At 39.6% G+C, this 286,539-nt stretch overlaps 2 protein-coding genes and 1 pseudogene across 2 annotated transcripts; 1 reads left to right on the top strand and 2 right to left on the bottom strand.

Moving 5' to 3' along the window:
- Positions 1-75,619: 75,619 nt before the first annotated feature.
- PSMG1 (proteasome assembly chaperone 1) lies at positions 75,620-91,774 on the bottom strand. The gene is made up of 7 exons (XM_001362843.4): positions 91,385-91,774; positions 85,204-85,310; positions 83,498-83,649; positions 81,986-82,048; positions 81,192-81,390; positions 79,202-79,338; positions 75,620-75,784 (listed from the first exon to the last, which is right to left on the bottom strand). Exons 1-7 carry the CDS (start codon positions 91,522-91,524, stop codon positions 75,710-75,712), a joined length of 873 nt encoding a protein of 290 aa, XP_001362880.2. The 5' UTR covers positions 91,525-91,774; the 3' UTR covers positions 75,620-75,709.
- A 50,639-nt stretch (positions 91,775-142,413) lies between these two features.
- On the bottom strand, positions 142,414-143,992 carry LOC130458928 (ATP synthase subunit beta, mitochondrial-like; annotated as a pseudogene).
- Positions 143,993-156,195: 12,203 nt separating this feature from the next.
- GRIK1 (glutamate ionotropic receptor kainate type subunit 1) lies at positions 156,196-271,798 on the top strand. The gene is made up of 16 exons (XM_007493093.3): positions 156,196-157,009; positions 188,686-188,853; positions 203,305-203,562; positions 207,594-207,775; positions 218,284-218,337; positions 221,082-221,255; positions 222,518-222,661; positions 226,924-227,031; positions 233,051-233,164; positions 235,315-235,518; positions 236,107-236,330; positions 241,661-241,779; positions 245,284-245,501; positions 254,387-254,612; positions 269,859-270,109; positions 271,223-271,798. Exons 1-16 carry the CDS (start codon positions 156,889-156,891, stop codon positions 271,370-271,372), a joined length of 2,715 nt encoding a protein of 904 aa, XP_007493155.2. The 5' UTR covers positions 156,196-156,888; the 3' UTR covers positions 271,373-271,798.
- Positions 271,799-286,539: the final 14,741 nt, after the last annotated feature.

Genomic DNA, 286,539 nt, shown 5'->3' with positions numbered 1-286,539 from the left:
CGCCTTCTGAAAGAAAACCTGAAAGGTGTTAAATTTTATGGTTGGACTGAATATTTAGTCACCAGGGATTTAATTTCTAAATCCCAAAAATGAATTACTAAAGTAAAATGGAATTTATGGTAGTTTATTTTTACAAAAGAGGGAAGATATTAAGGAAAAGAAAAAAGGGGAAAGAGAGAGAGAGAGAATGCACTCTGGCTTCCTCTGACCTAGGTAGCAATTTTAAGGCCCCAGCCAGGGGAAAGTAGTCTCAGACGATGGTCCTTTCCCGAAGACTAAGGCCTCCAGAAAGGGCAAGGAAGTCAGCCTTTACACTCACCATGGTGACTGTCTAAAAGGAAAGCAGTCTGAGGTCTTCAGCAAGAGCTCCTCCAGGGTTGAGTTCCACAGCCAAATCCAAGTGTGTGTCTCTGTTTCCACTTTTAAAGACCTTTTTCTCTTGAGTCACTTCCCCTAAATTTTTACATCTACCAATCACAGCCAGTGCTCCATTCCAGGACTGCCCACTCTTTCACACGTGGGTCACAGACTTCCCATTCAATGTATGAAATGGGTGTTCACACCTTTTTGTGGTTAAAATCCAAAATGCATAGATCTCCATGCTCAATTTTGTGTTTACACTTTAGGGATTAAAATCTAAAAATAGGCAGGGGATTACAATTTAATCTTCACAATCAAAAAAGAGCTAAATACCTTCATTGTTACAATCAGGGTAGAGCCAAATCCAATCTTCACAAAGGAAAAGTCTCAGCAATATCATCATCAAAATCCAGAGCTCCCATGTCAAAGAAAAAATACGGTAAGCATCCATAAAGAAGTTCAAGTGCCAAGGAAGTACTAAAAGGATCACACAAATTCTAGCACTTCTAACAGAAAGAAAAGGTGGTCTTGGGACACAATATTCAAAAAGACAAAACTTACTCTGAAAAGTTGGGTGGGTAATTATCATCCCATGGGGGGGGGGGGGTGGATGGAATGGAATAGAGAACTTCCAAGTATTTATGATGAAACGGTCATAACTAAGCAGGGATTTTGAAATATAAACATAAGAGTCCAGAGAAATCTAGAAAGGTAAATATATTTGAATAATTGGAGGGAGCCATATGATGAAGTACTGCTCACATTATGGGGGATGAAGAAAACACGTGTCTCTTCATAATCATTTCTTCAAAGAGCATTGAAGGGTTTAAATAAGAAAAAGGTCCTGGGGTTGTGAAGACTCCATGCTGATGGATTGAAAATGGAAAAGAGAAAGAAGGATAAAGAAAAACATAATAATATAGAAAGGATGACGGATGGGATGGAACTTGTCAATTTCTCACTAATGGGGTACATGAATATAAGGGAAAAAATACAAACACGGGAAGAGATGAGAGAATAAGAATTTAATCAATTAATATTAAATCTGATTTAAAAATAAAATTTAATTCAGAAATTTTAGTTAAATTTCCATCTAAAATGGAAAAAAGAAGATTGAATACAACTCACAAAATTTGATATAGAAATATATCAAACTCAACAGAGGAAAAAAAGATCAGCAGTGAGGGGAATAGGGATAGGAGGGAAGACAATACCTGGTGATAGATAAGCAAAGCCAACTTCCTGATAGGATGGAGAAAGAGGGAAAGGGAAGGAGAGATGTTCATAATACAGTAGTCACCAAACTTTTTGATCATACTCCTCTATTAGTAAATGTTTTTAGATCCACGCCCCCAATATATGTACATATGTTTTTACCCATCTATAAATGATGTATATTTACCAATATATTCATAATAATATGCCTTTTGGAAAATTACACAAAATAGAAAATGAAAAGAATGAGGTAAAAATAAAATGCTGTTTCAAATGAATAATGACCTTCTCGAGCTTACTAAGTAGGGGGATGACATCATCAGAACTAAGGTGAGGGTTTAAAAAAAATCTCCCAATTTCAATGAGGCCAGAAGTACTGGAGTTCTTTTCTGACTGACTGACTGACTGACACAGAAGCTTTGATTTCTAACCTAGTCCATTTAGACCTTACTTAGATGACCCCCATTAACTACCCACAGCATACCATAGCAATGCTAAGCAAGAGGAAGCCTGGAAGAGCTGCGGGAATCCTGCAAGCAGCGAAGGGGGATGAGCAGATGGGCAGAACCTTGGAGAGAGCAAAAGCTGATCCTGGCAGCTGAAACGGACTCCTGGTGGAGAGTACCTGGGCGGGCAGAGGGTTGGTTTTCTCTTTTGGGCTGAATCTCAGAGTCAGAGATCTTTCTCTCCCGGATCCTCCCAACCCTCAGCCAATGGACAAGGACTCGGAGAGACAAGCAGTCCACAAAGAAGATCTCTACAACTCCCTCTGAACCTTGAACTCGGGGACACTCGCTGTGCCAGCCAGGAAACCAGGGTTCCTCTACTCTGAACCCCCCCCCCATCAGTTATCAGAGTCTAACTTTGGGGGGAGGGGGTTCATTAGACAGGGACCCCTCTCCCTCTTTCCCTCCTGAACCTCAGTCCTTACCCTTCACCAGCCCTGTCCCTTTCCTGCTTCCCTCAAATAAGCCAAGTGATTAGGACCCAGAACTGACTCCAGCTTTATTAGAAGACAGCCTGAATGGAGGGTTGGGGGGAAAAGGGGTTTCTCTCTCCCCAGAAGAAAGAGGCTAAGATCCAAGAGAACCTGGCAGGAGGAATTGAAGGCGACCATAGTGAAGGGGTCTAGTCAGATGAGGGCTGAGGGAGAAAAGACAAAATCCACCCTCTTTCTCTCCTCTGGTGAAACACCACCACCTCCTCTCACTCTGTCCCTGCTCGAAAAGGAAGAGCCTCCATTTCCATTCTCCCCTTTCCCAATTATATTACATAATGAAGTAGCTAGAGAGCAAGGAACAGGTGGGAGAAATGTTAAGGCAGGAATAACTAAATTTAGAAACTGATCAGATATGTGGGGAGAGGAAAAATCAAGTCAAGGATGATGCCAAAATTGTGAACCTGAGTGATTGGAAAGACAGTGGTGCCCTTGGCAATAATATAGAAATTTGGAAAAGAGCAATATTTCATGTTGGACATTGTTGTAAGAGAATACTCATATCAGACCAAAACCCCCAAGTAAAAACATAAATAATGTGAAAAGTAGTATGCTATTTTTCTTTCTCTGGAGGTGGAGAGCATTCTTAGTCATAATTCCTTCAAAATTGTCCTGGACCATTGTATTGCCGAGAGTAGCTAAGTCTTTCACCGTTGATCATCATACAGTATTGCTGTGACTATGTACAGTGTTCTTCTGGTTCTGCTGATTTCACTCTGCATCAGTTCATGTAGGTCTTTGCAGCCTTTTCTAAAATCCTGCTCATTGTTTCTTAGAGCATAATAACATTCTATTCAGATATCACAATTGGTTCAGTCAGTCCCCTATAGATGGACATCCCTTCAATTTCCAATCCTTTGCCATCACAAAAAGAACTGCTATAAAGATTTTTGTACAGATAGGTCCTTTCCCCTTTTATATATCTTTAGGATTCAAACTTAGTAGTCGTATTATAGAATCAAAGGGTAGCCCTTTGGGCATAGCTCCAAACTGACCTCCAGAACAGTTGGATTAGTTCATAACTCCACTGACAATGTATCAATGTTCCAATTTTGCCACACCCCCTACAACATTTATCACTTTCCTTTACTGTCATTTGGGCAATCTGAGAGATATTAGCTGGTATCTCAGAGCTGTTTTAATTTGCATTTCTCTAATTGAGTGATTTAGAACATTTTTTCATATGATTATTAATAGCTTTGATTTCTTCAGATGAAAATTGCTTGTTCATATCCTTTCATCACTTGTCAATTGGGGTTTGATTTGCATTTTGCTAATTATTTGTGTTCTGCAACATTTTTTCATCTTACTATCATTGGAAAACTACTTGTTTATATCCTTGAGAATGACTTAGTCACCATTGTCATTGATGAAATTATCTTTTGTTTCTATTATATATTCTTAGACCCACCAATGTTTTAAAGTAAAATTATTTGGTCTTCATTTGTCATCTTTTCTTCAGCATCATTATGCTCTATAAAATCTGTGATCAATCATTTTGCTTTTATTCACTTCATTTTTAAAATAATGCCAATAGTACACAAAGCATATATAATCCTTTCTATTGCTGTCCAGTAATCATCGGAATTTAATATATCCAACTCTTTAAAAATTATTTTCAGGACCTGAAGAGCCTTCTTGTTTGTTTTTAATTTGTTCAAGTATGAAATGAAATATGGAAGTGTATGATTATTGTGTTGTGATTATTTCTCCTTGTAACTTATTTAGCTTTTAAGGATATGAAAGCTATGCTGTTCAGGGCATATGTGCCAAGTATTTATATTAATCGTGTCTTTGAAATTAATTATATCTGTGATCATTTTCAGCATACTGTATCGTCCCTGTTTGTAAGTGTGTACATATATACATAGGTACATACACATATCTATGCATGTATGTATAGCTATACACTTATGATGCATATGGGATCTAAATAGATCACATATATATATATTTATATATATATCTATCCTGTATGCATATACACACCCTGTATATGTGTATGTATATCTGCTGATCAATTTATTCCCATATGTGTATATATCTGTAATTGTATATATATGCACACATACATTTCACATTCATTCATACATAAATATTTATTAATCTGTTGACATCTCCAATTCTACCTTTATAAAGTTATTACTTTGAGTTATGGAACAGTTTCCTAATATTTATTTATGTAGATGGATATGTAATATCATGTGCATACATATACTATACATGTGTGTTAATCAATAAATCAACATTAATATTGACATTAATAACTACCCCCAATTCTACCATTGTAAAGTCTCTCTCTATATGGAAGAGGGCATGGTCAAATAGCACGGGCATATATAGGTAACCTCCTACTTTGGCTAAGATTGACTTTGACAAATGAGCTGTGGCTGTTTTTCTTGTTCGTTAGCTTATTGTTTAGAACATGGAGCCTTTCCCTCCTCTGGTGTCCAGACCTATTCATGTGGGAGAGGCAGATGACTTGGATGCTAGAGCATTGCGATGATATCATGTAATCAAAATGATTCCTCATCACACCCCTTGCTATTCTGTGGGAGGATTAATTACTGCCTCTCCTTGGTTCTATCTTCTTGGTTATGCTGACACCATCCTAATAGCCATCCTCCAACCATCAGTTGAAGTGCTCTTTTTGAAAAGACAATATTAGCCAAGTTTTCCCAATGGGAGGATTCCCTAATCACTTGCTAACCCAGAAAGAGAAACATATGGAGAACAGACACTAAATGAGCAGTGCGCAGGGAAGGAATGCACTTCCCTGAGGGACCTTACACCTCCAGCACTGGAGGTTACTACGGGTTTTGTTTGTTTACTTATTTTGCTCATGCTGCTATCCCTGGATAGAACATCTCTTACTAGCCCTGGGCCTGGGTGTCTGCAGCTTAACTTCCAACTAACTACCCAAGATAACATTTCCTCAACTCTCTGCACATCTATCTAGCTTGCTTTTTGAAGACCACCAGGGGCAGAGCTGATCACTCAGTCAATGTCTAGCAGTTCTAGCTTGATGAATTCTGTCCAGTTAAATGAAGAACTTCTTCACACCTCCTTAAAGTAGTAAAGAAGAATAAATAATGCTACTTTATCTAGGCCAATAACAATCTCATTCTTTACAACTCGCAAATAGTTCACTGAGGACATAAACCACCAAAGATGTCATGATCTTTACAAGCTATGATGTAGCACTCATATCTGAAAGGGTAAAAACCTTAACAACTATCTCTGCTACCTTCTCCCTCTGCTACCTCTTCCTTCTGCTACTTTCTCCCCCTGCCACCTGTTTCCTCAACTACCTCCTCCCTCTGCTACCTGTTCCTTATATCCAGTAATTTTGTCAAGTCGGTTGGGGAAACTCAATTGATCAGAGGTATTCTGTTAAATTCTTCCACAGTGAAAAATCTGCAGTCTCTGCAGATCATTAGGTATATACCCAGATGTCTATGACTGTGTAAAATGGCATTCCATATAACTGACATCATTTATAAGACTAGTATAGTCACTCCAGCTGGATTCAATGCGAGCACCTAATATGTGACAGCCCAAGTCTACAAGACAGTCTTGAATACATACGATTGATACACAAAGCTTTGCAATACATATTCATGGTACATATAGTAGAACTGCATACAGAAACTAAAATGTTAGTCATACGCAGAAACAGAGTCCATGTGCATAGTCCATAAGTATTCTATAGACATAATAATACATCCCAGAATCCATATTCGAGAAACAGAACAGTAGTAAGTATAAAATACCATATATCAACATGCACCTCAACACTGCATTTCCATTAAGTAGGGTTCACATGAGGTAGTAAAATATACAAGTTTTCAAGTGAATATCATCTGACTTTTAAAGGAATTACCTTGATTTTTCTTTAAGTCTGTTTATTGATGACCTGACCTTGTGGACTACTCACTGTCAACATTTACAAATCTTTAATAACTGTATATTAATTTTATGGATGACAGTCTGGCTATCACCGTCTCATATAGATCTCTTCTAGTCCCTAGGAGCTTCTACAAATAAAATATTAGGTTGATCAGGACTTGCCTCTGGTTTCAACTCTCTTGTACTACATTTGGTAGTGGCCACTGAGTCCTTAGTCAGTAATAACTGTCATCAGCATAATCTTCTGAAGCAGCTAAGTGGGACAGTGGATAGCGTGTGTGTATGGAGTGGAAATTGAGAGGATCTTGAAAATGTCAAAGTACATCCTCTTTAACCACCATTAAACAATATGACCAGGGAGAACCATCACTTAAAATGTGACGCTTTATTGACCCAAAGCAGAACCCTCACCCTTCCCCCAAAAAAGAGTTACAGAGAGAGAGAGATAGCCATGTCTGCCTCTGAGGCACCAGGGGATAGACTGGCTCCAACTCAATGCAGTCTGATACCAAAAATATCCTCTGGTTTTTCCTGAGACTCTCTAACTAGAATTAACATTTCAAGAGGTTGGAGACAGAACATGGAATAGCTTTACAATGGCTTTACAATGGACATATTCAAGCAAATTAACATCTTCAAGAAATTGGGAGAATAGCTTTACAGTGGGTACATTCACGCAAATTAATATTGTAAAGAAATGATCCAGGAGACAAAGGTTTGATTCCAGAAGTAAAGGGTAGGAATATTATACAAAGAGAGGTGGAGGTCAGGACTGGATTGTCTGGGTGGGGCTGATGTCAAGCTATTGGGCTTGGTTACCTGAAGGAAGCCTTCAATATAATGGAAGAAACTTCTATTGATAATTAAGATTCGATGATCATAGATACTTTCGGGTCTAAGACCAGTCCAGCCTGGCACTCCTGCCTTAGGCAAATTTCCAACCAAACTCAAAAGACTCAATTCAAAACACTGTCCTTCTGGAAGAAGGATGGAGTAATTTTGTCTTGAAGGGAGCTTAAAGAAAAATGGATGGGGTAGGGGAGAGTGGGGCATCAAGGAAACCAGTCTCTACTAACTTTTTGAAGATATCAATAACCATTAATAACTTGAGAATAGCACATTAATTTCTCACTCACACAAGTAGTAGACCCAGAAAAGGAGCTGGGTTCAAATATGGCCTTAGACAATAGCTGTGTTTTTCCTGAGCAACTAATTTAATTCTGCTTCTGTTTTATCAACTATAAAATGGGGATAATAACAGCATCTACTTCACAGAATTGTGTGTGGAGTGAGAAATTAGTTCATTATTCTCAAATTATTAATGGTTATTAATATTTCCAAAAAGTTAGTAAAAGCTGGTTTCCCACCCTCATCCTTACAAAGGGTATAAAGCCTTAAGCCAGTTTACCTGGGGCTGGAGTCCCAGGCTGATGATCTTAGATCCTGAAAGTACTCAATGATCAGATCGTAAGTACCAATCTTGAGCAGCTTTTTATTATTGAAGTCTCTTCCACTATATGGAGGCTTATTCCAGAGGGTCAAGTTTAATGGCTTGACAATCAGTCCCACCCAGATAATCCAGTCCTGACCACCTCCTCTCTTTGTATAATATTCCTACCCTTTATTTCTAGATTAAAACCTTTTTCTCCAACCCTTGATCACTTCTTTAAAATGTTAAAATACTTGACTATTCCCACTGTAAAGCTATTCTCCAATTTCTTAAAGAAGCCAATTTGCTTGAATGTGTCCATTGTAAAGCCATTGTAAAGCAATTAACACTCTTCAGGTAGACTTAATTGCATGAGGATTCCCCTATAAGTAAGGGGTTTTTCTGTGAATTTGGGGGTATTTGTCAATAATTTTAAGGCAGTGCCCTGTGTTTTCTCTGTAAACCTTTGGTGGGGTGGATATCTGTCTCTGGTCAATGACTTGAGACAGTGCCCCAACACCTCTCTCTCTCTCTCTCTCTCTCTCTCTCTCTCTCTCTCTCTCTCTCTCTCTCTCTCTCTCTCTCTCTCTCTCTCAAACACACACACACAAGCATTATATTTTAAGTGATGGATTTCCTCCCTATTATTTTAGTGACAAAAGAGGGTGAACTTTGAAATTTTCAAGGTCCCCTCAATTTCCACTCCATATAATTGTGAAGTGCTTAAAATAGGACCTGACACATTGTAGGCTCTATATAAATGCGTATTCCTCACAAGTTATATTGGAGGGTCTGCTTCTCAGAAACCCTACAATATTTGTCATTTTCTTCTTTTGTCATCTTTGGAGACTTTGAACTTTGTTAAACAATAGTGGTGATTAAGTTTCATTGTTTAGACCTTGAAGATTTTTTTAATACATATGATATTTACTCTTGGATTTGGGTAAGTAATATATTATATATTAAGGAAAGGTTCGTTTATTCCTCTGATTTCTAAAGTGGTAAAAAGAAATGGTGTTGGGCACTTTTCAAAATCCTTTTTAAGCCTTCATTGATATGCATGGTTTTTATTATTTACATTAGTAATATGACTTTTTAAACTTATATACTTCCTTATGTTGAACCAACTCCAAATTCTTAGCATAAATCCAGCGTGGTCAAAGTGTATAATCTTTTTCATATGTTATTATAGCTTACTTGATAATATTTTATTTTATGGAAATCAGTCTGTAGTTTTCTTTCTTTCTGTGCAGTGTCTTGTTCTGTGAACTTTAGATTTACTCCACCCTACTTAGTCTAACAAAACAGGAATTTCTACACACCTACTTAAGGATTAAGTATTGAGAAGGATGGCCTATGACAGACATGTACTAGCAAATAACAAATCAGAAACAATTGACAGACCGCTGGGCTGTCCTAAGTCAAGCTTAATCTACCATTGGTACATGTGAGATGCAAAAAAGTGCTGTAAAAACCGTCTATATATTTTGCATCACTTCCTCACTCCAGCCTCTTTTTGTGGAGAGGTGGCTGGTGGCAACGTGATGAGCATCTTAGCATCTTGGTGTGGCAGAAGCTATTGTCCAGGTTTGACAGTGAGAATTCTTGATACACTACTGGGGAATGTAATGTTAGAAATTTTAGGCTTCTGGGAGAGGTTATAATATTGTAATGGCTAAAAATGTGGCTACAGGATTTATGTAATATTGAACAATGGCCGCCAAGGAATTTACTTATGAAATTCCTAAAATGAAACACTCAAGTCAGAATGGAGTTTATGGAGGTTTAATCACACTGGAAGTAGAGAAAGGAGAGGGAGAGAAGGAGAGAAGAGAAAAGGGAAAGGGGCTACTCAACCTCTGACCAAGGCAGAGGGAGTTTTAGGCCCAAAGGCCCAGGTAGAAAGAATCAGTCCTTAACTCACGTGACCGATCTGAAGGAAAGCTGTCTGCGGGCGTCCTCCCTCTCCAAGCTCCTAACACCAACCCCCTCTAGCTCTCTCCACAGGAAGTCTGCGAATTCCAGAGGCTGTTCCCTACCTCACTTCCTATGTCTCACAAATCCAATGGTTGGCTCTAGCTTGGCTTAGGACAGCCCAGGTGGGCAGTTAGTTATTTCTGATTTGTCATTGACTAGCACATGCCCGTGTAGTGTGGGTGTGCACAATTTTTGGATGCTAGACCAAGATGGAGACTTTTAAAATTCACAGGAAGCTTAGTAACCTATTTCAGGTGAGGCATCTTCTCTGAACTCTCTTAGAGTTTAGGCTGATTCTTTTCTCCTTTACCTTCCAAAATACTATCCTCTTAGGAAAGCCTCTAATCTTCTGAAAAGACCTTGTGGCAAAGGTCTTTGAACTCCCCCTGGCACAGGCCAGGTGGGAGAAATCCTATACTCTTTCCCTCTCTTCTCCTTAATTCCCTCCCTCTATATTAATTAAACCACCATAAAATTTCCAAACTGACTTGAATATTTTATTTGGGATTTTCCCTGGCAACCAATTAAATTTGTATTAAGTCACAACCCTAAAATTTCCCCCTTACAGTCTGGCGACCACAAAGGGTGTGACCAGGACCCTCAAATTTCTGTAAAACCTCTTTCCTTTCTCTCTTTATTACTTCCTCAAGTCAGCCTTTTAAGCATATAACTCAGCAGTTTGAAACACAGCTTCAAGATCAGGTGAGTATAAAACTTTTTTTCTCTTTCTCTTTTCCCCTTAATTTGAATTGAACATGGCTGTTTTTTTTTTTAACCTAAAAGTGGCAGGACTGGGGAAGCTATTTACATATGAATCCCCTTTCCCTTAAGGAACAAACAACCCAATTAGCCCACCCTCACTGACAATACTGCTTAGATTATTCTTAACTAGCAGTGAGAGAAACCTGGAGGAAGTTTTGGCCTTGTCCTGCTCCCCACATGTCTCTAGTTTTAAAATTAAGTTAGGAGCCAAAAAACAAACAAACAAAAACCTGTGAGGCCCCCTAGCCAGTAGCGACATCTACTGACTAAAACCAAGATTTTAAATAACTACAAAATATATTTGTAAATGAATACTACATTCTACAACATTTGCATGGCAATTGGAGAACTAGGGACATTAAAGATTCCAGAATACCTCCAATTTCTTATGTTATTAGGTAATTTCATTTTTATACTCCTAAATACTGTGATTCGAAATGCAGGAAAACACACAAAATTTTGAAGCTAAAATGCAAGAAAACATGCAAAACCAATTGAATAATTTAAAATGCTTCTTACAGAATCAATTGGCAAATACTGAACCCACCAAAAACATGCCTGAACCTGCCAAACCTGTTTCTGAACCTCTAAATGAGGAAATTCCCTCCTCCAAAATGGAGATGGAAAACACGTCTCCTATAGCTCAGCTAACAAACTGATTCTCTCATGATCTACAAATCTTGACTGAACTTAATCCCCAAGACCCTTCTCCTGAAACTCAAACTTCTGAAATCCCAGTTTCTCCTGTTCCTTCTCCTACCCCAAAACCAATCCCAGTCCTAAGGAAATGTCTTCCTACCCAAAAACCAATTCCAGCCCCAAGAAAATCTCATCCTTCTAAAGAAATTCATTCTAGTCAAACTGACCCACAGGTACCAAATTCAACTAGAGGCCTTTTTCCTCTAAAAGAAGTACTTGAAATAGGACACAATGGGGATATGGTGACTCTAAGACACAATATACCATTTACTCCTCAAGAAATAAATGAATTCACACGAAATGTTCCTACATATGAACAAGATCCCTTTCTGATAACGAAAAAGATGACAGACATATTTTTTTCAGTATAATCCATCTTACAAAGACATTGAAAACTTGCTACAGGCTTTTTTAACTGAACATGAGAAAAATAAAATAATTTCTCATGCCAATAAAACCTGGGGTTGCAATGCAGCACACTGGCTATCTCAGGATCCCAAATGGGACTATAACAACTCTGAAGATTATTTACAACTATACCTTTGTAGAGAGGCCATCTTAACAGCCATGAGAGAGTGTGCAGACAGTACAGATAAGTGGACAGAATTTGAAAGAATTAAGCAAAATGAGTAAGAGACACCCTCCAGATTCATAGACAGAATAATTGAGTTTGGGGGTCGATACCTGGATTTTGACCTTTCTAAAGAAAATTGCATAAGACAAATTAGAAGGCACTTTGTCAATAACGCTTGCAAAGTGATTAGGGATTATTTTAGAACACATTGCCCAAGATGGCCACAGATGGACCTTGAAGAATTGTGAAAATGGCTCTATGTGTTTCAAAGGGAAACAAAGAAAAGGAGGAAGAGACTAATGATTTCATGGAGAAAATTGGAAATGATTTACATATTTAACAGATAGGATTGTTAAACTGGAAAGAGGGCATGATAATCAATGACACTTGCCCCTCTTTAGGAATCTAATTATTGATCCATTACCTGCCAATTCTGTGAGAAGAAGGGCCACAGAATGATAGAGTGTAGAATTTTATTCAAGGCAATCAGAAGGAATATGCAGTTTAATAACAACTACAGAAATGATAATTATAGAAATAACTATAATAATGATAATGGAAACCACAACTTTAGGAATAATAACCAAAAGAATAGATATTGGGGAAATGATAAGTCGGACCAAATGACTCCACAACAATATCACTTAAGTGGTTCATCCAAAAAATACTCAGGGTATTTTTGCCCCTCAGAGGGGGGTGCCCTTCAGGGGGGTGCCCAAGGAACTTCCCAAATACTATGAAGGTGTCCAGGGGGGAGCTGGGGCACAGGAATCAGAGGATACAACCTTTGATTTTCTGGACCCTGATGTCCTATTACCTGTTGTCCCTATCCACTCCCCTCCCCCCCATACTGAAGAGCCCCATGTTACCTTAAAGGTGGGTAACACCTATTATGATTGTGTTTTGGACACTGGAGCTTCTAGGTCTGTATTAAAGAGTGCACCTGATTTACATTCCCTTTCCATTGGCTCAGAGAGTGTAATGGGAGTGTCAGGAATACCCCAAAGAGTTAAAAAAAACTTTCCCTTAGAATGATGTCTGTAGGACCTCTAGAGGTACAACATTCCTTCCTTTTGATGCCTGAATCCCCTTTAAATTTGCTGGGGAGGGACCTTCTATGCCTACTCAGAGCCACAATAACTTGCTCCCTAGATGGTTCCTTATCACCAGAAGTACCTGAGGAATCTTTAAAATTACCCCCTATACTTCTCTCAGAGAGTCAGGAAGGGAAAGAGCATCCCACTTTTGTAATACCTGCAGATATACCAGAGTCTCTTTGGGCCACATCTTCTTCAGATGTAGGCTTACTTAAGTCAGCTATTCCTGTGCAGATAAAAACTAAATCTAGCCCACGTCCTTCCATTCCTCAGTATCCCCTCTCAAAAGAGGCAATTGAGGGTATTACCCCGGTAATAAACTCATTAATTGACCAGGGAATAATATTCCCTTGTAAATCTGAATACAATTCTCCCATCCTGCCCATTAAAAAACCAAATATAGGGCCTGATGGTAAGCACCTCTATAGATTCGTACAGGATTTGAGGGCTGTGAACAATCATTTTATAAAGAGACACTCCATAGTTTCCAACATACATATGATTATTTCTTCTATTCCTAGCACAGCTACATACTTTATAGTAGTGGACTTGTGCTCAGCTTTTTTTTCCCCATACCCATATATGAGAACTCCAGGTTTATCTTTGCTTTAACCTGAAAGGGCTCTCATTTACATAGAGTCATCTGACACAAGGGTTCATGGAAAGCTCATTAATTTGCACAGATTTTGAGCCAAGACACAGATAATATAAAATTTAAAAGCAGTAAATTAGTCAAATACATAGATGATCTACTCTTGGTTTCAACAGACACAGAAGCATGTCAGGAAGATAGTAAACACCTTCTTTTTGAACTATACAAAAGAGGGCATGAAATCTCGAGGAATAAAGTTCAGTGGTGTCTCCCTAAAGTAGAATATTTGGGGTTCATCCTGACTGTGGGTACCCACCCTATTTCTCCCAAACAAATTGAAAATATTCAAATTTTAAGTGCTCCTACCACTAAGAAACAGTTGAGAGCAATTTTAGGAGCAACAGGGTTTTGCAGACAATGGATTCCTTGATAGGGGGAAATTACTAAACCCCTTATAGCACTAACAAGGGATTCAGTTCCTGAACCACTTAAATTAGATCCAGAACACCTGTCAACTCTATCAGATCTAAAATAGGCTATCCTGTCTGCTGCTGCTCTAGGCATCCTAGATTACAACAAGCCATTTACTTTGTATGTACATGAGCGAAGAGGGGTAGCTTCAGTGTTTTAACTCAGACTTTGGGACCTTCTCAGCACCCAATTGTTTTTTATTCTGCCCAACTGGACCCAGTAGCATCAGGAGCACCACCATGTCTTAAAGGAGTAGCTGCTACAGCCTTACTAATGACAAAAACTGTTGTTCTAGTATTGAGATGCCCATTAACAATTATGTGCCCACATGAGGTAGAAGCATTGTTGTTAAGACATAGAACACAGGCATTTTCTGATCAGCGAATTACAAGGTATAAAATAACCTTGTTAAACAATGAAAACATTACCTTAAAGCTCTGTTCAACTCTTAACCCTGCCACCTTGCTTCTAGATTTACCAACTTCAGGAGAACCATTACATAGTTGTGAAACACTAGTGTCCATGGCAGAAAATCCTCGAGATAATCTCTTGGACACTCCCTTAGACAATCCAGATCTGGCCTTATTTAGTGATGGTTCCTCTTTTATGAAGGATAGTATACGCTACACTGGAGATGCTATAGTCACAGAATTTGCCACTGAGTGGTCAGCTTCACTGCCCTCTAATATTAGTGCTCAAGGTGAAGAACTCATAGCTCTGAAATATGCCTGTATAATTGCCACAGATAAAAAGGCAACAATTTATATGAATTCTAGATATGCTTTTGGCATTTGTCACTCAGTCAGGATACTATGGCTCCAGAGAGGATTTTTAACCTCAGCTGGTAAATCTATAGCTAATGCAGAAATTATTAATGAAGTCCTTTCTGCTCTCCAGTTGCCTGAAACCCTACCTGTAGTTCATTGCTCTGCCCATATAGGTGGCACTGACCTTGTCTCTAGGGGAAATGATCGAGCAGATACCACTGCAAAACTAGCAGCCATAGAAGGGCCTGAATTAATTTTAACATTAACAACCACTGATGACTTAAATTTATCACTTTCCTGTAATGAAAAGGAAGTGGAAAAATGGAAGCAAAAATTCAAAGCAAAACAGATTAATGGAGTATGGGTGTCATCTGAAGGAAAACCCCTGCTCCCTAGAAGTTTCTATCACCAAATTTGCCAATCTATTCATAAAAATGACCACTTTGGCACCCAGGGTATTGCGGACTCTGTTAAGAGAGTATGGATAGCCCCTGGTATAACTACTATAGCCTCTAAAGTATGTATAGCCTGCTCTACCTGCCAAGCATATAACCAACATGCCTTTCGGGGCAAAGCCTTTGGTGGGCATCCTCTGGCTTACACACCTTTTGAGCACCTGCAGATAGATTTCATAATAATGCCAAAGGTGGATTATAAATTTTGTCTAGTCATAGTAGATCAGCTGACCAGATGGCTGGAAGCATTTCCAGCACCCCAAGCCACAGCGGCTTTTATTGCTAAGGTGCTTTTGAAAGAGATTATTCCTGGCTTTGGCCTGCTGGCACATATTGATTCAGATAGAGGAAGTCATTTTACTGATTCTGTCCTAAATCAGATATATTCTTGCATGGGGATAACTCCCAAAGTTCATGTACCATATCATCCCCAGAGCTCAGACCAAGTTGAAAGAATGAACAGAGAATTTAAACTATGATTGGTAAATTATGCACCGAGACCCATTTAAAATGGCCTGAAATTCTCCCTCTGGCCCTATTTTATCTTAGAAGCAGGCCTAGAGGAGACCTACACATCTCACCATTTGTGATGCTTTTTGGACATCCACCTATACAGACTAAGCCTTTCTCCCCTGCATATCCATCACTATTAGGGGGAGATACTACTATTACTTCCTATATACAGGAATTTCAGCACAAATTGCCTGAACGCCATGAATCCGGAGCTGCAGTACAAGCCGGACCTCTAGACTTTTCGTTTCATGACCTGAACCCAGGAGACAAAGTGTATATTAAGAATTTCCTGCGTACTGGAGCAACTCAGCCTTTCTGGGAAGGCTCATTCCAAATATTGTTAACTACTCCAACATCTATAAAGATTGGAAAGAAGGATTTTTGGATTCATTGCTCACATGTAAAGAGAGCATCTTCTGTTGAGACTGATTGACTGTATCCTATCACATGCATTGGAGATAACAATCCATTGACAAGTGAATTCTGTTTTTCATTTCCGATCTTGAACCCAATATGTCTCCTCAGGTGATTTATAATCTGTTGGGTGCCATATGTAGGAGCTGCCTGCAGTTCCTAATTAATATCTTCATGGGTAGACACCTGAGAAGGAGAATGGAGACTGAGGGAAAATGGATGAAGGTGTGATATATATATATAGAGAGAGAGAGAGAACATAACAAAGGAACAAAGAGTCAGAGACAAAGAGTTAAAACACATGGGATCCAGCATGCTTCTCTGATGGTATTCTCTGAGATTCTCGTGTTCCCAGATTTTTTATTGAAGAATCCAGGAATGTGGAGTGGGAGATAGCTAATGAACATGTGACATGACATATGATTTAACATTGGCTCAATTGACAACCATGTAATCATAGAGGAGGAAGTTAATCATACATGTGACTTGGTATAGAATGTGGTCTAACAAGGCGGGAGCTAGGACCCTGTGGAAAATAATGTCCTGCTTAGGAATTCTTTTTGTCCTTTGCAGTGAAGATTTGGAAATACAATAGTCAACAAGTAACATGACCATGAGTCTGGCATATGAATACATAAGATACAATATCAATATACCAACAATATTTTCAAGATGCTAATATACCTGGTATGCTACAAAGATATAAGCAGCAATTTGCCTCAACTCATCAATATCCAATGCCACTTTGGGCGATGTGTTTTAAAATAATCCTGAACTAGGATTGAAAATCTGTTACCCTAAAAAAAGAACTACATTTCCCGGGAGCCCACTTACTTCCTTTCATCACATACTTTCTGTAGACAGGGGATAAATATTGAGTGGGTGGTCCTGCTCACACTCTTGGGCATGAAGCAAGCATGGTGATGGTGGTGAGTGGGGATTTTGAAATGGGTTGATCAGCCATGGGCTATATGAACAAAATATTGTAAAATATTGTAAAACCCATAAACAGCCTTTTTTCTATTTTGGCTTTGTTAATTGTAACATATCAAAACTGTTTACACTTGTATAATATCCTTTGGAAAATTTAATGAGCTAAATATCTCAAACTGATTTTAAAGGGTCTTCAAACACGAATTTTAGATTTTTTTAAACAACTCTGATCATTTTGCCTGCCCTCTGAGTTATTTGTAACAAGAGGTAAAGGGTCCATTTTAGTAGCTGAAGAGAAGTACAATTATAATCACCACCTCATGCATTTGTAAAAATGTGAATGATTGGAACATAACAGTCTCATATCAAAGGAGCTGGGAAGTTTATCCCAGGGTATGGTACCCCTGGATGACTCCCAAGAGGGAATATCTCATATGTAACTCTTTAGTTTAATTTACTTCCACCAGAACAATCTAGACCTCTTAGCAATGTTTTAGACCCAACTGAGTTTTACTTTGTTAAAAAATAGCTCAACCAAGTTTGAAAGATTTACTGCACTTGAAAAACCTGTGACAAGTATCCATTAGCTTTACATGTCATACAGCAGACTCATGTAAAATATGATAGTGGGTTTGCTTACTATTGTCATTAAATGGGATATTATAACTGTGGATTTTTATACTTCTTGAATGTGCATTACTTGTTGTACTATTGTTCTTTATAAAAACTGTTACTTTGTAAATAGTGGATCATGGCCAAGTTTGAAAAGGAAATGGATCTCATTTTTATGAGAAATCTTTGTGTTCCACCTTCCCTTAGCTGACACAGTGTGTCAATGATTGTAAGCTATATATTTTTTATTTTTAAAACCTTTTTATTATTATTTTTGCTTGCATGTGCAATATATGATTTCAGTTTTATTTTTCTCTCCGTTTTGTATTTGAAGCACATGTCACCAGTTTTAAGAAGATTTTCTTGAACTTTTTTGATTTTGCACTAATATAAGTTTAAAATACATTTGCCCTGATGTCAATGCATATGCAAAAAAGCTTTAGACTATAAAAATGATGCCATTGATTGTAAAAATTATGGGACTGCCTGTCCGGGAATGGTGGAGGAAAGGGGAGCTTATCTGAGCTCATCTACCTCACCTGACTGTGGAGAAGAATACCCCTAATTCATCTTTTGAGAACATTGGTTAACAGGAGATTTCTGGATAAACATAGCAGCAAACTAGACGTGAATCACTTACTCTCCCCAGCACCCAAGGAAATAGATTACCTCAAAAGAACATAAAAATCATCTTTGGAAGAACAGAGGGACTCTACAGTAGGGCACAGCACTGAAGGTACATGGAGTTTGAGCATTTCCACACTATAAGAAGGAGAAAAAGCTCACACCTAAACATTATCTGAACTACCCTCCCCCACCTCACCTACAGAACCAGAGTCAGGACCAGCACACCCACCAGAGACAGCAAGGGAGTGAGGGGCATCTCTAGGGAGTGGGGGGCACACCAGAGTCCTTGGGAACTGACAAGGACAGCCAGGGATCTACCCCTGAGAGTAGTTACACAGGAGATCCCTGTGCACTGGAGAGCACAGACCACAGACGCTTTAGCAAACTGCAGAGGCTGCGGAGATGCCAGAACCTGCCTGAGGCAAAAGCCCCTTCACGTAACTCCACAGAAAACCTGCACATCTCACTCAGATTTCTGATTAAAAAGGAAAGGGAAAACTACTAAAGGGATGGCTCACTGTGCCCAAGACCAACACTCCAAGAAAAACAGGGAAAAAGTGACTCTTGAAAACTTTTATGGAGGGAAAACCCAGGCTACAGAGGAAAAAGAGGATGAAATTCAAACGAAATCAAAACCTTCCCCCAAAAATGGAAATTGTCCACAAGCTCTGGAAGAATTCAAATTGGAGCTTATCCAAACGATGGAAGCCTTCTGGCAAGAAAAATGGGAAAAAATTCAAAAAGAGAACAACAGTCTAGAGAAACAGCTGGAAGACACAAAAAGCAAGGCAGACCAAAGTGAAAAGGAAATCCAGTCTTTATAAACCAGAATTAAGCAACTGGAATACAGTGATCTTGCAAAACAGGAAGAATTAATAAAGCAAAGTAAAAATTAGAAGAAAATATAAAATATCTATCTGACAAGGTGACAGATGAGGAAAACAGAGGAAGGAGAAACAATTTGAGATTCATTGGTCTACCTGAAAAAACCAGAGATAAACAAAAATCTTGACAAGAAATAATTGAAGAAAACTGCCCTGAAGTCCTTGAAGAAGGGGGCAAAATAAAAATTGAAAGGGTTCATAGAACACCCTCTATACTAAATCCCCAAGAGACAACTCCCAGGAATGTAATTGCCAAATTCCAAAGCTTCCAAGCTAAGGAGAAAGTCTTACAAGAATCCAAAAAGAGACAATTTAGATACAAAGGAGCACCAATCAGTGTCACACAAGACCTGGCAGCTTCCATGCTAAAAGACTTCAAGGCCTGGAACACAATATTCAGAAAGGCAAGAGAATTGGGTCTTCAACCAAGAATCACCTATCCATCAAAACTGACTATATACTTCCAGGGGAAAGTATGGGCATTCAAGAAAATAGAAGATTTCCAAGTATTTATAAAGAAAAGACCAGAACTCAGTGGAAAGTTTGACATCCAAACACAAATAGCAAGAGAAACATAAAAAGGTAAATATGAAAGAAAGGGAAAAGGAGAAAAAATGTATTTTTCTTTTATACAAACTCTCTTCTATAAGGACTACATTTAGATCAAATTATATATATACATATATATGTGTGTGTGTGTGTGTGTGTGTGTGTGTGTGTGTGTGTGTGTATGGGGAAAATATTTTATGCAACTCTCAAAAACTGTATGCATTATTAGAGTAATTAGAAGAATCACTCATAGGGAAAGACTGGGACATTAAGATGATTTGGAGAGAAAAAAGAAAGAAAAACAGAGGGGGGAATCAATGATGGTACCAAGATATACTAGAAGAAATAGAAGTAAATTAAATAGAATAATCTTTGTCACACAAAGATACACACAGGAAGGGGAGGGGAAGAATTCTCTTATAAGAAGGAGAGGAAGAGAGTGCTAATTGGTATTACTTAAACCTAACTCTCAGTGAAATCAACTTTGAGAGGGAAGAGCATTTAGATCCATTGGGATCGTGAATTCTATCTTATCCAACAGGGTAAGGGAGAAGGGAAAACTAAGGGGTGAAGGGAGGAGGGAGTACAAAAAAGGAGGGAAGAAGAGGGGGAGGGAAATTAACAGACCCCCCAAAAAAACAAGAAGGGAACAAAAAGGGAGGGGCCAGAAAGGGAAGCATTGCAAGGGAGGGGACTAGGGGGACTGATTTAAAATTAACCACTGGTTTAAAAGGTTATAGCAAAAGAAGAAAGGTCAGAATTAGGGAAGGATATCAAAATGCTTGGTAATTTACAAGTGACAATCATAACTTTGAAAGTGAATGGGACGAACTCACCCATAAAACAGAGACAAATAGAATAATGGATTAGAATCCAAAACCCTACCATATGTTGTCTTTAAGAAACACACATGAGGTGGGTAGATACTCATAAGGTCAGAAGTAAAGGTTAGAGTAAGACCTATTGGGCCTCAACTGACAGAAAGAAGGCAGGAGTTGCAATCATGATATCTGACAAAGCCAAAGCAAAAATAGACCCGATTAAAAGGGATAGGGAAGATAAATACATCCTGATAAAAGGGAGTATAGACAATGAGGAAATATCACTAATCAACATGTATGCACCAAATGAAATAGCACCCAAATTTCTAATGGAGAAACTAGGAGAATTGAAGGAGGAAATAGATAATAAAACTATACTAGTGGGAGACCTGAACCTACCACTATCAAATTTAGATAAATCAAATAAGTGAATAAATAAATAAGAAATAGGTAAAAGATGTGAATGAAATCTTAGAAAAATTAGAGTTGATAGATATATGGAGAAAAATAAATAGGGACAAAAAGGAATGCACCTTCTCAGCACCACATGGCACATTCACAAAGATTGACCATACACTAGGTCATAAAAACATGTCATACAAACTCAGAAAAGCAGAAATAATAAATGCAACCTTTTCAGATCATAAGGCAATGAAAATAATGATCATTAATGGTACATGGAGAGCAAAATTAAAAATCAATTGGAAATTAAATAATATTATACTCCAAAATCGGTTAGAGAACAAATCATAGAAACAATTAATAATTTCATTGAAGAAAATGACAATGGTGATACATCCTTTCAAACCTCATGGGATGCAGCCAAAGCAGTACTCAGAGGAAAATTCATATCCCTGAGTGCATATATTAACAAATTAATGAGGGCAGAGATCAATTAATTGGACATGCAAATAAAAAAAAACTTGAAAGCGAACAAATTAAAAACCCCCAGAAGAAAATGAAATTAGAGATCCTAAAAATTAAGGAAGAAATCAATAAAGTCAAAAGTAATAGAACTATTGAACTAATAAAAAAGATTAGACCCTGGTATTTTGAAAAAAAAACAAAATAGACAAAGTACTAGTCAATCTAATTTAAAAAAGGAAAGAAGAAAAGCAAATTAACAGTATCAGAGATGAAAAGGGGGACCTTACTTCCAATGAAGAGGAAATTAAGGCAATCATTAAAAACTTCTTTGCCCAATTATATGGCAATGAATATGCCAATCTATGCGATATGGATAAATATTTACAAAAATATAAATTGCCTAGACTAACAGAAGAAGAAATAGAATTCTTTAATAATCCCATATCAGAAAAAGAAATCCAACAGGTCATCAAAGAACTCCTTAAGAAAAAATCCCCAGGGCCTGATGGATTCACAAGTGAATTCTAACAAACATTCAAAGAACAGCTAGTCCCAATACTATACAAACTATTTGACATAATAAGCAAAGAGGGAGTTCTACCAAATTCCTTTTATGACACAAATATGGTACTGATTCCAAAGCCAGGCAGGCCAAAAATGGAGAAAGAAAACTACAGACCAATCTCCCTAATGAACATAGATGCATAAATCTTAAACAGGATACTTGCAAAAAGACTCCAGCAAGTGATCAGGAGGGTTATTCACTATGATCAAGTAGGATTTATACCAGGAATGCAAAGATGGTTCAATATTAGGAAAACCATCCACATAATTGACCATATCAACAAGCAAACCAACAAAAATCACATGATTATCTCAATAGACGCAGAAAAAGCCTTTGATAAAATACAACACTCATTCCTATTAAAAAACACTATAAAGCATAGGAATAGAAGGGTCTTCCCTAAAAATAATACACAGTATATATCTGAAACCATCATCAAACATCATCTGCAATGGGGATAAACTAGATGCATTCCCAATAAGATCAGGAGTGAAACAAGGATGCCCATTATCACCTCTATTGTTTAACATTGTACTAGAAACATTAGCAGTATCAATTAGAGAAGAAAAAGAAATTAAAGGTATTAAAATTGGCAATGAGGAGACCAAGTTGTCACTCTTTGCGGATGATATGATGGTCTACTTAAAGAATCCTAGAGAATCAACAAAAAAGCTAGTGGAAATAATCAACTTTAGCAAAGTAGCAGGATACAAAATAAACCCACATAAGTTATCAGCATTTCTATATATCTCCAACACATCTCAGAAGCAAGAATTAGAAAAAGAAATTCCATTCAAAATCACCCTAGACAATATAAAATACTTAGGAATCTATCTGCCTAGACAAACACAGGAACTATATGAACACAACTACAAAACACTCTCCACCCAACTAAAACTAGACGTGAGCAATTGGAAAAGCATTAACTGATCATGGGTAGGATGAGCTAATATAATAAAAATGATGATCCTACCCAAACTTTTCTATCTATTTAGTGCCATACCCGTTGAACTTCCAAAAAACTTTTTTACTGAATTAGAGAAAACCATAACAAAGTTTATTTGGAAGAACAAACGTTTAAGGATATCCAGGGAAATAATGAAAAAAAAAATACAAAGGAAGGTGGCCTTGTAGTCCCAGATCTCAAACTATATTATAAAGCAGTGGTCATCAAAACAATTTGGTACTGGCTAAGAGACAGAAAGGAGGATTAGTGGAGTAGACTTGGGGTAAGTAACCTCAGCAAAACTGTCTATGACGCACCCAAAGATCCCAGCTTTGGGGACAAAAATCCACTATTTGATAAAAACTGCTGGGAAAATTGGAAGATAGTGTGGGAGAGATTAGGTTTGGATCAACACCTCACACCCTACACCAGGATAAACTCAGAATGGGTGAATGACCTGAACATAAAGAAGGAAACTATAAGTAAATTAGGTGAACACAGAGTAGTATACATGTCAGACCTTTGGGAAGGGAAAGATTTTAAAACCAAGCAAGTCTTAGAAAGAGTCACAAAATGTAAAATAAATAATTTTGACTACATCAAATAAAAAACGTTTTGTACAAACAAAACCAGTGTAACTAAAATCAGAAGGGAAGCAACAAATTGGGAAACAATCTTCATAACAAAAACCTCTGACAAAGGTCTAATTACTCAAATTTACAAAGAGCTAAAACAATTGTACAAAAAATCAAGCCATTCTCCAATTGATAAATGGGCAAGGAACATGAATAGGCAGTTTTCAGTTAAAGAAATCAAAACTATTAATAAGCACATAATAAAGTGTTCTAAATCTCTTCTAATCAGAGAGATGCAAATCAAAACAACTCTGAGGTATCACCTCACACCTAGCACATTGGCTAACATGACAGCAAAGGAAAGTAATTAATGCTGGAGGGGATGTGGCAAAGTAGGGACATTAATTCATTGCTGGTGGAGTTGTGAATTGATCCAACCATTCTCGAGGGCAATTTGGAACTATACCCAAAGGGCACTAAAGGACTGTCTGCCCTTCGATCTAGCCATAGCACTGCTGGGTTTGTACCCCAAAGAGATAATAAGGAAAAAGACTTGTACAAGAACATTCATAGCTGCGCTCTTTGTGGTGGCAAAAAAAATTGGAAAATGAGGGGATGCCCTTCCATTGGGGAACGGCTGAACAAATTGTGGTATCTGTTCGTGATGGAATACTATTGTGCTCAAAGGAATAATGAAGTGGAGGAATTCCATGGGAACAGGAATGACCTTTAGGAAGTGATGCAGAGTGAGAGGAGCAGAACCAGGAGAATCTTGTAAACAGAGACTGATACACTCTGGTTCAATTGAATGTAATGGACTTCTCCATTAGTGTCAATACAATGTTCCTGAACAATCTGCAGGGACCTAGGAGAAAAAGCACTACCCACAAGCAGAGGACAAAATGTGGGAATTAAAATATCGAGGAAAGGCAACTGCTTGACTACAGGGGTTGAGGGTATATGATTGAGGAGAGACTCTAAATGAATACCCTAATGCAAATACCAACAACATGGAAATGGGTTCAGATCAAGGACACATGTGATATTCAGAGGAATCACGCATCGGCTATGGGAGGGGTGGCGGGAAGGGGGGGAGGAAAAGAAAATTATCTTTGTTTCCAATGAATAATGTTTGAAAATGACCAAATAAAATAATGTTTAAAAGGAAAAAAATAAAAATAAAAATGACAAAAAATTATGGGACTTTGCTTAATGATTCTGTCTGATTCCAGGAGGGAATACAAAAAGAGCCACTACACAGTGCCAAAGAAGCACAAAGCTACTTGCATTGTGCCAATAGTGCACCAGGTCAAAGAGCAATCCAATCCAGGAAGAATTGTTGAATTTCTAAGCCAATTCAAAAGGACTTGAACCTAGTGTGAGACTCAAGGTTGCAACACTTAACATAAGTTAAGACATAGTACACCTTGTATCCACTCTTTATGAAATACTCACAGACAAGTACAGAAGTTTGAGTATCATCTTGGCTCCCCGTATCTCTGAGAATGACAAAAAATTAGAACAGGGAATGACACTTCCCTATCACATAAAAATCCAGTCCCTTTTCTCTATTATATTATGGCAACTTCATGTAGTCTTGGCTGTAAGTGGGTAAGTGAAATATTACTGCATTTTGTCCTACAGACTTGTGGGATAGAAATTACTTTAGTTGGGCCCTGATTCAAGGACCTGTTACAAATTTATTTTTCTTTTACTTAGAATTTTTACACATAAGACTTTTATAGTCTATATTTCATCCACAAATTATTTTCTCTTTTATTTTGATTTTTTAAATGTTTTTTATTTCCCTTGCCAATTAATTCATATACCTCATAAATCATCCATGCATTCCTAAATGATCGCTATGTTTTTCAACACCCTCTTCAGGGGAATGCATAATTATTCTAAAATGAAGTTTAAATGTTTTTGAGAATAATTTTGGAATAAGAAACACGCGACCTCCCCAAATCCATAAAGTGAACTCTTTGGAGAAGACACCAGGAAGATGCCTCCACAGATCACATACTGCATCAGAAGATCCAGAGTGAACTTTGGGATGTGGTGATTTTAATGGTGTGGGGTTGAATGTATTTATTTTGTATTTATACTCTTATGCCAAAGGGGACTGCCCCCTAATTGTCTTTTTGTCAATGAGCCTAGAAATCATTGGTTTTGTTCTTTTCCCTTCTATCCCCAAATTATTCTAATTTAAAAGTTGATTATGTTAAATGATCAAATTGGGGAGGCTAGCCCCCCCCAAATTGATCATTTGGGGGGATGTATAATTGAAAAATCTGTTACCCTAAAAAAGAACTACATTTCCCAGGAGCCCAGTGACTTCCTGTTTACATACTTCCTGTAGACAGGGGATAAATATTGAGTGGGAGATCTTACTCATACTCTTGGGCATGCAGCAAGCATGGTGATGGTGGTGAATGGGGATTTTGAAACGGGTTGATCAGCCATGGGCTCATGGTTTTTATTTTGTATCCTCTTTATTCCTTGATTTCTAATGATCGTTAATAAATCTACTAAAATATATTATTTTTATTATTGAGATGTAATTTTAATTTTTACAACTACTCTGGAACAGTTGTTTATAAAATATCATTTTATATATAGAATATCTCTTTCTGTAGAAATATCAAGGTCTTGGTACCTACCTCCTAGTTCAGTGAACCTATCCATAAACTGGGAGGGTGTCTCATTATCAGATTGTTTAAGGCATTCAAAATTAGTCTAACCATCTGGTCTTTTGAAGCATTCTCACATTGCTTTTAGAATGGTGTCCCTAGCACTTTGTAGTTGCATATATTAATCGTCATTTTTATAGTCCCAATGAGGATCTACAGGTGGCTAGTGTGATGCATTGCACCCTCAGGCCTTATTAACATGAGAGATGATCTTATCCCTCTCACATTCTTTCAAAAAGGCATGGAGCAATCATTCAACATCCTTATAAGAAGGATCAAAATGAAAGAATATATTGACCATGTTTTTTTGTTACTAGGATAGTTTCATCTTCATAACTGAGAACATCTTGTTTAAATTCCTTAATATCCTGTGGTGTGAATAGTCTAAGTTGTCTTAATTTAATATATCCCCATTTGGTGCTAATGTGGGCACTTCTCTTAAGGGGAAAAGATATTCATAGGAATCGGTCAGTGGTTGTGGTTTTACAGGAAGTATTTTTGTGGATACTGAGGTAGTACATATAGGAAACTGTATGGTAGGAGGATGAGTGTTTCTTGGAGCTGGGATTAGTCATGGGATGGGAGGAGGGACAGGGCAGGATGGGGCATTGGGAGAAGGAGCAGGGGAGGGAGGGTTAGGCAGGAGTTGCTCAATACAAGGGAGAGAGGAGGTTTTCTACTCAAGACATATGAGAAAGATCTGTCTCTATTTCAGAAGAAATAGGATTTTCCTTTCTGAGTAATTTGGGAACAAGATCTCAAAATTTTAAATTAGAAATTTGTATGGTATCCTCCTTTTCCACTGGATTATGTAGAGCATTTGAAATTTTCCAATTGAATTTGTATTGTTTCTTGTATTTTTGCTTACATTTTCCAATTTGTAGCCTTTTGTGTCTTAATAATTGGGAAAAGAAGATTTCCTAGCAGCATTAGGAAAAGGAGGCATTCATAAACCTTAAGGGTTTCCAATTTGGCAAAAGACAAAAGGCTTTTTTGTAGAGAAGCAATCATGTTGTGCAGCTTCTATTCTCTACAATGATAGAGTGTGGCTATATTGGAATTTTTTTAGTTGCTATATGTAAATATATTTTTATTATTGGTGCTGCCCTCTGGTGTCAGAAAGGAAGCACTGCAGCTCAGCAGAAAAGGAGGGGAAAAAATACTGAGTGCTCAATACTAGACTCTAGTGGCAGAGGTGAGGAGGTTTTAGGGGTGAGGACTCTCAGCTATAGTGGGAAGAGTTTTTTTGTTTTGTTTTTTGTTTTGTTTTGTTTAGCTTTAAGGGAATATAGGAAGCTGCATTGGGTGTTTTGGAAAAATGACTTAGGAGAGAGGACCAGTACCACCCCCCTCGAAAAGGGAAAATAGATCCCCCTCCACTGGGCTGGAGTTTGGGGAAGGAAGTTTAAAGCTTACTAGTAGCAGCAACAACAAGCAGCAGTAACAGCAGAAGGAGTTAGCAGGAATAGCCTCTTGTGAGGAAGAGACCTGGCTCCCCAGCTCTCCTAGTGGGCAGGTGTAGGCAATGAGCCTGATAAAGTTTTGAAGGATTTCCTGGAGAGAGAATGGAGAAGGAAAAGGGGAGAGGGTAGAGGGAAGATCACAGTGGGAGAAGAAATCTGGTACCTATAGTTCTGGTATCCCTTCTGATTGCCAAAAATTGTAAGATTTTTAATAATAATCAAAAGAGAAGGAAAAGGAAAAGGGTTCTTTCAGTTAAGTAAGCAGAGCAAAGAGAGCCAGAGACACACACCTGCAGCACTTTACCAAAAGCACAAGCTCTGAAAAAAAGAGCCCCACAGCATGGGTCTCAACCAGATTTATCTCCTAAGTATACTTACATAAAATGAGGATGTAACTTAAAAGGATGCTAGGAATGTAGATCAGGTGTGGTAAATTTTCCATCTGCACATTATATATCTATTTCTTTTGATTTATATATTTTATGAGCATATCATTGGGTAAAGCAGTTTTAACAGTTTCCATTATTTCTTCTTCAGTTGTAAGTTTTCATTTTCATTTCTGATATAAACACTTTGACTTTCCTCTATCTTTTTGTTGTTGTTTTTCTCTAGGTCCTATTTTTTAAAGTACTTAATAAATGTTTATTGAATTTAATAAATCACTTAATTAATTTAGAATATTTTTCCATGGTTACATGATTTATGTTCTTTCCCTCTCCTCCCCTCTCCCCACTCCCAGAGCCAATGAGCAATTCCACTGTGTTTTACATGGATTGTTATTCAAAACTGTAACAGTCCAGCAGGAGTGTAAGAGAGAGTGAGTAGGAGTCATTCCTTCAAGTCTCCTACCATTCTACACTTTCCTCATTCACAACAAACTACTCTAGAGCATCATTTACCATCCTCAAAGTAACACCAGTGTCTGTTCATATATAATCCTTACAGTTTTGGTGAGTCAGTTTCTGTAGTGACACACTAAGATACATTATGTTATGCATCTTTACCGAGCCACATTAGCTCTGAAGGCACAGAGTTAAAAGCCCTAACAATGGCACTTCTTATTGTCTAGGACAAAAGAATCAATGTTTACACTGATTCAAAGTATGGTTTTAACATCATCCATGCAATAGAACAGATTTGGAGACACAGAGGATTTGTAATATCATCCAGAAAAACAGATATTTTATGGCAATTTAATCCTGCAACTTCTTGAAGCTGTTCAACAACCCAAGGAAGTAGCATTGATTCCTGTTGTAGTCACAGTTTTGGGAAGGATAGAATATTCCTAGGGAACCATAGAGCAAATGTAACAGCAAGATATGCTTCAAAGTTTGGACCATTACATGTTGAGTTTCTCATTAGTTGAGGAGGATGATATAACACAAGCCTACAATTAAAGAGAAATTCATTCATGGAAGGAAAAAATCTAGGTGCCAAAAAGATCAGAGGTATATGGTTCTCAGATCATATCTATAATGCCATACACCCAAAAGGACATTATGGCACCCAAGCCATGATAGACTCTGTCCGGTGATTTTGGACAGCCCCTGGGATATTCTAACAGCTAACAAAGATACACAAGATAAATGTGAAAAAATCGGGGGCTGGGGAGTGATTATCAAGTAAATCCAAAAAATCAGTGGTCATGCTATATGTCAAAGTAAATAAAAAAAGAAAATATAAAAATAAATTAACAAGAAAACTGCATATGCTGAAAGGAACCAATTATCAATACTGAATTTATACTGTCCAAATGCCTTAGCATTCTGATTCAAAAAGGAAATAATAACTAAACTACAAGAAAATAAACAATCATAAAATAGTATCAGGAGACTTCAATGTCCTGCTGAGGTTTGAATAAGTCCACCAGAAAGATAAACAAAAGGGATAAACTACAGGTAAAAGATATGTCATCTTCTAAATGGGACAGCAAAAGCATTTACATATTTCTTCATTATCAAATGGAATTTTTACCAAAATTGACTCTGTATTAAGTCATAGGGATATTGCAAACAAATGTAAAAAGGCAAAAATAGTCAATATATCATTTTCAGATCATAATAAAAAATAGTCATTGCTTCTGGTACCAAAAGCAAAAGACATAGATTGAAATAGAGATGTAACAACAAATTCCTAAATAACAAGTGGGTTCAGGGAAAAAAATCACAGAAACAATAAATATATGAAAGAAAATTGTGAAGATAAAACAAAATACCAAAATTTCTGGAATGTGACTAAAGCAGTCTTCAGGGAGCAGAGAGGAAATACTATCTCTACAAATATATGATAACAAAATAGAAAAAAAAGGATTAATATACTGAATAAGAATTTTAAGAATTGGAAAGCCAACAAATAAATGAACCTAAAATAAGTACAAAAAGAGAGATACTAAAAATTTGATGAGAAATGGATAAACTGGAAAATTGTGGAAATGATTAAAAAAACTAAAAACTTGTTCTTTAAAAAGACTACTAAAAAACTAACCTGATTTAAAAGAAGGAGGAAAATCAAATCAACAAAATAGCAAATGTGCAAAGTGAAATGACATAGCAAAATCAGGAAAAGTAAAATAAACAATCAGAACCAATTATACACATGCTAATAAAACTTAGACCACAAAGAAATAAAGGAATCTCTTCAAAGATATAAAACAAATGTGAGAAGACTGGGTACAGATTTTAAATAATGTGATATCAGAAAAAAATAGATTAACGATAAAGAAATTACCAAAAGAAAAAACTCCTAGTCCTAATGAGATTCCCAGGAGAGCTCTATCAAATTTTAAAGAATAATTAGCACCCAGACTTCACAAATTATTCTTAAATAGTGAGCGTGAATCTTATCAGAATCCTTTTATGAGATAAATATAGTCATAATGTCAAACCCAGGGAAAGACTAAACACAGAAAGAAGACTATAAGCCAATATTACTCATGAATATTGACTACAAATTTTTAAACAAAATCTTTTCAGGGTATAGTGATTTGTCCAATAAATCATCCATTATGACCAAATGGGATTTTAAAAATAAAATTAAATAAATAAATAAAAATGACAAAAACCCAGAAGGAAATGTATGTTAAGAGAAATGTAAATGTAAAAGGGAATCCCATTTCAAATAACTACCAAAAAGATAAAATAATTGGAGGTTTTACCTAGTGAAGCACAGAAAAGATATATAGATTCAGTGGCAAAGTGCTCCTTAAAGAAATAAAAAACTTAAATAGCTGGAGGAATAGTTGGTGATCATTACTGGGCTAAACCAATGTAACAAAAGTGACAATACAAAGTGACCAAAATTCATTTACATCATAAGACATCAATTTAGGTAAAGACATCATAAAATGGTAACAGCATTCATTTGGGAAAAAGCCCCCAAAGATTCAGAATATCAAGAGAAATGTTAAAAAGAAAAGAAGAGTGAGGGAAGGATAGCTCTTCTAGACTTTCAATTATATTATAAAGCAGTAGTCATCCGAATTATCTGATATTCAACTAAAAATAGAGGTAGACCTGACTAGATAAGGGGGAATGTTGAAAAATGGAACTTAATAGCCCAGTGTTTGATATAGTGGAAAAGAGAAATAATCTGGGGGGGGGGACCCCTTCCTCTTTGTTAAAACCTTCTGTAAAAATTGGAAAGCAGTCTAGCAGAAATTAGGCTTATTCTGGGTTGGTTTGGGATGTTTAGGGAGTCTCACCAGAAGTTTCAGGGTTGCTCATTCACCTTTAGTGTCCTCCTGTCACCCAACTTTCGCTGATGGCTCCAAGAAGCTCTATCATGTGCAGCAGTCCAACTTGAGTCAAAATGATGTGGGCTGACAGTGGGCAGTGAGGGGGAGTGAGAGGAAAGGGACCCTTATACTCTGAAATCTTGCACTTCCCACTAGTCAACACTGGTTAAACATCAGTTACGGCCAGGAGTTTCAGGATTATTCAAGCATGAATTACAGATAGATCAATCGCCCACTCTGTGCACTGGACATGTAATATCCATGCTGGGCATTAGCTTTGTACTTAATCTGTTTTGTAAATCACTCATATTGTTCTTAGAACTATAATACGTAATTAATTATAGTGGTCATTCAATGTACACATATCCCCCCCCCCCCACCATCCCCATGTTCTCATTCTAGAAGGGCAAGATCTTTCCCACATTGACAAATGATGACAAGGTGGACAATGGGGAAACATGGAACCTAAACACTGGGGACTCTGACATTCTAGAAGAATCCCTCAATCTTGTGCATTCTCCTTATTCCCTATGGCAGTGATAGTGAATCTATGGAAAGGGTGCCAAAGATGGCCCTGGGAGCACTCTTTGTGGGCATGTGCTCCACCACCCCCACCTTCCCCCACCCCAAAATTGTTACTAAAAAGGAAGAAGGACTTTGGTAGAGTTGCTCCCTTCCCCTTCTCTACTGCACCTGATTACATTTTTTAACACACCCTACCCCTCTGTCCAGCAGCCCAATGGGCATGCACAGGGGGTAAGGTGGGCAGCTCACAGACAGTAGAGGTGGAGGGGAGATGAGTGCTCAGGCCATTCCCCTCCCTCTCTTCATGCTGAGGACATTTTTTTTTCACTTCACGTGCCCATCAGCCCAATGGGAACACTTCCTCCCTCCTGGGTGTGGGGTAAGGAGTGTCAAGGCATGCCCGGCACTTGGGGCATGGAGTAGGGCCCAGCACATGGTCTCTAGGGGAGCAGAGCATGGCATGTGGTCCCTAAAAGGTTCGCCATCACTGTCCTATGGCAACAAACCCTCCACCCGAATTTAGCCATGCCCACCTTCTAGGGTTTTCAGGAAAAGTGAAGATTTCTCTGGAATGGGAGATGACAAGTTCCCAGACCTCAATAAATATGTCAACCCTAATCCACAGTGTGTGGAAGCTGTCACTCTACAATGGAGCTGCTACTCCATACTATTAGCTCTGAAGAGGCTATGCTACTAGTCCCTGGGCTTGTCCATCAGTCCTAAGGCTACCTGATTAGCTCCTATTTCTCCAACTATTAGGCTATTTTACCACCATAAACAACTTCAAATAAAATTCTCTTAAATTCTCAATTGAACAAAATTTGAGTCTCCTATTCTTGAAACAAGACCCTGCTACAAACTTGGGTGTGTTTCTCACATATCAAAACTGCCTTGGTGGCAGCTAGTTGGTTCAATGTATTGAGAACTATGTCTAGAAATAGGAAGTCCTAGTTTCAAATCTGGCTTCAGTCACTTCCTAGCTGTTTGACCCTGAGCAAGTCATTTGACCCCTATGGCCTAACCCTTACTGCTGTTCTGCCTTGGAAGCCATAAACAATATTGATAATAAAATGGAAAGTATGGGTTTAATAAAACCACCTTCACAGATGAGCTAAATCCAATTGAAGGGATTTTTAAATGTCAAACAAAGATTTTTATATTTGATCCTGGAGGCAATAGAGAACCCCTAGAACTTTTTAAGGAGTCAGGGGAGCTACTTTAGGAAGATCATTTGGGCATCATTTCTTATCTTTAAGAGAGGGGAAAAGATTGACCATCAGGTTGTTACAGTGGACCGGACCAGAGAGACCTATATTAGCAATGACAGCAATGTCGAAAAGAAGGAAACATAGGCAAGAGATGATTGAAAGGTAGAAACAATAAGAACTTAGCAACAGATTGGACATGTGTAGTGTAATATTTAAATTGCAAATCTGGGTAACTGTCAGGGTTGTGGGATTCCAAGCGTAAGAGAAGTTAGGTGGAGGGAAGGGTTTGTGGGTCATTCTGGAACATATTCAATTTAAGACGTCTCTCAACTAATCAGTTGGAGGTGTAAAACGGGAAATTGGTGTTAATTGTGTTACATTTGCTCCCAAACTTCTGTATTTCCATCTTTGGAGCAAGTTTATCTGATATTCTAAAAATTATACCCACTTTTCTAATAGATCAAAGGATATGAACAATCTTCAAGGGAAGAAATCCAAGTGGAGCAGTGGATATAATGCTAAACCTAGATTCAGAAAGATTTGGGTTCAAATTCAGCCTCAGATATAGGCGCTAGCTCTATGACCCTAAACCTCTGCCTTCCACAATCTTCCTACCTATAACAGCACCTACCCTCTAGGGATGTTGTAAGGCGTGCTTTTTTAAATACCTTTTTTTTTTTCCAGTAAATATTTATTGAGCACATATTTCACGTAAAGCCTTTGCTTTAGAAGCAAGCCTGATCCTGTTAATGTGTTCAATACAATTTAATACTATACCTGCTCCTCCATTTGCTTGGAGCAATAAAGAATTTTGTGATCTTAAAACAAGCCTTTACAAGTAAAATAAGTTGGTTGTGTCCATTGCTCATTTCTTCCCTCATTCAAAAATAAAAATAGCAAATGTTTCATTAAATGTCTCCAGGGAGATTAAAAGTTTGAGAAGCCAAAATGAGTCCTGAGATAAGCAGCCTACGTGTACGTGAGGAGTGCATCAGTTCCAGTATATCGCTGCAATTATCTCCAGTCATGTGGTTGTAACCTGACAGAACTTGTCAACTGCTCATTGACTTCCAATATTCTTCTATATTTTCAAAAGGGAGTGGCAGGGAAGCCAAAATCAGCATTCTTTATTATAATTCTCTCTGTGTCTTCATAACTCCCATTTAAAATTCATGTTATATGCTTTTAAATTGCTTTTCTCTAATTACAAAAGTTGAATTTTCATTTCAAAATTACTGCCTTTAAAACTAACTTAAAGCTGACTATTTTTTGTAATTTAACTGATTCTTTATCAGAATTTATTTTTTTTTCTATAGTCATGACATAATGAAGGAGTAGTGGGTTTGGAGTGAGAAAACCTGGGTTTCCGGTCTGTCTTTGCAGTTAACTACTTTGGGCAAGACATGTAACTGCTCTTATTTTCACCTGAAAAGTGAAGGGATTAGACTAAATTATCTCACATTCTAAGAGAACTTATGATCATAGAACCATGAACGTTTTGAATTGAAAAGAACCTCCACACAGATGCAGTATAACCCAGAGAGGAAAATGAATCCCTTGACAAGTGGTTATCCAGCCTCTGTTGGAATATCTTCAATGAAAAAAAAAACAAAACCATCTACTACTACTTCTTGAAATGAAAATTTTAGAAAAACCCATCTTCATTCAACCCAAACTATCACTGTAAAATAACAAACCTCAGTACTTTCTAAAAACACGTCAAAATAATTTTTCAAATTGTAGTGCCTAGAAGTAGAACTCTGCATATAGAGAGTGCTGTAATAGTGGGATTTGGTAGGGGAATGAACAAGAAGGAAACATATAAAAAATCCAGATTTATTGTTTGGGAAAGGGAGGAAGGAAAAGGGGTAAAGAGAATTATTACAATTAAACTTGAACCCTAATTTCTACATATCTATCTTAATCTATCTTATCTAAGCTAAAACAATGTTTCCCCAATAACCAAATCTCACAAGTGGAGTCCAATCAAATTAGTCGCGATCTTCAGATGAAAGCTGCCTAAAACAGGTCCAGTGGAGAAGTGGATCCTCAGTCTTCTTTTCAAGCTGCCAGCAGCCAGTTCAAAAGATTCCCCTCTTCAGTTGGTATCACCAAAAAGCCAGAAACCTGTTTTCAAATCTCCAACTCCAGGTCCATCAGGAGAGAAGTGCCAAGACTGTTGGAACCTTAGAATCTGCCCAGATCCTGACCCTTAGGCTCCCACGTGACTCTCAGTCACATGCTCTTGTCAATCACTCTAATGTTTCCATTATGTCTTTTGCAAATGTCCTTTCCCTATTACAGTGCTTAATTAATATTTTTTAATGAATTGATGATTAGTGAATGATTCAGCTATTCTCAGATCCTAGATGGTATTTATTAGACCTATTTCAAGTTGGAAATTTATATTGCCTATAAACCCCAAGAGACATCACTTAACACAATATAATGCCTGTTGAAGCAGAATTTGGTGGTATTAAAAATGTGTGCATTTATATAAAGCAATTGGGGGCAGCTAGGTGATTGAGTGGATTGAGAGTCAGGCCTAGAGATGGGATGTTCTAGGTTCAAATTTGGCCTCAGATACTTCCTAACTGTGTGACCCTGGGTAAGTCATTTAACCACCATTGCCTATCCCTAACTCTCCCCTTGCCTATTTTTAGCTAATCAAACCAAGAACTTAAAGTATCCCTACTTACCATTAAGTATGAGAGTTTACAAGTCACTTACTAGAGTAAGTAACAACAAGGTCACTCCCCACCCCCTTGGGCAGTGCTAGGCAAATTGAAAGACTGCCATTGGTTTCTATGAAGGAGGAGTGACCGGAAGTGACATGGAAAAAGGTGTATAAAAAGAGACCAACATGTTCTAGAATGCTTTCCTTTCCTGGCTTCTGGAGAGATTGGTTCTAGAAATTCCCTTCCTGGCTTGAAAGAGAACTTTTCCCTGGATCCTGTATCAGCTTGCTGGGTGAGTGATTGAGATTCCTGCCTTGGCTTTGGAGGAGGCTGTGTTGGTGGAACCCTGGCTGGAGACACTGCTGGGACTTCTGGCTGAGGATTACCAAGAAATCCATATGGAGACAGAGTCTTGGGAAAGTCCTGCAGGGGCTGAGCCTGGCTTCTCAGGAGAAGAGCTGGTAGGCTTGTTAGGAATCTGTCTCTATCTACGTTTTTCCACTTTCACTCTTTCCACCTCTTTGTAAATGAAGCTCCTAAAGGTCATTTTGACTTAAGCTATAATATTTTTAAGTCTGCAACTGCAATATTACTTTAGAATTCTCATATTTAGCATAAAACCTAAGTTTAAACTCTTACAAACCTTACCAATTCTTTCCCTCGTACCCTACCTTTGTGAGCTTTGAAGATTCTGAAGGATTTGTGACTTCCCATCTTTCCATTAATATCATTCCTAACAAGGCAGTACTGTCTGGTAACAACATCTGAATCAGGAACCAAAAACAGGATAGACAGCAAAATTCACTGTGCTTCTTGAGCACACTATGAATGGTAGAAATGAACTTTCAGCTGTCAAAAGCTCTGAGCATTTGCCACATCTGCTATCTAAATTTATACTCACCAGACTTTGGGAGAATGTCATAGAATTGGAGAGGGGTGGGTAATGCTTTGTACCAATTGTCCTTTTTGGTTTTTAACCCTTTTCCTCTGGCCTAATAGCAACTTTTTAAGAAGGGCAAGAGCTAGGCAAATGGGTTTAGTTGACTTGACCATAGTCACACAACTAAGGTTAGATTTGAACTCAGGTTCTCTCAGCTCCGCGTTTGGTGTTCTATCTACTGTGCCACCTAGCTGCCCCTGACCCATTTGTTTTTAATGCATCACGTTAGTGAACTCCTTTAATAAAAGCTACTTAAGGAAGACTGACTAAAAGGATTCTTAACTGATGAGCTTGGAGAGAAGTGTATCAATAGAGGCTCAAGCTACTGGCATTGTAAAATGACCCTGATTACTCAAAGGTCATTCTGATTATATTAAAAAAAATGTGACAGGGAAAAGTAGTCAAATTCTGGGAACCTGAATTGTCAGTACGAGTGGGAGATAGGCTAAGGATCCTCAGAGCATACATTTGATACACTATTGTTTAAAAGTAAAAGTAACTAGTTATTTTCCATTAAAGTCTTGAATTTTCTCTCAACTGTAATGTTTCATTTCAATTCCACCATCAATCATAAATTCCTCCCCTTTCTCCCCAGGATAAGCTCATTATCATGGAGATTCTTTACCTTGGTACTGTTAAGGGTAAAAATTAGGGTTGTTGACTGAATATTTTAGTGGTTACCAGGGATTTAAATTCAATCCCAATAAAATACTCGTCAGTTTGGGATTTTTATGGTGGTTTAATTATAATAGTAGCAAAAAATTAAGAAGAGAGAGAGGAAAGGGTATAAGATTTCTCTGGCCTAGCCTAAGCCAAGGGCAGTTCAGAGGCCTCAGCCAGGAGGCCTCCTCAGAAGATTAAATCTAGCTTGGCTTCTAGCCATGAGGACTCCTCCAAGATGAGGGATCTCCTTGAAGGATAGTGCTTTAGGAGGCAAAGGAAAGGAGGAAACAGCCTAATCACTGACCCAGGTCGCTCAGGGAAGATGCCTCACCTAAACCATGCTACAGAACAAAAACCCACAAGCATGCCAAGAACGCCGCCACAAATTCCCCATGCTGAACCGCAAGAGCCCAGCGTTGCTGAGCGAGAGAGGCTGGAGAGAGGAAGTGACATGAAATAAATAGACCTTCTTTACATCACTTTCCTGTGTCTCACATGTACCAATGGTAGCTTAAGCTTGACTTAGGACAGCCCACAGGGGATCTGTCAATTGTTTCTCATTTGTCACTTGCTAGCACATGTCAGTCATAGCCATCCTCCTCAAAACTTAATGCTTAAGTAGGGGTGTAGACATTCCTGGTTGCTAGAATTTCTAAAAACTAAGCAGGGTGGAGTAAATCTAAAATTCACAGTACTCACACAAGAGCCAAAAAACTTCTAAAGAACACCCAGAGGTTCAATAGGCTTTTCATTTCCTATTAGCTGCATGCTTGGTTTCAATTCAACCATTATATGCTACTCCTACTTTTCAGCTTTCTTTTGTGTATTGTCTTCCTTTGTTAGAATGTAAGCTTCTTGAGCATAGGGATTTTTTCTTATACTTATTTGTATCCCCAGTGCTTAGCACGGTGCCTGGAATATACTAGATGCTTAAAAAATGTTTATTATATTTTTCACATAGCTAGTTTTGAAAGCTTCCTTGTCCCCATCCCCCAACAGGATCATCCACTCAAAACTTAACACCATATAGCCCAACCTTCTCATTTCATAGATGGGGAAACAAGAACAGGAAGGTTTACACTGAGGTAGAATTTGAACCCACATCTTCCCACATTAGTCAATGCTCTTTCCACTGTATCTCTCTCTTGTTGGAAGAAAAATCAATTCCTGAGCCTTGACCCCTGTTCCCCACCTTCACCAAAATGCCTTCCAAGAGATGTCCTGCGCATTCTGACCTTGGAAGCAGCCCTCTTTCCCATAACGAAGACATCGCTCCTACTTTGTCCAATATAAAATGATGTCCACTTGCTTTTTCTCCCCCTCCCCCCCCCCCCAGCTATGCGAATACCTGGAATGTGTCGAGATTCAATTAAATTCAATGACTTCTTAAGCAGATGCTCTTCACTGGGCACCAAGCTAGGGAAATAAATAAGAAAAAGACAGTCCCTCCCCTCCAGAAGTCACAGTCGAGTGGAGGAAGACAACGTAGAAAAGGATGTTGGGAAGGAGGGAGCCTCCTGCTCTGTGCAACTGGAACCCAACAACTGTATATGAAGAGTGGACTTAGCTGGCTTTCTGTCTTCCAGAAAGGAAGGTTTGGGGCACTCAAGCCTGTAGCTCTACTGTAAGAGGGAAGAGGAGGCTAAGAAGGGGATCTAAATAGCCAAGGATGCGTCAGTCACTTGGCGCTGAGATCAGATGGGGGCGGGGAGACCAAGGGTTAAATCCCCCTCATTCTTGGTTCCCCTGGTAAGACGGGAATGTAGGGGCTGCTCGTGGCTCTGAGAGCAAGCAGGAGCCTTAAGCCTGATGGAATGAACGCAGACTGTTAGAAGCCTGCGGAAGATGCCATTCTTGTTAACCCTCTTGTGTTACCCCGCCCGCATCCTTGGCCAGGACCCCCGACAAGTGTGTCATACTGGGTGCCTCACTGGGCAGCATAAAGAAACCAGCGAGATTTGGTGCCCGAGAAGGCCTCAGAACTCCTCTGTGTCTCACGTGACACAAGATTCCTCCAGTTACGTGCGCACAAAAAAATAGTGCGTTTGGTTGGAGGGGAAAAGAGGCTCAGCTCCACTTTTGCTGCGGGGTGCTGAAAAAAGGAAAAAGCCTGCATTTGGGGGAGGACCTGGAGGGGGGGGGGGGCGCTGCAGCCCGAAGAGGAACAGAAAACAAACAGCTGCAGGGGTAAGGATTGGCGCGGAGGCCAACGGATGGGCGTGGCTGAAAAAAGATCCAGCAGAGGACAGAAGCCCCCTGGGGCTAGCAGGGACCCGAGACTTCGGCGGGCTTCAAGTCTCGCCCCTCCCTTAGTGTGAGTGTAATATCGCAATTCGCGGTCCGAGTAAAGGAAGGGATTTTCTCAGTCAAGTTAACATTCACGACTGGCTTTAGAAATCCGCACTCCCTGCACTTCGGTTACACCATGAACCAAGCGGCCAGGAACAGGCAGCTGAGCGCGGTTCCTCACCCAGCATTTAAAGGGACAGCGCTCTGGAAAACGCGGCGTGCGTGTTTTCAGTGGAACTCAGACTGAGGCCACGCAAGAAGGGTTTTGTTTAACCTAATGTAGAGAGTGAACGCATTTAGTCAACAGCGTCCTGAGGATATGTTTGACGCCTGCTTTTCCGTGTTTTTGGTCTGGCCCTCGTGTCTTCATTGGCTGGCACAAAATACCGACCCCTCCATTTAGAGAGGACGAAGCCAAAGGCCATGTAGGTTCTGGAATTGTTCTTTTTCCTTGTCTCCGAAGGGCCCTCTGAGAGAAGGAAAAAGGGGAAAAGTTCCGAATCCGCAAAGGGAGATTTTATCCCCTAATATATATAATACTGGAAGTGAAGCCAAGCGTTGAGATAAAAACCTCTGCCGCCTTGGAACTTTTTGCAAAAGTATTTTAACCCTCACATACAGGAAGGGAACAAAGTGCTTACAATTATTTTACATTGGTCTTTAGGGACTCCTACAGCAAAACAGTAAAAGAGAACGACTACAAAGTTGATAACCATTGTATGATAGGACTCTATACCGTAACTATACCTCAAAGATTTTAGGGAAACATTTAAACAGGCAAAAGTTACCAGATAGCTTACAGGAACTTTCGGGATACAACTTAAAAGCCCTGAGATGTTAGTTGGCAACCTGAATAAATTCTGCTCTGGTATAAAGGTATATATTGCAACCAAAGTTAAAGAGTGAACAGGATTTTTAAGAAAACGGTATATAGGTGTAGAAGGAAATTCTAAATGAACGAAAGGTAATTAGGATGCCTGGAAACAATCCCTAGGAAAATTCTGGGTTTCTTTTTTGAAGATTTTTTTCACAAACGGTTTTTTTTTTTACATAGAAGTTTAAACTGTTCAGAATAAAAAAGTAGTTAATATAAGAATTAAACTAAATTAGTAATGCAATGATTTATGGACAATGATCATTGGATTAACTGCTTAGATGCTAAGGTGAATATATCAGAAATGAAAAGATGCTTTAGGATAAATTTTATGAGAGAATATCTAGGCTGTTTCTTTTAATGCAAACATGTCAGTTTTTCCTGAAAATGCTTCTGTGTGAGTCATAATATTCTGATGAAAAGTTAATTATATTAGCCCGTCAAAAGAAAGTTTGTTAACCTGTTAGGTGAGAATTGATAGAAGAGAAACCAAATGGGCTTAGAGCTCATTCAAAATCTGATGAGCTATATAGATTAGTATGAGAGCATCACAAATTCATATATTTATAAAAAGGGAAAGGATTAAGGATATAGATTAAGGATATAGAGAGCACCTACTATGGGCCAGTACATGCTTTTTTACATATATTGTCTTGTGTATGTTAGGCATAAAATAAAGTACTTGGTGAGGTTTGTGGAGGTCACATCTGAGTTCCTGTCTCTCTTGTGAGGTTTATAGGAATATGTGAATTTTACTTTTTTTTACCTCTTTTTTTATTTTGAAAATTTTATTTAGTCAATTTAGAACATTATACAAGAATCACATTATTTCCTTCCCTCCGCTCCCCCCATCCAACATGCAATTCCACTGGGTAGTACATGTGTCTTTGATCAGAACCTATTTCCATGTTGTTGATGTTTGCACTAAGATGATCATTTAGAGTCCACATCCCCAGCCACATCCCCTCCACCCATGTGATCAAGAACTTGTTTTTCTTTGGTGTTTCTGTACCCACAGTGTTCTTTCTCATAGATCCCTCCAAGTTGTTCAGGATCACTGCCTTGCCACTAATGAAGAAGTCCATTACATTCGATTGTACCATAGTGTATCAGTTTCTGTGTACAATGTTCTCCTGGTTCTGCCCCTTTTGCTCTGCATCACTTCCTGGAGGTTGTTCCAGTCTCCATGGAATTCCTCCACTTTATTATTCCTTTTAGCACAATAGTATTCCATCACCAACATGTACCACAATGTGTTCAGCCATTCTCCAATTGAAGGACATCCCTTCATTTTCCAATTTTTTGTCACCACAAAGAGCACAGCTATGAATGTTCTTGTACACATCTTTTTCCTTATTATCTCTTTGGGGTACAAACCCAGCAGGGCTATAGCTGGTTCAAAGGGCAGACAGTCTTTTAGCTCCCTTTGGGCATAGTTCCAAATTGCCCTCCAGAATGGTTGGATCCATTCACAACTCCACCAGCAATGCATTCATGTCCCAACTTTGCCACATCCCCTCCAGCATTCATTACTTTCCTTTGCTGTCATGTTAGCCAATCTGCTAGGTGTGAGGTGGTACCTCAGAGTTGTTTTGATTTGCATTTCTCTGATGATAGGAGATTTAGAACATTGTCTAATGTGCTTATTAATAGTTTTGATTTCTTTAGCTAAAAATTGCCTATTCATGTTCCTTGCCCATTTATCAATTGGAATGGCTTGATTTTTTGTACAATTGATTTGGCTCTTTATAAATTTGAGTAATTAGACCTTTGTCACAGGTTTTTGTTATGAAGATTGTTTCCCAATTTGTTGCTTCCCTTCTAATTTTGCTTGCATTGGTTTTGTTTCTACAAAAACTTTTTAATTTGATGTAATCAAAATTGTTTATTTTACATTTTGTGATTTTTTTCTAACACTTGCTTGGTCTTAAAATCTTTCATTTCCCAAAGATGTGACATATATACTATTCTGTGTTCACCTAATTTATTCATAGTTTCCTTCTTTATATTCAAGTTATTCACCCATTCTGAGTTTATCTTGGTGTAGAGTATGAGATGTTGATCCAAACCTAATCTCTCCCATACTGTCTTCCAATTTTCCAATCAGTTCTTATCAAATAGTGGATTTTTGTCCCCAAAGCTGGGATCTTTGGGTTTGTCATAGTCTGTCTTGCTGAGGTCTATCCCAAGTCTATTCCACTGATCCTCCTTTCTGTCTCTTAGCCAGTACCATATTGTTTTGATGACCACTGCTTTATTGTATAGTTTGAGATCTGCGACTGCCAGGCCCCCTTCCTTCACATTTTTTTCATTATTTCCCTGGATATCATTTATCTTTTAGGTTAGGACTACAGGAATTTATATACCTCCTGATGTAGAAGAATTTATTTCATAATACTTTAGCTTTGCAAAAATTTTTTCCTCATAAAAGGACTTATTCAGAGATTTCATCTCAATCACCCAGGAAATGAGAATTCACACTTCAATCAGCCAGGACTTGTTGACTTTCAACCAGAATTAAACTCTCTCCAGAAGACAGGAAGGGAAAGCCAGCTATCCACTCACCCAAGTTCCCTCCAAGAAGTAGGTCAAGATGAAGACTCTAACTGAAGGTGCCTCCTGAGGCCAACTTTCTTCCTTGAGCTGACCTTCTTCTTGAAGCCAGCTTCCATAGCCCCGGGAATTCAGGCCTTTTATATTGTCTTCTTGTCCCTTCCCTTTTTACAAGAGCTGAACACAGCTTCAAAATTGCCCAGAACTGCTCAGGGGGCAGTGTTTGTGGGAACTTCTCACCTTCTAGAGAGGTAAATATTCATCAGAAAAAGTTCACAGATTCCTGGCTGATTGAGGTATGAATTCTCATTTCCTGGCTGATTGAGTTGAAAAAGTAGAGAGTGTAATAAGGGACTATTTTGAATGGTAAATGATAACTACAGATCAAGCTATTAATCTTCTTCCTCCCTTCAGACTCCCTTCTTCCCTCCCCCTTCCTGTTGATCTTCTATTAGTCTCTTAAATCAATTCAGGATGAGTTTTATGATGTCTCAAATAAATACTCTTTCTCTTCTCTAAATTAAGTAAGGGGTTTATTGGGGAAGAAAGAAAAGATCAAAATGGAAGGAGAGAGGGTATGGGATTTCCCTAAAACTAGAATGAGTCTTAGGTTGAAGGATGGTAGAATATAGTTCAATTTGAGAAAATGGGCTGACAGGTCTGGAAGTTCAGTCACTGTATCACAACAGAGCAAATCGGAGAGAGCTGGACTTTTGTCCTTTCTTCTCTTCCCAAGCCAAGAGACCACCTTCAGGCTTTAGTCTCTCAGACTTCCTTTGGTCTCCCAAGCAAAGAGTTCAGACTTCAGTTGGTCTGCTCCCCTTCCTCCAACAACTTCTCGGTCACATTCCAAACAGAATGCTCTCGTTTGAATAACAGATCATCAGTCCCAGCTATTCCTGTCTTGTTGCAGGCTTTCCCAGTTTTTCTCTTCTACAAGAGCTCCTCCACATAGTGCTAAGTAGGGTGTCCAAGCTTTTGTTGATTCAATTCAAAAGTAGACAAAGAGTTAATCCTGCCTTCACAATCTGGTGAGGTACTAAGTAGGAGTATTTAAGTTATTGTTAACCAAAGTGCTAACTCAAAATAGACAAAGGGAATAAAGGATTCCTTTTCACAAGTGTAAACTCAGAGAGAACAGAGAATTCCCTTTTACACTATTCTACCACTTCCCATTTCCCCTCATGCTTTGCTGAAAAAAAAAAATGGAGGTCATGTGCCCTGATTTGCCTCTTCCTTTCTCATTTGTCAGTTTTTCGATATCACCCCTTACTATCTTCTTCATTCCAATTTCTGATGAAGGGGGAGGGGACAGGACTTTTTTCCATAGACCCTTTCTATGTTCATTCATGATCGTATGCCTTTCAGCTTCTCCAATGGATCGACCTCACTATTATTCCAACTGTCTATAGCTACTCTTCAATTTCTCTCCCTTTACTAGTTTCTCCCATACTGTTTATAAACATATCCAAGACTGAATCATTCTTTTAAACCCCTCACTAAAGCCTCCCATCCCCACCAGCTATCATTCTATATTTTTTCTCCTTTTTCTCAGATAAAACTCCTTGACAAAGTTAACTATATTTATTGCTTCTGTTTCCTTCCTTCTTGCTCCTCATGCTTTTTTAGGGTGGCAAGGAAATTTCTTCTCCTCACTTTTCAGTACATGTTCTTGGCACAAGTTCCCAGGCATGAGACCTAAATCAAGGACTGTGCCAGGAAAATCACTGAATAAATTTAGTCATGAGGGTAGAATAGCCTGAAAAATGGAGCAGTGAAGTCAAGAATATAGATTTGGAGGGCAAGATGATCTTCCCTGGAGGGCGCCCCTGGGAGGCACAGACAAAATAGAAAGCCATGGTTGGTTCCTGAAACATCATGTGTTAGTGGGTGAAGATTAGGCTAGAGAAATTGAGGCAGAAAGGGAGCTCATTCTCTCTGTACTTCTGTGTTTACTGGTGACTGCTCTCCTCAATGTGTTTACTGGTGACTGCTCTCCTCAATGTCAGCATGGTAGGGGGCCCAAAATGGCAGCCACAGATTAGAAAGTTAAGTATCTCTCTCCTGTTTTTCCCTTTCCTTCCTTCTACTACTTAATAAAATTATTAATCTACTGCCAGTTTCTTAAATTTAATGTTTACAGTAGCCTGGTTTCCATGCTCATCTCAACTGAAACTGCTTTCTCTAAAGTTACTAGTGCTTTCTTAATTGCCAAATCTAATAGTTTTTTCTCATTTCTAATCCTCTTTTATTAAACTTTTACCTTCTATCTTAGGATCAGTACTGTGTATTGGTTCTAAGGTAGAAGAGTGGTAAAGGCTAGGCAATGGTTTAAGTGACTTACCCAGGATCATACAACCAAGAAGTGTCTGAGGCCAGATTTAAACCTAGGACCTCCCTATCTCTGGGATTAGCCCTTAACTCACTGAACCACCAATTGCCTCCGCCTCATTATTCTTTGATCTCTCTTCTGCAATTGATATTATCTCTTCTTAATATCCACTCTCTCTTTTCATGACACAACTCTCTTGGTTTCTCTACTGTGTATCTAATCATTCTCAGAGTCCTTTGATGGTTCATTATGAGCTAACCTATTAAATAAACACCAATTGCTTCTTATTTCCTCCAGGATCAAATATAAAACCATCTGTATGGTTTTCCCAACTATTCCTAGTGTTATTAGTAACTAATAGCTGGTATGTTGAAACCCAAACTATTATTGATAAGCTGTTATAAATATAATTGATCTTAAGTTGGTAAGAGCTGTTAGTGGTAACTAAAATTGCCAGGATTAGCCTATTTGAAGGTGGTGGATGGGAGGACTGAAATGGCTTAATCCAGTTCCTATTTATTTATCTCTATGAGGAGAGTCAGGGACAGGATACAGCAGTTAGGAATAGGACAGGATATCTCTTAACCTAATTCTAATATTTCTAAATAAAACCACCCTCCACAAACTGTCTGCTTTCTGTGCAGCTTCTTCGTGTCCACCCAAAGTGGACCTAACAACTACATTCAGCTATCTTATAATATCATTTTCTATCTAACTAAACCTATTTTAATTTATAAAATCTTCTTTAGCCTTCTTCAATTAATATAAATGATCAAATTGTCAGAATAACCGTCAGAATCTCCTAGCTGAGAGAAACTGACACAGGGCCTTCTTCCAAGTCAGAGAGTAAGGACAAAGCCTCTCTCTCATGGCTTCTTTACCCCCAGGAACTGGGGAGGAAAACCTCCTCAGTGAATAACACTCTCTTTCTCCACTCGCAACTCTCAAAGTAACATATAATCTTCTATTAACTTCAACCGCCACCAACTGTCAGAGTGAGAGAGCTCTAAGCAGCTACCCCTGTTCTCTGCGACTGCCAGAAAAACCTGGAGCCCTGAATTCTCCCTTAAAGGGCCGTAAAAGTCATAAACCCTTTTTCTGACCTAAAACCCCTACTCCTAATGAGACAAGTAAACTAAATAAATATATTATATGTTATAACAACACTAGCCTAGTACTCCTCTTTATCACAGTGATGGCAAACCTATAGCACAGGTGCCAAAGATGGTATGCAGTGTGCTCTCTGTGGTCACATGGCCACCCTTCCCTTTCTCCTCCCCACTTAAGTACTAGAAAGGCAGAGGGACTGGGGCAGGAGCTGCTCCCCTCCCCATCTCCACCATGCTTGATGACATTTTTCACATCGCCTGCCCAGCAGTCCAATGGGAACACAAAGGGGGAAGGTGAGTAGCTCACAGGCAGCAGAGCTGGAGGGGAGCAGAGTGCTCAGGCCATTCCTCTCCCCCTCTCTACACTCCTTACTTCACCTGCCACTCCACCCAGCAGCCCAATGGGATTGCTTTCTCCCTTCCCGGTGTGGGGTAAGGAGGGGGAAGGGCATAGTACATGATCTCTAGGAGTGGGGTGGGCACAACACTTCATCTGGGGGGTGGGATGGGGCTGGGATCCGGCACTCCATCTCTAAAAGACCCACCATCACTGCTCTATCATCATGACACTTGCAGTGAGATCTCCTTTCTCCCAAAATTCTGATCTCTTGATTTTGAATAGTTTCATTGGCTGTACCCTAGTCCTGAAATATTCTTTTTCCTTGCCTTGCCCCCTTTCCCCCCTGAATTCTCTATCTTACTTTAAGTCTTAACTAAAATCCCACTTTCTACAGAGGCCTTTTCTGGTCTCCCTATTTCTAGTGCCTTCTCTCTAAGGTTACCTACCATTTATCCTGTATATTATCTTGTGTGTACTTAATTATTTGCAGATTGTCTCCGTCACTGGATTGTAAGCTTTGAGGGCTGGGACTTTTTGCCTTTGTATCACCACTACATAGCATACTGTATTGTCACATAGCAGGTATTTAATAAATGCTTGTTGATTTAACTTGATCTATAATCTATAGCATAACCAGTAATTATGAATGTTGTAAACCTACAAAAGTAAATACTCTAAAGGTTTGTTAAGGTTCATTGTCAAAATGAACTAAGAGAATGGCTTCTTCTCCCTCTTTTAATGGCTCCCACTCCCATGTCCCAGGGAAAGATCATTTTGTCCAGGATGGAAAAAAAAAAGGGTTTCCTTATGAAAGCTGAACTTGAAGAAGTCCCTGAAGGATAGATACAATTCAAATATATGGAAAAGAGGGAGGAAAACACTATAGATAAGGGAGAATGTCATGAACAAAGATTCAGAAGTGGAAATGCCATAGCCTTTTCATTTGATCATATTTATTTTATTTTTATCATAACTAGGTCCACTCAGATGAATTGCCTATTTGAATTGGATAGTAGTAGAAAAGTTTAAAATGTTAAGTCACCTATAGATGATAAAAAAGCATTCAGCACTCTTACAAGTGCTGGACCTGGACTTGGGAAGATCTGAATTCAAATTTTGCCTTAGACAGTTGCTAGCTGAGCAACCCTGAGCAAGTCACTTAACTTCTGTTTGTCTTAGTTTCCTCATCTGGGAAAAAAAATTAGGGTTACAATGAGAACACAATCTAAGTAATATTTATAAAGTTTGCCAACTTTAAAGCACTATATAAATACTAACTTCTTATCATTATTGCTGTTATCATTATTATTCTTAATAGCTTTAGGAAATTTGTAGACTATAAAATAAACCCTCAGAAATCAATAGAATTTTTATATAATAAAAACCCAGAAGTCAAAAATAGATTGGGACAGCACTCACATTAATAGAGACTTTGTTTTTGCTTAACAATTATTATTATATTGCTACTGCTCCTCTGTCACTTAGGTCTTCTGAATCTTATAGAACAAGAATGAATAGAGAATCTTAGTAGAAGTAAAAAACTCGACCCTTTCTTTGAAAAAGAAATCAGCAAACCCAAATCATTGGTTATTTTGAACCTTCCAAGGCACCCATTGTTTTTGAGATCTGTGGTTCAGAGAGTTGGGCTCTTAATCAAATGGCACTGAAAAATTGAAAGGACAATTATGAACTTCTTTGCACTAACTTGTAGCTTTCGTTCCAGAAGTACAGCCTAGATTCTTTGGTAAGAATTATTTCATGAGCAGATGTTAAAATAAAAAACATTCAAAGCAAAATGTGAATGCCACCCCACTTCTTTCTAAATCAACTAGGGACTCCTTGAGGGCAGAAACAATTTCTCTTCTTTTTTTGAACGTACCCACATATATACACACATCAGTGTACTGTTTTGTCTCAGTATCCCCAAAGCATGGAGCTCTGTAAGTGTAATGGACATTTGTAATTTTTATTGATCAGAATTTAATTGACTAGGAGGAATTTAAACTTTTTATCAAGAATACAAAGTCCTTCTAAGTAAAGAAATTCTACTTTTAGAAGTCAAATTAAAAGCAAAAAGTTACCATAGAAAGAAGGGCCTGAAAAATGTATACAAAAATCATGTTTTCAGGGCAAACTTTCTTCTGTACTTATGACCAATTGTTTAGCATAACCTCATACTTCAAATAAGCTGAATTATTGTCAGACAGCTAACATTACTTTGCATGGACCACTCCTTTGTCAGCCTACTTGAAGATCAAATGACACATTCCGTGCTGTAAATGAGGGAGTTGGTTTGTGTACTCTGTCCTTACTGGAAGTGCAGTTATTAAAAAAAAAAAATCTAATAAGCAACTAACGCACTAAGTATGCCCCAGCAGCTTTGCTCAAGGGGGTGATGACATCTTCAGAGGTGCTGCAGATTGAATCAAGAGTCAAAGTGTTTCCTAAGATCCCAATTATTCTCACCCTGCCTGCTGGTATTTGCAGAGAAAGCTCTTGCCTCCTTGTTTCTTGGAAGTTTGACAGCTCTCTTGAAAAAAGATCAGCTCCAGGATGAAATTTCGCAGTGCTAAGCTTCCAAATCCCTCCTCCTTCTCATTCGATTCAGAGGTTGTACTGACACAGGGAAAGTGGAACTAAAGTAATTATGTGGGCAATTGATGCCACAAATGGAAAACATCTATAAGCATTTTTTTTTATCACTTCAACAAGGATAAAGATTTGTTACTTGTGAAGCACTCGGAATCATATCAGCCCTCCTTTCAGCAATCGATCACAATACATATTTATTAAATGACTTGTATGTGCTAAGCATTCTGCTACGTGTTGGGGATACCAGCCAAAAATGAAACAGTCCTTCTTCTCAAGAGGCTACACTCTCTGCTGGGAGACAAAGTGCAGATATGTAAGATGTGTGCATATCAGTGTGTCTATACGTGAATAGTGAGTCGCTGGAATTTATTGAATATAAAAATGGCATGACCAGACCAATGCTTTAGGAAAATCATTTTGGCAGATTTTTTTTTAACCCCTTACCTTCCGTCTTGGAGTCAATACTATGTATTAGCTCCAAGGCAGAAGAGCAGTAAGGGCTAGGCAATGGGGGTCAAGTGACTTGCCCAGGGTCACACAGCTGGGAAGTATCTGAGGCCAGATTTGAACCCAGGACCTCCTGTCTCTAGGTCTGGCTCTCAATCCACTGAGCTACCCAGCTGCCCCCCATGTTGGCATATTATGAAAGATACATGGGAGGAAAATGAGATTGGAGAGAAGGAAATGGATTCTAGAAATGTTGTGGAGATAAAAACAACTGATGACAACCAATTGGATACGTGCTGTTAATAAGAAGGAAGAATCAAAGATCACAGCGTGGATATGAACTAAGTCACTAGAAAAATGGAGATGCCCTCAACAAGAAAACATAAAAGTGTGGAGCTTAGAAGGAACAAAAAGTTGTGTTTCGTGTATGTTGGATTTCATATGTCTAATAGGCAGGCATGTAGCTCTAAATGTTCAATAAGCAGTTAGAGACATGAGACCAAACTCAGAAATGAGATGGGGTGGTTATAAGGAGCTGGCAATTCCCTTTCTGTGTACACACAGCCCTAAACTACTTAGGACAGGCAAGTCAATTGAGGAGCATGGGCTGAAGTCCCTTCTACGGAGGGAAAACGTCAAATTTGTTCACACGAAATATACTTTTGACAACAAAAGGAAACTAACTTGTCGGAGAGACTGTGGGAAAAGAGCTACCCAGAGATGTTGGTGGTGGAGATTTGGGCTGCTCTGTCCCTGTTCTGGAAAGCAATTTAAAAGAAGGCCCCCAAATCACTTAATTGCATACGCCCTTCGATTGAGTAAATGCTTCTTGAAAGAGCAGAGACAAAGAACGAAAGGTCGCAGGGATGAAAAGATATTTGTAGCAGCTTTTTTGTAATGATAAGAAATTGAAGAATTACTAAACAAATTACATCATATGAAGGGAAGGGAAGGCTAATTGTATTATAAGAAATGATGAAAGAATTTCAGAAAAACCCAGAAAAGAACCATATATGCATTGATAGAGAAGGAAGTGAACAAAACTAAGAATACTTTATACAATAACATAGGACAACTTTACAGGACTTAAAAGTTATGACGAATGTAAGAGCCAGCCAGGATTCCAGCAGATGGTAATGAAGCATACTACCCTCCTACTATCATGGTCTGCAGGCACAGGAGACCATGTGTGCATTTTTGGAGATGGCTAATGTGGCCAGTTATTTTGCTCAAGTAGGGATGTTTCTTAGAGTTTTTTCATTTTTTTCCACTAAAAAAAATGGAGTGAGAAAATAAATATTTGTTTACTTTTTTAATTTAAAAAGATTAAATTACTTCAATGGATGAAATTTTATTTTCTTAGATCTTCCTGTAAATGTTGCTACTGTTTTGTTGTATTTCTAAAATCCAAACCACAATGGGCAGCTCAGAACAGAGGATGACTGTATGTCATCTGTTCAGTAGTGATTAAGACCTGGTATTGGGCAAGCAATTTCTTTTCTTTTCTTTTCTTTTTTTTTTTAATCCTTACCTTCCATCTTGGAATCAATACTGTGCACTGGTTCCAAGGCAGAAGAGTGGTAAGGGCTAGGCCATGGGGGTCAAGTGGCTTGCCCAGGGTCACACAGCTGGGAAGTGTCTAAGGCCAGATTTGAACCTAGGACAGCTACCCAGCTGCCCCCAAACAATTGCTTTTCAAAAGCAGTATCATGAATGGCACTCTGGGAAACTTGGAACTCCAGAAGAGCAATAGTCCTCATTCTAGCCACCTCTTGCTTGTCGAAGGATCTATTCATCCTGGTCTTTATGAACAGGCAGCCTTTTGGGGTTATAAGGAACCCAGGGGAGAGATTGCTGGGCCGCCTGCTTTACATCTCCTGGGGCCACAGCCTATTCTGGGCCTCCACTTAAAAGAAACAGATGTGAAGGCAAAAGATGGGAGCTTCAAGATACCCAGGGGGGGAATGTGGGTTATCGAAGACCTAAAGAGTGCAGTATGTCTCTGGATCTCCTCCTTACAGGTCATGAGGAAGCAAGTGGCAATTACTTATTCCAGGAATCCTCTTGAGTTTTCCATTTCATTCCCCAAAACTTTACTTAGGAGTTTAGACCATGATTTTCTCAAAGTTGCTTTCCCGTCCATTTCCTGATCATTTTATCTAAGGCCTCTGCTGTGGCCTCACCTGGCCTGATCCATATAAAATCATCAGTACAATTGTGTGCATCGGTGACCTCTTTTGGGACTCTGTCTGCCACACTGGGGCAGTATGAGGGGGACTTAAGGAAGCACCAAGTGAAGGCATTCTTGACTCCTTCCTGAGTGAATATAAACTCTTCCTGACTAGTTTCAGTCATGAGACTAGAGAAACAAGCATTGGTAGATTGAATAACAACTTCCCCTAGGCTTCAGCAACCTGAGCTCTAGAATTAATGAGGTGAAGTGATGGGCAAGATGACATTTTTTTTAGTGTTGTCATATCTGATTGATAATATCTTTTTTTTAATTTTATTTAATTAGTGAATTTCAAATATTTTTCCTTGGTTACAAGGGTCATGTTCTTTCCCTCCCCTCCCCCACCCCTTCCCATAGTGACGCACCATTCCACTGGGTTTTATGTGTGTCCTTGATCAAAACCTGCTTCCATATTATTGATATTTGTACTAGGGTGATCGTTTAGAGTCTACATCCCGAATCCTATCCTCCCTGAACCATGTGGTCGAGCAGTTGTTTTTCTTCTGTGTTTCTACTCCCACAGTTCTTTCTCTGGATGTGGATAATGTTCTTTCTTATAAGTCCTTCAGGATTGTCCTGGGTCATTGCACTGCTGCTAGCAGAGAAGTCAATTATGTTTGATTGTGCCACAGTGTATTAGTCCCTGTGCTGAGTATTTTCCTGGTTCTGTGCCTTTCACTCTGCATCAATTCCTGGACGTTGTTCCAGGCCCCATGGAATTCCTCCACCTTATTATTCCTTTGAGCACAATAGTATTCCATCACCAACATATACCACAATTTGTTCAGCCATTACCCAATCAATGGACACCCCCTCATTTTCTAATTTTTGGCCACCACAAAGAGTGCAGCTATGAATATTCTTGTACAAGTCTTTTCCTTTATTATCTCTTTGGGGTACAAATCCAGCAGTGCTAAGTCTGGATCAAAGGTCAGACAGTCTTTTAGCACCCTTTGGGTATAGTTCCAAATTGCCCTCCAGAATGGTTGGATCCATTCACAACTCCACCAGCAATGCATGAATGTCCGACTTTGCCACATCCCCTCCAGCATTCATTACTTTCCTTTGCTGTCATGTTAGCCAATCTTCTGGGTGTGAGGTGGTACCTCAGAGTTTTGATGACTTTGTTGAAGAACCTATAATACCCTTCCAGGTAATATCTGCCTTCCTCACAGTTAACATGGAGTTGTTTTAGGGGGTACTGTTATAACAAAGTACTCCTAACTTCCTTTATCTCTATCATTAGAGAAGAAATATTTCACTCCCCTGGGGACCCAGCTCCTATTTCCAGCAAATTCTCAGGATAATAGAGTATATTCTCTATAGGGCAGTCTTTATTTCACTCCATAGGAATTGCAGAAATTCTGAAGGAATCACAATAGCTTGCAAACAATGTATATTATTCTCCTCTTCTCCAACATACCAAGTATCTCAGAATGAAAATATTATTAGAAAGGCCACCCCTTAGCTTTCTTGTAAGACCCTTTGCCACTCCAAGAATCCATGTTGGTAATTCTCCAAGAACCTGTAAGGGAAATGGAGTTGTTGCTTCCTAGCAGATCTGCATTCTCTGACTCTCACAATAATAGCAGAAGAAGAATTTCAGGTCTTTGGGTCACATCATGATTTAGTCATTTGGTACCTTTTCAGCTTTGGAGTTTTATGCCCAAACCTCTTCTTCCTAAAAAATGATCAGTGTCTAAGGAATTCCATTATTCCTTTATTAGAAAATTAGATTCTGGAACACACCAGAAACTTGATGCCAGGAAATCTTCCCTGATCACCTATCTAGGAGGTACATATCATTAGCTTATTCTCTTTAGTTGGATGGCATATAACAACAAAAATAATGGCAGCTGGCATTTATAGAGCACTAGGTAGTATAGAAAGTGTTTCTTCATGAAAATTATGTGAAGTAGGTTGTAAAAGTATTATTATCTTCAGTTCATCCACAATGGTCAAGAGAGGCTTAATGAATTGTTCAATTATTCCACTCTCAAATGGCATAAATGGGTCATTAAGTAGGTGGTTCATTACGGTTAAGTTAAATCATAAATGATTTATTAAGTGTCCTTACAATGTGCCACCATGACTGGAGATAGAAATGTATCTTCTAATTGCCATCCTACCCGTTCCATGCATTTGCTGTTCAGTCATGTTTGATTCTGTTACCTCATTTGGGCTTTTCTTGGCAAAGAGGCTAGAATGCTTTGTCATTTCCTTGTTTGGTTTATTTTATAGGTGAGGAAAGTGAGGTAAATGGGGTTCAGTGACTTGCCTTGGTCCCACAGTTGCTCATTGTCTGAGGATAGATTAGAACTCAAGAAGAGAATCTTGCGAACTTCAAGCCTGGCACTCCACGCACTGTGCCTTAGCTCCCCAGTAAGGCAATATAAGAATGTCCTTTACTGGTCTATTTCATCTCTATGAAAAAATGTTCACAGGAAAGTTATTTAACCTTTCTGAATCTGTTTCCTTATCAACAAAATGAGAGCAATAAGAGCGCCCTACAAAAGGATTTTGGAGAGGTGTGCATTCCTTTTGCTCAGCAAAATGAAAACCCTATAAAAAGTCAGCTACTGGTAGTAGTAGACGATCTGCCAAATTCCTTGCCTGTTGGATCCCTAATCTGCTCTGCAGAAAACTGTAATGTACCAAAATGGTGTTAAACTATATTTTTCTGGTATTAATCTGAAAAGAAGCCATCAAACTCCTTTGAGCTCCAGACCAAGATTCAAATTTAGTCACAGGTGTAAAGGTAAGAAAATACTAGCCAACACCTTGCAATAAATATGGTCGGACCCTTTCCTGGAATCTATAATCACCATCCTAGTGACTGAGGATTAGAAGCCAGAATTGGAAAGTGACCAGATTGCACTGAGCAATACTTTCTAATTTAAAGGAAAGCTTACTAAGATTAAGAGATTTTGATTGATTGCCTTAAATGCAATTTACATTTGTAATTATTCTAAAGCTCAAAGTCACTCCTTTATTGATTCCCTCCTCCCATCAAGCTTTGGATTTTTCCTAAACCTTATCTTTCTCCACCTACTGTGATCCTGGGAAGCCTGACTTTCCTTTAACATAGGAACAGGATGCTAAACTACAATTCCAAACCAGATTTGGCCTTGTGTTTAACAATAGTTTACTTTAGCCTAGAGCAACTTTTTTAAAAGTTCCAAATGAGTCCAGCCTTTTGGTATTAAGGAACCACCAAGGTCTTAGGGTGAATCTTACCAACAGTTCCCCAGAGCAGAGGTCAAATAAGCTGGGAAGAGGAAAGATTTACTAGCATGTTAATAAAGCTCCTTGCTGAAGCAACTTCAACTTCCTCAGGAAATGGTACTGGATCATGTAGCTGTTGATGTATCTGCTTGTCCTCAAATTTCCTTTGTTAGAGGAAAAGTATTCCCACTGTGTTTATGTGATAGGTAATTGCTGCTGAATTACATTGTCAAAATGCAGCAATTCCAGAAATCAAAACCTGGACTTTATGATGTATAAGTACAGATTCAAGGCTCAGAAAAATAATTTCTAATTAGGGTTCTGACAAGGCTTATATGGTTTTAAATTATGCCAGAAATAGAGAATTCACTTTTAGCCACACAGCAAACTCATACATTCTCTTCATCCACAAAATTTAAATAGACATAAATATTCAGTTTTAGGGTATTGCAAGGCTTAGAATTTATAATAGACTAATCCAGAAGGGAGATTTACAGGCCACAAAGATAAACATAGAGCGAGAGCCAATTTGGAATCCTTCTACAATTAAAGCAAGTTAAATTATTTGGGGAAACTTTGACTCTCTTTTGGCTTCTTACCTCAGAAATGGTTGAGACCTTCTGTAAATTTTAACATCTCATAAGCCAGGCTATAGCTAGACTAATAACCCCTGAGCCCCAAATAGTTAAGATTAATAAAAGGAAATTTTAAAAATTGTAAATCTTCTTCCTCTGGAGATTTTTGATAAATTGGGGATTCCCCCCCCCCCCCATAGTCCTTTATCAGTTACTTTCTGACTTGTCCTTTAATGGTGATTCACTAAAAGGAAGAATCCACTTTTCACTTGCCTCTATGCCCCACAAAAATGGTTCCTCTGTATTCCTTGGGGAATAAGAGACCACCAATTGGCTGGCCTAGGTTAGAAATGGAGCCAAATTAATCCAGTCTGATCAACAGCAGGATTAAGTTCATGAGTAATCCTTGCATGGTAAGAAGGAGTACAATGACCAATTAGCTTATTCCCATTTAAGTTGAATTGCTTTCAATTAATAGAAGAAACAAACTTATTTCCCTCTAAGGCAATGAAATAGTTGAAGCAGTGTGGAAGAGGGAAATGTCAAAATGAATGAAAAGACTGGATTTTGAAAAGCTATCTCAGAAAAAAGATGAGATAGAACTCTGCTGCCATCGGGGAATGGGAATGGAACATTCCAGTTAAGTTAAAGGAGGAGCAGTTGGGACTGCTGAGTTCTTCTTCTCTCCTTGGCTTGAAGAGGGAAGGAACAAAATCCTTACTGAGCAGACAAAGCTATATCTACAAAATCCTTACTGAACAGTAGAAGATCCAGATAATTCATCTGTTATATTAGTAGGATAGAGACTTTTCTCTTCAGGGAAGGCAAGAGCCTATCCTGCAGAAGATTGATTCAGTCTAACCATATCTCTGAGATAAGAAGTACCAACATCTTGAGCCCACAAAGACATTAAAATAGTCTGGGACTTCTGCTTCAAACCCCATGAAACCATCTATAGAAGGGAAATAGTCAGAGACTTCCTGTTTCTTCAATCCTCGTTTATACCTTAACCTTTTACCCAACAAATAGTTATTTTTGCTTTACTGAAGACTCAACCATCTTAAATGTACTAGGAGGGGGATTACAAATACATCAACTAAGAAGAAAGAGACTGAAGGGGATTGATTTACTCTTACCCTTCAGCTCTAGTCAGACTGGACTCCATTGTCAAACAGCTCTGCCTGGTACTACCTTTTATCTATTCCCTCTCTCTCAAGTATCTGTCCAAACTTTGGTTCCTTCTTGATTTCCCCACTAGTACACCAGGAAGCAAGCTACTTTGTTTTCCTGGTCATCTGATCCTATAGCAATAGGAGACTTCCAGCATATGTTTGATTACTATCTATAGGGGATTTTCTGACATTCCTGAAAGAAAATAGTGTCTTTAAGAACCCAAATGTAACTAGTAATCTGATATATTCCTTCAGAACTAACTTGATCCTTTTTGGTTTGTATTGCTTTCAATCCATAGGCTATTTCTATTTCAAAATTAAGGCACTGAAATATTTAAACTAAAAATCAGAATTCTGAAATTCAGTATGGTACTTGGAGAACATTAATCTACTAGCTAGTAAAGAATGGTAGTTTATATTAGTTTGCTGCTTATAAGAGGAATTCTGATAACAGGAAAATTACAGGATAATTTTAGTAAATTAGATATGCAACTGATAAACTGGTAATCTAATGCATTCCTTGAGTATAATATTTTTGATCTAATGAAGACAATCTCATTATGATTTTATTTCTTTCACTTTATAGGATAGCTCTACTTAAAGGTAATTAATATAGTTTATTAATATATTTTAAGTTGGACACAAGCTAAGGATATTGATGTGATAGCCAGTGAAGATGTCCATTTCATATCAAATGAAATTCCTTTGCTGCCTAGCAAAGGAATCCTGAAAACTTGGAGGAAAAATACCATATAATATTTAGAAATCTAGATAAATAACTAGACATACAGTACATTTCTTAGATACTTTATATTGTCTAAAGACCAACTAGATATTCTACTTATGTGTCAGCTTTTCATCAATGTATTAGCTATATTTCCATGTAAGACAACAATATCTGTCTTAATAAACAATAAAGCAAAATACTTAAAGTCAAAACAATCCTCCTAGAACATTGACTGAAGAGCCTATGAAGAGTTACATTTCATATTTTAGAGATACCTTGAGGTGGAATTTTAAAAACCAGTTGATTGAATAATTTTTAGGATTTAGCTTGATATCTGGTATATTTTTTGATTAGAGTAAGTACCACCAACTCTAATACCATTTGTTTTAAGATAGAATCATTAAAATAGTCAGTTCCCTCTTTTGTTAATCTTAGCACTTTAGACTGGCTTCAGAGCATTGTTTTCATTCCATCAAGTCGTGCATCTACCCAGACACCATGGCCTACAGAATTTGGCCATCTTGCTTTTCACATTGCCACCTTGTGTACCACCTGCTCCTCTCCTCTTCTCACCCCCAGCACTTCTTACGCTTTATCCTTTTTCCTATGATCAAGCTATGTTGGCTTTCTGTTTCCTTGCACAAGATACTACATTCCCAACACTGTGCCTTTTTCCTGGCTGTCTTCCCTGCCCTCCTCACATCCACATCCTAGATTTGTTGCTTCCTTGGATCAACCCAAATGCCACCTTCTTCAAGGGGCCATTCCTTCCCCACATTGCACTTTACCCTGCTGCTGGTGTTTTTCCTCTGAGATTGCCTTCGTTCAGAAGATATCTTGTACCTAAGGAAATTTAGGGAATGGACCAGGCACCTACTCTACAGGCACTGCACTTAGCACTTTACAGATATCTTATTTGACGTGGGTACCTAGTAATTTGCATGTTGTTGTACCTATTAGAATGTGAGCTCCTTGAGGGTGGAGCCCAAGGTTTTTGTTTTTGTTTATTCTTTCTTTGTATCTTTAATATTTAACACAGTATCTGGCATACAGAAACAGTTTAGTAAATAATAGCTACATATAGGTTGTTTTTTTTGTTTTTTTTTTTTAAGGGTAGTTAGGTGACTCAGTATATAGAGAGCCAGACCTGGAGATGGGAGGTCCTGGGTTCAAATATGGCCTCAGATACTTTCTATCTGTGTGATCCTGGGCCGCTCGCTTAACCCCTATTGCCTCGTCCTTACCACTCTTCTGCCTTGGAACCAATTGATTCTAAGGCAGAAGGGATTTTCTAAATAAATTTTTTTTAATTTAAAATTTTAAATAAAAAAAAAACAAAACAAAAACAAACATTTTAAACTCTTTGCAAATATTATCTCATTTAAGTCTAGACAAATCAACCCAGAATCAAACCCTGAACTACTGATTTCTGAGTTGTAAATGAAGGTTTATACTGAAAATTTAACAATCCATCTGACAAGCCGGTTGGAGGTGGCTCCAACACATTCCTAGCCATGCCTCTTTCTCACAGTCTTCTGCCAACTTGCTTCCTTCCTGGAGTCTTAGGGACCTTGTGTAGCTCAGGGCTTGAATTATCCCAACTCCTTCAGTAGAGAAGACAGGAGGCTCTGCAGGACAGGCCACTTCCTCTCCTGGCCGCCATGCCATCTCCTAGATGCTTGCATTGCTGTTTGCTCTCCTCAGCTAGTTATGTTCTGCCATCTTACTTTTGGCTCTGCCCAGAAGTGGCAAGGGTCAGAATTATACTCACATTCAGTCCTCACAGGGCTCAGACTATGCTTTCTCCATTGTGCTGCACAGCCGCCAACTTGCCTATTAGAATTTTAATTAACACTTCACTTTGCAAAAGTCCTTCTTTTCACATCTTTTCACCTTTGTGGGTCAAAAGCTGCCAAAGCCAGCAAGCCTCATCAACAGATTTGTGAAGGGGGCTGGCATGGGGGAGGTTGGGCACAGATAGAGGAGATTAAAAGGAAAGGAGTTCTGTGTGTGTGTGTGTGTGTGTGTGTGTGTGTGTGTGTGTGTGTGTGTATTTCTGCCCAGGCTTCTGGGTAAACACATACATCAGCATTAGCCATTTTCATCTCATAATGAGATGTGTTTAGTACAAAATTCCACCTGTTTTTCTTGACTCATCCCCTTGTGATTAATATAAATGCCTGAAGTTAATTATGTTTTTCTTCATGGAGAAATGTCAAACTACTATTACAGGAGTAGAAGTAAACAATGTGCCTTCTAAAGTACTGGATTGCAAGGAAATGGTCAAATAACCAAATGAAAACTCAACTAGAGTCAGTTTTCCCTTCCTCTTGGGCTTCACTTTGACTGAATAGAAGCACTTTATATTAACCCTAAGTGACAAGAGAATTTGTATTTGTTGAGCACTCACTGGGTCCTGATAAGGGAGATTGATGTCATTGTTACTCCTTAGGGACCTCAAAGGGTGCCAAATGATGTTTATCCCTTGTATAAGCTAAGCAATCCGAGCCTTTATTTAGTGTCTCTTGTGTGCCAGGAATTGTGCTGGGTGCTGAGAATACACAGACAAAAATGCCTTCAAGAAGCTTATATATTCTGTCAGGGGAAAAACATGTAAATGTATAAGTCAATCTAAAACATATACAAAATCAAAATAAAATGAGAAGTGGAAAAGGGGAGTGCTGAAAATCAGCAAAAGCCTTACTTAAGAAGAACCTGTTATTATTATTTTTTTATTATTCAAGCTCTGAAAATAACTGGGCATTCTAAGAGGCAGTGAGTGGAGAGGAGAGTATTCCAAGCATGAGAACAGCCCATGCAAAGGCATAGAAAGGAGAGATGAAATGCCACGTTCAGCAAACAACAGAGAGGACAATTGGGCTAGAGCACAGAATATTTAAAAAGGGACAAATGTGTAATAGACCAAGAAAGGTAGGTTGGAGCTGGATTATAAAGAACTGTTGAATGCCAAATATGGAGGACTTTGTGTTTTGTCCCAGAGGCCACAGGAAGCTCTGGGAGCTTCCTGAGCAGGGGACTGTCATAATACTACTTGTCCTTTAGGGCTTTGGCAGCTGTGTGTAGGATGCAATGGGGGTTAGAGGGGATGTGGAAAGAAACTGAAGGCACCGAGACTGGATATCAGCTATTACAATAGTGTAATGACAGTTTAAATGAGAATGGTGGTAGCACAAGTGTAGAGAAAAGAGGGAATTTGAAAGATGGGAAGACAGAATCAACAAAACTGGTCTATCATTCAACCATAGAAGATTAGGTCTTCTCACTACCAGTCAGGATCATTGAAGGCTCTGCGATTCAGGCACATTTCCAGTTAGTTTGAACCAAGAGAACAGAGAAAGGTCAGGACCTAGAATGAAGAAATCCACTAGACAGATTGGAGGAGACACAATCAGGAACTCCAGCTATCAGAGAGGGAGATACGCCAGTAGATCATTTTAAACGATATGCTTTTTATACGATGGAAATCCTTTTGGGCCCGGTGGGGTTGGGGAACTTGACGTCTCTCTTTAATGCAACCCCTAGCTTTGGAGCCATAAAATATGATCCAGTAACCTGTAACTCCTATTATGCTCTCCTGCAGGGTTACTACTTAAAACATTCAAACCAAAAGGACATCACGTTATTGTGGAACAGGCATGTCAGCTTTACCTAGATTCTGGACTCGCCAAATTCTTTCGTCCAGGTCTGTTCGTTTTGTGTCATCAGTTCCTGGCTTCAGCCCACCTCCTGCTCCTTACTGGTAATCTTCTCCCCAAAAGGTGTCATTGCAGAAGACTGTGTGGCTGGTACTTACTCAGGGCCTGAGAAACGCCTAAGGTCTGAAATTCACAGTTACCTCTAGTGCTGGGAAGATGGACTGGACGGCTGCTGTTCCGTCACCTTTGCTTGGGCAAAGAAACACAGAACAAAGAGGTCATCAGGATTTGTGATCTTAACTTAAACTTCCTTCAGCGGCCCCTGCTCTGGTCACCATTTCTTCTCCTCCCCCAAGGCCAAGAAAGAAGCTATTCCAAATCATTCACTCAGGAGAGCATAAAGAGAGGAAGAACTGAAGTTATCTCTCTCCCGTCAATTCTATCAAGTGGGCAACTTTTGGGGGATCTGTGGCCGATCCTCTTAATGCAGAACCCTTTTCCTACTGTGCTATCCCAAAGTGCTTCAACACTGAGCGCCAAACTGGGCTCACCAGGAGCCTAGAGACTGGGGCAAAGAGATTCAGCTAGTCTCCTTGTTGCTTCTTCAAGCTTGTCACCCGGCTACCTTCTCAAGTAGTTCTCTAAGTGACTGTAAGAAAGACCTCCTGGCACTCTACTCCCATAAGCCAATGGGGCTTCTGCAGAGATGGAGATCTCTCTCTCCACTCCTTCTGGGAGACACACAGGCAAGGAAAGTATTTTCAGTTCACGCATTTTCATGACATTTTCTGATCTTGGCTTTCCTTCCATCTCTCTGACTGTTTCTTCAGTTTCCTTTGCTGGCTAATTATTCATATCATCTCCCTTCACTGAGAGTAAACTACAAGATTATCCTGGGCTGTTCTCAATTCTTGATGATCTCATCAGCTCCCCATGGTTCAGTTATCATCCCCATTCAGGTAACTCAGATCAACATATCATTATCTCTTCTGAACGCTATTCCTACATCACTGCCTACTTATTGGACATTTCCAACTGGATTTCCTAGAGATAACCCAAACTCGGCACGTCCTTACGTTTCCTAAATAATTTCTTCTCCTCCTCATTGGAACTTACTTATTTTGGTCAAAGACAGCATCAGTCTTTGACTTATCCTCACCTCCCCACGTTCCTCGCTAAATCTTGCCTTTTCCTCCCTTCTCTCTCCTCACACAATATTATCTTAATCAGGCCTTGGTCACTTTTCAGTTCGTTTTTTGTACTGACCTCCTCATTGGTCTCACAGATGCAAGTTTCTCCCCATTAGACCCAATCCTCCACATAAACACCAGTCTGACCCAGTCACTCTTTAAGGGGACTCACTCTCCCTCCCTTTTGCTTCTTTTCTTTCTCTTTTCTGCACATCTGCTACAAAGAACAGGTCAGGAAGTATTAGGTGAAGAACAGCCCCCCACCCTTCTTGCCTACCCCCACTACCCTGCCATGTAGGCTAAATCCTCCCTGCCACTTGGACTGAGGTGTAGACAAGGCCGATTGGATTTTGAGAGGTGTTCATGAGCATGGAGCCAGGAGGAGGACAGGATTGGATGTCCCATTGTGAGCCCCTCACGAGGAAAATTCCCCCCCTTGAAACTATACTTAAACACCTGCCTCAAATTCTGCAGGTGCCTCCCAACTGAGCATATCTCTGTTATGGACCTCCTCTTCTGGAGGAGAAATGGAACCAGGTTGTTGCTTTATAATCTAACCTGAGTCTTTGTTTTTTATTTGGAGTCCTGGGCTCAAGTCCTACTCAATAAACATTATTGACTCCTGTTGGAGGCAATAGCTCTCAGGACAAATTCGATTTCTCTGCTTAGCTTTTAAATTACTCCACAACTTGACCCCAACCTCTCTTCAGCTTCAGTATCCACTACTCACCTTCCCGCTCTCTAGAGTTTAATGATTCATTATTAGACCTTTTCTGAGATTAGATCTGTGAAGGAATAACTCCCTTATGTCAATCAATCAATCAGATAAAGATTTATTAAGCCCCAATTATGTGTCAAGCACTATGCTAAATGCTGGGGATAAAAAAAAATAGAAGACAATCCCTTCCCTAAAAGAGCTACAGTCTAATGAGTAAGACAACATGCAAACATCTACATACAAGCAAGCTGTATACCAGATAAATTAGAAATTATCAACAGAAGGAAGGTGCTCGAATTAAAAAGGATTAGGAAAGTCTTCCTGGAGGAGACGGATTTTTAACGGAGATTTGAAGGAATCCAGTGATCTCAGGAGGTGGAAATAAGGAGGAAGAACACTACAAGCATGGAGGATAGCCAATGAAAATGCTTGGATCTAAAGCATTTTAGACTCAACATGGAGAGTTGGAAAAGGAATAATTAAGATCAGGGTCCTTATATTACATAGTATGCCAAAGTGAGTAAGGCTGCAGAAAACTGGAAAGGTCCATGGAGCTTGGGTTCTGAAAAGCTTTGAATTCTAAGCAGAGAATTTTCTATTTTCTATTTGGAGTCTCTTGAGCAGGGGAGTGACGTGATCAGACATGAACTTTAGGAAGATCTGTTTGACAGATGAGTGCAGGATAGGCTGGAATGGGGAAAGACTTGTAAAAGGTAAACCAACAAGTGAGTCACTGCCATATCAGATGATAGGGCCCTATGTTAGCCTAGTGATAGCATTGGAGCAAAGAACGTGTTAAGATTAAGATTTAGGGGAAGCTGAGGCAGATAGAAATTAGTTTCTCTCTGCAAGGAGTATTATTTTTATGAGGTTTATTAAAGGTCAAGGGTTAAAGAAATTACAAGCAAGAGAAGCACGTGCTAGGTGGGCCATGAGGCCCACCCAAATTTCACTCACATCATGAGATGCCTCTGTTTGCCAGCGGAGCCAGGAAGAGAAGAGACCCTGCCATGGGTGGAGACCCTTTAAATAATGATTTGTTCTTGACCCAGGTGAGAATTCAGTGAGATTACAAAGCATTCTGGGGAAGTGGAGCAAGGACTTCTGGGAATTGAAGTCCTGGATTCAAGCCTCCATTTTTTTACAAATGGATGAATAAAAGATGCTCCAAAGGTAGAAGCAACAAATTGGATATAGTGGAGGAGGGGGGAGGAATGAGAGATAGTGAGGCGTTAAGGATAATACCTAGATTGCAAGCCTGGAGGACTTGCATGATGGTACCTTCAAAGTAATGGGGATGCTTAGAAGGAAGAAGGATGTGTGGGGAAGGTAATGAATGTAGTTTGGGGCATTTTGAGTCTAAGACATGTGACAGTTCAGGAAGTACAATAGGCAGTTGGAGTTGCCAGTTTGGAATTCAGCAGAAAGGTTCAATAAATAGATTTGAAAAACATAAACACAGAGATGATAACTGAATCATGGGAGCTGAGTGAGATCACCCAATGAGACAATATAGAAGGAAGAAAGAAGGAACACCAGGATGGAGCTCTGGGAGATACTCATCATTGGCAGGCATGACATAGATGATGATCCAGCAAAAGAGACCGAGAAAAAGTGGTCAGAAAGGTTATTATAACCTGCGTGACTCTGTGTAAGTGACTTATCTTCCTTGAAACTCAGAAGAAGAGTACAGTATGGGATAGGGAGGAGGAAGAGAAGAAAGAAGAGGAGGAAGAGAAGGAATAGAAGGAAGAGTACAGAAAGGAAAAGGAGAAAGCAAAAGGCTTTCTTGTGGCATTTGTAATGATGCAACAGAGGCTTGTCAGTCATGGACAGCAAGAGAACCACGTGGAAAGGAAATATGTAAGTCCATATGATGGCACATTAGGGCAAAGCCTCCATAATCCTGTCCTATTTGTGGTTTTGAATAATGATGATAAGGAAATAGGCTGTTAGCTAAGAGCATTCCCATGTGCCCATTGTCTTGTAACCTCAAGCTCTGTTCTTCATCTTTTCCACTGTTGCCAATCCTTCAGCCCCTCAGTCATTTCCCTGGACATTACTCCTGCACCAGGTACACTTTCTTCTCTTTCCCATCTTCACTCCTTGAAACAGTACAACTCTACATTATCATTCATTATTTATATTGCCTGTCTTGCCTTGCCAATACTTGTCCTTGGATCACTCTCACCATTCAATGCCTTCATTCTTATTCATACAAAAATAGATAAAAACCTGGGGAAAACCACAAAATTGTGCCAACTGGGTCCACTACAAATTTATGTTAAATAATTTCAAGGGGGCCCTCATTGCTTCAAGGCACTCCTTTCATACCTCACTCTCCCACTAGAAATAATGGCTCTTCTTTTTATCCCTTGTTAACCATCCCATGGTTCTTCCTTCCCCTAACTTTTTCAACTGAGAACCTCATCTCATATTTCATGGAAAAAATTGAAGGCATTTGCCGAGTCCATTTTTCCCCTCCTCATGTCATACCATCCAGATGCCTTCTCTTTTATGAAAAGGTGGGACTTCTTGCCAAGGCTATGCAAAAGTTACCTCATTTCATCCTGCTTTTTCCAACAGATTTCTCCCTCTATTATATCCACTCTCACTTATCTTCAATCTCTTCCTGTCTATTGAATGCTTTACTACTGCTTACAAACGCATGCATGTCTCCCCCATCCTCAAAAATATCTTCATTTGATTCATTCATCTCTACTAGCTATCATCCCAAACCTGTGCTTCCTTTTGTAGTGAAACCTCCTTCAGAAGACCATCTACAGTAGGTGTCTCCACTTCCCTTCACTCTCTGCTCTACACGTTGCTTCATCATTCAACCAAAAATATTCTCTCTAAAATTACTAACAACCTCATTAATGGCCTTTTCCCAATCCTCATCCTTCTTGACCTCACTGAAGCTTTCCACATGAATCGCCCTTTTCTTCTTTGTTCTCTTCTCTCTAGTTTTTCATGACACGGCTCTCTCAGCTCAGAATTTTTATCCTCTTTACTCCTAATAACTGTGGTAGTCTGACAAGATTCTCTACTAGGTGCTCTTCTCTTCTGCTTCTATACTATTTCTCTTGGTGATCTCATTAGTTCTCATTGGTTCCAATTTGCATTGCTATGCAGATGACTCATTCAGTTCTAACATCTCGACTGATACCCCTACTCACATTTTCATCTGTATTTTAGACATCTGCTACTGGGTGTCCAGGTCATATCTCAAATTCGGGTCAAAACCTGAACTCATCTTTCCCTCCAAATTCTTACCTAGTCACGACTTCCCTATTGTTACCAAGGGAGCCACCATCTTTCCACCCCCACTCCCAACCAAGATATTATCCTTGTCTCCTCAATGTATCTCAACCCTTCCTTCCCACACCCCTTCCAAATTGTTGTCCAGTCCTTTTAACATCTGAGATGCTGCCATTATTCTAGTGCAGGCCCCACATCCCCTTGATTCTGGATTATTGTATTAGCCTGTCTAGTCATTGGTCTCCCTTCCTCAAGTCTTATCCATCCTTCCTGGAGCTATCAAATTGTCTTCCTGAAGTTCAGGTTTTCTAGGACTCCCATAGTCAATAAATTCCAATTTGTTATTGTTACCTCTAGTTACCTCTAGTAGTAGTCGTAGTGGTGGTAGTCTCTCGGTGACCAAGAATGACGATGGTCTTTGTGCAGTTTCATCTACGGTGTACCCTCCTGTGGCTTTGGAGTCCAAAGGCTGAGGCGCACAGTTTGTGGCACATGGGGCCTGGGACGCCCGTTGTTACGGGAGGGGCGGTTGTGGACTGGTGTCGGCGGTCACGCGCAGCGGCAAGACATCGACGTCGCTCATCTTCAAAGGTGGTGGCCGCATGGTGTCTTACTCATGGGTCAAACAAAGACATTTTTTCCCCCTTTCTTTGTATATTCAGCAAGTAGTATAGTGTCTGGCATATAGGAGATACTTAAGAAATGCTTGCTGAATAGCTATAAGTAAAGGCATCCCTTCTGTGTCTCAGGGGTTAGAGGTAGGGCCCCTCTATGTGTCTGGAAAATTCAAGTAAAATTTCTTGGCCTCTTAATACCAGAGAAGAAATTTGATTTTCTTCTTTTTCTTTTAGGGAGTGTTTACAGTATCTTAATGTAACATTTTAGCTAAGTATTTAGTCATAGTCTATATGTAGGTCAATGTTAGGTAAAAAAAAACCTTTATGAAAAATATTTTAAAAATAAGAAATATGAAAAAAGCTTTAAATTGAAACAAATTTGAAGAGAATAATACTGACTGTACAGGTAATATTATATATAAGAGTAAATTTATTTTATGCATTTATGGCTTACTAAACTTTTAAAGTTATTTCTTTATTTCTAGCTTTTTTGTCATCTGTTGGCTTTTCCATTCTTCAACTTTTGCTTATTTTAATTTAAAAAAGAAATTGTGCATATTTATGATATAAAGATAAAATATGTTGATGCTATGCAATATTATACTTTTTTCATGTATTTCTGAGTTTCTAAATTTTTTTGTGTTGTCTGCTGGCCTTCATGTGTTGTCGGTGGCTTCTGCAAAACTCCCCCAAACCCCAAAATTCCCATTTAATTTCTTATGTCACTTCTTAATATGTTGCAACTTCAATGCAGAAAGTCACAATGTGGAAGATTATCTTTAGTTGGAAAAAAGAGATTTGTCATGTAGTAAAGCAATGGAGAGCAGATAAACGGTCTGAGTAAAGCACTGGTAGCCACAAAATATTCAATGTTTAGACTCTAGAGTAGTGATGGCAAACCTTTTAGAGATGGAGTGCCAGGCCCCTACCACACCCCTCAGGCCAAGTGCCATGCCCACTCCACCAGAGACCACATGCCATGCCCCCACTCCCTCCAGTGCCAGGCATGCCCTGCTCCCTCCTTACCCTACACAGGGGAGGGAAAAAGCACTTCCATTGGGCTACTGGGTGGAGGGACAGGTGAAATGAGGAGTGTCCTCAGTGAGTGTAGAGAGGGGGAGGGGAGTGGCCCAAATACTCTGTTCCCCTCCAGTTCTGCCACCTGTGAGCTGCCCAACTTACGCCCTGTGTGTTTCCATTGGGCTGCTGGGTGGAGAGGTGGGAGATGTGAAAAAAATGTCATCAAGCACAGTGGAGAGGGGGAGGGGAGCAGCTCTGCCTGAGTCCCTCTGCCTTTCTAGTAATGAGGCAGCCATGTGCCCATAGAGAGCCCTCTATGTGCCATCTTGGGCACCTGTGCCATAGGTTTGCCATCACTGCTCTAAAGAGCAGTCTCCAGCACATTTGGCAGCTCTTCTTTGTAGTATTTCTAGAATTTAGGTGATGATATTGGAGAAAAAAATCTTTCCCATTTTTCCACATTTGCAAGGAAATCTCCTTGTTGTCCTGTCTCGTTCATGTGCCAGTTGCCTTTAGAGGTTCCAATTCCCACCCCCTCCTATCTTCCACTCTCCCCCAACCAAACATACACACCTAGGACAAATAAGCTTCTCAAGCCTCATCTAGTGTAAGGTACTTACCTCCCTTTACTAACCATCTCTCTTGACTCAGAGGAACATTCATCAATGGAATCCAATTCCACCTTCAAATAAGGTCTCCTCTGTCTCCTTTTCAATCTTTCCTCCCTCTTTGTCACCAGCTTTCCTGCAAGCTCTTCTCTTTCTGAGATTCTGAGGGTCTCCTTCCCCCGTGGCTAGCCCTTGATTTGACTTTGATACATCCCTCACTCTTCTCTAAGCCCTTTCTTCCCTTTTCCCCTTTCCAGTTCTTTCTCATATTATAAAGCATTCTTCTGTAGAGGGAGTTACGGGTTCTGGCCATCGTTTCCCTGGGCCACATTTTTACTGTTACTTGTATAGAAAGAAGTTTCTGACTGGTCTCTCTGTTGTCACTCTGTTGCTGTTATTCTTATCTGCTACATTTCACTCCCCCTGGATTTCATTGTTTGGGGTGTTTGAGAGGCAAATGATCTCTTCATTTTAGGTTTTCTTTCTAAAAATGTTTCAAACACTATTGAATGTCCATCTTTTGACCGGGATGGTTAAGCTCAGATGTGCAGGAGAGTTCCCTGTGGGCTGTACCTTGAGCCCAAAGCTCTTCAGGATAATTGTTCCATTCCTTCCTTTTTTCTAGTGGGTATAGAATAATTTTGTGTTATTTGAATATTTTTTTCCTTTGTATTTTGAGATCTTTCTCCCGATGGCTTGTAGAACTTTAGAATTTTAGAATCTACGCATTCTGTTTAAAATAATCACCTAAGTGTAATTGGATGGAGATACAAAACATCTTTGTTTTTCTTATGTCACCAAATAGACGCAGCCCACTTAGAGCATCAGCTGATCGGGTCCATGATATTTCACATCTGGCAGGAGCATTCTGTCATACTAATTCTGAATGATGTTGGAAAGTGAAAAAAAGTCCCTGGCCCGGAAATACTGTAGCCATATTGGCCAACATCTCTACATGGCATGGTATGATCCTACTTGATCTTGGTATTGATTATGGCCAGTAATTGCCAGTTGGTACTGATGAGGTGGTATCGATCCCCCTGGAGCTGTTAGGGCTTGGCTGGATCTGGCGGGAGATGAAGCTGGCTGGAGACAGATGACTGCAAAGCCTATTTGTTAATAACTATGAGAAGGGTCAGGGCCAGGAATTGGTAGGAGATGGAGCACCCTAAAACCGAGATTTCTAAATGTGTTCCCCAAACCCAACTGCCCCTCACGGGATTTCTTCTTGCTCCTTATACTCCTCTTACTGTCTATCTACAACCCAAATCCATTGATTTACGTATTTTGTACGAATATTTACATTTATAATTATTCTTAAACTCCACTTATATTGGAGTTACAGATTGTAGCTCTGTCAGCCCAGCTTCACAGATACAGTTGCCTGTCAGTTCTCACAGAAGCGGCTCTCTGCTGCCTCCTGTGGTGTTCCAGGGAACAGCCTCAGCTACTCACTCAGTTGAATACTCTGGAAATCTCAGATATAAAGATGTTTTTCCAAGTTATCTACCCCCCAAATCCCTAAAGATTGATAAGAGCCAACTCCCTAGACATCTACTCCCAATGAGGAGGCTCCTGAGAGTGATCTGTTTTCCTGTTCTAGGGGTTTCTGGGAATTCTTCTTAAGGAACCCTTTGAACATTCTTCTCTCCTTTAAGGTAGCCTTTAAAACTCTTCCCTAAACTGGAAACCTTTCTTCTAAGCAGAACCTATTTCTTAATGAACTAATAATTAATTCTTGCAGGCACATGTGCCAAAACATGCTGGAGGGGCTGCTCCCTTACCCCTCTCCACAGAATATTTCTCACATGACCCACTTCTCTGTCCAGCAGCCCAATGGGAGTGCTTCCTCCCTCCCCTGTCTGGGGTAAGGTGGAGGGCTTACATGCCGCATGAGGGTTGTAGTTTGGGCACTCAGCCTCTAAAAGGTTCACCATCACTGCACTATAGTCTTCATAAATTTTCAAAGCTTCATCAGCATCAGAAGAAAATTTAAAGAATTAATTAAAAAGATAGTTAAAGCTTTGATCTCTAAAGACATTAGTTTTCCCCATCATGGTAGGGTCTCTGATTCCATTTTCTTAAGCAGCAGCTGTCAGTCTATTAAGTATTCAGCACAACATTATGATTTATGTACAAAATTTGTATATTTGGCATTGCTTAATTACTGCACAAACTATTCTATTTAAGCTGTACCCTTAAATTTCCACTCCTGAGCAGACATGTACCATTGCATAGCATAAATAAAATTTGGGCCGTGAATGCCTGTCTCTTGCATGCATTTATAGTTGCGCATAATGCATTTTTCGGTGGGGTATCTACCACCTTTTTTGGAATTTATACCATAGATATCACATGCCCTTTGACAGGAAAATAATTGCATCACAGAGTTTCTGATACTGGCAAGACAGTTCCCCAGTTTCTACCAAAGTCTTATTCCACTGTCTCCTTTTTGTTGATGGCCAACAATCGTGTCAGAAATACAAATAGCTATAATTCGGATTGAGTTTAAAGGCTTTGTAGATCATCAGAAATGAAATCTTTATCCAGAAATGTGTTTACTTTGGATTTGGTCCTAATGAGTAATGTCCTAAGTGGTGAACTATTGAGACACACCCTCCTTGTAGACCTTGATGGCCACCTCCAGATGTTCCTCCAAAAGAGTCCTGTTGATGAATTACATTTCCTATAAATTCTAGGTCCTAAAGAAAGTGTAAGGAAGGCCTCTTCCAACAGCTGATCATCCAAGGATATGCTAAAGCACCATGACAAAGCAAGTTCCCATGTAACTAAAAATCCAAAGTATTGCACCATTTACCATCTATTGCCTTGATTGATTTTAACTTTCTACATGTTCCCACCGTATTCCGTACCATGATCACCATCAACCTCAAGGGAAACGTCCCAAGAATCTGAGAAGTATTCATGCTGCATCATTTATGAAATGTAACCTAGGAATGATTCAGTATCCAGATCCGTATCCATTTGTCTTTCTGAGAACAGGGGTATCTGCACCTACGTACTCTGGATCTGTGACTGTCACAAGCACATCTCCCTGGAGGGGAAAATGGTTAAGATCATGGCTGTGTGGAGCATGAAGTCTGGGAAAGCAAAGAATGGAGAAGGGAAAAACCATAGCTGGGATAACATGGCTCAGGCCTCAAAGATCGGAAAGTAGGGAAGGGAGTAAAGGTGGAAAATAGCCTGGGATAACCAGAAGCAGCATCTAAAGCGGGGAGATGGGATTTGAAAATTGCCACGAGCCCTCACCCTAATACGAACAGACACTGAATCATTGAGACCAGGAGTTCTCAAACTCCTACCGTGGTAAAACCCTTCAGTTTAAACAAAACTTTGGCAGAAGCCTTGCAGTCAAACTCTCTATAATTTTTATATCTTTATTAATAAGCAACTGAAAGGTAATTAAAAAAGCAACCGAGGTATTTGAGCACTACAGTTTGATGAGAAACCCTTTTTAGATGGAGTTACCCATCCAGAAATCAATGACTTTTTCTCTTCAGCCTATCAAACAATCACTGGCTGCTTCTTTTTTACTTATGTGTACCTGAAATTCAGCAGAATTTCATCCCAAGTGGATGAACTCACCCCTTTCTTTTTGTATGGTAAGCCATACAACATTTGGCAAAAAAAGGTGCAACTATTGCTTCATGCATACGCAGAATAAAAATATTCATGAACAAGGGGGGTCCTTCTGCTCTGCAAATCCCACCCCCAATATCTTTCTGTAAGCCCCTACCTTCTGTCTGAGCTGCCCCCACCAATATCCGTTTAGGAAGGGAGGAAAAAGGCAGTCCCAGAAAAGCACAAGCAACTATTCTAAAAAAGAACCTACGAAGGACACCTTTTCTCAGACTGCTCTTTCCTCTTGGTCTCCACTTGGCAGTGAAAACACTGACTATACAACAAGAACAGCCACTGCTATTTCTCTATATGGCAATGGGAAATTGGTAATAAAGAGAAGAGCCGAGGCTCAAGAGGGAAAGGAGCCATGAATGTATGTAGGCAGGCATAGCTGGTCAATGACTGCTGAATAGCTAAGTACAGCAGATAATTTAATTCTTAAATTCTCTCTCCATGATCTATTTTCCAATGAAAATTTTTTCTATTTTTTTATTCTGTTGCTTTTCTAATTATTAAGGAATTATTGTCTTTTGTGTGCTCGTCTAATTTCCTTTTCCATTTAGCTAGTGAGAATTTGTTTTCCTCTGACTTTTTATACCTGTTTTCCCATTTGGCCAATTCTTCCTTTTTAAGAAGTTGTTTTCCTTGGCAAATTTTTTTGTCTTTTCCCATTTTCTTTTTACCAATACTCCATAACTTCAAGTAATTTTCTAATACTTCTAGTACACGCACACGCGCACACACACACACACACACACACGTTTTAATATACTTTATAACCTGACCTCAACTTATCTTTTCGCTTCATTTGCATGACTCTCCCTCCTGCACTCTGGCCATCTTTCACTTGCTCATGTACACTGTATCTGCCATTTGTTTTTTTGCATTGGCACTGGCCATCCCCATGCCTGGAACTCACTCATCACCTTCACTTTGCAGTATTCCTAGGTTTCTTCATGGTTCAGACTAACCAGCAGCATTTCCCGACCTTCCAACTGATTTGTTCTCCCTTTCAATTACCCTCTCCTTTGAGATAGAATTTTTTTCCTACTTTCCTCTCAATTTTAACATTTCTTGCTGTATCCTGGAATTATGATGTTATTTACGGCAGGAAGCCCACTATTTGGAAGGTTTTCTACCTTCTGTACTGTCTCTCCAATTGTTTTCTCTACAAATTTTTTAACTGAAAACTTCATACTCTCTTGCTTCATTTTTCCAGGTATTCTTGAAGTCCTTGGGTCTAAATACGTTTTTATATTGATGGAGTTAGCCCTTCCGAGTTTACCTCTTGAGCATTCCCATTTCTTATTGATTTGATGCCTTCTTTCATTATTTACTGCTAACTCCAGCCACAGTTCCTGGTTTAAGACTACTCAGGATCAGGCTCAGCACTTTGGGACGAGTGCTCAGGCCTATCTGGTCCTGACTTCAGTTTCCTGGATTTCCACTTCCTCGAGACTTCAAACCAAGAGCACTATCAGACTTCATTTACCTCTGGATGATCCTGGGTCAAAGCACTGCGTCTCCAGCCCCCCCCACCCTCACGTTTGGTCTAAGTGCTGCAAGTTTCTCATACCCCCGAGCTTTCTTGTCAGAGCACCACAGGTTTCTTCTTCCTCAGTTCACTCCCTTCCCTCCCCCAGCACACCATTCAAGAGTGCTGCAAACTTCAGGTGCCCTTAAAATGTCTTTGGTGAAAACAGTCTAGTTTTTAGCCGGTCTTCCCGTTATGGTACCAGCTTCTCTGGGAGACCCGTCCTGTGCCCAGAAGGCATGTCTCTTTGTGTAGTCCCAAGAGGAAGGTCCTTACTGTTATTTATTTCTTTTTAAATTTCACCCATTTAAATTTTAATTAAAAAAATGTAGTCTCCTTTTGAATTTGAACATCACTTGACCTGGTCACCTTTTGGGATTTTCGCTGGTGTACACGTGAGAGCCGAGCTCTTCCTCTACCTTTTTGTTTCCATCTTGGGTACAAAATTTTTGAAGACAAATATGGCAGTGTTCTGAATGACAAATCGGTCACGCCATTTGCCCAAGGACTTCTACTGCCTAAATACTACTCCATGCCAAAAATATCATGAGAAAAAAAGGTGGTCTGTCCGTACAAAAACACTCATTGCTGTGTGTTCATAAGATTCCCAACTTCTGTCCAATGACTGGACTATATACTGTAGGTTTATATAATGATTTATTAAAATGAAAAAGGAAAATACTAAGACCCATTTGCAATGGCATTAAAATGAGATAAGCCAATCACGTTTAAGTGACTATAATTATGTCAGAAGATTATTTAATATGTTCTTAAACATTCCAATTATTCTGTGATCTCTGATTCAGGAGTCCCTCCACTGACGCCGATCACAACGCATCCCGTGACTCCTAAGCTTGCCACAGGGAACAGGAGGCCTCTTTAATGTCATGACAGCATAAGAACTGAGATAAGAATAGATGAGCGTCCATACACTGGCCTTTGTGTCTGCAACATGATTAACCCACCTTCTTCCTTCTGTCTTGGAGTCGCTGCTGTGTATTGGCTCCAAGGCAGAAGAGCGGTCAGGGCGAGGCCACGGGTCCGAGGCCAGATTGGAACCCAGGATATCAGCCCAAACATTTCTCTCTCTTTACGGGTCCTAGGCGGCAGCTTGCTCACACCTCCGCTGTCTTCCCACTGCCTTCCGCGCGGGGCTCACCTTCCGAAGGCAGATACGGCGCCTGTTCGATACGGACCGGACGGGGCAGGGCACAAGGGCACCAATGGTTTTACTTAAGACTATTCCTGACTACGCCTTGTTGGCAAATGGCTAAGCTTACACAAACATCAGAACAGCTTTGGGGCAAGCTGCTGACTTAAGGCAACACCCCCCCCTAGTGTCAGCAAGGAAGTGTGTCGTGCTTCAACCACAAGCCCAAGGCCACACGGAAATAAGGAAATAGACTCTTTATTTTGCTCTCTTCCACGAGGCACAGCGGAGTGGCAGAGGGTTTCTTCTGCCCTCAACAAGCCAGTGCTAGATCACGTGTAGATGTTGCTCTGAATTTCGTTGGTCGTCACCAGTTTCATCAGCGCCTCTGGACTGAGGGAAGCGTTCTGGAAAGAAACAGAGTCACGAATGAACAGCGGGCCGACTTCCTCCTCGGAACGTTCCGGGCCTCTTTGCGGTTCACGGCGTGTCTACACCGCTCCCTCCCGCCTCCCTCCCGGGGAAGAGAGGAAGAAAGAGATCCGTGTTACAGATGGGCAGTCAAGCAAGGCCCCCGCGCTGAGTCAAGGAAGCTGACCAGGAACATCTACGGACAGTGTAAACCTTAAAATTTCTTAGACTTATAAATGTTGGAAATTTCACCATTGGGAAATTTCATACTTGAAGAATTTCCTATTGATAGTGGGTCTTCACTATTGGAATGTGAACCCCATTGGCATGAGAGTTTCCTCCTCCTCCCTTCTTAAGATTACTTTAGGACAGAAACCTTTTGCTGAACAATGGAAAGGACTTTGACCTATGCTTAAGCACAGAACAGGAAGTTCTTTGAGTCATGATTGATTTTAGAATTGATACAATGGAGATACTTGGAATCAATCTCCACCCTACTCAGTCCTAACAGGATTGAGTAAGGGCTGCAGCCTAGATCAAAGATTTAATCATTTGAAAATATGACCTTCAACAGACATGTGCAAAAGCCAGAAACCTCTGGGCGGTCCTGGGTTAAGCGAGAGCCACCATTGGCACAGGGAAATTGATGAAGAGTGATTGGTAGATGTGAGAACTGAGGGGAGGCAACTTGGATGGTGTCCTTAAAGATAGGAGGGTCTGGAGACTCCAAGGGGGAGGTGGAGAGTTGCTCGGTGTGGCTCGTGTGGGCTCTGAGAAGCTTGCTCTGAAGGAAGCTGAAGGTGGGGGCCGCTGAGACTGTTTCTCCATTTTGGTCATGTGAGTAATAGGGACTGATCTCCTTTCTTTGCCCCAGCTATCTAAGGGCTTGGGCCTTTTGGCCCAGCCTAAACAGAAGGGGTATTTAAGCCCTATTCCCTTCTCTCCCCTTTCTCTCTCTATATATATCTCTAATTCCTTTCTTGCTCCTATTGTAATTAAACTCCAAAAAAGGCTGACGGCTGACTTGAGTTTTCATTTAGGAATTACATAGCTGAATTCCTTGGCGACCTTAAATTAATATATATCAGTCTTTTAAAGGGATTTCCTTGTCACAACAGAACGACTTTGGCTCCAACAGCGCCAAGCCCCAGTCCAGATACCCACCAAGACCAGCCTGGAGGCTGCTCTGTAGCCAACAGCGGTTTCGCTCACTTTGAACCTCTCAACCAACGAGACAAGCGACTTGTTCGCCCACAAAACTTGCCAGAAACCAGCCCGCCAATAAAAGCGCCGAATGAGTCGCGCCCCAGAAGGGCGAAGAAGCGCAGCGCGCGGTCCCTCAAACCCGACACAAAGACGTGGCAGTCGGGGGGCGAGGGCGAAGCCGGGCTTCGGGCTGGCCTGTGGGCTCCCGGCATCCACCCCAACTCGCGATCGTCGTAGGCAGTCGGTGCAGCCAGGGCGGATCAGGCTCTCCCTGGAATCCGCTTCTCCTCCCCGGCGGTCGCGCACAAGGCTGCTGTCTGGGAGCCGCTCGCTGCCTCATGCCAGGCCAGGGCCGCCTATCACAGGCGTGACGTCCCTCGGCACGACGGGCGGGACAGAGGCTCTACGGCTCATCGCTAGCGATCCCGCCTGCGTGGGGTCCTCGGTTCTGTCTCCTTCACGCGTAGGCCGCAGCCTGAGGCCTCTGACAGAGCCAGGAACCCTGCCCAGGGAATACCGTTCTGCCCGCTTATCCGGGGCTTCCACACACCACAAGGGCGGCACACAGCTGGATTCAACAGCAAATAGTCTGGTAACAGGAGCCCCCCGAGAGTAGTGGTGGCGAATCTTTCAGAGGCAGAGTGCCAGGCCCTGCCCCCACCCCACCCCCAGGCATAGTGCTGGGCCCCCCGTCATTGGGTTGCTGGGCGGATGGGCAGGTGAAGTGAAGAACAAGCTCAGCAACTGTAAAGAAGGGGAGGGCAGTGGCCCGAGCAGTTGACTCCCCTCCGGCTCTGCCTATCTTACCCCCCGTATATTTCCATTGGCTGCTGGGCAGAGGGCCGGAAGATGGGAAGAGATGTCATCAGGCACTATGGAGGGGGGCAGCTCCACCCGGTGACGAGAGGGTGGCCGTGTCCCCCCAGAGCACTCTACGTGCCGTCCTTGACATCCGTGCCCTAGGTTCGCCATCACTGCCCTAGAGAGCGCGGTCCTGAGGGCCTTCGTTACACTGGTCCCTGGGCAGGGGCCTGGGCCACAGGACGGCACAGCCTACGGCTTCATGGATGAGAGCTGGGTGGCAGACGGACACTACAGAGACAGAAGCCGCCACAGCAGACGGACTAGCCTTCCCCTTGCACACCTTCCTTTCCGGAGTAACTCGGACTTGCCAGAGGCACAGCATCTGCGGCCAGGCACCTCCTGGGGGCTAGTCTCTGAGCTGGGAGGAGTAGCTGACGCTCCCCTCACCGCAGACACTCTTCTTGTGGGCTGGCTTAGAGAGCGGCTTCCCAGGAAGCTCTTGGGGGATCAAGGGGCGCTCCTGAGGGGAGGCATTGGTTTCTAACCGCACAGGGAAGGCACCGTTACAGGGCCGTGGTGCGTGTCTGTCCACACAGAAGAGGCCTTGGTGGGCTGCTGCTGAGGGAGCCCTGATGTAGCCACTTCCGCAGAGGAGTCTGAAATGGGAAAAGACGTCTCATCACGCTTCGGACGGGGGAAGTCTTCCCAGTCAGAGCAGGGTCCGGGGTCCCAGCAGAGGAAGCATCCTGGCATTATTAGCTCGGACCCTGGGACAGGCTGCATGAACCTGTAGCCCCTCCACTGCAGAGGACGGATTCACAATAAGAGCTGCTGACTGTGCCAGCCGAGTCCCTGCGAAGGCCCTGGGGTTCCCAGAGCTGCTCCTGCTCCTCCCCACAGGCCCATCAGGAAATCCGTGACTCTACTAGGCACGTCACCATCGTGCGATGGCTCTGCTGTTCTGGCGTCTCCCTGGCACGGCTTTAGGAGAGATCCACGACGGATGGCATAGCAGGGAACCCCGCCAAATAGTGAGTTTGAGTGAAAGGAAGAGGACAGAAGGGCCAGCTTGAGAACACACTCGATTCCGGTCATCGAAACGACCCTGCCTCCTCCTTCTCTGCTTCCACAAAGAGGCAGGAGTCCACGCCTTCTGACGAGCGCATGCGGCTGGTTGTCAGGATGATTGTTAGGTCTATCAGATGATCTTGGACCCAAATAGCCAAAGTCAATCGCTGAACAAACACCGTGGAATAACCAGAGTGTGCCCAGGGGGAGAAGAGTGAGAGCCCGGTGCATGAGAGGAAGCCTATCTTTAGCGAGGAGGCGTCCTAGCACGGGCAGCTTGTTTTTAATAGTGCATTAAAACACATTTTTGTTTCATAAACAAGTGAATAACTTACCTTAACTAATCCTCTGAAGCTTTTTGAACAAAGAATTGGTTTGAAGGCTTCCACTGTGACTAGGTCTAGTTTCATTATATCAGTGTAACACAGGTAGAGAATTGCTGGAATTTTCCACACTTGACAGTAACTCAGAACTAAATGAAAACAAGAAGACCAAAAAAGAATGGAAAAAGTCTGAATTAGAAGTAAACCGTATGGAAATGAAAGACAAGGCGGTGAAATCTCAGTTACTTTTGTGATACGTGTTAGCTCAAAAACTAAAAGAATTCCATTTGCTGTAGAATATGTATTTCCCACACATTTATCCTCTTAATTTTTAGTGGAAATAAGTGTTTTGAAATTAGGTTGCACTGACTGATGCCAGAGTGGTTAATACAAACCCCAAATAATAAAAGTAAGCTACTGGAAGGTTTGTTGTGTGGTTTTTTTTTAATAAAACTCTTACCTTCGGCCTTAGAATCAATACTCTTCTAAGGCCAAAGAGCAGTAAGAGCTAGTAAGTAGTAAGGGGGTTAAGTGTCTTGCCCAGAGTCATATCACTAGGATGCACCAGAGGACAGATTTGAACCCAGAACCTCTCATCTCCGGGCCTGCCTCTCAATCCATTGAGCGTCCTACCTTTCCCCGCAGAAGATTTTTATCTTATGTAAAAAAAAGACATTTGAGTTGATGACTTCTAAGAGCCTTTTTTTTTTTCAGGAGTCAGTGAAAAGTCAATTAAGAATTAAAATATTCCAACTATAGGTTGAAATGATAACTTTAGTGAATAGAAAACGGTCATCTTTTCTCCAGTAAGATTCTAGCCTAAGTACCAATAGCTATAAGATCCTCTGGGGGCAGTTAGGTGGCACAGCGGCTAGAGTGCTCAGACTGTAGTCAGGAAGCCTCATCTTTCTGAGTTCCTATCTAGCCTCATTCACTGACTGTATGAAAAAAGGCAAGTAATTGAATCCCATTTACCTCAGTTTCCCTGTCTATAAAATGAGATGGAGAAAGAAATGGAAAACACTACAGACAAGGTCACAAAGACAACTGAAAACAATTGAACAACAATAAGGAATTCTTAAAATTCAAAGCAAAAACCAAAATGTAACATCTGACAGCATCTAAGCTAATCAAAACATATTGGGGGCAGCTGGGTAGCTCAGTGGATGGAGAGTCAGGCCTAGAGAGGGGAGATTCTAGGTTCAAATCTGGTCTCAGACACTTTCCAGCTGTGTGACCCTGGGCAAGTCACTTGACCCCCATTGCCTATTTTTTAAAAAAACACCTATTAACTTTGTGTAGCTGCTAATAGACAAATATTGCACAAAGTCTATAACTAGTATTACTTGTTAGTAGTTTTAGGGTTATCAAAATTCAAATTATGTATATTACAACTAAAATAAATTTGGAAATTAAAAATAATTAAGCATGAAATATAATTTACATTGATTTTAAAACAATTTAAGTAATGTAATAGGCTGCCTTGCTTAAAGTGTCAAATGGATACTTTTAATTAATCAATATTTTTTAGCACCTCCATGAACTGTGCCAGTTGATGGGGACCCAAAATAAAAAATGAAAGAGCCTAGCCCTTTTCCTCACTGATCATTATTTTTTTGAGGAAAAGCATATATGGGGAAATAAATTACAAACTATACACAAAGTAAATACAAACTATTTTGGGGAGGAGGAAACACTGGTAGTGGAAGCTAAGGGGTAGAGATGCCTAAGGTTGATTACGAGAAAGGTTTCTTTTGCAAAATCTAAATTCACCAAAGTGAACATCACGGTTCATTTTAACCTAAGCCACGAGATCAATTGGCTTATAAAATATCAATTTTAATACCTTAAAGATCCATATCATTATTATATTAAAGGCTTACTATCAATACCTTTCCATTACTCCATATACCTCAAGAGAGGACAAACAGGGTTAGCATTCCTGGGCTACTGAGTTGGCGACAACAACAAAAAAGCTTAACGACTGTATTAAAAGCGTCACCTGCAGCAGGAAGGTCATGGACGATGTTGGGCTGTTCTAAGAGCGTACAATGGGCAGCATCCTGGAAACTCTGTGTTTTGAGGGCTTTCAGGAAGGGGGAAGGGAGGCTGCCGCTGGATTCTGGAGTTCTGTAGTCAGTTACGTGGCGAGACGTCAGAAGAGTCACCTGTAAACCTCTCTTCGGAGAAGAACCAAAAACCTGGCACAGAAAATCATGAATAACGTGACTACAATCAGGCGTGGCCAGAAAACTCCGAAATGCGTCGACTGCCCCCCACTGTGGTGGCGCTACGTGCCGGTCTCCCGTGTGGACTGGATTTTTCTCTGAGAGGTGTGACGGCCTATCGAGAGACCCGTAGTTGTGCCGCGCTACCACGGCGCTGGCACGCCGTTTAAGGGCTGAGGGCTCTCACGGCCTTCATCGGGAGCTCTCCGAGCTCTTACGTTCCCAGCCGCCTCTGACACGCAGGGCTCACAAAGGGTGGTTCTCTACTCACACACACAAGCGATGGCTACAAGAGGCGGCAGCTCCAGTGTCTTTCTTTACTATCTAAGACGACTCGCGCTCCTCCCTCTCACAGCCTCGCAAAACAGCCACACAACGAGCACAAACACACTGGCAGCCCGTCTCGGCTAGGAGCCGCACCGCCGCTCACGCAGGCCCCCCTTGCCCCGCTCACGCACGGGGTCCTCATTCCCAGTCTGGTCTTCACGGCGACAGGCCGCCGCTCTTTAAGGCCAGAGACAAGGTCTCGGGGGCTTGGCCTCGACCGGGCCCAGAGCCACGCCTTTACCTTCTCGAGCCACGGGTACTGCTGATCCTCTGCGACGTAGCAGCTGCACTGGCACAGCAAGACCTGGACAAAGCCAAAGCGTTCGGTCAGCTCGTCTGCACGCACCCAGGCTCTCCGGAGCCCGCCACCAGCTCTAACGGCTACCGAGAAACGCAGGACTCGAGACAGGCGGCAGAGACACCCTCAATCCCCACCCCGAGTGCTGACAAGCCGGGGCCGAAGGACGCTTGTTGGCGACGGCACAGGCCGGCGGACACGAGCAGCGAGGCGAGCCGGTGTGTGCGGGCCAGAGCGCGCATCGGCCTCGGCCTCCAGCGTCCCTGCCTGATCTCGCCCACTCTTGTCCGTCGATGCGGAAGACAACGTGCGACACGCGGGAGGCCTCGGTGGGGTGAAGAGGGCTCGCCACGGGAGGGTCCCGGCACGCCCCTCATCTCTCTGGACCGGCGGGCCTCTGGACCCTCGCAAGCACGGCTCTGGGACCCTGTGCGGTGGCTTCCGACATGCACTGGCGGAGTGACCCGGGACCAGTCTCCAGCCCCTCCCCACGTCAGACGGCATCGTACTGGGGGTCATCGTCACGCTCATCATCAGAAGCTTCCCAGAGACGTCAGCGCGACGACGGAGCTGTCAGGACTCACAAGCTTAGCCCTGATCCCCGTAAGGTCCAACGGTTCAAGGAGCCAAAGCCGGTGGCAGGAGGAAAAAGGCTCACCAGTTTGGGAGCGTGCGGCCATGCTGAGGAGTGGAGGCTCCCGGGGCGCCCAGGCCTCGCCAAGCTCGCTTGGGGAGCCTCCCGGAGCTCTCCTCCTCATTCTGGGGGAAGGGCAAGGAAACCCCCGGGCCGCCTCTCCGCCGTCCTTCGGCCCCGGCCCTGCCGAGCTCACTTTCTCGTCCTACCACCCCAGGGGATGTCTTTTATTCTGACTGTTCTGAGGACGTTATCGACAGCCCACTGAGCCCCCGAACCTCCGTCCTCGTACGCTAGGCATGTCTTTGGGGACTGTGCCACATGGCACCCTGGCACAACGCTCTCACCTGAGAGATCAGCCTTTGCTATCAGGAGAAACCTGGGGACCCCCCCATCCCTCCCAGGCCTCGCCCCGCCTTCTGCCACGCCTCGTGTTGATGACCGCAAGCTCCCTGAGCGCGGCCCGGCCCGCCGTGCGTGAAGTAAAGAGGACTGCGGAGCGCCCGGCCCCGGCCCGGCCCGGCCCCCAAACGCTACAGACGGCCACCAGCCCCGGCCCGGCCCGGCCCAGCCCCCAAACGCTACAGACGGCCACCAGCCCCGGCCCGGCCCGGCCCAGCCCCCAAACGCTACAGACGCCACCAGCCCCGGCCCGGCCCCGACCCCCAAACGCTACAGATGGTCACCAGCCCCGGCATGAGCAGGAGGCCGTGCCGTGTCTCTGGCCCCCCGGCCCACGAGATGCCCCCCTGGTTTCCTGTGGAAACTCTCCCTGTCCGCTGCCCCCGAGCCGCCCCCGGACGCCATGTGAGCGCACTTACGGCGGGCTCTGACTTGAGGCGGTAGAACACGCAGAAGGCGTCGGCTGGGGACAGGGTCGTGGTCTCGGCTGTTCTGCACCACTCGTTCCACAGCTTGGTGGACCCGACTTCTTCCCACGCTCCCGAATTCATGACAAACGAGGACAAAAACGCTGTGAAGGAAAATGAACAGCGATGAGAGTCCCTCAAACAGCCCATCTCCTCGGTATGAGGCAAACGGCCCGGGAGGCGGGATCCGGCCCCAGAAGGGGCAAAGACGGACACGTCCAGACCCCCAAGCTCTAGCACCAGCAAGCTTTTGAGCCAGAGAAGACGGCGCTCAGGCAGCCCTTCCCCCAGAGCCGGCCTGCACTCCCAGAGCCGCGTCCCGGGCCGCAAACAAAGGAAACGGCCCTAAGCGAGGAGGGAAGGCTCTGCTCCCTCGCTGGAAGGCCTTCTCGGGCCCCAGGAACCCCCCGCCAAGCCCCCGCCGCTGGGAAGCCAGCCACCCACCTGGGAAGGTGGGAGTGACCTCAGTGGCCTTTTCGTACACTCGGATGTATTCGTGGACACAGCCGCGAGAACACGGCTCGCGGGGCCGGGCCACTCAGCTCTGCTGTGTGATTGGACAATGGCACGACGTCCACATTGCCAGGAGGAGCTTTAATGGGCCATGCAGAGAACCAACGGCAGAGAAGCCTTTGCAGCGGCCCCTAAAGGCAGTCTCTGTAAGGACGAGGACGAGTGCCGGCCAAGGCAGCCCGTTCCCTTTGGGGCGGGGGCTGATTAATGGGGAGAACCGGGGACCTCTGTCTGGCCGCCAACTGCTCAAAGTGGCGGCCTCCAACTCGTCCTCTCACTGCACAGCTCGTCTCCTCCGCTCCGCTGCCTTAGCTGCAGCATGTCATGACTTCAGAAGACCCCAAAGGGCCCCCAAGGACAACGGTAGGGGATGAAAAGGAAAGAGAAATGACTCGGTCGTACCATCAGAAGGAGAGACAACTGCTGAATGAAGAGCTTCGGCTTCGGCTCTGGTGTTCCTCTCACCAAAAAAGTAAACCAAAACAGACAGAAAGGCAGCTCTTCCCACAGTCTCCTTCTTCAGAATCCCAGTTATCTCTTCCCTGACCCCCCGCTGTACTGCTTGCTTCCAGCTCTTACCACCATCAACAGTGCCCTCGCTCTGGGGACCTTCTGCATCCCGCCCTCTCAGTCTCAGCATCTGCCTCTATTAGACTGTAAGTTCCTTAAGGACAAGAACTGTTCTTCCTTTTCTTATCTGTATCTCTAGCACTTAGGATGGTTCCTGGCATGTAATTTAAATTCAGGGTAATCTGTGAACTTGGAATGAAAAAAATGATCTTTGTTTTCATTGATGTCTAATTGAAGTTTAGCCTTTTCTTCAATTATCTAGCTGGGAAAAGTTTGCTATTTACAAGCCTACCACAGAGACTCACAACAAAAACAAACTTTAACAATTTTGGCCCAATAGATACGTATACAGCGATGAGATATACGAACACCCAACAGAAGCCTTCGGTGGATGGAGAATGAATCCTCAAAGGAAGATTTATGGAAACGGCAGAGATAAGAAATACACACGGAAAGTGGGAGATGTCGATCATGTAAGCATATTAAAATATCTTAATTTCATAGTGATACCTAGTAATTTTATACACACAAATACATTTAAACATGTCCATAGTAGTTAATTTGCTTTCACTTACCTACTGCATTGTGTCCTATGGCGATTATAAACTTTGAACACGGATACTGCTCTAGCAGGGGAATTTCCAAAGATACATTTGTTTGCGTCTGAAGGACTTCTACTTCCCTGTTAATAAGAAAAATGAAGGCATCAAACAGTATGATATAATAAAAGCAACATTTATATGCAGCATATTCACAACAGACAACAAGCCTGGCAAGTAGGCATGATAATTAAGATGACTCCTATGATACAAAGAGCCTGAAGCTCTGAGAGGTTTCTTGTCTTGCTCACAAGGGACAGAATTTAAACCAGCTAGCTCCTAATTCTTTGTACTATATAAATGAAAAAAATGAATCAAATTAGAATCTCTTAATTAAACCCCCCAAAAGTAAATCTGAAAATGAAAAGTGATTATAAAAACTGAAAGTTAAAAAAATTCAACATGAATATTTATAAAAATCCAGACTTTTCAAATTAACAGAAGAGAAAACAGAATACTTTATCTTTAAAAAAATAATCCTATCTTAGAAAAAGAAATTTAAGAAGCCATAAATGAACTCCTTAAGAAAGAAATTCCAGGACTAGATGGATTTACAAGCAAATTTTAACAAATATTTAAAGAATGAATTCCAATACGGCATAAACTATTAGAAAAAATAGGTAAAGAGGTCCTACTAAATTCCTTCTATAATACAAATATGATCTTGATACATAAACCAGGGAGAATCAAAACAGAAAGAAATAATCCTATTTCCCTAGCAAATACTGAAAAAAAAATTAAATTAAAAACTAGTAAAGAGATTATAGTGATGTATCACTAACAAAATACATTATGATCAGGTTGGATTTATAACAGAAACGCAGGACTGATTCAATATTAGAAAAACTATAAGTATCAGATTGTCTCAATAAGAAAAACAATTAATTTACTAGAGGGAGGGAAAAAATATAATACCCATTTCTGTTAAGAACACTGGAAAAGGGAGCAGCTGGGTAGCTCAGTGGATGGAGAGCCAGGCCTAGAGACAGGAGGTCCTAGGTTCCAATCTGGCCTCAGACACTGCCCAGACCCTGGGTAAATCACTTAACCCTCATTGCCTAGCCCTTACCACTCTTCTGCCTTGGAGCCAATACACAGTATTGACTCCAAGATGGAAGGGGAGGGTTAAAAAAAAAAAGAACACTGGAAAGCTTAGGAATAAACAGAGCTTTCCTTAAAATGCTAAGTAAAATCTATCCAAAGCCAAGGATAAGCATAATAATGCTTAAGTAATCTTTCTTTTTTTTTTTAACCCTCATCTTCTGTCTTGGAGTCAATACTGTGTAATGGAATGAATTGAGCATGCAAATAAAAAAACTAGAAAGTGAACAAATTAAAAATCCTAAGATGAAAACTAAATTAGAAATCCTAAAAATCAAAGGAGAAATTAATAAAATTGAAACTCAAAGAACTATTGATTTAATAAATAAGACTAGAAGCTGGTGCTTTGAAAAAACAAATAAAGTAGACAAAGTACTAGTCAGTCTAATTAAAAAAAGGAAAGAAGAAAACCAAATTGACAGTATCCAAGATGAAAAGGGAGACCTCACCGCTAATGAAGAGGAAATTAAGGCAATTATTAAAAACTATTATACCCAATTATGTGGCAACAAATATGGCAATATAGGTGATATGAATGAATATTTACAAAAATATAAATTGCCTAGATTAACAGAGGAAGAAATAGAATACCTAAACAATCCCATATCAGAAAAAGAAATTGAACAAGCCATCAAAGAACTCCCTAAGAAAAAATCCCCAGGTCCTGATGGATTCACAAATGAATTCTATCAAACATTCAAAGAACAGCTAACCCCAATATTATACAAATTATTTGACAGAATAAGCAAAGGACTTCTACCAAATTCCTTTTATGACATAAATAATGGTACTGATTCCAAAGCCAGGCAGGTCAAAAATGGAGAAAGAAAACTACAGACCAATCTCCCTAATGAACATAGATGCAAAAATCTTAAATAAAATACTAGCAAAAAGACTCCAGCAAGTGATCACGAGGGTTATTCACTATGACCAGGTAGGATTCATACCAGGAATGCAAAGATGGTTCAATATTAGGAAAACCATCCACATAATTGACCATATTAACAAGCAAACAGACAAAAATCACATGATTAACTCAATAGATGCAGAAAAAGCCTTTGACAAAATACAACACTCATTCCTATTGGAAATATTAGAAAGCATAGGGATGGAAGGGTCTTTCTTAAAAATAATAAACAGTACATGTCTAAAACCATAGAAAACATCATCTGCAATGGGGATAAACTAGATGCATTCCCAATAAGATCAGGAGTGAAACAAGGATGCCCATCATCACCTCTATTATTTAACATTGTACTAGAAACACTAGCAGAGGCAATTAGAGAAGAAAAAGAAATTGAAGGTATTAAAATAGGCAATGAGGAGACCAAGCTGTCACTTTTTACAGATGATGATGGTCTACTTAAAGAATCCTAGAGAATCAACTAAAAAGGTAGTCAAAATAATCAACAATTTTTGCAAAGTTACAGGATACAAAATAAACCCACATAAGCCATCAGCATTTCTACATATTTCCAACACATCTCCGCAGCAAGAATTAGAAAGAGAAATTCCATTTAAAATCACCCTAGACAATATAAAATACTTAGGAATCTATCTGTTGAGACAAACACAGGAACTATATGAACACAACTACAAAACACTCTCCACACAATTAAAACTAGATCTAAACAATTGGAAATATATCGATTGCTCATGGGTAGAATGAGCTAACATAATAAAAACGACAATCCTATCCAAAATAATTTACTTATTTAGTGCCATACCCATTGAACTTCCAAAAACCCTTTTTTACTGAATTAGAAAAAACCATAACAAAGTTCATTTGGAAGAATAAAAGAACAAGGATATCCAGGGAAATAATGAGAAAAAAAATGTGAAGGAAGGTGGCCTTGCAGTCTCAGATTCCAAACTATACTATAAAGCAGTGGTCATCAAAACAAGATAGTACTGGCTAAGAGACAGAAAGGAGGTTCAGGGGAATGGGAATAGACTTGGGGTATGTGACTTCAGCAAGACTGTCTATGATAAGCCCAAAGATCCCAGCTTTGGGGACAAAAATCCACTATTTGATAAAAACTGCTGGGAAAATTGGAAGACAGTATGGGAGAGATTAGGCTTGGATCAACATCTCACACCCTACCCCAAGATAAACTCAGAATGGGTGAATGACTTGAATATAAAGAAGGAAACTATAAGTAAATTAGGTGAACACAGAATAGTATACATATCAGATCTTTGGGAAAGGAAAGATTTTTAAGACCAAGCAAGAGTTAGGGAAAAAAAATCACAAAATATAAAACAAATAATTTTAAATACATTGAATTAAAAAGGTTTTGTACAAACAAAACCAGTGCAAGTAAAATTAGAAGGGAAGCAAACAAATTGGGAAAAAATATTCATAACAAAAACCTCTGACAAAGGTCTAATTACTCAAATTTATAAAGAGCTAAATCAATTCTACAAAAAATCAAGCCATTCTCCAATTGATAAATGGGCAAGGGCATGAATAGGCAATTTTCAGTTAAAGAAATCAAAACTATTAATAAGCACATGAAAAAGTGTTCCAAATCTCTTATAATCAGAGAGATGCAAATCAAAACAACTCTGAGGTATCATCTCACACCTAGCAGGTTGGCTAACATGACAGCAAAGGAAAGTAATGAATGCTGGAGGGGATGCGGCAAAGTTGGGACATTAATTCATTGCTGGTGGAGTTGTGAATTGATCCAACCATTCTGGAGGGCAATTTGGAACTATGCCCAAAGGGAGATAAAAGACTGTCTGCCCTTTGATCCAGCCATAGCACTGCTGGGTTTGTACCCCAAAGAGATAATAAGGAAAAAGACTTGTACAAGAACATTCATAGCTGCGCTCTTTGTGGTGGCCAAAAATTGGAAAATGAGGGGCTGCCCTTCGATTGGGTTATGGCTGAACACATTGTGGTCTATGTTGGTGATGGAATACTATTGTGCTCAAAGGAACAATAAAGTGGAGGAATTCCATGTGAACTGGAACAACCTCCAGGAAGTGATGCAGAGCGAGAGGAGCAGAACCAGGAGAACACTGTATACAGACTGATACATTGTGGCACAATTGAATGTAATGGACTTCTCCATTAGTGGTAATGCAGTGATCCTGAACAACTAGGAGGGATCTATGAGAAAGATGCTATCCACATCCAGAGGAAGAACTGTGGGAGGAGAAACACCAAGGAGAAACAACTGCTTGATCACATGGGTTGAGGGGATATGGTTGGGGATGGAGACTCTAAATGATCATCTTAGTGTAAACATCAACAACCTAGAAATAGGTTCTGATCAAGGACACATGTAATACCCAGCAGAATTGCCTGTTGGCTACAGGAAGGGCAGGGTTAGGGGAGGGGGGGGGGGGGGAATATGATTCTTGTAACCAAGGAATAATGTTCTAAATTGACTAAATAAAAATTTCAAAATAAAATAAAAGTAAAAAAAAAGTAAAATTCACATATGCCTATAAACCTCACAAGAAAGACAGGAACTCAGATGTGACCTCCACAAACCTCACCAAGTACTTTATTTTATGACTAACACAGGACAATATATGTAAAAAAGCATGTACTGGCCCATAGTAGGTGCTCTCTATATAAACCCTTAATCCTTTCCCTTGCTCTAAATATATGAATTCGTGATGTTCTCATAGTAATCTGTAAACTGAGGCCTATAGAGCTCATCAGACTTTGAATGTGCTCTAAGCCTAGCATATTGTTCTTATACATGTCTGTTGCATGGTTAACGGTTAAGTCCACTTTAGAAGTAATTTATTCCTTAGCAGTAATGAAAACGTGCCAGTATTTCAATTCCTGTAAGTTTTCCCCTTTTTTACAGGTATCTTTTAACATACATTGGACAAGAGACAGGATTCCATTAAAAACAGCGAACCTGTCACAGTGTCGTTTTTTAGGAAATACATCGAACAAGGTAGCAACAAAATCGCCCTATTTGTGCGCCTTCATGCGTTTGTTTTCTCCCCAACTCTTAAAACGTGTTTTCTCTCTCATTCCGCACTAAGGTTTTTGGTGTCCTTTTTCATACTCAGGACACGTCAGTAATAAAGGGGGCAGCAAAGCTGTAGAGACACAGATGGGGCCCAACAGGGCGCTTTGTCACTCCTTATTACGGCCAAGTGCTGGAAATGAAGGTGGGGGGAGCAGAGTTCAAATTCACTCTCAGACACTTCGCTGTAATTCACTTAGCTCCTCTGTAGGAAGAGGACAATAATACGTGCCTTCCTGGGGCTGATGTGAGGATGAAATGGAACATGTGTCACGTGGCTTGCAAATCTCAAGACTAGGCGAAGGAGCCCCTTTTATCCTTAAGGCAAAGTACAGAGTGAGGATAAAGCATGTTTATAATGAAACATATACTAGTGAGATTATAACAACATTTTTCACATGGGGGCGGGGCGGGGCTGCCTCTTCTGGGGTTAAGCCGCTATCTAAGCGCTGTTATTCAGGCGTGACGCCACAGCGATGCTGTTAAAGGGGTTTTCTTGGCAGAGACCCTGGCCTGGCCTTTTCTTCTCCAAGATAGGAAGGGGCAGACAATGACGTCACTTCCCCAGGTTTGCACAGCTAAGTGTCTGAGGGCTCCTTCCGAACTCGGATCATCCCGACTCCCGGCCCAGAACGCTACCCACTGGGCTAGGTGGCCTCCTCCTCCTCCTAGCAAGGCACGATTCTAAGAAATCAGGTTTTTGCCAGCTCAAGTCAGGCTTCCACAGCAGCAAACGGCAAGCAACCGAGTGCGAGTTTCAGCTAGTCAACTGTTTAAACACGAGGAAAGCACACACACGCGCACGGGCACGCACACACGAACAGCAGCACACGTGTGTGCAGTGGCACCTTCCCGCTCTCTATTCGCCCAGCCACCATCCAAGACACTCCAAAGGGAGTTTCGCCCTCTGCTCCCACGGCCGGCACCTTCAAGGGAGAAACACCGCCAGGGCACACGAGGAGGTCTGGGGTAAAGCTAGGAAAAGCGGCGACAAAGACCGCCCGAGCACCGACCCCAGGGGGCGGGGGCCGGCTCCGGGGGAAAGCGGCGGCGATTACCTCTTTTTCTCCAGCTCTCGCCGGACTTCTCGGTCCTCGTAGTTATCCTGCGTCCAGGCGTCCTCCTCGTCGTCGTCGTCCTCCTCCGTCACGGCTCGGGACCGCGTCTTCACCACCTCCCCGAAGAAGGTAGCCGCCATCTCAGCAGCTTGACTCCGTACGCTTCAAGCCGGCGCCACACCCCGCCTCCTCAAGCAAAAAACTGAAACCACTCCAGGGCTCACGGGCTGTTCCAGAACCCGATGACTAGGGAAAAACTGAGCCCCAACCTCGGCATCGCCAAAACTCCTCCCCCGGCGACGCTAAGAAACTCCCGCCGAGTCCCCGAGGGGGCGGAGGAGAAGCGAGCTCGAAGACCCGGAAGAGACCGTTCCCGGGGCGGAAGGGGTGTGAAGGGCGCACGCGCGCGCAGCGACCGATAGGTCTCAGCCCGGAAAGCCTTTGCTTCCTTCTGGCTAGTATCGCCATGCCCAAAGCTGCAGCTTTTGCAGTAAGGGGACTCTTGGTTCTGAGATTTGGCGAAGGGATCACAACTTCTAATCCCTCCTAACCAGGGGAAAACAAGCAGTGGCATTCCATGAACAGGAGTGCCGCAGAGATAATGCTACACCCCCTTGGTCTTCAAGTCCACGACTGAATGAGTATTTCTAGGGAATGTCCTGGAAGAGATTTTTCCATTAAAAATAGGAATAGGAGACTTTCAGGGGAGCCTCTGATTCGCTGATGAGTTCCAGATCCAGCCTCAATAAGACAGCGCCCTTAGCTTTTCTGTGACAGTTGCCTTGACAGAACTTGGGGGTTTTTCTATAGAAAATGTGTCTTCATGGGTTGTTGCCCAAGAATTTGTAGTCTATCCAATAAACTTGGAATTTTCTTTCTTTTTAAATTTAATTTTCCCCAATTACATTTAGAAACCGTCTCTAACATTTAAAAAAGAATTTCAAGTCGTTTCCTCTCCCTCCCTCCCACTCTGCCCCACCAAGAGGGAAAACAGTCTCATTGATTTTACAGAAGCAATCATAAAAAAACATTTTTTCATATTAATCCTTTTGTGGAAGGAAACTCGAACAAAAAAATAGAACAGGGAAAAGTTTTCTTTGGTCTGGATTCAGATTTTCAGTTTTTTCTCTGGCATTTTTTGTTGTGAGCCCTTTGAAATTGTTTTAGATCATTGAAATGCTAGGAATGGCTAAGTTTTTCCATAGTTGTTCATTCAGCAGTATTCTTACCACTGTGGGCAATGTTTTTCTGGTTCTGATTATTTCATTCAGCTTCAGTTCGGGTAAGTCTTTCCAGGTTTTTCTGAGCTCCTCCTGCTCATCATTTCTTATAGCACAAGCGTATTTCATTCTAATCATATACTATATATGACTCAATCAGCCATTCCCCAATTGAAGGGCATCCCCTCGTTTTCCAATTTTTTGCCACCACAAAAAGCGTGGCTATAAATATGTTTTTACAAGTCTTTTTCCTTATCATCTCCTTGGGACATAAACCCAGTGGCAACACTTGCATTATTATCTCAATTTTCCCACTTCCCCACTAAGTTTTGTCATTTTCCTTTTCTGTCATAATAGCCAATTTCTTTGGAACATTTTTTTTGGTATGACTATTATTTTAATTACTTTATCTGAGAATTGCTTATTTGTATCCTTTAACCATTTATCAACCGAGAAATGGTTTGTATTCTTATACATGTGACTCTTATGTATTAAGAAATGAGGCCTTTATTAAAGAGACTTGTAAAAAAACATTTGCACCATTATGATTACTGTATATTACTTTTTATCCTATTTCCTTGTTTAGTTTCTGACCATCACATCCCCTAATTTGCCATCTTTTCTATCAACTTTACTCCCCCCCCCCATCTCTTATCTCCTTTCCCTCCTATTTTCCTGTAGGGTAAGATAGCTTTCTAAACCCCATTGATTTGTATATGTACTTCCCTTATTGAGGCAATACCAATGAAAATAAGGTTCACATGCTCCCCTCCCCATCTAATCGATCTTCCCCTCCACTATAAAAGCACTTTAATGTATCTTATGTGTGCAGTAATTTAACCCATTCCATGTTTCCCTTCCCCCTTCTCCCAATGCATTCCTCTTTCTCATGCCTTAATTTAATTTTGTTTTTTAGATATCACCCCATCATATTTAACTCATATAGTTGCCCTCCTTTTAACTGTCCTAATAATTATAAAGTTCTTTGTAGTTATAAGAATCATCTTCCCCCCATATATATATACAGTTTAACCTTATTGAATCTTTTAATTTCTCTTTTCTGTTTACCATTTTTATATTTCTCTTCAAACTTGTGTTTAAGAGTCAAATTTTCCATTCAACTCTGGTCTATTCATCAAGAATGTTTGAAAGGGGGCAGCTGGGTGGCTCGGTGGATTGAGAGCCAGGCCTAGAGATGGAAGGTCCTAGGTTCAAATATGGCCTAAGATACTCCTTAGTTCTGTGACCCTGGGTAAGTCACTCAACCCCCATTGACTCACCCTTACTGCTCTTCTGCCTTGAAACCAATACACAGTATTGCTTCTAAGGCAGAAGGTGAGGGTTTAAATATATTAAAAAAAAATTTTTTTTTACCTTGAAGGATTATGTTCAATTTTTCTGGGTGATTCTTGTTTGAAGTCCTAGGTCCTTTGCCCTATGAAATAGTTCAGGCTTTCCTATCCTTTGATGTAGAAACTGCTAAATTTTGTGTTATCCTGACTGTGGAGCCACAATATATGAATTATTTCTTTTTGACTGTTTGAAATATTTTCTCCCTGACCTAGGAATTCTGGAATTTGGCTATAATATTTCTGGAAGTTATCCTTTTGGAATCTCTTTCAAGAGGTAATTAATGGATTCTTTCCATTTATCTTTTACCCTCTGGTTCTAGAATATCAGGGTAGTTTTCCTTAATAATTTCTTGAAAAATTATGTCCAAGCTCTTTTTTTTTTTTATCATGGCTTTCAGTAGTCCAATAATTCTTAGAATATCTTTCCCAGCTTTATTTTCCAGGTCAGTTGTTTTTCCAATTCGTTATTTTACATTTTTTTCTTTTTTTTTCTTTACTCTTTTGGCTTAGTTTGATTGTTTCTTGCTATCTCATTGAATCATTAGCTTTCACTTTCCTAATTCTAACTTTTAAAGCATAATTTTCTTTTTTTAAAAAAACTCTTACCTTCCACCTTAGAGTCAATACTATGTATTGGCTCCAAGGCAGAAGAGTGGTAAGGGCTGGGCAATGGGGGGGGGGGGGGTTAAATGACTTGCCCAGGGTCATACAGCTAGGAAGTGTCTGAGGCCAGATTTGAACCTAGGACCTCCCATATCTAGGCCTGGCTCTCAATCCACTGAGCCACCCAGCTGCCCCCAAGGCATAATTTTCTTGAGAGGGTTTTTGTGCTTACTTTTCCATTTGGCCAATTCTACTTTACAAAAAAGTTTTTTTCCTCTTTGAATTTTTGTGCCTCTTTTTCCATATGGCCAGTTCTGCCTTTTAAGAAGTTCTTTCCAACCATTCTATAAGGCAATTTGGAATTATACCCAAAGGGCTTTAAAAGAATGCATACCTTTGATCCAGCAATACCACTACTGAGTTTGTACCCCAAAGAGATAAGAAGGGAAATTGTTTGTACAAAAATATTCATAACCATACTCTGTGGTGGCAAAAAATTGGAAATTATGGGGAAGTCCTTCAATAAGGGAATGACTGAACAAATTATGGCATATGATGCTGATGGAATACTATTGTGCCGTAAAGAATGATGAACTACTTGATTTCTAGACAAACTGGAAAGACCTCCAAGAACTGATGCAGAGCAAAATGAGCAGAACCAGGAGAACATTGTACACATAAAGTGAAACATTATGGAACAATCGAATGTAACTAACTTGCTACTAATAGCAATGCACTGATACAGAACAATTTCAAGGGACTTATGAGAAAGAATGCTATCCACATGGAGAGAAAGCTGTGGGAGAAGAAATGCAGAAGAAAAACTTGTGATTTATCACTTGTTTTTATGGATAAAGGATTTGGGGTTTTGATTTTTAAAAGATTATTACAAAAATGAATAATATGAAAATAGGTATTAAATGATAATACATGTTGTGATAGTGAAAACACTTTTAAAGACTGATATATATTAATTTAAGGTCGCCAAGGAATTCACTTAGGAAATTACTAAATGAAACACTCAAGTCAGAATGGAGTTTATGGTGGTTTAATCACAATGGGAGTAAGAGAGAAGGAGAGGGAGAGAAGGAAAGAAGGGGAAAAGGAAAAGGGTGAACTCAACCTTCCGGCAGAGCCAGAGGGAGTTTAGGGCTGAAGGCCAAGGTAGAGAGGAGAATCAGTCCTTGACTCATGTGACCGATCTGAAGGAAAGCTGTCTGCCTGCCTCCTCCCTGCTTGAGCTCCTAGCACCAACTGGCGCCTAGCCCTGTCCCCAGGAAGTCAGCGAACTCCAGAGGCTGCTCTCTACGTCACTTCCTGTGCCTCGCAAGTGCCAATGGTGGCTCAAGCTTGGCTTAGGACAGCCCAGGTGGGCTCAGTTTGTTTTGAGGCATTATAGAGTTTTTTTTGGAGAGTAATTTGGTAGAGATTGGATTGATCTTCTTGTCTCCACCCCCAAACCTGGAGTTTTCTGGGAAACTTTCATTTTTATTTTCCTCTCCCCCTGTTTAGTACTTCATCTTCTTAGTATAGCTTAAAATTTTTACAACCTTATGACAATTAATTTGCTACTTAGAATAAGAACTGATGAAATCTTTGGATGAATATCAGATGTTATAGCTTACATTAGAAATTCCTCACAGAAGTTAAAAAAAAAATTCCTTGTGTCTTAGAATTGAAACTGAATATCCACTGCAAGGCAGAAGAGTGGTAAGGACTAGGCAGTTGGGGTTAAATGACTTGCCCAGGATCACACAACTAGGAAGATTCTTCAATTTTGAGTAGATAGCCTGTGCAAATACACCAAAGGGAAGGCAATACAAATTATATCACATGCAAATGTGTCTGAAGCAACTTGTTTTATCCTTAGAAGATTCTGTATTTTAGGAAAGTGAAGTACTAAATTGTGAGGAGCATGCCAGGCATGGAAGGAAAGTTTCCCCACTTTGGAGCTTCCACTATATTGGACTAATTATTACTGAGGTGATATAGGTGTGAAGAGTGTCTATCAATCAGCAGTTTTTAAATTAATCAACCAAAAGCTTAAACAACCCAACTTAATATTAAGTAAGGGAGTTCCTAAGGCATTTACTAAAAGTGGGTGACAAGCCCAGAGGCATCTGCCCTGCTCCTGGGCAGTGCTAGGCAAATTTAAAGACTGCAGTTGGTTCCTGTAAAGTGGAGGAAGGGATAGGAAGTGACGTGGAAAAGGGACTATAAAAAGTCCTGAATTTCCTGTCTAAGGAGTCTTCAGCTCAAATTTTTGGCTTGGAGCTATGGCTGGTGACTTACCTCTTGAAGTTGGCTTTGGGCTTGGGCCTCGGCTTTGACTTGGGACCTTGACTCTTGAACTGCTTCTTGGAGTCTATGAATCTTCTCTTTTGGACTTCGATTTGGGTGAGTGAGTAGCTGGCCTTCTCTTTCTGGCTTCTGGAGAGATTAGTTCCCGAGAGGCCTCCTTCTCCTGGAGGAGACTGCATTGGTGGAACCTTTGCATAGGACACCACAAGGTCCTCTGGCTGAGGGTTAACAAGCCCTGCTGGGGCTGACTCTGAGCCAGACACCAGAACAACATTTAGTGTGATAGATTAGACATTTTCTCTACCTTCTTCTTCTCTACTTTCACTCTTTACACCTCTGTAGAGCTACTAAAAGTCACTTGACTTGAGCTATAATATTTTTTAATTGGTGACCACAATATTACTTTAAAATTCTCATATCTTAGTCAAACCTTAAATTTAATTCCTTACATAGGTTCAAAGAAATTTGTAGCAGCTCTTTTTTGTTACAACACAAAATAATTCTTTGGAATGGCTAAACTAAAATAACCAGCATTTCCATGTATTTTAAGATTTGCAAAGTACTTTATTACTCATCCCTTTTTGATCTCCACAACAACCCTGTGAGGTAGGTGCTATTTATTTCCTTTTAATAGCCAAGGAAACTGAGGCTGAAAGAGGTTGAGTGATTTGTCTGAGTTCACAGGTTTCAGAGGCAGATTACCAAGTTTAATACTATCCACTGCCCAAATGTAATATATTATTATTACCACCAAAGAGAAAAGGAAAGAGACAGTTTTGAAGAAACCTAAAACAACGTGTATGAAGTAAGGAGTACCAGGAAAACCATTTATATAATACCAAGAGCCATAGGTTACTTTCAAAATTTTAAGAACTCATGACCAATATATTAATGATGGATTCAGGAGGTGAGAAAAGACATTTTTTAATATGGCCAATGTGGGGATTTGTTTTTCTTGACTAAGTTTATATGTTATAAGATTTTGGGTTTTTAGAGGGAGGCTAGGGTTAGAATAGCATTTAAAGGGAATTCTTAATCCCTCTCTTCTAATTTAACTGGGCACCTGGAGGTCCTTTTACCATAGAGATGTGTAAAGATATACCAGCCCACAGTGAAAGGAAGTAGAAACCAGAGAGACAGGAAGTGAGGTAAGAAAGGGACATAAAAGGCCAGTGTGAGGACTGAAAGGGACTTTTTGACCTTTTTTGGGTTGGGAGGTGGTTGGTCTTTGGGAGTTGATTGCTGGTGGTGTAGGTTGGTGATTAGTTGTTGATTGGTTGTTGGTTGTTAAATGGTGGTTAGGATATATAGATATATATGTTGATTCTGCCTGGTGAGCTGAGCTGAAGGGTGATCAGCTGGACTTCCTTTTAATGGCAGTTATAGGTAGTTTTAGGGTAGCTAGTTAGGTATTAGACAATTTCTTTCTCTACCTCTTTCCTATATTTCTCCCCTTTACTATATTCATTTTACCATATTCTTTTACTATCTCTATTTTAATAAAAACCAATTTGTTAATTGTTAAAAGCTGCTAGAAGTTTTCTTTTTCTCTGGCTTAAAGGGATAATATTAATTTATGACTCTACTATATTCTCATTAAAACTTAAGTTATTAAAAGCTGCTCTTATTTTGTCAAAACTCCTAATTTAACTCTTACAAACCAAAAATAAGAAAATAAGAAAAAGAATCATTAAAGCATTTTAATTTTATTTTTTTTTAATTAAAGCATTTTTAAATGCACAGAGAACACAAAGAAGATTGAAAAGACTTAACTGGCAAGCATGAAAATTCTAAAAGATACATATTGAATTTATTATATAATAGTCATTGGTCCTTTTTTGTTCTATGCCTATGGAAATACTCATTTTATTTGGTGTGTATCACTTTCAAAATTTAAAAAGGTAATTAAAAAATAAAATAAGACGATTCTCACCATATTTACCACATAGTCTCTGTATCCATTTTAAGGTTTCAGTGTTCATGTGTCTGTATAACCCTACTTTATTCCTAACCACTTTCCCATTTGCCAGTTGTGAATGAGGCCTTAACTGGGCTTCATACCTAGGCATAGGCCTCAATAAGAGTAGAATAACAGTATGGTGATCCCTCACCAACAGAGGGATCCATTCCAGAGAACCCCACAATAGGTGAAAATCTGTGAAGTAGTGGCATTATATTTATTTTATTATTTATATATATTTTTAAGGCTTTGTAACCCCCTCCCACTCTCCATTAAACCTTTTCCACACTCTTATTAACCTTTCCCACACTCTTATAAACACTGAACCAATCAGCACCCAGGATATGGATATATAAAGCTGGAGTTAGAGACCCTGTCTCCCCGTTTCTGTCTCTGATGCTTACTACCTGTGAGACCTTGTGCAAGACACCAGTCCTCAATTTTCTTTTTTGTAAAAAGAAGTGGTATTCATCTCTAACAGTAAAATGAAAGAGTTTGACTCGGTGGCTCCTAAGGTCCTTTCTACCTGCAAATCTATAATCAGTCTCATGGAACAAATCAGGAAACTAAGACCCAGAGAATCAGCAAATATTTCTTAAGCACCTTAAACCAGGCACTGTGCTAAGCACTGGGGATAGAAAATAAAAATAAAAGCCAGAGCTCTGTAGAACACCTGTCATTATCAGGCATGGCCTAGAGGAAGAGCCAGCAAAGGGGACTGGGAAGGAGAAGTCAGCTAGAAAAACCTGGGGAGAACAGTATCACAAAAGCAGAAGAGAATATCAAGGAGAAGAGGGTGACCAACAATATTGAAGACTGAAGAGAGGCCAAGAAACCGAGTATGGCGAAAAGGCCAGTAGATTTGGCAAATAAATGGTCATTAGTCACTTTGGAGGGAACAGTTTCATTTGCATGATGAAATCAGAAACCAGACTGCAGAGAGTCAAAAGAGTGAGAGGAAAGGAAGTGGAAACACTTGTTATGGATAATCTTCTCAAGGAGTTTAGCCCACAGAAAGCTGGGGAGACGTGGGACAATACCAAGGATGGATGGATGGATGGATGGATGAAATGAGGTTTTTGTTTTTTTGTTTTTTTTTAGAAATGAGGGAGACTTGGGCATGTTTGTAGTCAATCAAGCAGAAAATAGGGAGAAATTGATAAGTGATAGTAAGGATAATGGAGTGGGGCTAATCTGCTGGAGAAAATGAAATGGAATTAGATCACTTGTGCCTGTAGAGAGATTAGCCTTGTCAAGAAGGACCACATTTTCTTATGAGACAAGAGTAAAGAAAGAGATATAGTGGCCGGAGGGATATAAATTATGTGAGATAAAGAGGTGGAGAGTGTAATGAGTTATTTGTTATTTAGCCTAGGGAAGAATAGAATATAGTCAGAGCTAGGTTGTGTCAAGTAAGTTGAGATTTCTGGAGGGTACTTTAAGATTTCTATGGACTGTTTAGGAGGTCAGAATTCGTAGAAGTGCCTAAGGTGAGGCTGTTGGGATTATAGTGGACACACTTTGGGGTTTGAGTGGTTGGTTGTCATTTTCCTTGAGGATTTTGGATATAGCTGGTTAGGAATAATATCTAGTGGTTGAAAATTACTGAAGAAGATTCAGAGTGGGACTCTGACTGCTTCCCTGATTATGTTCAGCAGGGGGCAGAAAAGGGCAACTCAAGTCTGTGAGCCTGCAGTGACTGTTTTCTTGATAAAACTGGAGTTTTGAAGACAGAGAGACAGAGAAATCTTAACTGAACTTTGAAGACATAATGTAAGGAATTTTATAATTAGTGTAGAGTATATAGTTAGAAAATATTTTAGATAGATTAAGGAGCTTAGAGTAAGCCTGGTTTCAGGCAGAAGATGCTCCTCGCAGAATTTTAGTTTTGGTTTTGGGGATCCATTTAGAGTTTATTAGATTTAGGGAAATATATAAATAATATAAGACTATATTTCATATTTTCTTTTTCATCTTTCATTTCCTTTCCCTTTACTCTTATAGTTTCAGTTACATAGAGTTTTTTTAATATATCAGTCTCCAGTTGACATTTATCAACTGCAAGTCCAACCATTACTCCAACAGCCAACAATCAGATATCTGTAGCCTGATAACCTAATATCAACTCAATATCAACCAATACAAAATCAATTCTAGGGTGATATTCCCCATTACAAGAGAAGAGAGCTCTTAGTGAACTACCTCATTTTTTTTTTGTGATTGTGAGACAAAGTTCTCAACTGAGAAGGTAGAAGAAGGAAGCTACATGAGATTAAATGAATTGCAAAGTCATGAATCAGTGATGTGGTATGACAGTTAAAAATAAAAATAAAAGCTAATACAATCTTAAATGCCTTATATAAGAAGTGAAGGGCTTTGATAAGATCAAAAACTTCCAAGTGAGGGTAACTAGGTCTGTGGAAAGCCTCAAGGTCATGCCACATGAGGAACAGTTAGAGAGAGAAATGATATTTAGTCTGGAGATCTAGTTACAAAGAGGCAAGTTTAAATTTATAGGAAATTTTTCTAAAATGAAATCTATTTTAAATGTGTAATGGACCACTGAAATAGGTAGTGGGTTCTACTTCACTGTAATCTTTTAATTAAAGGTGTGATGTCTGGCTGTCAGATATTTTGTAGAGTTTTTTTCAGGCTGGGTTGGACTTAAATTCCCTTCCAGCTCTAAAATTCGATGATACTGTGAACCAACAGTAGTATCACAAAGTATTTAGAATATCTGTTGAAGAGCCAGCTCCCAAACCCCTTCTTTCCCCTCCCTGATCCCAGGAGTCCCTGTCCCTCCCATTCCTGACAAATGCTAGGAACTGATAAGGACCCCAGCCCAGGAATACCTGTCACACACCCCCTCCAGGAACTGATAACGACCCTAACTGATAAGGACCCTAGCCCCAGGAGTTCCTGTTCACTCCCCCTACCCCAGGAATTCCTCTGCACTCCCGCTACCCAAAAAGTGTATAAAAAGCCTGCAAACCCCAGACTCAGGGCCAGCCATTTTTTTAGTGTTGTGCCCAAACTGCAGTTTGCTTTAATAAACTCCCTTCTGTGTGTTACATTGTTGGTCTGGTTTCATCTTTGGGATCAATAACCAGGCACTTCAGTGTCTATTCAATTTAAAGGGTATGTTATGGGGAATTCCAGCCTTAATTGGGAGGGAGATAAACTTCATCTTCTTTGTCTTCATCTCCATTTTTATGCTTTTCTACTTTTCTGTTCTACTCAGATGTTTATTTCAAGTTCTCCTTCCCCTCCATTTCCCTAAGCCCTTAATACCTATTGTTATAAGTAAGAGAGTAGATGTGGTGGGTCTGCAGGGAGATTCAGATGCAGAGAAAAAGATTCTAGAATGGGGGAGGAGGTTGAGGCAGTTAACTGAGGTTGGAGCTGGGTCTTTCTCTGGTTCTGACCTAGAGAGACTGGCTACTTACCTTGGCTGTTTCCACCTTATCTTTTCCATCTTACCTGCTTCCCTGTTGGCTGGTTGATATCTACGGAGCTTCCTGGTGTGGTCCTGAACCATCTGGGCCATCTGTCTGTAAGATTAGATCTGAGGTCCTTCTAGATCCAGGACCTCTTCTGGGCCCTGTCCTGCCCAACTGCCAAAAACCAACTATCTCTATTACCATCAAAAGGGATTGTTTGGGTTAGTGTAAATTTATTTATCTTAGGGTCTGGGGGCTTTAGACAGATAGGTAAGAATCAGTATAGTTTAAATCTGTGAAGACTCCTGGTGACAGGACATTTAGATCTGGGGGGTTTAGGTAATTTGACAGTTTAGGATTATCCCAAATCCCCCTTTCACCTTACCTTGTTTAATAAATCCAACAATCTGTGCCTGTTATACGTCTGTGTTTGTTACCTCAGGACAGGCTCTGTCTGGACTGGACGTATTAGCCTGTTAGCCCACAGTTGGCCTTCCAAATACAGTTATCTTTCTGATACTGGCTTACAATTAAACATCTAACCCCATCCCCAAACCACCCTCCATTACAGTTTGGCTGAGCCAGAGAGGGTTTGAACCTAGGTTACTTTTGGGCCTGAAGGTTGTTCAAGCCTGATTATCAGTGGTTCTCAAAGGCAGTTAAGAGAACTGACAGGTTATAGAATTTCTCCTGGAGCTGTCAGTTGAAGGGGATTTTAGCAGGATCAAGCTGAAAGCAGAAAGTACCAAGGCAGAGAGAGAAAATTCCAGAGCTCTGAGGAAACTGTCTCTCTGGAGGGCAGTTGGAGCTCTCTGAAGGATATGTCAAAGCTGCCAGGAGACTGGGACTTTACTTCAAGCAAAATCATCTTCTGGAAGCGGTAGGGAGAGTGGTAACACTCCACACAGGTAGACTGTATGGGTGAAGCCATTTCTCCCCTTCCTGATTCTGTGAGCTGCTACTGGTTTCTACTGGGACTTCTGCCAGACCCAAGAGGACATCAGTTTGTGAGACTTCCTTTGACCTCTGTTCCTGTACCTACAAGCCCTCTCCTAATCTTAAGTAGTAATTAAGGAAATAATTAGAATATTATAGAAAGTAGTTAGTGGGTTTAGTACTCTGACTTTGGGGGTTAAGATTAGATCTTCCCAATTCCCTTCCCTTGTTTCCCTTGTCTTAAATAAACTGTTAGCTTGATATAATTACAGGTTCTACCTAGTATTTTAATTATAGTTATTTCACAGTCAAGTGAGCAGCTAGGAACTGTCCAGTCCTTTTAGTACTCCAGTTAAATAGAAGAGGGCTGTCTGTCAAACCAGCTCCTGCCAGTGCTGAAGTCAAGTCAGATCTTTGGAAGAGGCTTGCTTTTTCATAGTGGCTTCTCATTTTACAACACCCATTTTATTCCCACATTATTCTTGTATTACTATTACCATGTTACAGGGAATAATGGAAGTGTTGTATGCTTATTTGATGCTGATACCTTATGTGTTATTGATTGTGATCCCAGAATTTTTTTTTAACCAATTGTTAGCTTGGAATGTAATAAGACCTATGATGAGATTAACACTGCAGAGAAGGTGTTCCTACTTATCTATAATTTTGTTGGCTTTTGGTTGTGCATATAAATTTCATTGGATTTTTATTATTACTCTCTATAAAATCAAAGGTGTTTTTACTTGGATATTCAGAGATTCCCAGATGAAGCAGATGATGCTGATGCAAGCAAAGATTGAAATGATGGGGAAATGTTATAATGCAACTCTTGTAAATACCAATGTAAATGGGAAAAGTACTGGTTCTGAAGTTAAAAATGCTGATGTGAATGGTATTGGGCAATTAGCAGAGGGAAGTGATATAATACCAAAGACTTCCTCTAGGCTAGAAAGGGAAACTGAGGCATTGAATAAAATACCTGCTTCATTGTTTCCTTTGAGAGACCTGGCAATTGTTACTTCAGACAGGGGAATTATTTATCTGAAATCCATTAAAAAGTTCTCCTCCGCTGAATTAGATGCCATAAAATAGAACCATTAGATATGTTGATGAACCTCATAGGGTAATACAGGAGTTCAAGAGGGTGATTAAAATCTTTGACCCTGATCGTGCTGATTTTTCTCTTTTGTTGGAAGAACTTCTAACTTGAAGAGAGATGGAACAGTTCATAGAACAAACCTGGAATAATCCTTATCTAACACCATGGCCAGAGAATTATGAGGAAATTGACTTGAGTTCAGTATATAGTTATAGAGTTTTGAAACATGCAAGGGAATCTATAACTGAAGTAATGAAGAGAAATTCTAAGAGACCTGACAGCTGGTCACAATTTGAATGAATTAAGCAAGAAGAAACTTATGGAAGCTGCTGAGTTGAATTAGGTCTCAATGTACTATCAGAGGAGATGATTTCTCACATCAGGAGGCTATTTGTTAAAAATGCCTGTAAAAAAGTGCTGTAGTGAGAAATTTTTTTTTTTAGAAACAACTGTCCAGATTGGGAGATGATGAGTCTGAAGGAATTATGGAGGAAAGCTCATTATGTGGTTGCAGCTGACAAAGATAAGAATTCAGATGAAAAGCACAGTGTTATATAGAAGATCTGAAAAAACAATTACAAGAAGCAAATATAAAGGTGAAAGTCAGTGAAATCAAAGAAATTAAAGTGATACCAGCATTGAAATCAGTGCAGCCTAAAAATTAATATAGTCCTAGGGAAAGAAGGTCTGAAGCTCCGAGGTGTTTTTGTGTAATTGTGAGGGTCACTTTGTAAGGGATTGTCGCTACAGGGGGGCAAATTTCAACACAATTAAATAAAGGAAATAGTTTAAATAATGGACATAATAGTGGATGGAGACAGAATCCAAATGGGTGGAACAATCATAATTTTAATAGTATGAGTAGATATCAAGGTCAGGTTAATGCAAATGCATCTCCCTGCAGACTCACTTCATCTGCTTTCTTACTTATAACACAATGTAACAACCTCTTCCCTCTTCCCATTTCCTCATCTCTGAAAGAGAAAGAATATTTCCCTTACCTCATAGTGGCTGTTATCATGAAAGAAAATTTGTGGAAAAGCATTTTGGGAAAAATTTAAAATCTATTAAAAGTATTTCAATTGATAGGAGAAAAAGGAAGCAATTATTGGGAGTTATTCTTCATTAAGTTTTTCAGATGAACCTTCTTCAGGTCTCCAGATGCTGGCTGGAAGAATTAATGCACTTGGCTCTGTCCTGGAGTCTTGATTCAGTCATAGCATAATTATTAAGAGCCTCTTGTGTTTAGCTCTGGGGATACAAAGAAAAGCAAAAAGTGGTCCCTGCTGTCAGAAAGTTCCCAGTCTAACAGAGGAGACAACAGGAAAGCAATTGTGAACAAACCAGATGAATACAGGATGAATTAGAAATAGTAAAGCGAAGGCACCAGCATCGAGGATTAGAAAAGGCTTAACATATCAGGTGAGATTTTAGCTAGGATTTGGAGGCAGCCAGGAGGCAGAGATGAAGAAGGAGTATTCCAGGCATGTAGGATATACTGTATCTAGCCAGCCTCAGACTACTGCACACTGGACATCTCACTATCTTCTCTACCATGATGACTACACTCCTCCAGCTTTCTACCTCTGCTGAAGATTACTCACATGCAGGCGTTATATAGTAAAGTGCAAATTACTTGGGACAAGCAATAAGTTTGATGTTTCATTTTGTTATAACAATTTCATTTTCTTCTTGAAAGTTGCTATGAAATCTACTCCAATTAATATACATACCTAAATTGGAGAGTCTAATATAATTAACAGCAAAATTTCTAATTGCTAAAAACATACCAATTTGGAAATTTCCAAATTGATTTGTACTTAAGCATTAGGTAATTTTAACTGAAAACCTCAATGCCTTTTTTCACTTTGAAACTTCACTGATACTACTTTTAAGTTCACTTTTTTCTAATAAACTAAATGGGTTTTCCTCTCTTAGTTGTAAAATAATAAATTTAATACTCCCTGAGGGGAAAGTGATGAGGCCCATCTAACATTCACAGTTGTATTCTCAGTATCCTTAAAACAAATGCTAAAGAATGTTACCACAAATCTCACCAGACTATTCCAACAATTATAAAACCATTCAAATCACAAATTGGATATTCACAGTAAAGAACTTACACTTGAGTCTCAAACTTAGTTTCTAGTTAGTTTATGATGCCATAAAATATACAGTATGAGGAAAAGACTCCCTTTCTTCTTCTCAGTCTTTCTCTCTGTACTCTTAAAGCTTGACCAGAGCTTAGGAATGTAGAGAGAAAGGGAGAATCTTTCTGAGGACTAAGAGAACTCCCCAAAGAGGTTCACATCCTTCTTTAACCCAGGAAGAGATTCGTTTACAACACAGAGAAATTTTGTCACAAAGTTTTTCTCAACTTTGTGCACACAATTTTCTAAAGGCAATCTCAATAAAAAGAGGGTTGTCCCCACAAGACAGACACCAAGACAATATACTTATAGGAGTATACTAAAAATAAAATCAAAATTAGCTATATGTATTGTAAGAGATTAATGCTACAGAAAACCTGGAAAAGCAGATGCAATGAATGGAAGCTTGAAGATCTGTCCATCAAGGAAAATTCCAGAGAAGAAGGTGACTTAGAGAAGGCAGTTGAACAAGGAGACAAAAACTGCTTCTTACTGACTCTTTTTCCTGGGACTTCATGAGAAAGAGCTAAAGGAGGTTTTCTCTGCCTTTCTGGTTATTGGTTTCTCTCTGATAGACTTGAAACTTGGCTCTGAAGACCTTTGAAAGTTGTTAATAATACCCCTCTTAAAGACTATACAACTTTTCTTATTCATCTTAAGACTTATAATAGATTAGGGAAATCCTGAACTCCCTCTCTCCTATCCAAATTCCCTTTACCCCTCCTTCCTTAAAATAAATCCCTGTTTCTGGTATTTTAGAGAATGAGTCATCTGTTAAAATTTCAGCCAACTTACCATTCTGAATCTCAGCTTGATCCCAACTGAAAAAGATAGCAGAAGTCTTAATAATACAGTATATATTCATTAATGACTGGAAAAGTCTTTTACAGGCTTTCCTTTCCTCTTACACAATGCTTGTACAGGAGACCCCGCACCTAGAAAAGAAGAAAGAAATATTCCTTTAAGGCTTAAGTTACCCTCCTCATCCTAGTGTGAGAATCAGGAATCCCTCGTCAAAAATAAAAATCCTCCAAGGTTTCAATATTGCCCAAAGAGGTATTGATCCCTTGATGGGATTTCCCAGGTTTTCTGTTACTACTTCCAATCAGTCACACTTAAACATAGGCAGGAAGATAATACACCCAACTGCAGCTTCACTAGTAGTCTGGAGACTTACCTGTCTTGGAAGAGATTGAACCCCAAAAGATCAGGTCCTTGGTTGTAGACCTTCATGGAAAAAGCCTCAGGTGGCAAATTCCACTAGTGAGATCTTAAGGTTTTTCCCTACAGGACTATTTCAGGGACTATTCTCCTATTCTTCCTTTTGCAGGTCACCTACTGATATAGCCAAAATAAGGTAGACTAAGATATAAAGTTCCAAGCATAATCAATTAATTAGTAAAGCAAAAATTTACCAATAATTAGAATCTTGGTTTCCTCAGAAAAATTAAGACCCTGATTAAGAGGGATAATTTCCTTTTATAGTTTTGGGGGAGTACAGCTCAAAGAATAGGACTTCATAGGTAGAGAACAAATTATAATTGGTTATAAGAATTTGACATAAATGATGAAATCAAAATGATTGCTTAAAAAGCTGAGGAATGGGTGCAACATGATTATTAGTTAGAAATTGGAAATAAGGGGTTAGCAACAACCCCTCCTTCCATTTTGTAACTGAGAAATGTTCTTCGTTTGAGTTCACATGTAAAGTCAGAGATACTGGATTAAACAATAACTTAGTGGTGTGCCAGACCCCTTAGTGTTCAACCATATCCCTTAAAGATATCAGATTTTCTTGATGCAATAATAAAACAATGATTAACAGGAGAACTGGAATCCTAACTTATCTCATTATATGCTAGCTGAATTTCTAAACTAAGTTCAGAAACAAAGAACCATGATTTAGGTAGTAGCAGGACAAAATCAATTAATTGTAACTAGGATCAATTAAAAAAACAGAATCAATCTGATCACTTAAGTAGAGAGAAAAGACCCAGTATCCGGGCCTGCCGGACTTCAACGGTGGGGTTCGGGGAGCAGCCACCTAAAAAGAACCCATAGGGGGAGAGAGGGGGAGACCAAGCACGCAATAGAGAGACAGAGTCAATCTGGTAGTGTCAAGGCTCCGTTTATTGCAGGTGTAAGGTAGAATATATATGCTTGAGGTAAAGGGGGGGTGGTGGTGGTGACTAAAGACTGCTTGTACCAGGAGGGAACATGAAGAATGGTTATTGTTATGTTTTGTGGCTGTTGGTCTTGGCGACGCCTGGGAGGTAACTTGTTTGGTAAGTTTCCCTAGGATCATAAATCTTGTTTCAGGTCAAGTTGTCCCCGAATGTGGTCTCTGACAATTCCCCCTTTCTTTTTTATAGAGGGAAGGTTTTAAGTCAGGACCGCAGCGACGGCCCCTGTCTTAGGCTACACAGGGGGAGTTGCTTGACCATCAAGGGTCAAGGACCTGTGCTATTCCCGTCATTGGGTTACCGCCCTGCTAGTAAATTGGAGACGATCAGTAGGAATGTGTGGTCGGTCAGTATCTGTTATTTCGATACGATGGTATTGGACCGTAGGGAACTTAGTAAGGGCTGAGTCAATGTTTGATTTAATAAATCCAGTCAGGCGTTGGAAAGCCCAAGGGCCAAAGGTGAGGATTAGGAGGATGATAATAACGGGAGCTATTATTGTGGGAATTAGAGTAGAGAGCCAAGGGGTTTTTCTTAAAAGATTGTTGTACCATCCTTCTTGGGCCTCGGCCTTCTTTTTTCTAAGGGCTAGGCGTTCTCTTAATTTTGCCATTGATTTTCTGACCATGCCTGTGTGGTCAGCATAAAAGCAACATTCTTCTTTAATGGCTACACATAATCCCCCTTCTTTTAAAAAAAGTAGGTCGAGGCCACGTCTGTTCTGCAGTACAACTTCTGAGAGGGAGGATAGGGATTTTGCTAAAGCAGAAACAGACTTTTCTAGGATCTCAATGTCAGTTGTCATATCAGCATGCAAAGTTGTGAGGTGTTGGGTCTGTAGGTAAGCGGTGGTGCCGGTGCCAATGCCGGCAGCAAGACCACCAATACCTAGAATAATAGCAATAGTAGAGAGGGGTTCCCGTTTAACCCGAGGGGACGGAGACAAAATTTTTTCTAAAGCAGTGTCTGTGTGATAAGTAATTCTGGGCCATAATTGTATAAGTACACAGAATTCTGAGGAGGTATTAAAAACCTGAAGGGAGATGCAGGGGGTGAGGCCGGTGTTGCAGGCCCAAAAGGTGTTATTGGGGGCCTCTAGATAATGAGGGGAGTGGGAGATGGGAAGGGTAACATTACAAAGATGGGAGTGAGAGGAAGGGGGGTGACCTATGCAAAGGCCTTTTCCGGAGACTTCGGCAAGGGTGAAGTGGTGGGGGAACCGGGCGCATCGAGGGGAAGGGGCAGAGGTGTTATAAGGGTGATCGGTAAAGGCGATTCCTTCATAGTATGGGGGCTGCGAGTGGAGACATAGCCAACAACTGATTGTAAGGTTTGGGGCGGTAGCATTCAAAACCAAATAGGAGCTCTCAATGAGTTTGAGGAGTCTATCAGTGGTACCAGGAGGTATTTTGGGAATAGGGGTAGGTGGGAGTGTAAGGGAGGGGAATTGGGTGGGGGAGAGGGGTCGGGGGGGCTGGGGGAACTGATATGAAGGGCGGTGTTGGTCAGTGAGAACAAAATTAGGACCCATAGAGTTGGTAATAGGGGTCACGCGCAGTCGGAGTGTGAAGAGAAAGACATCATCGGGGCCCCTTTTATAAAGGCGCAGTCCCCAGGTGAGTCCTTCCGTCCAACGGGGATCCGTTTTGCCCTTGTTGGTGAATTTGATAATAAGGGGATTGCAATTGGGGGGATTAAAGGAGCAGGTCTGAGGGCGGGAGGGATTTCGGGCGATGGTAATCAAGTCTTTGTTGGTGATCCAATGAGCAGTGCCAAAAGTCACACAGTCCCATGTGGCACAGAATCCATATGAGTGGCCCCCACAGTAGTCTGGCTGGCCGAACCCAGGGCAGCCGTATAGAGGGTACTGGGTATATTGGGTCCAATAGTCCTTAATCGGGAGACCAGGCACATTTGGGGCGCAATAATGCATTGATGACTGGTATGGGATACCGAGGACACAAAGGTCGATGATCAGTTGGGGGAACCAAGTAAGGCGCGGCCACTGGGAACTGGAGACAGAGGCAAGAACGGCTTGGTTCACTGGATTGACAATCTCCCATACTTGATGAACGGGGATGTGTGGACTTCCTGATCTGGTGGCTGGTAGCAGGATACAGATGAGGGTTACTGTCAGAACTGTCGCCATCTGTTCCATTGTGAAGTAGCTGAAAGAGAACAGAAGATTTTCTCAGGGATGGGCCCTGGAAGGTGATTAAAGGGAGGGGATATTTGTGGTTTTGATTAATCTAGACGGGACCCAACGGGCGTTGTTTGCTTTGGCATCAAAGATGCAAGCTGAGCCTTTTCCCCAAGTGAGGACAGGGTCAGGGCCTTGCCAAAGGCCTGTAAGTGGGTCTCGCCAAAGGACTTTTGCCAGATCAGATGTGGTGTGTGGATGCCAGTGGCGATCAGCAGCGGAGCGTCCCTCTGCATCCAGAGTGAGGAAGTTAAGAACAAAAAGTGCATGCGCAAGAAGCAGGGTCTGGTTGCCACACAGTGGGTAAAAGGTTTCCTGGGTCTTAAGTTTGAAGAGGGTGTTCTTGAGGGTTTGGTGTGCACGTTCGACAATACCTTGTCCTTGTGGGTTGTAAGGAATACCTGTAACGTGTTTTATGCCTAACTGGGAACAGAATTGTTTAAAGGCCTGGCTGGTGTAGCCGGGGCCATTATCTGTCTTGATGGAGAGGGGTTTCCCCATCATGGACATAGCAAGGAACATATGTTTGATAACGTGCTTTGTGGCTTCGCCGGATTGTGCAGATGCAAAAAGAAAGCCGCTAAACGTATCGATGGAGACATGGACGTACTTGAGTCTGGCGAAGGAGGGGACGTGGGTAACGTCCATTTGCCATAGATGGCCGGGGAGAAGACCTCGGGGGTTGATCCCCAGATGGGGTTCAGGCAAGAGAGTAACACAATTCTTGCAACCTTTAACAATTGACCTGGCCTGTTCCCTGGTGATTTTGTAGGCCAGGCGAAGGGTTTGAGAGTTGAGGTGGTGCAGTCTATGTGCCTCTGTTGCAAGGGAGACAGGATCAGTTGAGGGATGGGGAGGGGGGGTAGTTGTGGCAACCATGGCAGCTAAGCGAGTGTGTTGATCCGCAAGATTGTTCCCGAAAGACAAAGGGCCTGGGAGGCCTGAGTGGGCACGTATGTGACCCGTGAAAAAGGGACAGGACCGCTGTCTAATGACTTGTTGAAGTTGGGAAAAAAGGGAAAAGGTGGCGGTCGTTGGCTGAACAGCGGGAACAATCTCGAGTCTGAGCAGAGATTGAACAACGTACCTGCTATCTGAATAGAGGTTAAATGGGGTATCAGGCAGGGAATGGAAGACAGTTAGAGCAGCATAAAGCTCTACCAGCTGTGCAGACTCATAAGGTGTTTTGATAGAGCGGGGGTGGTTATTTATAACTATGGCGGCAAGACCAGTTTTAGAGCCGTCCACAAAGACCGTGGGTGCCCCCGGGATAGGCGAGGATCGGGTTTGGCGTGTACGTATGAAGGGGGTAAGGGTGAAAAACTGCAACAATTTATTACTGGGCATGTGGTTGTCCAAGATGCCCTGGTAGGTAGAGATGAGTACAGCCCAATTATCATTTTGAGATTTGAGCCAGTCAAGCTGCTCCTTGTTATAGGGGGAAACCACATGGTCAGGGGAGCGGCCGAAATGCCGGGTGGAGAGACGGATGCCCACCATTGCTAATCGGGCGATCAGATAAGGGGCGAGAATCTTCCGGTTATACATAGGGAGGTGGATCCAGATGAGGGGAGAGGGATCTTGCCATAGAAGTCCCGTGGGGGAGAATTCAGTGGGAAAGATGAGAAGGTAAAGGGGAAGGTGGGGAGAAAAATACCCAATGTTCTGTGTAGCTATAGCTTGTTCTACTTTCTTAAGGGAAGCTTCGCCTGCTGGGGTCAGGGAGCGAGGGGAGGAGGGGTCAGCATCCCCTCGAAGGATGTCTTCCAGAGGGCGAAGGTCCGCCTTGGCGAGTTGTAGATAGGGGCGTAGCCAATTGATGTCCCCTAGAAGTTTCTGGAAATCATTAAGGGTTTTGAGAGTGGAGCGTGTGAGTGAAACCTTAAGTGAAAATAAGGAGTCAAGCTCAAGGCGGAATCCCAGGAAGGTGAAGGGATACTGGGTCTGGACCTTGTCAGGGGCTATTCTGAAGCCGCGGGCCTGGAGTGCACATACAATGGTCTGAGCTATAGTCTGTGTTAAGTGGGAGGATGGAGCTGCTATCAGGAGGTCGTCCATATAATGAATGATGTAAGCTGAAGGGAATTGTGTCCTTACAGGGTTAATGGACTGAGCTACAAACTTTTGGCATAAGGTGGGGGAGTTGGCCATTCCTTGTGGGAGGACTCGCCATTCGAAATGGGGGTTGGGCCCAATGTGATTAACTATGGGGATAGAAAATGCGAAGTGGGGACTGTTGGCTGGGTCAAGGGGAATGGAAAAGAAACAGTCCTTGATATCGATGACTATTTTACTAAAACCTTTTGGGATGGCAGTTGGAGATGGAAGGCCTGGTTGTAAAGCCCCCATGGGAAGCATGGTCTTATTGACCTCTCTTAGGTCCTGCAAGAGCCTCCATCCCCCAGATTTCTTTTTGATAACGAAAATGGGTGTGTTCCAGGGGGAATTAGAGGGTTCTAGGTGCCCTAATGAAAGTTGCTCCTGCACCAGCGTTATGGCAGCCTGAACCTTCTCAGATGTTAAGGGCCACTGATCAATCCAGACAGGGGAGTCAGATTTCCATGTAATTTTATCAGCCTGGAGTGCAGGAGGATCAGTGACCCTTATGAAAAATTTTTTGAAAAACTTTGCAACCCCAGACCTTCCCTGTCCTTATGGGGTCGAAAGGAAATGGGGTGGGGGAGGCCTTGTTCCCTTTTTCCAAGGCCCTTTCCTGGAAGGTATCCAGATTTTAACATCATGGTGGTGACAGGGTCACTAGGGCTAACCATGAGAAGTCTCATTTGGGCTAGGATGTCTCTGCCCCAGAGATTGACAGGAAGCCCTGCAACCACATATGGGCGTGTGGTGCCTCTATTGCCCTCAGTATCTTGCCAAGTAAGGATCTTAGAACTCTGAAGGGTGTCTTGGACTTGGCCTATTCCTGATAGATGGGTAGATGAAGGTTGAAGGGGCCAGGAGCGGGGCCAGTGGGCCTGAGAAATAACAGTAGAATCCGCTCCTGTATCTAGTAATCCAGTGAAGGTTTTCCCTTCGATTTTCAACTTGAGTGTGGGTCGGGACTCAGTAAGTTGCTGCACCCAGTAAATATTGGAGGAGCCTGGGGAGGAGGGGCCCCGTGTGTAGGCTACCGCTGGAAAATTGCCAATCATGGGGAGGGGGAGGGCTTGGGCTAAGCGTTTGCCTGCAGGGATGGTAACAGGGCCATGTGGAGATTCTATGATGATTTTTATTTCTCCTGTGTAATCATTATCGACAAGGGTGGGATGTACTACAACACCTTGCAGGGTGGTGAGTGCTCTACCTATGACCAAGAAAAACATACCAGGGGGTGGTGGTCCGAATTTACCAGTAGGGAGGATTATTGGGCCCTCCTCTGGTGTCAGTATTCTGGTGGTGGAGGCACAGAGGTCCAAGCCTGCGCTACCTGCTGTGGCTCGAGTAAGGGAGCTGGACAGGGGCTCCCGAAGGAGCCCCGCACCCTGTTTCCCTGAACCGGGGGAAATATCTGCCCATTAAAGGTGGTTCTGGATCGGCAGTCTCGGGCCCAGTGCCGGCCCTTCCTACACTTTGGGCAAATGCTAGGCGGTGGTTTGGGAGGGGCTATTATTGGTGCGGGTGCCTGCCTAGGATTTTGTCCAGAAGGGCATTGACGTGCAAAATGACCAAGTTGTCCACATTTAAAGCAATTGCGGGGGGTGTTGGGGCGAGAAGCCTGGATGGCTGCCCCTATGGCTAGGGAGATGGACTTGTTTATTTTGTGATCATAAGCATCAATATCATTGCATAAGCGGATCATTCCATCTAGATCAAGATCTCTTGCTTTTCCTCTTGGGGCAGCCTTACAGGCAGAATTAGCATTTTCGATTGCCAAATGTCTCACCATCGGGTTATCTGCTCCATCTTGGCCCAAGACCCTTTCAGCGGTTTCTAAAAGTTTTGCAACAAATTGAGCGTATGGCTCATTGGGTCCCTGGAGAATTTTTGAGAGGGGTGCTGTGACTGACCCAGCGGCAGGAACTGCCCGCCAAGCAGCCATAGCCGTTTGTGCAGTTTGCATGAGCAAGCCAGGGGTTAATCTCATTTGCTGGCTTTCTGATGCAAAGCGGTCACGGCCGACGATTTTGTCAACCGTCCAAGTAGCTGTCTGGGCATTTTTCAAGTTAAGTTTAGCCTGATTTTCTGCCCTTTCAAGGAATTCTGCCTTCCAAATTAAAAATTGTCCCCTGGAGAGGACGGACTGTACTACTTTGGACCATTCGGAGGGGAGCATGTGTCCTTCTCCTCCAAGCCCCTCCAGAATGGAGAGTGTAAAAGGAGCGTTAAGGCCATAATTTTTAACAGCTGAATGGAGGTCTTTAATGTGTTTGAATTTTAATTTTTTATAGATAGGGTTACCGGACTGTTGTAAGGTTGAAATGTCAGCCCCACTAGGGTTTTTTCCCTCTGTATCATCTCCTTCTGCTCCTTCAGAGTCAGAGGATTCCACAGAAGGGGGAAGGGAGATGTCCTCGGGTAGAATCTGAGTAGCTTGTTGTTGCCTAGTAACAACCGGGAAGGCAAGAGTGGTCTTATCTTTTAATCGAGTTGGCTTGGACTTAGGGATCAGAGGCCGAAAAATATCTATTTGCAGCTCATGTAATTGGTTAGTTAATGTATGCACCTCCTTTTGAAGTCCTAGGAAATTTTTAAGTTCAGTAACTTGCTGGCTGAGTTGTTTTGTGGCCTCTTTAAGATTCTCAGAACCAGGAAGTACGGAAAAATTAGGAGGAGTGAGGCTGCCACAGAGATCGTGGGGGAAAGATTTGTTTTTATACTGCAGGGGGGGCCTGTTTTCCAGGCGATTACTGTCCTGATAGCGGGCGGCCTCTTCTTCTGGCTCTGTCTGATAATTAGGTTTAAGTATATTCTCTGATTCAGGGTTTGTATATAGAACAGGATAAAGGTGGGGTTTGGAAGGGACAAGGGGTTCCCTAAGGGAGGAATTTTCAATTGGTTCATCTAAGAGGGAAGGAGGGCGTTTGTCTTTTTCTGGTGGTATTTCCTCCTTCTCAATTTTTGTTTTATGGTCTAAGATAGCCTCTTCAGCTAAGCTAAGGAGGTGGGACACCTGTTTATTGGTGTCGGCTTCTTTAAGAATATCACGGATTAGTCCGTAGTAAGAAAAATATTCATCGGAGATCTCTTGGCCTGATTTTATTAGGCTATTCAATTCTTTACCCACTTTGTTCCAAGTAAGGGGGTGAATTCCCGGGCCATGTAGAATGAGCCAGGGGCATTGTTCCTCTATGAAGCAGAAGAACTTAAATAAATTTTTCTTTTTTACCCTAATACCTCTCTCCCTGAGACTATTTTTTAATTCTTTAACAAATAGAGTTTCTTTTGAGAGTGTCTTCCCCATCTCAGTCACACAATTATTACACACAGTCACATACAGTCACTCTGGGGTAATTACTCTCAACTTCTTATGCCTATGGGGGATGGGACGACTTACCCTTATCTCAAGGCTGTCCGTTCAGCCTCTACCGTTTACTTTGTCCGCGGAATCTGTTTCTCAGTCGTCCGGTAAGCTGTCTTACTCAAATCCCAACACGTTGAGGCGCCATCTATCCGGGCCTGCCGGACTTCAACGGTGGGGTTCGGGGAGCAGCCACCTGAAAAGAACCCATAGGGGGAGAGAGGGGGAGACCAAGCACGCAATAGAGAGACAGAGTCAATCTGGTAGTGTCAAGGCTCCGTTTATTGCAGGTGTAAGGCAGAATATATATGCTTGAGGTAAAGGGGGGGGGGGTGGTGGTGACTAAAGACTGCTTGTACCAGGAGGGAACATGAAGAATGGTTATTGTTATGTTTTGTGGCTGTTGGTCTTGGCGACGCCTGGGAGGTAACTTGTTTGGTAAGTTTCCCTAGGATCATAAATCTTGTTTCAGGTCAAGTTGTCCCCGAATATGGTCTCTGACAACCCAGGACAAATAGAGAGAAAAAGTCTTTTAGTACATCCACAATTAGAAGTGAGAAGATGGATTTGCTAAAGATGCAAGAAATATTCAGGAACAAAGCAAAGTGGTAGAAAAAGCATGGAATGTTAAATGAGAGGAGGATTCTAAAAGCCAATGGAACTCTGGCAGGGACCAGTGGAGAGAAGGGGAGTTGGGTTTTGAACTTTTTGAGGAGCAGCAGCTCTGAACCTTTCCTCCTGGATCTTTTCAGCATTATCCTGAGCAAAAGATCAAAAAAGATATTCCTGTGTCTGTTCCTGGATTGCTGAACCTTTATAACTGTGTGGACTCAATGAAATAGCAGTCTGCCTGAGGGTTCACCTTGAAGGTGGCTGCTATGAGCCAGCAGTGAATCTTTCAACCTTGAACTGCTAACATCCTAGAGACTTACTGATTTATCAGCTTAGGGTTAGCTAATAAGTAGATACTAGCTAGTTTAGAGAGCAGTTCCATGGATTGCCCGTGGCTGAACTGAGGGCAGAAGACTATCAGTCATTGGGAAATAGATAGGGATTCCCATTACCCTCTTTCCTGATCCAAATTACTTTCCTTTCACTTTAATAAACCATTTATAAAGAAATCACAGCAGTCAGATTTGTTAGAGTACACGAAGGAGGACAGTTGGAGGGGTTTGGGGAGAGAGGGTCTACATCGATTGAATCAAGTCAAGTCTCAATCACTTGCCATCATTTCCTTTCTCCATAAGCAAGTCTGTGTCAGGGGATATTCCCCTCAGGGTGCTAGGTAAAGTCAAATTCCTAGCAAAATGCCAATCTCCTCTCCTTGGGGTGTGTTTCATCCTTCTGACACAGCTGCTGTATCAGGTCAGCTCGAATCACTGGCCTTGAGCAGAGAAGCATCCATCTTTAATCCCTCTCCCAAAGGGGATACCCTGTAGGCCTGGTAAAGCCAAACCCAGGTCACCAGATCCGTATATCCCACAGGGCATCTCTCCATTATCTTTTAGTCAGCCAGACCAAGTCAAGAAACACATTCTTGGTCACCAGACATCTTGCAGGGATTTTGCAAGATGTCGCCCTTTAATTGCTCACTTAGGAGGATCAGTGAGAGAGATCCATTTGATCTCTATCTTGGGAGAAGATATCCTGTCAGGTTAAACCTCAAGCACCCATTACATCCATCTTTCATGGCCTTCCCAATGTTATTATGGGATTGTTTAAGGGAAAGAGACAAGAGGAAAACATCTAAATATTGTAAGTTTATTGACGGGAATGGGAGAGGAAGAAGGGAGAAGGAAAAATTCTTAATCTTATCCCCAAACCTAAATTCCCTTAATCCTATCCTAATGGATAACTTATCTAGGCTAAATAAATTAAGTTTTCCCCAAACAGAACCTCACAACAGAGTCCAGTAAATGAGCCAACATCCCAGAGGTAATGTCCAAAGTAGGTCCAGCAGAGAGTTCTTCTTTGGTCTTCCTTCCAGCTGCCAGGAGCCAGTTCAAACAGGTTTTCTCCTCTCAAGCTGGTATCTCAGAAAGGACCAGAAATCTTGTATAAAGATGGAAATCTCAGCTAACTCCCAAAGTTTCTCCCAGAAGTCTGTTTTTTTTTTTTCAGTTAGAAATCTTGACTTAGAATCTTGACCCAGGCTCTCGTGTGGTTCTCTGTCACGTGTCCCTGTCAATCAAATGCAGTTCATTTTGAAGAATCATTTTGCAATCTCTCTTTGCTTACTACACCAATTACCTTTTTATAGAAGACATGTTGTGGATGATAATCCAGCAAAGAGGACTAAAAAGGAATGAACAGACAGGTAGGAGAGGAAGAAAGGAAGAGTAGAATAATGATACTCCTCAAAGAAAGAAGTATCCAGGAGTAAAAACACCGATGAAAAGCAACTGCTTGAGTACAGGGGAGGAGGGGATATGACTGAGGAGAGACTCTAAATGAACACTCTAATGCAGATACCAACAACACGGAAATGGGTTTGAATCAAGAACACATGTGATACCCAGTGGAATCGCGCGTGGGCTATGGGAGAGGTGGTGGGAGGGGGGAGGGAAGAAAAGAAAATGATCTTTGTTTCCAATGAATAGTGTTTGGAAATGACCAAATAAAAATTTAAAAATTTAAAAAATTAAAAATAAAAAAAAAGAAAGAAGTATCCAGGAGCATGGTCAGCTTTGTTAAATGCTGCAGAGACCAGTCAAAAAAGGAGAAAAGGCCATCATATTTGTTCAGTTAGAGATCACTTATAATTCTGAAAGTAACAATTTCCATTAAGGTGAGAAAACAGACCACAGAGGATTTAAGAAGAATATGAGAGGACAGTCAGCGAAGTCAATGAGTAGAAACATCTTTTTGCTTTTTCAGAAAACTTTACCTTCCATCTTAGAATCAATTCTGTGTAGGTAGAAGAGTGGTAAGGGCTAGTTAATAGGAGTGTTAGGTGACTTGCCCAGGGTCAAAGAGGTAGGAAGTGTCCAAGGGCAGATTTGAACCCAGGACCTCCCATCTCTGGCCTAGAATCTCAATCCACGGAGCCACCCAGCTGCCCCAGAACCAGCTTTTTCAAAGGAAAGAGATATAGGATGATAGTTTGCAGAGATGATAGGATCAAGTTAAATAATTTTAACCTGCACATATGCAGATAGCAGGAAAAGATGGAAGATTAGAGAGTAGGGGATGATTGTGGGGACCATCTGTGAAAGAGAATTGGGACATTGGTAAGAAGGGTCACCATTTCATCAGAAACTGAGCTAAAGATGGCACTGCTCTATGGCCCAAGGAGGTTGGTGCCTGAGGTGAGGAATCTCCTGGGTGGGAAACATCCGTTTCAATCAAGCCCTGCATAAGTAGACCATAGAACCAAACCTAAATAACTGACTCCGTCTTACAAATGTATGTTCAGTTGACTCTGAAGCAAAAGATGACTTACCCATCACTTTTTTCTCCTGGTTCTGCATCTTAGCAATAGCAAGAAGTTTCCTTTAATTCATAATCAGGAATACTAATGCTGTCTTAAGGAAATCAGGACTCACATACAATTTCATCCCTACTGATGGTCCTTTTTTTTTTCTATTGTGACTGTTGTATAATCCAGAGTTCAAAGACCCAAAGGAGACGCTGTCATTTATATTAATTGGCTGATTCATAAAGCTTCAAACCATAAAGAGGAAAGGTGCATGTTGGGGGAAGGGCAGGGTTATTCCACAACAATTTTTGAAATGCCTAAATTCACTGACTGCGACTCCAATAATGGGCCCCCAATTCCCAACTCCAGTGGTCACTTTTAAGCAGAAAAAGATGTCTTTTTTTTTTCTTCTATTTGGAGCTTGGTGTAGAGAACCTTTCTTCCTGGGTTAAATCCTTCTGAGATACTATATCCATTTTTCCTCAGGTTCATTATTTTGGGTTACTAAACTCTGGAGAGATCTTAAAAGTTCTTTTTACTTAAAAAGAGTCCACAGTGTTGTAAGTGGTTTAGACTTACGAATTCAAAAGGATTTTGTTAATTTAGCCAATGATTGCCCACTTCATTTAATTTTCTCACTGATTTTAAAACACAGGACCTCTGAGCCCTGACTTGGCCACAGAGAATATGGAGCTTAGTCCATATTTCTTTGCTGTTTCTCTCTGCAGAGTGAGAAAAAGTGACTCTGATCCATAATCGGAAATAGAAAGGAATATTCAGGAAACACTATGATCTAGTGAGTATAGACCTCCTAACCTTTTCAAGGTAACTGGGTCTAGGGGATCAGAGTTAGCTTATCACTCTCTGGTGCCCTAGCACAGAACTCTGCTCATGGACAGAGTGCTACAACTTGAGTCAGGAAGACCCAAGTTCACATTAGACCTCAGACATTGACTTGATGTGTGACTCTGGGCAAGTCGCTTAACCTCTGCCTCAGTTTTCTCAATTGTAAAATGGGAATAATTATAGCAGCTATCTCAGTTGTGAGGATCAAATGCAATAATATTTGTAAAGAGCTTAGCATGGTGTCTGGTACATAGTAGTCACTTAATACATGCCTTTTCCCTCATTTTCCTCCCTGTCGTCTTCTGTGTCCCTTCAAGACAAATTCCATGCAGGCAAATAAGTAGCCATGCTCTGACCAAGAGAGACTTAGTAAATTTAAAGCTTGAAGAAGTGCAGGAAATATGACCTAAATTTAAAATTGACATTAATTGAGAATCAAAAGGGTTCAGAGTAGGATTTAGGGATTTAGTAGGACTCGGGATTTAGAGCCCAACTAACAGAGTAAGATGGAGAGTCAATAGGATAGAAACCGCAATTTGCTCTAAGGGCATGCCAGCTTATTTCAGGTATATCTCAAAATTGCAAGTTCTAGAAGATGGAATTTTTACAGGGTGACCTTAAATTGCAGTTTCCCCAACCAGGATCTTTGTTCTACAGGAAATATACCTTAAAAGAACCTAGAAGGAAACAAAACTTAGCTAGTCATTTAAAACCCCTTATTTGTATGTATTCCAGGATTGTAATTTTTTTTTCAGGTAAGTAGAAATGGCATGAAGAAAATTAAAAAAAAATTTTTAAAGGACAATTAAATTAAATTAAAAATTCAATTAAAATTCAATTAAATTAAATTTAAATTAAAAATTAAATTAAAATTAAATTAAATTAAATTTCAATTTCAATTAAAAATTCAAGGATTGAGACAATAAAATCTGCAAATTGAGAAATGCTGGGGAAAAATGAGCTACTCCACAACTTCTTAATACTTAGAAGCTAAATAAAGTGAGCTATAACCGCCATCCAAAGAGAACCCTTGTTTCTTACTAGTACGGAACAGGATCAGAGAAGGAAAGGCTTTAGGGATGGGGGAAATGGAAGTTGTTTCTGAATCATTACTGGAGTAAACTTGGCCTAACCCTTAGGAGAGAGTGAAAAGTGTCAGCGCTGGTGTCTTCAAAGGCAGAGCATGTGGGATATGATCAGAGCCCTAAGTAGCTATTTACTTGGCTGTAGACAATACTGGATGGGAAGACTTGTGCTCTTCACTCTTTATTGTTAACGAGGCAAAATAAGATGATAGAGGATCTGTGGGGTTAATCTCTTCCGTTTGACCAGTAGGTCATTAAGCTCCTACTATGTGCCAAGCTCTCTATGTTTGGTGTTATGAAAAACAGATGGGGTTTGAAGGGTTTTTTCTTCTTCTTTTTAACTATTGTGAGACTATAAACTGCATATATGGTCTGGGGAGGAAGAGAATCTCAAATAGTATGATTTGAAGTGCTTTTGTTACCATTTTAAATTAAATTGGAAAGAAGGCAGAAAGAGAAATACCAGCTTTTTCAGGAATGTGTGTGAAAACAAAAGACTTTGGATGGATTTTCATCTGAAAACGCTGACCGCTCAAATTGGAAATTAGTTTAGAGTTTTAGATTACGATGCTATAAAAGGCTTCATGAATTCCCCCAAAGTTACGGATGTACAGACGGGCCTCTTTTGGACAATTCCTCTCAATACGGAGAAGCTGAGGAAACTGGCCCCCTTTCCATTCCCACTAGGTACAAGCCCCTGCTGGCTTCCAGTCAGCCCTCTCTCCAGGGCAGCAGGAAGCTTGTCACTGCCTACATCTTACTCTGGTGAAGCCTTGCCCAACGCTATTTCTAGGACCCTCCCGGGGCGTGCTGGGGGAAGTTCTTATCAACTCAGGAGAGCCAACTGCTACTTGTTTTCAGTGTGAGCGTCAGAGGCCATCTGAAGAGTTTCTACTTTCCTGACCGAGAGGAGTCATCTCTAGGAAGAGGCTGGTGCACCTGGTCTGCTGGAGAACAGTTTGGAGAAAGGAAGACTGAAGGCTGCTTGTCTGGACTCTGGGCCATATCAGGGCCACCTCATTGTCAGTTAGCAGCTGCCCTGTTGGCTCACTGAGTCTATATGTACTTGGAGATATCTTTACCAAATTAAGTTAATTGAATAAGGACTTAAGTTAGATTAGACTCAGAGAGACTTGTGGGGCTTTTGAGTAAGCGGTAGACAGTTTTAGTGTAGCTGGAAGATCTGAAGGCTTTGTTGTGAGACAGACGTAGAAGGTGCCCGGATATAGTTCCCTGTTATTGTCAAGGCTTTTCTTGTTATTAATCTTTATATTTATATCTTTTAATTAAAATGGATTTTTAATGAATTTATAGTCTCCAAGGAAAGTGCATACTGACCTGGTGAGGGGAAGTCACTCCTGGCTTTCCTTCTGAGGGGAGAACTGAAAGGTACATTTGTTTGTTTGTTTGTTTGTTTGCTTTGTCTTTTTTTAAACCCTTCCCTTCCTCTTGGAATCATTACTGTATATTGGTTCCAAGGCAGAAGAATGGTAAGGGTTAGGCAATGGGGGTCAAGTGACTTGCCCACGGTCACATAGCTGGGAAGTGTTGGAGGCCAGATTTGAACCCAGGACCTCCTGTCTCTAGGCCTGACTCTCAGTCCACTGAGCCACCCAGCTGCCCCCTGAAAGGTACATTTGTGACCAACAAGAAAGTATCTTACCACAGCCTCCCCTTCACAACAACAGAGATAATCTCAATACTTCAATACCAAGGGACTTCAAGACACATTCTAATGCTAACTCAAATAACCTAATATCCTTATTCTACTCATGGATGTAAAAATGGTGATTTGAACCCTGGACTTCAATCCTCAGAAGTCCTTGGCCACTTCCCAGAATGCTTGGTAATCTCACTGAGATCCTCACCTGGGCAAGATCAAAATTTCTATTTAACTGACTGTAAAAGCCTACTGGACTCTCTTCCTACTTCCTCTTCCAAGCAGACACATCTCTCATGATGTAAGTGAAATTGAATGGGCCTTTTGGCCCTCGTAGGCACGTGCTTTCTTATTTGTATTTTCTTAAATTCTTAATCTTTAACAAACCTCATAATATATAAAACTTCTAGCAGAGAAACTAATTTTTAAACTTACATGGAAAGGGTCTATAACCTACCCCTCCATTCTATATCTATACAGAAATATTTTTATAATTGATCTTACCATTACCCATAATGTTCTACTTCCTTGTTAAATTATAAAATTCCTTTAACCTCATCTTCCCCTATACCATTTGACTTGTTACTTTATTGCTTATTTGCTGTGGGGTGAGTCCAGTCCCCCACAGGGGATGGGGTCTTGGAGGTGGGACAGTGTTGGCAGAATGATGAATGGGACACAACTTTTGTATTCAACCGAAGCACAGGTTTCACAGGAAAAGCTGCTCCACTTTGGCTGAGGCTTGGCTTTATTTTATACCCTCATGGTCACATATCTATATGGCACACAGTTTCATTCTCAACATACATGTTTCCATAGATCCTAACAACAAATGCAAAATCTAAGGAGATAGTAAACAAAACATTGTTGCAAAGTTCGGGGTCGGAGGGTAGAATCAACATTACCTAGATTTAGGTTGGGGAATTCTGAGCACAGATTTGCCTGAAATTTTATGCCTAAAAAAGAGGGTCCTATCTAAGTGGGTACATAAGAATCCTTAGGTTTAATTTTGTAAGTAGAATCTCTTGGTGATATTCTGGGGGGATGGAGTGGGACATCTGTATTAACCCTGCAAGCATGTTGTTCTCATCTATTTTTCCTGGGGCTAAGTAAGAATAATAATCATAGCAATTCCAACAATAAGGGGATGTTAATAAGGAAAGTCACTCAGGGAGGGTCGAATGAGTGTCTCCTCTTTCCTGGGGGCTACTTTGCAGCATGGTCTTTGATGACTCTCAGCATTTATTTTAACTTTCATTCCCTCCACCCCTCAATTCTTTCCCAAGCTATTATCCCTATATTGGTTTTACTTTCTTTCCTTCTCTATTAATCACTTGGTGATGCAGTTCAAATATTCAACTTTATACTCAAGTAGAGACTCTCTTGTACCTTTGATCTGTCACCAGTTATATTTTGCTAAGCCCTAACCTGAGAATGAATCAATGTTAGTGTAGCAAAGAGGACATTTATGAGAAATGTTATGAAGACAGAACTCACAAGACCTGACAACAGATTGTTTATGTAGGATAAATGAGAGTGAGGAGTTGAGAATGGCCTAGGTGACAAGAAGAATGGCATTGTACTCCATAATAAAAGTTGAGAAAAGGGCAATGTTTGGGAAGAAAGGTTATACGATGTATATTTAAATTCCAATTATCGTTCCCATTTCCTTCATTCAGAATAAAAACAAAAATTAATTAAAGGATGTTTTTCTAAAGACACACATACCTGGACCACATACTCCAGTATTATTAGCTCAGCTTCTCTTCCACAGTAGATGCAGATTAATTCTGACATGAGCAGCTGGAGATGGACAAAATTAAACCGTGATTACTTCTTTGGAGATTGAATGTTTTAAAATTAGAATTGGTAAATCTTGCCTAGTGTGGGTCTTACAAGGCTTTTCCAACATTAGGTAAAGCCAAACACATTTGTTCAGCATTTTTGTTTTTAAGTAATCCATGTAAGTTTTTAATCACATTGAGTATATTTTTATTCTAAATTTTTATACTTTATTTTTTCCAATTATATATTAAATGTAATTTATAATATTCATTTTTTTACATTTTGAGTTTCAAGTTTTCTCCTTCCCTCTCTTTCCCTCTTTTGAGAAGGCAATTTGATATATTATAGATGTGCAGTCATGCAAAACATATTTACATATTACCCATATTATGAAAGAAAACAAAGACCAAAAGAAAAACCCTCTAAAAATTATATAGTATAAAAAAGTATGCTTAAATCTGCAGTCAGACTCCATCAGTTGTTTCTCTGAAGGTGAATAGCATTTTTTTTACCTTAAGTTATTCAGAATTGTGTTATATCACTGTATTGCTGAGAATAGCTAAGATATTCACAGTTGATCATCAAACAATCTTGCTGTTAGTGTACAGTGTTCTCATTCTGCTCACTTTGCTTTTCATCAGTTCATTTAATTCTTTCCAAGTTTTTCTAAAACCATCCTGTTCATCATGCTTAAAGCAAAATAATATTCCATCACAATCATATACCACAACTTGTTAGACCATTTCCCACTTGATGGTACTCCCTCCATTTCCAACTTTTTGTCACTACAAAAAGAGCAAAACATTTCTGAACATATTAATCTTTTTCCTTTTTTTAATCTTTTGAAAAATAAACCTAGTTGGTACTTCTGGGTTAAAGGGTATGGCACAGTTTTATAGTCCTTTGGACATAGTTCCTAATTTTTCTCCAGAATGGTTGGATCAGTTCACAACTCTAAAAAAAAGTGCTTCAATGTCCTAATTTTCTCACTCCCCCACATTTAATATTTTCCTTTTTTGTCATATTAGTCAATCTGATAGGTATGAGATGATTTGTTTTTTTTAATTTGCATTTTCTCTAATTAATAATGATTTAGAGCATTTTTTCATATGACTATAAGCAACTTTGATTTCTTCATCTGAAAATGTTGGCCACTTATAAATTGGGGAATGGCTTGTATTGTTATAGATTTGACTCAGTTTTATATATTTGAGAAATAAGACCTTTATCAGAGAAATTCAATGTAAAAAATCCCTCCTCCCCAATTTTCTGCTTTCCTTCTAATCTTGGCCACATAAAATTTTAATTTAATATAATCAGAATTATCCATTTATATCTTATAATTTGCTCTACCTCTTGTTTTGTCATATATTCTTCTCTAATCTGTGATAGGGAAAGGACGTTGTGCAGCAAACTGAGTAATATGCACACGTCAGAATGATTGACAGGAGCATGTGTCTGAGAGTCACATGGGGTCCTAAGGCTGGAGATCTGGGGAAAGATTCTAAAGTCCCAACTGTCTGGGCACTTCTTTCCTGGAAGGACCTGAGGTTGGAGACTTGGAAAAACAGGTTTCAGCTTCTCTTGATAACAACTGAAGAGAGGAATCTTTTGATCTGGTTGCGGGCAGCTTGAGTAAAGAAGATAGAGGACACACTTCACCCTGGACCTGTTTGGACAGTTATCAACTGAAGATCCTGGCCCATTTGATTAGACTCTATTTGTGAGACTTGGTTATTGGGGAAACTTACTGCTTAGCTTAGAATAGGATAGTTTTAGATAGATTTATAGAAATTAGTGTTTAAGATAACTTGTAGTAATTCTCCTAACTCCTGTTCCTTCTTCCCCTTCCCAAACAATAAATCTGAATTTTTTATATGTTTCCCTCTTGTTCATTCATCACCAAATTCCTATTGTAAATGTTAAGGTCCAGGAATTCACCCACCACCATGGAAGACCACGGACAATGTAATCAGACACGGAACAGGCCCTTTATTGAAAAAAAGACTGATACGCGCATCAGTGGGAACCTCTGCCGTCAGAGTTCCAAGTTGCTTCTGACAGGCTGGGTTTAAATACTTTTTCATGAATAACCTTTGTTGCAAAGTTGCTTTTTGCACCTGGGGTCTCGGTGCTGAAATCAGGGACCTTGGACAGGCCCCAGCACCCGAAGCTTCTCTGTCTGTGGGGCCTTGGCATTCTTCCTGGCTGAATTTCTTAGGGCAACTTTCAATTTTTATCTCCCTTGTAACACATCCATGGATCTGACAAGTAAACTGTTCCAAGTTCCTCTGATTTGCTTATGATATCACCCTTTATATCCCAATCATGTGTACATTTCAACCTTACCTCAGTATATGGTGTGAGATGTTAGCCTATGCCTAGTTTCTGCCATATTGTTTTCCACTTTTCTCAGCAGTTTCTGTCAAATAGTGAGTTCTTATCCCAAAAGTCTGAATCTTTGAGTTTATCAAACACTTGATTACTACAGTCATTTAATTCTGTATATTACATATCTAATCTATTCCATTGGTTGACTATTCTATTTTTTAGCCAGTACCAGATTGTTTTAATGATTTCTACTTTGCTTTATTTATTTATTATTATTTTTTTAAATTTTAAACATTATTTTATTTGGTCATTTCCAAACATTATTCACTGGAAACAAAGATCATTTTCTTTTCCTCCCCCTGCCCCCCTCCCACCACTTCTCCCATAGCCAGCACACGATTCCACTGGGTTTCACATGTGCTCTTGATTCGAACCCATTTCCATGTTGTTGGTATTTGCACTAGAGTGTTCATTTAGAGTCTCTCCTCAGTCATATCCCCTCCACCCCTGTAGTCAGGCAGTTGCTTTTCATTGGTGTTTTTACTCCCACAGTTTATCCTCTGCTTGTGGATAGTGTTTTTTAGATCCCTGCAGATTGTTCAGGGATGTTGCATTGACACTAATGGAGAATTCCATCACCTTCGATTGTACCACAGTGGATCAGTCTCTGTGTACAATGATTTCTACTTTGTAATGCCGTTCAAATGCAGGCATTGCTAAGTTACCTTCCTTCACATTTTTTTGATTGATATTCTTGACCTTTTGTTCTTTCAGATTAATTTTTAATTTTTCTAGCTGTATAAAATAATTTTTGATAATGTGATTGGTATGACACTGAATAAATGAGTTAATGTAGGAAGAATTGTCATCTTATTATATTTGCTCAGAAAATAATTGAGCAATTGATATTTTCCAATTATTTACATCTGACTTTTTTGCATAAAAAGTGTTTTGTTTGTGTTCATCTAGTTCCTTGGGTTGTCTTGGAGGGTAGTCTCCCAACTATCTTGAAATACTTACAATTATTTTAAATTGAATTTTTCTATCTTCTTGCTAAACTTTATCAGTAACATATAGAAATGATTATGATTTATATATATTTTTCATTTGTAAGAAGAAATTTAATTAAATAGTTTAAGAATAACATATAAGAATTCCTCTATCATAGTTTGACAAGCTGTAACTGTGTGAATTAAATAAGATGAATAGGAATAGTATTAAAAGCCTCTGCAATGATGAAAGTACCTATATACGTCACCGTACTTTGCCACACATTCTGGAGGTTATGACATGGGGAAAGCAGGCTCCTCACCCTGATGTGTCAACACCAAGTCTCCCTAGAAAGGAAGAAGAAAAGGGGGCAGAATCTAGTCATATCCTCTATTACTGGAATCTGTTCTTAAAATCCATTTCATCAGCCCTTTGGGGGGCTCCTGGTCAGAATATCCTGGTCCTATGGATGACCTCTGCTAAGTCCTTGTCTATGCTTATAAAATCCACAAGATCTGCAAACTAGATGTCTAGTGCCGCACACAACTGAAGGTCTGCAGACCTCTGCTTGTGGATGCTGTGCCCACAAAATAAGCGTCAGAAACATGGCATATGAACTTATAAATACGTTTCTCATGGAGTGGAAGGAAGTAGTGAAAAAACAAACCCATGGCTATTGAGCTGAGAGGCTTGCAATAATCGTGGGAGAGGAAACAACTGTCTTTGCCAAGTAACACAATTTTCTTTCAGTAACACAATTAGGGCAGGAAGGAGACTTAAGCTCCTGGGCATCATTTTCTGAAATTCCTTGCCCCCACATGGGCCTATTTGGGTTCCATTCTCTTATTCAACTTCTGTATGCCAAATTACAGAACCCATGTTACCAGAAGAGCCAGTTTGTTAAGTCTAAGGCAAAGAAACATAATCCTCTAGAATCCCTGAAAAACGAAGGGAGAGAAAATTGAAGGGAATCATAAAGCTCAATGTTTTCATCCCAAAGAACCTGCTTTTTTCAAAATCCACCACTTCTGGTCTGTGTGTGCCTATACTTTTGATCTACATTGACTCTTTCCCCCAAGAGACACTAAGGGAAAGTAATTACAGAAGAGTTTGAAAACAGCAGGAGCACGGATAGCTTAAAAAGGAAATGAAAGGAAATGAAGGGGATCCATTAATCTAATCCATTATTTGTACTTTGTACCAGCCTCCTTTATTTATCTGTGTCTTATTCATTAGTCCTAGCTTATGACTTAGCACAATCAACTAAGAAGGAAAAGATTCAGGGAAAAAAAGTAAAACTCTTAAAAGTTATGATAATAATGATGATAATAATACTATCTGTTTATGTCTTCTTCCCCTTTTTCAATTCTGCTTCCATTGAAAAGGAACAGAAACAAAGGAAAATATTAAATTAATGAAAAATTAATCATATGATAAAGAGAAATGCTTTAATTTTGCAACTGGAATTTCTAAATTGTGTTTTTTTCAAAAACAAAATGAGTGTATATTTTGTTTTCAAAATTAACAAATATTAATTCCAGTGTCCCAGGGCAGGATAGCTCAGCATAAAAGCAGAGGATTGAGAAAAGAAAATATTCAGCCTTAGGGCATAACAGCTCAAACACTCTGGTTCAGTAAATCAACAGAGGAGCAAATCCATAGGGAGAAAATAAAAGGAAAATGGGTAAACGAGGGAAAAAAGCTTCAATTGAAAACTTCTGTGGAGGTAAGTACCAAAGAACAAAACCATTGACTGAGGATGAGATCCAGGAAATATCCAGCAAAGCCTCAAAAAAAAAAAAAAACCCAAACTGGAGAATTTGATGTAGGCTATGGAGGAGCTCAAAAAAGAATTTAAAAATAAAATAAAACAGGTTGAAGAAAATGGCAAAAGGAAAATAGTAGCATGAAAAGCAAAATAGGACATCCGGAAACAGAGGCACAGGCATTGAAAGACAGAATTGACCTGCTGGAAAATGATGCAAAAAAAATCAGAAGCAGGGGGCAGCTGGGTAGCTCGGTGGATTGAGAGCCAGGCCTAGAGATGGGAGGTCCCAGGTTCAAATCTGACCTCAGACACTTCCCAGCTGTGTGACCCTGGGCAAGTCACTTAACCCCCATTGCCTAGCCCTTACCATTCTTCTGCCTTGGAGCCAATACTCAGTATTGACTCCAAGATGGAAGGTCAGGGTTTCAAAAAAAAAATCAGAAGTAGACAAAAATGATATGAAAGGAAGAATGGACTAAAAGGAAAAGGAGAATCAAAAGGTCATGGAAGAAATCCAGTCTTTAAAATTTAGAATTGGGCAATTAAAATCAAATGACCTCACAAGACACCAATACATATTAAAACAAAATCAAAAGAATGAAAAAATTGAAGATAATATGAGATACTATGAAGATTGGATTGAGCTATCTCCTGATTTGTAACAATGAAGATCATTATTCTAACAACATCAGAGATGCTTTTGGAACTTTGCATTACTCCATCCTATTTTGTATATAAAATAGGGAATGTCTGTAAACATGCTTGAAGATTGAGTGTTTAGGAGGATGGCCTTTGATAGAGAAATTGACAAATCAGAAACAGCTGACAGACCCCTGGGCTGTCCTAAGTCAAGCTTAGGCTATGATTGGTGTGGAGGAGACACAGGAAAGGGAGGTAGAGTCGTCTAGATTTTTTTTTGCGGGGCTTCCATTCAGAGAGACGGCTCTGGCTGGCAGCATGCTAAGGGTTCCGACATCTTGGCATGGTGGCAGCTAATTGTCTGGGTTTTGGCGGTGAGTTTGCCCTTAAGCTGATTTAGGTTCAGGCATCTTGGCTGAGCCCTCTTGGAGTTCAGGCTGATTCCTTTCTTTTTCACTCTTCAAACCTTCCTAGAGCCTCTGGTCTTCCACAAGACAGGCAGGAGAAATCCTACACCCTTTCCTTCTTCCTTCTTCTTAATTTCTTTCCACTATATCAATTAAATCACCATAAATTTCCAGCTGAATTGGGTATTTTAAAAAATATTTGGGATATCCATGGCGACCAAATAATTAATATAGTTTTAGGTCACAATGCTAAAATTATCCTTTACAGTTTCTCATTGAGAAAACAACTGACCTGGAGAATTGTGAATTTTAGATTTATTCCACCTTGCTTAGTCTTTAGAATTTTAGCAACCAGGATGTATACACCCCCATTTAAGGATTAACTGTGGGGGAGGATGGTCTATAACCCAAGTGTGCTAGCAAGTGACAAATCAGAAACAACTGACTAACCCCCTGGGCTGTCCTAAGCCAAGTTTAAGCCACCATTGGTACATGTGAGACACAGGAAGTGATATAAAGAAGTGCCTTTATATTTTGCATCACTTCCTGTGAGAGGACTTATTGCCGACGTTGGTGATGCATGGGACCTCAGACTGCTTCCCTGAAGGGACCATGTGGTGAGTGGTAAGGCTGACTCCCCTTTCCCTTGACCTTTCTGAAGACACCAGCGTCCAAGGAGGCCCCTCATCTTGGAGGAGGACTTGTGGCTGGAAGCCAACCTATATTTAATCTTCTGAGAAGGCCCCTTGACTGAGAGGCCTCTGAACTCCCCCTGGCTCAGACTAGGCCAGAGTAGATCTAATTCCCTTTTCTGTCTTTCTCCTTCACTCTTAATTTCTCCCTTCTATTGAAAATAAACCACCATTAAATTCTATTTTGACTTGAGCATTTCATTGGGATTGAGAATTAAATCCCTGGTGATCACTAAAATTATATTCAGTCTCAACCCTAAAAATTTACCCTTAACAGAATAGATATAGAAGAGACAATTTAAAAATTATTAGACAATCTGAAAACCATGACCAAAATAAAAAAAAGCCTAGACATCAACTACAGAAAATTATCCAAGAAAACTGCACTGAAATTCTTGAACATAAGGGTAAAATAGAGACTGAAGGAATCCACAGATCACCTTTGGCATTAAATCCCCAATTGATAACTCTTGCCAAGCTCAATAAACCCCAGACCAAGGAGAACATACTGCAAACTGCTAAAAATAAAAAATTCAGGTATCATGGAATATCAATTAGGATTACACAGGATATGCAATACCCAACACTGAAGGACCAAAAGTCATGGAATATGATATTCTGGAAGGCAAGGGAACTAGGTACACAACTAAGAATCACTCAGCAAAACTGACTATATTCTTTCAGGAGAAAGTATGGTCATTTAATAAAATAGAAGATTTCCAAGCATTACTGAAAAAAAAAAGACCAGACCTAAAAAGAAAAGTTGATGCCTAAATACAGAATTCAAGAGAAACATAAAAGGTAAATAAGAAAGAGGAAAAAAAAATAAGGGTTACAATAAGGTCAAATGGCATGTATTCCAATTTGGATAGATGATATCTGTAACTCTTAAAAATGTTATTATTATCATAGTATCTAGAAGAAGTATAAATAGAGGGTTCAGTGGTACGCTATTTAGGATATGTCAAAAAATACAAAAAACAAGGGGTGAAAAAAGAGGATAATACCAAGAGAAATTACAAAAAAGGATAAAATATATCACATAAATAATCATGGGGGGAGGAGAGAAGAGCAATAAAATGGTAGAGGCTGGCGACAGGTAATGTCTTACTCTCATTGGAACTGGCTCAGAGAGGAAATAATAGTCACATCCATTGAGGCACAGTATTGTATTTTGCCCTCTAGATAAGTAGAAGGATAATAAGAAACAGGGTGGTGGGAGGTATGGAAAGGAAAACTGAGAATCAAGCTTTTGCATTTATTCCCCCTGAGATTAAGCAGCCATTGTTTGGAATGTGATGGGAGGGGGAGTCATAGTTGGAGTGAGAGAAGAGGATTGTGGGAGTAACTGCTAAAAAGAAAGAGTCTTTGCCCTCTGAATTCAATTGAGTAAGGAGGAAGGACCTGAAGCTCTAGATCACAACCTGTGGAAAAGCATTGCCTCCATTTCCCTTACCCAGAGGAAGAGAGAAGATTCCTGTACATTTGAGAGCATCCATTAGAGGAAGAACCAAACAACAGCTGCTGAAAAGGGTTGATCCCTTATCTTCAGGGGGTCACCTGAAGATCCTTTCCATCCCTTGACCTTCCCAAGAATACTTGCCATTTATTTAGTTAGGATACAGACAGTGACTAGCTAAAAAGAGACATAAGTTGAAGGTGAGTCGTTTTGACTCAGCTGAAGAAGAAGCAAAGAAACTTGTAGGGTCTCCCATTCCCACAAACCTATCCCCTTTCTCTTATCACTAGAATTATTAAACCATTTTGAAAATAGAAACTCTGAGTCAGATTCAAATTGAAGGAAGTACAAAGAAAGAGAGGATGGTGAGCAGAAATAATAAATACAACCTTCTCAGACCACAATGCAATGAAAATAATTAGTAAGGGTACATGGAGAGGCAAGTCAAAAATTTGCCACAGGGGATGTGGCAAAGTTGGACATTAATGCATTGCTGATGGAGTTGTGAATTAATCCAACCATTCTGGGGGGCAATTTGGAACTATACCCAAAGGGCACTAAAAGACTGTCTGCCCTTTGATCCAGCCATAGCACTGCTGGGTTTATACCCCAAAGAGATAATAAGGAAAAAGACTTGTACAAGAATATTCATAGTTGTGCTTTTTGTGGTGGCAAAAAATTGGAAAATGAGGGGATGCCCTTCGATTGGGGAATGGCTGAACAAATTGTGGTATATGTTGGTGATGGAATACTATTGTGCTAAAAGGAATGATGAACTGGAGGGATTCCATATGAACTGGGACGACCTCCAGGAAGTGATGCAGAGTGAGAGGAGCAGAACCAGGAGAACATTGTACAGAGATGGATCCACTGTGGTACAATCAAATGTAATGGACTCCTATTTTAGTGGTAATGCAGTGTTACTGAACAACTTGGAGGGATCTACGAGAAAAAAACATTATCCACATTCAGAGGAAAAACTGTGGGAGGAGAAACACAGAAGAAAAACAACTGCTTGATCACATGGGTTGAGGGGACATGGCTGGGGATGGAGACTTTAAATGAACATCCCAGTGCAAACATCAACAACATGGAAATAGGTTCTGATCAAGGACACATGTAAAACCCAATGAAATTGTGTATTGGCTACAGGAAGAGGGAGGAGGGGAGGGAGGGAAAGAATATGATTCTTGTAACCAAGGAATAATGTTCTAAATTGACTAAATACATTAATTAAAAAATATAAAAACATCAAATAAGCTGCAGAGTCTAAATCCTCATAAAAGGAGGTCTATGTAGCTGACAATGGCAGATAAAGGGGTTCACTGAAAATATCACATTTTCAGTGTCAATGATCTCTACATGGAAGGAGATATTAATAACAGTGTACCCAGGCTTATTAGGTGTTCAGAGAGGGGTAGTATCTCTGGTATGGAGGGCTTGTCATGCCCTCCTAGGGCAGCTCTCCAGCCTCTGACCCCCACCTGATACCCAGCTCTCACTTGTGGCTCCCAGTAGCTGCTAGCATGCGGCAGTGGCCATACCCCGGGCAACAGCTTTGACAGGCCGGCCAAACCTTGTGAGGGTAGCCATCGGGTCATGGACCCCTGGTGAACTAGGGCCTTGCTCACCCAGCATGTGAAGACTGCTTCGGCGGAACAGGCGGAAGAAACCAACAAGAAGGTTCAACGGCTGAGATGGCGACGCAGCAAAGCACTGTGGCGTGCTCAGGGCATGTTGGAGCACAAAGGACAACACGGCCATCCAATGCAGCTGAGGAGGTCTCCAGGTGTAACGACTTTTTGTGCCACTGGACCCAGGCTTCCAACGCCGAGAGAGTGGGACTGTCTCTATGCATCGGCTTTTCCACTTAAATCTCCTTCACGCACAAGTGTCTTTGTGCACACTCATCTATCCATAGATGAAAACGCACAAAGACAATCGTCATCCTCGGTTACCAAGAGACTACTACTACTACTACCCAGGCTTATTAGCACAATCTTCCCTGCTACCTATCTGATTAACATCCATGTCTACAAATTTCCTCCTTCCTTCTTCAATAAGCACCATTGAATTTGAATATCCTAGAAAGTTTGAGTAAATCAATGGGATTCTGATTAACTTTCTCTACGTTATCAGCTGACTCAAAATGATACACTAGCCTGAAGTGGGACCAACCTCCACAAACCCAACAAGTTGATTCCCATGTATACATTTAACCTCATTATAATCATAAAAGGAGCATATGTTACCAATTGTCTTCTCACCTTTAGAATGGTCATCCCATTTGGTAACTACTTCAACACACTCCCTTTCACTGGAATTCCATCTCCAATGGGAATGGAATCCTCAGAAATGATAGTCCTTTGACTTCCTGCATCCTACAGAGCCACAAAAATCTTAACCCTGCAAACAGTCACTCAAGCAAAAAGTTTCTGATTCCTTTCTGGTCTGATAGTGTAGTAAAGGCAATAACAATCCTTTTCTGTGTACAAGTAAAGATAATTTTTTCTTAAAAGGTATTAATCCTGGTGGTCCATTGGAGAAGGCTCTGCCTCTCAAGTACATCAGTCTCCGCCTATATTCAAATTTCAAAAGCATATCTGACTAATGGGGATAAGACTTACAGCAAGCTACAGTTCTAGACAGGAAGGACACTATCCAAGAGCTTAGCACCACTATCTTCTGAAGCAGATGGCTCATAAGGGGACAGGGACTGAAGAACTCCATTTTTTTTTCATAGCATAGAGCAGAGGAAGCACTCTATCTAGTCTGCCTCCAGTTTGGAAAAGGAAAAGCAGGGTACTGGTCCTTAGAGAATCTCACTGATTTCCACCTGAATACACTTAAAAACAAAGAGATACTGTTCAAAATTGCTTTGCAATAAAGAGTTTTGGGGTTAATTCCTCCAACTTATGAAATTCTACCTCAGTAAATAAATCAGCATCTGCTTCCAGAGTTCATAAATGAAACAGCCAAGCCTTTAAAGCCTCTTTCTGGCAATATTAACTCTTCAAGCTGCTTATCTCCTTCTCTTAATACTTAATCTTTTCCAATTCAATATCGCCTATGAGAATAGCGTTGGGTTGATGATTAGATATATCCTTGGAATACCAATCTTTGGAGAAATCTGGGGCCAAGATAAAAATGGACTAGAGGGGAAAGCCTACAAGAAGCAGTAATGACTAGTTTCTACTCTTTCCCCAAATTTTGTTTCTAATTTACACGACATAATTTCCAGGGGCAATATCAGATGTTGCCTATCCCTGATTCTAGAGGAGAATAAAGTCCCATCCACTTTCCCCCCCCCCTTTTTTAAATTTAGAATTTTTTCCATGGTTACATAATTCATGATCCCTCCCCCACTCCCACTCTTTCCTCCCCCATCCCAAAGCCAACAAGCCGTTCCACTAGGTTATCCATGTGTCATTGTTCAAAACCTATTTCCATGTTATTCATATCTGCAGTAGAGTGATTCTTTAACATCAAAACCCTAATCACATTCCTATTGCACTATGTGATTGACCATGTATTTTTCTAATGCATTTCTGGTTCAACAATTCTTTCTGTGGATGTGGATAGCGTTCTTTCTCACAAGTTCCTCTGGATTGTCCTGGGACATTGCACTGCTACTGGTAGAAAAGTCCACTACATTTAATTGTGCCACAATGTATCAGTCTCTGTGTTCAGTGTTCTTCTGGTTCTGCTCCTTTCACTCTGCATCACTTTCTGGAGGTCTTTCCAGTTCACATGGAATCCCTCCAGTTCATCATTCCTTTGAGCACAAGAGTATTCCATCACCAACATATACCACAATTTGTTCAGCCATTCATCCCCTCATGTTCCAATTTTTTGCCACTATAGGGAGAAAATTAGGATAGTGATTAAAATATTGAATAAAATAAGATATTTGGTAAAGAGATCTCTGAGGGTAAAAGCAAAGTACAGGGCAGTGCATGAGACCAGAATTTGGAAGGAATAACATAGGAACAGATTCTGGTCAATTGGTGAAGTCCTTTCACTGGGCTTCAGTGGGTGAGCTGGCTTTCTCTGGCTGTTATTGAAGACAGGCATCTGGGACTTTATTCTTGGCTGGTGGAAGGGAAGAGAGACCTCAGAATCCAATCTGAAGAGAGTTTCTACTTTCTTGATTGAGATAAGTCATCTTTAAGAAGAAGCTGATAGATCTGCTTTGCTGGATCATGGTTTTGGAGAAAGAGGATTGAAGTTGTTTGCCTGGTCTGGGCAATACCAGGGTGACTGGATTGTCAGCTAGCAGCTGCCATCTTGGTTGACTGAATTCATATGGGCTTTGAGACTCTATAAAATTAAGTTAATTAAATAAGGATTTAGGTAGATTTATAGTCAGATGGCATTTGGGGGTTTTTAGTAAGTGCTAGGCAGTTTTAGTGTAGACGAAAGAAGCAAAGGCTCTGTTGTGAGACAGACAGAAAGAGGGCGGAAAGTTAGTTTCCTGTTAGTTTAAGGCTTTCCTTGTTATTAATCCTGATTTCCATGTTGTCAAACATAAATAAATATGGAAATAAATATTTCCATAATATCAAACATAAATAAATATATATATTTATATATAGTTTGTCTCCAAGAACCTTCCATTTTTTCCCCAATTTATAATCTAAAATCTATTCTATACAAGGTTCCACTGTACATTGGCTTTCTCTCTTACTCTTGCTTACACAGTAAGCAAGTGTACACCAGCCCCTTGGCTCAAGTTTACAGGTCTCCCCTGAAGAAGGGGGTCAGGCCAGCTAAACCTATAGGGTTCTTCCCTTATTGCACCAAAGTGCCTCAGTCTGAGGAGCACAAGTTGATCCTGGGCCTGCTGGTGGGGGAGGGAACCCATGGAGCTCAGTTCCTTGGGGCTGAATAATCTTCCTTTCCAGAGATCCAGTGGAGTTGGTGTCCATCTACCCAAGGGCAGAAGCAGGCCCTGGGGGGAGGGGTAAGGGGGAGGGTAGAAACAGTAAGGGTTGAGGCAGCATGTGCCAAAGCACTCATGGCTGTAGCTCTCAGGATGGAGCTGATGCTGAAAGGAGCCAAAGGGGCCTATGTCTGCGAAGCTCTGAGGGGAGGAGGGGGAAGAAAGGGAAGAAGAGAAGAAATTAAGAGAAAAAGCTGGGAACAGTGCCAGGGAAATGTGGTTTGTACTAGCCTTTAAGTGCCTGGGGAGTGGAACCATAGATTGATTGGAGGAAGTGGGTCATGAGGTAAGTTCTCCTTACTGCCTTGCCTCCTTCATCTCACTGCACTGTGAAATAAGCCAAGCCATCCCTGGCTTTCCTTCAGGGAGGAGACTCAAAACATACTTTTGTGGATACCAAACAAAGTATCTTATCACCTCCTCCTCCTCACAACTCCAACTTATCAACATTAGTTCTTCAGTTGGCCAGTTTACGAGAATTCAGAGCCCATACCCATCATTTTTGAGAAGAAGCTGCCATCTATGCAGACAAGAGGCAGTCTGGAATGCTCACAGAGAGCAGAGAACACAGATAGCTGCGGACAGTCTGGAAGAGACTCCAGGAGGATCCACAAGTCTTCTCCTAGTCCACTGCAGTTTATTCAATAAGCCAGTCTTTTAAAGCTTACTGCATTATCTTACTGAAGATGTGGAAACATAGCTTCGACATCACTGTTCTGCCATCATTCCTCTTTATAATTATACTCGAAACAATCCATGGCAGGATAGATTTTGATTGTTTAAAACCACTGTTGTCTCTAACAATACAAAGATGCCTCGCCTAGTTTTGATCTTAGCCTGTGTATGGACAATGATTAAAGTGCTAATGTCTATTGTGAAGAGATGGTACAAGGGTTTTGGTAATGACATCAAGGAACAACTAAGATACCTGCCCACAAAATTAGAAAATATGGAAGCACAACACAAAGGCCTGACAAATGCAAGAGTAACAGGGAAGGGTGCTAAAACACCTGATGCACCCACTAAACTAGACTTGGAAACTGAGGCACTAGAGTCAAACTCCACAACCATGTTTCCATTAAAGGAAATCCCTGTGGTGTCACTTGACAAGGGCATCTGGCATGTCAGGACCCATAAGAGATTTACCCAGGCAGATCTGGAGGCAATAAAGAAAAGGGTCCCAAAATATGAAGAAGAACCTATGCAGGTTGTGAGAAGGTTTAAAAGGATCATTAAGATTTTTGGTCCTTCCTTGGAAGATTTTGAAAGTTTAATGGAAGAGACCCTGACAAAATGAGAGAAACAGAGGATAATTGACAATTGCAACAAAAATCCTACAATTCCCAACTGGCCAACCTCTGGCCCAGAATGGTTATACTCCAGGGTATTAGGCATGGCACAGGAGGCAATCCTAGAGACAATGAAAGTCAATTCAAAACACCCTGGAACTTGGTCTAAGTTTGAGAGGTTTAGATAAGAGGCAGGAGAAACCCCAGCTAGCTTTTTGGACAAGACAATAGACTGTGGGGAGAAATGGTTTGCATTTGATATCCAAAATGAAGAAAATATCAGCCACATACACTGACAATTTGTAAAAAAATGGCTGTCCCGCAGTGAGGAATTTTTTAGGAGCAGTTGCCCAAATTGTTTTTCCACGAGTCTTGAAGAATTGAAATGTGCTGATACTTATATTTGGTCAGAAGAAGATTCAAGGAGCAGAGACCAAAAATGAACTCCAAAGGAGAAGTCCCTTGGACAGGGAGTTAAGGACTTTTTATAGTCCTTTTCCAACATCACTTCCTGTCCCTTCCCCACTTTATAGGAATCAATCTCAATTTTTCAATTTGCCTAGCACTGCCTGGGGTGGGGGGTGGGGTGGGCAGTGGTCTTTGGAGTTGCCACCCACTCTAGCAAGTGGCTTGTGCATTCTCATACTTAGTGACTGATAAGGTATTAAGTAGGGGTACTTAAGTTTTTGATTGATTAACTTAAAAGTTGCTGATTGATAGACAAAGAGAGTCTGATTCATTCTTCATAATCCCTCCTGTGATTCTTTGGGAGACTAATCTCCTCAATGAAACATTTAACATAACCAGTTTATATCTCTAAAGATCTTCTAGCTAAAGATGCATACAAAATTGCATTTTCTAAGAGGAAATTATAATACTTGGAGCTGAGAGGGAAATAAGAGAGAGAGCAAAACCAATGTTTGCTAGGCACATTGACAAAAAGCCAATTAAGGGACAGTCCCCTTTGGCATAACAGTTTACATTCAGAATAAATGTGTTCAACCCCTTCAGCTCAATTAATTACATCCCAAATTTCATTCTGACTCTTCTGATGCAGTGTAGGGTTCTTTATGCCACTTTCTTCAACAGTTCACTTTCTTAATTTGAGGAATTAGCGAGCTTCTTTTCCTGAAAAAAAAATCAAAGCATAAACTCAGAAGATAATGAAATCAAAGCAGCTACCTGAAAAGTCTCAAAGAACAATATAAACTGGTTTTAGGCCTTAGAAGAGCTCAATAAGGAATTCAGTAACGTTAAATTTTTACATCCCAACATGGGAAGAAGATACTTAACTCTTCAACTTTTATCATTAGGTCAGTTAGAAGGAGTCTACATAGAGGACACAGGTATTAATGTTGACTATAATGAGATGATATATAAAAAATAAAATTAAAAGGAGCATAAGAGGGATGAACTGGAAAAGGTGGGAAAGGAGATGTAGGATTGTGTACATTATCTCAAATAAGACAAGAAGTACAAAAGAGATTTAACAATGGAGTGGAAAATGGTGGGTTAATAGGCATTATTTGAACTTTACTCTCATTGGAATTGACTCATTGAGGTATAAATATCTATCTTATCCTATAGGGATGTTTTGCTGAGGTCCCTTACCCCAAGTCTATTCCACTGATCCTCCTTTCTGTCTCTTAGCCAGTACCAAATTGTTTTGATGACCACTGCTTTATAGTATAGTTTGAGATCTGGGACTGCAAGGCCACCTTCCTTTGCACTTTTTTCATTATTTCCCTGGGTATCCTTGATCTTTTGTTCTTCCAAATGAACTTTGTTATTTTTTTTCTAATTCGGTAAAAATGTTTTTTTGGAAGTTCAATGGGCATGGCACTAAATAAATAGATAAGTTTGGGTAGGATGGTCTTTTTATTACGTTAGCTCATCCTGCCCATGAGCAGTCAATGTTTTTTTCTTTCCAATGGCTCAGATATAGTTTTAGTTGTATGGAAAGTGTTTTGTAGTTGTGTTCATATAGTTCCTGTGTTTTTTGGCAGATAGATTCCTAAGTATTTCATATTGTCTTGGGTGGTTTTAAATGGAATTTCTCTTTCTAATTCCTGCTGCTGTGATGTGTTGGAGATATATGGAAATTCTGATGACTTATGTGGGTTTATTTTGTATTCTGCAACTTTGTTAAAGTTGTTGACTATTTCCACTAAATTTTTAGTTGATTCTCTAGGATTCTTTAAGTAGACCATCATACCATCTGCAGAGTGATAGCTTGGTCTCCTCATTGCCAATTTTAATACCTTCAATTTCTTTTTCTTCTCTAATTGCTACTGCAGGTGTTTCTAGTACAATGTCAAATAGTAGAGGTGATAATGGGCATCCTTGTCTCACTCCTGATCTTAATGGGAATGCATCTAGTTTATCCCCATTGCAGATAATGTTGGCTGATGGTTCTAGATAGATATTGTTTATTATTTTTAGGAAAGACCCTTCTATTCCTATTCTTTCTAGTGTTTTCAATAAGAAAGGGTGTTGTATTTTGTCAAAGGCTTTTTCTGCATCTATTGAGATAATCATGTGGTTTTTGTTGGTTTGCATGTTGATATGGTCAATTAAGTGGATGGTTTTCCTAATATTGAACCAGCCCTGCATCCTTGGTATAAATCCTACCTAATCATAGTGAATAACCCTCGTGATCACTTGCTGGAGTTTTTTGGTTTTTGCTGCAACAAGTCAATTTTATTCAAAATTTAAACATTCTCCGAAGGGACACATCTTTCCCAATAAAGTTCTTGTGGAGTTCTGCTGAGCCAAGTTGAATCAGAGGAAGGGTAGGTGGTGGGCGCAGATGCCCCTCACGAGTGCTCTTCAGCCAGTTTTTCAGCTTTTGTCACGGCTTCTTCAATGGGTCCTACCATATAGAAGGCCTGCTATGGGAGATGGTTGTACTGGCCTTCCAAGACCTGTTGGAATCCCTTATTGGTTTCTTTCAGGGGGACCAGCTTCCCCATATGTCCTGTGAATACCTCAGCAACCTGGAAGGGCTGTGACAAGAAACGCTGGATTTTGCGGGCATGAGACACTATCAACTTGTCTTCCTTAGACAACTCATCCATACCAAGGATAGCAATGATATCCTGGAGGGACTTGTAGTCCTGGAGGATCTTCTGCATGCCTCGGGCAACATCATAGTGCTCATTACCAACAATATTGGGATCCATGATTCGGGAAGTGGAATCCAGGGGATCCACTGCAGGGTAAATGCCCAGCTCTGCAATAGCCCGGGACAGCACCATTGTAGCATCCAAGTGGGCAAAGGTGGTGGCAGGAGCAGGGTCAGTCAAGTCATCAGCAGGCACATAGATGGCTTGCACAGAGGTGATAGAGCCCTTCTTGGTTGTGGTAATTCTTTCCTGCATGGTACCCATATCAGTGGCCAAGGTGGGCTGTTAGCCCACAGCAGAAGGGATTATGCCTAGTAAAGCAGACACCTCTGATCCAGCCTGAATGAATTGGAAGATATTCTCAATGAAAAGCAGTACATCTTGATCTTCTTGGTCTCTGAAGTATTCAGCCACAGTGAGGCCATTCAAGGCTGCCTGGGACCAAGCACAAGGTGGTTCATTCATCTGGCCATACACCAACACTACCTTGGAAGTGGCATCCTTCAGATTGATGACACCAGATTCAATCATATCATGGTACAAGTCATTGCCCTCTTGGGTCCGTTCACCAACACCAGCAAACACAGAATAACCACCATGGGCCTTGGCAACATTGTTGATCAGCTCCATAATCAACACAATCTTACCCACACCAGCAACACCAAGTAGACCAATTTTGCCACCCTTGGAAACGGGAGCCAAAAGATCCACAACTCTGATGCCAGTGACCAGGATTTCTTGCTCCACACTCATCTCCATGAATTCAGGAGCCTCAGCATGAATAGCAGCAAACTGTTTGGTTTTGATTGGATCCCTTTCATCAATAGGCTCTCCAATCACATTCATGATTCTTCCTAGAGTCTCAGGCCCACAGGAATTTTGATTGGAGCACCAGAATCCAGGACCTTCTGCCCTCTCACCAATCCTTCAGTACCATCCATAGCAATAGTCGGGATTATGCTCTTACCCAGGTGTTGGGTGACCTCCAGAACAAGCCGGGTGTCCCTGCCCTGCACTTCGAGGGCATTGAGAATGGGGGGGGGAGGCCCTCATTGAACTGCACATCTACCACGGCCCCATTGACTGCTATGACGCGCCCACTGGCGGCCCTGCCCTTGGGGGCCACAGCAGCATAGTCCCGGGACGGATGGACCGCGGCCAGAGCCACCTGTACCAAAGTCTGAGCCTGGGGCAGTGGCGCTGAAGCACCGAGGCCCCGCAGGGCCCCTGAGGCCGAGGTGGCAACAGCACGGCCCAAGAGCCCCAACATGGTGGAGTCTGGGGAGAGACTGAGCACCTTGCTGGAGTCTTTTTGCTAGTATCCTATTTAAGATTTTTGCATCTATGTTCATTAGGGAGATTGGTCTATAGTTTTCTTTCTCCATTTTTGACCTGCCTGGCTTTGGAATCAGTACCATATTTGTGTCATAAAAGGAATTTGGTAGGACTCCCTCTTTGCTTATTATGTCAAATAGTTTGTATAGTATTGGGATTAGCTATTCTTTGAATGTTTGATAGAATTCATTTGTGAATTCATCAGGTCCTGGGGATTTTTTCTAAGGGAGTTCTTTGATAACCTGTTCAATTTCTTTTTCAGATATGGGCTTGTTTAGGTATTCTATTTCTTCCTCTGTTAATCTAGGCGATTTATATTTTTGTAAATATTCATCGATATCACCTAGATTGTCATATTTATTGCCATATACTTGGGTAAAGTAGTTTTTAATCATTGCCTTAATTTCCTCTTCATTGGAGGTGAGGTTCCCCTTTTCATCTATGATACTGTTAATTTGGTTTTCTTCTTTCCTTTTTTTAATTAGATTGACCAGTACTTTGTCTATTTTGTTTGTTTTTTTTCCAAATTACCAGCTTCTAGTATTATTTATTAATTCAATAGTTCTATCACTTTTGATTTTATTAATTTCTCCCTTAATTTTTAGGATCTCTAATTTGGTTTTCTTCTGGGGGGGGTTTAATTTATTCACTTCTAAGTTTATTGATCTTCATGTCCAATTCATTGATCTCTGCCCTCCCTAATTTGTTAATATATGAACTCAAGGATATAAATTTTCCCCTGAGTACTGCTTTAGCTGCATCCCATAAGGTTTGAAAGGATGTCTCATCATTGTCATTTTCTTCAATTAAATTATAATTGTTTCTATGATTTGTTCTCTAACCAATTTTGGAGAATCATATTATTTAATTTCCAACTATTTTTTATTTGCCTCTCCATGTACCCTTTCTGATGATTATTTTTATTGCCTTATTATCTGAAAAGGTTGCATTTATTTTTTTCTGCCTTTGTATGCCACGTTTTTATGACCTAGTATATGGTCAATCTTTGTGAATGTACCATGTGCTGCTGAAAAGAAGGTGTATTCCTTTTTGTCCCTATTTATTTTTCTCCATATATCTATTAACTCTAATTTTTCCAAGATTTCATTCACCTCTTTTACATCTTTCTTATTTATTTTTTGATTTGATTTATCTAAAATTGTTAGTGGTAGATTCAGGTCTCCCACTAGTATAGTTTTACTATCAATTTCCTCCTTCAATTCTCCTAGTTTCTTCATTAGAAATTTGGGTGCTATGCCATTTGGTGCATACATGTTGATTAGTGATATTTCCTCATTGTCTATACTTCCTTTTATCAGGATGTATTTACCTTCCCTATCTCTTTTAATCAGATATATTTTTACTTTGGCTTTGTCAGATATAATGATTGCATCTCCTGCCTTCTTTCTATCAGTTGAGGCCCAATAGGTCTTACTCCAACCTTTAATTTTGACCTTGTGAGTATCTACCCAAGTATGTTTCTTGTAGACAACATATGTTAAGACTTTGGGTTCTAATCCACTCTCCTATTCATCTGCGTTTTAAGGGTGAGTTCATTCCATTCACATTCAAATTTATGATTGTCACTTATGAATTTCCTAGCATTTTGATATCCTCTCCTAGTTCTGTCCTTTCTTCTTTTGCTATATCCTTTTAAACCAATGGCTTACTTTTAATCAATCCCTCTAATCCCCTCCTTGATATGCTTCCCTTTCTGGTCCCTCCATTTTTGTTCCCTTCTTGTTTTTTTTTTAGGGTCTGTTAAATTCCCTCCTCCCTCTCCTTCCCTCCCCTTTTGGACTCCTTCTCCCTATCCCCCTTAGTTTCCCCTTCTCCCTTACCCTGTAGGATAAGATAGAATTCAGGATCCCAATGGATCTAGGTGCTCTTCCCTCTCAGAGTTAATTTCACTGAGAGTAAGGTTTAAGTATTACCTATTAGCACGCTCTTCCTCTCCTTCTTATAAGAGTATTCTTCCCCTCCGCTTTCCATGTGTATCTTTGTGTGAAAAAGATTATTTTATTTATTTTATTTCTATTTCTTCAGGTATCTCTTGGTACCATCATCGATCCCCCCAACCTTTTTCTTTTCTTTTTTTCATATCATCTTATAGCCCTCAATGACCCAATCTTTCCCTATGATTGATTCTTCTAATTACTATATTAATGAATACAATTTTTGAGTGTTACAAATAAATTTTCCCCATATATTTATATATATATATGTATATATATATATATATATATAATTTGATCTATAGTGGATTTTTGACCCCAAAGCTGGGATCTTTGGGTTTATCATATATTGTCTTGCTGAGGTCACTTGCCCCAAGTCTATTCCACTGATCCTCCTTTCTGTCTCTTAGCCAGTACCAAATTGTTTTGATGACTGCTGCTTTGTAATATAGTTTAAGATCTGGGACTGCAAGGCCCCTTTCCTTTGTATTTTTTTTAATTTCCCTGGATATCCTTGATCCTTTGTTATTCCAAATGAACTTTGTTATGTTTTTTTCTAAATCAGTAAAGAAATTTTTTGGAAGTTCTATGGGTATGGCACTAAATAGATAAGTTTGGGTAGGATGGTAATTTTTACTATTTTGGCTGTAAACCATGGCTCGTCCTACCCAATTAATGTTTTGCCAATTGCTCAAGTCTAGTTTTAGTTGTGTGGAGAGTGTTTTGTAGTTGTGTTCATATAGTTCATATAGTTCCTGTGTTTGTCTCGGGAGGTAGATTCCTAGGTATTTTATTTTGTCTAAGGTGATTTTGAATGGGATTTCTCTTTCTAGTTTTTGCTGCTGCACTATGTTGGAGATATATAGAAATGCTGATGATTTATGCGGGTTTATTTTGTATCCCACAACTTTGCTAAAGTTGTTGATTATTTCAATTAGCTTTTTGATTGAATCTCTAGGATTCTTTAAGTAGACCATCATGTCATCTGCAAAGAGTGATAGCTTAGTCTCCTCCTTGCCTATTTTGATGCCTTCAATTTCTTTTTCTTCTCTAATTGCTACTGTTAGTGTTTCTAATACAATGTCAAATAGTAGAGGTGATAATGGGCATCCTTGTTTCACTCCTGATCTTATTGGGAATGCATTTAGTTTATCCCCATTGCAGATGATATTGGCTGATGGTTTTAGATATATATTGTTTATTATTTTTAGGAACAACCCTCCTATTCCTATGCTTTCTAGTGTTTTCAATAGGAATGGATGTTGTATTTTATCAAAGACTTTTTCTGCGTCTATTGAAATAATCATGTGATTTTTGTTTGTTTGCTTGTTGATATGGTTGATTATGTGGATGGTTTTCCTAATATTGAACCAGCCCTGCATCCTTGGTATAAATCCTACTTGATCATGGTGGATGATCCTTCTGTTCACTTGCTGGAGTCTTTTTGCTAGTATCCTATTTAAGATTTTTGCATCTATATTCATTAGGGAGATTGGTCTATAATTTTCTTTCTCTGTTTTTGATCTGCATGGTTTTGGAATCAGTACCATGTTTGTGTCATTAAAGGAGTTTGGTAGAATTCCCTCTTTGCTTATTATGTCAAATAGTTTATTTATTTATTTTTTGGGATTAACTGTTCTCTGAATGTTTGATAGAATTCACTTGTGAATCCATTGGGCCCTGGGGATTTTTTCTTAGGGAGTTCTTGACGGCTTGTTGGATTTCTTTTTCTTATATGGGATTATTTAAGAATTCTATTTCTTCTTCTGTTAGTCTAGGCAGTTGGTATTTTTGTATATATTCATCCATATCACCTAGATTGCTGTATTTTTTGCCATATAATTGGGCAAAGTAATTTTTAATGATTGCCTTGATTTCCTCTTCATTGGAGTTGATGTCCCCCTTTTCATCTTTGATGCTGTTAATTTGATTTTCTTCTTTCCTTTTTTTAATTAGATTGACCAGTACTTTGTCTATTTTGTTTGTTTTTTCAAAGTACCAGCGTCTAGTCTTATTTATTAAATCAATAGTTCTATCACTTTCGATTTTATTAATTTCTCCCTTAATTTTTAGGATTTCTAGTTTGGTTTTCTGCTGGAGTTTTTTAATTTGATAGCTTTCGAGTTTTTTTTATTTGCATTTCCAATTGATTGATCTCTGCTCTCCCTAGTTTGTTAATATATGCACTCAGGGATATGAATTTACCTCTGATTACCACTTTGGCTGCATCCCAAAAGGTTTGAAAGGATGTCTCGCCTTTGTCATTTTCCTTGATGAAATTATTGTTTCAGTGATTTCTTCTCTAAGTAAACGATTTTGGAATATCATATTGTTTAATTTCCAATTAGTTTTTTATTTGGTTTTCCACGTACCATTACTGATCATTATTTTTTATTGCCTTGTGATCTGAAAAGGCTGCATTTATTATTTCTGCTTTTCTGAATCTGTATGCCATGTTTCTGTGACCTAGTGTACGGTCAATCTTTGTGAATGTGCCATGTGGTACTGAGAAGAAGGTGTATTCCTTTTTGTCCCTATTTATTTTTCTCCATATGTCTATTAACTCTAATTTTTCTAAGATTTCATTCACTTCTTTTACATTTTTCTTATTTATTTTCTTATTTGATTTATCTAAATTTGATAATGGTTGGTTCAAATCTCCCACTAATATTGTTTTACTGTCTATTTCTTCCTTCAATTCTCCTAGTTTCTCCATTAGAAATTTGGGTGCTATATTATTTGGTGCATACATGTTGATTAGTGATATTTCCTCATGATCTAAAGTCCCTTTTAACAAAATATAATTACCTTCTTTATCCCTTTTAATCAGGTCTATTTTTGCTTTGGCTTTATCAGATATCATGATTGTAACTCCTGCCTTATTTCTATCAGTTGAGGCCCAGAAGGTCTTACTCCATCCTTTAATTCTGACCTTGTGGGTGTCTACACGCCTCATGTGTGTTTCTTGAAGATAACATATGGTAGGGTTTTGAATTCTAACCCATTCTGTGATTCGTCTACATTTTATGGGTGAGTTCATCCCATTCACGTTCAAAGTTATGACTGTCATTTGTGGACTCCCTGGCATTTTGATAACCTTCCCTAATTCTAACCTTTCTTCTTTAGCTCTAACCTTTTAATCCAGTGATTTACTTTAAATCAGTCCCCCTCGTCCCCTCCCTTGATATGTTTCCCTTTTTAGTCCCTCCCCTTTTGTTCCCTCCCCCTCTCCTTCCCTCCTCTTTTGTTTTCCCTCTCCCCTCCCCCCTTGGTTTTCCCTTCTCCCTACCCTTGTTGGGTAAGATAGAATTCAAGATCCCAATGGATCTGGATGTTTTTCCCTCTCAGAGTTGATTTCCCTGAGAGTAAGGTTTAAATAAAAACTCTCTTCCTCTCCTTCTTAGAAGAGTTTTCTTCCCCTCCCCTTCCCGTGGGAATCTTTGTGTGAGAAAGATTATTCTATTTGATTTTTCTTTTTCCCCTATTTACACATTACATTTTCCATATATTAATATATATAGATTGATATAAATGTAGTCCTTATAGAAGAGAGTTTGAATAAATGAAAAGATAACAATTTTCTCCTTTTCCCTTTTTATCATATTTACCTTTTCAGGTATTCCATGCTCTTTGTTTTTCGATATCGAACTTTCCACAGAGCTCTGGTCTTTTCTTTGCAAAAAGTTGGAAATCTTCTATTTTGTTGAATGCCCATACTTTCCCTTGGAAGTATATAGTCAGTTTTGCTGGATAGCTGATTCTTGGTTGAAGACCCAGCTCTCTTGCCTTTCTGAAAATCATGTTCCATGCCTTACGATTATTCAGAATGGAACTTGAAAGGTCTTGTGTGACCCTGATTGGCATTCCTTTTTATCTAAATTGTCTTTTTCTGGCTTCTTGTAGGATTTTTTTCTTTTGCTTGAAAGCTTTGGAATTTGGCAATTACATTCCTGAGAGTTGTCTTTTGGGGATTTAGTGTAGAGGGTGTTCTGTGAGCTCTTTCAGTGGCTGTATTGCCCCCTTGTTCTAGAATCTCTGGGCAATTTTCTTTGATTATATCTTGTATTACAATGTCGAGTTTGCTCTTTATTTCTGGATTTTCTGGTAGTCCAATTATTCTTAAATTATCTCTTCTTCCTCTATTTTCCAAGTCTGTCACCTTGCCAGTGAGATATTTTATGTTCTCTTCTAATTTCTTGATCTTTTGGCTTTGCTTTATTGATTCTTGCTCTTTTACCTGCTCGTTGTCTTCCAGTTTTCTAATTCTGACCTTTAAAGCCTGGTTTTCCTTTTCAGTTTGGTCAAACCAGTTTTGTAGTTGCGTGAAAATCTTTTGCATTAATTCCCACTTTTCCTGCCAGAAGGCTTCCATCTTTTTGATCATTTTCGATTCAAATTCTTCAAAAGTTTGTGGAGAGTTTCCATTTCCTTTGGAAGGTTTCGGCGCATTTGCTTGTGTTTCTTCTTCTATCTCCTCTGTTTTTTGTATTTTTGCTCCATAAAATGTGTCCAAAGTTGCCCCCTTCTTGTTTTTCTTGTTGTTTTGAGGCTTTTTTGCTTCTGTGCTGTTTGCCATCTCTATCTGAGTGAGGGGGGCTGGCTCTTCTGTTATCTGTCTGGTGTTCAGTGGCTTTAGCCCCTGGAAAATTGTCTGTCTTACCCAGGAAGCCTGGAATTGCTGGTGTTTTGGTGGTGTTACTACCCTCCTTAGATCCCTCCCAATGCTTCTCTGTTGCTTTACTTCTATGCTTTGAGCCTGGCTTGACACTCTCAGATGTATTTCAATGCCTTTGCTGGCCAGAGGAGCCTGCACTCTGAGGGGGAGGGGCCGAGGCTTCCTGGAGCTCCAAGGGCTGGTGATAGGATTAACCTCAGACTGAGTATTCCCTAAGGAAGGGATCTTTGGTGAGACTCAGATGGAAGGATCTGGTCAGGGGGCTATAGGCTCCCCCGTCTCTCTCTGTTTCCCTGCTGTCTGGGTTGTGAATTTTAAAAGCCTCCATCTTGGTCTAGCACCCCCAAAAAATTGTGCACACTCACACTACATGGGCATGTGCTAGTCAATGACAAATCAGAAATAACTAACTGCCCACCTGGGCTGTCCTAAGCCAAGCTAGAGCCACCATTAGCACTTGTGAGGCACAGGAAGTGAGGTAGGGGACAGCCTCTGGAATTCGCTCACTTCCTGTGGAGAGAGCTAGATGCCAGTTCGTGTGAGGACCTTGGACAGGGAGGAGGCCCGCAGACAGCTTCCCTTCAGATTGGTCACATGAATCAAGGACTGATTCCTTCCACCTTGGCCCTTTGGTCCTAAACTCCCTCTGCCTTGGTCAGAGGTTGAGTAGCCCCTTTCCCTTTTCTCCTCTCTCCTTCTCTCCCTCTCCTTTTCCCTACTCCCATTGTGATTAACCCTCCATAAACTCCATTCTGACTTGAGTGTTTCATTTTAGGAATTTCATAAGTAAATTCCTTGGCGGCCATTGTTCAATATTATAACAATCTTAAAAGGTGAAATTTTCACCACAACAGGGTGCCCCCTCGACTGGCTCAGGTTGTTTTCAGGGTGGGGCCTTCAGAATAGCTGGCTCCCAAGGCCCTTTTGCCTGCTCTGAGGTTCCTGCTGCTGCCTCGGCGGATTCAGTGCTCTGGGTTGGGGGGGATGGGTCCTGGGACCTTCCTTTTGCCTACCCCTTAGATCCGTGTGATCTCGGGTTCTGACTTTTGGGGGGCCATATCTTTTGATCCAGGTCCAGGAGGAGTGTTCCCGGGGTCTATTCTTTTGTTTGTTTTGAGTTTCGGTGCTCTAGGAGCATTCAGTTTGAGATCGGTAAGGAAGGGTTTCTGGAGCTCTGAACTTTAGCTTTCTCTAAGCTGCCATCTTGACCGGAAATCCTTTTCCCTTTCTTTCATATCTACCTTTTCATGTTTCTCTTGCTCTTTCTGTTTGGATATCAAACCTTCCACTGAGTTCTGGTCTTTTCTTTACAAATACTTAGAAATCTTCTATTTTATTGAATGCCCATACTTTCTCCTGGAAGTATATAGCCAGTGTTGATGGATAGGTGATTCTTGGTTGAAGACCCAGTTCTCTTGCCTTTCTGAATATCATGTTCCAGTACTTGCAGTCCTTTAGTGTGGAAGCTGCCAAGTCTTGTGTGATCTTGATTGGTGCTCCTTGGTATCTGAATTGTCTCTTTTTGGCTTCTTGTAGAATTTTCTCCTTAGTTTGAAAGCTTTGGGATTTGGTAATTACATTCCTGGGAGTTGTCTCTTGGGGATTTAGTATAGAGGGTGTTCTATGAACTCTTTCAATGCCTATTTTACCCCCTTGTTCAAGAACATCAGGGCAATTTTCTTGGATGATTTCTTGTAGTATGGTGTCACAATTTCTGTTTATTTCTGGTTTTTCAGGTAGACCAATGATTCTCAAATTGTCTCTCCTTCCTCTGTTTTCCTGGTCTGTCACCTTGTCAGTGAGATATTTTATGGTTTTTTTTTTTCTAATTTGTCAGTCTTTTGACTTTGATTTATTAATTCTTGCTGTTTTGAAAGATCATTGTCTTCCAGCTGCCTAATTCTGGTCTTTAAGGACTGGTTTTCCTTTTCAGTTTGGTCTACCCTGCTTTTTTGTGGCTTCCAGCTGTTTCTCCAATTGGGAGTTCTTGTCTCTTAGACAGTTGTTCTCTCTTTGAATTATTTCCCATTTTTCTTACCAGAAGGCTTCCATATTTTGAATAAGCTCTGATTTGAATTCTTCCAGAGCTTTTGGACAATTTCCATTTTTTTGAAGGTTTTGATTTTGTTTGAATTTCATCCTCTTTTCCCTCTGTAGCCTGGGTTTTCCCTCTGTAAAAAATTTCAAGAGTCAATGTCTTCTTCCTGTTTTTCTTGGAGGGTGTCTGTTGATCCTGGGCAGAATGAGCCATTACTGTGGTGGTTTTTCCTTCCCTTTTTAGCCAGAAATCTGAGTGAGATGTTCAGATTCTCTGTTTATGGAGTTAAGGAGCACGGCTTTTGCCTGAGGCAAGCTCTTGAATCTCTGCAGCCTCTGCTATTTGCTAGAGCACCCATGGTCTGAGCTCTCCAGTGCACAGAGGTTTCCTGTGTAACTGCTCTCAGTGGTAGATCCCTGGCAGTCCTAGTCAGCTCCCAAGGACCTGGAGGTGCTCCTTGCTCACTCTAGAGGTGTCCCTTGCTCACTTGCTGTTTTTGGTGCACACTGGCTCTGACTCTGGCTTCGTAGGTAGGGTGGGGGAGGGTAGATTGGCTCACATTTGGGTGGGAGCTTTTTCTCCTTCTTATAGTGTGGAAATGCTCAAACTCCACATACCTTCAATGCTGCACCCTACTGTTGAGTCCCTGTTCTTCCAAAGATGGTTTTTATGTTTTTTTGAGGTAGTCTATTTCGATGGGTGCTAGGGAGAGGAAGTGTCTCGAGTCTAGACTGCCACCATGCTTACCCAGAAGTCTGCTTCAGAGCCATTTTAAAACACACACTATCTCTTACCCAACTCTCACCTGTGACTCCAAGAAGTTGTAGTATGCACAGCAGTGACACCCTAGAGAAACTCTTTTGGCAGAAAGGCTAAATCAAGTTTAGGATAACCAGAAGATTCAGACCATTGTGTCAGGGGGATGTCTATCCCATGCTTGTGAAGATCTTCCCTTTCAGAATGGGCGGATGTGAAGAATTTGTTGTAGTGGCCATGAAAGAGGCTGAAGCAGGAGCTGTGGAGAACTTAGAGATTGGTCAGATATTAAATATGCCAAAGTCATCCACTGGATCCTGGGACATCGCCAGTTGTCTTGGCTTTGTTTCCTGACTTTGTTGCCACTGAACTTCTATGATTCTGGAAGAAGAATGAAGTTAACAAATTTGTGCAATTTTGTGTCACTTCAATTCATGGCATGAGTCAAGATATCACCCATGATGTCAAAAATGAAGGATGAACAAGAGTCAACATACACGTCTACAATGTGTAGACCACATGTTTGTTGTCTTTGCATACTTTACTATTCATCAGTTCTTATAGATGCATTAATTGCATTCATAATTTCTTAAAGCAAAGTAATATTTTGTTACATTCACATACCAAAACTAATATAGCCATTTCCCAATAAATAGGAATCTATGTTGTTTCCAGTTCTTTGCTGCTATAAATCCTCCATCAGTCACTAATGTGATTTTTGTAAACAACAGATCCAGGCATGCCCCCCCACACACACACACACTGGTAACTTCCTACTGCCTCCAGGGTCAAATAAAAAATGCTTCCCTTGGCATTCAAAACTCTTCATAACCCAGACCTGTCCTATCCTTCCAATCTTCTTACACTTTGTACCCCACTATAGATCCTTCAATCCAATGACACTGGCCACCTACCTGTTCCACATACAAGACACTCATTCCATCGCTCAGCTCTAGGTATTTTTTACTCTGTCCCCCATGTCCCAACTGCTGACCTCCCTGGCTTTTATTGTTGTTTGTCCTTCATTTTCAAATAGGACCAATGACATCATGGGGTGATGTCTTGACTTGTGAATGAACTTCCAAGGCAGAGTTGCAGTTTCATCCTCACTCTCTTTTCCAGAGACATCCAAGCCCAATAGCAAGCCCCAAATTGGGCAACTAGTAATGACCCAAGATGCAATGGATGACTTTGGCATTTTAGATGTCTGACCAAAGTTCTAACTGTTCCACAGTCTCTGCTTCAGGCTATTGGAACAAATTGTTTTTATCTACCTATCCCTCCATCATTCCTAGAAGTCTTCACATGCTTGGAGTAGATGCACCCCTAACTTACCAAAGAGTTTGTGACTCACTGATTACCTCAGTCTTGTTAGCCCATTTGCCCAAATTGTTTATTGGGGTGTGGCTGCTCTGCATACTATAGATTCTTGGAACTATAAGTGAGAGTTAAGTGCCAGGTAGACACCAAAAGGAGATGAGCAGCCCTGAAAACGACTCAGCAAGCTCTCACCCTAGAGAAGCTAGTCTTCCTTGAACATCCATATATCTTAATAGGAAACACTTCATAAACACCTGTGGCTTATTCTCATCAAAAATGGTACTGAATATCTTATAAGAAATGCAATTTTCTTTTTGCCAATAGGATGGGAAGGGAGAGAGGAAATAGGTTTCTGTTCATTATTCAAAGTAAAGTTGGGAGTGCTGCAGCTATAAATGATTGCTTGCACTTTCAGATGTAGTCAACAATATTTTACTGAACTATTTTATGTTGCCAAAAAAGATCTCTCCCAAAGTCATTTGTAAATGTAACATAAAAGTAGTCTAAGTCAAGCTTCAGGCACATTCAAACCCCGAGACCTCCATATGAACAGGTAGACTAAATCAAGGAGTGTGGTCTGCCGTGGCCACAATAGCCACAAATGCACAGTGTCAGCCCAACACCCCCCTCAAGTGAATTGATCTGGCTGAAAGGGAAGGACTGACCTCCATTATAGAATATAGGAGAATAGTTGTTGAAGTGAAATTCCAGTTCAAGCTTCTTGGTCATTCTGGTGGGCAACAGAGAACTCTCCAAAAAGGGAGGAGGAAGAGAAGGAGTAGGAGCAGGAGCAGAAAGAGCAGGAAAGAGAGAGGAGGAAGAGAAAAGAAAAGGAGGTGGGGAGAAGGAAGGGGGGGGAAAGAAGGAAGGAGGATGGAGGAGGAGGAGGAGGAGCATAGAGGAGGAGCATGGAGGAGGAGGAGGAGGAGGAGGAGGATGGAGGAGGAGCATGGAGGAGGAGGAGGAGGAGGAGCATGGAGGAGGAGGAGGAGGATGGAGGAGGAGGAGGATGGAGGAGGATGGAGGAGGATGGAGGAGGAGGAGGATGGAGGAGGATGGAGGAGGAGGAGGAGGATGGAGGAGGAAGAGAAGGAGGAGGAGGATGGAGGAGGAGGGGGAGGAGGAGGGAGGAGGAAGAGGAGGAGGAGGAAGAGGAGGATGGAGGAGGAGGAGGAGGATGGAGGAGGAAGAGGAGGAGGAGGAGGATGGAGGAGGAGGGGGAGGAGGAGGGAGGAGGAAGAGGAGGAGGAGGAAGAGGAGGAGGAGGAAGAGGAGGAGGAGGAGGATGGAGGAGGAGGAGGAGGTGGATGGAGGAGGAAGAGGAGGAAGAGGAGGAGGAGGAGGGGGGAGGAGGGGGAGGAGGAGAAGGAGGAGGAAAACTTGATGCACTGGGGGCATTTGCAACCACATTCCTCTTTTCCAATCTAAGCTCCCTCATCTCTGGAGATTTACAGCGATGAGATTTGCTTTCATCATTAGGAGACAGATTGAAGTCGATTTCCATCCACAGCCAGAACTGGAGGTCAGGACGGGCATTAATGAATGTTCAGAGAATGGGAAGAGCCCCGAATAAAGAAGGGTGAGGCGGGAAGAAGGCACGCCAGAAGGAAGGGCAGCTCTAATCCCCTTTAATCTACTGGGAATCCTCCTTAACTGCTCCGAGCCTCAGTAAGCGTCGGTAGGATGCGCCTCTTGTCTTGCTGGCTGCTCTGCTCTCGCTGCTTTCCCCCTTTGCTCTCCCTACCTTTGTCTCTTCTGCAGCTGACCAGAGAGCGGGTGCGGACCACAGGTCAGCTATTTAGAGCAACAGCCTTCACCCCCGCTTCAGAAGAGCTCCGCTTCGAAGTGTGCTCCTGAAGGACGGGTGGCGATGGCCTGAAGGGCGGATCTCAGCCCAGCAGCTGCCTGCCGCGCCGCTTTCTCACCTGCATTTCTATATTTATCAGCGTTCAGATCTGGGCCGCCGCTGAGGCGGGGCGCAGTGAAGGAGGCCCCCCAGGAGAATGAGGAGGCTCCTCTGGGAGTGCGGCTCGCCTTCTGAGCGCTAGAAGTGGCCACATTTGGGGCTCCACCAAGAAGAGGAAAAGATGGAGATCCGAGTCCTGGGCCGTTCCAGGCTCTGGAGCAAGTTCGCCGGCTGGGGACTCTGGTTCTTCTGCTCTCTAGGCATCGGCATCTCTAAGACTTCCCAGCAAGTCATCCGGTTTGGTAAGTGCGATTGCCCTGGTACCCACTTGGCCTGTGACTAGCGGGCGGCAGAATGTGGGAGGGTACACGGAACGGAATGGGTGTGTGGACCGCGGGAGGCAAAAGGTCGCGGAAAGGGCTTTGTCCACGTCGCCACCGTCCTCTCTGAGGGTCCTTGTGGCCGGGGAATGTTTCCAGGGAAGGGATTTTTGTCCGGGACGTGGGGGGCTCCCAGGCACCGTTCTGGGGCTTCCCTCCCACGATGCAGGCACCCTTGGGAGCAGGGAGGAATGACATCGGGCGTCTAGGGTGGAGCATTGCCTACGTGGGTCCCCCAAACTCTTCCTGCTAGTTTGCAGCGACAGCAGCTGGCTAGAATTCCAGCGGCCCGGGGGATAGCCAGGCTTTTACGAGTCCGGGCCAGCCTATGAGCTACCTGGAAAGGCGGGACAGCCTGGCTGGCTCCTTGTGACTGCCCAGTTGGGCGCGTAGTGCGGGGAACTTTCCCGGGATGTTTCCTGGTGAAGGGAGTGGGAGTTGCCCTGTGTCCAAATGAACAGTTCCTGGAAGAAACTGCAAGAGCCCAGCTGCTGAGACAGTTATCTCACTTACCCCCCCTTCAAGCTGCTCTCCATAAATATGCACTCTCGGTTGCCCCGGGGCGGTTCTTTTGGGTGGCGTCCTAGCAAGCTCGCGTGCTGGTAATAAACCTCTCCCGGATGCCTTTGCATTGTCTTTGCGTGGTCCTTTGTGGGGTGCCTCCACTCGGACCCTAACACTGGGATGATCCAATCGCACACGACCCTTCGCCTGTAGCTTTAGAGGGCCCACGGGAACGAAGAGAAGCAGCTGCTAGAAGTTGTTCTCCAACTGGGTACGGGGCCCCGGGACGGTGACGGGATCCCACCGTGACAGGCTTGACGGAAGGGGAGGGAGCACAGAATACTATCCGGGAATCGTCCGGCTAAAGAGTCCAGGAGGAACACTGAGGCCGACCGACGTGGAGAAGGAGAGGGAAGGCCCCCTTTCCCAGCTCCGAAAGCTGCCGCCAGCCTGTGCACACCCGCATAACACAAAGGGCAGAATGGGGGCGATCAGAATTGCAATGGTTCTTTATGAAGACCTAAGGGCGCCCGTTCCCTCACGGAGTGGCCCTTCTTATTCAGCTCTCAGCAACTCCTTCCCTTAAGCAGCAGCAGCTTCTCCTTTCCTGGCCGATGAAGCTGTTCTGCTCTCACCCCAGCACAGAAAGGCTTTTTGGTTGGCCCGGTTTGCCATCTGTCAAATTACAATGAAACTCTGGCGCGGCAAAGGGCGCCGCAAAAAGGGAAAGTGCCGTTTGCCACGGGACCCTTTCACGGACCAGAGCATCAGCCCAAGCTTCTATTTCGGACAGAAAAGGGGTGTCCTTCCAGACTCTGCCACTTCCGGCTTTTCCAGAAATGGGCGAAGTGCCTCAAAGGGAGCCCCACTTCGAGCGTGATTACCCGGAGCAGAACTTCCCATTCGGGCACAGGAGGGCAAGTTAAGCATTTCTCCGTCATTTAAGAAACGCTTCAATTGCAAAGTGGAAACTTGAGGTCAGTTTCCCCCCAACCCCGGCGGGCAGGCCTGGAACGATTCAGCAGCTAATACACTTCGGAGATTTTCTCCATTACCAGAAGGTAGTGTTTAGCGCCGTTCATTGTTTTCCTTGGAGGCCTGAAGTCATCACATAATAGTATAATCACTATATATGATGCCATACATGACATATATTAGGTCTTACATGTCATATGTCTCTCATATGCTATTTTATATGTGTATATATGAAATAACCTTAACATGAGTCCAGAATTAAAGGGAGAAGTCCACGTTATAAACTATTTTACATTAACGTTTTAAGGAGTCAACAATAACTCATAAAAAGTTAATGGAAGGGATCAACCAGGTGCCTTAGTGGATTAAGGGCTGGGTCTGATGTCAGAGATTCAAATCGGAACTTAGACACTTCTTAGCTGTGTGACCCTGGGCAAGTCACTTAATCCTCATGGTCAACCCTTACAGCTCTTATGCCTTGGAACTGATACACAGCAGTGATTCTAAGTCAAAAGGTAAGTGTTTAGAAAAGAAATTAATTGGAATATCAGTCATTCAATGTCTAAGACCTTGATCAATGTCAGACTAAACACAACTGTACCCTGTTTCAGACTCATTTCTACTATCATGTCATTTGTGAAACCTCTTTTTAAAAATACAATTAAAGATAAAACTTTAATAGAAAGAGTATTTTGCATATTCAGGCTCTCAGATATTAATTTATTAGGCATATACAATTTATTTAATCGAATTCTTGAAGCAATTATCTCATGCCAGAAATAGTAACTTCATCTAGCATTCTTCTTTTCCTTGTACAAAACCTTTTTAGCATCATTACTAAAGAGACCCAGAAAAATCAGTAAGACTAGTTTAGGTACACAGAGGACCTTTAGGCAAGTTCCAAGCAAAAAAAAAAAACACTTAAATATCTTTCAACATGTAGATAATTAAATTAATTCACTGGCTTTAAAAGCTATTGATACTGCTTTGCGTTAAACAAGAGCTAAAAATAGGTGTGTTATCTCTCTCATAATTGCTCTCCTAGTATCTTCCTCCATCCCAATACAGTAACATAGAAAAGAATATGGTATATTTTTTTTCCCCTTTAGTGTGGATGGTTTCTTTTCTTTTCTCTTCTTTTCTCTTCTTTTCTCTTCTTTTCTTTTCTTTTCTTTTCTTTTCTTTTCTTTTCTTTTCTTTTCTTTTCTTTTCTTTTCTTTTCTTTTCTTTTCTTTTCTTTTCTTTTCTTTTCTTTTCTTTTTTAACTCTTATCTTCCATCTTGGAATCAATTCAGTGCATTGGTTCCAGGGCAGAAGAATAGTAAGGAGTAGGCAATGTGGGAAAAGTGTATTGCCCAGGGGCACACAGCTAGGAAGTATTTGAGGCCAAATGTGAACCCAGAACCTCCTGTCTGGAAGTCTAGTTCTCAATCCACTGCGCCACCTAGCTGCCCTGGTAAAAGTTTTCTTTTTTAAATTATAGGTATTTTTTCATTAAGCAAAAATTCACTTTTCCCCCTTCCCTCTCCCCATAAGAATGAAGAAGAAAAAAACTCTTGCTACAAACATGTCTAGTCAAAACAAATTTCGAAATTAGCCCTATGTCTCTATCTCTATCTGTCTCTAATGGGTAGCATTTTTTGTCATTAGTTTTCTAGAATCATATTTGGTCATTCCACTAATCAGAGTTCTGAATTCTTTCAAAGTTATTTGTTAACATTTGCGTAATTATCGTAGAAAGTATTCTCCTGTTTCTGTTTACTTCACTCTGCATCAATTCATATATGTCTTTCCAGGTTTCTCTGAAGCCTTCTTTTGCATCTTTTTTTATAACACAATCATACTTCATCATATTCATTTTAAAGTTTATTTGTTTGTTTAATTCATTTAGAGTATTTTCCCATAGTTACATGATTTGTGTTCTTTCCCTCTCTCCCTCCACCCCCTCCCATAGCCAACAAGCAATTCCACTGGGTTTTACATGTGTCATTGATCAAGACCTATTTCTATATTATTAATATTTGTCCTGGGTCTTCATCATATTTGTATACCATAAGTACCAATATTTATATACCATAAATGTTTAGCCATTCCCCAATTTATGGACACTTCTTCAAATTCCCATACTTTGCTACCTCAAAAAGTGCTTTAAGAGAGGTGGAGTCAAGATGGTGGCCTAGAAGGAGCAGAAGTTCAGACCTCTGAATACCCTTCCTAACAGATCATAAACTGAATGCTCCCAGAGGACTGACAACCAAACTTAACAACAAGACAGAGCCAAGGAACGCTCCTGCTGGACCTAATTCAAAAGGTACACCCCCCCCCCCAAAGCCAGAATCTGAGAACACTTGGGTTTAAGGGGAAGACAGAAGGAAGGTCCCAGGACCCATCCCCCCTCCCACCCAGAGTGCTGAGACTTCCAGACTCCAGCGGCAGCGGGAACTTCTGGGTGGGCAAAGGCGCTGGTTCTGCTCCTTTTACTCTGCATCAGGTCTTGGAGGTCATTCCATTTCACATGGAATTCCTCCAGTTCATTATTCCTTTCAACACAATAGTATTCCTTCACTATCAGATACCATCATTTGTTCAACCATTCCCTAAGTGATGGGCATCCCCTCGTTTTCCAATTTTTTGCCACCACAAAGAGCGCAGCTCAAGTCTTTTTTCTTATTATTTTTGGGGTACAAACCCAGCAGTGGTATAGTTGGATCAAAGGGCAAACAGTCTTTTAAAGCCCTTTGGACATAGTTTCAAATGCCCTCCAGAATGGTTAGATCAATTCACAACTCAACCAGTAATGCATTAGTGTCCCAGTTTTGCTACATCCCCTCCAACATTTATTACTCTCCTCTGCTTTCATATTGGCCAATCTGCTAGGTGTAAAGTAGTACCTCAAAGTTGTTTTGATTTGCATATCTCTAATTATGAGAGATTTAGAACACCTTTTCATGTGTTTATTGATAGTTTTCGTTTCTTTAACTGAAAATTGCCTATTCATGTCCTTTGTCCATTTACCAATTGGGGAATGGCTTGATTTTTTGTATGATTTATTTAGCTCCTTATAGATTTGAGAAATTAGACCTTTGTCAGAGGTTTTTGTTATATTTCCCCCCCAATTTGTTGTTTCCCTTCTAATTTTGGTTGCATTGGCTTTCTTTGTGCAAACCCTTTTTAATTTAATGTAATCAAAATCATTCATTTTACATTTTTGTAATATTCTCTAATTCTTGCTTGGTCTTAAATTCTTTTCTTCTCCACAGATCTGACAGGTATACTATTCTATGTTCACTTTATAGTTTTGAAACTGAACTTTTAAAATGGATTTTGTTTCCTTTGACAATCTCTTTAATGTTTTGGGGTTTGATGCAATGAATAAAATCTGCAAATGGGAGCATCTGGAGTATTTCACTTCTATTTAGCTTGTACAGTGAACACTTTTCATGACAGTGGTAAACATTTTGGAAAGAATTTTTCTCTTTTTTCTCCTTTGATATTACTAATCAGGGACTTGTTGAACAAACATTGTTTCATTTATCAAATAATCTTGTAGAATTTTAAAGTTTACATTTATGACACTTTAAGAGTACTTAGGATGGAACTGCAAGGAGGACAACAAATAGACAAAAATATTGTAAAATATCTTTTAAATATTTTGATGCTTTTTTTACATCACCTTTATTTTCCAATATATCTCTTCTACTTTAACTGCCAGCCAAGGAGTAATTTTTGATAACAATGAATAAAAAAGAAAGAGGAAAAATTACAACAAAACACATCAATCAAAGTCAACCACATATGCAATATTTCCCATCTGGTCTCCTTACCTCTGCAAAGGGGAGAAGTAAATTCTGATATCTCTTCTTTGAGGTCAAATTCAATCACTATAATTGATAAGTGTTGATTTGTCACCACTGTCCTATACCACAACATCCTATACATGGTGATTTATAAATAAAAAAAAAATTATAATGAACAAACTACTTCCTTCATCAAGAACAGTGGAACCACTACATTTGGTCTCTTAACATTATAGTGTATGGAGGTAGAAATGGCACTAAGGAAATTTTTTTAAATAGGAAGACCAGCTGAAATAGAAAAGGTCTACAAAGAGGATAGGTATTTTTGAGTGCTTAGAACTTGGTTAGACATTAAAGAAGTCAAGGCCATCCACTGAATCCCAGTCATCACCAGTCATCTTCAATTTTGCCTTGCCACTGGACTTTAATGACTCTCGAAGAGAGAATAAAACTGACCACTTCGTGCAACTCGGCCTCACAAATCCAAATCATGGCACAAATCAAGAAATCACCCTATGATATCATTGGTCCTTTTCAAAATGAAGCATGAACATCGGTGGGAGCAAGAAAGCAGAGGTTTTTCACCAGCCAGGACTGCACCATCTTTATACTGAAACACTGATTATCGCAAATGGAGACATTTTTAATGCTATCCATAAATTCGCTTACTTTGACAATCTACTTCCCTGTACCCCCATATCTTTAGGAAGCTTCTGAAGATCACCTGGCTCAAGATAAGGTACCAGACGTGAGTCCTTTCTCAAACTGTATTGCCAAGTTTTCAATCTCTACTGATGGGCTGGGCACATTGTTCCAATGTTTGCCCATTTGCCTAAAGGACTATTTTACAAATAACTCACATAAGGCAAGTGTTCACAAGGAGGTCAGAAGAAGTGATTCAAAGACATTCTCACTCTCAGAAGAACTTTGGTATCCATTGTGAGGCATGGGAAACATTGGCATAGGACAATTCAGCATGGCATGCCCATACCAAAGAGGGCTCTATGCTCTATGAGCAAAGGAGTGGCTCAAAAGAAAGAGGAGATGCACAAATCTAGAGATATGTTCATCCCAAATATTCACATGGGGTATTTATGCTTGACCTGTGGTAGAGCCTTCCAAGTCTAATCTGCAAAAATCAGATACACTATACATTGACCCCTACATAGGGATACCATTTTGGTCCTCTTTAGTAAGCAAGAACAATAACAAATCAATTGATTTTATTCATGACAACGACTTTTAGAAATAGTTTCTAATAATTTGAATTATCTTGGCCTTTGTTTTATGAAGGAGTCCAAACCAGTCTTCATTCTCTTCCCAACCCTGTTCCTGACTTCAATCCCTACCCCTTACCCTATGGTTTTTAGCTCTCTTTTTGTATATTGTCTTCTTCCATTAGAATGTCCTCACGGCAAGAATTCTTGTCCCCCTTCTAATCTTGGTTACATTAGTTTTGTTTCATATAGGCTTTTTAATTCAACGTAAATAAAATTATCCACTTCATTTTTTGTAATGTTTTTTTGTGGCTTGTTTGGTCATAAATCTTCCCTTATTCATAAGTTTTATCATTAAAGTTTTCCATAATTTGTTCCTATAATTCATTTATGGTATCACCCTTTATTTCTAGGTAAACTGTCCATTTTGATTTTAACTTACTGTGTGGTATGAATGTTGGTCTAGGCCTAGTTTCTGCCAAATTGTTTTCCAGTTTTCCCAGTAGTGTTTGTCAAATAGTGAGTTCTTCCTCTAATTATTTGAATCTTTGGATTTGTCAAGCACTAGGTTACTTTGATCATTAACTATTGTGTATTGAATTCCTCACCCGTTTCATTGATCAACTATGCTTATTTCTTAGCTAATTCTTAGTCAGTTTTGATGATTATTATTTTGATGAAGGAAAAATCTGAGGGTCTGACTTATAAACTGAGCCCTTCTAGCTTATTTTTACCACACAGAAATTTTAAAATGAAAAACAATGATTTGTAATTATTGATGTGATTTTATATGCAAATCCTCAATCTAATTTTATAAGGACTTAATACATGTTCTTTCCTTCCCCTTATTTGAAAAAATATATAAAATAATTATTTAGAATTCCTATTATATTGTTAATGAATTCAATTATCAAGAACAAAATTTGGGACTCTATTTAAATGTACAAGAGAATCTGAATGTAACTTAAAAATGAAAAGTACTCTGCTACAGTTCTCTCTCATATCATAATTGATATGCTTAATGACCACATATTCTTAACAATCAGTAATTGATCACACACTTCCTTTTATTTTAAATATTTTTTCTAAACTCAAACACCAAAAAAAACAAACAATAAACAAAAACCTCAAACCCATGAACATTTCCATATATGCATTCCGAACTACATTAAAAAGCACCATATATGAAAACTGTGAATCTCCATGTTATACTGTTTTCCTTTTTCAAGAAACCTCTATTATAATTCAAATCGTATTTCAAAACCAGAGAGTAAAGATAATGAACAAGAAAGGAAAAGGCAGTAACCATGGAAGTGACTGCCAAAAGGTCTATTGCAGAAGCTGAGATTTGAATTGTCTTAAAACCCAGGAAAACTAAGAGGTGGAGGTGAGGGGGCAGTATTTTAGGGATGGGGAATAGACAGTACAAAGGCACCAACCTAAGGGAAGATACGTCATGTTCGAGGAACACGGCAATGTTCTTGATCAGAGAGGACCTGCAAGGAGATAAGGTAGAGACTGGGATAGTTATGAAAACTTTCAATGGCTGGCACAGGACTTCATATCTGATCCTAGACAGAATTAAGGGAGCCACTCCAGTTCATGGTGGGAGGGGGGTAACTGGTGAGATATGGTTAGACCCATGTCTTACAAAGGCTTTGAAGCTAAGTGGAAAATGGATGGGCTTAAGGAGGGACTTATAGAAAGACCATTTAGAAAGCTACCATGACAGTTCAGGTAATAGGTGGTAAGGTCCTAAACTAAAGTTGTGACTGTATGAGTGGAGAAATGGGCTTCCTCTACTTAAAATACTCCTCCAATGTGGCATCGGATGAGGACCTGCCTGGACAAAGCAAGCTCTGGCTAGAGCTTTGAATATGGAAGGACTTGACTCCTGGCTCTGATAACTATATATAAACATATCTGTGTATAGATAGATTGGAGGAGAAAGAGAGAGTCCTCTCTCTAATTCTAGAATCAATTCTAAATGTTTTTCTTTGGTGCCAGCCTCTGTCTCAGTTCCTAAATTGACATTTTGTACCAAGGCCAGGATGTCCCCTGCTTCCCTTTTTGGATGGAATAGTCTGCCATGTTTGGTTTCTCCCTGAGTCACCTGGGTTTCTCTGAGAACTTCCACCTCCTGAGGTCATCCCTCACCCATCCATGGTCTCCCTCCCTGCCACCCTGGAATGTACACATAAAAAAAAAAACATACATTGTAGCAGCCCAGGGGCAAGGGGAACAGTCAGTCTTGGGCATGCTCAGTAGTGCTCATGGCTGGGAAGGCCCCTGACCCTTGACCCCAGCTTCTCCCAGGTTAGGCGGGAAAACAGGTTTCTTTGTTCTCCCCTGGTTAAGAGAAACCACACCTATGCCTTGTCATTGACCAATGAGGGTCATCCCTATGTACTACGTAGCAAATGGTATTTATGGCCCAGCAAGCTCCGCCTCGCTCTCTCTCCCCCTCTCTCCTCTTTCAGGCTAGGCGATGGCTGTCCTTGCAGGAGCTTGGCCTCTGGCCAAGCTCCATCTTTAATCTTTCTCCTCAATAAACGACTCCTCTTTGCATACCATGTGAGAGCTGTCGGTACCTTCTTTGTCGCTTCCCCTTTCCTTCTCTCTCTCCCCCTCCCCTCTCAGGAGTCGTAAGGGGCTGGTCCCCGACAATACATATGCATATATTTGTGTGTACACACACACACACACACACACACACACACACAAGATAGATAGATACATATAGTTATAAGTAAGAGAGCAGATGAGGTGGGTCTGCAGGGAGGTACAGATCCTGGAATTCTACAGGGGGTGTTAAGCTGTTCCTAGGAGACAGCTGGGCTTGAGCTCTCTCTGGTTTTGACCTGGAGGGGACTGACTACTTTCTCTTGGTGGTTGTTTCTGCCTTATCTTTTCCATCTAATCTGCTTTTCTGTTGGCTGGTTGATATATACAGAGCTTCCTGGTGTGATCCTGAACCATCTGTCTGTAAGATTATGTCTGGGCTCCTTTTGGAGCCAGGAACTCTCCTGGGCCCTGTCCTGCCTAACTGCCAAAACCCACTACCTCTATTACCATGAAAGGGGGGCTTGGGGGTCAGTGTACGTTCATTTATATTAGGGTCTGGGGTCTTTAGGCAGATAGGTAAGGATTGGTGTGGCTCAAAATCTGAGAAGCAACCTCTCAGAAGAGATAGTTAGATCTGTGGGCTTTAGGTAGTTGACATTAGTTTAGGATTATCCCAAATCCCCTTTTCACTTTCCCTTGTTGAATAAATCAAACAATCTGTCCCTGTTACATAGTGGACTGTGTTTGTCACCTCAGGACAGGCTCTGCCTAGACTGGGTCTGTTATCTTGTCAAGTGTAATAAGGGACTATTTTGATTGGTAATTGATAACTTATCTCATGTAAGGGGTTTATTTGGGGAAGACGGGAAAGGCTAAGAAATGGAGGTAAGAGGGTTGGGGATTTCCCTAATACTACAATGAGTCTTAGGTTGGAGGATGGTGAAATATAGTTCAATTGAGAGAAATGGCTGATAGGTCTGGAAGTTCAGTCACTGTCACAACAGAACAAATCAGAGAGTGAGCGAACTGGACTTTGTCCTTCTTTCTTCTGTCTTCAAGCTCAGAGACCACCTTCCTGTTTGTCTTCAAGGTCAGTTGGTCTGTTCCCTCCTCCAACTGCTTCTCCCAGTCACATTCCCAAAACAATACTCTCCTTTGAATGACAGGTCATCAGTCCCAGCTGCTCCAAACTGGCTACAAAATCCTTCTCAATTTCTCCCTTCCACCCAAGTCCCCAGTTATCCTGATATTGGCCTACATTTAAACATCGAATTCCATCCCCAAACCGTCCTACATTACTACATACATACATATATATATATATATATACACATACACATAGGTGTATGGGTAAGAGTCACTTTTTAAAATCTATCTAATAATCTGTACAAGAGTTGTTGAGGCAATCACCTTCATGTACAGGATAGCCAATGCTTGAAATATTAAAATATTAAATTATTTTATATAAATAGCATATCATCTTTCATTTCATCTTAAGAAAACTGCGTGTCTTGTTCTATCTGGCTCCACCTAGACTTCACGTTTTCCATTTACTTTCCTCATACTGGTTTTTTATTAAGGCCTGTTTTGCTATATCCTGCCCAGTAATAAAATTTAAACCTTTTAAGTCTCTCATGAATTTTAAAAATATTTCTAATCTTCTTTTCTTGGAAAAACAGCTATGGGATGTAGGGACAAAGATTAATTTTTTTGGACAGTTTTGGGCTTTGATCTTCAAAAGCAGTTTTCTCTAGTTTTATCTGTAGTTTTGGGGTGTTTTAATACCCATCTGCTCTCTTCCCCACCCCCCCCCAGCAAACATTTCTGGGTCTATTTCCCAAGGAGTTCAGGGGGAAAAGGAAAAGAATATATATATATATATGTGTGTGTGTGTGTGTGTGTGTGTGTGCTCCAAAATATTTGTGGCAGCTCTGAGGTGGCAAAGAATTAAAGGGATGCTCTTAATTGGAGAATGGCTGAACAAATTGTAATATATAATTGTAAAAATATTTCCTTTTATTTATTTATTTCATTTATTTATTTCATTTATTTATTTATTTATTTCATTTATTCATTTATTTATTTATTTATTTGTTTGTTTGTTTATTCACTCATTTGTTTATTTATAAATATTTCCCCACAGTTACAGGCTTGAATCCCTGTTGACTTGGAAAACCCCAAATTAACATTATGCTGTATTTCATTTTTATTTATTTTGTTAAATATTTCAGGGTTGCTTTTTATTCTTTTGGGGCTCTTTTGGGAGATTTACCAACAACACAGCTCACACCTCAAGTTTAACATCTCTGTTCAACACTGCTATCATCTTTCATACTATGAATGAGTGTATCTCATTCAATTCATGATTATGATTGTTAATTATAATAATTAACATCATTATTCATTTCATTCTATTCAATACTCTTTTACTTTTCCCTCTGTTTGACCCTACTTTACAAAGAACAAGAGGAAATAAGAGTTTGCTTAAAACTAGGGTCCCATGATTCCACTTTTGTTTCTGCTCTGCTTTCCCTTTCCTCTTGCCATTGTCCCCACCACTAGCCATAATCTTTTACTCTACTCTTTCTTTTTAACTTCCCTCCCCTAGTGCTTCACATTTTAATTTTGGATGGTGTTTTGTTTGTAGCTATTCCCTTACTAACATGTACCCCCTCTTAAGGCAACCACTTTCTTCTTTTTGAGCCCATCTATTTCCCTTTTCAATCTAAAGTATTGCTACACAATGCATAAATTGTGTGTGTGTATGTGTGAGTGTGTGTGTGTGATTAGCCTTTCTTTGTCTGATTTAAATAAAGGTCAGGTTGGTGGGGTGCCCATATCCTTCAACCCCTTCCTTCACATTTATATACTCCTCATCTCATGTGCCCCTACTATGGGCGATATTAAGTCCTTTATCCTTCCCCTCCAGTAAGCTCCAGTATTCTTTCCATTTCTTTCTTCTCAAAATCATGGAAACAGAACAAATTCACCCCCCCACCCCCGCCATCTTTTGCCTGTCTTACTAAACTTTATGACCCTTTGGCTTGGAGATGATCCTTGTTTTTCCTCCTTTTAGAACATGAAAAATGTATCATCACATAATCCCTCCCAAATGAATGTGTTTTGAATTTACATCTCAAAGATCCTGCTCAGCTATAAATTTTTCATTAGAAATATACAGAAATCTCTCATGAAAGGCCCTTTTTACCCTATGGGTTATTGTACTCGGTTTTGTTAGACAGATTTTTCCTGATTTTAGGTCTTATTCCTGTCTTATGAATTCCATATTCCTACCTCCTACAGCAGCAGCCACTAAGTCTCATGGAATGTTGACTGGAGCTTCTATGCACTCAAACTCTTTCAATATAGTTGCTTCCAGAACTTTTTCTTTGACCTGAAAATGCTAATTTTGACTATAATAATCCTGGAGGTTTTTGTTTTGGGGGTGCTTTGGGTAGGTAAGTGGATTATGTCTGTTTTTACTTTGCTTTCTGTTTCTAACAGATTCTGTTAGTTTGGTTTAACATTTTTTAAAAATACAGAATCCAAGACTTTTGCCAAATTTTCAGGTAGACTGAGAAGTATTGGATTAATCTCCCCATTGCCTTTTACTAGGTCATTTTATATGTCCTTACACTTTCCCCTTTTTAATTCTTTTGATTTTGTTTTTTGTCATTTTTTGTCTTTAGTCTAATTTTCAGGGAATTCAATTTTTTTTAAGGTTCATCATCATCTGTTCTAAGCTATTAATTGTTTATCATTCTTCCCTCCTTGGATCCCTGGCGTCCTTTCACTTAACATTTCTTATTTTATTTCTTCCAAGTACTTGAGACCAAGCTATCTCTCTGAGGTTCTATCTGGACTTGTAATGGAGTCCAGTTGGGCAAGAATAGCTGCCTTGTCCTGGGTTAGGGTGATTAAATGGTCTAATGCCTAGCCTAGCATGGCATCACCACATCACTGTCCAGATTGGCCAGAGACCCACTGTTCAACCTTTGCTGTTCTTTTAATGGCTCTAACCTGGTTGTTTAGTATATAATATCTCTGAGGCGTGTTGACATGTTTCATAAAGAACTATATGCAACGGGGGGCATTGACAAAACTCCTCACTCACCTTGACCCCAAAAGGGAGAGCTCTTGTTTTCTCGTCCTCTTCTCTCGCATACTAGCCCCGTGCAATGGAACAGTATTTTTAAGGTATAGTACATTTATAATTAGAAACGTCCTGCTACAGCTACATTTGCTAATCATTTTACTTAGAGCTACCAATTCCCTCCTGGCCAATCCCACATACTAATTTAGTTGGTAGAAGTCTATAAAGAATAGTTTTGTTTCAGGTTTAAGCAGTGTAGAGAGCATTTCATTTTCTTTAACTCCAGAATACCCACAAGTTCAGCTCATTTGTCTTCTTATTATTCCAGCCTTAACGGTGCAACGATGTTTTTAAAGATCACCTTTGTATGTCAGGTGCCCAGCTGAAAGGGAGGAAATGCTAATGAGTCTATAAAACACAGATTTCTAGAATAGGCGCTACAGACATCTGATGGCTATGCGTTTTCTTCTTGACATGCGGTACCCTCAGCTTTTCCTTCCGTTTCCATGGAAAACTGTATCAGAGAATATCTCTTCTCTCCAGCCTATGGCCTCAGCAAAGTTACCTCAATGAAAATAGATCAATTCCACAAATATTTATTAAGTGCTGACTTGTGTCGTAGTTGCCACAAAGAAGGCAAAGAAGTATAAAATGGGCTTTTTCCCTTCTAAAACTTCGCATTCTAGTTTTGGAATTAACATGTAAGCATGAAGTATTAAATAACAATATAAGAGTTGAATAACAGTCAAGAACAACAATAAAGGAGATGTCATGAGGGTTCATGTGATGAAATACAAATTATTTGTACATACACATATATATGCACACATACACACATGTGTGGAAGCGTGTATCTAGATGTATACGCTCTTGAGACAAAACAGAGTCAAGCGTGGAAATGAAAAATCCATGCTGCTATGGAGCTACTTCCCACTATACGTGCTATGGAAAACATCCCTCAATTTCTACCTTGTTGGTCAGAGGGACCTCTACATACCGTGGGAAATCTGGCGTCCGGCCGGCCCTTCCTCATCCAGATACCAGTAAGACATCTGGGCTTCCACCTTCCTGTCTACATGTTACATTGATAAAGCCAATGGCCCCCTTTAACCTCGGAAGCATATGCCATTGTTGAACACCGTTGCCTTGCAGACATTGCTCTGGTGCCATGAATAGTGCAGTCATGAAGACACGTGAAGGAAAAATGAGGACCACCATGATGCTGTGGCATTTTGATGATCTAACAATAGAGCCCGGCTTCCCAACCAGCTGATGCCTTATAATAGAGGGTTCCAAACTTCTGTTGAAGAAGCAACATGCTATAATCAACAGTTAAAGTAGATGTCTGATCCACCGTCACAACAACTACTTGTCCTTCAATAAAATACCTGAAATCACTTCGAAGTGTCAGTTTGGTCTAAAATTTCCCAAGTATAAAAGTATTTGGTCTCTTCCCATTCTCTCCTGTCCTTGAACGTCTTTTCATTCCAATAATAGACACGGCTTGTTACATGGGAGATATTCTCCTGTAATCCACCCCTCCATGCCTGTTTCTCCCTTCAATTATTCTCTCTCGCTCCTCTGAATGTGTGTTTTTTACCATAGAATAATTGCCATAGAATCCTGCCAGTTGAATACCAGAAAAGTTATAAAAATTAAGTCTATACTCAAGGAAGGCAAACGTGCTCTCGGCAGTTTCCTTAATGTGGTAATACATTTCTTTATTTTCCTTTGGATCTCCCCCTTAACAGATTCCCACTATAAAAATATGTAGTAAAAAGAAACTGAGGCAGACAGTTCCAAGTATGATCAATTGCCAAGATAAATAAGGTCAGTAATTAAAGGTCTCTGACAGGCAGAGCAGCCCTTATACAGTTGGTTATATTATAGAAGGTCCAGTGACAGAAATGAAGCCAATCCTGTGAGTGTCTAACACAAAGGTAGGGAGTGGTATATATATACACACACACACACACACACACACATTTACAGGATACATATTCGACAGTTAGGCACTAAAGGGGTTGTTTTGTTTCTTAGTAAATGGGGTTCTTGTAAATCCGGGGTGCCATCTGTCTTAAAAATAAAAGGAGGGAAGGCAGAAGGGGAAAGGGAAAGTGGGGAGAAGGCTCACATTAAACTTGACTGAGACACGAGGTCTCCAGAACCCCGGAAAGGAGAAAAGTCTAAAGCTGCCTACAATCCTCTGGGAAGTGCCAGGTGGGCAAACAGCCTGTGATCAGGCTGCCTCACGTCCCACCATGGCCAGCAAGAGCTCACTGGGGCTGGGCTCCAGTCCATAGGAATAGGCGAGTTACCTCTTACAAACTCTACCGCGGAAGCCAAATCTGATCTACAGTCTTCATGCACTGATTGGCTACTGTATCATCAGGGGCGTCTCTCACGAGATAGTAAGTATTCTTCCCTGTAGAGGCGATTTCCCAATTCCTGCCTGGAATCTAACCTCCCACATGAATAACCGGGTAATTCTGGAGCAACCTCAGCAGTGGTTAAGCAAACAAAATGCAGAAACACTTTTCCTTTGTTCTGGAGATGTAAAAAATTGGGGGATTTTGTTTCTCTCTCTTCGGTGCTGCCATATTGGCAACTATTGATCGTTCCCTCTCAGTACCCTTTTGCCCCTGGTCTGCCAGGAACACCGGAGATGAGGAGGAGATAAGAGGGATGAGAGAGGAAGCATCCATCCGTGGATGGTCTGAAGTGCTTTCTGCTGCCGTGGATTTCTATTGGAATGAATAACTAACGTGTAGAGCCTGTGCTGCCATTTTCAAAGCATTTACCATCTTGTGTAACCCTCACGACAAACCTCTGAAGTTGGCGATCATCTCCAATTTTGACACGAAGAAAATGATTTTATACTGGCCCACACAGATAGGGGCTGAGGCAGGATTCAAACTCAGGTCTTCCACACACTCCCTACCTCACCTAGCTTCCCGAATGAACATTTCGGTGTATTTGTGAAATACCGCGTTTAAGCTGATAGAAACAAAACAATGCAAAAATGTCATGAAAGTGCTGAATCCCCTCTAAATGGCCTTTAAGAAAACCAAAGGAAAAAAATGACCTTTAAGCCCAGAATAGGGCTCCGGAAACTTCCGTAATTCCAGTCCTGTTTTGCAAAGGAAATAGCACATCTCTTGGGTTTGCATCATCTAATTCCAAAGACGGCAAACGTAGTTCATCAAGTATTTTTAGAGTGCTGCTGTGAAAGCGTCATCTTCTTGCTAGGAGAGCGGGTCCTTGAAAAGAAGGCTCTCAGGTCCTGAGGAAGAATCATCTAGTGCCCCTTCACAGGCCTTTTGGCACTCATCTGCTTTATCACGTGCCACAAAAACTGTGAACACGTTAGCACAGGCTGTGCTCATTCACTGCTTTCAGATTCAATAAAGAAGACCAGAAGGAGATCTTTCTAGATTTTAAAAGTTGAATAAGAAGTGAATTGTAGGGGGCAGCTGGGTAGCTCAGTGGATGGAGAGTCAGGCCCAGAGATGGAAGGTTCTGGGTTCAAATCTGACCTCAGACACTTCCCAGCTATGTGACCCTGGGCAAGTCACTTGACCCCTATTGCCTAGCCCTTACCACTCTTCTGCCTTGGAGCCAATACACAGTATTGATTCCAAGATGGAAGGTGAGGGTTTAAAAAAAATAGATTAATTTTATCAGATTTCTAATTGTCAGGAAGATTAAAATTATAAATAACTAAAATGCATCTCTCGTAATGTAGACTAGACGATTGAAGTAGATTTTGTTTTTGTTTTTGCCTCACGGAAATGTTACATGATGTGAGAGGAAAAAATGTACTCGGACAAAAATCAGTTCAGCAAACAACTATTAAGATTGTTCTGGTGTTCAAGATACTGGCACAAAAAAATTAAGACTCAATTCTTGCTGACAAATAGTTTATAATAAAGTGGGGAGAAATGTGACCAGTGAAAAAAATAACTTCCAAAATTTGATTCCCCAAAAACCTTCCATCAGATTAGAGCTTTTGTTGTAGCACTACAAATGTCGGTCAATAAACATTTTTTGAAAAAATAAAATTCTAATAATGTCTTGTTTTTAATATCATCCATTTCCCCCAATGTCTCGCTCTCTCTTTCCCCTCCTAAAAACCCTCTCATATAACAGAGCATTTTTTAAAGACAAAAAAAAATAGAGAAAAAAATATCAGTACAACCCAATCAATATATTTTAATGGTAAAAAAAAAAGTGTGCAATGTGTGACATGCAAGGCCTGTGGACCTCCAGCTTCTACATGAGGGTAGATTGTGGGTGTCTTCTCATATCTGTTCTTTTGAGTCATTTTAGAGCTTTAAAATTTGGCTATATTCACTTTTGTCGCTGTGTGCCTGTCATTATTTCCATTTTCATTGTACTCATTGTAAATATTGTTCCTTGCTTCCATTTACTTCACTATGCCTCAGTTTATATAGACCTTTCCATATTTCTCTATATTCATCCCAATTCACTACTTATAACAGTAATATTCAGTTACATTCGTGTTCCACAATTTGTTTAGCCATTACCCATTTGATGGGCATCTACTTGGTTTCTATTTCTTTACTCTCCCCTCAAAAGTGCTACCAAAAATATCTGGGGGTCTATGAAGCCTTTCTCTTTATTTCATGGTTTCCTTGGGCAATACTCCCAGGAGTGGAGTCTTTGGACCAAAGGGCATGGAATTTTGATCATCTTTTTGCCTAATTCCAAATGGCTTTTCAGAATCGTTGTACCAATTCACAGTTCTACCTACAGTTGCTTTTGGTTACCTGTTACCCAAAATTCCTTCAACATTGACTATTGACATGCTTGTCATCTGCCAGTCTTCAGCATATGAGCTGAAGTCACAGGGTTGTTTTGATTTATTTTCTTCTTATTAGTGATTCAGAGCATTCTTTCACATGATACTTTGCAATTCTTTTGAGAATTTTTTCCCCTATCCCTTGATCAATTATATATTGGAGAATGGGAGGCACTAAACATTTAGTAAATGTCTGTCATGTACCAGGAGCTGGGCTAAATACTGAGAATATGAGCAAAGACAAAAGATGGCCCCTGCTCGCAGGTAGATCACCCTCTAACGGGAGAGACAGCATGCAAACAACTATGGACAAAAAAGATGCGGAATAAACTGGAAGTAATCAGCAGTGTGAAAAGCACAAGGATTCATTGGGATTGGGGAGGATTTCCTGCAAAAAGTGGGAGGGAAAAGCCAGGGAAGACAGGAGTAGAAATCGGGAAGGAGAGAATTCTGGAAATTGGGACAGACAATGAAAAGGTCCCAGAGTCAGGATTTAGAATGTCCTGCCAGAAAGAAGGAAAGTCGGGGGAATAAGGCACAGGAAGACTGGAAAAGCAGGTAATCTTGAACACCAAACAGAGGGGTTTATATTGGATTTTGGAAGAGACAGGGAGCCATTGGAATTTATTTATTGGGGTGGGTAGGGGATAAGAGAATGGGGAGAGACTTGGGGTGTGCACAGCATGCTACTGCAGTTAATATGAGAGAAACTTGCACTGGAGTGGTGTCAATATAAAAGGAGAGAAGGGGTTATATACAAAAGATGTGATAAAGGTAGAACTGACAAGCCATGGCAATAGATTGGGGTGGGGGGGGTGATAGTGACTAGTCAAGGACAGCATCTACATGCCTGGGAGGCTGATGAAAGGGAAGTTAGGAAGAAGGGAAGATTTTGGAGGAAGATCCAAAAGAGTTCAGTTTGGGATAGGTTGAGCTTAAGATGTTTATGAGACATCCAGTTTGGTATATCCAATGGATAAATCGACATGGGAGACTGACTGTAGGTTAGCAGATGTTAGAGCTGAATAAGTAGATTTGAGAATCATCAGAATAGAAATGATCATTGAATCCGGGAACGCTGTTGAGTGAACTAGTATTGAGGGAAAAGAGAAGTCCTGGGATAGAGCCTGTGGGGCAACTATGAGTATTGGGTTCAAAATGGATGAATATCCAGCAAAGGAGACCACGAAGGAAGAGAGAGAAAAGTGGAGGAACCAGAAGAAAGCAGTAGTCTGAAAACCTTGGAGAGAAAGAGAGTGTCAGAGAAAAGAGAGTGACCAACAGCATCAAAGACTGCAAGGAAGTGAACGTGAGGATTGAGAAAGGGCCTCAGACAAGTAGATTATCAGTCCCTTTGCAGAGGGCAGTTCACCTTAGTAATAAAGGTAAGCCAAACGTAATAGTTAGAGAGGGAGGAGAAAGGAGTAGAGATCTCTAGTATAGATTAAATTTTCAAAGGATTCAGCCACAGAAAGGAGGAGCGAGGTGGGTGCCAGTTCTCAGGGATGGATGGATCAGGTGAGGCTTTCTGAGGGTGCAGGGAACCAAAACAAGGGTATATTTCAAGGCAGCAGAAACCAGCAAATAGGGAGAGATTGAAGATAAGTGAGAGTGGAGATTTCTAGAGGAGGCAATTTTCTGGACAAGATGGGATGAATTGGACTCACTTTTGTATACAGAGGGGTTTGCCTTGACAAGAAGGGCCATGTCATTATTTGAGAGACATGAGGGATGAGACAGTGGCTGAAAGGATCTGGAAAATGAGAGACAAAGAGGAGAGCACGAGGAGGAAGCCTTTAGGGAATGACCTCAGTTTTTCCAGTAAAATATGAAACAAGATTTTCATCAGAGAAAGTCCAAGAAGGGAGTATCATGGGAGATTTAAGAAGGATCAAAATGTTTGGAAGAACTTCTCTAGTGAATGGGATAATGTGTTCATTAAGGAGACAAAAGGAATGCCTTATAGATGAGCTACGGTTATTTAACAAAAATTCATAGTGGACCTACCTAGTCAGCATGGTTCAGTGCTTTTATTTAGCTTTGTTCAGGGGCAAATATGTAGGAGCAAAGAGAGTATAAGGTGGAAATGATTAAAAAATTGATGCTTTGCAGGGAATATTTGATGATTCAATAAGAGGACAAGGGACTTCTCTTAAGAAGATCATGTAAGGGGCCAGCTGGGTAGCTCAGTGGACTGAGAGCCAGGTCTAGAGACGGGAGGTCCTAGGTTCCAATCTGGCCTCAGACACTTCCCAGCTGTGTGACCCTGGGCAAGTCACTTAACCCCAATTGCCTAGCCCTTACCACTCTTCTGCCTTGGAGCCATGACTCCAAGATTAAAAAAGAAGAAGAAGAAGAAGAAGAAGATCATGTAGAGTTGAATTGGTTCATCAAAATAAAGATAGGGAAGGGGGAAGAATGTAGCTAGTGTAAAAGCCCTGGCCTGGAAAATAAATGAGGAATCAAGGGATTGGAGGTCATAGTCTTGATGAAGAATCGGGTTTCAGGTTGCAAGACAGAGGGAGGGCTGGAATGACAATGGATTGTGATCAGATAAAGGAATTTCAAAATTCATAAATAGGCAAGTGGTCCACATGTTGGAGTGACCGAAAGGTCAAGAGTATGTCAAAACTCTACTAAAAGTCCTCTAGACTGCCTTCATTGCTAACTAAATGAAGTAGAAATTCCTGGCCTTGAAATTCAAAGTCTTCAGCAATCTGGCTTCAAAGCAACGTGCCAAGTTTTCTGTCGCACAGTTCTCCTTCATATTCCAGCCACATTGGACTCTTTTTCATTCCTAATTCTTTTTCTTCTCAAACTCATCTCCATACTCGATTCCTCATGCTAACCTTACTGCCCTTATAATGGATTCCTGCCCCATTTTCTTTCCGATTTGTTGATATGCCACGTTTCCTTCTAGAAACAAATCAAATACTCCCTCGTCCATCAAACTTTGCCCCAGCCTGACGTGAAATTGGCCTCTAATTTCTCCTACGCTTTGCCTGAACTTCTTGGCATTCATATCCATTGGCTACTTCTATTAGTTATCTGTGTACATCATAAATCACCACCTGGAGAGGAAAGAAGAGTAAGTTCCCTGGAAGTAGAGATTGTCTTACTTTTTGCTTCTCTTTGTATCCTCAGTTGCCTGTCACATCGTGAGCACTTAGTAAATGTTTGTAGTCCATCTCCCGATCTCATCCCTCAGCTGAAATTGTTGTCCTCCACTTTTCCAATGATCTCAGCGACCCCATCTAATTGCCTCTTCTTTATCCTCATTCTCCTCAACGGTAGTCTTTGGAACTAATTCTTTCTCCTCTCCCTGGTTTTGTGACTGTTCTGCCTTGGTTTTCCTCCTACTTTTTTGACTAATCTTTCTAAATCTCTTCTGCTAAATCTTTATCTGTGGCAGCCCCAGCAACTGTCCGTCACCCCAAGGCTGTCCTTATTCTCTTTCCTTTTCCCTCTATGGCCACTCATTTGGAAATCTCATTAGTTATCTCTAAGTAGACAATTCTCCATCTATTTAGGCCATCCTAAGTCTCTTTCCTGGCCTCCATCATCAACTGCCTGATTAACAAATAAATTAAAAAAACAATTCATTTAACAAATCAAATTCAAACTAGGTGCCATCGTAAGTAGAGTTCTGGACCTTGATACAGGGGTTACTGACTTCAAATCCTTTTCCAGATTAGTTGTGTGCCCCTGGGCAAGTCATTTCAACTCTTTCAGTCTCAGTTTCCTCACCTGCAAAATAGGATAAAATAATATCAGAACTATTGTAATAATAGCAGAGGTTTTGTAAGGCTCAAATGAGATAACAGTTGGAGAGCACTGTTGTGGAAGAATAATTGCAGGTTCTTGTCCAAAGAATTAGAAACTCAGATGCTATTCATTTGAAGTCATATAAGTGTTTCTTCAAGGATGATACAGGTAGTATGGCCAGGATAGTAGCAGGGATGAAGGCTGCTAGATTTATTGAGGATTTGGGGAATTGCCTCCTCTCATTCTTGGAAACTCTCTGCCTTTCCTTAGAATTTTCCTCCCTGGGTATTTTGGGGTGGTTCCAGGCTAAAGACCCCCCAAAAGTGGTGTTGATGGGCAGGGTACTCATTCAGGTGGAGGTATATTTTAAGAGTCATAAGGTGAACTTCAGGGCAACAAAAAAGAAAAGGGGCAAGTTCAGGGTTTGGGGACTTCCCTAATTATAAGGATTTCTCCTTAATTGCCAAGATCCTCACTCTATGTACATGTATGATATTTCCTCCTGTGTCCTGCTTAACATCAGCTGTCAACCACTAAGATATCTCAGGTATTCTTTATAGACTGAAAAGTTAGGCAAGTTCTTATCATCTGGGAAGAAGGCACAGGGAAAACACAGGGGGTATATACTTTTCTACATTCTAATTTACAATATTTGCTAACTAGTAAAAACATAGGATCTCAAAGCACTGAGTCCCATTCTCTATCACTGCTCACCTCCATCATCATTATAACCCTTCAAATGCTATACAAATGCTAGGTATGATGATCTTAAACGATATCCAAACCAGAACACACACACACACACAGGCTCCCTTCTTCTTTTTCTTTCTTTCTTTTTTTTTGAAAATTTTAATTAGTCAATTTAGAACATTATTCCTTGGTTACAAGAGTAATATTCTTTCCCTCCTTCTCCTCCCCCCCCCCTTCCCATAGCCAATGCACAATTCCACTAGATTTTACATGTGTCCTTGATCAGAACCCATTTCCATGTTATTGATGTTTGCATTAGGAAGTTCATTTAGACTCTACATCCCCAACCACATCCCCCTCAACCCATGTAATCAAGCAGTTGAGCAGTTGTTTTTCTTTGGTGTTTCTGCACCCACAGTTTGTCCTCTGAATGTGGATGGTGTTCTTTCTCATAGATCCCTCCTAGTTGATCACGATCACTGCATTGCCACTAATGGAGAAGTCGATTACATTCAATTGTACCACAGTGTATCAGTCTATGTGTACAATGTTCTCCTGGTTCTGCTCCTTTCGCTCTGCATCAATTCCTGGAGGTCATTCCAGTCCCCATGGAATTCCTCCACTTTATTATTCCTTTCAGCACAATAGTCTTCCATCACCAACAGATACCACAATTTGTTCAGCCATTCCCCAATCGAAGGGCATCCCCTCATTTTCCAATTTTTTGCTACCACAAAGAGCGCAGCTATGAATATTCTTGTACAAGTCTTTTTCCTTATTATCTCTTTGGGGTACAAACCCAGCAGTGCTATGGCTGGATCAAAGGGCAGACAGTCTTTTATCACCCTTTGGGCATAGTTCCAAATTGCCCTCCAGAATGGTTGGATCCATTCACAGCTCCACCAGCAATGCATGAATGTCCGACTTTGCCACATCCCCTCCAACATTCATTACTTTCCTTTGCTGTCATGTTAACCAATCTGCTAGGTGTGAGGTGATATCTCAGAGTTGTTTTGATTTGCATTTCTCTGATTATAAGAGATTTAGAAGCACTTTTTCATGTGCTTATTAATAGTTTTGATTTCTTTATCTGAAAATTGCTTATTCATGTCCCTTGCCCATTTATCAGTTGGGGAATGGATTGATTTTTTGTACAATTGATTTAGCTCTTTATAAATTTGAGTAATTAGACCTTTGTCAGGGTTTTTTTTTTAATGAAGATCCCCCCCCCCAATTTGTTGCTTCCCTTCTAATTTTGATGCATTGGTTTTATTTGTATAAAACCTTTTTAATTTAATGTAATCAAAATTACTTGTTTTACATTTTGTGATTTTTTTTCTAACTCTTGCTTGGTCTTAAAATCTGTCCCTTCCCAAAGATCTGACATATATACTATTCTGTGTTCACCTAATTTACTTATAGTTTCCTTCTTTATATTCAAATCATTCACTCATTCTGAGTTTATCTTGGTGTAGGGCACACTCCCTTCTTCTGTTGAATTTCCCAATTATTGTTGAGGACACTATCACCCTTTCAGGAACCTGGGTTCACAACTTCAGTAACTCAGTTGCAATCTCTCTCTTTCTTACCCCAAATATCTAATCAGTTGTCAGATCTTATAATTCCTTTCTCTCTAACATCTTACTCATATCTTGCTTCCTTTCTACTTATATAGCTGACACCCTAAATCAGCCCCTCATAATTCTCACCTAGATTGTTGTCTTCTTGTAATTGGTACTTCTAGTCTCTCCTCAATTCAATCAATCCATTTTCTATTCAGTTGCCATTTTGTTTGGCATTTAACACTCATCACAACCTAGAATTTTCCGGTCTTTCCAGTCTTCTTGCTTTCTATTCTCCTCTACGTATCCTATAATCCAGACATGCTGATCTTCTTCCTGTTCTTCAAAATATGGCATTATAGTTCCATGTAGCCATGCCTTTGCAATGATTTTTTGTCCCTATGCTCAAACTCCTAACCTTCAACTCAAAATACCTTGCTTCTTTTAAGAATTAGATCATGCTACATTTTTTCCCAGTCCCCTCATTCCCTGCTCCAGCTACTAGTGCCATCCCATTAAGGTTACACTCTATCGGTTTGTTGGTTTGTTTTACATATCTCCCCCATTAGACTATTAACTTGAGAGGGGAGTATTTTTTATTTTCTCTTTATTCACCATGCTTAGCACAGCATCTGACACATAGTAAGTGTTTAATAAATGACATTTGGCTGACTGACTCTGCTTTTATACCTTTAATATCTTTTACTTATCTTAATGCTAATTTCTAAAGCAATACTAGAGAATAATAGGACTAAAATGTACTTATTAGATTAGATAAAATAATTATAGAGAAAGATTGTGTTTTTTAATGTGCTGTTTTTCCCTTTTTAGTCCCTTTTGCAAATAAAATGGCAATATATGTTACATCTAAACTGTAATCCCCGCAAGCATGCCAAGATTATTTTTCAAACTTAATGCTTCTCAGGCCAATTAAAGAATCACACATGAACATGAGCTAAGTGCAAAATACTTGTGAAAATATTATTAGAAAGGATGATGATGTTTCCCAGAGACTATGTTGGTGGATGACTGACAGAAGAGCCTGCTACCTATTGAAAACTCTACTCATCAGAGTAAACGTGCATTTATATATCCCAGCCTGCTTTGACATATAAATTGAAACTTCACATAGCCTACAAGAAGCATAAATGACTTTTCAGTACCCTCCTCACTTCTCTGCCCTATTTAAATAAACCACTCTTTTTTATTGACATCTCACAGTTTGCATCAAAATTCTCGTGTCAGTGTGATTTTCACAAAATTATTAGCATTTTTAATTCTGTAAAAAAACTTACATAAATCTCTTCCAAAAATTTCCATATGTCAAAAGGTATATTGAAAAATGTAATCCATTTTTTTTCTTACTAGAAATCTCAAAATGGGGATATACATCACCTTATTAATAGACACTCTAACCATCTACAACAGAACCTCAGAGACCATGTAGACCTTCTAATGCCTGACCAAGGGTTTCCTCCACAACATTTCTGAAAAGGGAGCATGTTATGAATATGGGAATGACCAGATCAGATTTGCATGATTGATAATTTGTAGAAGTAAGAGACTGGAAAACGAGATGAGTATAATAGGCTCTTTTCCCCTTCCCTCGTCTAATATACTGTTGTCATTCCTGGTGACTTCTTGAAAGTGTAATATTAAAATTTAATATCCAAATACTCCAAGTATTATGTTTAATAAGATTTATTAAAAAATAACTTGAAGTAAAAGAAAATAAAAAGCTAGAGCAAAGAGGGAGTTAACCCAACTGCAGTCATGGGAAAAGCGAGAAAAAAGGTGGAGTTACAGAACTCATCAACAATATGCAAGGACATTACATGAACGAAGGGAAAAGGATTCTGGGAGATGAAGTCTAAGGGTTCAAGATTTTCTAATTATACATTCCCTACATGTGATCCTTTGGGAGATCATTCTTCCCAAAGGGATCATTTTAAACATAATCACCTTTAGTTAGAGGTACATACAATATTACAGCTTCTAAAGGGAAATTACAATAATTTGGAGATAAGATGGAAATAAAAGAGAAAAAGAACAAAACCAATGTTAGGTGAATTGACAAAAAGCCAATTAGGGCAGTGTAACCGTGAAACTGTGGTTGCCAAAACAGTGAATGTTAAAAACTGTAAATGCCAAACTGTAAAGGTTTTGACCAAACTGTAAAGATAATTTTAGTGTTTTGACTTAAAATCTAAACTAAGTGGTCACCATGGGAAATTCCCAAATATGAAAATACCCAAGTCAGCTGGGATTTATGGAGATTTTAATTAATACAAATGAAGGAATTAAGGGAAGGAGAGAGAGAGAGAGAGAGAGAGAGAGAATAGCCAAGCAGTAGGAAAGGGCCTAGACCAAATGGCCTAGACCTGAGCCTAAGGGAGAGCGAGTCAGTCTTTATCACTCCCAAGATCATCTCAAACAAGCTTCAGTCCTCCACTGAACTCCTGAACTCCAACTAACTTCCAAACTAAATTGAATTCTCTTTTTAAAGAAATTTTCTCTTATGTCACCTCCCCTAAATTTCCACATCTACCAATCACAGTAGACCCCTTTCCCCAGGACTGCCCATTCTTAGTTCTCATCTTCTTTTGTTCTCACCTTCTCTGGTTAGATTAAAACTTCACACCTCTTTTGTTAAGCTTGCCTTTGTAAGTTGCTTGACCTTTTAGTGACTAATTTAACCTTTATAGGTACTTAGCACCCTTTTGTATTAGATCTAAAAATAGACCACCTAGCTTAAGGTTTTGGCTTCACTGTAAGTATGAGTTGGGGACTTTTCATTATTCAATCAGGAGTTTACAACTTTATATTCCCCTAAGGCACTGTCTGAGTAGGGTGGAGTAATTTTAAAAGTTTTCAATACATTCCTGACCAAGTACCTCCATTGTTAAAAATGAGGACTAGCTTAATCAAATCTTCTGAAGTAGAGTCTGAGAACTTTTAAGATTCACAGTAGTCCCGTTTTGGCATAAGAATATACATTCAAAATAAATGCATTCAACCATAGTTCAAATCCACCATAACTCAAAGTTCACTAGATCTTTTGGTGCAGCATGTGGTCTCCAAAAAGTTCACCTTCTGGATTCTGGAAGACAGTTTCTTGTTCTAAATTAGGATCAAATTCAAATCAAAGTCCACAACAATAATATAGTCCTCCTCTCTAAGGAGGATAACACATTCCTCCCCTGAGGAGGTGTAAGGATTAAAATTAAGGGTTTCACTAAAATATGTGATTCAAAGTATTATTGCTTAAAGTTGAAATTACTTTTATTAGCTTTTGTTTACAAAAAAGGTGGAAAGAGTAAAAGTAGAGAAAAACAAAAGGGTGGTGAAGATATTAACTTATCTAACTAAATATTGCTCTGGTGCTCAACTAAGCTGGGACTTGTCGACCTTCAACTGGAATTAAACTCTCTCCAGAAGACAGGAGGAGAATGCCAGCTATCCACTCACTGAATTTCCCTCCAAGAGGCAGGTCAAGAAAATGACTCAAGCTGAAGGTGACTTCTGAGGCCGACTTTCTTCCTTAAGCCAACTTTCTTCTTGAAGCTGACTTCCTTCTTAAAGCCTAAATTCTCTTGAAGCTGACCTCCCCAGCCCCAGAAATTCAGGGCCTTTTATAGTGCCTTCATGTCTCCTCCCTTCTTCACAAGGGCCAATCACAGCTTCAAAATTGCCCAGCACTGACTGGGGAGGGGGGGTGGGGGGGAGAAGTGTCTGTGGGATACACTTCTCACCTTCTGGAGGTGTGAATGCTTATCAAAAGGGTTCACAGTTTCCTGACTGATTAAATTTCTAGGGGTGTAAATTCTCTAAGTGGTTTGCAAGTTCCTCCACCTAGTTCAAGCTTGAGTGATTCAATCAAAAAGTAGACAGACAAAGGAGAGTTAATCCTGTCTTCACAATCTAGTGAGGCACAAATTAGGGGTACTTAAGTTATTGTTAACCAAAGTGTTAACTCCAACTAGGCAAAGAGAATAAACAATTCCCTTTTTATAGTGTAAACTCAGAATAGACAAAGAGAACAAAAACTTCTCTTTTCACAGAGAATATAGGGATACACATAGGAATTACACAGGAATACATGGTCAAGTCATAAAGCATATGAATGAATGATAAAAAATATCAAAGAATCCAAATAAATAAAAAAATAACCTCTGTGTGAACTATAGCATATCAAAAATGTGAAAAATTCCAGGAAAAAGGACCAAAAATTCACAAATCACAACAGGTTCTTGTAGCTATCCATGTCCCATAAGCCTGCAATGATAATCACTCACTAACCCATTTTAGCAGTCTGGACTACAGTAAATTGCCACATCATGAAAGAAAATAGAAAAAGAGAATAGATCTTGAAACAAATGGGAAATAACATTTCCTGGTTTGACCCTTTTCTTCATTTTCCGGGATAATGGAGTCAGAACAATCGGTGTTATATACTTGATATAGCGTGTGGTATAAGGAAGTCCTGCACATGTTAAACAGCCACAACCTTGAGTCTCACACATGATCAAGTCCTCCTGCTCTTTGCATAGAATCTCATCAATCTCCATAGGATTGGTTTGGTCTCTTTTACCTTTGTATTCGTTTGGCACTTTGCAGGTCAACTTCTGTGCTCCTTTGTGATCTGTTTCTCCTTGAATCTGACATATTCATTGATGTATGTGGCCTCTTTTTTTTTGAAATTTCAAAAAATAACTTTATTAGAGGATTCCTTGGCTAAGTGTATTAACATTTGCTTTTTCTCACTAAAAGCCCATATCTTTACTAAAAGTAGGTGTGTAATATGGATGGCTTCATCCCATTTATTTTTTTCTTGGTGGGAATAAGTTGCCAAGTTCTCGGTGTACTATAAAACTGACTTCAAGAACTTTAAATACTGCTGATATTCACAAGCACTTTTTTCATTAACAATATGAATGCTGACTAATTCCATTGTGATCAGCAACAATAATAGCTGGAGTACAGAAGAGAGAGGAGAAGAGAAATACATTGGGTAGAGGGTAGAGGTAAGGGGAGATTAGGAAAAATTATCTCACATTATCAGGGTCGGCAAGTATACATCTATACAAAAAAGCGGATTAAATGGAGTAGGACTAAATTGGATTTCAGTCTTATATGAACTGGTCAAAGGAGGAAAGACCACACACACATAAACACACAAGGGTACAGTAATACATTTCACTCAACAAGGAAATAGGAGGGAAAGGAGAACAAGAATTAGAATGAAGGTAGATTAAATAAGGGTTTCAACTATTAATTATGGGGTTTTATTCACCCTGGATATTGATTTGGAATATTGTAAATTGCCACTAGTTGTAGTGGTTATTGATCAAGCTCTTAGGTGGAGATGATCTCTTTGGTTGACAGTTTGAAAGTTGACTGAGTTTGGTAGTTGGAAAATTCTACTAGAGACTGGATATATATGTAACTCTGAGGGTTTAGAGAAAGAAAAGGGAAAAACGAAAGTATTTTATACTTATATTAAAACTTCTAATGAATCCTAGACCCCACTTAAACTTTACAAGAAGTTGCTTCTGTCTGGAAACCCAGACCTACTCTAATCCTCCTTATTCTATCTAATTAGAAATTTTCTATCTACATAATCTACTCTAATTTAAGGATTCTTACAATTTACCTTCAATTTAAATCAGCTTCTATCTCTTCACTCCAGCCTCCAAGCTCAAATTACTTGACAGGTTAGTCTTCACTACAGTCACACTGAGATGTTGTTCTCTCCTTCCCCCACTGGTCAGACCAGGGAAAAGCAACCTGAAGTTTCCTATTCTGTCAATTAGTCTTCTCTCCAACTTCTCTGCTCACCCGATGGGTTTTTTCAAACCAACTGCCTTCAAATTTCCCTCAAACTTCGAGGAAAGCCTTCACCTCCCTACTCTTGAGAGGACAGCCCAAGAGTGGCAGTTAGCCTCCAACATACCCAGCAAAGCATCTCTGGGAATTTCCTTAAGGAACGTCAAGAAGATTCCAGTTAGTTTCTTAAGGTGAAATCTTCAAATTCTCTCTCTCTCTCTCTCTCTCTCTCTCTCTCTCTCTCTCTCTCTCTCTCTCTGGAGACTTTCTTATAAGAGACTTTACTAATTAACCCAATTTCCTAATCAATTCTTAATTAACTAATGGTCATTCCATTACAAAGCCTAAAACAAAACTCGAAGAGAAGTTGTACAAAAATAGCTATAGCTCTTTTTGAGGGAATGGGAATCTGCATGGGGATTTGTAAATCGGGGCATGGCTGAACAAGTTATTGGAGATAAATGTGATGGAATACTACTGTGCTCTAAAAAATGATGAAAAAGATGGTTTTAGAAAGAATGCAGAATATAGTAAACATATTAAACAGTATATAGTAATAATATAATATGATATATTATATAATATATAATATAATAATATAATAAAAATAATATAGTAATAAAATATAGTAAACAGAATATAGTAAAAATGTGACAATGACAAAAAGAAGGTAAAGACAATTTTGAAAAAATTAGAGATTATGCCAAGTAAAATGATCAAAATGATTCTAGTGGACTAATGGTGAAACCTGCTACCTACCTTTTAAGAGATGAAGGATTCAATCTGTACTTATACATATGTAGACATATTTGTTTCTATGTATGTATGTATGCATGTATGTATAATTTTGCTATAGCTAAATAAACAAATACATGTGACCAGTGGGGAAATTTTTTTACTTGACTATACATACTTGTAATAATGGTTTTGTTTTTATTTTATTTTCCATCAGGGAAGGAGAGTTGAAGAAGGAGTGAAAGAGGTCATTTTTGCTCTGATTTATCATTTAATTTTTTTATTACTATTAAATTCCTAGTCTACCCCTTCACCCAATCTTTTTTTTTTCTGCCACTACTACTGCAGAAGTAAGAAAAGGCTGAATAGGATTGGAAATTATTTTGTCTTTTTCTTTGTTCTGTGGATTACTGTGGCTAAAGAATTTGTCACTTAATGAGCAACCTACTGGTACTCAGCCTCTCCAGATCTAGTGAGGCTTGTGTTAGGACACACTTGAAATCTTTCCATCTTAACAGAACCTATAACCTCGCACTCTTCTCTGATCATTTTTGAGATTCAAGACATCTCACACCACAATGAAGCACTAAAATGGATTTTTATGGAGATGAACTTTGCTTTATAAAGTGGAGCCTTTATAATTTTCATATTGAAATCTCTGAGCTAAGAAACAGAGATAAGTTCAGGGGCAAACAGGAGGGATAGTATACGTAGAGTCAGGAAAACTCTAATTATTATAGATAGTTGTAAACTCTATATACTCCCCAGACCAGTTACAACAACCACTTTTCATATATATATATAAAATGACATTTTCCATTGTCAAGAAGTACTACATCTTTCTACTTCTAGGGGGTGCACATACATTTAGAAATAGACTGTTAATTCTGCTTTCCAGTTCAAATGAAAACTTTAATTTTAATCCTGTGCTTATCTTTAATGAGTCAACTATTCATGATTTTCAGTTTCATTTTCTCATGTCTGTGCTGCATCTTCCACCAAATAAAATACAATGAATAACGCTTCTTCTATCTTTTGCTTCTACAGGAGGAATTTTTGAAACTGCAGAAAACGAACCAGTTAATGTTGAAGAATTAGCATTCAAGTTTGCAGTAACCAATATTAACAGAAACCGAACACTTATACTTAATAACACATTAACTTATGATATCCAGAGGATTAATCTTTTTGATAGTTTTGAAGCCTCAAGAAGAGGTAAATATTTTCTTGCTTTAAAATTCCTCAGTTAGTATCTTATCGCCTTGTTATATTCTCTATTTTAAAGTTTAGTATCATATGAATATTTTGAAAGATAATTCAGCTTTTCATATCATGAGTGAATTTATTAATTTATAAATGCCCTAACTGATGCTTTCTATTTCTGCTTGCCACTGATTTCTGATTTACTTCAATTGTAAATAGAAAATATCAAATGAGTTGAATTTTCTTCCTGAAAACACAATCTAGAGATAAAATCCTGTAGTGCAATCAAAGAAAATTTTGAGAAAGGTCATTCTTCTTCTTCTATGCTCAAATCTCTTTGACATATAATTCATATGATGCAAATATTCGAAGCTGCAAAATATCAGGCCAAATGATGCTGCTTCTTTCTCTCAAATACCAGAGAAATATTAGAATTTAATGTTAAAAAAAAGCTAACACTGCCACTTTTCTCCTCACCTAGGCAGATCATATGTGTCTGATTTATTGAATCTGTCTAAGATCTCTCATCAGAAAATCCATTTGGAATTGTCAAGTGAGCCTAAAAATACGAGTATATATACATAACCTCAGTCTTCTAAACTACGACAGTACAAGGCAACAGATTAGATGGTCTCACTCAGCAATGTGCTGCTAAATGCTTAATAAGGCTCTCCAAATACATATATATTTAATAGTATATGGTCAGTGTGTTATATGTGCGTGTGAATGTGTACATGTGTATACATGCTATATGACATACATGTATAAACATATACAATGAGTATAAGAATTGCCACTTGTATAGTGAGGACCAATAAATGGCCAGGTCTGTTCTTCCTGCCCTTAGCATGGAGTTAGGGTTAAAGGACTTGAAGGGAGACAGAATAGACATCTCTTGCCTCTTCTCCCCCAACCTCCTGCAAGGGAGATTTTAATTTCTGCAAGGAAAGGAAGTAGGAAGGTGGGGCCAAAAGTTGGGCCCTCTGATCACTTCAGGGTCTCCTCCAGGCCTCTTTGGGCAGGTGTTAGAATTTTATCTATCAGCTCCCTTAAATATTATTAGGCTAGGACACATGATCAGGTTCAATCTAACTTCTGATCCCTGTAGCATCCTTGAGAGGAAGGAGGAACTCAAGGTCTCTAGACAAGACTTCACTATTTTTTTTTTCAAATACTGGTACCACAATGAACACACATAGCAAATAGCAAAGAAATTATTTTGTCCAAATCATAACAAAAAGAAATGAGAGACAGTGTCCACAGAAGACAATATATTAAACTTCTGCCAGGAAATACAGAGTGAAGGAGTTCTCCCATTGGAAGTGAAGTAACTCAGCTCAACCAAGAGAGCATGTCTGAGATCTCATCCAAGAGGACATTCCTTGAAGTCTTTAGTGTAGCGAGAGGGAATAGACATGATAGAGACTACCTGATCTTCTCAAGTCTTCCAAGAGTCTTTTTTTTCAGCAACCTAAAGTGGGGATGACCTCTTCCACCTTCCTCCTAAAACTGGAAGCCAGAAGTGCCAAAAGGGATTGGAAGGTCTCAAAGGCTAGAAGAAAACTGGAGCTCTTCCCTTCTCACCAACTTCTCCCTGCCCTAGTGTGGGGGGAGGCCCTTCATTTCCACCAATAGGGAGAAAATTCTATATGAAGAGGCTTTAAGACAGGTGTGTGTGTGTGTGTGTGTGTGTGTGTGTGTGTAGAGGGAGACTTACCATGGGTGGCTGAAACTGAGGATATAAAGGAATACCTACCATTTATAACATGGTTTTCTTGTGTATGTCTTTGTACTTTGTATTTATATATAAACATGCTTAATAAAGTTTAATTGACAAGTTAAACACAGAAAGAATTACCAACATTAAATACATGAATAATAAGTACATTGTACATTATTATATGACATGATATTATATAACTCTTGGGGTATATGGGTATTCAAGGAAGACTAGCACCTCTGGTATCAAGGCTTGCCAACCTCATTTCAGGGCTGCTCATTCACCTTTAGTGTTCACCTGGAACTCAAATCTCACCAGTGGCTCCAAGAAACTATAGCATGCAGTGACCACATCTCAGTGAAACCATTGCATCATATGAGCTAATCCAGTTAGAGGAAACCCAATGGACCACACACATGTTGGTGAGTTAAGAGAATTTACTCCAGTGAAATAGGTAGAAGAGAACAATTTTGCTCCAAAAGCCATGAATGCAAGCCAAAGTAGGTTCTATTGGTCATTTAAAACATGGTCAGACATCAAAGATGCCAAAGTCATCCACTGCATCTTGGACCATCAACAGTTATCCTGACTTTTGTCTTGCCACTGGACTTTTATGACTTTGAAAAAGAGAGTGAGGGAAGCAAAGTCAAGATGGCCACTTAGAAGCAGCAAAAGTCTGGTCCTCTGTGAAAATCCTTCCACACCAATCAAAGACAAAGTGCTTTGAGGGGAATATAAAACCAAATCCAACAATAGGACAGAGCCTGGGGACCCTCCTTCTTGATTCAATTTAAAAGGTATGCAGAGAAGGCTGAATTCTAGGGTTTAAGGAAAAGAAAGAAGGAAGATCCAAAGACCCCTCCCCCACCTACTGTTCTGAGACTCCAGGGGTTGCTGGAATCTTAGGGTGAGGGCTCCAGCCTGGACAGAGTGCCTTGCTACCACACCTACATGAGGCTCAGGGATCTGAACACAGCAGGCAGGGAGGCAGATAAAGGAGAGGGGCAGAGAGGAAGGCAGCTTGGTCTCAGCCTTTAGCCACCACTGTTCCATCTTGGGCCTCTGCTTCTGGAGGTTTTGTACTCAGGGCACATCTAGCTCTGCAGATCAGCTCAGCATAGCTTAACCCTTCAAAGGACAAGGAACCTCAACCTCTCCCCTCCCCTACCTACTGCAGTAAAAATCTGGCTAACTGGGATCCCAGGGCGAAGGCTGCAACCACGACAGAGTACCTTGTTACCAACACAGGGAGCTCATGGTTCTGACCAGGGAGCTGGCAGGGTGGCAGCTAGCAGAAAGTAGTAGAGAGGAGGACAAGGGTAACTAACTTCAGCCTCTACACCTTCACTTTCACCTTCAGCTTCTGCTGAAAGCTGGGGAAGATTTGGTCACAGGGCTCATTAATATTCTATCAGCCTAATCTAGCTAATCAGCAGAGCAGAGAAGAAACCCCCTCAGGATAGAATAGCCTAAACCTACAGATCCAGCAAATACACAGAGGAGTAAGATTATAGTTAATGATGGGGGTGGGGAGAGGAGAAGGAAAAAATATGAGTAAACAACAGAAAAAGAAATTACAAGTGACAGCTTCTATCCAGGTAATGAACTAAGAATAAATTGAACAGAGGATGACAAAGGAACACCAAGCAAAAGTGTAGGCGCTCCAGTGAATTGGACACAGGCTTTGGAAGAACTCAAAACCCAATTAAAAAAACCAAATAAGAGAGGCTGAAGACAATTGGGAAAAAAAACTTAAAAAGCAAAATAGGTCATCTGGAAACAGAGGCACATGAACTAAAACAAGAAAAATGTTCTTTAAAAGCCAGAATTGACCAGCTTGAAAATGAGGCAAAGAGTGAAAGATGACATACAAAGAAAAACAGACCAACAGGAAAAGTATGACCAAAAAGCCAGGGATGAAATTCAGTCTTTAAAAATTAGAATCCAAGAACTAGAAGCAAATAACTTCACAAGGCAGCAAGAGACTATAAAATAAAATCAAAAGAATGAAAAAATTGAGAAAAACATGAAATGCCTCATTGATAAAAAAAAAACAACAGAAAACAATGGACCTGGAAATAGATCCAGAAGAGATTGTTTAAGAATTATTGAACTACTAGAAAATCATGCTAAAAGAAAAGACCTGGACATCATTCCATAGGAAATTATCCAAGAAAACTTCCCTGACATTCTTGAACAAGAGGGTAAAGTGGAAATTGAAAGAATCCACAGATCACCTCCTGTATTAAATTCCTAGTTGATGGCACCCAGGGATGGTATAGCCAAGTTCAAAAATTACTAGACCAAAAAAAAAAAAAAAGATACTACAAGCTGATAAAAAGAAACTATTCAAATAAAATGGAGCCACAGTTAGGCCACACTGAAGGACCAGAAAGCATGGAATATGATATTCTAGAAAGCAAGGGAACTGAGTCTACAACCAAGAATCAACTACCTAGCAAAATTAATTATATTCTTGCTGCGGAAAGTATGGTCAGTTAAAATAAATAGAAGATTTCCAAGCATTTTTAAAAAGAAGACCCAACTTAAACAGGATATGTGATGTCCAAACACAGAACTCAAGAGAATCACCAAAAGGTAATTAAGAAAGGGGGAAAAACTTTTTTAAGGGACCCAATAAGTTCAAATTATTTGTATTCCTATAAGAAAAGGTGATATTGGTAACTCTTAAAAATTGTTATCATAAGGGTAGCTAGAAGTATACTTAAAGGGAACAGTGACAAACTGTATAGGATGATACATCAAAAATATTTTTTAAAACTATGGGTAAAAAAAGGACAATACTAAGAGAAATGGGAAAAGAGATAAAATGGGGTAAATTTATATTTCATAAAGAAGAGCATGGGGGGCAGGAATGGAGAAGACCACTACAATGTAAGGGTGAAAGAGGTTTGATACAGGTAATACTTAAATCTTATGCACGTTGAAATTGACTCAGAGGGGAAGAACAATCAGATTCATTGAGGCAGAGAATTGTATCGTGCCCTATAGAGAAGTAGAAGGGTAATAAATGGTCTAGTGGGGAGGGGTGGAACACAAGGGAGGGAGAGATTGGGAGTCATTTAAAAGGCACTATAGTAATATGGGAATAAATTAGGGGGGAAGGGGAGTAACATTAAGGAAGGGGAAAGGGGGGGATACTAAGCAAAAAGTTGAAGGGGAGGGTAAGAGGGATAAGAGAAAAGGCAGAATCAAAGGATGAAGTAAAAAAAGAAGGGGAATACACAGAGAGTAATCATAACTATGAATGTGAATGGGATGAACTCACTAATGAAAAGGAAGCAGATAACAGAATGGATTAAAGACCAAAATCCTACCATAGCTTGTCTACAAGAAACACATTTGAGGCAGGTAGATATATGCAGAGTAAAGGTAAGAGGGTAGAGTAGAATTTACTGGACTGCAACTAAGACAAAGAAGGCAGAGGTAGCAATTATTATCTTGGACAAAACTAAAGCAAAAATAGATCTTATTAAAAGAGCTAAGGAAGGTAATTACATATTTTTTCATTTTTCATTTTTGTTTATTCATTTATTTTAGTCTATTTATAACATTATTCCTTGGTTACAAGAGTCATATTTTTTCCTTTCCTTCCCTCCCCCAACCCTTCCCGTAGCCGATGTGCAATTCCACTGGGTATTACATGTGTCCTTGATGAGAACCTTTCCATGTTGTTGATGTTTGCACTAGGATGTTCATTTAGCATCTTTATCCAAGGTAATTACATCTTGATGAAAGGTAGTATACATAATGAAGAAATATCAATACTCAACATATATGCAACAAATGGTACAGTGTTCTGATTTCTAAAGTAAAAACTAAAGGAGCTTAAGGAGGAAATAGACAGTAAAACCATACTGTTGGGGGACCTTAACCTTCCTCTATCAGAACTAGATAAATCAAACAAAAAATAAATAAGAAAGAAGTAAGGGAAGTGAATGAAATGTTAGAAAATTTAGAGCTAATAGGTATCTGGAGAAAAATAAATAGGGATAAAAAAGAATATACCTTCTTTTTAGCAACATGTGACACATATACAAAAATTTACCATGTACTAGGGCATAAAAACATTGCAAACAAATATAGGAATGCAGAAATAAATGTAAAATTTTCAGACCATAATGCAATAAAAATCATAATCAATAAGGGATTGTGGAAAGGCAGATTTAAAATTAATTAGAAACTAAATAATCTAATTCTTCAATACTGGTGGGTCAAAGAAAAAAATCAAAGAAACAATTACTGATTTAATTGAAGAGAATGACAATGAGGAAACAATTTATAAAAATCTACGGATGCAGCCAGAACAGTATTCAGGGGAAAATTTATATTCCTGAGTGCATATATCAACAAATCAGAGAGGGAAGAGGTCAATGAATTGGGCATGCAACTTAAAAAACTAGAAAGAGAACAAATTAAAAGTCTCCAGATAAAAACTAGATTGAAAATCCTAAAAATCAAAGGAGAAATTAATAAAATTGAAAGTAAAAGAACTATTGAACTAATCAATAAGACTATGAGTTGGTACTTTGAAAAAACAAATAAAATAGATATATTACTGATTAATCTAATTTAAAAAAAGAAGAAAATCAAATATGAAAAGGGCAGTCTTACACCTAATGAAGAGGAAATTATAATACAATTAATAACTATTTTACCCAGTTATATGGCAATAAATATGACAATCTAGGTGAAATGGGTGAATATCTACAAAAATATAAATTGCCTAGATTAACAAAAGAGGAAATTTAATACTTAAACAATCCCATCTTAGAAAAAAGAAATTAAATAATCCATCAAGGAACTCCCTAAGAAAAAATCTCCAGGGTCAGATGGATTCACAAGTGAATTCTATCAAGCATTTAAAGAACAACTAATCCCAATATTATACAAACTATTTGACAAAATAATCAAAGAAGGAGTTTTACCAAATTCCTTTTATGACACAAATATGGTACAGATGCCAAAGCTGGGCAGGTCAAAAACAGAGAAAAAAACTACAACCATTCTCCTTAATGAATATAGATGCAAAAATCTTAAATAGAATACTAGTAAAAAGACTCCAGCAAGTGATCATGAGGGTAATTCACTATGATCAGGTACAATTTATACAAGGAATGCAAGGATGTTTTAATATTAGGGAAAACATCCATATAATTGACCATGTCAATAATAAAAACAACAGAAATCAGATGATTATCTCAATAGATGCAGAAATAGCCTTTGACAAAATATAACACTCATTCCTATTGAAAACACAAGAAAGCATAGGAATAGAAGGGCCTTTCCTATGAATAATAAACACTATCTATTTACAACTATCAGCAAGTATCATCTGCAATGGGGATAAACTAGAAGCCTTCCCAATAAGATCAGGAGTGAAGCAAGGATGCCCATTATCACCTCTATTATTTAATATTGTATTATAAATGCTAGCTATAGCAATTAGAGAAGAAAAAGAAGTTAAAGGGATTAAAGTAGGCAATGAGGAGACCAAGCTATCACTCTTTGCAGATGATATGATGGTATACTGAAAGAACCCCAGAAAATCTACTAACTGACAGACTAACATGTAACAGCATGTATTTGCTAGGTAGATGATTTGAATCTTATGAACTGTTAATTTTTGTATTTTCTAGAATTTTCCAATTTTTTTTTCCATTTTTTACCATGGTAAACCATGAATAAGTGAATCAGAGGATATTAAATCAGCAAAATATGGGAGCCCTATTCTGTGTGTGTGTGTGTGTGTGTGTGTGAGAGAGAGAGAGAGAGAGAGAGAGAGAGAGAGAGAGAGAGAGAGAGAGAGAGAGAGAGAGAGTAAAACCTATAAAGCCTTCTTTTAATTGGGAAAGTGATTCCTCAAGCCTTAAAAGGACAGACCTTCACTGAAGAGGAGTCATCCCAGTTTTAAATAAGAGCTAGCCAATTATGAATTTTCAGAGTGAGCATTTGCACTTTAAAATGAGCAAATATTACATATATAAACATATGCACTATTACATTTAATTTTCATCCTTAACATTTTCTCCATCATTTTAAATTTCAAATGTTTTTCTAATAACATGGAAAAATAATATTGAACTTTTATTTGTTTGTTTTTTACATTTTGAGTTTCAGGTTCTCTCCTTCTCACCCTTCCCTTCCCTCTCACTGAAAAGGCAAACAATTCAATATAGGCTATAGATATGAAGTCATGCAAAACATATTTCCATATTAGTTATATTATGAAAGACAATAGACATAAAAGCCAAAAAAATAGAGAAAGGTTTTAAAATTATTTTAAAGCATATTTTACTTTGCATTTATACTCCAGCAGTTCTTTTCTCTGGAGGTTCTCCTTTTTTCTGGCATTTTTCATCCTAAATCCCTCAGAAATGTCTGGGGACATTATGTTGCTGATAATAGCTAAGTTGATCACAGCTGATCATTATACAACGGTTCTGCTCACTTCATCTGCTATCAGTTTATAGAAGTCTTTTCTAGATTTTTCTGAAATCATCCTGCTCATCATTTTGTATACTACAATAATATTCTATTACAATCAAATACAACAACTTGCTCAGCCATTCCTCAAGTGATGGACATCCCTCAGTTTTCAATTCTTTACTACCTCAAAAAGATTGATAATAAATATGTGAAGTCCTTTTCCTATTAAAAAAGTCTCTTTGGGATATAGACTTGGTAGTTGTACTGCTGTCAAAGAATTTGCAGAGTTTTATATCTTTGGGCATAATTCCAACTGCTCTCCCAAATGGTTGGATCAGTTCACAACTCTACCAACAGTGTTTTAAAGCCCCAATTTTCCCATATCCCCTCCAACATGTCATTTTCCTTTTCTGATATTATAGCCATCCTGATAAGTATGAGATGACATCTCAGAATTGGTTTAATTTGCATTTCTTTATTCAATAGTGATTTAAAGCATTTTTATATGACTATAGATACTTTGATTTACTCATCTGAAAACTGCTGTTCATATTCTTTGTTCATTTATCAGTTGGGAAAGGATTTGTATTTATATGTATTTGACTCTATTCTCTATATATTTGAAAACTGAGGTCTTTATCAGAGAACTTTACTATAAAAATTTCCACAATTATTACTTTGCATTCTTCCCCACCCTATTTCCCCATTTATTACTTTATCTCTCACCCTGTTGTTCTTCAAAAGAGTTTGCTTCTGATCATACCCATCCCCCCAATCCTGCCTATTCTCATTCTCTCATTCCCTTCCTCTCTTATTTGCCTGTAGGATAAGATAAATTTCTATACCCAAGTGAGGGCATGTTATTTCCTCTCTGAGCCAATTCCAATGAGAGTAAAGTTCAAGTGTTGTCTGCCAAGCCCTTCATCTTCCCTACCACTGTAAAAGTTCTTTTTGCCTCTTTTAGGTGAGATAATTTATCCCACTGTAGCACTTCCTTTCTCTTTCTCCCAATGTATTCCTCTTTCTCACCTTGTAATTTTATTTTTTAACTATCATTCCATCATAGTCTACTCACATCCATACTCTCTCTATATGCATATTTCTTCTAACTCTCTAATAATAATAAAGATCTTGGGAGTCATCTCATGTAGGAATGTAAATAGTTTCACTTTATTTAATCGCTCATGGTTTCTCTTTCCTGTTTACTTTTTATGCTTCTCTTGAGTCTTGTACTTGAAAAACAGATTTTCTATTTAGCTCTGGTCTTTTCATGAGAGATGCTTGAAGGCCCTCTATTTCTCTCTCTTTTTTTTCTACTTTTGACATTTTTTATTTAATTAATTAATTTAGAATATTTTTCTATGGTTACAAGATTCATGTTCTTTCCCTCCCCTCTACCCACCCCCTACATCCCCAACCACATCCCCATCGACCGATATGATCAAGCAGTTGTTTTTCTTCTGTGTTTCTATTCCCAAAGTTCTTCCCCTGAATGTGGATAGTGTTTTTTTTTTCTCATAAGTCCCTCAGAATTGTTCCGGATCATTACATTGCTGCTAGTAGAGAAGTCCAATACATTCGATTGTACCACAGTGTATCAGTCTCTGTGTACAATGTTCTCCTGGTTCTGCTCCTCTCACTCTGCATCAATTCCTGGAGGTCGTTCCAGTTCATATGGAGTCCCTCCAGTTCATTATTCCTCTGAGCACAGTAGTATTCCATCACCAACATATACCGCAATGTGTTCAGCCATTCCCCAATGGAAGGGCATCCCCTCATTTTCCAATTTTTTGGCATCACAAAGAGCACAGCTATGAATATTCTTGTACATGTTTTTTTTTTCCTTATTATCTCTTTAGGGTACAAACCCAGCAGTGGTATGGTTGGATCAAAGGGCAGACAGTCTTTTAGCGCCCTTGGGCGCTAAAAGCCCATTTGGGCATTGTTCCAAATTCTATTTCATTAAATATTCACTTCCCCTTGGAGGATTTTACTCAGTTGTGCTCATTCTTAGTTGTAATCCTAGTTCCTTTGCTGTCTAATCCTTCAGTCTTTTAATTTAAGAGCTACTAAATCCTGTTTCATCTTGATGATGGTTCTTTCTGGGTGCTTGAAATATTCTTCCTTTGACTTGGGGGTTCTGGAAGTTAACTATAATATTTTGGGAGTTTTCATTTTGAGATCTCTTTCAGTTGGCAATTAGTGGATTCTTTTCATTTCTAGTTTACCTTCCAGTTCTAGGTCATCAGGGAAGTTTTCCTTCATAATTTATTTTTTTTTAAAAAAACCTTATTTTCTGCCTTGGAAGCAATACTATGTACTATGTATTGCTTCCAAGGCAGAAAAGTGGTAAGGGCTAGGCAATCAGGGTTAAGTGACTTGCCCAGGATCACACAACTAAGAAGTGTCTGAGGCCAGATTTGAACCTAGGATCTCCTTTCTCTGTGCCTGGCTCTCAATCTACTGAACTACCCCATTGTCCCCTCCTTCATAATTTCTTGAAAGATAATGTCCAAACTTTTTTTATTTTTATCATTGATTTTAGGTAGTCCAGTAATTTTTAAATTCTCTCTCCTATAACTATTTTTCATGTCAATTGATTTTCCAATGATATTTTTCACATTTTCATCTATTCTTTTGATTTTTTTTGTTTCTTAATATCTCACTGAGTTCTTAGTTTCCATTTGTCAATTATAATTTTTAAAGAATTATTTTCTTCCATGAGGTTTGGAATCTCCTTTTCCATTTGACCAATTCTTCCTCTTAAGAAGTTCTTTTCTTCAGTGAATTTTTATGCATATTTCCCAATTAGCCAATTCTGCTTTTTAAGATGTTTCTCACTTTAATGGATTTTTGTGCCTGTTTTTAACTATTTGGTCAATTCTTTTTAAAAAGTTATTTTCTTTAGTATTTTTTTGTGCCTCCTTTACCAAACTGTTGACTCTTTCCCCCTCATTTTTCTGTATCATTCTCATTTACTTTTCCAGGTTTTCCTCCATCTCTTTTATTTGATGAACTCTTATAGGAATTCTTTTTTTGGGCCAGAGACTAATTCACATTTTCCTTTGAGGATTTTGGCTTTTTTAAAGCTGTTTTGACTTTGTTCTTTTTTTGTAAGTTTGTGTTTTGATCTTCCCTATCACCATAACAACTTTCTATGGCCAGGTTCCTTTTTGTGGTTTGCTCATTTTCCCAACCTATTTCTTGACTTTTAACTTTATATTAAAATTGGGCTCTGCTCTATAGGGGAAGGGTGCAATATCCTAAGATTTGAGATTTTTTCTTGCTATTTTCAGAGAGGTGTGGTCTGTAATTGCATGGCCTATGCTCTGGTTTGTGAGCAATCAATAGTATTTTTTTGTCTGGAATTTTGATAATTCCAGGAGGTTCCCTTTAGCCCCATGCTTTAGTGAGCTAGTCCTCCTTCTTACTCTGGTACTGGAATCATGTATGGGCCATGCAATAGAACCCTGAACTCAGTGCCTGTAATTTCCTTCTAGTCAATTGTCTGACCTCTTTCCATCTGAGATCTCCCCTGCCAATTCAGTCATCCTCAAGACTTACTCCTGGCTTGCTGGGTGGGGCCCAGCATGTACTGGACTGTGTTCCATTTTTCACCCCATGCTGCAGATCTTTCTATTGATCTCTAAGTTTTCTCACACTGAAAAATTGTTTCACTCCATGCTTTTGTTGGTTCTTCCATTCCAGAAATCCTTTTGAGGTGTTATTTTAAAGTTTTTTAGAAAAGAATTTAGGAAAGCCCAGGAGTCCCTGCCTTTATTCCACCATCTTGACTCTGTCCCTTCAAGTTAATCTTTTCTTTCCATCACTTTGTTAAGTCTAGAGAGTCATTAAAAGAGTCAACCAAGCCCTGTTCTGTTTGCCCATTTCCATAATGCTCACTCTGAAAATTTCACAATTTGCTGTCTCGTAGAGCAGGTAGGAGGAACCCTCTCCAGTTTGTCCTTTTAAGACTTAAGGAAGCACTTTCCCTACCAAAAAGAAGCTTTATAGTTTTTAAAAAACACATGAATAAAATCAGAACAAGAAAGTTATGCTTGCTTTGAACTTTAGCTTGGCATTTTAGGGTTTATTTAGCACTTCTACAGTGCTGCATTTGTAACCAGGAATACTTCAGTGTGAATATTGTTTCAAATCCTTACTAGCTTTGTGACCATTAGTAAATCATTTCATCTCTCTGAGCCAGAGATTCGGTCACAAAATGAGGGAAGGTGAGATTGAAGGTCTCTAAAGCTGCCTTCTTTCTCTAATTGTATGATCCTCCGACACTGAGGCAGGTAATCGAAATGCTATTGATCTGGATTTTCAGATGAGTCAGTGTTTTCTAGAAATTAAATTACTTAATCTGCATAACACAAGTAGGTTCAGAAGAATTCAAGTTTTTCACTTCAAAAGTCAGAGCTCTCTCCACTGAACATTTCTGCCCCTCATGCTGACTTGATTTTGATTTTCAGATACCCTGATACTGACTCTATTTATCTAAATGTAAAATGCAGTAGCATATCGTACTCAGCTGCTCAAATTCTAGGGATCACTTCAGACAAAATACACCATTCACCATTTAAAAGAAACCTGGTTGTGATATCAAGAATATGTTTGAGGTGGGGGTTTTGTGTGTTTTTTAAAATCTCTGTCACGATACTTTGGAATAAGATCTTTTTTTACCCAAGATGTAATTAGGGGTAATATATGTTATAAATTTTGTTTCTTTTTTTCAATGAGATATATATGTAAGCACATAGATATATAATTATAAACATATATATATATATATATCCCATTTAAATAAGGAACAAAATTTCATAACTGTAATTCAGGGGCAAAAGAAAATTCAAAATGATCTCTCTTCCGTCCAATAATTTTAGGATCTCAGAACTAGATATTAGAACAAAATTCACTCCATAGCAAACATTTCAAGTAGCAATGGATCCTTCTGAATGACTAACGAGAATGCATTCAAATATTGAGCTCATGAGAACGCTAAAAATAATTTCACTACAGCCTGATAAATATTTGATTATATGGTTAAATTGTAATACAGAGAATTATAAGTTGCTCTGTCTCTGATATATTATTTGATATGAGAGAAATCAGCAAAAAGCCCTTTCCTACTTAATAGGATCATACCAACAGATTTCGTAATAATGGATATTTAAAAGTGAGGAGGAAAGAATTTTTTTCATAGTCATTTTCTTTTCCAAATCACCCTTCAAGTTCACTTAAGTCACCTAGTTTTATTCAGGGGAGGAAATAGCAAACCACTCCAGTATTTGCTAATTAAATCTCAAATTTCATAGAGTATAGTACTGAAATGACTGATAAACAACAGGAAGAATTTTACTCCTGGAATTCTGATAAAAATTTTAAATTAGGGGGCAGCTGGGTAGCTCAGTGGATTGAGAGCCAGGCCTAGAGACAGGAGGTCCTAGGTTCAAATCTGGCCTCAGACACTTCCCAGCTGGGTGACCCTGGGCAAGTCACTTGACCCCCATTGCCTAGCCCTTACCACTCTTCTGCCTTGGAACCAATACACAGTATTGACTCCAAGACGGAAGGGAAGGGTCTAAAATTTTTTTTTAATTAATTTGTTATTTGATTTTTATTTTAAATTATGACCTTAAAAGTGGTTCTGAGTACTTCCTGTTTTTAAATTTCATTAAATTGAATTTAATTTCATAGTTACAAATTTTAGAATTTATAAAATATATTAATTTTTCTTGGTTAGTAATTCTTGCAAAAGACTTCAGGCCTTTTACAAATGCTTTATGTTTTCTAGCTCAAAATCAACCAATACTAACTCTTTTTTGCAGGTGTGGAATAGTTTGCTACCTTATTGGGAGATTTCTTTCATATGATATATTTAAATGAACATCTTCATTATTCTTCCACCATATAACAAGAACCAATTGATACAACATCTATTTGACAAATGGCTTGTTAGGATGACATCAGCACACTAAATAGGAGATTTCCATCTTAAAGTTAATGAAATTAGTATGTCAGTTAATATTTATTTGAAATCCTCTGATTTCATAATAATTATGCACTTTGTTATTCTTTTAAAAATTCTCTAGTATTCCCCATGATAAAGTAGGTAAGCCATACTTCATTCTCCTAGATCATGGTGGGGGAAAAAATTCGAAGAGGTTAAATGCTTAAGGAAATTTAAAAGAAAAAAAGTCCACCATTTTCTTGCTTTCTCCTTCCTTTTCTGTTCCCTCCTTTCCCCCTTTCCATCTTTCCCTTTATTTCTTTTCTGCTTTCTCCCTCAGCATGTGACCAGCTTGCCCTTGGGGTGGCTGCACTATTTGGCCCATCCCATATTTCTTCAGTCAGTGCTGTACAGTCTATCTGCAATGCCCTTGAAGTTCCTCACATCCAGACTCACTGGAAACATCCCACCATGGATAAGAGCGACATGTTTTACATCAACCTCTATCCGGATTATGCAGCCTTCAGTAGGGCAGTTTTGGACTTGATACTCTATTATAACTGGAAAACAGTGACCGTGGTGTATGAAGATAACACAGGTATGAAACTGACCCAGGACGTCATCTGTGATTATGGTGATGTCACATTCAATGCCGGCCCTTGTGTTAAAGCCCTGGTGATCATGTAGAGCATGTAGCTGAGGGGAAACAAATGTTTTCAATTTAATCAGTCATGACGTCATATGATTTCTTAGTCTTTCATTTTTCTTTTGGCCGTATTGCCCTAAAATGTTTGTTATCTCATTGAAATTCAGGGAGAATTTCTCACCTCTAGGTGAGACCTGTTGCTTTACTTTTTGTGCAAGTTTTACAGAATTGAGTTGTTTGTTTCTTACTATCATAACAATGATGAAGGTTCTCTTCCCTAATAAGAATTATTGCATAGAAGGCAAACTATCTGAATGGTCAGATGCAATTTAAAAGAGAAATTTCTAGGAAAGAATGACTACAAAATAATTCATTAAAAACTAAGCCTACTCTTTTATGAAAAAAGGGATGATAGACCTATCCTATCCTAAATTAAAGATATTAATTTTCTTAATTTAATATTAATAATTATAGATACAAATAATAGAAAAATTTACATATAGTTTTAAGATTTGCAAAGCTAAATTCCCTGATTCCAAGTTCATTGCTCTTTTTTCAATAAAAAATTTATCATTGGAGGCAGTTGGGTGGCTCAGTGGATTGAGAGTCAGGCCTATAGATAGGAGGTCCTGGGTTCAAGTCTGGCCTTTGACACTTCCAGGCTGCGTGACCCTGGGCATGTCACTTAACCCCCATTGCCTAGCCCTTCTGCCTTGGAACTAATAATACTCAGTATTGATTCTAAAACAGAAGGTAAGGGTTTTTAAAAATAAAAAATAAATTTATCATTAAAATTAGTTATAATTTCCCTACCCTTACCCTCATTTCTATTACCCACTTATACAACAAATATATAATATTGCTATTATCCTTTTGCATTAAACTTACTAGATCCACCCTATATATTAAATCAGAAGTGTTAACTATTTTACCCATAGTTCTCCTCAAGCAATTCCTATCTGTTTTCTTGCTTGCAGTGCCTATAGCTCATCTCTTGTGGAACAAAGAAGGATACTCAAAGACAGGCTCTAACAAGGAAAGCTTTTCGCCATTCTGCCTTTTTGTTCTGGAGGTTCAATTCACTAATCGTTCTGCCCTTTCCATCCCCCCAGCTATTCTCACACCTTTTCCAAATTATGGAATTGTGGCTATCTTTGGAAGCGAGAGATTGAATCCTTTGTTACAGTGCAATGAATGTTGATAGCAGAATCATAAAATCGTTCCCATGTCGGGAAGTGTGGTTCAGTCCTTACTTGAAACAAGTCCTCCACAAATTCTCCAATCCCTCTTAAGTCCTCCCTCTGCATATAATTACGTCATAAATACATGCTGATTATTCATTATTGTGAAATGCACGTGACACTTACACATGATACGAACACAAGGAGGCATTTCATCGAATTCGAACTCAGAATCAAAGCTTTGGTTGGATTAGCTCCTAAAGATCTTTCCAGTTTTAAAATTCTATGTTCTATGAAAATGCTAATTAGGTTTGCTGACTCCTGTGAAAGGTTACATTGGCTTCTTAAGTAACTGTCGAAATTCCATGCTTGCTCCACTTTCTGGAATGAATCTTATCTCATGTTGCTAGATAAATGATACAGAATCCGTTGTTTAGAGCCAAATTTCCTCAACCTATCAGGAGTCTTCTGTGAAGTAAATCCAGTTCAAAGGTTGTACTTAGCCTAAGGCTGATGACTATATTGTGGAATGGGCATCTTATTACTCATTTTTTTTTAAACCTTCACCTTCCATAGTGGAATCAATACTGTGTATTGGCTCCAAGGCACAAGAGGGGTAAGGATTAGGCAATGGGGGTCAAGTGACTTGCCCAGGGTCACACAGCTAGGAAGTGACTGAGGCCAGATTTGAACCTAGGACCTCCTGTCTCTAAGCCTGACTCTCAATCCACTGAGCTACCCAGCTGCCCCCTTTATTATTCATTTTAAGAAGGGTAGGATTGAGTAAATCAATGAAACACAAAAGTTGAAACAAGTTCATAATCCCAACTACCATTTGTGTGATATTTTATAATGTCAAAATATTGTTATTCTCATTTTAGAGATGAGAAATTGAAATTCATGGAAATGATTACGTACAGTTGTTACATAGCTAGTAAGTGGTAGAGAGCAAAAAATACATAAAAATTACAGCTGGCAAAAAATGTAAAGAAACAAAACTTATTGTTAAGAGTTTGGCCCTTAGAGAAACTGACATCTATCCACGGGATTGGCCCCTTGAGAAATAGATCCACTTCTTTAGAATTCTCATATCATCACAGAAGATAGAAATAAGCTAAGTGCAGAAGAGGAGATACTTTTAAAATGCTTTTGACAGTTGGTGGTTTTTTTTAGGAGAAATAATTTCACCAGAATAAATTGAACTTCCCCAGTGAGTTATTCTCAAGTACAAAGGTATGGGTGTAAAAGCAGAAATAGAAAAGGCTAGGAAATGGGTATAGTAAGCCAAAGGAATGGAAAAGGGGATAACCAGCACTCACTTTATGCCTATTTTAGAATTGTGTCTAATTTACAATTATAGAATTAATAGCTGGGAGATTAAATTGCTTAAACAAGACCGCACCTATAATAAACGGGAAGATGAGATTTAAACCCAGGACATCTAGGAGGAATCGAGTGTTTCTTCCACCACAAGCTGCCGCCTCCCACTATCTTCCTTCGTCACAATAAACCATCTACTTGAAGACAAGTGAGAAAGTGAAATGATGGCTCATTTGGGCCTTCTCTCCTTGTGACCCTGAAGGAGAAAAGAGAGGACTCGGGCAGACCAGAATTTTTAATTTTATTTAGGAAAAAAAAGTGGGGGGCCAGGGTGGGGCGCAGTGTTCTAAGATTGGGTTTCTAGAGCAGTTGAGTTCCCAATGCTTATATATATACACGGGAGCCTCATTCTGAGTTTCACTTGGCAAATGGTAAATGTTTGAGGTTTAGTCTTCATTCTTATGGCAATGAAACAGGAATATGGTGTACTTTGGAGCAGCTGGTGTCCAGGATTCATTTTGTCCAGAGCACACAGTGCCAGCTGAATACTTACGTGTTCTCTACTGATGGTGGAAGCTAAACAATCTGGAAGGTGAACAACCTTCATACTGAAAAATCGGTCAATTTGCCTTTGAGAGGAAGCTTCTAGTGAGGGCTCCTGGGAGGGGCTCTCCAGTCCCTGGCCAGTTTAGTCTTGTATTTCTTTTAGAGATTGCTTGTTTCAACGTGCTCATACGCATGGCAAACAAAACTCGCTCTGCTCCGGCATAGCCTTTTCCATAATGAACACGTGTGAGGATTTCTTTACAGTTTCCTTTGTTTTTATTCTCGTCATCATTGGTCCTCTTTCTTAAAATATTTTTTTATTTTTGATATTAATAAAAAAAAGATGCTTTGTTTCAAGTTTGATTATAATTAGACCCATAATGTAATGAAGAAAAACCTCCTAAGACCTATCACCCAAGGAAAAAACAGTAGATTATCTATTAGTTCAAAATAAGTAAATAAGTAGATGTAAACAGGAGTACTCTAAGCAAATTTTGGAAATTTCAAGAAACTTTTGATATTATTTCCAGTTGGTTAATGTTGCTGTTGACTAGAAACTAGAAAAGACCAAAGTGCATTTTAGAGAAGTTAAAAAAATGTACGTGTTCCAGCTGTGTGACCTTGGGCAAGTCACTTAACCCCAGTTGCCTCGCCTTTACTGCTCTTCTGCCTTGAAACCAACACTTAGTATCAATTCTAAGACAGAAGGTAAACGTTTTTTACTGTATTTGTATATTATATACTTCCAAGGCAAGCAGAGTAAGACATTAAAAGTATCCACATAAAGTATCCAAGAAAGAGAGTTGACAAAGTCAGAAATCAAAAGTATAACATTTGGAGAGTAACAGCAGAAATATTTGGGCAATGATATGGCTGACAAAATCGTAGTTACATTCACAGAAGTTTTGGTTGGGATGCTGATATGCCATTTCCTAGGTCTGATCCGCCTTCAAGAGCTGATCAAGGCTCCTTCCAAATACAACATCAAAATAAAAATCCGCCAGCTGCCCTCTGGGAATAAGGATGCCAAGCCCCTGCTGAAGGAAATGAAGAGGAGCCAGGAGTTCTATGTGATATTTGACTGTTCCTATGAGATGGCGGCTGGAATTCTTAAGCAGGTAACGTGGCTACCAAGGACAGGGGCATGTGGAAGGAAGGCTTCTGTCTCCTTCTCAAAATGGCTCTCTAGTTTTAATTTACACAAATTTAAAACTGGCACCATGTAGATTTGATTTAAGGTATCAGTTCTTAGATCCGTTGTCAAGAGCAATGAAACTCAAGAAGTTCAGGAGACTCTGAATGAGTTTTATATCTGTAGAGAAGTCTTCTTTTTTTTTTGCATGTAGTAGGAGATAGTTCAGACGTGTAAAAATGGAGATTTGAACCCCAGACTTCAATCCCCAGAAGTCCTAGGCACTTCCCAGAATGCCCTATAATCTCACCAGAGTCCTCACCTGGGCCGAGAACAAAATGGGTATTTAAACGGACTGTACTGCCTACTTGGTCTTGCTCTCTGCTTCCACTTCTAATCACATGCATCTCTCAAGATGTAGAGTAAGTGGTTGTGAATGGGCTATTCAGCCCTCCTAGACACGTGCTTTTTCTTCTTTTATATTTTCTCATTTTCTTGATTTCTAATAATCTTTAATAAACCTCAAAATATAATCGTTTTAGTAGAGAAACTAATTTAACTGCTACAGACTATAGTTGTAAAAAAAACAGGGGCAAGAAGGAAGATATTAAGGGTGTATGGGGTGCTCAGGGAGGGGTAGTATCTCTGGTATGGAGGGCTTGTCGTGCCCTCCTAGGGCAGCTCTCCAGCCTCTGACCCCCCACCTGACACCCAGCTCTCACGTGTGGCTCCCAGTAGCTGCTAGCATGCGACAGCGGCCACACCCTGGGCAACGGCTTCGACAGGCTGGCCAAACCTTGTGAGGGTAGCCATCGGGTCATCGACCCCTGGTGAACCAGGGCTTTGCTCACCCAGCGTGTGAAGACTGCTTCGGTGGAACAGGCAGAAGAAACCAACAAGAAGGTTCAACGGCTGAGAGGGCGACGCAGCAAAGCACCGTGGAGTGCTCAGGGTGTGTTGGAGCACAAAGGACAACACGGCCATCCAATGCAGCTGAGGAAGTCTCCAGGTGTAACAACTTTTCGTGCCACTGGACCCAGGCTTCCAACGCCGAGAGAGTGGGACTGTCTCTGTGCATCGGCTTTTCCACTTAAATCTCCTTCACGCACAAGTGTCTTTGTGCACAAAAATGCACAAAGACAATCATCATCCTCAGTTACCGAGAGACTACAAACTTTATTTTTGAGGGGTTTTTCATGGTTACAAGATTCTGGCTGTCTCCCTCCCCTTTTCCCTCCTCCACCCCATAGTTGGCAAGTAATTTCACTGGGTTATACACATATTATCATACAAATCCTATTTACCTATTATTTGTTTTTGTAATAGAGTAATCTTTTTAAAACCAAAACCCAAATCATATATCCATATAAACAAGTGATAAATCATCAATTTTCTTCTGGATTTCTACTCCCACAGTTTTTTCTCTAGATGTGAATAGCATTCTTTTTTTTTTTTTAAATAAACCCTCACCTTCCATCTTGGAATCAATACCGTGTATTGGTTCCAAGGCAGAAGAGCGGTAAGGGCTAGGCAATGGAGGTTAAGTGACTTGCCCAGGGTCACACAACTGGAAGTGTCTGAGGCCAGATTTGAACCCAGGACCTCCTGTCTCTAGGCCTGGCTCTCCATCCACTGAGCTACCCAGCTGCCCCCAATAGCAATCTTTCTTATAAGTCCCTCAGAACTGTCCTGGATCATTGCATTGCTGCTAGTAGCAAAGTCAATCCCATTTGATCATCCCATGATGGTTCAGTGTCTGTTTACAGTATTCTCCTGGTTCTGCTTATTTCACTCCACCTCAGTTCATGGAGGTGTTTCCAGTCCTTACAGAAATCAGGCAGTTCATCATTGCTTATAGCACAAGAGTATTCCATCACCATCACATGATGACAATTTGATCAGCCATTCCCCAGTCAAGGAACATCCCCTCATTTTCCAATTTTTTGCCACCACAAAAAGCCCAGCTATAAATATTTTTGTACAAACCATTTTTTAAATCTCTTTGGGATACAAACCTAGTAGTGGTATTGTTGTATCTTTTAAAGCCCTTTGGGCATAATTCCAGATATAGATTTGCCTTTTAAAAGTATTATTGATGCCCTTTTCTACTTCATAGTAACTTGTGACTATAATCTTTCTTCCAATGAACAAAACAATGAAAAATCCTCCTGAAAAATCACCCTGGATGCCAGCTACTCCAAGACCAAACATATTCCAGTTTCATTGTGAAAAGAATGAAGACTAAACACTAAAAGGTTTATTATTTGTCAAATGAAACTCCGAAGGTGTTTCTTCTATATGTTTGAAATTCAGCTCCTCTAGAAACACAGCGTTCAGCACAATCTTGGAAAATTCCAGCCCACCTTTTTTCCTTCCTAAACAAAATGTGAAATTCTGACCTGCCCGAGTCCCACCTTTTTCCTTCGAGCCACACGGTCAGAAGGCATCTAGCTAGAAGCTTACGTTCTCCAGGGCGCTTTAGCATCATCACTTTTCTGGGGTCATGATTGGTCATTACTCCCATCATAGTCCTCAAGTCTTATCAAACTGCTTCCATTTATAAAACTGTAGGCATGCACAGTTCTCTTGTTTCTCCTCTCCACTCCGTATCAATGAGTTCTACTCTATATTCTCTCATTCCATCCTGTTTTGCCATTCCTTACGGCATGATCCTGGTGCTTTCTATTAATACATCATAATTTGTTCAGTCGCTCTCCAATTGATAGGCATTCTGGGTCCAACCCTTTGCTATAATAAAACAAGCTGCTATATATATATATTGGTAAACGTGGATTTTTTCCATTCATTATTGCTTTCTCTGAGTGATGTAAGACTAGCATTGCTTTAAACCCCGGGGATTTCATGCTTCAACCTTATTACTATAGTTTCTTTTTTAAAAACCCTTTACCTTCTGACAGATTCAGTTCCAAGGCAGAAGAGTGCTAAGGGCTAGGCAATGGGGATTAAGTGACTTGCCCAGGATCATCTGGGTAAAAAGTGGCTGAGGCTAGATTTGAACCTGAACCTGGCTCTGGGCCTGGCTCTCCATCCACTAAGCCACTTAGCTCTTCACAACCCTTTTATTTTCAAACTCTATTTGCCTCAATTTTTTTTTTTATCACAAACCTTCAACACTATACCTGTCTTGTTTCTTTCATATTCTGATCAGATATTTTTTACTTCCTGCTATTTGCTCACTTCCTTTAAATATTTACTTCCTAATCATATCCCAGGCTATCTCTAGAGCTAATCTTTCCTCCATTGAATTTTCCTTTACAGATTTCCTTATATATCAATTAATTGCTAAATTCTTACTTCTTGCATTGCTGGTATATTTCAATTTACTAATTTACTCAAATACTGACTTCAAACTAGCTTCAATTCTGTTTATTCTCTTGTCAAGTTATTTGCAGATCACTGAATGGGATAAGAGAACTGTGGTTAGGATCAGGAGAGTCACAGACAGACTTACAGACAGACTCAAGGCCTGTTGCTGATCAATGACAAAGTTTATGGATTTCAGCTAGTATTTTATAGAGAAAGTGACATAGGCTAAGGGATTAGGTACGCTAGGTTAGTGATGATCTACAGTCTTAGGCCAATGGCGTATTTATCTCACTGAAACTTAGACAGAGTTTTCTATAGGATAATAAGCCAATAGGTCAGTGGATAACCATCTAACCAAGCTTCTCGCAGAATTCCTTCATCAGTAATTTCTTGGAAGAACCTAGAGGTTTTACAAAGTACAGGAGGGAGGGGTTAGAAAGGAGGGCTTTGGGGGCCTCACGTGAAGTCTAGGCTACGAGTCTAGTTTTTTCTAAATTATGGCTGTGATTTTACTGGGGCGAAGTCACTTCCTTAACTAGAATAATACATTTATAATCTCCAGTAAGGAAAGAGATAAAAAGGTGCTATTTATTCTTAATCTTAACACTAGCTACAAACCCCTCAAAATCCATCAGGACCTTCTAGCAGTCATAAAAAACTTTCAACCGTAACATGAAATATACATTTTAAAATACTCTATTTGGGGTACAAACCACAATTTTGAATTTATTTATAATGCCACAAGACGATGTTTCCTTAAGTGGAGGCGCATATAGAAGGGGTGGCAGCGGTGGCGGTGGCCAGACTGATAGGTCTGTATAGTTTCAATGCCTTGTCTCCAGGGAGTTGGAAAGGGACTGAGCCCATTTCACAGGTCAATCACAGAACTAAGGCAGGAAACCTGCAGGGGCTCACCCCTTCTTTTGAGGAACAGGAGAGGGTCCGAGTTGTCCCAGCCCTAAGTAACATCTTACAAATGCCTAATCTATTCAAATAGCATTTAAATTAGGTTCTTTTATTCACAGTGACAGAAAGCATCCTTCCAAATTAAATTTGCCTTACATTCAAGTTGCTTCTTTAAATAAGCTTCTCTGTATGTACATAGGCAAGAAACGAGACAGTCTCAAGATTCAAATTGTAAGCTGACTTTGAGTTTCTATCTCTAACATGTAGTTTTATAATGTACAGTAACTGGGAGAGGTAGGACTATAGTTGGGGCTTTCAGAGGTATAGACAAGCCACCAGGAGTAAGAAGACCCCTGAAGAGTGGGATGGAGATATTGCTTCAGATTTTTCTCTTTCTTTGTTGGTTCCTTCACCTATGTACATGGCAACGTTCTTAAGTTTGCCTGTACATTTCCCATGCCACAAAGGGAAGAAAACGTACATAGAGTACTTAATTCTTGACATGGTTTGATTGAGAAAAGTAGATTTGATCATTTCTGCATCATGTGGTTTGAGAGGATCTAACCCCAATTTCCACCTAGTGCTTCGACATCGTTTATTATAAAAATGTGTAGGAGCCTCATTTTTGCCTTGACAAATCCTTTCAAATCTACTCCAAATAAGATCCATACTTGAATCAGGGCATCTAATATATAGCCAAATTTCTAATTTCAAAACACACATGCCAATTAAAAATTTCTTTCTAAATCGATTTGTACTTAACTTTAATTTGTAAAATCCTTAAGTATCTAATTATGTGGCCGAACAGAATTTATTTTACATTTTGTTTCCTGAGTTACACAAGCTTTTTTCATTTAGTGAACCAGGAAAGGGTGAATAATAGGTAGTTCTTAAGCACTAGATACATTTAAATTGCAGCCCTTTTTTGTTTTTCCACTTTGAAATTTCACTGATCTACTTTCAAACTAAGCTCAGTTCTTTTTTCTAAACCAGTGAAATTGCCTCTGCCCTTAAACTAAAACAATAAATAGCTCACTTTATTTTATTTAGATCTTTATGAAAAGATCTAAATGTTCTTTCATGTAACATCCAGTTTTGTTCTTGTTTTTCCTTAAAAACAAATTCTACAGCATGAAATCAAAACGCATTAAAGTATTTCACCAGAAAAAACCTTCGAACTATATTTTTAAAATTCACAGTCAAGAAACGACATTTTTAGTCACAAATTTGGTCTCTAATTAGGTAGTAATGCCATATGTCTCTAAAGATGAGGGAACAAAGAACAGACTTGGGCACAGAAAGGCTAAACAATGTGTCCAATATCATATGGCTAGTGAATAGTAGAAAGTCAGCCCTGGCAATTAGCCTTTGATTCAATGTACGGTCATTGCATGTTCTACCCTACCATGCTACTTTCCCATGCGATTCACTGGTTGATGTTAGCACATCAACTTTGTACAACTCAGGATTCTTACAAATGGAAAATTTAAACCCAGGAAATAGCATTGGCTTCAGCAATATAAACTAGATTAGGTCAGCCATGATTCAAGACTAGTATTACCTCAATGATATTCAAATAGCCGTTGATTAGCAGGAATCATAAAAATGGCGGTATTTCTACTAAGGGCCAGCGTCCATGTAGCATTTGCCCTAGACATGGGTCAGTCACATTGATGTTGCCGGGTGAATTAAACATATCACAGAAACGAGCACCACTTCATAAAGTAACCTTCTCTGTTAATAAAGTTAACAAGCAAAAGAATACGAGGTAAGTGCATGACGTCACTGTCAGTTCTCTTTTAAAAACTAACCTTTTTCTTGCAACATTTCCCCAGTCCCTTAACAACCTTTATCTGCAATAGCAATAGCCAGAGTAAAAATTCAAGTGGGAGCTGCAGTTTTCTTTTCCAAATCCATCATTATTTTTAAGGAAAATGTGTCGATCCCTTTTGTTTTTACATTGTCAGCATCTCTCCCAGAGAGTGAGCCCATATAATCAATCTTTTAATCTTTTTAAAAAGAAGAGAAAATCAATAAAACTGACAAATACATTTTAAAAGTCTGAAAATGTATAAAACATTCCATACCTCTAAAAAGGAGGGGGGTGGAGATGCCTTTCTTTGGGAACATGGAGAAATATATATGTAGATTAAGAATAGGATTGGGGAAGGATAAGCTTTGATAAGGTTAAGGTTAAGAATATTGGAAGCTGTCACCAGAGCTACTAGCACGAGCCCATTCCAAGAATCCTGGAAGAGATCCTGGAATGTACAGGCGGCTGAAGGAAGCTGCTTGAGTGAGCAGCTGTCACTTCCTGTCCTGAGCTGGGAGAGGAAGCCTGCTGCTCTCTTCTGAGGTTTCCTACCTCTGCCTTTTGTGGGAGAAAAAAGCTATAAATGGCTTTTGGAAGTTCCTGTTTCACTGGAGAGAACATCTTATCAAGGATCTAGCTATACCTGCTGTTTTACTTTTACCTGGAGATCCCTCTTGGCGGGCTCTGAGAGCCATACTCTTCTCTGAGTGAATGCAGCCATCTTGGGGCTCATTCTTAGTAGATGTGAAGACAATCTTTTGAGGTAACTAATTAAACCAACAACCGAGGATTGTAGTCAGGCAGAATAGAAAGTTTTGGTGGGGAAATTAGCTAAAGCCAGGAAGAAATAGTGTAGCCTGAAGACCAGAAGGCTCCATCCGGAGATGGTGGACGTATATTCAACGGGTGGAGTTTTAGGACTTAGGATCAGGGCATCCTTGTGTTTCAGTCCTCATAGTTTACCCTTGATTTCCACATGAACAAAGTTACTTTTCTACAAGTCAGTCTCTAAGCCTTGTGTGTGCTGGCCCAGTGAAGGAAGGTTCACTTTGCCTTTCCTTCACAATAGGAAACTGAGATACTTACAGATCAAGTATCTAACCCAGTTTCTTAGAGTGGATATCACCATCTCTCCACATTATTTTTTCAACATTATTTCAAATTCATCTAAATTTTCTGAGACTGCAGCTGTGTAAAGAAACCTAGTGAGTTTGTCAAATGTGCGAATTTTGCAACATTTGCTTTCAATTATATTTTGGGCTTGTTGTTCTATTTACATTAATGTAATCATTTTGTATGGTTGTTTTAGCTCTTACTTCACTCTTTATCCATTCACATACTTTCATGAGTCTCTGTATTTATATTTGTTTTATTTGTTTATTTTGGAATACTTTTCCATGGTTACATGATTCACGTTCTTTCGATTTCCCCTCCCATAGCCAATGAGCAATTCATCTGGGTTTTACATATATCATTGATCAAGACCTATTTCCACATTATTAATATTTGCAACAGAGTGATCATTCAGAGTCTATATCCCCAATCATATCCCCATTAAACCATGTGATCAAGCAAATGTTTTAATTATGCATTTCTACGTCCACAGGTCTTTCTTTGGCTTTGCATAGCATTCTTTAAGTCCCTCAGATTATTGCATTGTTGCTAATAGAGAAGACCAATATGTTTGTGCCACAGTGTATCAGTCTCTGTGTGCAACATTCTGGTTCTTCTTTCACTCTGCATCACTTCCTGGAGGTTGTTCCACTTCACATGGAATCCCTCCACTTTATTATTCCTTTTAGCACAATAGTATTCCATCACCAGCAGATACCACAATTTGTTCAGCCATTCCCCAATTGAAGGGCAGCCCCTCATTTTCCAATTTTTGGTCACCACAAAGAGTGCAGCTATGAATGTTCTTGTACAAGTCTTTTTCCTTATTATCTCTTTGGGGTAAAAACCCAGCAGTGCTATGGCTGGATCAAAGGGCAGACAGTCTTTTAGCGCCCTTTGGGCATAGTTCCAAGTTGCCCTCCAGAATGGTTGGATCGATTCACAACCCCACCAGCAATGCAGTAGTGTCCCAATTTTGCTACATCCCCTCCAGCATTCATTACTTTCCTTTGCTGTCATATTAGACAATCTGCTAGGTGTGAGGTGATACCTCAGAGTTGTTTTAATTTGTATTTCTCTAAAAAAGAATTATCTTTTCCAACTTTGATCCCGTGGCATGTTAAACAGGTGATCTGACTTCGTCATCATTGTAGTCATTCAGTTGTTTAGTTTTGACCAACTCTTCATGAGCTCATGGACATGCAATGTAAAAAATCCATTTCTTCAATAGTAACAATGGAAAATTTGGGTTTTATCCTTTTAGAGAAAACTATAATATCATGTCCTCAAAGGTCCAGAAGATATCCCCAAAATGAAACTGGGAAAATTCCAGTGTCTTGGCATACTTATCAGAATCTAATGACTTCTTAAAATTTTCAGCATCTCCTTTTCATCGATAACTTCAACTTTTTTACAGTATCCTAATCCATCCTGTTAAAGTAAGGGTTTAGGGAAGGTTTTAGGAAAGAGTAACAGAAGATAACACAAATAAATATATAATAGGGGTATATTTAATTAAATAAGGACAAAGGGAATTAGAAGGGGATTAGGAGAGTCCTACTACTAATAACCCAGGTAATAAATACAAATAACCTTAACTTACCGAAACTGAACTACAAATTACTAAGGAGTAAATTCAACAGGGACCAGAATCTCACAGAGTCCTTGACAGGTAGGTAACAGGAATCCAGCTGTTGGCCCTCAGCTGTCTCAGAGAATAGAGAAGACTCCTTCAAACACTCTGTCCACCAGAAATGTATGGGAAATCTTCCCCTCAGCCTTGCTGTTTATTTCAGAGGCAGTCAGCTTCCAAGATGATCTTGTCTATGTAGAGTCCAGGCACATGACCTTCAGGCTTCACCATCAGGTCCAGACTCTCCCTGGAAACTGCTCCTTTCCAACAGCTTAGAAGTCTGACCCTGCCAGCTCATGAGAGATTCTAAGTCTTGAGACCTGCCAATCAATTGCAACTTCTACCTTCCCTTGCTACAATCCATATTAGGAATTACATAATGTCCTAAATAAATAAAAAAAAGTCCGAGGGTTACATATTTTGCTCTACTGATGTATGCAAGATATCTATATCTATATCTATATCTATATCTATATCTATATCTATATCCATATCTGTCTATATCTGGTTTGACGTGGTATACAGCTGTTTCACCCTTTTAGGAATCTTTTTATTCTTTGGATCCTGTTGCTACCTAACACAGTGACTTCTCCAGCACGGGTTCAAGACTCAGAATATTTCCTATCATTTGTCTTCTGTTCAAGTGTAATGGGTATAGATTGGAATTACAATTTCATGATTATTCTTCTGGTACCCAGATCTGTAAACAGGCCATAAGAAGTGCATCTCATCTTACACACCACTTCTATCAGCCTTATGTTTTCTTTTCTTGTCATTCATTCAAATGACACATCTCTTGAATGCCCTCTACCACCTCTGGTAACTTACATTGCTTTTCCCAAAAACTTTCCAACTCGTCTCTTTAAAAAGATCTCTTTAATTTGTCGTGTAAATCTTCAGGTGCTCCTGAATTAGCTTATTTCTCACTTTTGAGCAAGTAATTTCTATATAAAAGTCCAGCCAAATAATGAAATAAAAAATATACCTGCACATTGACCTCTCAATGATCAAATTTATAGATGACAGTCAAACTACAGGAAAAAAGTTTAAGCAAACAGAATTATCAAAATACACATAGCATCTTATTGTAAAACCAGGAATGAGGGTCTGGCTTTTAATTCAGGGCCTCTGGCAGTGCTCAAAGCTCAGCCAGAGTTTCTTCGACTCCAACTCAACCCAGAGAATGGAGGTAATTATTGCCCTCTACATCCAAGAATGCTTTTTAATGATACTTCTTATTTCTATTCCAAATGACACAGCACTGTCTGCACAATAATCCTGCTAAGGACTTGGACCTGACTGAAATTACTGAAGAACAACAAAAAAAGTAGATAACTTACTTTGTTGCTTTGGATCATCTAAAAAGTAGACAGCCTACATTAATAGTGCTGTTTGAGAGCGGACTCTAATCAAGAGAGATGATCAGTATTTGTCAGAGACCTTTGCCCGTTGTTGTTTAACATCTCGAATACCTCCGGTGCTGAGGAACGTGCTCTCCCCCGAGATTTTCACTTTTGAACAGTCCTTTTTTGAACAGCATTTTTGAGCAGTTTAATCGAAAGAATCCAGAGCCTTGGGTGTCTGCCCCAGCTTTGCCAGTGTGAAAGTCCTTGACTCTCCTGTGCCTCCCTGCACTATCATTCCAGACTCGACTCTCGTTGGAAGTTCCACTAACTGGTTGACGTTGCTTTGTGTTTTACAGATCCTTTTTATGGGGATGATGACGGAATACTATCACTACTTTTTTACGACACTGGTAAGAATGACTGGGGGAAATGATTTCATAGTATGAGAGAAAGCTCCGTGGAGGGGACCTTCTGTGCACATTTAGTATTTCCTCGCCATTGAAAAGAAAAGCAACTGAAAAAAGAATACTTGCTGGAATTTCCTGAAATGGGTCGAGGGAGAAGGATAAGAAGGAAAGCAAATGATATTGGCTCAAACTGGTATCTCTGTATAGGATCTAAGAAGGAACGCAAATGGAAACTTTCTTAAAGGAGGCTGTGAAAGCGTAGACATCTCCTATTGTTTGTCTTACGTTCAAGTGTAATGTGGGAATCTGATCCAACAGAACAACTTCCATTTTGAAGCTGTGCATCCTGATTTATGACAGGAATTAGGAGCTTTGGGAATGTGCTTCTGGGTGACTGTCAAGGACTTGCTTAGGCAGGGAGCCTCCCAGCGAGCACAAACTTAACCCTCATCAGTTTCTAGTCAGGAATAAGGAGGAAGATTTTCCAGTAAATGTCTCTCTGTGCCTGGCTTCTTTTTATGGTGGTAAGTCAGGCTAGCTTTTCCCTGGAGCCTTTGCCAAAGGAGAATGAAGAGTACACAAAGAGATGGAGGGAGGGGAGTAGTATGTGAAGTCAAATCTAAAGTGCTCAGCCTGTAGGAAATGGAGAGTTGGCTGGACTTCTGGGTCCCATGAAGTCGAGGCTATGGGAAGAAGACCTTTTGCTCCCGCCCCAATAGCTGTTTGCTTTACCACGAGATGGTAAGGTCCTCCCCTTGGAAATACCGTGGCCACATTTTCTTCAAGAAAAACTCTGGCCTGTCATCAATAACTGAAATACCTTCAGTAAAGGGAGAGATATTTAGGAGGAACAAGTCTAAAAATACATAAAAACAACTTCAGTGAATCATGAACATGCTTAACAGGGATTCCCAAGGTCAAAGACAAGCATCCTTGTAAACAGGATTGAAGCAAATGACCAATGTCACTTGCCAAAGCACCCAAACCTTACAATTTTCTGCTCAAGTGGAGGAACCAGCTCTTGGGTGCTGCTCTTCCCTGCAAGAGAAAAGTGAAGGAACCAGTTCAAGAGCACGAATTCCATTTCCATTTCCCACTAGAGAGAAGAATAGGAAGGAAACCAAGACAAAGTCCTTAGATTTTCCTTAAGTTTCTCCTACCTTCCAGGTCTCATAGTTTCACAGCTTTCAGCTGTTGCTGCTCAAGGATGGGCGGCCACCCTCCCTCCCTTCTCCACTCCAAATTCTCTGAAGCATCTGAGGCTCAGTGAAAGATTCCTCAAAAGTCAATTTTGGTTATTTACGTGTAAAGCCACTGACTCAGTTGTGGTCCACTCATTGTGGCCAAAGTGGGAGTTATGCTGCCTTTTTCTGCAGCATAGTTGAAGTTTACTGAGGAGAATTAACTCCATGAAAAGAAATGGGCTGCCTGAACCCAGTGGCATTACTCAGGACCCCCTTTCCTGAGACATGTTATTCTACCTAGAACAAGGAGAAGGGAGACTAGAAGGCAAGTTAGACTATCCACGTTCCAACCAAAATGCTCATTGCTGTCGATAATGCTGAGGATTATTGTATTTCTAAGTGCACATAAATAAGAGGCTTGGACCATTGAACGACCCATTGGACCTCTTTGTATATTACTTTTAGCACCTCTAAAATGGGGAGTGGTGAGCTGGCCAGGGGAAGAGGGATTCGATTTGGAGGTAAAGGCTCTCCATTCACTTCTTGGACCTGCTTCTTAAGAGTTGGGGAACCAGAACTATTCAATCAGAAGCAAGACGTTTAGCCTCTCTGGGCTTCAGCTTTCTCATCTGAAAAACATGGTGGTTGGAGTAGCTGGTCTCAAATTTGCTTCAAGTTCTAGAAGCCTGCGATGCAAAGAAATAATACATACCAAAGATATCTCTAACAAATGATATAAATAACGCTACTAATATAATTAAAGAAAATAATGTAAAATCACTATTTATAGCAATCAAGCTATTAGAAATGTACTTGCAAAAAGTGAAATGTTCCAGAAGTAATTTTCCTCTCCAAGCTGCTTCAGAGGGAAGTAATTGTATTCTGATGGTGTGTGTGCCTCGATAGCTTCATGCTTTGGGCTATTCCTTCATCCCGGGCGTGGGGATAGAGGCCCTTTTCCATGAGTTAATTCCATGGCACAGTGCTTATTTGGAATGTACCAGAGGGCTACGAGAAAAGATCCACGTTTTCTTGAGTTCTGGTGCCAAGTTAGAAAAGAGTCAGCCATTTCCCAACATGTTGTAGAAGGAGAATTGCATTCTGAGCACAGAAACTTGATCTATGTCACCACTTCTAGCTGAATGGCTTTGGGGAAATCACTTTATCTCTCTAGGCTTCAGCTGCAGGATCCTCTAAACTGAGGAGATCGGAACACATATCTCTACAGGCGTTCCAAATTCTAATATTCTGTGAATGTAGTAATTCATTAAGTTATAATGCTCTTTAATGTCTTGGAGTCTTGCTGCATTCTGCAGTGCATATTTGATGCTGGCCGGTGGATTTCCCTAACCTTCCCAGATGCTGGTTTGTCGTAACAGTGACACCAGAAAAAAATAGACAAAAGCCACACATTTCTCTGGAGTTTGTCTACCAACGAGTGATAAAAGTGGGGATAGGAAATTTACCTTTATTTTAAGAAATGAACATGGTCAAAAATCATTACTATCTAATTAGAATCTCCTCGTTGCCTTGCTAAGTTATCTATTCTGTCAACTACTACAGGATTTTTTTGCACTAGACTTGGAAATCTACAGATACAGTGGAGTAAATATGACTGGATTTCGGCTACTTAACATTGATAATCCTCAAGTTTCATCAGTTATTGAAAAGTGGTCAATGGAAAGATTGCAAACTCTACCCAAGTCAGAAATCGGTCTACTGAACGGCTTGATGACAGTAAGTACCATGATTGGCTTTTTAAGATTTTTCAAAGACCATTTTTCAAAATGAGATCGATTCAAAAGGTGTATAGAGGATGATTATTATTTCTTAAAGCATTTGGGAGAAATAATTTTCCCCTATTTGTTTTGAAATGAAAAAGACAATCAAGTATCTTTTAAGGTTGTATTTAAAGGCCATAATTGATATCACTCTAAAATTTCTCCATTTGGTTTTCTGTAAGCTTGACGTTCTAGAGAAGCTGTCAAGAGTGAAAGTGTTACCCAAGTGAAGATGAAGCAGGAATCAAAATAGGGACAATGTTTAAAAGAAAGTTAAAAAGTGATCCATTGCAATTTTTCCTAGAGATGGGAGTTGTCCTTTGTACTTGAAGGAAACCAAAATGGCATCACTTTTGACTCGTGCATAAACTAGAGTTAAGTGAGGTAGAGTTTCACAAAATTGTTGGCCTCGTTATCTCTTGCAAAATCAGCTAAGTTCAGTGCCAAGACAAAAGTCAAGACGACTTTTTGCTCAGGATCCAATGGATGACCTTGGCTCCTTTGATGTCTAATTAAACTCTAAGCACTCCATAGCACCTGCTTCTACCTTCATGGTAGAACAAGTTCTCATTCACTCCTTCCATCATGTCTTCACATGCCTAGAGTAGTTACCCCCTCCCGGCCAAATCATGAACGACTGAAGCTGGTCAGTTACCTTAATCTGATTTAGCCAGTCTACTGAGACAGTTAACTAGGGTGTGACTACTCTGCATGCTGTAGCTTCTGGAAGCCACAGGTGAGAGCTGAATGGCAGGTGTACAAAAAAAGAGGAAAGCAACCCTACCACTAGATGTACTAGTCTTCCCTGAATACCCCATACAATTCTAGGACTTTATTTGGGGCTCAGAGGAAGATAGAGAGCCCAGTGGTCATAGCAGCAGAGAGAGAGCATTCTAATCATGGAAGATTGAGAGTTGGACCCAGAGACCAGAAGTCCTAGGTTCAAACCTGGCCTCAGACCCTTCCCAGCTGGGTGACCCTGGGCAAGTCACTTGACCCCCATGGCCTAGCCCTTACCACTCTTCTGCCTTGGAGCCAATACACGGTATTGACTCCAAGATGAAACGTAAGGGTTTAAAAAAAAACAAAACACCAAATGGAAAAAGCATCACAAGAATAAGGAAATAAAAGGCTTCAAAAACCAAAAGGGCAGAGAAAGTAAGGAAAGCGAAGATAAGTCAATGTGGAAATGAAAGCACATGTATTTTCTCCTTGCAGACCGAAGCAGCTCTGATGTATGATGCTGTGTATGCGGTGGCTATCGCCTCTCACCAAGCTTCTCAAATGACGATCAGCTCCCTGCAGTGTCACCGCCATAAACCATGGCGCTTTGGACACAGATTTATTAATTTGATCAAAGAGGTAAATCTTGCTGCCTTTTTGCGCCTCTTTTATTCTTTCCTTAACTTTCTACTACATAAAATCAGTGACTATCCCTCTATGGGTCAACATGTTATCTGCAAAGGCAAACCCTTAAGGGCAGAAATGAGGTGCTCTACTTACTTGTAGTCATTTGGTGGAATATATTGAAAGAAGCCCCCAATCATTTTCCGGTGGGACTCCTCTGTGTTCCTCCTTGCCACGACCTTGTGTCACTTGAGACACAGATCCAAGGATCCGCTTGTCATCCAAAGATGGTGATCACTGAGGAAAGGCTACCTCGCCAAGGAGAGGGTGCCAGTAGGTGGTGGGTGATACAGTCATGCTGCTGTCCAGCATTATACGTGTACGTTCCCGAGGACTGCTTTGGTAATGCTATAATGGCTGTAATGTTTTTACCAAATAATCTGCACGTTCTCTCTACGAATCTTAAAGAGCGCTTGAAAACTCCCAAATGGGCGTTGGTTTAGGCACTCCTTAGAGATGGCTTTCAGGATTTGTTCCTGCCGTATCTCCTGTGCAGGTCAACTTAGGCGATCTGAACTTCTGGGAAAACTATAAATCCGTCATCTTCACAAGACAACCGTCATCCACATCTTCACGGCCTCTTTGACTCCAACTTGATTTGGCTGCCGTGAGATGGAAGTTTCAAGCAGACCTCATTGAGTACACACTCGAATTCGGGGCAAATCCGAAATCTACATATTTTGGAACTTCTCAGCCCAGATCTCTTGGGAGCTGTTCAGTGTAACTAAGGGCAATCGCTTGTCAGGAGCACAAGTCTGCTCCTGAGGAAGGCAATTGCTGGTTCAGGTTGTCTTGACCATTCACCTGTTGAAGGCTCAGATCTGCTTGAGAGTTCTAAGAGAAGTAGTTCCTTTTGACTCAGTGGGTGGTAACTTTCGCTTGACAAACTAGAGATGAAGAACATAACCTACTTAAGAGATCTGTATAAGAATTGAGGAAATGAAGCAACTTTGGGATTAAAAACGAAAGAAATGTGAAAATGAGAATATTTTTGAATGTGGGACAAATATATATATATATATATATATATATATATATATATATATATATATATATATATATATATATATATATATATATATATTTAAAACCCTCACCTTCTGTCTTGGAGTCAATACTGCATATTGGTTCCAAGGCAGAAGAGTGGTAAGGGCTAGGCAATAGGGGTAAAGTGACTTGCCCAGGGTCACACAGCAAGGAAGTGGCTGAGGCCAGATTTGAACCTAGGACCTCCCATCTCTAGGCCTGGTTCTCCATCCACTGAACCACCCAGCTGCCCCCTTGGGACAAATTTTGACTTAATTAAAGTTTCTACAAAGAAGATAATGTGGGATCTTTTGGAGAGAGAGCCCAGATTCTGAATCAAGAAAGGTTATAGAGAAAAAGGTGAAAAAGCAAAATTTCTGTTTCCAAAAGAGACTCTAATTGCTTGTTATGGGGCAGGTTCATTGGCCAAAGAACTAAGAAAAGCCAGAAGGAATAGAGATAATATCCTCTGCTATTGAGCGGCTAATGAAATTAGAAGACAAGATATTTTCTCTGCATTGCCACTTGTTGCTAAGAAGAGGAAGTGGAATTCTTTCAAAGCAGAATTCAAAGGGCTATGACCAACTTAGAATAGAAGTCAATGCCCCTTTGTAAAAGAGCATGTTACTTCAGCTAAAGTTATTAGCTAAGAATGAAACTGGAAATGTTATATATAAGCTATAGTTCCAGGCAAAGAATAAGTTCAACTGAACTGAGAAACAGCTTAGAAGCAGAAAATCAGAGGAACAACAAGGAGAGCAAAGCACATATCAGTTCAGTCTAACTAAGAAAAAATCTGTTCAATACAGGAGTTACTTCATCAAGAAATGTCAGTGTTCCTGAGCCAGAGGTCACTGGTCTACAGTCTCATGGCTGGGTGTTGCCAATCCATCTGTTCCCTGTTTGTATGATTTATCTCTTCCCTTATACCCTGAAATTTTAAACATGTATTCTCTCCTCATATGGATACTCTTCATTACCAGAACAGTGTCATTGTAGTGCATGGATACAATATTATGTAAATATATTTTCCTTTGCATTTTCAATAACATTTTTGAGATTAATTGAATAATTAATAGTGATGTGTTCATGGGAAATACACATGGCCCCCTTTGAGCAAAAGAATCTCCTTTTCCTCTCCCTTTGTATGTGGTAGGAGATATTGAAGGAAATAATACAACCAAGGGACAAGGAGAAAACATACCACAAATGAAAAGTAGATGTGAAATTCATAATAAATGAAGAATACCACAGGGATTTGGGGGATCATCTTGTTTGTCATCTCTTACAGCACAATAGTATTCCATTATAACCATATAGCACAACTTGCTCAGCCATTCCTCAATTGATGGGTATCCCTTCAGTTTCCCTTTCTTTGTCATCACAAAGAGTTGCTATAAATATTTAAGAATTATTTTTTGTTGTGGGCAGCTGGGTAGCTCAGTGGATGGAGATTCAGGCCTAGAGACGGGAGGTCCTAGGTTCAAATCTGACCTCAGACACTTCCCAGCTATGTGACCCTGGGCAAGTCACTAGCCCCCAATGCCTAGCCCTTACCACTCTTGTGCCTTGGAGCCAATACACAGTATTGACTCCAAGACAGAAGGTGAGGGTTTAAAAAAAGAGAATTATTGTTTGTTGTACTTTTTCCCTGATCACTTAAAAGAAGAATAAAAAAATAAAATATCAGGGAAGAAACATATACTTATCAAAGCTTTCAAAACTCATGGAGGAAAGCAGCAAAACAAAAGGTATGCACATAAAAATAACCAGACATACTCTGAATCCACTAAAGGAGACTCCCCTTTCTTCAAGGATTTTTGGTTCTAATATTCTTGAACCTACTACAAGTACAAGTCTTCCAAACCTTACTTGATAATCTTGATTAGTTACCCAAAACTCCACACTGGGGGGGGGGGCTCCATCTTTAGAAAGATTGGTCTTTGCAAACACTTACGGGCTAGTATTTCAAGCCTTTACAGTTTTCTGAGTGGAGCTACCACAGGAACCGTGTGTGTGTGTTTTCATAAGCTATCTAAATCCTGCCCATCCTTCACGCCCAGCCAAAGTCCCATGAAAGTGTCTATTTCAGCTCTCACTCACCTCCTTTATTTCATCACCACCATTTAATGTCATTGGCACAAAATATACTTTCAATTAGAGATCATATTGTTCAATTGTTTTTCAAGAAAAGCCTCGGAATATAGAGTGGGAGAAACTGTGTTGGGAAGCAGAAGACTAGAATGCTCCTTTCATTCTGCCATTTGTAATCGATTTGGACCTTATTTCCTCAGCTGTAAAGTTAGGAGGTGACGTTAGAAGGTCTCGAGGATCCTTTGGAGCTCCCAAGTCCTATGATCTAGCTTCCTTAGTGGGGTTTCCCTAACTAGATTAGAAACAGCTTGAGGGGCCGTGTTAGCATGTATATGTCCCTGATGAAAGCTCTTAACAAGACACTAAATAAACAAGTGCTCAATAAGTACAAAATCAATATTCATCAAACTACGGATTGAACAGACATCTTGAAAGTTTCAATGGTTCTAACTCCATTTTACAGACCACAAAGGGAGAACTATCAAAGTTCTCTGAATATGTGGCTGAAATTTGGTCCCTTAGTGTTTGAGAGGCTTGGAATCGAATGTGTACTTGAACAAACTGGTTTCCCAAGAGCTCATTGTTACATTTTCAGGGTGAGCATTTACACCCAGCAAACAACAACAGCAACAACAACAACAACAACAACAACAACAACAACAACAACGCCCTACAAATTGGATTTAACTTATAATTTTGTTGCTTACTAGATTTAAGTGATAGAGAAAATGTTAATAACGCAGATCAGGCACATTTTCCTCCCACAGAGAGCCAGTTGTTAAAACATTTGCCAGTCCATTCTTGCTTAGAAGCCACATTGAATGCTCTTTCCACTAGGAGTTTAGGAATTATTTTGGAGATTTGATATTTGGGGATCCGCCCTTTCTGGAGGGAGCCAACGAGCACTGCCATCCACAATGGAATCCAAACTGAGGAAACTATGGAACCCTGTATCTCTATTTCATTCCATTTGCTTTGCAGAAAAAGTACTAATAAATTCTCCATCTTGTTTGCAAAACTATTTTGCTTCTCTGAGTGTTTGATGAGCATAATTATAAAAGTGACCACAAATAAAACTTTATTCTGTTTATTCTCAGGCACAGTTGGATGGTTTGACTGGGCGAATCACCTTCAATAAAACAGATGGCTTAAGGAAGGATTTTGATTTGGACATTATTAGTCTCAAGGAGGAAGGGACGAAAAAGGTAAATGATTTGGTACAATATTTTCTCAAGGATTCAAAAATCCTTGCAAGTCCAAGTTATCCAGGTGTGTCCAGTTTTATTAATCTTTTCCTCTTAATCTTCTTAAGGGATCGAGATTTGTTAAACAGAAACTTGAAAAGTATTGGTCTGAGAAACTAAATGAGACTTTATGGAATCACAAAATGACACAAGTTTAATTTGAAAATAGGATGACATCTAGAAGATTAAGATTCTTTTTACCTACATTTATTTATTTGTTTATAAACCTTCACCTCCCTTCTTGGAATCAATACTGTGTATTGGTTCCAAGGCAGAAGAGTGGTAAGGGCTAGGCAGTGGGGGTCAAGTGACTTGCCCAGGGTCTCACAGCTGGGAAGTGTCTGAGGCCAGATTTGAACCCAGGACCTCCCATCTCTAGGCCAGACTCTCAATCCACTGCCACCCAGTTGTCCCCCTTTATCTATATTTAGAAATCAAGGTAGGTAGAGGAAAGATGAAGAAAGAATTAATACTATTATACTTTTACTAGATTTTGAAAGGCTAAACTATCCAAAATCTCCATTGACTTTTGGTGATATTTCATAATTTCATATTTGGCATTGAAAAGGGCAAAGATTTGGCTTTTTAGCATTAGCTTAAATATTAACTATAATAAATAGCTAAATGACATTCTTATTTCAATGGTTTTCTCTTAAGTTTTTTTTAAACAATTATCAAAAATTAGTTGCTTTTGGGGGCAGCTCGGTTGCTCAGTGGATTGAGAGCCAGGCCTAGAGACAGGAGGTCTTGGGTTCAAATCTGACCTCAGCCACTTCCTAGCTGTGTGACCCTGGGCAAGTCACTTGACCCCCATTGCCTAGCCCTAACCACTCTTCTGCCTTGGAGCCAATACACAGTATTTGCAGAAGGTAAGGGTTTTTAAAAAAAAATTAGTTGCTTTAAAAATAAATAGATAAAAATAAATTAGTTGCTTTTATCTTAGTATCCATAATCCAGTATGCTACACCAAAAGCATTGTTTTGTTTTCAGTTTTACATATAGTACTGTATTGTATAATTTGATTACCATCTTTTCTTTAAAGGGTAAATAGCATTTTTTACTCATCATTCATTCATATGTTCATTCAATAACTATAATTTTTTTTTAAATATTTTTCCAATTACATGTAAAATTTTTTAACATTCATTATTTTAAAATTTTGAATTCCAAATTCTTCCCCTCTCCTTCCTCCCCATCTTCATTGAGAAAGCAAGGAATTTGATAGAGGTTTTACATGTATAATTATATAAAACATTTTTTCCATATTCTTCATGCTGCAAAAGTCTGTTTTTAGACCCAGAAATGGAAAAGAAGAAAAAGTAAGCTATGATCTGCATTTAGACCCCACCAGTTCTCTCCATGCAGGTGCATAGCTAAAATCATTTCTAACTATTGTTGACTCATAAATTCCTCTTGGATCCATAAATGTGATGGAGAATATGTTCTTGCTTATGATAGTTCCTTATTTGCTCATGACATCTCCTTTTAAGTTTAGATCATGTATCCTTTTCAATCTTATCATAATGAATGGTGTGAGATGCTGGTCTAAACTCAGTATCTACCTAAATACTTTCCGCTTGTCGCAACAATTTTTCCCAAATGGTGATTTCTTATCCCACTAGCCTGATCTCTACTTTTGTCAAATACAAGGTTACTATAATCCTTTACGACTGTTTGTTGTACGTCTATTCTTCTATTTCTTAACAAGTACCAGAGAGTTTTTATAATTACTGATTCTGATGCAATTTAAAATCCAGTAATACTAGACTTCTTTTCTTTATATTGTTTTTCAGGAATTCTCTTGATAGTATAAGTTCTTCCAAATGAATTTTATTATTTTTTTTCCTAACTCAATAAGATAATTTGGGGGGAATTTGATTGGGATGGCATTGAATAAGTATATTAGTGTAAGTAGGATTGCCATGTTCATTGTTTCAGTTTTGCCCATCCATGAAAAATTAGTATTTCTCCAATTATTTAGATTTGACTTTATTTGTGTAGAAAATGTTTTATAATTATGTTTGCATAATTCCTGGGCTTGTCTGATCCATATGTAATTTTCTTTTTTAATCACCAGAGAAAATATTAAAATCAAGAATGAAAATGACTACCAGAACATCTGATTACAAATTTATCTTAATAAATATTGCAAAATAATGGGAGGAAAAGAATTTCAAGCATCTGGCTTCGTTAAATTCCATCTCATAATAACAGTAAAGTTGAAGGACTTAAATCCTTTCTTTTCAAACAAGAGACTTTAACAATCTAGATTAAAATATTCCATAATCTTGGTTGACTTGCTGCTCTTGTACTAATGCTTATAAACCTTGTGAAGGCATAGTTATTTATATACCAAATTCTTTGGAGGTAGGGGAATACATGCTCCCAGATGTTTATTCTATTGGTGCTTATTTTAAATGGAGTATCTCTAACTCTTCTTGAAAAGTTTTTGGTAATATATAAAAATGTGGATGAATTATGTGGGTTTGTTTTATGTTCTGCTATTTACTAAAATGATTGATATTTTGAACTAACTTTTTAGTTAAATTGCTAGGATTTTCTACATATTCATATTATCTGTTAAAAAAAAGATGTTTTCATTACTTTTTGACCAATGTGATCCCTGCCCTTTCTTTTTTCTTCTCTTATTGCTATAATTGCCAGCATTTCTAACATTATGTTAACTAAGATTGGTGATTTTTTAAAGTCAAAATCATGCATTTATTGGTGCCGGCCCTTGACCCTTGTTCTAGATACTTGAGTCCTGAGTGCTAGGGCCTAGATAGGCTTTTATTGGATCTTATAAGCATTAGAAGCTAAAGCAAACACTGGAGCAAAGAGCAGGCAGAAGGAATCGGGTTTTGCTGAGGCAGATAAGTGAGAAAGGGAAGAAGGTAGAGGAGAAGATTCATTGTCCTTCTTCTGGCCCTGGTAAATAGTAGGAAATGAAAGAAACTCATTGCTGTGCTGTAGATAGTCAGACAGAGAACTGAAGCTAACTGGGGCAGAGGATGGTACAATGAGGGAAAAAGAAAATGACTGAGGAAGCAAGAGCGCCATTTTCCAAACACACAGATTTATTCAACGATGCACACCAATCGCCCACGAAATCAGGTCTGGGCCCTTTGCTCAGCGTAGGGCAGACCCCAAACAGAGACAGACTTTTATACACTAAAGCAATGACTCAAACAAGGCCAGTTCATTAGAAGGGAACAATTTGGCATCAGGTCATCCAATTTCCAACTGGAGGAAAGATGGGGACTTTCCGAGTTGGGAGGGGAAGGATGGAAAAAGGCAAAATTCCCTGAATTCGGGGGGGGGGGGGTGCCTGTAAACACTGGAAGGAACAAAGACTAAATAAGTAATGGGTCAGCATCTGGCCAGCTTTCAGATAAGACATAGATTGTTTGAGGTATACAATTGCGAATGGAAAATTCACAGGCAGCTTTACAAGGAAATGATATCCCTGCATCACTCTTTGCACCTGACGGCTTTTCTAGGGAACCTAATCTAGGTCTCTGAACAGCAAGTGCAGCTGGTCCAGTTTCCAGCCATTCAGGGTGGGAACACAGTGTTGGGTTTTCTCCCGATTCCCACAAGTGACTCAAGTGTTCTCCTCATAGAGAATTTGGACGGTGCCAATAACTGAATAGAAAGGGAATAAACTAGGGCCAGAACTGAATCGCAAGATGGAGTCTGACCCAATCAATTCGACAATTAGCCTCTCACTCACTGCCTTAATTCCCTCATTTTCTCACAACAACGTGTTAGATCTGAAGTAAGGATGATACCATTACACATCTGGCCTCATCTGCACAATGAGAGTAAGAACAACAGCACATCTCCTGGGATTGTTGTCAGGATAAAAGGAAATATGGAAAGAAAGCTTTGAAGGGCTCCATAGATGCTATAGAAAAGCTTGACTGGGGCACCAGGAAGAAGAGAACCTTATTTGGTATAAATGTTCCATGGGAGCAGCTACTATACCAACACCTCCTGCATAGGGACCCCGAAGCTGTTTTTAAAAAGGGAAAAGGACATATTTGCACTAAAATATTTACATCAGCTCTTTGGGTGGCAGCAGAGAATTCAAGATTAAAGGAATACAAATATCTGGAAAATTGTGGAGAAACTCAAAATAGTGTCCCTTGTTTAGTACTGAATTGTCAAAGAACTCTACTCACTCTGCCACTGAACTAATCTCTTAATGTTGATGGGTGAATGATCATCTTTTAATCCACCAACGGTATTTCATTAGATTTGGGGTCCAGAAAAGACTTTAGAGTTTATAGAATTAAACAAACTATTTTACTAAAAACGAAAGCCAGAAAAAGTGATGTCTTTCCACAGTGCCGGAGAGCCAGGACTATGAACGTTATCTCCTATCATGGATCAAAGAACCAGGCTTAGAGCCAGGCAGACAACATGGTGGCATTTCTGAAAGGGCATTTTTTATTTATTAAAATAACTCTTTAGTTGGAAGACGGTGTTATGAAAGGATGGGAAGAAGGATGGGAAGACTTTTTTGGACCAGATGGGGATTTCAATCTAAAGTATTGAGAAAAACTGTAACTATTAATTAAAAGCAATTTAGGGGAATCAATCCAAGGAACAGACTCAGGCAGAAGGACTGGCATTATAGTTATTCCACCCCAAAACACCATCCCATACTAGTGTACTTTGTCACTTCTTTTTATGACATTCTGAAAGTCTTCTAGTTAGAGAATTGTTGTAGTAAATCAATTCTCAAATATTCAAATGCTGTTCTAAATAAAAGAATGTCTGATAATCACAAAAATGAAGTTTGGGATAGTATAGGGATTGGATGGGAGATTCAGCCTCAACTGGGGATTCTGTTCTCTGGGTCAACTTCCCTAAGCTATTCTTCTTTTTGGTTTCTTTCCTTTTTCTACATTAGAATCCACAAATTCTCTAAAAAGCCCCATATGATTTGACAAAGGCTATCTTTAGTAGAAAGTATATCACAATACTTCCATCTTGGGAGGGTGGAATGAAGGGCTCAAACAGAAGAGCATGACAGTATCTATAGATTGATTTTATCTGTCATTTTGAAATTGTGTATCTGCATCTGTAGGAATGCACGCTAATTCTTACAGGTAATGACTGTTCTAATATATTAGAATATAATCTAAACATTCTACTGGCCTAAGAGAAACAAGACAGCTCCTCAGGGCCTCACTATGTGAACGTAAAAGCCCTTACCCCTTATGGTTTCGAAGTTATATCCTTTGATTCTAAAATACTCCGTATATCTTACAATTTTGTAATACTCTATAGTTACTTTGTATTGACCTCCCCGTGTTAGTTAGCTGGCTGAGCCGTGCATCCTTCTCATCTCCTCTGAAATTTCATAGCCCCTCATGATTTCAGTACATCAGTTCTGCTTAGCTTACCACCAGCGCGGTAAGCTTGTCTCGCTAGTGCAGCAAAATTGTTCATGCTGGGAAAACTTCTCATACTGGGACGTTCACTTCTCCTTTTTGGTTATTTTTAGTTGAGAATATAAGGAGAGGTAAAACGTTTGGGTATACAAGGGAGTCACTCGTAATGCTCAAGGTCCTTGGTCTCATCTGTTGTCTTGATCAGAGTCTGGCTTTATTGTGAGATTGGCCCTCTCTCAGTAAACCTATTTCTTTTTGGCTTGGAGATCTTGTTTCCTCTATTGGCGCTTTTGATCAATAATTTTTGCCACAACTACCAGGCCATCGCTTAGTCTCTGAGGGAAAAGGTTTGTTTCAGAAACAGTGATATAGTAAAATCATTTAAACATAACAGCTTATGCCATTTTGATGTTATCTTGTTTAGAGTTTTGTAGTTCCTTCATGTCATATTCCTATCATTTTAGATGCTCCCACTGTGGTCGATCTGTTGCCATTGATTGTTACACATTCCTGGACTAGCATGAAATGGAATGCAGTGCATATAGCCAGCATCCACTGATTTTCTTTGTTCTGTGTAGATTGGAATTTGGAACTCCAACAGTGGTCTTAATATGACTGACAGCAATAAAGACAGGTCCACGAATATCACGGACTCACTGGCAAATCGAACACTCATAGTTACCACCATTCTGGTAAGTAGGATATATAAAAATCATGTCTTCATCTAATGTTATATGCCTACTTTCACATCAGAACCCCAAGAATTCTTCCATTTGCTTTGCTCTTAAAAAGCTCTTTATGGGGGGCAGCTGGGTGGCTCAGTGGATGGAGAGCCAGGCCTAGAGATGGGAGGTCCTGGGTTCAAATGTGGCCTCAGACACTTCCTAGCTGTGTGACCCTGGGCAAGTCACTTGACCCCCATGGCCTAGCCCTTACCACTCTTCTGCCTTAGAACACATTGGTTCTAAGGTGGAAGGCAAGGATTGTTTTTTTTTTTTTAAGCTCTTTATTTTTGTAGAATGGTGAGATTTTTTTTTCTAGAAATATGTTTTTGAATGGAAATATTTCCTTAATATTTTCCTGTCAATTCCTGAATTATTTAAGGGGAGGAAGGAGAAGGTTTAAGCTTTTCTAGAATTATTACTTTAGAATAAATTATTTTTTAAAAAGTCAACAATATATTTAATTACAAAATCTCATATTTTGATGTTTAGACTTTAAGTATCGTTGATTGTAAGTCATTCTGTATCCCTTCTCAGTTTCCTCACTGAATTTCGCACTGCCACTTCATTTCCACCTCTTGGCTTCCTTCAATCACAGTCTTTATGGGTGCTTTTATTGAAGAACTTATGTTGTAGGGATTCTCTCACGTCACGATAATTCAGTCCAATCCCACAAGCACATATTCTTTGCCTGCTATATTTAAGTTACTCTACCAGCAATCAAGACAAAAAAAAATTAGTGTCTGACTTCATGGAGTCTGCATTAAATGAGAAGAATTATATCAGAATATATATGTGAAATCCGACATATGCATTCACACATTGGACACATATGTTGGTGATACACATGTGGATCTCAAAAATGGAATCAAATGATTTCAGCTGAGCTGTCACGATAGATGTTGTACCTAGAGAAAGAAGCAAGCTTGTCCAGGGGAAGGAGGAGAGAGAGAGACCCTGAGACACCAGTGCAAGGAGCTGGGGAGGATTTTATCACTGTGAGTCATCTGGTAGTTTCCAAAGAATCCAACAAGTAATTATTAAGTTACTTTGTGCCTAGGCACTGGGCTACAAAGACAAAACAAACAAAAAAAGTCCCTGTCCCCATTTACTTGAAGTAATAAAAAGTAACCAGATGAGTATGTATGTATATATGTAGGTAGGTAGGTCCAGGTATAGACAGGTGGTACAGTGGATAGTGCCAGCCCTAGAATCAGAAAGATCTGAGTTCAAATTCTGTCTATGATACTTGCCAGCTATGTGACCCTGGGTGAGTCACTTAACCGTATTTGCCTCAGTTTCCTCATCTGTAAAATGAGCTGGCAAAAGAAGTGACAGACCATTCCAGCATCTTTGCCAAGAAAGCCCAAAATGGAATCACAAATAACCAGACACAACTGAAATTACTGAACAACAATGTATGTATGCATGCATGTATATGAGTGTAAATGTATACACATAGGAATGTACATACATTTGTGTGTGTGTATTCAGATGAAAACATCAGAAACTAGAAGAATGGGAGTCTCTTGTGGTCCCAACTCTGGGTACCCCTTTTCACTCTACCCCACCCCAAGTACTAATTCTGCCCTCGTCTGGGGTATGCTGGAATCCACTTGAACTAGCTCAGGAGATCCAACTATTAAATTTTCAATGTGAGAATTTATGCCTCAGAAACTTACAAACTCAGTAAGTCAAGCCTGATTTGTTGTTTTCATAGTCTAGATTTAATGATGCAAATTAAACTTGAAATTATCTGTGGTTTTTTCCCCCAAGATCTGGTTGTTAAATTGTATTAGCATCCCCTGAGCCCTCCCCTACTCTGAGATTCTCATTCACTACGAGAGTAGGTACTGCCCAGGCAAGCTAGAATCTGATACTTGCGCCTCCTCATGCCCAGGGAGCCAGACATCCCATCAGCCTCGAATGGGAAGACTGACCGAGGGTGAGTATATTCCATCACCAGCTCATCTTCCCATGTATTACTGATCATTTCCAAACCCAAGTGATGTTTATAGACAGATCTTGGATAAGTGAATCGTGTCTTCTTTGCAAATACCAAAATGCTACATAAATATCAGCAACTGTTATTCGTAACTAGTTTGTTTTGTTTCACATAGGAAGAGCCCTACGTGATGTTCAAGAAGTCTGACAAGCCTCTGTATGGAAATAACCGATTTGAAGGTTATTGCCTGGATTTGCTTAAAGAGTTGTCGAATATTCTGGGTTTCATTTATGATGTTAAACTAGTTCCTGATGGCAAATATGGAGCCCAGAATGACAAAGGAGAGTGGAATGGGATGGTCAAAGAACTTATAGATCATGTAAGGAAATCCAGAGATCACACATTCACGAAAACACGCTCCTAGGTTTTTTCAAACTTTAAAGTTCTACATAAATTCAGTCATTATTATTTATATGATAAAAAACTGGGAGAGACACAAAGGTTTAATTATTCCTTCAAATAATCCGTGTAATACCTAAAGGATAAAGGAATGCTAGTATTTGTAGCTACAAAATGACGTTTCATGAACAACTGAGCTTATGGTCGTTACTTGGAAATACATGGCGCATTTCTGTTATCTGCAGTTCTGTTATCTCTCCGTTATCGTGGCCATGGAAATTTTTTTAATGATGTCTAGCCCGAAATATTGATATCTGGCCACTAATAAGTTTGAATGTGTCTGTATATGAATGTAAACTTCTATTTTGGGGAATATGTGTGTATAATTGTCCACATTTCTGGGGAGGGGCTCTCTTAGAAGCCATTCTCATGATCAAGTTTCTATTTGAGAACTCGGAGGCACTGGAAGTAGGGCAGGAGGTTATTGCGTAGGAAAAATGATGAAAACCTCCCACCAGTTTCATATGTAATCATGTCTGAGAAATGACTTGGTGACTTCTTCTTCCAGAAGGCGGACCTGGCTGTTGCTCCTCTTACCATTACGTATGTGCGGGAGAAGGTCATTGACTTTTCCAAACCCTTCATGACGCTGGGGATTAGTATTTTATACAGGAAACCCAACGGCACGAATCCCGGTGTCTTCTCCTTCCTCAACCCTCTCTCTCCGGATATCTGGATGTATGTTCTCCTAGCCTGCCTCGGAGTCAGCTGTGTCCTGTTTGTGATTGCCAGGTAAGGCGAACAGAAAGAACCCGCCTAAACAAGATTAGGTGGTGCTAACAGTAGGTCTCCAGCCAAACACACGTTAGGAACCTAAAGGGGTAGCAGAGTCTCATCTCTAAATACGTGCCGATTTCTAACCCTAACCCTAACTTTATTAAATCAAGAAAAATTTGCCACCTGAAGCCATTGGGAAAGCGAAGGTTTCTATTCACTTACAGATAAGCTCTAGAGAAAGACCTTGTCAGCCCTTGTAATAGATCCTGTTTTATTCTGCTGCAGTTTCAGCTGAGTCCTAAAATATCTTAATAGCAATCATTGGGTGGCTAGCAACACGCTTTAGTCTTTTTGAAAAAAGCCTGTAGCAAAACTGGGGACATTTCGCTAAGAATTGTCTTTGGAAAATAGTGGCATAAATATAAATGTTTTAATATTTTAGCAATAATAACAAAAAATATTAGATCTAAATTGATTAAAGAAACTGCTGGAGGACAGCTGGGTAGCTCAGTGGATGGAGATCCAGGCCTAGAGACGGGAGGTCCTAGGTTTAAACGCTTCCCAGCTGTGTGACCCTGGGCAAGTCACTTAACCCCCATTGCCTAGCCCTTATCGCTCTTCTGCCTTGGAACCAATACACAGTATTGATTCCAAGTTGGAAGGTAAGGGTTTAAAAAGAAAAAAAGAAAATTGCTGGAAAATAAATAATTCCCTAAAATATGGCTAACCGTAAAGACATGAAATCTGTAGCCATCATCAAGGAATAATGTTTATTTTTGTTTTCCAGATTTTACCCTGTGCTTAAGGTCTCAGCGTTACACATTTTGGACGTTACAGGGATTTTTTTAGCTTGCAATAGAGCTGATTTTCCAGAAATATTTGATTCCACTTTAAAATATCATTATTTTGCGTTTCCATTGCAAAGAAATCTGATATCCTCATATAAAGGATTAAAAGTGCTCTTTTTTTGTTTTTCCCCTTTTCATCATTACAGTGCACTAAAAATTTTGTGTGAAATTTTAAAATAGATTTTCTAGTAGGAAAACTTCAAATTTTAAAAATAGAATTAATATTTCCCTGAAAGTATTGCATGTCATTAGATCATATATATTTGCATTTAATACTTGGCAAAATTATGAGAGAGACTGATGAAGGCCAATGCCAGGAAAGTTCTTAAAAACTTTAAGATCAGCTACACAATGGAACAAAATAAATTGTATTGAGTAATATAAAGTATATATAGTCCTTTAAGTTCTATATAGTTATGTAGTAGACTTATTTTCAATGAATTGTAGCATTGTACGTTGCAAATAAAAATATTGTCAAAGAAAGTTCAATTAAACTGGGAAAAATATTCATTGTCATAGTATCAGTTCTATGATAAATGGCTAAAATATATCAGATCTGCAGAACAGCTAGGAATTTGGGAGAGGAAAACTCTGTACTCTGTAGCTTATCTAAACATTTTAGAGACAGTGGCACTGTTGAGATCCAAATGGTCAAAACTTCCAATTAATTCGAATTCTCTTACTCAATAAATTTCTATTTGCATTCCATGTGAGTGGAGCATACACACATATCCAAAATAAAAGACATGACTCGAGAACAAAGTCCAACCAACACACGGAGTTCAAACTTAGTGGTGTTTTTTTAAGTTAGCAAATAGAAGATTGGCAATATTAATGCCGGCATACCTTGGAGAGAATATTTTCCCGGTACATAATAAGCAATTAATAAGTACTTATTGATTAATTCATTGAAACTAATTGTTCCCTCTTTAACCATCTCTTTCAGTCTAGTAAAAGCAAAGATAATTTTCACATTTAAGAGAAAGGCATTTGCATACTTAGTTCTGTCACCAGCAAATGAGTGTCTTTGGTTCAAAGGATACCAAAGACATCAAACTAGAACGTATCGTCGTGTTATTTCTTAATGCTCTAGAGTACAACTGAGGTGAAGCTTAATACCATTTTCTTCCATAGTTTGAAGACTCCCTCTAGCACTGTCTAGAGGCAAGTCACTCAAATTCTGTTTCCTTAGCTCTAAAATGGGAATCGTGGTCCTATTTCTCTCCAGTCTAATCTTCATTGTGTCATTGTAATGATCAAATGACACAATGGAATATTTTCCAAATCCTGAGACTATACAAATGGGTTTGTGATCTCATTGATTTGAATATTCCCTCCCATAACGTAGATTGCAACTTCTACATGCTAGTCCATCCCACGCAGTGGCTGCAGGGCCAGGAATGCTAAGGCTCATCAGCAGGGTGAAGGAGTAAGTCCAGAGCTCTGATAACGTAGAGCTGGTTTTTCCAACAGGATTTCAAGTCGTCATCAATGGAGAGTAAGGCTCCGTTTGGTGTTCATTATTTGTACTGAAAGGATTGAGGTGGATGATTCCTGATTCATCTAAGTTGTCTGCTGACAGGAAAAGGGAGAGAGAGAGAGAGAGAGAGAGAGAGAGAGAGAGAGAGAGAGAGAGAGAGAGAGAGAGAGACAGAGACAGAGACAGAGACAGAGACAGAGACAGAGAGACAGAGAGAGACAGAGAGACAGACAGAGAGACAGAGAGACAGAGACAGAGACAGAGACAGAGACAGAGAGAGACAGAGAGAAAGAGAGAGAGAGAGAGTAGAGACAGAGAGAGAGAGAGAGAGACAGAGAGAGAGACAGAGAGACACAGAGAGAAAGAGAGAGAGAGAGGAGAGACAGAGAGAGAGAGAGACAGAGAGAGAGAGAGGGAGGGAGGGAGGGAGGGGGGGAAGAAGGGAGGGAGGGAGAGAGGGAGGGAAGGAGGGAGGGAGAGAGAGAGAGCAGAGAGAGAGTCCCTCTGGCTACAGAAGTGCATGCCATGATCCCCTTGCTGAAACAGTATGAAAATGTATTGTCATGCCACTGTCCATTCACACTTTGTAGGAACATACTTTGTCATGCAATAGGTGGAAACTATGGCAAGTTGTAATGTATTATTCTGAGACAAGCTAGAAAACTCTTATTCCAATTCCTTTACCTATAACAAAAGGCTATACCGTATATTTCCTAAAAAGGGGGTCAGGAATTGAGATAATTAAAAGAACCGACTTGCTCCATTCTTGTGCGTAACCAGAAGCACCTTCTCCTCTGTACTTTATTATTCCCCTCAATCCTCGGTACCCTGAAGGTGTCCACAGTTCTCTTTTTTATGTGCTACCAAAGACTTTGAACACCAGACATGTTCTGCTAGGTTTCCATTTTATTTTATTTGTTTGACATTACTCCAATACACGGGCCACACCAACATGGAAAGATGGGCTCCACGTGGAAAAAGGCTTCTAAGAGGAGTTCTCCATTGGAAACTCTTTTGGGATCAAGTGCAAAATACATGCTAATGTCGATGTCAGGGGCACCTGCACTTGTTTTCTGGATTTCTTTTTTCAAAAGAATTAAAAAGAAGTCCTACCTCAAAGCAGCAGAGTAGAGAGATCTAGAAAGGAGCCCTGGTGGTCCCTTAGAATTACCCACCACCTCTCCCATGTTGTAAAGAAACGAGGGTCTAGAGAAATGGCGTCCGACCAAGTTCACACAGCTCGTTAGTTGCCAAAATGGATCAGAGCCCAGTTTCCCTGTTGCTAGGACAATCATGTTGGTAATAACAGAATAGGGATCATGCTTTACACCTAATGAAGCATGTTATGCATGTTGTCTCATCTGATCTTCATTGGACCATTATTAGCCCCATTGAGCATGTGAATAATCAGAAGCCGGACAGTCCAGTGAGTTCCTTAGTAATTGTCTGAGATGGGCCAGAACTTGGCTTCTCTAATGTCAGGTCCAATGTTCTGGCATCACACCATTGAATTGCCTCAACATTTGCTTTATCGCAATGCTTCATTACTCAACATACAACCACATTAAAGCCATTGTAAAAGACGGGCATGGAAAGCTCAAAGAATATCAAAATACGTTTCCTTTGAGAGGTTACTGGCAGGGTCAGTTAATGCCCCCAAAACATATTGAGGTCCGGTGAAGTCCAGGCCTGACTTACTCATCGTTTAGGCCACAATCAGATTTATGGTTTCTCCCTGAGCTCTCCAAAGGCAAAGACCCCAAAGCAGTCAGTTCTTTTCTTCAACCAGCATCTTTCCTGCTGTGGCATCTAGAATTTTAACAAATAAATCCTACAAAGAATAACGTCATTCGTGAATAGGGACCTGCAGGCTATTCATAAAGGGTCAGGGAATCACCCACAGCCTTTGCCCGGAAAGACACTCCTTGAGCCAGACTCTCCTTTCCTGGCAGCCCCAGTTGTTTGGATATTTTGAAAGAGGAGGTGAATATAGAGACCTCAACTCCTCCTCTTTTATCTCAAAGGGCTAGTCCTCAAGTGGGTGAATCCCTGCAGCTTCCCCAAGCTAGGGGAACTAGAAAGCCTTTCTTTGGTATATCAAATAATAGAATGACAGGGAGCAGCTGGGTGGCTCAGTGGATGGAGAGCCAGGCCTAGAGATGGGAGGTCCTGGGTTCAAATGTGGCCTCAGACACTTCCTAGCTGTGTGACCCTGAGCAAGTCACTTGACCCCCATTGCCTAGCCTTTACCGCTCTTCTGCCTTGGAACTAATACACAGTATTGATTCCAAGACGGAAGGTGAGAGTTTAAAAAAAATAATAGAATGTCAGCGATCTTGTGAAGACTGGCTTCTTCTAGCAATCTTCCCCTAGAAAAATATAAGTTGTCTCAATTACGTTTTCAATGACTTCTTCCCCTAGTGTAGATGGTCACCCCAAACCTAGATGAAGTGTTTAGCTAGGACAAAGAGGGCTCGTGTTTTCAGATGCCTTCGGGAGACTGTTCTCCTCCGGAGACAGAGCAGCGGGTCTCCAGTAGGCAGCCACTTGAGGCTCATTTGGTTGCTGCCTGATATTGGGAGGTGAAGGCGTTTGAGAAAATCCAATATTTCACATGGAAATATTTGTAATAAATAATATAATTCAACATTAACTTTCTCCAGTGGCTCATAAAGTGAATTCTAAATTGAATGTACTTCCTACAGCATCCTGGTCTCCACAACTCCCTAGGAAGAATAGGTGAATGGAATCAGGAATCCTTCACTTTAATTCATTCAGGTGTACAGCTGGGGACATGAATGAGAACTTGGCCATGAATCCATGAGACTCCGCCATCTTGGCCTTAAAATGGGCCATCAGGAAAACAGACGTAGACCAAAGCGAAGCTGCACTGTGGAAATGTTGCCTTCAACTCTGACACCATTTTCATCCCTAATCTTTGGCTCTTTCTGTCCTGTTCAGCAGCTTTGTTGGTATCCACGTGGACGTTCACAGCCTATTTCTGTTGCCTACCACAGGTTCACACCCTATGAGTGGTATAACCCCTACCCCTGCAACCCCGACTCAGACGTGGTGGAAAACAATTTTACTTTGCTAAACAGTTTCTGGTTTGGAGTTGGAGCTCTCATGCAGCAAGGTACATGGTTACCCATTATTTCTGCACACATCCCACAGTCTGCTCAGTCACTGCCATGTTGGTAAACTCCATCAGCTGTCCCTAGAACACTTCTGGTAAATGAAGACCCACACAAAAGCAGAGACAGACGATGGAACACGATGGACAAGAAACACTAGTAGAGCCGCCATGGCAGACTTGTAAAGGGTTCAGAGATGAGAAGTCAGAGGGTGAGGATCTTATAAGAGAGAGAAACTGGAAGGAGCAACTATCTAGAGGTTGTTTTCTTTCCCAAGGAATTGAGCTGCAAAGGGTTGGAAAGCTACAGGATAATGCCCTAAAGGATGGCAGAATGGAGACAGGATTCTGGGTAGATGAAGGAAACATGGGTGCGGTTGTAGGCTTCAGGGACATGAAAGCAGTCAGAGAGAAACTGAAGGTTAGAAGAGGTGAGAGTGGGGGCCATCTGTTAGAGAAGATGAAAAACGATGAGCTTAAAAGAGCTGGTCTTCAAGAGGAAAAAGACATTGGGCTAGTCAGCCTCTCTGAAACACATATTTGCAAATGCTTTTGGCTCAAAACTTTTAAGGAGAAATGCATATCAATGAACATTGCAATTCCAAATGTTTTAATAAAGAATACCAATTGTTCTGCATGCAATTAGGCATTGTTTATTTGGATGTTTCATAATTACAGACCCCAAACCTGATTTTCAAATAAATTCCGATTACAATCTTTTTAGTGCATTTAACTTGTTTTTAGGACATTTGTCTGCTGAGTTATTATTTTTAAAAAATCCGAGGTGGGATTTGAACATATGCCCAGGGAAGCCAATTTTACAAGAGCAGATAGGGATGTGCACAGGGCTGTGACTACACTGCGTACTGCACACCTCCAGCATAGTCCATCCATTTGGAGTTTATCAGCATCCATAGCAAACCTTGGGATGTGGTGCTTGCTAGTTACCACTACCTTGGGTACATGACAGTGAGCCCCAACCAGACTCTGCTAGTCTTTTAAGCTTGAAAGTACCTAAAAGAAGCCATGATTTCCACGTTCAAGTCTTGGAAGACGTGTTTCTGTGAGTGCATTTGTCACAACTTTTGAGGAGGAGGAATAAAAGCAGAATGGCAGTGAGCATCTCTCTCTACTGTTGGGTCTTCTTTGTCAACAGCTATTTGTTACTGGGCTGAACTGGAAGCCATTGGGGGGATTATTTTTTTAATTCAGTGATCAGACTTTCTCTTTTCTACTTAATATGAGCAAAGTCTGGATCAGGATTGGCTGTCATGTCTGCCCACAAAACTTCCGCAGTTGTTGTTTTTAACCCTGACTTATACTGGTGATATTCCACCTAATTATAGTTCTTTCCAAACATACTCGCCCACCAACGTTCTGAGCTCATGATTAATGGAAAACATATTAAAGTAAAACAGTGAGTGAGAGGGATAAGGAAAAGACCTGACGTCATTGGAATAGGGAACTCCTAGGCAAGGAAATTCCTCCTATATTGAAGTTTGGCACCTCCTGTCTAGGAACTCGAAGAGAACCCTGAGAAGTTAAATAACGTTTCCCAAGGTCACCCAGCCAGAGCGTATCAAAGGCCCAACTTGAACTTCCTGGCTCTGAGTCTAGCGCTCTCTCCACTAAACCATGGTTTCTCTTACAAGCAGATCAGTTAAAGACAAAAATGTGAAAATTCATGTGATGAGGAACAATGATTTGTAGAACCCAGGATCTTGTAGAAAGGTCGCGTTGAATCACTCAAGCCAACAGTTCTATTTCTCAATTATTCATCATATATATTTCTATTTCTCAATTAAGAATTTTTCCATTTCCAAAAGAATCTCATCTATAAACACAAAAATATGACGTTCCATATCATCTTACTCAGAACCAATTCCTTAGTGTGTTTCAGTAGCTTTTTACTCACCCACTGACCCATTTATTAACATATCTTTCTTACCAAAACTAAAATGAAAATTGATCAATGAATCACAGACATGGGTACGAAAAGTAGCACGAAAAATAAAACAGCCCTACAACATAACGATATGTCTAATAAATTATGTAGATGAGTCCTACAGTTATTACATGAAATAAACATTTTCCCATTATAACTAAGTAATGATCTAAAGCAACATCAGGCTGCCACTCAATTTTCAAGAAAAACAAATGGCCGGGGAGTGGGGGACGAGAGTAAAAAATTCTTATTTTAAGAAGTGCTTGATAACCTGTTCAATATCTGGATTAAATGACACCCCTGAATCTCAAAAACTAACAACTAAATGGGAATTGCTATTATGTTATTTATTTGTTTCATCCAAAGGAAATTGAAATGCAAAGATACTTGCTAATATGTAGAAAATGCATTTCCTAATTTAAAGTCTGAGAAGTCTGTTAACCCTGAGCTCTGATCAGTTTGCCAATGGCCTTGAGCATTCTTTGATCTTTATTTTTTTAAATAAACTCTTCCTTTCTGTCTTGGAAACAACCCTGGGTATTGGTGCCAAAGCAGAAGAATGGTCAGGGCTAAGTAATGGGAGTTAAATGACTTCCTGGGAAGTATCTGAAGCCATATTTTAACCACGACCTCCCATCTCTAGGTCTGGCCCTCAATCCACTGAGCCACCCAGCTGCCTCCCATATTCTTTGATCACTTTCTTTCTGGGTGAAATTGAAGTATAAAACATCTTTGCCTACATTTTTCTGGATTATTTTATTCTTTACATTTAAATTATAGCTATTTATCTCTAAAAGATCCAGTTAACTTAGTGGAAAATTCCGTCAAACCTAATTGTTCACGTAAAGCAGACTAAACATTTTTTATGATATTTTTGTTTTGTTTTGAATCACTTCTTGGGCTTGTTGTTACTGGGTCTAGTAAATGACGGTGCAGTGGTAACAGATCTGGGGGTGACTTCAAATGAATTCAAATTAAACCTTATCAACCTCAATCTATCTGTGAAGAGCAAAATTGTAACAGATTTTATGATTCCGATCTTTGACAGTTGGTCCTCTAAAACTATGATAGCTTGGTCTGACGTTATTATAAAGTCTATAAAATATGTGAATCTCCACAAAATCCCCCAAATGTTTTCCATCTTTATAAATTAATAGTCAATATTTTAATATTGTACATACACAGAAAACCCTAGAAGGGATGCTTTTAAAAATCACTGTAAAAAATAATATACATTTTAATGAAATTGGAAAAGATTAAGGCCTTAAACAAGAATGAATCTTTAGAAAACATTTAGAAATCTTTGGATTTTTTTAGAGGATTTCAGTGTAAATGACTGTTTGATGCCATCAATACAGGTGTGTAGAAAGAATAAAGATAATTGAAGCTTCTCTATCTAGGTGATATATTATTACCTTCCACTTAAAAACATGGCAGCAAGACTTTACTAAATTCAATATTTCAAGATGCAAGGAAAGTATTATTTCCCAACAATAATGTACAATGTATTTGCATTTCTTTTGACTTCACTTAATCTTCTTACTTTGATGATATTGTAACAGGCTCAGAGCTAATGCCCAAAGCTCTTTCTACAAGAATAGTAGGAGGAATTTGGTGGTTTTTCACCTTAATCATCATTTCATCCTACACTGCAAATCTGGCTGCCTTCTTAACAGTAGAGAGAATGGAATCTCCCATAGATTCAGCAGATGATTTGGCAAAACAAACAAAGATAGAATATGGGGCAGTGCGAGATGGATCAACAATGACCTTCTTTAAGGTAAGACTATGATAAAGTGCTTTCTATGTGTTCCCCTCCCAAAAACAGGAATGAGGAACATACCCCTCAAAAAACAAACAAACCATTATATATGTTCTTAATGAGGTAATTCTGCTATTCTAAATTATTTTTATTCTCTTTACCAGTCTTTAGTTGTGACCCAGAGGTTAGAACTCTTAAGTGAATTCCTCATCAGAATGATACTGATTTTCTAATTGTAATATTACCCTAATGATTCTACATATACCTACATTTTGCTTCATTTTTCTTCATGTTGTTTTATCTGGGATCTTTTCTAGGTATTTGCTACTACGTAGGGGAGAAATACAGGCTCCTCCCTAACATTTCTTAATAATATCTTTTCCAAACATATGAAATCAATTGTATTGACAACTGGTTAATGTTGGACAATAGCCAAGAACACAATAGATCTTGAACACCAGACTGCCTTTCTGGGCTGGTGGAGGAAGGGCAGTGTTTTAGGAGAGATGCAGAGCATGAAGAAGAGATCATATTGCACTTTTGTTGGTCGGATTCCTTCTCCTGTGTAGTGAGTTGATGTCAGAGAGTGGAAGAATACACATAGACCATCCACAGGCTTCTCTAGGCTGGCTTTAGGTGGCATTAGTGTGATTCTAGAGTTGGGGTTCATTTCTAACCTTTATTCCTAAACATAAACTAACCAGGGTATGAGTCCAAAACCATGGAGTAGCCAGCAGTTCAGTCACTACGTACAGAAACTTCCAAAAGGACAATAGTGACTAAGTACCTCAGCATTCTATTAAAATTCAACCACAAAAGACCCAAACCAGGTTAGGAATTTGAAGAGGGTAAGCCAGGAGAACAATAAATTGACTTTTCCTTAAAATATACCACTTTAGAAACACCAAAAACTTCTAAAACCTCAGATGAGCTATGAAAGCAGGAAAGGGGCAAAAAAAGAGGGAAGCTAAGGCCAGATAACTCCCTGAGGGGTGAACACAAAGTACAAAGTCAATATATAGATTAGAAAAACGAGCAAACAACCCCCAAAAAATCTGTTCATAAAAAGCTACTATGGGGTCAGAGAAGCTCAAGACACAAACACAGATGACAACGGTTTGAAAACATCAATAAGCAAAGCCTTAAAGGAATAAAAAAGCAAATTAGACAAAAATCCAACAAAAATGCCTACAAACGTTAAAGAAATATTTTACAAGATTAAAAAATAAGTACAGAATAAATTGGGAAAAGAAATTAAAGCTATGCAGAAAAGGAAAGAGAATTTGATAAAAGCAGTACAGAAAATACTGAAAATAACTCCTTAAAACAAGAATTACTCAAAGGGTAAAATGAGATACAATAATAACTACATAAAAATTATTATTGGCCCACTGGAAGTTCATGATTCTATGAAACATAAGGAAACAGTAACACAAAGTCAAAAGATGGGGGGGGGGAGCAAAATGTGAACTATCACATAGAAAAAAAAGAGTTGAGCAGGAAAAAAGTACTCATTGGATGACCTGAAAGCCTTGAACAAAGAGACTGGACATCATAGAAATCAAAGAAACTTTAAGCAACTGCCCAAATATCTTAGAACTAGAGGGCAAAGTAGAAATTGAAAGAATGAATCAGTCATCTTCTGAAAGAAATAGCAGAAAGAAAGAAATAGAAATTTCATAGCCAAAATTCAGAATTCTCAAGTCAAGGAGAAAATTCTGTAAGCAGACAAAAAGAAAGGAGAAACATTTAGGATCCCACAAAATTCAGTGATTACCACTTTGAAGGAACAGAGGGCTTGAAACATGATATTGCAGAAAGCATCACAACCAAGAATAACCTATCCAACAAAAATTGAGTTAATATTATAGGGGAGAAAATGGATCTTTCATGAAGTAGATTGATTTCAAGCATTCCTGATGAAAAACCCAGAGCTAATTTTTTTTTAATTTGATATTTAAACACAAGACTCAAGAGAAGCATAAAAATGTAAACATAACTGAGAAACCATATAAACATGGTTTAACTGTCTACATTCCTATATGGGAAGATGACACATTTAACCCCTTAGAACTTTTTTACCCCTAGGGCTGTTACAAGGAGTCTACTTAGGTGGGGGTATGAGTATAATATTATTATGTGGGGATGACCTCAAAAGATAAATAGAAGGGTGACAAAAAGACTCACTGGGTGAGTGGGAAGGGAGGGAAATAATAAAATAGAGAAAATTATTTTACATATATTGGGTAGATAAGTAAGAATTTATATAATGGAGGAGAAAATTATGTGAGGCAAGCAATATTTGAAATTCATTCTTATCTGAACTGGTTGAAGCAGGGAAGACTTTACATACACAAACAGCTGAGTACATAAGTTCTTCTTACCCAGCAGGAAAATAGTAGTGAATGGGTTAAGAGAAAAAAGGGAAAGGATAAGAATGGGAAAGTAGATAAAGGAAAATAGTGGTAAGAAGTAAAACAGAATCTTACAGGACCAAAAAAAAAAAGCAGAAGGACAAGTAGAATAAGATGGAGAAAAAAAGAGTTAGCAGTCATAACTATGAATATGATGGGATGAACTCATTGGAAACCAAAGAGTATAGCAGAATGGATTGGAAACTAAAGTCCATCAGCATATTGCTTACAAGAAATGCAACTGAAACATAAAAGATATTTTTCATATGAGACCTCTATTTGAAAAACTGCCTAAACAAATTTATCCTCAACTTACTGCTTTTCTTTTAATCTTGGTTACATTCATGTTATTTGTACAAAAACCCTTTTTAATTTAATGTATTCAAAATTATCCATTTCACAATCTCATAATGCTTTCTATTTCCCTTAATTTGAAAGTTCTTCCCATATCCATAAATCCGACAGGTGATATATTCCCTGTTCTTCTGTTTTTACTTATATATCCCTTTATGCCTAGGTCATGTGTCTATTTTGATCTTCTCTTGGTAAATGGCATAAAATAATCTATATCTAGTTTCTACCAGACTTTTTTTTCATTTTCCCAACAATTTTTGCCAAATAGTGAATCCTTAGCCCCCAAACTTGGACCTTTACTTTAATTTACTATAATCCTTTACAAGTGTTTGTTGTATGTCTGTTCTGTTTCACTGATCTACTTTTCTAGACAGTACCAGATAGTTTTGATAATTACTGTTTTATAATATAGTATAAAATCTGGAACTGCGAGACCTCCTTCCTTTACATTTTTTTTCATTAATTTCTTTGATAAGAATATGAGTCATTCCCCAATTGACAAATGGTCAAAAGATATGAGCAGACAGTTTTTGGGATCAAGAAATCAAAACTATATGTAACTGTACCAAAAATGTTCAAAATCATTATGATTAGAGAAATGCAAACCGAAATAACTCAGATATCATTTCAAACTGTCAGATTGACTAAAATGATAAAAGGACAAAATAATAAAAGTTGGAGGGGATGTGGAGAAATGAGGGCACTAATACACTGTTGTTGGAACTGTGAGAGTAATCTGGAATTTTGCTCAGACTTATAAAACCATGTATACCTTTTGACCCCACAGTAACAGTATTAGGTTTATTTCCTAAGATGATGAAGGAAAATGGAAAAGAACCTACATGTTCACATATAGATAGATAGATATAGATATAGATATAGATATAGATATAGATATATGCCATTTTCTCAGTCTTTTGACTTTGTTTTTAAATTTCTTGATGTCTCATATAGTCCTTACCTTCTATTTGATCAGATCAAGGAGTTGTTTCTTGAGTAATATTTTATGCCTCTATCCATGCTGTTATTTCTATTTCTGTATTTTTTCATAATTCTCATTTCTCTTCTCATTTTTCTTCAACTATTCTCATTTGGTTTCTAAAATCTTTTTTTTAAACCCTTACCTTCTAACTTATAATCAGTATTATGTTCTAAGGCAGAAGAGTGATAAAGACTAGGCAATTGGGAGTAAGTGACTTAAGTCCAGGGTCACACAGCTAAAAAGTGTCTGAGGCTAGATTTGAATTTAGGACCTCCTGTCTCTAGACCTGGCCTTCAATCCACTGAGTTACTGAGTTACCCAGCTTCCCCCTCTAAAAATCATTTTAAGTTCTTTTTTTTTTAATTCTTTATTTCCTCTAGAAATTATGGTGGTATTTCCCCCCCCACACACACACACACACCTTCATTTTTCTTTGAAAATTTACTTGTAGAAGTTTGTCATTTTGTTGTTTTGTTTATTTGTTTTTTTTTTGTCATTCTCCTGTTTTGTGTCTTGAGCTTCCCTTTCACCATAACTCTTTATGGTAGGACTATTTTTTGTTTGTTTACTCATTCTTCCAGCCTAATTCCTAACTCGATTTTAGATTAAACCCTCCGAGTTTGAACCTAAGTTTTTCTGACTCCACATGTAGGATTTTAGACCTCTATGCACTTCTGGAAGGACTATCTGGACTGGATTTTTGTCTTCTTCAGTTCTGCTGCTAGTTTCTTGAGTTAATTGAGTTGTTTCAAATCTCAGGGATAACTCAGGATACAGACCTGGAAGCTCCCAAAGTACTGTGATCTGGAGCAAAGTCTGCCTTCTTTGTCTGAGTTCTACATGTTCCTGACCCATGTTTGGGTCTGTCATCTTGTCTGTTACTGGAACTAGTAGTATATTTCTACAAGACTCAGTCTGCTGGGAAGTATAACAGGTTCAAAGCCATCCTTTGACTCCTCGCTGGTTTTCACTCTAGATTATAGGCTAAAATGGAGTCCCTGCTCTGTTCCTGGCATCAAAACTACACAGCTATTTGCTTATAACCTAGTTCCTCACTTAGGATATAATATGGGCCCCAAATCACAAACACAAGTCCTCTCTGATACCTCCTAATTAAAGTTTCTCTCTCCCTTTGCTTGAACTGGGCTAAAAATGACTCACTGTGATTGTTGTTTGTTTGTTTTTATTTCGTGATTCATGATTCAGTTTGAAGGACTTTCTACATCTTTGTGGAGGAGGTAGGGTAAGGAACTAGGCTGTACTTTTTCCTGCTACTCCACCATCTTGATTTTATCTCCCAAAGGTGGTCCTTGTTAAAAGATAAAGGGCACAGGGGGAAAGCCTGATTGGAAATATTGCTATTGACTAAATTCTCTTATTTTGTGCATATCAGAATATCAAGAAAAAATTCCCTTGCAAAATATCAAAAGGACTAATAACAAGGAATCAAACTAGTATTAATAGATGCCTATGTGACAAGTGTGATCTAATAAATAATATTTAGGGTTTGCAACCATTTTCTATTCATAATTTCATTTGATCTTTGCAACACTTCTATAAGTGCTATAGTTTTTTTTTTTTGTTGTTGTTGTTCTCTATATTACAGATAAAGAAATTGAGCCTAAGAGGGGTTAAATCACATGCTCAGAGCCCATGCACAACTAGTAAGAGCCTGAAGCTAGGATTTGAACAAAACTTTTTCTTTCTTTCTTTTTTAAATTTTATTTAGTCAATTTAGAACATTATTCCTTGGTTACAAGAATCATATTCTTTCCCTCCCTCCCCTCCATCCACCCCTTCCTGTAGCTGATGCGCAATTCCACTGGGTGTTACTTGTGTCCTCGATCAGAACCTATTTCCATGTTGTTGGTGTTTGCACCAGGATGTTCATTTAGCGTCTCCATCACCAGCCATATCCCCTCGACCCATGTGATCAAGCAGGTGTTTTTCTTCTGGGTTTCTACTCCTACAGTTTTTCCTCTGAATGTGGATAGTGTTCTTTCTCGTAGATCCCTCCGAATTTGAACCTAAGTTTTTCTGACTCCAAATGTAGGATTATATCCATTTCACAGAGCTACCTATGTTTCCTTATTTGCAAAATGAGAGGGCTGTACTAGATCAAATGACAGCCACTCTAATTTTTGGCTTATCCAGAGAATTTATTTGTTGCTTAAAAGAATGGTAAAAGGTACTTAAGGAGGAAAAAAAAAGGTGACTTTACTTCTTTGTCAAGAGATTGGAGGATGGGAGAATATGACCCTCTAAATGAAGGGAAGAAAGTCTATAGAACTTTTTAAATTATATAATACATTTGAGATTCTTTGCCTAGAAGGTTTTAGTTTCCTGTGATTCAAAGAATGATGATAAGGGATGAAAAGAAAGAAGAGACAGAATTAGTCACAGAAAGAAGATATAAATTTTGTGATTGGCTAAATAATGCAGAAGTATATAAGAAGGTATGTTACAATCATAGGAAATGTATCCAGGAAACAATGGAGAGACTCAAGAAATCTCCCAGGCTAAATAACAAATATTCACTGCTAGTGATTTAGATGCAATCAAATGTAATGTTTAAATTGAGGTTTTTATACTAAATGTGAGAGTTCTAAAATAATATTGTGGTTGCCAATTTTAAAATATTATAGCTTAAGTTAAAATGACTTTTAGCAACTTTTATTTACAAAGAAGTGGAAAGAGTGAAAGTGTAAAATGTAGATAAAGAGACAGATTCCTAACAAGCCTACCAGCCCTTCTCTGGTGAAGTTCCTATCTCCATGTGGATTTCCTAGTAATCCTCAGCCAGAAATCCACCAATGCAGCCTCCTACAAAGCCAAGGCAGGAAATGCTAAAGCCCCCGAGGAGGGGCAGGACTGGGGCCAGGGTTCCACAGGTAAGGAATGGGGAAAAGAATAGAGGAATAACAAAGGTGGAAATTATAGGGACCTTGTCTGTAGGTAAGGACAAGGGAAAAGATAAGAATCAAAATATAACAAACCCAGTGTGGAGTTGGAAGGGTTTTGCTCACTGATGGCAGACAAATGTGGCAGCTAACAACTTTTAAAATTACAAATCACAAAAAATGAAGGCATTCCATCGAGACAGGTCCTTGGGAAAGTGCAACAAGGATGGTGGATATGACACCTGGTGCAGGATAAGGATTCCAGGAACTAGGGTGAGAGAATATTTTCGAACAATGTAGGTAGCCACTGGGGGTAAGATTATGACTCAAACACCATCTGAGGTTCATGGAATGGTCAGCAGCAGCATGTCTTTGCCAGCAATAGACATGTATTACTATGAGAGGCCTAAAGAAGGGGAGGGAGAGGGCAGTTGGGCTCACTCTCAGACAGATTTTGAGTTTCAACCTCTTGACAGAGGGCACTCAGATCTATATCTAGATGAGCTCCAAGTTATCAACCTTTGACAAGGAATCTCAGCCACTCACCCAGCAAGCTGATGCAGGATCCAGCAGAAAAGTCTCCTTCAAGCCAGGAAAGGAATCTCTGGAACCAATCTCTCCAAACGCCAGGAAGGGAATGCATGCTACACCATGCTGGTCTCTTCTTGTATGCTTTTTTTTCCAGGTCACTTCCTGTTACTTCCTGTCCCTCCCTCTTCTTCACAAAAACCAAGGGCAGTCTTTCAATTTGCCAAGCACTGTCCAAGGTGGGGGGGCAGGCAGTGACTTTTGGAGGTGTGAGCTTACTCTAGTAAGTGACTTGTGAACTCTCCTACTTATTGGTAAGTAGGGGTACTTTAAGTTCTTGATTTCGTTAGCTAAAAATAGATAAGGGGAGAGAGTTAATCCTATCTTCACACCAAGGACACCACCAACCAAAATATGTCCTTAAGGATTATTCTCTTTTTCATGTTCAGTGGTCAAGTAAGCCTAATAGTCTTCTTGCTACTTCTTATATATGATACTCAATCTCCTATCACAACAGTTCTGCATTAACTATCCTTCATACCAAGAAAGCACTCTATCTTTAAATCTACCTTCTGGAATCCTTTGTTTCTTTTATGATTTAGTTCAACCGCTATCTTCTACAGATAAACATTCTAAGCCTTTCCTAATCCCCCAGATCCTAGTGTTATCCCTCTCAAAATTATCTTATATTCACTTTATATATACTTTCTGTATACGTAGTTGTATACATGTTCTCTCCTCTAATAGAATGTAAGCTCTTTAACATCAGGGACTATTTCCTTTGGATTTTATATCCCCAAGGACAATAATTCAACATGTAAAAAGTGCTTAATTTATGCTTGTCGATTCATTCATCAAAGGAAAATATCAGTGGATAGGTCCAAGAATTCATGGTACATAATATAAAAGAAATGATAAAAAATTTGTTGGTTTCACTCATTGTCAGAGTATGGGAAATAAAAATAAATATCTAAATACAAGGGGGTATAAATAAACCTAGGAAATGTTTTAATATAATTTTGTCAACTCAGCTGATTGCTAAGAACCAACCAACTAAGTAAAAGTAGGGTCACTAAATGAAGAATTTTTGGCCATGCAAATCCATAAAACTGAAAAATGTACAAAACTGCCTGTAGTCTTGTGTTCAACCCCTTTCACTTTTTTAGTGGCAATTCAGAATTGCATCCAAAAAAGTAATAATAATAAAGGACAGTGAGTACCTAGAATATACATTTACATGATTTTAAGACATTAATTTAACTATCAGTCAATACACAATTGAGTTTTCTTCTAAGTATTGAAATCCTTTGCATAAATGAGAAAAAGGGGAAATCTTTTTTTTTTTAAAGCTTCAGTCAAGGGAAGATTGTGACCCTAAAGGTAAAAGAACCAAAATTTCATTTGATGATTAATCATCTCACCTTGTACACATAACAAGCATTAACAAACAAAAATACTACCATTTCTAGGTTAATTGAATTTTATGTATCAATATCAATTGGAGAAGACAAATAATTCAGGAAAAATAAACTTCATCTCCTTTTCTTAATATCTATTTCAACTTCTCTATTTGAAAACCATTACCTTGTATCTAAGATAACCATCTGCAAAAGATTTTATTTTTTCAAATAACACAAACAAGTGTGTTATTTGAACAAATAAATTTGAAGTATAAAATATATTCTCTATGATCTTTCTACTGCTGCATTATTTCTCTCCTTTCAGAAATCAAAGATATCCACTTATGAAAAGATGTGGGCTTTCATGAGCAGCAGGCAACAGACAGCCTTGGTAAAAAACAATGATGAAGGAATCCAACGGGTGCTCACCACTGACTATGCTCTACTGATGGAGTCCACTAGCATTGAGTATGTGACTCAGAGAAACTGCAACCTTACTCAGATTGGAGGACTCATTGATTCCAAAGGTTATGGAGTAGGAACCCCTATTGGTAAGATGGTAATGGTCCATGATATTGGCACTGAATGCCATTATTCTGGCTAGGAAGATAGAAGTGAGCCAGGAGTAAGTTTTCTTTGCCTTCGTTTATTTCACAAATCAATATATTATCATGTGTTATTCTTCTATGTACCATGTATATTTAATCTAGGCATTGACCAATGTTCCTTGTATAGTATGCATGATGCTCCTGTAGATTTTGTGTATGTCCACAGGGATTTGTCTCAAAATGGCTCCTTAGCTAAATAACTCAGAAATTTCACTTACTCTTCTTCAAGGAAGACTTTAATAACTGCCTGGAGGAGAACAGGGGAACAGAAGAATGTAGCTATTAAGTTATCTAGGCATTATTCCTCAGAAAAGCCATACTGAATTAGAATTAAATCTATCTATTTTCATCTAAATACATCCTTAAAGTTAGGTGTAGGGCTTGGATCTAAAGGCTTGATTCCCTTGCCATTAAATGCACATAAGAATCACAAATAGTAAATAGCAAATAAATCTATTTATCAAAGCAGAAAGTAAAAGGGGAGAGTAGTGTTAGAGTGGGACGTTTAAAGGAGGAGGCAGGAAAGGAAAAAGAATAAAGTATCAGGGAGTATGGGATAGAAAATGGAGTTTGGGATGATGATAGGTGGAGTCACTGAGTTAGAAAGTATGTTGGGGGGTGGGGTAGATGTGTTATTCACTGAGGAATGCATTCAAAATATACCAAACAATGGGAGAGAGAGAGAGAGACAAACAGACAGAGAGGGAGGGAAGAAGAGACAGACAGAGGGAGAGAGAGAAAGAAGAGGGAGAGAGAGGAAGAGAGGGAAGGAGGGAAAGAGTTTGATGTAGAAATACATTATACTGAACGGAACTTCAGGTGGAAGAGGGAGAATTGTACTTATATGACCTTAAGTCCTTCCTTTAAAAATACTTATCTGGATGGTTAAATGATTCTCACATAATAATCTTGGGAGAAAGCTCATGAGTGAGGACTCCAGTTCTGGAATTAATGAGGATCATCACCAACTCCTCAGGGAGTACCCTATAGGAATCTGAGGGGGAGATTTATCTGTGAATATGAAAGTTGGCATGAGGCTCCACAGAGCTTAAATGAGATTCATATATTTGATCAGTAATGTTAATTTCTCTCTCAACCCTTTATTGTTTGTAAAGAAGTAGCTGAGGAAAAAGTGAAAAGAAAGTATAAAAGGATATGATGAAGAGAAATACACAATGAGCAGTAATAATGGTAAATGTGAATGAGATGAATTCACCCATAAAATGGAAGAAGGAACTAATTACAAAGCAGAACCAATAAAATGTAATTTGCAAGAAACTTGTGAAGTAGATACATTCATACAGAATTATAATAAAGAATTCAAAATCTGTTCTGCTCCAGCTGAACTAAAAAAAAAAAAAAGCAAAGTTATCAAATATGATGTCAGACAAGGCAACAATAAAAACAGATTTGATTAAAAAGAGATAAGCAGAGAAACTCCATTATGCTTAAATTAATATTGACACAACATATATTTACCAAATGGCATAAAATCTAAATACTGAAAGGAAACCAACAAATATGGTAAACTAGAAGGAATCCATATAATGCAGTTCTCCACCACAACAAATCTAGGAAGAATTTCAGAGTAGAGTAATTTCCTTAGATCAAGAAATGAATTGAGAAACTTCAGCAAGTCATTTCCCAGGCAAATTCAGCATAAGAAAATAGCCTGTGGCCTTTGAAGATAGATATAGATATATACACTGAGACCTTTTCAGGACTGCTTATGGTGTCCATCTCTTACTTAAGTCTTACCTATGGATCCAAGAAGCTATAGCATACAGAGCAGATACTCTCAGCAGTTGGGCTAAACCAAGTTGAGGGTAACCAACAAGCCTCAACCCCATCAGTGACTTCCAAGAATGTGAAGATTTCCCCAGCAGAATAAATGGGTAAAAAATAATTTGTAACATGGTCTTTCCAGTTCACATGGAATTCTTCAAGTTCATTATTCCTTTCAGCACAATAATATTCCATCATCATCAGATACCACAATTTGTTCAGCCATTCCCCAATCGATGGAACCCCCCCCCATTTTCCAATTTTTTTCCACCACAAAGAGTGTGGTTAAAAACATTTTTGATTATCTCTTTATGGTACAAACCCAACAGTGGGATAGCTGAGTCAAAGGGCAGGGAGTCTTTTAAAGCCCTTTGTGCATAGTTCCAAATTGCCCTCCAGAATGGTTGGACCAATTCACAACTCCACCAGCAATATATAGTGTCTCAATTATGCCACATCCCCTCCAACATTTATCACTTTCCTTTGTTGCCATATTGGCCAGTCTGCTAGGTGTAAGGTGGTACCTCAGAGTGATTTTAATTTGCATTTCTCTAATCAGGAGGGATTTAGAACACTTTTTCATGTGCTTCGTGATTTTTATTTCATCCTGTGAAAACTGCCTATTTGTGTCCCTTGACCACTTGTTGACTGGGGAATGGCTAGATTTTTTGTAAATTTTACTTAGTTCCTTATATATTTGGGAAATTAAACCTTTGTCAGAGAGTTTTGTGATAAAAAAATATTCTCTCAGTTGTGGCTTTCATTCTAATTTTGGTTGCCTGGGTTTTGTTTGTACAAAAACTTTTTTAATTTTATATAATCAAAGTCATTCATCTTATATTTTACTATGTTCTTTATCTCTTGCTTGGTCCTAAATTCCTTCCTTTCATCACAGATCTGACAGGTATACTATTCTATGTTCACCTAATTTATTTAAGATTTCATTCTTTATATTTTAAGTCATTTACCCATTTTGAATTTATTTTGGTATAGGGTGTAAGATGTTGCTCTAAATCTAATCTCTCCCATACTGTTTTTCAATTTTCCCAGCAGTTTTTGTCAAATAATGAGCTCTTGTCCCAAAAGCTGGGGTCTTGGGGTTTATTGAACACTAGCTTGTTCAGGTAATTTACCCTAGTCTATTCCATTGATCTACCCTTCTGTCTCTTAGCCAGTACCATATTGTTTTGATGACCACTGCTTTATAGTACAGTTTAAGATCTGGTACTGCTAGGCCCTCATCCTTGACATTTTTTTCATTATTTCCCTTGATAGTCTTGATCTTTTGATCTTACAGATGAACTTTGTTATAATTTTTTCCAATTCTATAAAAAAGTAGATTAATTTGGGAAGGATTGCCATTTTTTATTATATTAGCTTGTCCTACCCAGGAACAATTAATGTTTTTTTTCCCCAATTGTTTAGATTTAGTTTTAATTGTGTGAAAAGTGTTTTATAATGGTGTTCATATAATTCCTGTGTTTATCTTGGCAGAGAGATTCCCAGATATTTTATATTGTCTAGAGTGATTTTAAATGGAGTTTCTCTTTCTAACTCCTGCTGCTGAGTTTTGTTGGAAATATAGAGAAATGCTGATGATTTATGTGGGTTTATCTGATACTATAGGATTTAAATTATACAATCCCTATGATAATTATGCAATACCCCAAGGAGAGTGGTGGAATCCCTATGACAATTTTACAATCCCCTCTGAGGAAGGTGTTGACCAACACTCACATCCACTCAGGTAGCCACTGAAGCTCATGGCTTTAGATCTTGACTAAAATGCTCCCTCTTGGGGGCCATTTAGGGGTACCATGCCCCTTAGGAAAACTTTATAGGACTATAACCCATCACGAAGTAACCAACCCCTTGGGTTTTCTCCCTTCTTTGGCATGGGACTGAAACAGCTCTAAAGTCATGTCTTTTATATGTCCAATCCATTGTACTGTGGAGTCAGGGACTATAATATTGCTCCCTCCTTTGGCATGAGAATGTAACAGCTCTAAAAGGCATGTCTTTCATATGTCTCATCCTTTTTAATGTGGAGGCCAGGAATAGTGCTATAGCACTTCACTTCAGCTACTAAATGGACCCTTACCGATTGTTACAAACAACTCAAAGGTACTTTTACAATATCTTCTGCAGTCCAGTCATAAGGGAAAGATACAAATAAAGACAGTGATAGCTAATTGTCAAAACACAGTAGTTTAAAATGATTCAGTATAACAGAACTTAACAAACAAAATAATATCTTAAAACAAGCAATAAGAAAATACAATATATGTGACAGGATACAGGTACTGAATTCAAGAGTTCCTTTTTTCCAATTCTGATACAGAGATTTTCATAAAACGATGGAGTCTGAAAAGGCTTAAAATCCACCTCCAGACTCTTTAAGGTTCCTTCCCCTCCCCAGTATCATCATCCATCTACATTCCTTTTGGTCACACTTTTGGGATCTTCCATAGTGAGGGAGAATTCCTTAATGAACATAGTGTGGAGGAATTCCATATTGGATGTATTGTAGAGACTGGGCAGGCCAGAATGACAAGGGGGTGTAGGGAAATGAATCTCTCCTCTCAATCTCAGGATTATTCAAGCTTTTCACAAGAACCAGTGCACCCAGGAGTGGTAGGAAGGAGACATCCTAAAACTAGGAGCTATTTGAGATAAGTAATGCACTGCTCTTTCATAGAGTGCTATGCTTGCAATTCTACTTCCCCTTCATTCCCCCTTGCTGTAGGGGTAAAACTCCAGGGAGCAACTTGCTTCCTCTGCCACAAGAACAGGGTAAAAGCCCTGTAAGAGACTAATTAGTGCCTAAGGGAAAGACACATGGGCTTCCAAGGCAAGCAGTAAGCAAGCACTCAGCTGCTGGCAATGTAAGGGAAAAAGGAATTTATACTTTCCAAGCCTCTAGATAATGGCTCCAATCAGCAGCAGCAGCAACAGGAGCAGGAGCAGGAGAAGCAGGAGAAGCAAGAGCAGCAAGAGCAGCAAGAGCAATGGCTCTGAAGGGCCACCCAGGCAGGGAGGCAGGACCAGGAAGCTGGGACCACCCAGAGAATTAGTAGCAGGAGGCAGGATCAGTACCAACAGGCAGCAGCTCCAAAAATAATTCCCTGGGGTGTGAGTGGGGGTCAGGGTACAAAAAGCTGTGGCAGGAGAAACATGGTTTCTTTTCTAACTAATCTACTCAGATAGAATTAAGGGTTCTGAACCCCACTTCTGGTCACCATAAATGTCGGATTTAAAATTAATGTCCAATACTCCAAGTATTCTTTTTTATGACAAAATAGAACCAGAGGACTAAATTTTGAGCAGGCATAACCTGCTCAAAAAAGTCCACTCCACCAAAGCCAAGACAGGAAGGGAAGAGGGATAGACACAGAACTCCACCCAATTTATATCTTGTCTACATCAGCACGTAAAAACAGAAAGTGAATAGGGTGCTGGGAATAGTAATTTTGCTGGGGATTGATGTTTTTAGGGTAACAGATTCTAATTACACAGTACCCTGCAATGTTGCTTAAGTTGTTAATTATTTCCACTAGTCTTTTAGTTGATTTTCACAATTTCTTTAATTATACCATCATATCTTCAAAGAATAATAGGTTAGTTTCCTCATTGCCTACTTTAATCCCTTCAACTTCTTTTTCTTCTCTAATTGCTATTGCTAGCATTTCTAGAACAATATTAAATAATAGAGGTGCTAATGGGCATCCTTGCTTCACTCCTGATCTTACTGGGAAGGCTTCTAACGTGTCCCCATTGCAGATGAGACTTGCTTATGGTTGTAAATATATACTGTTTATTATTTTTAGGAGAGGCCCATCTATTCCTATACTTTCTAGTGTTTTCATTATGAATTAGTGTTATATTTTGTCAAAGGCTTTTTCTGCATCTATTAAGATAATCATGTGATTTTTGTTGATTTGGTTGTTGATATGATCAATTATGTGGATGGTTTTCCTATTATTAAACCATGCTTGAATTCCTTGCATAAATCCCACCTGATCATAGTGAATAATCCTCATGATCACTTTCTGGAGTCTTTTTCTAGTATTCTATTTAAGATTTTTGCATCTATTTTCATTAAGGAGATTGGTTTGTAGTTTTCTTTCTCTATCTTTGTTCTGCCTGACTTTGGAATGAGTACCATATTTGTGTCATAAAAGGAATTTGGTAAAACTCCTTCTTTGCTTATTTTGTCAAATAATTTGTATAATATTGGGATTAGTCATTCTTTAAATGTTTGATAGAATTCACTTGTGAATACCATCCAGCCCTGGGAACTTTTTCTTAGGAAGTTCCTTGATGGCTTGTTCAATTTCTTTTTCTGAGATGGGATTAATTAAGCATTATTATTATTAAGTCTTTTGTTAATCTAAGAAATTTATGTTTTTGTATATTTTTGTAAATATATCAATTTCACCTAGATTGTCATATTTTAATGCCATATAATTGAGCAAAATAGTTCTTAATAATTACCTGAATTTCCTCTTCATTAGAGGTGAGGTCACCCTTTTCATATTTAATATTGTTAATTTGATTCTATTCTTTCTTTTTAAATTAGATTAACTAGTACTTTATCTATTTTATTTGTTTTTCCAAAGGGCCAGCTCCTAGCCTTATTTATTAGTTCAATAATTTTTTTTTATTTCAATATTATTATTATCTTTAATTTTTAGGATTTCCAATTTAGTTTTTATCTGAGGATTTTTCATTTGTTTTTTTTTCTAATTTTTTTAAGTTGCAAGCTCAACTCATTGATCACCTCCCTCTCTATTTTGTTGCTATAGGCAATGAGATATATAAATTTTTCCCTGAGTATTGCTTTGGCTGTATCCCATAGTTTTTTATATGATGTCTCCTCTCCTCATTGTCATTCTTTTTAATGAAGTTTGTAATTGTTTCTCTGATTTATTCTTTGACCCGCCAGTTTTGAAGAATTAGATTTAGTTCCCAATTAATTTTAAATTTGCCTTTCCATGGACCCTTGTTTATTATAATTTTTAACACATTATGATCTTTAAAAGTATCCTTTATAATTACACCTTTTCTGCATTTGTTTGCAATATTTCTATGCCCTAGTAAATGGTTGATCTTTGTATATGTACCATGTGCTGCTGTATATTCATTTTTATCCCTGTTCAGTTTTCTCTAGATATCTATTAACTCCAATTTTTCTAGCATTTCATTTACTTCCCTTACTTCTTTCTTACTTTTTTTTTGGTTTGATTTATCTAGTTCTGAAAGGGGAAGGTTAAGATCCCCCCACTAATATGGTTTTACTATCTATTTCCTCCTTGAGCTCCTTCAATTTTTCCTTTAGAAATCTAGATGCTATAACATTTGGTGCATAAATGTTTTGTAATGATATATTACTTCATTGTTCATAGTATCTTTTCACAAAATGTAATTTTCTTCCTTATCTCTTTTAATCAGATCAATTTCTACTTTGGCTTTGTCTGGTGTTACAGTTAAAAGAGTGGTTGCCATAAACTGTTACAGATAAAAAGTGGTTGCCATAAACTGTGACCGCGAAAATATGGTTTCAAGAATTTGAATAGCCAAAACTGTAAAGATAATTTTTAGTGTCTTGGTTTTATATTATATTTGGGAAAATTCCCAAAATATTAAATACCCAAGTCAGCTGGGTTTTATGGAGATTTTAATTCATACAAATGAAGAATTAAGGAAAGGGAGAGAGAGAATAAGAGGAAATAATGAGAAAAGGGCTAGGCCAGCCTAGGCCTAAGCCTTAAGAGAGAGATCAGTCAGTTTTTTATCAACTCACCACAAGATCCTTCCAAGCAAAACTCTAGTGTTCAGAGAGACCCTCCAGTATAAGTCAGGAAGCTCCACTTCAGCTTCCAAGGCTGAATTTCCTTTCAGCCACCAAGACAGATACCAGCCTCCAATTCAGCTCCATAGCTGAATTCCTCTTCTTTTTAGAGGCCTTCTGACCTCCTTTAAAGAGAATTTTCTCCTATGTCACCTCCCCTAAGTTTTAACATCTACCAATCACAGTAGATGTTTTCACAGGACTGACCATTCTTAATTCACACCTGAGTAGACTAAACTTTTTGAGTAATTCATACCTGTTATTATCTTCTCTGGGTAGACTAAAACCTTACACCTCTTGCTAAGCTTATTTGAACTTACAGTGATTAATTTGGCCTTCATAGGTACTTAGTACCTTTTTGTATTGGATCTAAAAATAGACACAGTTTAAGAGTTTTAGCTTTACTTTAAGTATGGGTTAAGTACTTTTTATTGTTGAGTAAGGAGTTCACAACTTTATCTTCCCCTAAAGTATGCATAAGTATGGGTGGAGTAATGTTAAGAGTTCTCACATTCCTGATCAAGTACCTTCATTGTTTAAAATGGGGAATGGTCTTAACCAAATGTTCTAAGGTAGAGTCTGAGAATTTTTAACATTCACAAGTCTGAGAAATTTTAAGATTCACTCTGGTATCATGATTGCTACTCCTTCTTTCTTTACTTTAGATGATGCATAATAACTTCTTCTCTAGCCTTTTACCTTGAATCTGTATGTGTCATTCTGCCTCAAATGTGTTTCTTGTAAATAACATATAGTCGGATTCTGGCTTTTAATCCACTCTGCTATCCACTTCTATTTAATGGATGAGTTTATCCCATTCACATTCACTGTTGTGATTACTAACTGTGCACTGTCCTCCATAGTATTATCCCCTTTTGATCCTACTCTTTTCCCTTTCACTCTGTTCCTCCTCATCAGTATTTTGCTTCATCCCCTCCCAATACCCCCTCCCTTCAATTGCCACTCTCTTTCCTTGTCTTGTTCCCCTTCTACTTCTCTGTAGAGTGATAGAAGTCTATACACCACTGAATATACTTTTTTCCTCTCCCAATCAGTTACAATGAGAGTAAAGTTTAAGCATTGCCCACCATTACCCTTATCCTCCCCTCTCTGTATTGATTTTTCATGTCTCTTTATATCATATAATTTACCCCATTCTATCTCTCCCTTCCCATTTCTCTCAGTCCTTGATTGATGTTTATGTCATTCTTATGCATGTTCTTTAGAGTTAGGTGCTTTTTTCTGTTGTTTGCTCATTTTTCCTATTTAGTTATAGGTAGACTCTGTTTTCTGGGACATTGGGGTACCCTCTTAAACTTCAGCCCTTCCTTGATGCTATTTTCAGCTTATTTTATAGGTTGTTACTAGTTTACCAGATGGTCTGAGGGCTAAGAGCTCTGAGAGGCCCCTTTCCTTGCTGATTCAATTGATCCTTGAGATGCTCATAGCTTAAAGACTTTCCTCAGGCTTGGGTGTAAGCTTTTGATCTCACTCTGAACTTGATTAAATTGGTGTTCTTCATCCAATCAGGCACACCCTTGACTGTCCTGTCCTAGAGCTCTGCCCTTAGTTTGGGGCAAAAGGATTCAGGTGGGCTATCCCTCAAACCATAGATTATGTCCTCATCCCAAGTCCAGACTGGGATTCCTGGTTTCACTCTGGACCCCCACAGACCAGCCCCTTTTTAGCTCAGATTGTCCTGGGCTAGACTTATGTACTTCCCCACAGGTTTGAAATTTCAAGGGGTGTGAGTTGTCTTGGACCACAGCAGATGTGGGGTAGGGGAAGGGAGTTGTGGTTTGCTCTTAGCTTGCTCTTCACTCCGTGCTATAGCCTCCTACTAGTTCAGTTCCCTCAGTTGCCTAGATGGTCTCCATCTACATTTGGGGTATTTATTTTTATTTTGGGTTGTTTCACTCAGTCTCCTTGTTGGTTCTTCCACTCCTGTATTCATTTTGTGGCAATATTTTATTCTTGGTCAGAGAGGATTTTTGTGGTGAAACAGAGCTACTGCTCTAGTTACTCCTCCATCTTTCCTGTAATTGTCTTGATAAATTCATATCTGCATTTTCTCACTGTTCAATCTTTATATCCTTTGAATAAAGCTATCCAATACAACAGGAAAAAGTTCTAGCATAAATTGTAAATAAATGTGTCTTTATTACTTTCTCATTGTACACCCACCCCTTTTTTGAAAGGGGTTTTTTTGGCTGTTAATGACTGACATTTATACTGCCTGCTATTTCTGCTGCTGCTACTACAGTCACCACAAAGATTTGCTATAATTTTTTTTAAAGTAGGTATCCTTTTCTTCTTTCTTTGATCTCTTTTAAGGGACAGAATTAGTAGCAATACCAATACATCAAAAAGATATGCACAGTTAGATAGTTTTATGGCTATAGTTCCAAATTGCTTTGTAGAATGGTTGAACCAGTTCACAGCTCCACCAATATTGCATTAAAGTAGCTGTTTTCCCCACAGCCCCTCAAGCATCGGTCATTTCCCTTTTTTGTCAACTTGGTCAATATGATGCTAAAAATCATTTTAAAGTTAAGAAAGCTGAGAATCATAGAGGTTAAAAGTTTTGCTTAAATTCCAGCAACCAGGATATCAAAATATTTTAATATACATCATAAAAAAAGTTGTGGTAATTCACTTAATTAGTAATACATAAAATTATGATATTGATTTATACTCTGAAAAACTCCTGCAATTTTTTAAGAAAACAACTAGTGTCTTTCAATCTGCCTTTTCCCTAACAAAAATGTCCATGTAATTTACCTTTTACATATACCTTCTGTACTAGTGGGGGATCAGGAACCAATGTTTGACAGGTAACTGAGAGGGAGGGAACAGATAAAAAGGAACACCATTTCCCTCTCAGGCAGAGCTGTCTAGAGAAAATGGAGTTGGATCTGACCAGAGCTAAAGGGTAAGAGAAAATCCCCTTCAATCTCTGTTCCTATTTTCTTCTCTAGCTGATTATATTTATGATTCCTTTAGTACATAGAAGATACCTGGTTTCTCAATTAGTTAAAATATCTATTTATTAGATAAGGAGTTTGGTATAATAGGTTAGGAAAGAAGGAACAGGAAGTCCCTGAACTATTTCCTCCTATAGTTTCTTCAGGGGTTTGAAGCTCTAGTCTAGAGACTAAGTCCCAGATGATCTTAGTATATTTGTATGTTCAAGATGATGTATATAGCTTTGAAGAACATCTTCTGAGGGATAGGCTATTGCCTTCCCCAAAGGGGAAAGGTCGCTATCCAATCACTATGAAGACAGATGATTAGTCTGGATCTTCTTCTGTTCAATGAGGGATTTGTAGCTAGATAAGCTCATTGAGAATTGCTCCTTTCCTCCCCAGTTTGAAAGGGGAAAAGCTGAATCTCCAACTGCTTCCCTCCTTTTCTTAGTTGGAGGTTCCATTCCCATCCCCCATTGGCAGCCAGAGTTCTATCTCCTTTTTGCATGAGATAACACTGCAAATTCAGTCCTTGTATTTCCTTCAGTATTTCTCTCTTTCACACTACAAAACTTTGCTCATTTTTTCAGTTCCTCAAGGGGAAGAGAATAGGGTCTCTGCTTGCAGGATAGCTGTGGTAATTTGTATTTGTAATAGAAAGATGCTTTGTAGCACATGTAGATAGTTTGTAACTTATTCCAGTCTACTTACCACATAATGAAGAGGAGCTACTTGGATTGGTATGGCTGTAAAATCAGAACTGGGGATGCATTCAAAAGGTGCTGGTCAACCTTTTTAATATCTTTCATCAACTTCTTCCTATGTGGTGGTACTCCAATCAGAGTAGGAAAGATACTGCTTGCGGGGGTCCAGCCCTCACAGGAGGATCCAGGGGACCCTTGTAGGAGAATGCTGTTGGTGGCATGAGAGTGGGGGTGAGAGATGGTTACAGCTTTACCTGCAGCAAGGCATTTCAGAAACTGCTCTGCTCAGGCTCACATTGATTTATTTTTATACTCTCAATGATTACACACACAGTTTCATTTTTAACAGACAGCTTTACTTGCAGACAATTGAATAGATTATACATTAACTTTTACAAAGTCATTTGATTGACATTCTATAATCATCTTATATTATTTGATTCCATAAATTTTAACAGAAGATGCAAAGCTTTGCAGAAAACATTTGTGTTCTCTTCGCAGGGAAGCTCAACTAGAGGTCGCTTCCTCGTTGACCAGTGAGGTGTGGTTAAGCTTAGAATACTTATTTGTTACACTAGCCAGTTACACAATCAACCAGACTTCAAAGGATACAGTCAACACGCCCCAAATATCAGTCTTTCATTCTCCAGTCCTTTACTAAGGTATCCTTGACATGTTGCCTAGCCTATGGGGTTAACAAACAATTCGGTGGAGAGGAACATACCAGCCTTTCCAGGAAAGTCAATTCTCTATATCTTTCTATGTTAACATACCGGGTCAGGGGAGCTTGTCGTCCCTGGTCTTCTCTTAAGTAAGCGCCTGTATATGGGGGTGGAGAATCCAAGAAGAGTTTTGTTGGGGAGTTACAGCTAGGGGGATCCCATCTACAATCCCGTATCTAAATAGGTGCAAAGGAGTCCTTAGGTTTGATTTTGCAAGGAGAATCTTTTGGTGAGATTCTGGGGGAATAAAGTGGGCATCCTCCCATCGTTATGGGAGCAAATAGATTCTTAGTGTGTCAGAACATCTGTTTCCACCCTACAGGCATTGGGCTCTCATCCATATCATTTGTGACATTAAATCACTCTCTGCCAATTATTTAAGAAGTGACTTCAGGGGAATGTCTTTATCACTACATATAAGGGTGGGATTTTCCTGGGAATCTAAAGGCCCTAGTAACAGCCCCCAGCTGTTCTTCTATGTTACCCTGGGGCTGAATAAGGATAATAATCACAACAATTCCAATAATAGGGAGTGTTAGTAAGAGAGGAGTCACGTGGGGGAGTCTGAGTGGGTATTTCCATCCTTCCTGGGGGGCAGCTGTGCAGTCCCCGGATTCTACCTGTGACCATGTCAAACAGCATGGATTTGATGGCTCCCAGTAACTGCTTTGAGGGGAGACGTCTTTGGCTTTCCGTATCCATGGATAATATGTGGCCTATGAATATAAGCCTCACTTTTTGCCCTTTTTTTTCTATTTTAAGAGAAAGAAACTGGAGACCATGACGTGAGTTTCAAAATGGCTGAGAACAGAGTCCACACCAAATTTCACAGACAGCTAATCTATTAGTGAGCCCCAAGGAAGTAAGGCATGATCGTCAGTCTAGCAATAGTTGGGACAAGAGTTCATCTAGCAGCAATGCCACATTTGTATGTGAACCTGGTGAAATCAATGCTATGTCGAAATTACATTGTCCAAGCTCACTCTCCTCAGACTGAAATAAAAGAGGGGAAGAGTGCCCCGTGGTCCTGATACTATATTATTTGTTTTGTAAGAATTAACAATTGAGGCTGGTTAAAGATTAATAGCTTTACTAAATCAAAAGAAGGAGAAGGAGACAGAAAAGTAGGTCTATAGCTGGCTAATCTGTGGCCACCATTTTGGGCCTCCTTGCTACACTCCTCCAGGGGTCCAGTCGGCTCCTCCACAAACACAACACAGACCTCCACTTCCTTCTTGGACCACTAAAGTGATTTTCCTGAAGTGTAGTAATAAACTCCAATGGTTCCCTCTGGCTACCAAGAACCAGAAGAAAATGTTGTTTGGAATTCAAAATCCTTCACAACGTGCCTCCTCCTCTCTTTCCAGTCTTTTTACTCCTTATTCTCTGACACATACTCTTCAGTCCAGTGACACTGGAATCCTCAATGTTCCCTCAACTCTGGGCATTCTCTCTGACTGCCTCCCCTTACCTGGAATGCTCTCTCTCCTCTGCTGCAACTGCTCATCTCTTACTTCATTTAAGTGACAACTAGCCTTCTATCTTCTACAGGAAGCCTTCCCCAACCTCTCTAAATTAAGTATTTCCTAATTATCTTGAAAGTAGCTTGCTTTATATTTATTTGGGGTGTGTTGAGCCCCATCCCACCCCCGTGAGATTGTAAATTCCTTGAGAGCAGAATTGTCTTTTGTCTCTTTTTATGTCCCCAACATTGAATCACAGCCTCTGGGACTTTGTAGATGCATGTGTATGTTTGTGGCTTGATGATTTGATTGACTGACTGAAGTAAATATCCCTTCATGAATATGCTAGTCACTGGGATAACTTTGGGGAAAGTCACACCAGACTGGGGGCTGGGGGAGAGAGAATTGAGCTGTCATTAGAAACATGACAACCCTCTAGGATGCCTCTGTTTCCCTGAGGGGATGTAGCTGATCTTGCTGTTGGAAATAGAGTCTGAAATGCTAGCTACACTTTTGTTTGCACACAATGGGAGTTTACATGAGAATTCTGAATATATCTGCTGCAGAAATACTCTTGTGTTTTCTTATCCCAGCTATATAGAAGAACCTTCAAAAGGCATTGGGTTGCCTGGGAGGTTAGACAAAGCCATGCAAATTTTGTATAGCAAACAGAACTGAGGGAGGGGATGCATCTGATTCTGGAAATTAGCCTACTTAAGATATAATCCAGAGCTTAAAAAAAGGTACAACCTCTGAAACCATTTCACATGGGAAAAGAGTCATTTAAAAACAGAATGCCGTAGTATGACACAGTACACCTAGGTTACTTCTTTCTATATGAACATACTCAAAGGCATACTAACTTATTATTGTAGTGGGAGAACTTTGAGGTGAAACCCAGGCTCCAGACAGCTTGGCCTTCGCAAGAATACAAAACGCCACAACTTAGCTTAAAAATAAAAGGAGAAATTTGTTAATTTGGTGGTAATTTTGAATGGCTGGGAGACAGGGTACAGGTGGAACATTGCCTCCCCAAGGTGATGGGGTCTGGGGTTTTTATTCCCCTTTGACAACAGGAGTTACAGGATAAGGGGGGAAAGGGTGAATCAGAAAAGAGGTAATTCATTGGGTTGGGGGTATGAGGAATGATCTGTGAAATTCAAAGGATGATTGGTAGCTGGGTGGCTCAGTGTACTGAGAGCCAGGCCTAGAGATGGGAGGTCCTGGGTTCAAATTTGGTCTCACACATTTCCCAGCTATGTAACCCTGAGCAAGTCACTTGACCCCCACTGCCTAGCCCTTACCACTCTTCTGCCTTAGAACCAATACACAGTACTGATTCCAAGATGGAAGGTGGGGTTTTTTTTAAAAAGGGATTACTGGATTAGGTACTACCTAATGCTTATCAGGATGGAACTGGGAGTTGCATATCTATGTTAGTTGTAGATCTAGGAGAAAGTCCAAGGGGGATGTTCCTCTCAGGGAGTAGAAAGGAATTTCCTATGTTCCTTTTGATCTGGCACATTTCTGGAGTTTGGAGTATCTAGGAGGGAACCCGTACCCCCATAGACTTTACAATTCTCTATTACATTTTTTATATCTTTTGGAGTTTTAGATTAACCATTTACCTTAGGTTAGCACAATGCCATTTCCCTATAGATAAGACTAATCTGCATCACCAATGGCCTTTCTTTCCAGGCTCTCCTTACCGGGACAAAATTACCATTGCTATTCTCCAACTACAAGAGGAAGGAAAATTGCATATGATGAAAGAAAAGTGGTGGCGGGGAAATGGCTGCCCTGAAGAGGACAGCAAAGAGGCCAGCGCTTTGGGAGTAGAAAACATTGGTGGCATCTTTATTGTGCTGGCTGCTGGACTTGTCCTGTCTGTATTTGTTGCCATTGGAGAGTTTCTATACAAATCAAGGAAGAACAGTGATGTTGAGCAGGTGAGTCCTTTATTATTAAGATTGGATAACTGACAACTAAGTGGGAATTCTCTTTTTCCAAGGAGATGTGTTCTTTTTCACTGAAAGGCTATATATAACGATAAAAATTCATGCAAAGGAAAATCAACACACAACTCTTCTTTTGTTTAATTGTACAGAATGAGCTAGAACTTCAAATATCATCAATATCCCGATGTAATATACCAATAGATATCATCTATCACCTAAAAAAACCAACCGTGTTCCCTGCATTTGATTAGTGCTTGCTCAAACCCAAGAAATTTCAAGTCCCCTGCATGTCTCAAATAACTCTTTGGTCTTACTACAAAGATCTAGGGAGAACTACATTTTTAAAGCTGGAAAAGGATAATAAGAACTTCGAGAAAGATTGAGTAGCAACACTGATTTATCCGAAGGAAAGTTTGCCCTGGGGTATTTTTTTAGACTTTGATATTCACATTCTTTTAAGAAATATAATTTGTAAGGAAATATAGTAAGCGATTTTTAAAATGTTAAGTAGGATGCAGTCATTTAGTTTTGATTTTTTTCATTTTAAGATCATATGTTTTTGAAAAACAATTTGATTTCTCCTGAATCAACTCTAACCCTCCAAGTAGACGAAGCACTACCTGGTTTCTATACTATCTTATGGTACTTAATTACAGAGCAGAGCAGAGCAGAATATCATTGTGTTTACAACTTTAGTTAACATTTTGCAAGTGATTATGCTGACCAATTAATTTCTTTAAAAGGCTGCATTTCTGTGGTTAAGTTAGTCCTTCTTGAACTGTGAATATGATAGATAATATGCCACACTATAATCCGGCATCTCTTCAAAATGAAAATTGCATTAGAAATAATAGGGCAATAGTGAATATTATTTAAATGAGAGCATTACCATGGAAATTGTAATGAAAGGAAGTCTACACTGCATTGTTGTTGCCTTTCATTTTTTCTTGAGGTGCCCTGACTTATCTGACTTCTCTCAAAAAGTGAAAAGCTGCCAATTTGGGGCCATTTTCCTCTAAGCTTAAGCCTCGTTGTGCTTGTGCTTTTTCTCTATTCTTAGTGTACGTGTTTTTGTTCATTTTCCCTGTCTCTTTTGCATTTAAGGCTTTCGGTTTCTTTTACGGACTACAGTGTAAACAGACCCAACCATCCAACTCCACATCTGGAACCACCTTCACTATGGAGTTAGACTGTGGCAAATTGATTCAAGAGGAACAAGGGATTCAGACACCATCCTTAGTCCATACCGTATAGTCAGTAAAACCAAAAGGTGTGTCAAGTAGAAACTGTTTGTCTCAAGGCTTACGCAAGCTAAACGGCATTTAAGTCTGCCAAATAACCCCAACCATAATTCCCGTATCCCACCCAAAACAAAAGGTTCCCCTGCAGAGAATGTGGAATGTTGGATAGTCATCTTGAAACAGCAGAGACTCACCTTCTCCAGGCACTGGATGCAATGCTGTCGATGGATGTATTCTGTGACTATATACGTGCATTACTATGTTCTCAACATTCCACTCTAAGAAGAACTGAAGGCAAAAATATTTTTATAATTTCTATTTTTCTGAATGAAAATGAGCTCATTTTCTGTAATACTGCCATGCCAATCAAGAGGGAGACACAGACTTTAGAGTTAGAAAAGCATTAAATAAAATATATCACTTGTGCTGCTCTTTTAAACATCTAATAAATAGACTCTCTGCCAATCCCTTAGTTCCTAAAGTTTGAGAACCAGATATCCAAGAGAGATATAAATATTGTGGTGTTGATATAGCTAGAAGGCTGTGTGTGTTTATAAGCATATGGGTATAGGGATGGGAATAAAGGGATAGGTATAGGGATAGGATTATTGAGGCAACTCAGAGCACAGAGCATTGGACCTGGAGTCAGGAAGACTTGGGTTCAAATCTAGCCTCAGATGCTTACTATGCATGTGACCCTAGGCAATTCGCTTAACCTCTGTTAGCCCTAATCCACTAAAGAAGGCAAACCACTCCAATATCTTGGCCAAGAAAATCCCAGGGACAGTACTCTGATGCTGTGGTTCATTGGGTCACAAAGAGTTAGACATAACTGAACAACATGGGATTATAGAGAAAATGACTTAGAAATAGAAAGGCATAGAGCTAAAGGGCTAGAGCTAGGGATGGGGGATAGGTATAACTTTATACTCTCGGCTTCTACAGCTTTGGACTAGACCTCTTGTTTTATTACGTATGGGGAATTCCGGTAAGGACATTATGCAAATGCACAACAGTACCTGCTTCTAGAATCGGGGAAGGGTTCTATAGCACTTGTCCTGGTTCACGCATCCAGTATGTGTCACACACAGAATCCTAACCAAAGTCTGTCCACTTGACCAGACTGACTACTTTTTCCAGATATCTCCTGACAATACAGTGATATTGCAACTCAGTCAAAAGTGGTTCAAAATTTTCAAATATATTATTTAGCCAGAGGCTTCAAAATGCCTTTCAAAATATACAGAAAAGGGAAAGTCAATGCTATAGTATTATTAGCAACAAATAATATTGAGTAAGCTACACCTCCCATTGCATACAGGCTTGAATGGTGATCTCTAGGATCCATTCATGTCAGGTTTTCAAATTCCTGTCATGAAGAGAGGCCTCACCTAGTGCTGCTAGTTCTGCCCTCTGGCAAGAAGAGGAACAAGTTTAACTTTTCTTTCATACAATGTCTTTTCAAGTATTTTAATACAACCATCATGAATATTACGGTTTTTTAAAACAAAGACTTTTTCTTTTCTTTTTCTTTCTTTTTTGTTTATTCTCAGCACCAAATACTGTGCCTTGCAAGAGAAGTTAATTAAGAAATGCTTGTTCAATGGATTGATAGTCCAATCTATCTGTTACTTCTCTTCTTCATGCTAAAAAATCCCAGTTCCATCAATAGACCTTATACGTTGCAATCCCAATCCTCCTACTATCCTGATTACCCTCTTGTGGACATGATGGTCGACATCTTTACTAAAATGTCCCTAGCCAGGACAGAGGAGAACAAAACGATTACATCCTTTGTTTTGTACACTCACAACAACCCATTTGAGTTTTCAGATCCCTAAACCTATTTTTTGTAGGCTTTGCCGGATGTTTAGCCCTGAAAGAAGCTGATTGTCTTACTTATAAAGATAGTAAATTATAAAAACAAATGTCTCGGTCTCAGGCCACCAAAATGGTGGCCCCTGTCCTGGATCTCTGGATAACGCCATCTGACTGCTACAGTTATGTAGCAAAGGTTTAATAGGATAAATGAAACCAGGATTGGGAATGGGAAGGAGGGCGAAGGTGACTCCCTACTCTAAGAGCTCCAGTACTTCCACCTTCCAGGCTAAGGGGCTCACAGGAGCCTCCTTCTGTTCCTGCTGCTCTCATCCTGCCCTGACTGTGCCCCAAATTCCCTCAATCTCACTTCCCTGACTATGGCCTTTGGGAAAGATAGTATAGTTCAAGTTTGTCAGATAAGGGTTGACTGAATGGCAGCGTCAACCAAGGCCCCCAGCCCATAGGTTTCCTTGAACCCAGGCAGAATCAAGCGACTCTTCAGGCTAGTCTTTCTCACAGGACACAAATGTATCTAAAACTGCAGAACAGGAACAAAAGAAGTCGAAACATTTGGAGTTATAGATCCGGAAACTAGAAAGCTGGTCAGAGGGCCTCAGCTGTCAGGCCAAAAGCCGCCCCTGTCAGGAAAGTCAGTCATCTCTCCCAGGAAGTGCTCCCTCCAAGTTCCAAAGAAAAAGGAACTAAGCGTTTCCCTCCAGCCTTCAAGTCCTCTCTTTATTCTGTCTGGACATCCCTTTGTCCTTGAGTTCCATCCGTGAGCCACTTGCTTTGCAACCTGTATCTTCTGCAACTTGCATCTCTTCTTATTTCTCCACTTCACTAGCCCAACTATAGACTTTGACTCTTCCCTATCTTACATTTCATTTATTCAATGTCCCGATCGTTCCTGGACTCATTGTCTATAAACGTGTGAATTATCCCTCCAAGTTCTGTGTTGCCGGCAGATTGTATAAGCCTGGAGTCTGCATGATGAGGATGTTTTTACAAGAACGACATGGACACCTTCATTCACTCAAACCATTAACAAAACGGTTAAGCCAAGTCAGTGTCAGTATTGTGTAATAGACTCAATGGTCAATAGATTTGATTTGTCTGTAAAATGTCGGTCAAAGTTCTCAGCTAGTAGATTGGGGAGGTGAATCCTGGGAGGTTTGAGAGGACATGAAAAGGTTTGGAAAAGTTCCTGCAGGAGTGAATGGATAACAGAGACAGAAGCATTGCCGAGCAACTGTGCTAGCACCTGAGGAACATCCATTGGTACTGGACTCAATAGAAAGCACTGGGAGGTTCTCTCCATCTCCATTCAGGAGCCCGACGATGTCTGGACTCCAAAAGAACCCTGGAAACAAGGGTTTGAGCTTCCAAGCACATACGTGCATTAATGAATGAAAATCGCACAAGAAGTTGGGAGCGGGACTTCTCAGCTGTCCCTGGCCCTGGACTACAAGGGGAGGCGGACTTCTGTGCATTAAGAGGATGCCGTTAGCAGAATATAAACTGCGATACAAGATTAGGTCATTTTATTCCTAACTGGAAGAAATATCAAGGGCATTCCCAGGTGGAGGGGGATGAGGGAGCTTCCAGACTTGAGAGGGAGGAGAACAAACAAGTAGAATTCCCCAAGATCAGAAAAAGAGTCTGCAATAAAATCGAGCCGATTCTACCTTCATTTCCCAAAGCTGACCCTCTGCAACATAACCATACACACACCGAAACAACATGTCCTTCCATGTGTGAATACTTCACTCACGCAGTTACCCAAGCCATAGTCATAACAAAGGCTGCCTTGGCTCCCTTTTCTTTGTACTGGGCTCTATGGCGACAGTCTTCCAGGGGCAAAGACCAGCCCTTTTATCCCTCGCTCCCCAATTCTGTTAAGAGGAATTGCTGTCTTTTCCATTGCTAGGATATCCACAGGTACCTGCCCTTGAATGTGCCCAATTCAAAATGGTCTCTTTCTCGGGTTCTATGGCTCAAACCTAGAAAAAATGTCCTGAACTGGTATTAGTGGCGTTTACATCATATTTGTAACCCTTCCATTCTGTCTAAGAATTAAGTATTGATTAGTACCAAGGGAGTAAGGGCTAGGCAACTGGGCTTAAGTGACCCACCCATGGTCACACACCTAGAAGTGTCTGAAGTCAAACTTGAACCCAGGACCTCTTTATCTCCATCCCTGGTTCTCTTCCCACTACGCCACCTTGTTGCCCTCCCCACACTCAAACTGATTCACTGCTTCCAACGATGTGTCCTTTTTTCCATAAGCAACACTAGTTTGGTGTATCTCTGACTCCTGGAGGTGCGCCACACCCCAACTACGTTTTCTCCGGTCTAAACGCATCGATGGGCCCCTAGAGGTTTGCCAGTCGCTCGGTATCCGTGTTTGCAGGCGATCAGGCCAAATTACAGAGGCGGAGAGTCTTCCATCGTCTTGCTGGGCAGCATGTTAAATTAAGTTGGTGGATACAGGTCTGTGCAGTGTCTCGCAGCATGAAATTGTATCACTTCGGGTTTAACAGTGTTTATACTTCAAACAACTCTAAATGGGTCCCTTTAAAACGGCAGATTCTCCATCTCGTGCTCCCTCGTCATTAGCGAGAGATTTTATGGCTCGTGTTTCCTCCTCCGGTGGACACGGCTCTCTCCCTACCAGTCTACTCCCTATTGCTCGGGGATACTTTGCTCTATGGAATCCTTACTGCTATCTTTCTAGCATCCTCCATAGCTTTTTCTTCCAGATTAATTCTTTAAAACTTACTCCAGATAGTATGTTGACACGATTTGAATTTCATATAAGTATCCTTCCTCTGTGAGAGGTTTAGTAATCCATTTGCCTTCATTTTCTGACACCATTGTTCTTCTGTGGATTTTAGAAGGGGAAAGGCAAGAAAGAAAGCAATTCTACAACACCTGTTGTGCTCCCAGTACTGTGCTGAGTGCCTTTCAAAAATAACGTCTCATTTGGTCGTCACAACTAGGCATTATTATTATTATTCCCGTTTTACAGTTGAGGAAACTGAGGTAAAGGTTCAGGGAATTGCTCTGGGCCAAACAACCAATAAGTGTCTGAGATTAGATTTGAATGCAAGTCTTCCCACTCTAGGCTCAGTGCTCTATCCATTGCCCCAAGAGCTTCTAGGGATCTACACACTTAGCTAACTTACAGAAAATCATTTGTCGTATTTTTCTCTTGATACTAGCTAACATCTAACATTTCTCCCCATTTTCAAGAGCACATTGTCAAATAGTGTCAATCTTTTTTCTCAGGTCATGTGATATTCCTTTTACTCAGAGTTCTCTGCATAGTGTTACCTGCATTTCTGAGCATCAGCGCTCTCAATATATTCATCTGAATGGCGTGTATTCGCTTTCATGCTTAGAAATAGGCATCCTTCTGTTTCTATTCTATTTCTAGAAATAGGCATATCACTGGGCAACAAGGTGGCACAAAGGATACAGTCTAGGCCTAAAGTCAGGAAAGACTCATCTTCCTGAGTTCAAATCTGGCCTCAGACACTTACTAGATGGGTCCGTTTGCCTCAATTCCTCGTCTATTAAAAATGCGCTGGAGAAGGAAATGGTCAACTATTCCAGTACCTTTGCCAAGAAAGCCCCCAATTCACGTAGAATCAGACTCAATGGAAAAACAAAAGAGAAAATAGAAAGAAGTGAATACCTAAAGATTCAGGCAGTGAACATTATTACAGAAAACGATCTGACTTGTAACAGAAAAACTGTACTCAAACAAAGCTTCTCTCTGGTGGATTCTGCTGACATTAGTGCCCCCCCAATGGAGAATCTCCCAAGGGTATTCTTGCAATGCAAAGGGCACTCCCAATCCATCTTAGAGAAGCCTGTGTGTGGCATACGGCCCTAGCTGGCTCTTTGGACTAGCTCCCTTACTTCAATCCCTCCTAACTTCAGAAGAGGCTCCACTATATGGTTACAACCCAAAGCTACCTGGGAGAACACACTCCTCCTACCGGCCAATGCCATTCCTCACCTTCAGTCAATGTGCTCCCTCTTTGAACAGAATTGGTCCCAAGAAGAGTTGTAATGTTACAGTTACTCAACAAGTCAAATGAAGTCATGATCCATTCTGGTTCTCCAATAACCCTGGGGCACTCTTGCAAATAAAGCCAATATCCATGGAAGATGGTATGGTGGACCCAGATTTCCAGATACCAAGCAAGGCTGCTCCAAGAATGAGGAAACTCGGGCTCATGGGCTTTTATATACTTGGTCTCTTGGGAAACAGTCTTTATTCCGGAAAGTTCTTCTCTGCTAGCTACTTCCCCCTTCTGGTCTTTACCACTTTCCTAGTAGGCAGCTCTGTTCCTCTTCTGCTTTTGGACTGATGAGTCAGTGGCAGGCTCTTTGAACTGCCACTAACTTTGGAAAGGTTGCTGATAAAATGCAGGGAGGAGCAGTTCTTCCCGAAAATGGAAAAGCTTCTGAGGTTATTTCTCTGGATGTTGTAAAATGCTCAGTTGGCTCACAGAAGGCAGCTTTGTCCACTCTCTTCCCATTCTCTTCTTACAGCAAAGTGAAATGAAAGGGAAGCTGGGCTTTTACCAGTCACTGCCTCCAAGGACAGAGCCTACCCTATCAAGGAACACCTAGCATAGCCGCAAAGAAAAGGCTGTGGAGACACTGCGATGGACGTGGTCCATGATGCTGTGACTGAAGAAGCCCACATCACAGAAAGAAGAGAGCTTAAATGAGCATGGTTGAAGGGAATAGAGCAGCATCGGTATCCCAAGTGTAGCAGAGACTCTCTTACTATGGTAGTTATGGTAAGGGAAGCGCTGGAAGGGTTACACCAGGAAATAAGGTTAGAAGGTTAGAGAACTGGGATTTTCACTCCCCCTCTCCCCCACTTCCTGTGTCTTTCTGTTGATTTGACAGTTCTTCAGAGAAGTAAGTTAACAGTAACCTTTCAAGAGATTAATTTCACAATATAATACTGTCAAAAGGGGAATTACTTTAAAGGAGGAAAGTTAGGGAGATGGGATAGGGCAGAGGGAATTTAAGGTTTCCCTAATCTATGGTAAAGTTCAATATAAGGAAATATGGTTGGTTTGTCCTTAAGGGGAAATGGTTAATCACTTGAAAAGGATCTTCCGAGCTATGCCCCAAACTTTTCCAAGGTCAAATTATTGGTCAGGAATTCAGAACAGTGGTCTGCTGGCTCCTCTCTCCCCATTCAAGAGAGCAGAAGTGAAGTTTCACTTGTTGGCTTTCTTAACTGTCCCTCTGACCATATTCTTCTCTGGAATCTTCCCTTCTCTCCTTGATGGACAGACCTCCAAGCTTCCATTCCGTGAATCTCTTTGCAAATCTCTCCGTTGTAGTCGTCATTTTCTCACACAAGGAAATGAGAATCTGACCACTTTCTAGCTCACCAATTAGAGATCCCTTGGGGTTGTGCTATGGTCCACCAAGGGTAGTGATGAACAGTTCTAGTTTGGAAACCACTGATCTAGTTGATATGCCTTCGATTCATTATCCAACCTGCACTTAAACCCAAGGTTTAAGCCTAACCACCAGCCTAGACTTCCTTCTCTCCATAAGATTATACTACGTCCCAGTGGGCTAGTCCATAATTCTGGATCACTATCTGCTTTCTTTGCTATTGTTCTTGTGTCTCAGAGAAACAAGTATCTTCCTTCTAAAATTTACTAAGCATTTGCCTGTATTCTAATTCATTTTTTCCCTTGCTTAATCCTAAGAGAATTCATTAAGTCATGAAATGTTGTGTTCCATTCTATACACTGCAAATCAAAAGAAAGGCATAAAATAGACCCCTCCTCTTTTTTCCTTCTAGACCCTTACCTTCTGGCTTGGAATGGATACTAAGTACTGGCAGAAGAGCAGTAAGGACTGGACAACTTCAGTTAGGTGACTTGCCCAGGGTCACACTGCTAGGAAGTGTCTGAGGTCAGACTTGAACCCAGTAACTTCTTTCTCCAGGCCTGGCTCTCTAATCATAGAGCCACCTACCTGCCCTAATAGCCACTGTACCAAAGGAGCTCACGGTCTAATAAGTGAGGCAATATTCAAACAACTATATACAAACCAGATGAATTGAAGATAAAGAACAGAAAGAAAGCACTAGAATTCAGGGAAAGCAGAAAAGGATTCTTGTAGATGAAGGTGATATCTTGACTTGTTCGTGAATTGAATTGAAGTGAGGAAGAGTTGTGCAAAGTCATTGGCCTCACTCTTCCAGAATCATCAAAGTCCAATGGCAGGACAAAAGTGGAAGACAGTTGGCAACGGCCTAGGATGCAGCGTAGAACAATTCTTCCATTACATCAATTCTCTCTTCAAAAAGGAAGAGGCCTGGAGTAAAGACTGAGATGAAAAAGTCTCCTTTTCACTGCTCTAAGTACAAATATAGACTCTACCTGAATTGTTTTAGTATATTTACTTTAAGTAATAGAAGAGATATCAGGTAAAACACAATATTTTCACCAGAATATCCTTTTTTCTTTTAAAAAATTTACTATTTTTTAACTTTGATTTTCAAATCCATTACACACACACACACACACTGAGTCTTGTGTTTGTCAAATTTTCCACTCAGCTCTGATCTTTTTATCAGGAATACTGAATATACAGGAAGACTGAAAATCTTCCATTTCATTAAATATCCATTTTCTCCCCAAAGGATTAAACTCAGTTTTGCTGGTTAAGTTATATAATCCTAGCTCCTCTTCTTTCAAGAGTATCATATTCTAAACCCTATGCTGCTTTAATGTGTAAGCCACTAAATCTTGTTTAATCTTGACTGTGGCACTGTGATATTTGAATAATTTATTTCTGGCTGCTTGTAATGTTTTTCTCCTTGATCTGGAAGCTCTGATATTTGGCTATAATATTCCTGGGAGCTTTCTCATCACTTAAGAGGTAGACTCATTTTCTATTTTATTCTCCAGTTCTAGGCTATTAGGGCAGTTTTCCTTGATACTTTTTTGAAATATGATATCTAGGCTATTTAATCATAGCTTTCAGGCAGTTGAATAATTCTGATGGCCTCTCATTAGTCATATTTTTCAGATCAGTTGTTTTTTCCACTGAGATATTTTAATTTTTCTTCTATTTTTTTCATTCTTTTTACTTTGCTTTATTGTTTCTTGATGACTTGTGGATTCATTTCCTTTCACTTGTCTGATTCTAATTTTTTTTACATTATTTTCTTCAGTGAATTTTTGTGCCTCTTTTTTACCATTAGGCCAATTTTTTAATGGATTTTTAAATTGCTTTTTTCTTTAGTATTTTTTGTGCTCCTTTTACCAATTTATTCATTCTCTTTCCAATCTTTCCTTTACTACTCTTGTCTCTTTAATTCTTCCAAGGATATTATTGGGCTTGGGTCCAATTAGCATTTTCAATTGAGACTTTGTAGTTGCTTCCATGTTATAGTCTTCTTCTGAGTTTGTGTACTGGTCTTCCCTGCAACTACAGTAGTTTTTTGGTTATTTTTTATAATTTGGTCATTTTTGTAGTCAATTTTTAAACTTTGAACTTTATGTTAAAATTAGGCTCTGCTTACCTTGAGGTGGGGAGGAACTATCCCAAATTATAGGCTTTTTCATGCTGCTATTGCTGGAGGTAGCTCCAGGAGCCTGCAAGTTTTTGGTGATTCCAAGGTGGTGTGATGTAGAGAGAGGTCTAGTCATTGCTCTCCTGGTCTGCACTCTGGTCTTACCCAGGAAGGGTCCCTGCTCCCTTTCAGTTGCACTTAGTACTCTTCTTGGTTGTGGGAGCAGGTCCCCTGATCTCCTGGGGCCACTGGAGCTGGTGCTCTGCTCTGCCTTAGAGATGCAGCTCCATTGTGACCAACCACAAGGACTAGGGTTCCTTGGGTCCCTGACCTCCTATAGCCACAAATATTCTTCTCCAATATAGAACTGTGACTCACAACTATAGATGGATAGTGCAACAGGGTTTTGCACCCAACGTCAGCAGAAGATGCCCTGTAATTTCTTTCTCAATGTCTAGCCCCCTTATCATGTTGGCTGAAAGCTTCTGAAGCTGCTGCTACCACTATTGCAGCCCCCTCCAAGGCCTACTGCTGGTACTGCAGCTATATGCAATCCAGGATAGTCCCCACTGCTGTGTCACAGACCTCTCTGGGCAGCCTGCTAAGTTTTCTTGGGCTGGAAATATATCTCACTGACCTTTTGTTGGCTCTGCTACTCCAGATCCAATTTGAGGTGTTATTTTAAAGTTGTTTGGAGGGAAATGTTAAGAGAATTTCGCTGCTGCCTCTTTTCTGCCGTTTTTACAATGCAGAAATATTAATAATTCAAATGGTTTGCCTTTATTTTTTCTATAGATATGAAAGTGTTATAAGGAAAATGAAGGATTGCAGAGAAAAGAGGTATCAGACCAAAAGGGAAAAATTCTGGCATGCTGCAGGGGAGTGGGGGGGGGGGGGTGGTTAAGCTTAAAACTCGGAGACTGTTGGGGTGGTCTGCCTCTCTCTGGATGCAACTGAGGAGTGTGGCTGCCTGTCCTAAGGCTGCTTATCCTGTTCCTGCTTCTTATCCTGTCTGCTGTGTTTCCTTGGGAGAAGAACCCTGAGATCCTGAGGTTAACCTGTACCAGCTCTCTCCACTGAACAGTAAGCAGAGGTCTGGGTCCATCTGGACCTGGGACCTACCCAGGGACCTGCCAAATCTGTCACAGACCATCACCTCTACTAATAACTAAGAGAGGGGTTTAGTGCAGGTTATTTAGAACAGGGATTTGGTCTATAGAGAGGAGAGGGTGATAAGTGTAGTCTATTAAATCTATGAAGACCCTCTGCAAGGAAGTTTATGTCTGGGGTTTGTAGCTAGTGGATTAGTGGCAAGGATTCCCCTCACCCTTCAACTCTCTCTCCCTCCCTCCCTCTCTCTCTCTCTCTCTCTCTCTCTCTCTCTCTCTCTCTGGAAATACATTACACCTTCCCTTTATTGTGACTGAGTAAATCTGTGTGCTGGTCCCAGATCAGGTTATGACTTGATCAGAGCTAACTGTTAAGGCCCTTCAACCCATAGTTGGAAACCCTGATACTGGCCCCAAATAATCCATTGATTTCTCATCTAATCCCATCTCCCAAATACCCCCCAATAACAAAAGTAACCAATTTAGCCAATGGAAGAAGTTGCTTCAGTACTTGAATGGGGATCACATACAATTCCTCTTCATAATAATTGCCTAATCTTTAAGAATGAAGTAATTAGGACTTCTGGGAGTGAAGATGGTAGATTAAGTAAGGAACACTCTGAGTTCACCCAAATGCACCTCTAAACGACTATAAAAAATGCCTCAAAGCAAATTCTGGAACAGCAGAACCAGCAAAAGATGAGATGAAGCAGCTTCCCATCCAAAGACAATATAGCAGGTCTGCCGGAAAAAGTCTGTCTTACTAAGGTGACAGGGAAGCATAATTCAATGCAGCTGGCATCCAGATAAACCAGCAAAGATCATAACTGGTGTCGTGAAAACTGGTGCTACACACCCCCCAGACAGCTGTAATGTTGCTGTTTTCCAATTAATAGTAGATGCTGAAGAACTGGATATTGGCACCGTCCCCTTACATTTGTTGCAGGGAAAATGCAGCATCATGTTCCTAAACCATGGGAAAAGACACCTTTTTATTTGAAAAAGTCAAAAAACCTAAGAACCTGTTTGGGGCTTTTCCTGTTAAATATGCAATACAGATGTTCGTTCTGCCCTTTCCAAGGTTGTCACTCTTCTCACTAAACTTGATGCTGATTCTTTTGAATCAGTAAGACGACTTCTGTCATAGGGAGCTGATGTTGACACCCTGAGTTGCTTTAAAGATGTTATATATACTGTGGAGGAAGAAAAGCAGCCCTTTCCTACTTTAGGCACGATTTTTCATTTTTTAAACCAATGTGATGCGCTATAGGCTAAGCCCCGTACTGCACTTTTGATTTATTGTGGAAAGATCTCCCTAGTTACAGGATCACTTTGATTCGATCTTGAGTTGATATATCATGGCCCAAAGTGCTCCCCTTCAGTTGCCTGTAAAGGAGCATCCTGTGCTTTGTAAAACTGCAAATAGTGAGTTTTCAGCGATTGTAATGGAAACTTGGCCATTGTCATTGAAGACAGATTAGAGCTAGAGTGAGAATTTCTGATCGTTTTAGCCCAGACCACGCGATTTCTATATTATCCTCTTTTGCCTTCTAACTAACCCTAAAAGCCTGCTTTGCTTTATAATGACTGGCTTTCTCTATCTGTGGCTCCCTTGATTTTAAGAGTATACAATCACTGTGATTCTTGGAGCTATTTAAAATCTAATTTGACATTTTCATTGTTAACATTGCACAGTGCTAGACATTTTGCATTAGACAATTATACCTTCTCCCCCTTAGAACTGGAACCAAATTGATTCTATTTGGCTTTTGGTCATGAAATCGCTGCAGAAAAGAATCAAAGTCTTTTAGGTTTCCTTTTTTCATCCCAGTAAGTGGTTTACATTGATTTCAGACCTTTCACCGATGTTATACTCCATATTTCCTGGGCTACTAAGAGCATTTTTCTTTGAAACAAGAAAATATCCTTATCTTGTGGAAATGAAACTCTCCATAAGAATAGCACCTCTGTCCTCGAGTGGGACAATTTTATCATGTCTGTAAGGCTAAGCCAAACGCTCTACGAAGAGTTAAAACATTTTCTGATATTGAACAAAATGTGTGTGTGTGTGTGTGTGTGTGTGTGTGTAGGTTCCCCCTATGGTTCTGTAGGAGAACGAGTGCTGTACGAAAATGTGATTACTTAATATCTATGGCATCTGATACTAAAGAATACTAAATGGACAGCATTTCTGGTCAGTGGCCAATTCTTTTTTTCTGAGAGCTTTAAAAATAAAAATACACATTTCTGGCAAGGTTTTTGGATGGTTGGAAAGGGGAAAAATTGCTATAGTGGTTAACTTTAAGTACTTACAACATTGCAAAAGCTTATGCTAGAATTGCGTGATTTAATAAGATTTTTCAAGGAGAAATGAAGAGCTGCATTTAACAAGACCCGGACCAAGATCTAAAGTTGTAGATTTGTCATGAGAACTGCGGGGCATATATTTAGACTTAATTTGAATTTCATGCCAATTTAGTGAATATCCTATGCATAATATTAAATTGATTTATAAAAAGCATAGGTGTACCTTAGGATGGCCTTTTCATATTGCTTTTCTGCTCCATTATGTCTTTGAGACCTTTTATTAGGCAAAATATATATGGAGCAGTAAGGTACCAGAATATTTCAATTTTATTACAAGAACGGAATCATATAATCTGTGCCTCTAAAAAATTTCATTGTTTAAAATGCTGAATATACTGGATTTTTTAAACCAGCATTTTTCTTTTTATTTATTTTGGAGAACAATAAAATTTGAAATAGTAGTAAACCAAAATTTGGTCCAAAAATATTTAAACTAATAAGTTGATTTTTGATGTTTCTCTACTCTCCTGACTTGTGTATGTGATATATATATATATATATATATATATATACAATGAACTGAAAAATAATTTTTAAAAATTTTGTTTATTTAAATCCTTATGCATTGTCAATTATTATTTTAGTTTGTAAATGTTTAACTTTTATAGTTTGAATGAGACAATGCATATTTAAATATGTTTTGGGAAAATTAAAACAAATTAATATATAAAAACAAATCCCCAGATGAAAACTAAATTAGAGATCCTAAAAATTAAAGGAGAAACTAATAAAAACAAAAGTGAATGAACAATTGATTTAATAAATAAGACTAGAATCTGGTACTTTGAAAAAACAAATAAAGTAGACAAAGTACTGGTCAATCTAATTTTAAAAACTAAAGAAGAAAACTAAATTAACAGTACCTCACCTCTAATGAAGAGGAAATTAAGGCAATCATTAAAAACTATTTTGTCCAATTATATGGCAATAAATATGGCAATCTAGGTGATATGGATGGATATTTACAAAAATATAAGTTGCCTAGATTAACAGAAGAAGAAATAGAATACTTAAATAATCCCATATCAGAAAAAGAAATTGAACAAGACATCAAAGAACTTCCTAAGAAAAAATCCCCAGGGCCTGATGGATTCACAAGTGGATTCTATCAAACATTCAAGGAACAACTAATCCCAATACTATACAAACTATTTGACAGAATAAGCACAGAAGGAGTTCTACCAAATACCTTTTATGACACAAACATGGTACTTATTCCAAAGCTGGGTAGATAAAAAACAGAGAAAGAAAACTATAGACCAATCTCCATCTATGGATTTGCATCTATAAACATAGATGCAAAAATCTTAAATACAATACTAGCAAAAAGACTCCAGCAAGTAATCATAAGGGTTATTCATTATGATCAGGTGGGATTTATACCAAGAATGCAAGGACGATTCAATATTGGGAAAACCAACCACATAATTGACCATATCAACAAGCAAACCAACAGAACTACATGACTATCTCAATAGATGCAGAAAATGCCTTGTACAAAATAAAACACTCATTCCTATTGAAAATACTAGAAAGTATAGGAATAAAAGGGCCTTTCCTATGAATAATAAACTATATATCTAAAACCATCATCAAGTATCATCTGCAATGGAGATAAATTAGAAGCCTTCCCAATAAGATCAGGAGTGAAACAAGGATGCCCATTATCACCTCTATTGTTTAACATTGTACTAGAAACACTAGCTGTAGTGATAAGAGAAGAAAAAAAAATTGAAGGTATTAAAATAGGCAATGAGGAGACCAAATTATCACTCTTTGCAGATGATATGATGGTCTACTTAAAGAATCCTAGAGAATCAACTAAAAAGCTAGTGAAAATAAAGAACAACTTTAGCAAAGTTGCAGATTTCAAAATAAACCCGCATAAGTCATCAGCATTTCTATATAATTCCAACACAGCTCAGCAGCAAGAACTAGAAAGAGAAATCCCATTCAAAATTACCTTAGACAAAATAAAATACTTAGGAATCTATCTCCCGAGACAAACACAGGATCTATATGAACACAACAACAAAACACTTTCCACACAACTAAAACTAGACTTGAACAATTGGAAGAACATTAACTGCTCATGGGTAGGACGAGCCAATATAATAAAAATGACCATCCTACCCAAACTCATCTATCTATTTAGTGCCATACCCATGGAACTTCCAAAAATTTTTTTTACTGATTTAGAAAAAACCATAACAAAGTTCATTTGGAAGAACAAAAGATCAAGGATATCCAGGGAAATAATGAAAAAAAAAATACAAAGGAAGGGGGTCTTGCAGTCCCAGATCTCAGACTATA

The sequence above is a fragment of the Monodelphis domestica genome, chromosome 4 (genome assembly GCF_027887165.1).
Source record: "Monodelphis domestica isolate mMonDom1 chromosome 4, mMonDom1.pri, whole genome shotgun sequence".
Taxonomy (NCBI): Eukaryota; Metazoa; Chordata; class Mammalia; order Didelphimorphia; family Didelphidae; genus Monodelphis; species Monodelphis domestica.
This window is presented reverse-complemented; position numbering and strand designations above follow the sequence as displayed.

Bases quoted from the DNA above. Each gene is read 5' to 3' on its own strand.
- PSMG1 (XM_001362843.4), bottom strand. From the start codon at position 91,524: ATGGCGGCTACCTTCTTCGGGGAGGTGGTGAAGACGCGGTCCCGAGCC. The intron at 82,049-83,497 runs GTAAGTGCGCTC...GGCTTTGTCCAG, and splicing joins GCCTCAAGTCAGAGCCCGCC to GTCTTGCTGTGCCAGTGCAG. The intron at 75,785-79,201 runs GTAAGTTATTCA...GTTTCTTTCCAG, and splicing joins GCTTCAGAGGATTAGTTAAG to AACGCTTCCCTCAGTCCAGA.
- GRIK1 (XM_007493093.3), top strand. From the start codon at position 156,889: ATGGAGATCCGAGTCCTGGGCCGTTCCAGGCTCTGGAGCAAGTTCGCC. The intron at 157,010-188,685 runs GTAAGTGCGATT...TTGCTTCTACAG, and splicing joins CCAGCAAGTCATCCGGTTTG to GAGGAATTTTTGAAACTGCA. The intron at 245,502-254,386 runs GTAAGACTATGA...CTCTCCTTTCAG, and splicing joins CAACAATGACCTTCTTTAAG to AAATCAAAGATATCCACTTA.